The sequence below is a fragment of the Leuciscus leuciscus genome (assembly GCF_965113295.1).
Source record: "Leuciscus leuciscus genome assembly, chromosome: 1".
Taxonomy (NCBI): domain Eukaryota; kingdom Metazoa; phylum Chordata; class Actinopteri; order Cypriniformes; family Leuciscidae; genus Leuciscus; species Leuciscus leuciscus.
Window position 1 is genome coordinate 1,512,932 of NC_138725.1, and position 233,452 is coordinate 1,746,383.

At 41.1% G+C, this 233,452-nt stretch overlaps 5 protein-coding genes and 5 long non-coding RNA genes across 18 annotated transcripts; 4 read left to right on the plus strand and 6 right to left on the minus strand.

The window, feature by feature from the left end:
• Positions 1–538: 538 nt before the first annotated feature.
• Positions 539–27,413, minus strand: LOC309480000 (uncharacterized protein). Of its 2 annotated transcripts, none has more exons than XM_082144341.1 (3): positions 27,283–27,413; positions 1,826–3,419; positions 539–1,216 (listed from the first exon to the last, which is right to left on the minus strand). In XM_082144341.1, the coding sequence occupies exons 2-3, from the start codon at positions 3,412–3,414 to the stop codon at positions 1,210–1,212; spliced, it is 1,596 nt and encodes a 531-aa protein (XP_082000467.1). In that variant the 5' UTR covers positions 3,415–3,419; positions 27,283–27,413; the 3' UTR covers positions 539–1,209. The 2 variants fall into 2 exon arrangements, with proteins under 2 accessions (XP_082000467.1, XP_082000468.1); XM_082144342.1 differs by having other exon boundaries at positions 1,826–3,389; positions 27,283–27,375.
• Positions 27,414–31,233: 3,820 nt separating this feature from the next.
• Positions 31,234–200,377, plus strand: LOC309479874 (uncharacterized protein). Of its 7 annotated transcripts, none has more exons than XM_082144152.1 (9): positions 31,234–31,879; positions 32,269–32,417; positions 112,383–112,572; positions 112,670–113,011; positions 115,474–115,593; positions 164,270–164,581; positions 197,524–197,889; positions 198,429–198,488; positions 198,826–200,376. In XM_082144152.1, the coding sequence occupies exons 1-9, from the start codon at positions 31,819–31,821 to the stop codon at positions 198,879–198,881; spliced, it is 1,656 nt and encodes a 551-aa protein (XP_082000278.1). In that variant the 5' UTR covers positions 31,234–31,818; the 3' UTR covers positions 198,882–200,376. The 7 variants fall into 7 exon arrangements, with proteins under 7 accessions (XP_082000278.1, XP_082000279.1, XP_082000280.1 ...); XM_082144150.1 differs by lacking the exon at positions 112,383–112,572 and adding an exon at positions 198,634–198,714 and having other exon boundaries at positions 31,240–31,879; positions 32,269–32,577; positions 198,826–200,375; XM_082144151.1 differs by lacking the exons at positions 112,383–112,572; positions 112,670–113,011 and adding exons at positions 32,681–33,016; positions 198,634–198,714 and having other exon boundaries at positions 31,245–31,879; positions 32,269–32,577; positions 198,826–200,373.
• On the minus strand, positions 69,689–89,236 carry LOC309480575. The gene is made up of 2 exons (XR_014199687.1): positions 89,153–89,236; positions 69,689–70,385 (listed from the first exon to the last, which is right to left on the minus strand). It is a non-coding gene; the product is annotated as an uncharacterized lncRNA (long non-coding RNA).
• On the plus strand, positions 71,408–76,933 carry LOC309480483. The gene is made up of 5 exons (XR_014199657.1): positions 71,408–72,675; positions 72,878–73,200; positions 73,314–73,393; positions 73,633–73,731; positions 76,216–76,933. It is a non-coding gene; the product is annotated as an uncharacterized lncRNA (long non-coding RNA).
• LOC309480520 lies at positions 95,386–105,141 on the minus strand. Its single transcript, XR_014199671.1, has 3 exons — positions 105,014–105,141; positions 104,373–104,427; positions 95,386–95,726 (listed from the first exon to the last, which is right to left on the minus strand). It is a non-coding gene; the product is annotated as an uncharacterized lncRNA (long non-coding RNA).
• Positions 134,928–139,403, plus strand: LOC309479978 (zinc finger protein 862-like). The gene is made up of 9 exons (XM_082144298.1): positions 134,928–134,971; positions 135,097–135,267; positions 135,338–135,513; positions 135,608–135,783; positions 135,877–136,046; positions 136,127–136,365; positions 138,241–138,489; positions 138,587–138,796; positions 139,222–139,403. Exons 1-9 carry the CDS (start codon positions 134,932–134,934, stop codon positions 139,399–139,401), a joined length of 1,611 nt encoding a protein of 536 aa, XP_082000424.1. The 5' UTR covers positions 134,928–134,931; the 3' UTR covers positions 139,402–139,403.
• On the plus strand, positions 143,110–148,517 carry LOC309480545. Its single transcript, XR_014199680.1, has 3 exons — positions 143,110–145,979; positions 146,610–148,144; positions 148,234–148,517. It is a non-coding gene; the product is annotated as an uncharacterized lncRNA (long non-coding RNA).
• LOC309480532 lies at positions 149,686–152,087 on the minus strand. Of its 2 annotated transcripts, none has more exons than XR_014199676.1 (3): positions 151,012–152,080; positions 150,205–150,727; positions 149,686–150,120 (listed from the first exon to the last, which is right to left on the minus strand). It is a non-coding gene; the product is annotated as an uncharacterized lncRNA (long non-coding RNA). The 2 variants fall into 2 exon arrangements; XR_014199677.1 differs by lacking the exon at positions 149,686–150,120 and having other exon boundaries at positions 150,588–150,727; positions 151,012–151,181; positions 151,260–152,087.
• Positions 200,378–202,011: 1,634 nt separating the features above from the next.
• Positions 202,012–205,886, minus strand: LOC309481953 (piggyBac transposable element-derived protein 4-like). The gene is made up of 5 exons (XM_082147067.1): positions 205,426–205,886; positions 204,742–204,813; positions 204,448–204,516; positions 204,101–204,169; positions 202,012–203,883 (listed from the first exon to the last, which is right to left on the minus strand). Exons 1-5 carry the CDS (start codon positions 205,581–205,583, stop codon positions 202,302–202,304), a joined length of 1,950 nt encoding a protein of 649 aa, XP_082003193.1. The 5' UTR covers positions 205,584–205,886; the 3' UTR covers positions 202,012–202,301.
• An 18,667-nt stretch (positions 205,887–224,553) lies between these two features.
• LOC309505549 (interferon-induced protein 44-like) lies at positions 224,554–226,918 on the minus strand (the record flags this gene model as incomplete). Its single annotated transcript, XM_082178949.1, has 7 exons — positions 224,554–224,751; positions 224,868–224,968; positions 225,335–225,473; positions 225,568–225,714; positions 225,841–226,033; positions 226,690–226,723; positions 226,849–226,918. The coding sequence occupies 7 exons, from the start codon at positions 226,916–226,918 to the stop codon at positions 224,581–224,583; spliced, it is 855 nt and encodes a 284-aa protein (XP_082035075.1). The 3' UTR covers positions 224,554–224,580.
• Between the last annotated feature and the right edge of the window lie 6,534 nt (positions 226,919–233,452).

The following is a 233,452-nucleotide window of genomic DNA, read 5'->3' on the forward strand; positions in this document are numbered from 1 at the left end:
TAGAATGAGACGCAAAGGCTGGAATAAAGTCAGCTTTATTGACTGCTGACTGACAATTCCATAGACCCACGGAAAGAGAGAGCGGTGTGTGTGAGGATGAGAGAATGGGACGCAGATTAGCAGTATTGTGCTGCCTTTTGCGCGTGATGAAAGGGCTTTGCCAAGAGATAAAAGGAATGTATTGAAAGCACATGTTGAGTAAGGTGAAAAATAAGATGAAAAAGTGGGAAGGGAGAAGAAGATACTTAAGTGCCTTTCTGGTGTAGGCAATATTAATATCTTAATATAAATATCAATATCAATATCAATATCTGTTAATATCTTGTAGTTATCCACAGGTAAAAAGTAAACACTAAAATAATATATGTTCCAGGTCCCTCACAAGGATAAACTGGCAAGCCAACTAACCGTTGTTGGCACACAGTAAATGAGTGTAGGTCCCACACTCAACACACACTTTTTTTTCTTTCTTTTGCAACATTTTGTCAAAAACAGAATTAAAGAGAATTATGACAAAAAACAGTCAAGGCAAATCAAACACAGACACAATACAATTTTATCAGAGAAAATACAAATAGAGAATATCAGAATCCTCAGCAAACAGAATATTAATATGCACTGTAAGTCAACCAACCAAAGGCTAGATTTAAGGCTTTACAGCAACTTACAGCAACTATCCCTGAAATCCCAAATCTGCTCCTTATACATTTCCTCTGCTTTTAATTCTAGCATCATATTTCCCTGGAATCCTGTATAATTACATTTCATACCATGTTGTTTTCTCTCTTTGAAGATCTGCCATCATCTTCTTCATTTGTTCTCTCTCACTCTTTTGTTGCTGAACTGAGCAGCTCTTGGACTAAAGATCTTCTTTATCAGATCTACTGTGTCCATCTCCTCTCTTGTAAATCTTCCCAAACTCAACACGATGAACACATGAGGTCCAGGTGACAACATGGAAATACATTTCAATATTTATTTTACTGCTTGATCATTCGTCAGTGTCGTGTCAAAGAGACCTGGAGTATCAACAACAGTTACTGGTCGACCATCAACTTCACCAACTCTCTTTTCACAAACTGTCGTGACTTAATCTAGTCTTAATTCACTGACAAATCTCTTCCCGGAATACTGTTTCCTGTTGCACTCTTCCTATTTCCTGTCTTCCCGATCAGAGCAATCATCAGACACTCCTGATCATCTTCATCTTCAGCACCTGAAAATCACAGTGGTAGAAAGAAAACTTAGTGAAATGAAGCTCAGAACTTTAATATTGTTATGTTGGATTGTAGAAGTTGCAGCTGAATGCTAATTGATTATGAACTGAAAAAAACAAAACAAACAAAAAACATCTTAAGTCACTTGCAATCATAATACTGGCTAAACCGACCGTCTGCTAGCTGTCTCGCGTCACCAAGGTCAGATAAATCCCAGCACATAGAGCCTCTTTCACCTAGATATCATCATAAAGAGACCGTGTCTGTTCCCCGAAATTAGGACATACAAAAAGCACACTCGGCCCTTAAGAGAGCAGTCAGAAAAATGGAGCGTAACTGGAAGAAAACAAAACTAGAGGTATTTCGCATTTCATGTAAGGAGAGCTTGATTGCATACAGAGAGGCTTTAAAAGCTGCTAGATCTGCTTATTTTTCAACCCTATTAGAAGAAAATAAACAAAACCTAGGTATTTATTAGAAACAGTGGCTAAACTAACGAAAAATAAATCCTCAACTCCAGACGTTTCTAACAGGCTTCTAACTATTTATTCAGGCTAATTTACACAGAAGAGACTTTGTTGTTCAGCACATGAAAATAAACTACTTACCGTGATCTCAGACTGTGTTTAAGTGGTTTCTCCACTGTATGGATCTTCATGTGTAGCTTTAGGTGACGTTTAATAGAGAAATTGTTTCCACACTGATCACACGTGTGCGGCTTCTCTCCAGTGTGGATCATCTCATGTCTTTTCAGATTTGATGGCTGACTGAATCTCTTGTCACAGTGTGAACACGTGTAAGGTTGTTCTCCAGTGTGGATCATCTCATGTGTTTTCAGAGATAATGGCTGACTGAATCTCTTGTCACAGTGTGAACACTTGTAAGGTTGTTCTCCAGTGTGGATCCTCTCATGTGTTTTCAGAGATGACAACACACTGAATCTCTTGTCACAGTGTGAACACGTGTAAGGTTGTTCTCCAGTGTGGATCATCTCATGTGTTTTCAGAGATAATGGCTGACTGAATCTCTTGTCACAGTGTGAACACTTGTAAGGTTTCTCTCCAGTGTGGATCATCTCATGTGTTTTCAGATTTGATGGCTGACTGAATCTCTTGTCACAGTGTGAACACTTGTAAGGTTGTTCTCCAGTGTGGATCCTCTCATGTGTTTTCAGATTTGATGGCTGACTGAATGTCTTGTCACAGTGTGAACACTTGTAAGGTTTTTCTCCAGTGTGGATCATCTCATGTGTTTTCAGATGTACTGGCTGACTGAAACTCTTGTCGCAGTGTGAACACTTGTAAGGTTTTTCTCCAGTGTGGATCCTCTCATGTGTTTTCAGATCCGCTGATCGACTGAATCTCTTGTCGCAGTGTGAACACTTGTAAGGTTTTTCTCCAGTGTGGATTATCTGGTGCAGTTTTAAACTGTGTGCTGTAGTAAAAGTCTTCTCACACTCAAAGCACATGTACTCTCTTACACCAGAGTGAATTTTCTGATGTGCGTGTAAATATAGCAGCAGTGAAAAACACTTTCCACACACAGAACATAAATGTGGCTTCTCCTTAGTATGAACTGTCAGGTGTGTCTTCAGGACTGATGTACTAGGAAATGTTTTGCCGCATTGATCACATGAGAACGGCTTCTCTCCGGTGTGGATCCTCATGTGACGCACAAGATTTGGTTTGCTTGTGAAACTCTTTCCACACTGATCACATGAGAACGGCTTCTCTCCGGTGTGGATCCTCATGTGACGTGCAAGATTTGGTTTGCATGTGAAACTCTTCCCACACTGAGTGCAGGTGAAAGATTTATTGGCTCTTCTTTCCTTTAAAAATGTCAGTTCTTCACTCTCCTTCTTCACTTCACTCAGTTCTTCACTCTCCTTCACTTCACTCAGCTCTTCACTCTCCTCCTTCACTTCACTCAGTTCTTCACTCTTCTCCTTCACTTCCATCAGTTCATCACTCTCCTCCTTCACTTCACTCAGTTCTTCACTTTCCTCCTTCACTTCACTCAGTTCTTCACTCTCCTCCTCCACTTCACTCAGTTCTTCACTCTCCTCCTTCACTTCACTCAGTTCTTCACTCTCCTCCTTCACTTCACTCAGTTCTTCACTTTCCTCCTTCACTTCCATCAGTTCTTGACTCTCCTCCTTCACTTCCATCAGTTCTTGACTCTCCTCCTTCACTTCCATCAGGCCTGACATGAAAGAAAAAAATATTAAATAAAATTTTCAGTACATCAAAATAATTAGCCGAGAGAAATATAAAGTGAAAGGACATGAAAGTGAGCCCTGATGTAATGGTAGAAAGTAGACATGAGCTATAAAATATTCTGATAATTTGATGCCTTTTTATAAATTGATATGTCAATTTCCATGATTGTGAAGGGGTGGAAAAGGTGGCATCAAGAGGCAAGTGAATGGCGACGAATTGATAATTTGCATCTGCCTATTGTCATCTGGAGATATACAGTCCCCTCCAAAAGTATTGGAACAGTGGCAATTCCTTTCATTCTTCTGTAGACTGAAAATATTTGGGTTTAACATCAAAAGATGAATATGAGGGAAGAGATCAACATTTCAGCTTTTATTTCCAGGTATTATAAGCAAATATCATTTGGGAATTACACGTCTTTTAAATATCTGTTAATAACTGTTTAAAAAAACTTTTGATCTGACTCAGCATGTACATGGACCCACACAATCGCGGACACACTCTAGATGTACTTACCAGTAAGGGTCTAAACATTTCATTGATTGTTATTATGTAGCACTGTCTGATCATTTCTTTATTTTCTTTGATATATTGATCTCTCCTGCCATTGAAGCTAGATCTGTGTCTGTCAAGAAGAGATGCTTAAATGAGAACACTAGTGTACTATTTATTAAGGCTATATCCTTAACCCCAAGCATATCTGTAGACTCTGTTGATTTTCTCCTTGATTCTTTTAACTCAAAAGTTAAAAGTATAATTGATGATATTGCTCCTGTTAAAGTCAGGAAGAAGAGTGACAGACAAAAAGCACCTTGGAGAAACTCAACAGCAGTGCAAAATATGAAAAGACAATGCAGAAAAGCAGAGCGCATGTGGTGGAAGACAAAACTTGTAGTCCATTATAACATCCACAAAGACCGCCTTCATGCTTTCAATGTGGAACTAGGCAAAGCTAGACAGACTTTCTTCTCAAATATTATAAACAGCAATTTAAACAATACACACACTCTTTTTGCTCTTGTAGAGAGACTGACAAACCCCCCAAGCCAGATTCCCAGTGAAATGCTCTCAGACAGCAAGTGCAGTGAGTTTGCTTCTTTCTTCTCTGAGAAAATCAATAATATCAGAAAGGTGATCAGCACATCATTGAGTTGCACTGAGGTCAGACAGATCAGACCACCTGAGAAAGTAGTTACTATGTCTGATTTCAAAGAAATTGATGGCAAAATTTTGGAAGACACACTTCCCACATCTTTTTTCAAAAGTGTGTTAACCCCCTGGGGTCGGTGGTATCGCCAACGATACCAGCTCGCTTTTTTTCTTATCAGTTCAAAAGAGATTAAAAATGCTCTGTTGACTTCGATATTACAAACAAGTTTCATACATCAATCGATCCTGTTGAGTGTGTATTATTTGTGTATACTCACAATAAAAACAAAGTGTTGTGATTTTTGCCAAATAAAGAAAAATAAACATGATGCGAGTTCTGCTTTCTCTCTGTCAGTGAAGTCAATTCCGAAAATGAACTATAACTCAGCGAATACTCAGTCAAACAGGCATACAGACGCACAGGCATGAAGCTCGAAGTCTCTTCTTTTAAATGAAGCAATTTTTATAAAAAAACAAATATTCTCAGTTTATGTAATATGTATGAAAAGAGAGATGTCAGTCGTTCTCATCTCATCTAATTATGTTTTAATGTGACCCCGCCCACGGAGAGCGCGCGCTATTCAAACGCAAATGATCTGAGGCGATCCAGGCACACCTGTGAACGCCCACATCAGCTGGATAACACGCACAGCGAGTTATCCGAGTCATGTACTTTACGATGCTGTGAAGAATAATACTATCTTAATAATAATCCTGGAAAATTTACCTCAGAAGTGCTGGAAGATTCATTTCGAGGAGCAACGGATCCGGCTGAGGAATAGGTCAGTTATATATTTGCTTTGTTCTAATCGCAAGTGTTCGTACACGCAAAAACCCTGTTTACATATGAATTGCGTTTCTGTGTGTGAATGAATGAACAGCTTTCACCAAACTCTATTGCTATACTGAGATGAGTAAAAATCGACTACAACAATTGGATAGATTATTGTCACGGTTGGTAGATCCGCTGTCTCATTCTAGTCTGTGTGTTCATGTGTGTGTGTGAGTGTGTGTCTCAGTTCATTCATTGTTTCATGTGGGCGTTGTCACTGATCATCCTGATCAGCGGCAGCTGATTGTAATTATCACAGCCTATTTAATGCCCTGTCTTTCGTCTTATATTTGTCAGATCGTTGTTTGATGAATCCCTGTCTGCGTGCCTGCTCCTGTTTATTCCCTCGTGTTTCGCCTGCACTGCACTGGACTGGATTATTCACCGCCGATCTCACCACGGATTCTTCACCGCCGATCTCACCACGGATTCTTCACCTGCATTCTCACTGTGGATCGCCTGTCTCAGCCCCTGTGTCACGCTCTCCTGTTTGCTGTGTTCCTGGCGATCGCATCAAGAAGAATACGTTGTCTGTCATTAACCTTGAGTATTTGTTACCCAATAAATACATTGTGCACTCGCACTTGTTTCCTATCAGTTTGTCGTTACAGAACGATCTGACCAAACATAGAAGCAGCGAGCGCGGAGTCCTTCAAGGATTTTGTGGACCACAGTATCGCCAGGATGGATCAGCAGCAGGAGAGTATCTCTAACACCGGACGCGCGGTTCAAGCGCTCGTGACACAGGTGTCCGGGCTCACTCAGCAAATCCAACTGCTGAGCCCTCCCACTGTGCCGCCCACACCGCCTGTTCCCCCCGTCGTGCCAGACGTCAGAGATCGTCCAGAACCACGCTTACCTGTTCCTGAGAGCTATGCTGGTGAGCCGAACTTTTGCAGAGCATTTCTCACAAAGTGTTCTATGCATTTTGCTCTACAGCCAAAGACGTTCGAGACCGAGAAGTCCAAGGTGGCCTTCCTCCTCACATTGCTGAAGGGGAGAGCGGCGTTGTGGGGAACAGCGGTGTGGGAGAACCAAGACCAATGCTGCGCCTCGTTCCACGCACTCTCCGCGGAGATGAAGAGGGTCTTTGACCGTGCGGTGGCCGGCCGGGAGGCGGCCAGAAAACTAGCCGACCTGAAGCAGGGAAGCTCCTCGGTGGCGGATTACTCGATTGAGTTTCGGACCCTGGCGGCGGAGTGCAAGTGGAACGAGGAGGCACAGTGGGATATGTTCCTGCATGGGCTGTCCGACCGTGTGCAACGCGAGATCTACCTGCTGGACCTGCCTCCTCAGCTCAACGGGCTCATCGACCTGGCTCTGCGGGTGGATGCTCGCATCAACCAGCGGGACCAACACCTTCATCCCATCCGCATCCACGGCGGCGTTGGGCCGAGGGACAGCCTGGAGCAGAGCACGGTCGGACCCACCAACGATCCCGAGCCCATGCAGGTAGGGAGAGCCCGGCTTTCCCGGGAGGAGAGAGAAAGGCGGAGCTCCCAAGGACTCTGCCTTTACTGCGGCGGCCGTGGACACTTCCTACACTCGTGCCCGGTAAAAGAGCAAGCCCGATAGTAAGGTTGAGGCTACTATCGGGTGGGATCTCCGCCGGGAAGTCCTCATCATCCACTCTCCTTCCGGTAAGGCTGAGATGGGCCAACAGCACGCACACCTGCCAGGCACTTGTGGACTCCGGGGCCGAGGGAAACTTCATGGACATTCACTTAGCACACAAACTTCACCTTCCCATCTCGTCTCTTCCTCATCAGATCTCGGTCAGTGCTCTCAATGGTCAACAGCTCCCCAACATCTCCCTCTCCACTGGTCCCATAACCCTCATCACCTCTGGCAACCACGTTGAGACTATCCCCTTCCTCCTTATGGACTCCCCTGTCGCCCCAGTGGTGTTGGGTCACCCTTGGCTCGTCAAACACAATCCTCGTGTGGACTGGGGCTCCAACACTATTTCCATGTGGAGCGTGTCCTGTCACGAGTCCTGTCTTGTTTCTGCCTGTCCGTCTGTGTCTGTTTCTGTGTTACAGGAGAAGGCGGCGGATGTATCAAACGTGCCTGCGGAGTATCTGGACCTGAAGGAAGTGTTCAGTAAGTCTCGGGCTGCTTCTCTCCCTCCGCATCGTCCCTATGACTGTGCAATAGATCTAGTGCCAGGTAAGTCTCCGTCTAAAGGCAAACTTTACTCTCTTTCTGTACCAGAGAGGGAGGCCATGGAGAAATATATTTCTGATTCTTTAGCAGCCGGATTCATCCGACCTTCCTCTTCTCTCGCGGGGGCGGGATTCTTTTTTGTGGGTAAGAAGGATGGTTCTCTGCGACCTTGTATTGATTACCGGGAGCTGAACAACATCACGGTAAAGAACACCTACCCTTTGCCGTTGATGTCTTCAGCTTTCGAGAGGTTGCAGGGAGCATCCATTTTCACAAAACTGGATTTACGTAATGCCTATCATTTGGTTCGCATCAGGAAGGGGGATGAATGGAAAACCGCTTTCAATACCCCCAGGGGGCACTTTGAATATTTGGTTATGCCTTTTGGGCTTTCCAACTCCCCAGCGGTTTTTCAGGCACTCGTCAATGACGTGTTGAGAGACATGGTTGATCAGTTCATATATGTCTACCTGGATGACATATTGATTTTTTCTTCGTCTCCAGGAACACGTTCAGCACGTCAGACGAGTGCTTCAGAGGCTGCTAGAGAATGGGCTTTTTGTCAAGGCGGAGAAATGCGAATTTCACGCACAGTCTGTCTCTTTTTTAGGATACATCGTCTCTTCTGAGGGAATGCGCATGGATCCTGACAAGGTTAAGGCTGTGATGGATTGGCCAAGTCCAGATTCCCGTAAGGCCCTACAGCGGTTTCTGGGGTTCGCCAATTTCTATCGGCGGTTCATTCGCAATTTCAGCCAGCTAGCCGCACCTCTGACTGCCTTGACCTCCCCCAGAACGACGTTCAGGTGGTCGGACACAGCTGAGGCTGTGTTCTCCAACCTCAAGAGTCGCTTCGTTTCGGCTCCCATCCTTGTCGCCCCTGATTCCACACGTCAGTTCGTGGTGGAGGTCGACGCGTCAGAGGTGGGGGTAGGAGCAGTTCTATCTCAGCGTGCGTCCTCAGATGACAAGATGCATCCTTGCGCGTTTTTCTCCCATCGTTTATCACCTGCCGAACGAAACTATGACATTGGTAAAAGAGAGTTGTTGGCCGTCAAGTTAGCGTTGGAGGAGTGGCGTCATTGGTTAGAAGGGTCGGGGGTACCTTTTATCGTTTGGACCGATCACAAGAACCTTGAATATATTAGATCTGCCAAAAGACTCAACTCCAGACAGGCTCGGTGGGCACTTTTTTTCGGACGTTTTGACTTTACTCTCTCGTACCGCCCGGGTTCCAAGAACATCAAACCCGATTCATTATCTCGTATTTTTGATCCATCCGAACGCCCGGTTACTCCCGAGTGTATTTTACCCGAGAAAGTCTCCACACTCGTATGGGAGGTCGAGTCGAAGGTCAAGATGGCCTTAGAAGGGGTAACGCCTCCGCCCGGTTGCCCACCGAATCGTTTGTTTGTGCCGGAGGGGTCACGGTCCGACGTTATTCGATGGGGTCATTGCTCCAACGTGGCTTGTCATCCAGGAGTAAGTCGCACTAGCTACTTAATTAAGCAACGATTCTGGTGGCCATTAATGGCTCGCGACATTCACGATTTTGTTTTGGCTTGCTCAGTTTGTGCTACCGCTAAGACGTCTAACCGACCTCCTGATGGGTTACTTCGACCGCTGTCTGTCCCTTCAAGACCCTGGTCCCATATAGCGCTAGATTTTGTCACCGCCCTCCCGCCCTCTAATGGCATGACGGTTGTTTTAACCGTAGTGGACCGGTTCTCGAAGGCGGCACATTTCATCCCCTTGCCCAAACTACCCTCAGCCAAGGAGACAGCGGTCACGGTCATTGATCACGTCTTTCGGTTACATGGCCTCCCGATGGACGTGGTTTCTGACAGAGGTTCCCAGTATGTGTCCAAATTCTGGAAAGAGTTTTGTAGATTATTAGGGGCCACAGTCAGTCTGTCTTCGGGTTATCATCCCCAGAGCAATGGTCAATCTGAGCGAGCCAACCAAGACCTGGAGAGAATGTTGCGATGTTTGGTCTATAAGAATCCTTCGTCCTGGAGTCAACAACTCTCTATGGTTGAGTACGCACATAACTCGTTGCCAGTGTCATCCACGGGCCTCTCTCCGTTTAAGTGTAGCTTAGGATACCAGCCACCTATCTTTCCGAGTCTGGAACCCGAAGTCGCGGTCCCCTCCGCTCACGCCTTCGTCCAGAGGTGTCACCGCACATGGACTAGAGCCCGTGAGACTCTGCTCCAAGTGGGGGCGCGCACCAAGGCTAAAGCCGATCGCCACCGGTCTAGGCCACCCGTATACGTCGCTGGTCAAAAAGTGTGGCTTTCTACTAAGAACATTCCTCCCCGCTCCGTGTCTAATAAGCTTGCCCCTAAATTCATCGGCCCGTTCACTATCACCAAGATTATTAGTCCGGTGACAGTCCGCCTCAACCTTCCTCCAGCGTACAGGAGAATTCATCCCGCCTTTCATGTGTCCAAAATAAAACCCGTGTTTCATTCTCATCTTAATCCGCCTGCCCCGGTTCCTCCCCCGCCGCGACTCGTAGATGGGGAACCTACGTATTCGGTACATCGTATCCTGGACTCGAGACGGAGGGGACGCGGGTTCCAGTACTTGGTGGACTGGGAGGGTTACGGTCCGGAGGAGAGGAGTTGGGTACCTGCTCGAGACATCCTGGATCACTCCCTCATCGATGATTTCAATCGACAGGTAGGGTCGTCTGGGAACGCCAGGAGGCGTTCCTAGGGGGGAGGGTACTGTCACGGTTGGTAGATCCGCTGTCTCATTCTAGTCTGTGTGTTAATGTGTGTGTGTGAGTGTGTGGGTGTGTCTCAGTTCATTCATTGTTTCATGTGACAACTGATTGTAATTATCACAGCCTATTTAATGCCCTGTCTTTCGTCTTATGTTTGTCAGATCGTTGTTTGATGAATCCCTGTCTGCGTGCCTGCTCCTGTTTATTCCCTCGTGTTTCGCCTGCACTGCACTGGACTGGATTATTCACCGCCGATCTCACCACGGATTCTTCACCGCCGATCTCACCACGGATTCTTCACCTGCATTCTCACTGTGGATCGCCTGTCTCAGCCCCTGTGTCACGCTCTCCTGTTTGCTGTGTTCCTGGCTATCGCATCAAGAAGAATACGTTGTCTGTCATTAACCTTGAGTATTTGTTACCCAATAAATACATTGTGCACTCGCACTTGTTTCCTATCAGTTTGTCGTTACAATTATAAAGTTTTTACTGTAAAATAATGTAGGCTATAATAAATCCTTAACTTTGAAATAAATATGATCAAATGTATACTTTAGTTTTTACAAAGAAAGATTACATTTGAAATATTGTTACAATTTTAATTATTGTTGTAATTGTATAACCTTTTTAATAAAATAGCAAAAAATATATATATACAAGGATAGATGAAAACAAAATCTTAAAAGGTCAATATAAGCCTTCTCTTTAAATTATTTTTATTGTGTTTTATTAGTGACACATTTGGGTAGGGAATATATTCCCAAACTTTCGGAAAATACAGTATGAGAACAATTAACTGCACAATTACTAGAAATGTTTACCTTGGATATTATACAATTTGCAAGCACAATTTGTGGGGGGAAAAAACAACAACTGTGTTTCCAACTGTGAACCAATTTTTATATATATATATATATATATATATAGCCCTTTCATTCTTTCTTGTGGCTCAGTTACACACCTGAATGAAAGGCTCATTATGTATGCAGCTCATTATGCGGGTCGTTGTCTTCTCAGGTGTGAATCACGCACACTCGCATATTGCCTTTCCAAACAAAAAGTGTCTTACAAAATTTAAATCAATGTATTGTTTTATGTGAATGATTAGGCAGGATGATTTTCACATTATTTTGAAGAAAAAACTCTAGGCGACAAAATGCATTAGGTATTCAGAAGTCTTGTTGACACATATTTAGTATGTGTTTTGTGGCCTTATTTCATTTTTAGTTTTTTTCAATAACCATGCATAAACATTATTCTCTCAAAAATACAAACATGTACATACATGTTGCTCACATATTATGGTAGCCCTGTTTGTGCTAAATAGAGTGTAATTATACCTTTGCCATTACTATGTTTATAAGCAACTGAAAAAAAGCACAAATGTAAGGGCATGTCAGAACATCTCAAGGACCCCAAAAACACCTTAGACCCCAGAGGGTTAAACCGTTTAGAAGCAGATCTTCTAGAAGTGGTAAATGCCTCACTTCTCTATGGGAGTTTTCCAAACTCCCTGAAAACTGCAGTTGTCAAGCCCCTCATTTCAAAAGTGCAATAAACAAAAAAAAATTCAACCTCAAACTTGTCAATGTGAAAAACATGCATAAAACAATTCAGAATTGATTTGAACTGTTAAATTAGTTTTTAAGATAAACTATTTTTTTTTCATTCAAACAAGCAAGGGGGAAATGCCATGTAAAATATTCAATTACATTTGTGGTCAAACAGATAACATTTTGCTTTTGAATATTGATTGAACATTGAATTGGTTAAAATATGAAATAAATAGACCCTGTCAGAACAATTCTTGTGTTAAAAAATAAATAAATAAACTGTACATTATCCGACCTAAACAACATACAGATAGGCACCCCTACATATACACAGGCAACTCTAGCTGTGATAATTCTTGTGACAGTTCCTGTCCAGAATAACACAGAGGGGCACTTGGCATGCCTCACACATAAACGGAGTGCATTTCCCACACAGCCTGAATTTCCTGCACCCCTGTGTGGCTTTTTTTGAGCCAACTGTACCAGAAATGGCAACAGGTAAGTGCTGGTAGCTCTCCCGTGCTGGTTGTAAGGACACCCCACACAGCTTCGCTGACAACTGTTCTTGGAAGGCCTGGTGTGTCATGGGCTGCTCCTCCTTGCTGCTACACAGTAGCTTGTGCAGCAAGAAGCTGTTAGTGACCGCAATGTCAATGAAATGGTGCAGTACAGTCATGTACCACTTCTTGCTTTTCTTCCACAAGGAATAGTAGCCAATCAACTGATCTGACAGGTCAACTCCCCCCATGAAGCGATTGTAATCTTTCACAGCGGGAGGAATTGGAACATCCAACTTGTAATCACTGATGGATTTGCACACTCTTTTCACTGTGTCTCCCAAGTATGCAGTGTGCAGAGTAGTGCACACACTCACCTCTCGTGTGTCCATCCCCTTTGTGAAAAGGAGTGATCCCTGTCTGATCCACCTTATTGATCCCCGTGGAGATTTCTTTGACAGCGCATTCACTTTGGTGTTTGGGACACCAATTATTGTGTCCCTGATGGTTCCACAGGCTCCAAACCCCAGGTCATAAAGGTGCTGAAAGAGTACTGGGCTGATATAAAAATTATCACAGTAAATGTAAATGATAAAAATATCACAGTAAATGATCCCAAGAGCTCCTTTCTGACCAGCGACATCAAAGCATCAAATGAAAGTCCCTTCCCACTTGCAACATTGGACTTCCCTGTGTAAATGTTGAAATCCACTGTGTAGCCACTACAATCACACAACACAAAAAGTTTTATTCCCCACTTTGTTGGCTTATTTTTGATGTACTGCTTCAGGCTGATTCTGGCTTTGGTGGCTACCATACGCTCATCCACAGAAAGGTTTCTGTCAGGGTGGTAGACAGCTTTGCAGGCTACGCGCAAACTGTCATATAGAGGCCGTATTCTATGCAGACAGTCATACCCTCAGCTGTGCCTTTTTTTTGACATTGGCAGCATCTTCTGCAGGGTCACTCAAGTGCATATTCCACGTGATGCTGAGGAACCGGTCTCTGGACATAACCTTTTGAGGGAAGGGAACATGGAAGATGGATTCAACACGCCAGAAATCTCTGAGCTTTGGAAGCTTTAGAATGCCCATGTACAGTGTGAGGCCAATGTATTTGTATAGTTCTTCTTCAGTGATTTCAGTCCACTTGAATTTTTTCCCTGCAGCAATATTTATTGCTGCTTTTTTATTAGTGTTGGAACACAGTGTTTTGATTGTGGACTTATCAAAGTACATTTTGAAAAGCTCAGTGGGTGTTGGGTTGTCTACAGAAGTTGACAGAGGTGGCTGCACACCTGGCTTTCTTTTGGGCAGGAAAGGCAATTGGGGGGGTCTAGGCAATTGGTCAGGCTCCTTTTCTGTTTTCCACCCACCGGATTGATTAGGGGCAGTCTCTAATGTAGAGCCCTTCCCACGGGACCTTTGGCTCCGACTTCTGTAGCCTCTGGTGTTAGCCCTCCGACCATAACCTCTCCCTCTTCAAACTGTCATGGATGGCTCAGAGGTGCAGGGTGGCTCAGAGGGCTCCAATGGCTCTCCAACATGTTCAACACTACAACTAAAAAGGTAAGTAAAATGGTAAGTTAGATGTTTTTGTATAGAAATGTAATATAGAATATAGCAATATAGAACTGACTAAAGGAGTAAATGGTGCGTCATAAGCTCAAGTTCATTCTGTTTGTTTCGTTTATCTCTAACTCAAAAGCAAAGTATATTTTATAAATATATACTTGCATGTCCTGGGACGGATCTATTCCTTCAAGAAAGTCGGCTTCGTCCCCACTTGAAACGGAATCTGGAGCCGATGAGCAGACGGAGAGTTCATTGTCATCGGACGCAATTAGTATTGCCAAAACCTCCGCGTCAGTGTACTTTCGTTTAGACATAACGTCACGTGCGCGTGTGTGCGTGAGAATATGCTTGTATTTGTAAAAGTGCATTTGTGAGTGTGTAAAGGAGAAATAAATGATAAAATGAGGCAATGATAAAAAGACAATAACGAAAAGAAAGAAACGTACAGCGCAAATGGGAGTCAAACGCATGGTCAAATGGGAGTCAATCGCATGGTCAAATGGCGCAGCTTGTGACGTCACAACATGCGACAAACCCTGGGGTCATAGTGCACAGAACGTGATACGTCAATGAGCCATCAGAAGACCTAACTATAAATCACAGATCTACAGAACATGTGTGCAAAGACGTGCAATGCATTTTTTTATTTTGTTTTGTAAACGCATATTACGCAATTTGTATGGACTCATTAGAGGGTGAAAACAACGCAACAGGAGCATGTTGGAGGCTTGATCTGAACATGTTACATCTCTGGATTTGTATGCAAAAAGAATTATTGAGCTAGCCATTTGGTTTCAGTTTCTATAGGCTCTTGAACAGACACACGCAAACGGGAGCGCTCCCATTAAAAACGCTGGCGCTCCCGTCGGTCTTAGAGGGTTAAGCAACTATAGACCGATCTCAAATCTTCCTTTCATAGGCAAGATCATTGAAAAAGTTGTCTTCAATCAGCTCAACAAATTATTATGCTCGAATGGATACTTTGACAACATTCAATCTGGTTTCCGACCACACCACAGCACAGAGACAGCGCTCATAAAGATAATAATCGATATTCGCTTAAATACTGATTCAGGCAAATTATCAGTGCTGGTACTACTCGACCTCAGTGCTGCATTTGACACTGTCGATCATAACATACTTCTAGACAGGCTGGAAAACTGGGTGGGGCTTTCTGGGATAGTCCTAAAATGGTTCAGGTCATACTTAGATGGGAGAGGTTATTATGTGAGTATAGGAGACCATAAGTCTGAGTGGACATCCATGACATGCGGAGTCCCTCAAGGCTCAATTCTTGCGCTACTCCTGTTCAACCTGTATATGCTCCCAATGAGCCAAATAATGAGAAAGAACCAAATCTCTTACCACAGCTATGCAGACGACACACAGCTCTACTTAGCCCTATCACCTAACGATTACAGCCCCATTGACACCCTGTGCCAATGCATTGATTAAGTCAGCAATGTGCCAAAACTTTCTTCAGTTAAACAGACAAAAAGTCATTGTGTTTGGAAACAAAGATGAAGTTCTCAAGGTGAAAGCATACCTTCACTCTATCTTTACAACTAAAAATCAAGTCAGGAATCTTGGTGTGACACTAGAGTCAGACCTTAGTTTCAGTAGTCATGTCAAAGCAATAACTAAATCAACATATTATCATCTGAAAAATATTGCAAGAATTAGATGCTTTGTTTCCAGACAAGACTTAGAGAAACTTGTGCATGCTTTCATCACCAGCAGGGTGGATTATTGTAATGGACTCCTCACTGACCTTCCTAAAAACACCATAAGACAGTATCAGCTCATACAGAACGCTGAGCAGAATATGAACATATGAACACATCCCACCAGTCCTAGATACTTTTTAGGTACCGACCGAATTGCCTCGATACTATAGAGTATCGAAAAATGACTTCTTATTCGGTACCAGATTTCGCAGATTTTGTGGCTACATTTCTCCAGGCTCGATGGCAACAGCGTGCGATGCAGTATTTGCGGTAAAATAATTGCTGCAAAGACCGGTACCATGACAGATATGATGAAGACCTTGACAGTGTACCGAGTAAACATAAGAGCAGAAAGTTGCTCCGTCTTCGACTGGTAAATGAAGACATACCTTGTTGATCACTGACAGTGTTTATATTGCAATAATGACCTACTGAATGTACACTGCCGTTCAAAAATGTGTTGTTCAGTCAGAATTTTTTTTTAGTAAGGATGTATTCAAGTGATCAAAAATGACCTTAAAACGTGTAATGTTACAAAAGATTTCGGTTTCAAATAAATGCCCTAACCTTCCCGTGGGCTCACCACCTACAGGAGGGGCCATAAGGGGCCGGTGCTGAGAGGATCAGGCGGCAGTCGAAGGCGGAGGCCTCGACAACCCGATCCCTGGACACGGAAACTAGCTCTAGGGACGTGGAACGTCACCTCGCTGGCGGGGAAGGAGCCTGACATTGTGCGTGAGGTAGAGAGGTTCCGACTAGAGATAGTCGGGATCACCTCTACGCACGGCTTGGGCTCTGAAACCACACTCCTTGAGAGAGGATGGACTCTTCACTACTCTGGAGTTGCCCATGGTGAGAGGTGGCGGGCTGGTGTGGGTTTGCTTATAGCCCCCCAGCTCAGCCTCCATGTGTTGGAGTTTACCCCGGTGAACGAGAGGGTCGTTTCCCTGCGCCTACGGGTCGGGGATAGGTCTCTCATTGTCGTGAGTGCCTACGGGACAAACGGCAGTGCAGAGTACCCAGTCTTCTTGGAGTCTCTGGGAGGGGTGCTGGAAAGTGCTCCTACTGGGGACTCCGTCGTTCTACTGGGGGACTTCAATGCCCACGTGGGCAATGACAGTGACACCTGGAGGGACGTGATTGGGAGGAATGGCCCCCCTGATCTGAACCCGAGCGGTGTTCAGTTATTGGACTTCTGTGCTAGTTACAGTTTGTCCATAACGAACACCAGGTTCAAGCATCAGTGCACGTGGCATAAGGACACCCTAGGCCGTAGGTCGATGATCGACTTTGTGGTCGTTTCATCTGACCTGCGGCCGTATGTCTTGGACACTCGGGTAAAGAGAGGCGGAGCTGTCAACTGATCACCACCTGGTGGTGAGTTGGATCCGATGGCTGGGGAGGAAGCTGGACAGACTCGGCAGACCCAAGCGTACTGTAAGGGTCTGCTGGGAACGTTTGGCCGAGTCTCCTGTCAGAGAGATCTTCAACTCCCACCTCCGGCGGAGCTTCGACCGGATCCCGAGGGAGGCTGGAGATATTGAGTCCGAGTGGACCATGTTCTCCACCTCCATTGTCGAAGCGGCCGCTCGGAGCTCTGGCCGCTCCGGTGCCTGTCGAGGCGGCAATCCTCGAACCCGGTGGTGGACACCGGAAGTAAAGGATGCCGTCAAGCTGAAGGAGTCCTATCGGGCCTGGTTGACTTGTGGGACTCCTGAGGCAGCTGACGGGTACCAGCAGGCCAAGCGAACTACAGCCCGGGTGGTTGTGGAGGCAAAAACACGGGCCTGGGAGGAGTTCGGTGAGGCCATGGAGCAGGACTATCGGCTGGCCTCGAAGAGATTCTGGCAAATCGTCCGGCGCCTCAGGAGGGGGAAGCAGTGCCTTACCAACGCTGTCTATAGTAGAGGTGGGGAGCTGTTGACCTCAACTGTGGATGTCGTTGGACGGAGGAAGGAATACTTTGAGGATCTCCTCAATCCCGCCATCACGTCTTCCATTGAGGGAACAGAGGCTCAGGGCTCAGAGGCGGACTCCTGTATCACCCAAGCTGAAGTCACCGAGGTAGTCAAGAAACTCCTCGGTGGCAAGGCATCGGGGTTGGATGAGATCCGCCCTGAGTACCTCAAGTCTCTGGATGTTGTGGGGCTCTATTGTTATTATTATTTTACCCAGCACTGCGCATAGCTTATGCCTACAAGGCACAACAAACCTGGTGTTCATTATATTATATATTGTTGGAAACATTTGTGTGTGTGTGTGTGTGTGTGTGTGTGTGTGTGTATTTTGTGAATTTTAAAAAGCAATTTTAACCAGAAAAATCGAATATTTATTTCCAAAATCGTGCAGGCCTTTCTCTTGATATCAGTATGTTCACTTTTTTTTCCAGGGCCCAGATGGTAAAGTGAAAATCAAACACCTTGGAAATGAAAGGTATGTACAATGTTTTTAGGAATGGCACAAAGGTCTCTGTCTTTCAATAAGTGCTTTTTTGCCATTTGTTGTGTCTATTTGGATTATGTTGTGTAAATAAATCCAAACAATCTAAAAGCCATTCTTTTTTAAATCTCCTCATTTACAGTATTGTGCAAGGTTGCTCAGAATGACAGGGGCCTGATAGCTCCTAATAGGGCCGTTAGGGGAGTGTCTTTGTCTTTCTCAGGTGTGAAAAGCCATACATATTAATGACCTCCGCATAGAGCTTTCTCACACAAAACACGTCGTAAAAATTTTAAATCAATATATTGTCTTCTCTGAATGAGCAGTCAGGGTGATTTTCACATAGTTTTAAAGCAAATATTCTAGGCTATGTCATACAATTTTCAAAAGTCTTGTGAAGAAATAATCAGTAGGGGTTTCATGGCCTTTTCACAAACCACGCATAAATGTCATTATCTCAAAACTACAAACTTTTACATACATGCTGCTGATATATTATTGTAGCAGAGTTTGTGCTGAAAATACAGTGTAATTAGACTTTAGCCATGAAAATGTCACAAGTAACAGAAATAACCACAAATGTCAGAGCATGTCAGAACACCTCCAGGGCCCAGACAACAGCTCAGACCTCAGAGGGTTAAGGTAGGCCAGCTATTTTTATTTGACGAAAAAAATGCCGTTTTTTTTTTTTAAAGCTTCAAATTGATTTAGTGTTTTCTTTTTGTCATCATAATTTGTTAATTATTTAGGTTAATAAAATATATTTATTGTAGGCCTCTCTTATGTTTTTTATTTATATTACTTTATTGTTTTTTTCTGTTGTCACTGTCAGAAATGCTGCAGGTGCGTGAACATTTTATGTGAATCCAGGTTCTGTTGTTGATCTTTTCTGCATGTTTGCACGTTAAAATAAACCCGTGATTTTTTTTTTTAACGGGTCACAGACACATGTCTATTTTATTTTTTACTTAATGCCAATTCAATATTATAATCTTATCAGTTAACGGTTAAAAATCGGATAACGAGCGGCGGTTGTCGGTCGGGAAAATTAACCGAAATGAGCATCCCTCATACTAAAAGACTAGATACTGGGTTATTCTACAGGCTACTATAAAAATAAAAACTCTTTAAATATTTTATGTTGCAAATTCAACTATCTATGAATTAAACACCACTCACCAGTATTAGACTGTGTTGGGGGAGATTAGCCTCACTCTGTGCCTTCCTCAGGTCTCTCCTCTTAAGCCAGCTCAGGTTGAATGTGTTGACCAAACCTTTACAGAGTCCTATGGCACGCGCTGTCCGATCTTTGTTGCTGTCCAGACCATGTGACACAGCGAGATGGAGGTTGTGACCAAAGAAATTGAGCCACGGCCAGCCAAGATCCCTTATTGCAGCAACAATGTTAGCACCATTATCTGTAGTGATGCAAACTAGTTTGTGCTCATCCAGTCCCCAGTCTGCTACAGCAGACTTCAGGTTTTCTCCAAGGGTGTCAGCAGTATGGTTATCTGGGACATACCTGGTCTCTAAACACTTGGAGTGCAGGCTCCAGTCAGCACTTATATAGTGTATAGTCAAGCTCATATAGGGGGTCATGTTTGAACTTGACCACATATCCGTAGTGGCAGAGAAAAATTGGATGTCTTTGATATCCTTTAGTATGTCATCTTTAATGCTGTTGTACAGTTGTGGAATTGCCGTTTGTGACACGTATGTTCTCCTAGGCAATTCATACTGGCTGTCAAATGTTTGCAGCATTCATCGAAATGCCGGCTTTTCGACGATACTAAAGGGCAGCATCTCTTTAGCAATTAAGTGAACTACACTGTCGGTGAGTGCACACCATTTTGCACTGTCCTGTTTGTACTTTGTTTGTCGACTAAACGCCCCAGTTATGGTGCACTGTCGGGAAGACGAAGATGACTCGTCTGTTGTAGTTGTTTTTTTTCCCAGCTGGGAAAACTGCAACGGATGATTGTATTTTAGGTGCATGTGCATGTTTGTTGTGTTGCCGCTTTTAGTCGCGACTGTTTTACAACAAATGCGACATACCGGCTCGCTCAGGTTAAGTGGTTCACCACGGTCATTCGGTTTGAATCCGAAGTGCTCCCACACTGCAGCTGTCGCGTTTGGCTTTGAAACCAATTCCATGTCCTCCAACTCACAACTAGCGTCTCGTCTTCTCGCTCTTCTCGGCAGTCGCCTTAAGCACTCCCGCCTTCCCACACAAAAGACCATGCAACTGACAAGAGAGTTTAAATGGAATTATCGCGGCCGGAAAAATTATCGAGCTCCTTTTTTTTTATCGTGCGATTAATTGATTTATTTACTATCGCGACAGGCCTAGACACATGGTTCAGGATCAAACTGTTCAAGTGATGGGCCTTCAGTGCTGATCCTGATCAAATCTTCCAAGGTTGACACATGGAGTGAATTGCGTACTTTAGATTTGATCCTGTTTTGAGCTGAAAAGCCACGTTCACACTGAGAAGCCGAAATTGGTAGGACAAGCATTATCTCAACTAGATGCAAAACATTCTGGAAATCTGTGCAGTAGGGCTCTTTTGTTAGTAGGACTTCCCACAAGCTGCAATAGGATTTATCTGAAAACTGTCCTTTAACAAGGGTTTTCAACAATCTCCATTCTGCCTGTACAGCAGTGATGTCACATACATTTTTCAGCAAGATGTCTTGATACCATTTCAGCAGTGTGTCCATTTAATTTACCCCAAAAGTGTAGATGTCGTTTGGCCAAGAATCATGACAAAAGATTGAGAAGCATTGAATGATCTCTGTCCCTTGTGTGTTTTTGTGCTGTGTGTTGTCTCTCATTATTTCAAACCTCCTTTCAAGCTCCTTAACTGTAATGTCTACAGTTTCATAAATGAGGTGGTTTAGTTCTTCACTGAAACCTTGGAGATCACAGCCTTTCAGATGTATGTTTTGAAAGGAAATCCCCACGTAGTCAGATGAGGCTGTTTTTTCCTGCCTTCTGGTCTGTTTTTCTCTTTGGGCTTTGTCCTGCTGCACCACATTTTCATGCTGAGAAACTGAATTTAAGTTTGTGTGACTGAGAAATTCCTCCAACTTTCCATTTCTCACTGGTTTGTCCTTCATTCCCTTGATTGTACAGACACAGGAATCAATAGCTGCTTTAGCCTGAGGTAGAATAAGAGAGTTCTTCCGAAGCACAAGACTCAACTTTGAGATTTCTCCAAACAGGTCATGGAGAAAGTGACAAAACCCAACAAAACGCAACTTTTCCATTTGTTGTGAGATGTGTTTTGCTCTTCCTGTTATTTCAGTGTTTTTGGATGAGGCAGAAAGGTGTTGCATGTGGAAGTGCACAGCTGTATATTGGCCCTGGCCTGTAGTCTGATCAGATGCAAGAAAAACAGAAAGGGCTCTGTAAATGTGAGGCAGCCAGCGCTGTGTCTTCACAGCAGAAGGTGTTCGTATGGCACAGCCTAACTCCATGCCAATGGCTTTCAACTCACGCTTGCTTTTGGGGCTAAAATGGTATGTTTTCCATATTAGCTGTAGCAAGTCATTGACATTTTCAATCATTGGAACAGACTTCTGAACATCCAGCATGGCTGATTCCAGTCTGTGTGGCATACAGTGAAAAGAAAGAATGTGCTGTCCTATTTCTTATCTTAAGAGAACACCTACTCCTCCTCAAGCACCCATTGTTAACGGCAGCCCCATCTGCTCCAAATGCAGTAATCTTCTTCTGCCACCAATCACGATCAGTTTGTTTAGCATCACTAAACAAGCATTTTATTTGATCTAATACTCCATGTGCATGGCAGGGTTCAAGCTCAGTTAAACCAATAAACCTGTTCACTGCCACACCTGCAGAAATGTGCCTGCAGTATGCAATAACGTTGTCTTTCCCAGATATTGGAGATGTAATTAGCTGTCTGTGCATCTGTCAGTGCTTGTTCTTTGATCTCATCTGCAATGCATCCTACAAACTCAGCACAAGATGTGTCGTTATCATATGTTTTGCTCACATCAAGAGCAAAATTGCTTTATTTATTGAACGGCAGCTCTTCCCGTGCAATCATATAGGCTGTGTTAAACTTCATTTTTAACTCCTTCCATTCCTTTTCGTCCCGCAGATCGCATGCACGAGAAACTGCACGTGCTAACGGTGTAGTCTGTGGAGCATTCTTCACGATTATGTGATCACGTGCATTTTCATGCTTGTTACTGTCCCCGTGTTTTCTCACAGTGTCTTTTTTGAAATGGTTAGTTCCTGTAATGAACTCCGCTTTCCCCGCTATTTCTTTGCCCGCTCTTGAACAAAAGTCACAAAACATTTTTTGTGTCTCGTGATCATACCTCAGCCAAGAAAACTCCTGAATCCAGGACATTTTGAAAAGTCTTTCGGCACGGTGTTCATTGACTGATGCGGAAAGATGAATCCCTGTGTCTCTGGCGTTCTCTAGCGCGCTCGTGCTGGCACAGCTGCTGGAGCCTGCTTTTTTGTTAGCAGGTGTGTCATCCGTGCTGGTGATTGACAGAGATGAGGATTGCTTGAAGAAGTCAGATATTTTTCGCTTTGACATTTTTTTCTGGCGCGGAAAGGTGACATTCGTTTTACCCGTTCATATTTTGCCGCTTTCACTCAGTGAAACGTTCACGCATCTCATTTCATGACGTTAACAAAACAAACGAAGCGATAGTCTACTGGTTATTAAACATGCACGTAGGATGCAAATTTTACAATCAAAGGGAGTAAACTGGTATTGTCGCCAATGGCGATCTTGGCAGAAATTTCACTCGCAAATAAATATATTTGGTTGCAAATGAGACCATTTTAGTCGCAGTTTGGAGCCCTGCGGATGCCTCCTGGATACCTACCTGGGATGGTGTTCCAGGTGCGTCCCACTTGGAGGAGACCCCGGGGAAGACCTAGGACACGCTGGAGAGACTATGTCTCTCGGCTGGCCTGGGAACGCCTCGGTGTCCCCCCAGAAGAGCTGGAGGAAGTGTCTAGGGAGAGGGAAGTCTGGGCATCTCTGCTTAGACTGCTGCCCCCGCGACCCGGCCCTGGATAAGCGGAAAAAGATGGATGTTCCTTTGTGCACTGGCTAAGGAGCATGAGTCAAACTGAAAAAATAAAACCAAAGTTATGTAATCTTGTTAAAATGGATTTCATAAAATTGGTATCGAAAAAAGTATTGTTAGGAACCGTTATCGAAACTGAGGTATCGAAATTGGCACCGGATCGAAAGATTTTGAACAATACCCAGCCCTAGGTATGAATCAGGTCACGATTGCTAATAATAGATATCACACGCGAGTCCCGCGGATATAAAGGAAAAAGGACATTTCCTTCTAACGAACTACACGCAAGTGCTGAATTACTGCTCACACAGGTCAGTTTATCAGACGAATTAAACTTGAGGAAACGCAGCGCTGTTTCACTGGGTCTAACGTTACATTATCACACTAAACTGCATTTGAGTGTGGTGAAAGTTATAATGTTATTCTATGTGTTAGTTCGTTTGCTATATGAAACTAGCAGTAAGCTAGATCAACATTTAACATGATCATATTCTAACATTTCATCATGTTGAGCTTTATCATAGGTGTGATTGGCAAAGGACAAAAAAGCAGGAAAATATATGGCACACCTATCATGACACCCCCGTTTAACCTAATAATTGTCATCTGTTGTGGATTAGCAATCATATATAGACAAGTCTATATAAAGCACCTACAGGCGGAGGCACTGACAAAATGGCTGAACAAAAAAAAATAAAAAAATAAAAATACAAAAAAGATACCTTTCAAAAAGATGAAATTAATGTCCTTTTAGAGGAGATAGAGCGAAACTAAGATGTCATTTTTAACAGATTTAAAGGATTTCTTTTATTTCTTTTTTTTCATTCATTTAATTTTGATTAAATTATTTATATTTTTTTGTTTTGTTTTCTGACCTTTTTAATTATTTAATTTATACATTAATTTAACCCCCCCCCCCCAAAAAAAAGAGTAATAAAGTGTACAATAAAGTACAATCAAAACCTTAAATTATAATCACATTGCATTTGAATAAAGTTAAAGGTGTAATCTGCCGGTTGTCCTGCAGGTGTCCTCATAAATCTGTCTTCTTACGATGCACTTGGGGATGTACGATTACTCCAGAGCACTCGTAGTTCTACGAAGATTTTCAAGTGCTACTTAAGCTACGATGCTTTTGGGAAACAGACCATAATATTAAGATCAGTCGTACGATCGTTTTTACGATCAACTTAGGCTTACGATGCTTTTGGGAAACGCAGCCCTGATCATGCTATGACATTTTCTCGTTGTGCAGCTGGCTCTAGTGGCAGTATTTTCTAACAATGTCGGAGGAGTTTTATGCGTATGCGTTTTAGAATAATGTCACTTGCCAGGTCATGTTAGGGGTAGACTACAGAATTTATTATACTTGTCAAAATGAAAATAGAAAACTCCACTATGTCTCTCTTTACATTTATTTTGTCCCATTGTCGGCTTCATCTAAGAAAATAAATAGTTCGCCCCACACGTCCAAAATTCTTAGCACACTTTAAATAACCTTCCACAATGAGTGCTTGGCTTTGGTGGAGCTCTGCTTTGAATGAAGTTCCATCGTGACAAATGAATGGACTACTTGCAGAGTGACATGAAGACATGAATCAGAGGCACAAAAAAATGCAGTGAGCAGTCATTATGTTTACCAATACCCGAACCGTGCTTTGCGCGCGACACGCAAAAAAAAGAAAGAAGCGGATTTGCATAATTTACGAGAGCATCATTTTCAGGTCAGAAAAGCCGGATTTCCGGATTTATCCGGAATAATCACACCCCTGCTTTATATCATTGATTAGTTTTATGTACATTTGCTCACCTGTCTAATAAAGAATGTTCAAGAGTGGTGTCGTTGTCAAGTCGTGACTCGTGAAGCTCTATCGAGTCCAGGTTAGTCGCGGACTAGAGCTTTAGTCCTTTTTTGTTCCACAGTCTGCTTGCCATGGTCCATAATGTTTGAACGAAACAAGAACAGCGTGCCGCCAAACGTTACGCTAGGGCTGGGGTAAACGATTGTTAATTAAACGATTAGTCGGGCGATTATTTTATCGATTAGTTGACTAATCTAACGACTAATTGGAATTAATTATCCTGTCTGTTATTCGTATATCTCTGTCGAACCGTTACTCCGATGGATTTCTAACTCGACAGCTGTCTGGGCATGAGTAAGTGCAGTGCCAAGTTTGACGTTAGAAAACACATTTTTTACTCAAATTAATCAAAATGGATTTATCACGTTTATAATAGTATAAACGTGATAAATCCATTTTGATTAATTTGAGTAAAAAATGTGTTTTCTTTACCAAGAAAGTGGCAAGATGAAAACCACTATTTTCGGTTTTAAACTTTCACATAGCATCTTTAGGTTATAATAACATAAATAATTCAAATCCAGATTTAGATTTTCAAAGATTTATTTTAAAAACGGATATTTTTTCCCCCGAAAAATGCAATAAATTCATGACACTTTTTTTTTTTCCAAAATGCAATTAATCCATTGAATCAATATAAAAGTTATTTTTCATATTGAAACTGTTAAAAATACACAACAAAGTAAGTTGATCCACATATGACAGCCTCTGAACTCGGTCAATACTAATCTTATATAACGCTACAGGCACTGGCCTAAACATACATTCAATCAGCCATCGCTAAGAAATACCTCCTGAACTTTCTTGACGGCGATCAGCTGTAAAATGGCTTGGTCCTGCTCGGTTTTCGTTGACTATGAGTACAAGAATTGAAAGTTTTCTAAAAGATCCCCTGGGGTTAACGTGTCAGCATTCGACAGAAGTTTGACGCTGTCGTGTGAGAACAAGCAACAGTCGGCATTTCTCTTCCTCCCGCGTGCCTCATCTTCTTAATCTCCTCACGTAAATGATTAGATTTCGATGGCTTACGTTTCTTCCCTACCGCAGAAACCACCACAGGGTCATCAATGAACCACCACAGCCATCAAATGTATTCATTTTTTTGTTTGTTTGTTGATCAAAAAATACAAAGTAGATAAGGAAAACTAATATGCCGGGTGTATTCAAAGCGCCGCCGTTACTGTTTACAATGCGTGGAATGCTGCGCTGTGAATGGTTGAGCGGATTTATCACATTCTGCAGAGAAAGGAGACTGGCGTTTGTCGCGGTTTGGAAAGAAAGGGAGAAAACATGACAGAATAACACGGCGGGCGGTGTGTGTGTGATGAGCTGTACCTCCGGGAATGGTGTAAAAAAATAAAAATAAATAAAGAAGTGTCGACGCAAAAAATATGACGTCGACGTTATCGACGCACCGCTACAGCACTACGTTATGCACTACGCGATTGTCCACGTCTGTCGCCATGGTTACGTCATGCTATGGCAGTACGAGCGGAAACCGAGGATAGCGCGGATATTGCGTGATTGACAGGCGACATTATTTAAAATTGGAATTTCTCTGAAATAAAAAATATTTGGAGACTTTTGGGATATTGCAAGTACACAACTGCAGGAAATATATCACACTGTGCAAAAAAGAATATCTTACATATTGTACCTTTAAATGAGAACACACACACACAAAAATAAATAATAATAATAATAATAATAATATTATATATATATATATATATATATATATACACACACACACACACACAAAGCACTATTGTTATTCTAACACAACAACATGGAAGAAGCTGGATGATCATTTAGCTCATCCAACACATTATGCAAATGATATGTTTATTGCATTATGATACCGTATATACAAAGCTCAGCCATAGCTTTAGCATTGAGGTCTTCTTATTTGTGGGGGTGCTGCTGCTGCTGCTGTACTTATTTGCTTTATATATCCAGATGTATTTCTAATATTCTGACCACCTCAAGTATGTAAACAGGGCTGACAGAAAAACTATGAAGTGCAACATCACATTATTTAACTATGACCTCAGGGTTTAATTTACACATTTCTGACTGGTAGCGAACATTAGTGAAGTGTTGGTCACTAAGCTCTGCAGTTAACTATTCTCTTCCAGTAAACACTAACTAAAGCTGGCTACATAAAACACAACTACTGCCTAGATTCATGAGAGGACGGCTGGAGTGTTTAAAAGTGAAAGATTTCGTCAACTTACCAGCGAGCGTGCTTCACAAACACCGAGTGTGAATGGGGTTCAGTGCTGGAGCTGTCAGTGTTTTCTTCTTCTTCTTCTTCTTCTTCTTTCAATTTTTATGGTAGTTGGCAACTAACTTTAATAGTGCATTACCGCCACCTGCTGGACTGGGGTGTGGTACTGGATTCTAACCTTTCCTAATTCTAAAATTAAATAAAATATATATAAAAAAAATATATAAAAAAACATCATCACCTACATTATTTTAATTAGTCCTGTATTCCTCAAGAAACTAAATATATATTTAAAACATATTTCACCTGCACTTCTTTGTAGGATTTCTTCTAAGTTTAATCTTAACTGTTTTCTTTGTAATTGTGAACTTAATCTTTGTCTTTCTTCCTGATATTTAGGACATTGTAATATAACATGCTCTACAGACTCTGGACAATCACATAATTCACAATTGCCATCATCATGCTTCTTTATTAATACCAAAGTCTTATTTAATCTTGTGTGTCCATACCTCATTCTTGACAACACATCCTCCTCCTCCTCCTCCTTGCTTCTGTTCATATTTCTGCCCTTTCCCACTTTACTCTGAATATTATAGAACTGTCTTCCAGTCTGCCCATTGTCCCATAATGTTTGCCATTTACCCTTAACAATGTTTTTAACCATACTCTTGATTTCTGCTTTGCTATAATTAACCTCAATATCTACATTGGGAATTTCCAGCTGCTTGCTTAGCACATTTATCTGCCAGCTCGTGTCCTACGACTCCTATATGAGCTGGCACCCATATAAGAGTTATCTCAGTTCCTGATTGTAACAGATTATTTGCAACTTGTATTATTTCAATTACAATATCCTGTCTTGATTTTGACTGAAAAGTTTTGATGCTGATCAAAGCTGAGCTTGAATCTGAAGCAATTACTGCCTTTCGTGGCCTATTGACCTCCACCCAGAGCAGAGCTAGCCACACCGCGACTGTATACACTGCCAAATCATCACTGATTCTTTTACCTACTTTAACTTTTAATTTTGGGATGACATAAGCTACCCCCATTCTCTTATCAATCTGTTTAGATGCATCTGTATATATAATTAAATCCTCTCTATACCTCTCCATTAAATATCTCTGCACCCAATGCTTGTCCATACCATTTCCTTGCTTTTCTTCTGACAACCCCAAAATCAATAGACATTTCTTTATATTCCCATGGTGGAGTAACTGGGAAAGGTACAGTAGTACTTACTTTCAGATCATTAAACCCCATTTAATTTACCTTATCATTGATCACCCAACCTAAACTTCTGACTTGAGCATTTCCACGCTCTTGGCATTGCTTCAACACTGATTGACTCATATGATTTCCATTATGACCCCTCAAGTTCGCCCAATACACAAGGGCCAGCTGATCTCTTCTAAGGTGGAGAGGCATTTCTCCCATCTCCACCTGGAATAGCGGGCCACTGGTGTAGGTTTGACAGCATCACAGCACAATCTTAACGCTTGATTTTGTATCACATTCAACTTACTCAACCATGTTGTGGCTGCAGACCCATATATTACGCTTCCATAATCTAATACTGACCTGATCAAACCTGTGTAAATTGTTCTCATTGCAGATATACTTGCTCCCCACTCAACTCCGCATAGACACCTCATTACATTTATAGTTTTCTTGCATTTATAAATTATTTTTTGTATATGCACTGCCCATGTTAATCTTTTATCAAACCATATGCCCAGGTATTTAAAGGTGTCAACCCTTTCCAATTCATTATCTGACAATTTTGTTTTTATATCATCAGTTATTTTCTTTTTTGAAAAAAACATTGTTCTGGTTTTATCAATTGAGATTCTAAAACCCCATCTAATGGACCACTTATCCACTACATCCACTGCTTACTGTATCTTATTCACTACAAAATCAACATTTCTCCCTCTTTTCCATAATGCACCATCATCTGCAAACAATGCCACATCCACACAATTCTCCACCTCCTTAAAAACATAATTTATCATAATGGAGAACAATAAAGGACTGACAATACTCCCTTGCGGAATACCATTTTCTACCCGATGCCGCTCACTTGTCACCCCTTTTATCGTCACCGTTATTGTTCTACCTGACAAGAATTCCTTAATCCAATTGAAAATTATTCCCTTGATTCCCATATGACTTAACCTAATCAAAAGGCCTTCCTTCCACATCATGTCATATGCTTTCTCAATATCGAAAAAGACAGCCACAACTGATTCCTTATTCACTTGAGCATCCTCTAAATATACTAAAGGATCCATGGTACCTCTACCTCTTCTAAAACCACTCTGATAATTTTGTATCATTCCTTTTGTCTCAACTGTATATACAAGCCTATCATTTATTATTCTTTCCATTGTTTTCCCCATTTGGGATGTAAGTGCTATTGGTCTGTAGTCAAATACTCCTGATCAACGGGGATGTTCTGCAGAGCCTTAAATAAAACCACTTCTTGGTCTTCTCCGTTAACAACCATTTTCCAGCAGAATGGCTTTATATTGGCCGGAGGAATGATTGATGCGGCAGCCAGACGTGTCTGCTAGTGGGTGACAGCTGCAAGGGAAGGTCTGGGCATCAATGCACAGGCCTTTCTCCCCGGATTTACAAAGGTACCCTGCCTCTTCCTTCAGATCCTCCATCATAGCTCTCCCCTCAGATGCTGTGATGATGACCTTGCCGTGGTAATCACAGACAGTGTCACCACTAAAAAAGTTTCTTGTCGCAACCGCTCCTGTAATTAGGAGAACATTACATTTCGAGTTACTGAATATACTTTGCATGTAGACAAACGTTTCAGGATTTTAATTCTAGTTCTTGGTGCAGTTAATGGCTGTTAAAAGGTACAATTTACATTTTTGTATTTTCTTGCCTTGAAAATAACTGAAAGGTTTTCTCACCGAAACCTTTGGGAGGACCACAATCTTTAATAGCAAGACCTGTCCAGGCCTGCTCAGCCACACAGTGCTGCACATAAGGGTCGGTTTCGACCTTCTGCTTGGTGGACGGCTTCCACATCTTGACTACCTCCTCTGCTTTGGGGCAATGGGTCGTCCACCCCTCCTGACCAATCAGCCTTGCCACTTTTGCGGCTGAAGGCCTCCGCAGACTGAAGTAACCTGAAAGACAGAATGACAAGACTTTACTCATGCAAGTCATTTGTCACAGTGAATCAATGTCGAATTAATGGGTGCCAATGCTGTATTGATGGATTTGGAGACTTACCGAGAAGATAGTCTTTCCTTTGAGCATATTGTGAAAGCCGCCATTTATCACAGAACGCTCTGTCTCCAGAACAGCCAGATTCACTCTTAGATGGAGGCACACATTTTTAATTTCTTGTGATTTGAATCCGATTTTGATTCAATATCGATTAATTTGGATAAATATTAGGTACAGATACATGTTAATTTTTCTCAAGAAAAAAAAAAATCTCACCTAATGCTGTAAATATAATGCCCTGTCAGCTTTTATTGTTATTAAAGGTTAAAAATAACAACTTAACTGAAATATAAAAGGTTTTTTATTATAATGCTATACTATTTTAACGATATATGAAAAAAAAAAAAGTAATATTGTGCACATATTTAGCAAAATACTCCTCTAGCTAATTTGTCTAGCCAACTAGCGTGCTATGGTCATTAATGTTCCTGAGGTAAATGTAACGTCTGTAGGTTATAGTGTTCTCCAGCTGTTATTGAGCTCTTCCGCGGGTGAAAAACACTGATTATCGATATTATGTATGAGGGATATACATTTCGGTAAGTTGTACTGTATCTTTCAACACACCTATTGTTCATTCGTGTTTATTTGCTATTAACTAGTAGTGAAGAGTAAGAGATGATCGGTTCAGGAGATACAGCGATCTGTCACGACACATTTACAAGCGCCAAAACCGTATTTATTGTTGAATTTCATGATAAAATGGACAGAATCTGAGAGATGAGAGTGTGTTTCATATCAATAGTAGCCTTGTCTGTTGGTGTCAGTCCTCTTTGCTTCATGATTTTCCTCTGCGTGAGAAACTGGATGTGTGTCGTGAGAGCGAGTGAAAAGTGTCGATTGCCTGATTCTCAGCATTGGCAGCCCTGCATGAAGTCAAATTAATCTCCATAACACACCACTGAGGATTTGTTCTGCATGATATCAGCATTGACCAGCAGGTGTCGCTGTGTGCATTCCAAACCTGGAGAAATCAACCACTTTTACACACATCAGGCTGGAAAGCTTTAAAGCTTCATGAAGCTTCATCTCACCATCACTACCTTCAGGTTCACTCAGCTCAACAGTTATACGCTATATTAGCAATAATGATTATTTTGGGAGTCACGGATGAGCTTTGATTGGTGGTTCCCATCATGCACTGCAACATTAGGCTTTATGTTTATTTCACCAGTGATGGTTGGTTGGTCAGATGAGAGGAAGTTAATAACCACAGGAGGAGCTGATGATGTTTAAAGGAGGAGCTGTAACTATATATAATGAAGAGGAAGACTGACAGAAACAGAAAATGGCTGATAAGTGTGATCTGTGTCTGCTGGGACTGATCATTCTCTCTTCACTTCTCACAGGTAAAGAAATCTGTATTTTCTCTAAAGACATTTAGTGGAATTAGTCTGGAAAGAGTTCATTTGAACATGCTCAGTTTATTCTTGCACACATTCACGTTGTGATCTCAGAGTTGTGTATTGATACACACAGATCATACTGTATTATTCCTGATACTGGACATAGTGTCACTCAAACATCTGATGATGAAGAATTATCTTCATATTAAGAGTGTGTCAGTGATTTGAACAGCTCTCTGATAAAGACTAATAGTTTATTCTGGAGAGTGTGTTGTTTGCTTTAAGTCAGGAAAAATACTATGATTTAAAACTTCTGCTTTTTATGCTGGTGTGTTTTATGTTTCATTTATTAATATATATCATAATGATCACTGAGATATACTGTGTTTCAGGAACCAGTGGAGATGATCATGTGTACATCAGTTCTGGTGAAAATGTCTCTCTGTCCTGTAATAATGCTCTTTCTGACTGCAAATCAACTACATGGATCTACATTAACTTATTCAAAGGTTTATGGGGAGTTGAACTGATTACTGGAGGGGTAAAGAATAAAGACACAGAGAGACTGAGTCTGGAGTCTGACTGCTCTCTGAACATCAAGAACGTCACAGAACAAGATTATGGAGTATACACCTGCCAACAATATGTGAATAGAGAAAAACAAGTACCTGATGCTGTTGTTTTTCTGCATGTTCTTCATGGTAAGTTTATGATTATGTGGTCAATTTAAAAAGGGCAGATTCTCCCTTTAAACTCAGATGATGATTGAAGAGTCTGTGATTTGTGTCTTGTGTTCAGTTTCAGTGTCTCCATCATCATCATCACCATCATCATCTTCATCCTCACAGACTGAGATCAGTCCAGGCCGCTTTGTGACTCTCTCCTGTCAGTTGTATTCTATATTCTCCTGTGATGATCGGGTCCGTTCTGATGGAGTTGAGCTGTTGTGGGTGAATCAGGCTGGTGTTGATCTGAAGACATACTCCAGATATCAGATATTATCATCATCAGATCAATATGACTGTATCATCACTCTGACTACAACACTCCTGAATGAAGATGACAACAGAGAGTGGAGATGTCAGCTTACTCGCAGAAATCAACTGGAGACCTCAGTCAGATACACTGTCAAGTATTCAGGTGAGAAAACACTCTTTTCTGACAGATTTGTGAAAACTTCCACAGATTGGCTCTACTCTTTCTGATGGCTTCATACGTTTTGGAGTTGTAAAATATTAGTGGTCAAAGTCATAAACTGCATAACAATCCTTATAATTCCCAATATTGGCCTCCTACATGGCTCATACATGATATCGTCGCTGTCGGGCGGAAACCTCGTATGTCCAAATTTGGTCAATTTCATATTTTTTCACAAATCGATGCTATTGGTCAGTCCCCACGTGGTTCTGTTATTTTTACAAATTATTAACCAATCTAAAGTGTTGAAAATAGCTTGAGAGCAAATCTCGTAACCCCATTGGACACTTCAACTGTCTGAGAATCCTCGTAACTCCACCTCTTCTTGACTCCGGGGCGGGAGCCTCGCGGCATTTTGTCTCCTCAGGATTGAAACTCGCAACGATTAAGAAACCCTCGTCGAGCAACACGTAAAGCAAGCCTTAACTCTGATTTTATCTGTGTTAAACTATGATATCAGTTATTGATGTATTTTAAATGTCTACGTATTACTAGGCTTATTATTAGGCTTATTATACTTGTGCATTGAAGTTTTAAAATGTATCTAATATAATACTTGAATTGAATTAAATGTTTTGGATACCAGCTTTAAATTATTGTTTTTATTATTATTTTACTGACTCGAAGTTGGCACTGTGCATATTAAATACCCCAAGTAGCAAGGTTTTCATTTATGGGAGAAAAAGGGTCTGTCTACTGGCGCCAGTAAGTTAAGCCTATGTTTGCATAACTCTGTCTGTTTTTTAGACAATAACGAGTGAAAATAGTTAGGTTAGATACATTTGAGTAGGCTTGTTTTGTTACAAATCGATAGCTGTAATGCTTCGGTGCAGAAGGAAGCCCGTGAGCCACGGAGGTAAGTTTGCGTGCAGATTAGGCAAATTTCCACCTATTAGACAACGTTAGTCAGCTCATCATTTTTTGTTCTGCTTCACTTATAGCTCTTAAACCTTTAAAATGGAGTTTAGGAAGATGTATGTAACCACAGTCGTTAGCTTTGATTAACTATTGAAGCCTTTTCTCTTGTCAAAAGGCTCAACGCGACCGCCGATTTTGTTTGCGTGCAGATAATTTCCGCCGATTTTAGACAGCCTAATATTTTGGTATTGCATCACTCATATCTCTTAAACGTTTAAAATGGAGTTTAGGAAGATGTATGTAACCACAATCATTAGATTTGAATAGCTCTTAAAGCCTTATCTCTTATCAAAAGGCTGAACGCGACCGCAGACTGTGATGAACACTGCTGGCAGCAGCGACGTCTGTGTCCGTTCCATTCTAATCAATGACAGCGTAACCTCGTATCTCCCCGCTCCCAAGTCATAAATCTCGTATCTCCGATTAAACATGATTTTAGGGAAATGTTGTGTTAATGTTGGTATACAACAGTATATGATAGCAATATAAGGTATAATACCAACTTTAACGATACAATGTTTAATAACTCAAAAAATATGCAGTTTTTTTAATTTCCTGAAAAATAATGGTTTTGGAGATACGAGGATTCCGCCCGACAGCGACGATATATTGCATAAATCAGACGAGTGTATTAAAGCCTAGTATGACCCATGTAGGAGGTCGGCTTTAGGAATTATAAGGCTTATGTCCTTCATTCAAGCTGAAGGTTTATTTGCAGAAGCTCAACTGTGTTTCACTCTCATATAAACCAGGAATAAATTATACAGTAACACAGTAATACAGTTATACAGTAATACAGTACAGTCTCTTCTCAACTACTGCCACTGTAAACTGTGATGATGAACACAAACTGCAGGTCATGATCGATATGAACATATGATGTTTAATAAATAATAAATAGATTTATTTTTGGTGAATAGTCATTCTCCTCCTGACAGCTTGAGAGTGAAGTAAGAAGATAATAGATGACAGACTCGTGCACATATTCATCATTTCTGTGATGTGAAGCTCCAGTATTATGTGATGATGATGTTGTGTATATGTGGCATTATGTGTTGAACTGAACTAACAGACGTGATCCACAGATCCAGCTGATACAGCATCAGAAACTGGAGTCAGTGTGTCTGCTGGATCATTATACAGAGGTACGACACGTTCATTTATACTGACAGCTTTATAACATTAAACTATCAGTCAGTCTGTAAATGCTTCATCAATAACTGTTGATAGTTGAATACCCTTGACTTCAGTCATGTACAGTTTCTCTTCTTCCTCTCATGTTTCCTGCAGTGATTGTGATTATTGTTGAGATCGTAGTTTTGCTGCTCCTACTGTGATTCTTCTTCAGATCATCTGTGCAAGAAGAGCTGGTGAGTTTTGAGCCGCACACAATCTGATGATTCACACTCATCTGATCTGGAACAATCTGCAATCATGATAAAAACACATACGAGAGGTCAGTCAATGCTTTTATTTTGCAGGGAGGAAGGACTCGAAGCACCCAGAGGAAATAGAGATGCCGACAATATTAGAATAAAATACTGATGAGTTTAGAGCCAATCTGCAGCAATATTTACAATAGCAAAAACTTACAGAGGATTGTTCATTGTTTTATTTTCTTCTTCTCAGAAAACAGAGAAAAAACTCTGAGCACTTATAGTGACAATCATGTTTAGATTAAAATGTGTGTTTTTTACAGATTTATTTTCATTTATATGGATTTTATGGATATATTTGCCTACAGTGTTGAAAGTCATTGTCTTGCGCTTCATATGTAAACTGCTTTAAATATAATATTAATACAGTAATGGACAGACTCAGACTGTATAATCTCTCTCTGTTCTGTGTGATGGAGCTGATTTGAGGATTCTTGGATCTTGTCTGTTCATTCCTGTTTTTAGCATCTTTTTTCATTTTGAACGACTGCTATAATTTTCTTAATAAACCTCTGCAGTTGTGTTTAATAAGTCTCCTTTCCTGAGATGTTTGTTCCCCTTCATGAGCTCGTAATGTATCGTAATATAGAATAGTAAGTGTGAGTATTAATGGGTCGAGTGCTGATGAAATATATGCGTTTTCAGCCGTTTCTTGAAGATGGCTAAAGCCTCATCAGCTCAGGTTGAGTTCGGCAGGTCGTTCCTCCAGCAGGAACAGTCCAGGTGAAGGTCTGAGAAAGTGATTCTGTGTCTCTTTGAGATGATGCACCACAAGACACCGTTCACCTGCAGAACACAAGCTTCTGGAGACACATCGGTCTGGATTAGTGAGTTTAGGTGTAGAGGAGCAGAGCCAGTGGTTGTTCTGTAGTCAAGTCATTGAGAGCATTACAATAGTCCAGGAAACTGCTAAAATAAAGAAGGGAGACTAACAGCAGAAATACTGTCATGTGCAAAATATATCCTTCAGAGCTAATATCCATCGTTCAGAGCAGGTGTGTCTTCTCAGACATGTTTCACACACACGTTACACAAAACTTCACTGTGGGATTGTGTAACTATACAGTAACTCTAGCAGGGTTTCAGCACTCAGTTGTTCAGATGAGAGGAAGTTAACCACAGGAGGAGCTGATGAAATCTCTAACTAGATACAACAAACTGTGTTGGTGCTTCGAAGCTTTTGACACAGTGCTCAACTTCACCATTTGGTGGTCAGTAATAATTCCTACACCAACTGTGTCATTCAAATGTTTTGTTCAATGGGATGTCGTTGTAAGGTTTATTTGTATATGTAAATAAGCATATTTGTCATTTGTCAAGGCAGGCCACATTTCAGTGTATTGCACAATACAAGGACAATAAAGACTTTCTGTTCATCATTGTTACTCACCTTCTAAATACAATGTTTAATATGCCAATAAATTGGGCCTATGTGATTTTTCATTGCACCATTTTTGGGCCTGCCAGTATTTGAGAGGGTCCTCACTTTGAGGGAGGTGTGTATCATTGTATCTCTTGACCTCTATGGTGGCATCAGCATTATAGCTTTGATGCCGTTGTGTCTCACTGACCCAGCTATCCAGGAGCTCCCACAGGTCATCTGAGGATGGTGGATTCGAGCTGCCTGAGATGATGATGCCTCTGCTTGCTCACTGGTTAGCCAGATCACTGAAGCACTGAAGGTGGTGGTGGCGCAATGGATAAGACACATGCCTTTGGTGTGAGAGACCCGGGTTCGAATCCACTGTGAGACACCAATGTGTCCCTGAGCAAGACACTTAACCCCTAGTTGCTCCAGAGGCGTGCGACCTCTGACATATATAGCAATTGTAAGTCGCTTTGGATAAAAAGCGTCAGCTAAATGAATAAATGTAAATGTAAATGTAAGCACATTCACCCGTCAGCAGCTTCACGGGCATTATCCTGGTTGCCAAACCCAAGTGTCTTAAATCTAGGCTCCAGCAATGTGGCCAGTGCAAGCACACGGATGGACTGAACATTACATGTACTGCTGAAGAGCCATCCCTAAGAATGAAGTAGATGTATTTCTTGCCAGGGCTGTTTTTTCTGCCACCTTGTGCTGAATCATCCTAATGATTGGGATGATCTTTGAAGCTGACGCTCTCTTCTCCCCAGAGAGCTCTTTAGTGTTATGCTTGAAGGGTGCCAGTACTTCAAGGCTTTCAGAAATTATGTCAAAATCAGCACTTGAAAGTGGCATGATGTCGCTTGACAAACTAGCCAAAGCAGCACCAACAGGCTGTCACATGCCTGTCCTGTCTTGTGCTGCACATGGGTGTTTTGTTATTTTGGGCCATGTGCTCTTGTCTATTGTCTAGCCCCTCCCATCTTGTTATCTGATTATTGGTTAATTTGTCCCACCTGTCTGTCTCATTACCCTCCTTTGTTTGTTCCCCTATTTAGCCTCCTTGTGTTTGTAGTCTGGTGCTGAAAAGAATACTACAAGGTAATTGGGAAAGGGAGAGAGCACAAAAGTTCAGTTTTGGGTGGATAGGAGATGAGGCAGCAAGAGAATTGGGAGTATATGAAAAGGAATTCTGCCCAACTGTAACATGGCCTGATACACCGGTATGGAGGTTAGAAACAATGGAAGTTGATTTTAAGTTACTTCGAGTCAAAGCAGTAAGTAATAGTACAGATCTGGTGGCGGAATTTTATAGAGATATAGATTTTAAATATAAAGAGTATGTTCAGATTTATACAGATGGATCAAAGGATCCAGAAACAGGAAAGACTGGATCTGCAGTTTACATTTTTAATCAAAGAGGTGAGATAAGCAGACGAACAACAAATGATATGAGTGTGTATGCAGTTGAATTATATGCTATTATGATAGCATTAGAATGGATTGAGGAAAACAAAATTAAAAAAGCTTTGATTGGAAGTGATTCAGTGTCAGCTTTATACAGTCTCATGACTGGTATATCTAATAGCCATCAGGATTTACTGTATTCAATATTGATAATGTACACAAGAATGAAGGAAAAGTGTTATGAGATTCAACTGATGTGGATTCCTGCTCATATTGGCATTGTGGGTAATGAGAGAGTGGACAAGTTAGCTAAACAAGCTGTTAAAAAAGAGAATATTGAAGTAAATATTAAGTTGTCAAAGTCTGAAGGAAAGAGTGTAATATGGAAAGAAGCCATTAGAGAATGGCAACATCAGTGGGACAGGGAAACTAAAGGGAGACATTTGTATGCTATTCAAAATAAAGTAGGGGTTGTGAAGAATAGGGGAGGGAGTAGAAAAGAAGAAATAGTTATGACAAGATTAAGGATAGGTCATAGTAATTTGAATAGCACACTACACATTATAAGGAAGCACCCAACTGGTTTTTGTGGTTGTTGTCAGGTTGCAGAAACTATAGAGCATGTGTTGTTGAGTTGCAGACAATATGAAGAACAGAGGAAAAATATGATGGAAGAGTTAGGAAAAGTTGGAATAATAGGGACAGGAGTGAGGGAAATACTGCAAAGTGGGGAGAATGAACAAAGCAGAGGAAATATTTTCTTTTTTTTATCAAGAACAGGTCTGATGAGAAGAATATGATGTAAATGTGCATAAAGGAAAATAAATCCGGAAGATGGCGGTAGTGCAACATTAATGGATGCAAGCTGCCGATAAACCCTAAAGAAGAAGAAGAAGTCTGGTGCTGGTTCGTTGTCCGAGTTGCTTGTTCCTGGAGTCTCTGTGTTTTGAGTTTTTGTACCTTGTCTGAATGTCACTAATAAATTTCCTCTGCATCTGTATCCTCGTCTCATGATCATCCATCACATGACAGAACGAACCAGCCAAAATGTGGATACAGCGGAGTGAGATTTTTCCTCAAGGAGAGGAGAAAGGATCCTCTATTTCTTTGCTGGAGTATTTCGCTAGGTGCGCTCAAAGGACTATGGAGGAGGAGAGGACCAAGGCAGATGGCAGTCAGCGGAGAGGAAAGCCTTCACCGCTGGTTCCGAAACGGAAGAGAGGGAAGAACCCCTCCGTGACAGCTCCGGTGGACCCAGTTCCGGTGGACCCGGGTTTGGTGGTCCCAGTTCCGGTGGTCCCAGTTCTGGTGACCCCGAAACGGAGGAGGAGAAGGAAGACTTCCTCCATGCCTGTTCCGGTGGTTCCTGTTCCGGTGGTCCCGAGTCCGGTGGTCCCGAGTCCGGTGGTCCCAGTCTTGGAGGTCCCCGTGCAGTCTGAGGTAGACAGAGCAGCTGAGCCTGTGTCTTCGGACCGGATGGCCGCCGTCGAGCCTGTGTCTTCGGACAAGGTGGCCGCTTCCGAGCCGGATCCAGTGTCTGCGGACAAGATGGTTGCCGCCGAGCCTGTTCACGTCACGTCTGCCGAGCCGGTGGTGCCAGTTCCAGTGCCTGAGCCGTTGGTGCCAGTTCCAGTGCCTGAGCCGTTGGTGCCAGTTCCAGTGCCTGAGCCGGTGGTGCCAGTTCCAGTGCCTGAGCCGGTGGTGCCAGTTCCAGTGCCTGAGCCGGTGGTGCCAGTTCCAGTGCCTGAGCCGGTGGTGCCAGTTCCAGTGCCTGAGCCGGTGGTGCCAGTTCCAGTGCCTGAGCCGGTGGTCCCTGTTCCAGTGCCTGACCCTGAGCCGGTGGTCCCTGTTCCTGAGCCTGAGCCGGTGGTATCTGTTCCTGAGCCGGTGGTGTCTTTTCCTGAGCCGGTGGTGTCTTTTCCTGAGCCGGTGGTGTCTTTTCCTGAGCCGGTGGTGTCTTTTCCTGAGCCGGTGGTATCTGTTCCTGAGCCGGTGGTGTCTGAGCCGGTGGCGTCTGTTCCTGGGCCGCTGATATCTGTTCCTGAACCGGTGGTATCTGTTCCTGAGCCGGTGGTGTCTGAGCCGGTGGTGTCTGTTCCTGAACCGGTGGTGTCTGAGCCGGTGGTGTCTCTTCCTGAGCCGGTGGTATCTGTTCCTGAGCCGGTGGTGTCTGAGCCGGTGGCGTCTGTTCCTGGGCCTCTGGTATCTGTTCCTGAGCCGGTGGTGTCTGAGCCGGTGGTGTCTGAGCCGGTGGCATCTGTTCCGGGGCCGCTGGTATCTGTTCCTGAACCGGTGGTGTCTGTTCCTGAGCCGGTGGTATCTGTTCCTGAGCCGGTGGTGTCTGAGCCGGTGGCGTCTGTTCCTGGGCCGCTGGTATCTGTTCCTGAGCCGGTGGTGTCTGAGCCGGTGGCGTCTGTTCCGGGGCCGCTGGTATATGTTCCTGAACCGGTGGTGTCTGTTCCTGAGCCGGTGGTGTCTGTTCTTGAGCCGGTGGTGTCTGTTCCTGAGCCGGTGCCTGTTCTTTGGCCGCCTGAGGGGTCGTCTCCGCCCCGGCCGCCCGATGGACTGTCGTCTCCGCCCCGGACGCCCGATGGACTGTCGTCTCCGCCCCGGACGCCCGATGGACTGTCGTCTCCGCCCCGGCCGCCCGATGGACTGTCGTCTCCGCCCCGGCCGCCCGATGGACTGTCGTCTCCGCCCCGGCCGCCCGATGGACTGTCAAAAGAGCCAAAAGAAACGCTGTCTTGATGGACAAGTGTTTGATATCCACAGATTGGATTGGCTCAAATGGGGCACCTTTCATGGCCTCCAAGACCGTGGAAAGGTCCCATATGGGAACTGAAGAAGGTCTGGGAGGGTTTAACCTCTTCGCTCCTCTTAGGAAGCGAATGACCAGATCGTTCTTCCCAAGTGACTGGCCTAGCGTTAGTTTGACAAACGCCGCTATAGCTGCCACATAAACCTTGAGCGTGGAAGGGGTTCTGCCCTTTTCCAGAAGCTCTTGTAGGAAGGAAAGAACTTCCGTCACCCCACAGTCCTGGGGCGACACGCCACGGGCTGTGCACCAGCTAGAAAACACAGACCATTTTGAGGAATAGAGCCGTCTCATAGAGGGAGCTCTAGCCTGCGTGATCGTGTTTAGCACTCCAGTAGGGAGGTGAGCGGGTACCCATTGATGGCCCACACGTGTAGGGCCCAAAGCTCCGGGCGAGGATGCCAAATCGAGCCCTTGGCTTGGGTGAGGAGGTCTCTCCTCAGAGGTATCGGCCATGGGGCAGAGCTCGCTAGCTGCATCAGAACTGGGAACCAAACCTGTTTTTTCCAGAACGGAGCTACTAGTAGCACCGAGCATCCATTTTCCCTGATCCGCTCTATTACCTGAGGTATGAGCGCAATGGGGGGAAAAGTATAGAGCGGGCAGCGGGGCCATACGTGAGCCAGCGCATCCCTGCTCTTGGAGAAGTATATCGGGCAGTGAGCGTTTTCTTGAGACGCAAACAGGTCTACTTCCGCTTTGCCGAACTTCTTCCACAGCAATTGGACTGTCTGTGGATGTAGGGACCATTCTCCTGCTGGAACATTGTTCCTGGACAGTCTGTCTGGTCCCAAATTCAAGTGGCCGGGCACATGGGCTGCTTTCAGCGAGCGCAAATTGTGCTGGACCCAGACCAGGAGGTGTTCCGTCAGCCTGTGAAGGGTTCGGGATCTGACACCTCCCTGGTGATTTATAAAGGCCACCACCGCCATGTTGTCCGAACGAACTAAAACGTGGTGTCTTGCTATCTGGGGATAGAAGCGCCTGAGCACTTTGTCGACTGCCATCATTTCCAGGCAGTTTATGTGTAGAAGCTTTTCCCGTTCTGACCATAGGCCAAAGAACGGTTTGCCCTCGAGCAGCGCTCCCCATCCCGAGGTGGAGGCGTCCGTGGACACCACCTTCACACTCGAGGAAGTCCCCAGGCTTACTCCTGACCGGTACCAGTCGGTCGCCATCCAAGGTTTCAGAGCTGAAGCGCATTTCTGATCGACCTTGAGGCGAATACGACCGGAGTCCACGCTCGGCGCGGCACACGCGCTTGTAGCCAGAACTGTAGTGGGCGCATCCGAAGGAGGCCCAGCTGAAGCACTGGCGATGCTGCGGCAATAAGGCCTAGCATCCTTTGAAACTGTTTGAGCGGGACCATAGCGCCGCAGCGGAAACTTTCCGTCATGCACTGAACGGTCAGTCTGCGTTGTGGCGATAACTGAGCTGTCATAGACAGCGAGTTCAGGTCTGTGCCCAGAAAGGATATTTTCTGACTGGGAGACAGCGAGCTCTTCGCCCAATTGACTTTGAGACCTAATTTCTCGATGTGCTCAAGTAAACGGTCGTGTGTTCTATGAGCTCTGTACGAGACTGAGCCAGAACTAGCCAATCGTCCAAGTAGTTCAAAACTCGCATCCCCCGAATTTTCAGGGGAGCGAGGGCCATGCACTTCGTGAACGTACGGGGTGCTAAAGAGAGGCCGAACGGTAGGACTGTGTACTGATATGCCTTGCCCCCGAAGGCGAATCTCAAAAATCACCTGTGATGTGACGCTATTTGTATTTGGAAATACGCGTCTTTCAGATCTATCGACGCAAACCAGTCCCCCTGGCGAATTTGCGAAAGGATTTGTCTGGTCGTGATCATTCTGAAAGGGCGCTTTGAAAGCGCTCTGTTCAGGCGTCTTAGATCTAGAATGGGTCTGAGACCCCCGTCTTTTTTCGGTACCAGGAAATATCTGCTGTACAAGCCCCCTTCGCTCTGAGCTTGAGATAAGGGTTCTATGGCCCCTTTGCTCAATAGTTTCGCTATTTCGGCTCGAAGTAGATGAGCTACTTCCTTCTTTACCGTAGTTTCGACTCGCGCCTCGCAACGGCGAGGGTGTCGAGCGAACTGTAGCGAATAGCCTCTCTTTTATAATGTTCAGCACCCATTCTGATACCCCGGGAAGCTGTGCCCATGCGTTCGCATGAATAGCTAGGGGTTGAATGAAATCTGCGCTCTGGCCGTGACATTGTGGCGGCTGAAGAGCTCTTATGTGCTGAACATAGGTGCCGTGCTTGCGGCAGTCGAGGCGGGGGGCGCGCTGATGACAGCAGGCAGCCTGCCCGCGCTTAACTCTGTTATAGCGAGTAGCTGAGAGAAGGCGGGCGGGCGAAACCCTTCGGGGTTCGACATGTCTGTGAGTGCATGTGGGCGCGACACAGCGGGCACATGAGAAGCACTGAATACACCATTGGTCTGTGACCGTATGTGTTTTGGTTTCGTTTTTTACAGAAACCGGAAGACATGCAGTGTGCAGTGTGCAAAATTAATATTAAAGAGGTGTGTGAACTTGCAAGTACGATGTCAAGGACTGTAATTTGCTCTGGCCCCCTTCCTGTTCGCAGGAGTGATGAGATAGTTAGTAGATTGTGTTCGCTTAACGGTTGGCTGTCTAGGTGGTGTCCGCTTAATAATATAGAATTCATAGACAATTGGAAAAGTTTTTGGGGCAAACCTGACCTGTTGAAAAGAGATGGTATTCATCCCTCCTGGGATGGTGCTGCTCTTCTCTCTAGTAATATGGCTCATAGTCTTAGAGCTCAAACATGACAATCTGGGGCTCAGGTCAGGAAGCAGACAGACTGGCTTAACCGACTGTCTGCTAGCGGCCTCGCGTTACCCAGGTCAGATAAATCCTATCACATAGAGCCTCTTTCACCTAGCTATCATCATATAGAGACTGTGTCTGTTCCCCGAATTTGGAAATCCAAAAAACCCATCTAAGGTTAATTTAATTGATGTTCAACAAATAAAAAACAGCTATATTACAGATGAGCAAATGCTAAAGCTTGGGTTGCTGAATATTCGATCGCTTACTTCTAAAGCACTCGTTGTTAACGATATGATTTCAGATAATAACCTAGATGTGCTGTGTTTGACAGAAACCTGGCTAAAACCAAACGATTACATTACTTTAAATGAATCAACCCCGCAAGATTACTGTTATAAACATGAGCCTCGTCTGAAACGCAAAGGGGGTGGTGTTGCTGTAATTTATAGTAATAGTTTCAAAACCACTAAGAAATCAAGTTTTAAATATAATTCTTTTGAAGCATTGGTGCTTAATGTAAAAATATATAGTGTAAACGATAAACGTTTGAGATTTGTGCTGGCTACTGTATACAGGCCACCAGGGCACCATACAGACTTTATCAAAGAATTTGCGGACTTTCTATCAGAATTAATATTGACTGCAGATAAAGTACTAATTGTTGGTGATTTTAATATACACATTGATAATGAAAAAGATGCATTGGGATTGGCATTTAAAGACATTGTAAATTCAATTGGAGTTAGACAACACGTGTCAGGACCTACTCATTGTCGTAATCATACTCTAGTTCTAATATTATCACACGGAATAGATGTTGATGCCGTTGAAATTCTGCAGCAGAGTTATGACATCTCAGATCATTATCTAGTCTCGTGTAATTTGCATTTAGCCAAGGCTGCAAAGCCGACTCCGTGTTTCAAATATGTGAGACCTATCACTTCTGCTACTAAAGATTGCTTTATTAATAATCTTCCTGATCAGTTTCATCATCTCAGCATCCCAGATAGCTTAGAAGAACTAGATATTGCAACAGAAACTTTTAACTCTCTATTTTCCAGCACTTTAGACACAGTTGCTCCGTTGCGCTTAAAGAAGATTAAAGAAAATAGTCCAACGCCGTGGTACAACGAGCACACTCGGGCCCTTAAGAGAGCAGCCAGAAAAATGGAGCGCAACTGGAAGAAAACAAAACTAGAGGTATTTCGCATTTCATGGAAGGAGAGCTCAATTACTTACAGAGAGGCTTTAAAAGCTGCTAGATCTGCTTATTTTTCAACCCTATTAGAAGAAAATAGACATAATCCTAGGTATTTATTTGAAACGGTGGCTAAACTAACGAAAAATAAAGCTTCAAGCACCGAAGTTTCCAAGCAACACAGCAGTAATGATTTTATGAATTTCTTCACTTATAAGATTGATAATATCAGGGACAAAATTATAACTATGCAACCGTCTACTACAGTATCGCATCAGGCAGTGCATTGTAGTCTCCCTGAGGAAAAATTTGTTGCTATAGGAGAGGAAGAATTTACTAAACTCGTTAAATCATCTAAATCTACAACATGTATGTTAGACCCTATACCAACTAAGCTACTGAAAGAGATGCTTCCAGAGGTCCTAGATCCTCTTCTAAATATCATTAATTCATCTTTGTCTCTAGGATACGTACCAAAAACCTTTAAGCTGGCTATGATTAAACCGCTTGTTAAAAAAACGCAACTTGATCCTACAGAATTAGTCAATTACAGGCCGATCTCGAATCTACCTTTTCTGTCAAAGATATTAGAAAAGGCAGTATCCTCACAACTGTGTTCCTTTCTTGAAAGAAATTATATCTGCGAGGATTTCCAGTCCGGATTTAGACCGTACCATAGTACTGAGACTGCTCTCGTTAGAGTCACAAATGATTTGCTCTTATCATCCGATCGTGGTTGTGTCTCGCTATTAGTGTTACTCGATCTTAGTGCTGCATTTGACACCATTGACCACAACGTTCTTTTAAATAGATTAGAACATTTTGTTGGCATTACGGGAAATGCACTAGCATGGTTTAAATCATACTTATCTGACCGTTATCAGTTTGTAGCAGTAAATGATGAGATGTCTCATCGATCACAAGTTCAGTATGGCGTACCACAAGGCTCAGTACTAGGACCGCTGCTGTTCACTCTGTACATGCTCTCATTGACAAATGCGGAACAATTAATTCATGCGTTCATGACCTCAAGGCTAGATTATTGTAATGCCCTACTGGGTGGTTGCCCTGCACGCTTAATAAACAAACTACAGCTGGTCCAAAACGCAGCAGCTCGAGTTCTTACCAGAACCAGGAAGTATGACCATATTAGCCCAGTTCTGTCAAAACTGCATTGGCTCCCTATTAAACATCGCATAAATTTTAAAATATTGCTGATTACTTACAAAGCACTAAATGGTTTAGCTCCGCAGTACTTGAGCGAGCTCTTAACGCATTATAGTCCGTCACGTCTATTGCGATCTCAAAATTCCAGCCAGTTACTAATACCTAGAATATCAAAATCGACTGCTGGTGGTAGATCTTTTTCCTATTTAGCACCAAAACTCTGGAACAGTCTTCCTACCATTGTCCGGGAAGCAGACACACTCTGTCAGTTCAAAGCCAGATTAAAGACACATCTCTTTGACCTAGCTTTCACATAATACATTATAGACTTCTATAATTTAATGTTAGGCTGCATATATTAGGTCAGCCGGAACCGGGAACACTTCTCAAAAATCCTGATGTACTCGTTACATCATGAGAAGAATGGCATCTACGCTAATTTTAGTGTCTGTGTTTATCCCGAGGTTTTCCTGCAGCCTGCCGGATCCGGGCCGTATCCAGATCTGACGAAGGACCTTCGCCTGGACCGATGACAACGCAGTGCTGAAGTGCCAACTAGTCTCTCCCTATGGAGGATCCCACTACCACTATACAGATAAGGCGTTGTCGGGAAAATCCGTTTCGCGTTCCTACCCCAAAGCAACAAAATAAAATAAAATTCTTTATCAAAATTTATAAGGAAAGACAAGTACTTTGTTTAGGCTTGGCTTGTAGGGAATTCCAAACCTGCGTATATTCAAACGCACATAACAATAGAACCCATTCTAAATGCGCATGTGAACGCCATCAGCGTTTCTCACAGGTTCACGTTTAAAGTCTGTGTAGAGGGAATGGTGTCGTCTTAGCGGCCCCTAATTTAATAACAAATGATCGTTGCGACGGAAGCAAATCAATCAAAACTAACTTTAGATGGAAATAACTTAACTCTGCTATAAAGCCAAAACAATCTCTGTTACCTTAAATTATACGCTTATCTCTGTAAAGCTGCTTTGAAGCAATCTACATTGTTAAAAGCGCTATATAAATGAAGATGACTTGACTTGACTTGACTTGTATGTGAGCACTGAGTTGTGGGCACATTCACTATATTTAATGCGCGAGTCGATTTTATGAGCGCGAGCTCTGTGTGATGAGCTGTGTTTGTGTGTAGGAATGAGCACGTGATAGTGGGCATTTTTTTCTACACTCATAACACCATCGGCCGTGGCCGGAATACCAGGAAATACACTCTTTGAGGGATACATCTGGGTTGCCGTGGAAACGGCGTTTGTAAGCAGGCAAGCGGGCTGTGTTACCGACTTGTTTACTGCTAAATAAGCTGGAACAGTCACATTTTCTGGAACTGAGCGAGCTGGTAGTTTTGGTGGAAGTCTGGCCGTAGCGAGACTTGAACACCGTCGTTTTCCTAGAAGGGCTAGGACGACTTTGAGGCCTCGGGCTTGATTTCGATCTTTGGCCGGGGTCCCGCTGAGGACGGCGGCCAGCAGACCGAGAGAGCGGTCTCGAGCTTCGGGCCTGTTTCCGCTGTGAGGCGGCGGCGGGCGGTGGCTGCGGCTGTGAGCTTCGAGCAGACGGCTGTTTAGAGCGACCTGTTGCGGAGCTAGCGCGCTATGGCAGGAAAAGTTAACCACAGGTGTCTCTCAGCAACGGTGAGAGAGGCCATAATCCGCCCTATGGCCTGTGCAGCAGATTTAGTAGCGCGAAGAGCGAGGTCTGTAGCGCTTCTCAAATCTGAAATGCTTACAGCTTCCAGTCCTTCCTCATCGAGTTTGCAGAGAAGGTTGGCTTGGAAAACTTGTAGCGTGGCCATTGTGTGCAACGCAGCTGCAGCCTGTCCAGCGGCGGTGTAAGCGCAGCCGTGCAGAACTGAAGTGGTGCGGCAGGCTTTAGAGGGGAGCGCAGTCTTAGCGCGCCGTCCAGTGGAGGGCGGGCAAAGATGAGCAGCTACAGCTTCCTCTTACTGCAGGAAGAGAGTGGTATCCTCTGTTTTTAGCATCATCGACAATGGAGAATGCTGCAGAAACAGAAGTTTTCACTCTGGCTGAAAAGGGTGCAGACCAGGATTTCGCGAGTTCTTCGTGAAGCTTCAGGAAGAAACAGCGCGGGTCTAGACGGTGTTGCAACACGGTCCCCTTTAAGGAAACAGCCATCCAGTGTGCTGGCTCTACGGGCGCCGACCACTCGAGGCCGAGGCTCTCAACGGCCTGAGAGAGCAGACGCGTCAGCTCTGACTCAATATTAGCCCGTTTCCCAGACGACTCACGAGCAGGGGGTGCGAGATCCACAGAGCTCGACCAATCCTCACTGCCTGACGCTAGGGTAGAGCAGCTGTCCTCCTCTGTAAATGCCACATCATCAGGCTCATCCGCGACGGAAACGGCGGCAGACAGCGGCCGTTGTCCGGGGGTGATAGACTCGAGTGAAGCAGGCGGCGAAGCTGGCGGGCGACCCGGCGAGCTCGTCTCAGTAGGAGGAGGTTCAGAGCCTCGCTGAGCGCGGCGCTTTTTACGGCGCGGCAGCGCAGCGGGCTGGGGTGCAGACTCGTGAAAATGTCCTCCGAGTCGCCATAGGCATCAGCTCGCAATGAGGGCATCCGCCGTCAGCGAGCGCGAGAGCTGCGTGATCTTCTCCCAGGCAGGAAACGCAATAACGCATGGCGGTCCCCGTCGCTGAGAGGGGCTCTGCACGAGCCACAGAAGTACGAGGCATCTTAAAAAAGACGCTCGGCTCTTTTAGAGAGAAAAAGTGTGAGTCGCGGGGCAAACACACACTAGCAATGAAAGGATATAGTGCACCGGATAGCGCAGCAGGAATGTCAGCAGAAGGCGGCGCGGCCAGCGGCTTCGATGCAGACTCGTCCCGCTGAAAGGCTTCTTCAGACTGCGCGGCTTCTCTCAGAGTCCAGCGATGCGTGAGCTCCGCTGAAGAGATGAAAATCAGTGAACCAGCCTCTCGACGCTATATTTATTTATTTATTTATTTATTTATGAACATTTATTAGAGGATAAACCCCATGAGATGAAACATCTCGTTTTCATGGGGGTCCTCAGGATCATATCCAAACAACATAAAACAGCAGAACAACAGAGTAGATACAATCAAATCATAATAATAATAAAATAATAATACAACAACAATAAAAGAAAACCAAAAACCTTAGCGCACGCACTCACACACATCCACACACACACCTGCACACACACGCACACACACACACACACACACACACACACACAAGCTCTCACTAACCCCACCCATCACAGATTGACTTTCATATATATACTGTATAAAAACATACATGACACATATCGATGCCAAATCCGAGATGCTAGAAACACAGACAAGTATTCTGAAGATATGTCAACAAAGCAGTTCGGAACAGAGGAAAAGACGTAAGCGAGCGAATGTATGCAGGACGGCTGTTCCAGTCACGAGGGGCTCTAACACAGAAAGCATATTTCATATTTCTCTCTTAACTTAATATTTATAGCCCTAGGCCACGCCTATTTCGGCGGGACGCTATGCAAATGGGCGCGAAGCACCCCCATTGGTCAAGGCGTCAAGAGGGCCTTCTCGATAGGCTGCTGCAGTTGCCGCAGAGCAGCCAATCGGCGCGCAAGCTGCCTCGCCTATGTCTGTATGCTGCTGAAACGCGTTTTGCATTATATAAAAAATTAAGGATAATTTTTGGCTTCAGTATCTCACGGAAAGAGACTTTCCCCCGAGCGTAAGTTCTTACGCAGTACGAGAGAACCTCTCGTAAGAGAACGTTACTTCCACTATGTTTGTCTGATATGAATAACACATGTCGGCAAATTATATTTGAATAGATTGTTATTGCTGCTTCCACAGACATCAGTGTGTATTTTACAAACTCCAGATGTATTGTTTTACTCGTGCTTGTGTGTATTTAAATATCTGAAACCTAAAATAAACATTATGAGGTTGAAAACACTGCTTAGTTGTGATATATGACAGCGCTGAACGCGTCTGGCTCAGCGCCAGCCAACGCGCGAAAGCACAGTTTGAATCTGGCAGTTATGCGACGTCACTGAACATTCTAAATGTGGCACCGTAACGTTACTCTCAGGGGCACAGAAATAACAATCCCATATGAGACCATACCGCTCAAAAGGTTAATCATGCGGCGCCCGAGTGCATTTGACCGGCATAAAATCGGCATATGTCAGACTGACCGGCCGGTTGCTGGTCATGGCCGATCACGTGAAAATCGGCCAATGCCGGTCACCAGCCGATCAATCGGTGCATCTCCAAACCTTATAATTCCCAATATTGGGAAACTTCTCAACTACTGCCACTGTAAACTGTGATGATGAACACAAACTGCATGTCATGATCGATATGAACATATGATGTTTAATAAATAATAAATGGATTTATTTTTGGTGAATAGTCATTCTCCTCCTGACAGCTTGAGAGTGAAGTAAGAAGATAATAGATGACAGACTCATGCACATATACATCATTTCTGTGATGTGAAGCTCCAGTATTATGTGATGATGATGTTGTGTATATGTGGCATTATGTGTTGAACTGAACTAACAGACGTGATCCACAGATCCAGCTGATACAGCATCAGAAACTGAAGTCAGTGTGACTGCTGGATCATTATACAGAGGTACGACACGTTCATTTATACTGACAGCTTTATAACATTAAACTATCAGTCAGTCTGTAAATGCTTCATCAATAACTGTTGATAGTTGAATACCCTTGACTTCAGTCATGTACAGTTTCTCTTCTTCATCTCATGTTTCCTGCAGTGATTGTGATTATTGTTGAGATGGCAGTGTTTGCTGCTCCTACTGTGATTCTTCTTCAGATCATCTGTGCAAGAAGAGCTGGTGAGTTTTGAGCCGCACACAATCTGATGATTCACACTCATCTGATCTGGAACAATCTGCAATCATGATAAAAACACATACGAGAGGTCAGTCAATGCTTTTATTTTGCAGGGAGGAAGGACTCGAAGCACCCAGAGGAAATAGAGATGCCGACAATATTAGAATAAAATACTGATGAGTTTAGAGCCAATCTGCAGCAATATTTACAATAGCAAAAGCTTACAGAGGATTGTTCATTGTTTTATTTTCTTCTTCTCAGAAAACAGAGAAATACTCTGAGCACTTATAGTGATATAATCAAGTTTAGATTAAAATGTTTTTTACATATAAAAAGCCAGATTTATTTTCATTTATATGGATGTTATGGATATATTTGCCTACAGTGTTGAAAGTCATTCTCTTGTGCTTCATATGTAAACTGCTTTAAATATAATATTAATACAGTAATGGACAGACTCAGACTGTATAATCTCTCTCTGTTCTGTGTGATGGAGCTGATTTGAGGATTCTTGGATCTTGTCTGTTCATTCCTGTTTTTAGCATCTTTTTTCATTTTGAATGATTGCTATAATTTTCTTAATAAAACCTCTGCAGTTGTGTTTAATAAGTCTCCTTTCCTGAGATGTTTGTTCCCCTTCATGAGCTCGTAATGTATCGTAATATAGAATAGTAGGTGTGAGTATTAATGGGTCGAGTGCTGATGAAATATATGTGTTTTCAGCCGTTTCTTGAAGATGGCTAAAGCCTCATCAGCTCAGGTTGAGTTCGGCAGGTCGTTCCTCCAGCAGGAACAGTCCAGGTGAAGGTCTGTGAAAGTGATTCTGTGTCTCTTTGAGATGATGCACCACAAGACACCGTTCACCTGCAGAACACAAGCTTCTGGAGACACATCGGTCTGGATTAGTGAGTTTAGGTGTAGAGGAGCAGAGCCAGTGGTTGTTCTGTAGTCAAGTCATTGAGAGCATTACAATAGTCCAGGAAACTGCTAAAATAAAGAAGGGAGACTAACAGCAGAAATACTGTCATATGCAAAATATATCCTTCAGAGCTAATATCCATCGTTCAGAGCAGGTGTGTCTTCTCAGACATGTGTCACACACACGTTACACAAACCTTCACTGTGGGATTGTGTAACTAAACAGTAACTCTAGCAGGGTTTCAACACTCAGTTGTTCAGATGAGAGGAAGTTAACCACAGGAGGAGCTGATGAAATCTCTAACTAGATACAACAAACTGTGTTGGTGCTTCAAAGCTTTTGACACAGTGCTCAACTTCACCATTTGGTGGTCAGTAATAATTCCTACACCAACTGTGTCATTCAAATGTTTTGTTCAATGGGATGTCATTGTAAGGTTTATTTGTATATGTAAATAAGCATATTTGTCATTAGCAAGAAGGCAGGCCACATTTCAGTGTATTGCACAATACAAGGACAATAAAGACTTTCTGTTCATCATTTTTACTCACCTTCTAAATACAATGTTTAATATGCCAGTAAATTGGGCCTATGTGATTTTTCATTGCACCATTTTTGGGCCTGCCAGTATTTGAGAGGGTCCTTGCTTCGAGGGAGGTGTGTATGATTGATGTATCTCTTGACCTCTATGGTGGCATCAGCATTATAGCCTTGATGCCGTTGTGTCTCACTGACCCAGCTATCCAGGAGCTCCCACAGGCCATCTGAGGATGGTGGATTCGAGCTGCCTGAGATGATGATGCCTCTGCTTGCTCACTGGTTAGCCAGATCACTGAAGCACATTCACCCGTCAGCAGCTTCACAGGCATTATCCTGGTTGCCAAACCCAAGCGTCTTAAATCTAGGCTCCAGCAATGTGGCCAGTGCAAGCACACGGATGGATTGAACATTACATGTACTGCTAAAGAGCAATCCCTAAGAATGAAGTAGATGCATTTCTTGCCAGGGCTGTTTTTTCTGCCACCTTGTGCTGAATCATCCTAATGATTGGGATGATCTTTGAAGCTGACGCTCTCTTCTCCCCAGAGAGCTCTTTAGTGTTATGCTTGAAGGGTGCCAGTACTTCAAGGCTTTCAGAAATTGTCAAAATCAGCACTTGAAAGTGTCATGATGTCGCTTGACAAACTAGCCAAAGCAGCACCAACAGCCTGTGAGCCTCTGAGGTCAATGAGTGTTTGCAGCAGATCATGCGTGCTGTTCCACCGGTGTCCACTTCATGGAGAAGCTTCAGGGGCTGGCTGCCCATCCTTTCCTGGGCAAGGATTAGCTTTTCAGTGGCCTTAGTGCTGCTCCTGAAAAGAGTCACCAGTCTCCTGGCTCTGCTCCAACACGTCATGTTCTTCAACTGCCCTCTGAACAATGAGGTTGAAGGTATAAGCAAAGTGTGGCATGAGTTACACTGCAACTTTATAGAATAGAATAACTGCAGCTTTAAGAAAACCGACTACGCCACTCTGACATCACTCAGAGAATGATTGATACACTTTATCTTAAGGCACGCAAGTTGGTTGCACTAGGAAGGAACAGAGACGTGAATATCATGCACAATAATTCTTTATTAACAATAAAATCTCATTTAAAATGAACTGGGTGTGCCAGGCAGGACATGCCACCCCAACTGATCATTTATGTGATCAGGGAAGAGAGCATGGTCGTTTTAACAAACACTCACAATGACATACAATAACACTACATTCAAGAGCTTTGGCTGAGGACTCAAGAGCAGGTAATACCTTCACACACACACTCTGGGGTAACTCGCACCACTGCACACAAAATCCGTGCGTCTCACTGCACACCACACCCTGTTTTCAAACCATCACCAATCCACAGAAAAGGAAAAGGAGGATTCCTGGCTGGAGCCCCCAGCGTCTAGCAAAAGAAACACTCACTCAAACACACCCACACCCACACTCAAACACACACTTCCACAATAAAGAAATAATTCCAGAATAAATCAAATTAATATAAACACAATAAATTACTAATAAACCCAAACACTCGCCTGGGAACAATAGCTAACAAAAAACACAACAAATTATAACATCGTCATTCCACTCGTAAGACACAAACCATAACTATTAATCAAAATGAACAGGCAAGGGAGAAATAGACTGTAGGACAACGGCGATTCCTCGCATTAGATAGGTCTTCCGACAATGAAGTCAGTCACTCGCTCGGAACGAACCACTTTTAGATGGTTTGGTTTCGCTTTGATCCCATCGCACGAACTGGTCTGTATATCTCCGACGATGAAATCAGTCAAGCACCGAACCGCCCACCTCTAGATTATTTGACCTCACTTTGATCCCGCAGCGTCGCATAAATGAGTTCACACATGCCTGCAACAAGCGTAGGCAATCGCCATTGTAGAAACACGCAACCGCTGGCATAACGCCACACTCGGAACGCCCGCACATGGGAAGCGAAAGGGAACCCCCGAGTCAACAGGAAGCAGCGTATCCTAACAGGCTGAAAGAGGCCATTTATGGCCAATCGGAAGTGACGTGTCCCAACACTTAAAGGGAAATTTACGGCGGGAAAATCTAACTTAATTTGTATAAGTGGGCAACATGGAAAGGAGAGCATCCGGTCACAAAAGCAAGGAAGATGGCGTAGTCCCAGCTTCTGAATTCCTGACACCATGTCAGTAACCATTACACGACTCTCTAACTGTCGGTGCAATGGTCTCATATGCAGCAAACCCAGTCGGCAGCTGCCATCAGACCCAAGAGTCTCTGAAGCGTTTTCAGGGCGACCGCTCTGCCCTTCACAAAAGAGGCCAGTGTATCGTTAATGGACTGGATACTCTGTTCTGATGAGCTCGAGAGTCCAAAATCATACCCAGAAAATCTATCTGGAAACTATCTATATACGAAAATCTGGAATTTCATTTGAAATGTGGTGTGCTTTTTATTTTGATCTATTCTTATTTTCAACCACTCTTAGTTTCAAGTATTTACTTTTTTATCTAGCCTTTGTTGAGAACTGCATTATTATTATTTTGTCTTGAACAATGATTCAATTAAAATTGATTGTGAATACAAAACCAAATGAGTGAAAAATGTGTTACTGTCTGACACATTCTGAGTGCAGTGTGAACAACTAAATCCTCTGCTGAATGCATATTTCCAAACAATTACATTATATAATGTACAAAATACATTATATGGATTATGTTCTAAAACCAATACCATCATTATTCCATGGTATAATAAAAAATAATGCATTCATATCTGAAAACTACATGTCTTATTGTACAGTGCCAAGATAGTATTTATATTCCAGTAATGAACAATGTGACTAACACTTTTTTAGTCTTACTGTGTGTGTGTGTGTGTGTGTGTGTGTGTGTGTGTGTGTGTGTGTGTGTGTGTGTGTGTGTGTTACGATGTATTGTTTGTTGCTAGGTTGTAAAGTTGATGCCTTGTATGACAGTTACAGAGACTGACTGAAATGTTGTGTTTCAGTATATCATATATCAGTTCTGCTTTATTCTTGTGTTCTGTTTCTGTTACTGCTTTGTACAGCACATTGTCTTTCTGTTTTCTGTGCTTGATGACTGGACTCATAAAATGTTTTGAAATATGAAAAAAAAAAATATATATATGCACTGTAACTAAATGCATTTAATGATATGTTTACTGCTGAGAAATACAGATGAAGCCACTTGATAATTGGGAAATGTAGTCAAGAATTTCCATCCGTTATGAAATCACCCATTCATTGCAAAACTTCTGTTATTGCTCTGAGAGATCTCATCATCGCTATGGAAAACCCGTCTTTGCTACACTTTTAAAACAATAAATTGCAAAATGTAAATTAATCATGATTCTTTTCCATGGAGTCCCACCCTTTGCACACACACACTGGTATTCCTATCACTATATTGACTCTCCATAGACATAATTAGGAAAATAGTCGATCTCCGAATGTGAATGAACTGACTCTGAATATTAGTATTGTTTCTTATATGAGGATCCTTTTTCAAATACAAGGTCAATATTGATTTTCACTAACGACAAAACAACAAATTATCCGTGAAGTTTATGATTATGTGGTCAATTTAAAAAGGGCAGATTCTCCCTTTAAACTCAGATTGATGATTGAAGAGTCTGTGATTTGTGTCTTGTGTTCAGTTACAGTGTCTCCATCATCATCATCATCATCATCTTCATCCTCACAGACTGAGATCAGTCCAGGCCGCTCTGTGACTCTCTCCTGTCAGTTGTATTCATATGTTGAATACTCCTGTTATGATTGGGTCAGTTCTGAGGGAGTTGAGCTGTTGTGGGTGAATCAGGCTGGTGTTGATCTGAAGACAGACTCCAGATATCAGATATTATCATCATCATCATCATCAGCTCGATATCACTGTATCATCACTCTGACTACAATACTCCTGAATGAAGATGACAACAGAGAGTGGAGATGTCAGCTTACTCGCAGAGATCAACTCGTGACCTCAGTCAGATACACTGTCAAGTATTCAGGTGAGAAAACACTCTTTTCTGACAGATTTGTGAAAACTTCCACAGATTGGCTCTACTCTTTCTGATGGCTTCGTTTTGGAGTTGTAAAATATTAGTGGTCAAAGTCATAAACTGCATAACAATCCTTATTAGAGATGCACCGATTACAATTTTCTAGGCCGATTCCGATTTCCGATTTTTCATTGAGTTTGACCTGCCGATACCGATTTTAGCCGTTTCCGATAAAAAAAATTTCTAACCACTTAACAGCACACACAAATATTTATTTTCAATCTTTTCTTTAACCCTTTCACGTGTAAATTTAAAATATTCTAACTGACACCCCCACCCCCCACCCCCAGAGTGAGTTTTTTCAAGGCGAACGTTCCCTTTAATGTTTCCATGGCGACGCGTCACGTGATACACCGCAGCCACAATAATACTGTATGACAGATGTGTCGCTTTTATTTAGCTTTTCCTTTTTTATTCAAAATATTCACAAACTTGCTTACCATGTCATCAACTAGCCTATCTGATATTCCGATTCTCAAATACGTGTAAGTGAGTGTGTTTGGTCGTTTAAAAACCTTTATAAATATCTTGATCTATAACATGAGATGGGCGCCGCAATGTTGTCCTGTCAGTCGGATTTACAGCTCGTGAATTCATCAGTTTCACCCGAAATAAATGCAAGAAAGTGGCCGGTGAACTGAGAAGAATAGAGTAAACTTTATAGTTAACGTACTCGGTTACTAACGTAACCTCGGTTCTCTCTAGAGAGGGAACGAGTACTGCGTAAGAACTTACGCTCGGGGGAAAGTCTCTTTCCGTGAGATACTGAAGCCAAAAATTATCCTTAATTTTTTATATAATGCAAAACACGTTGCAGCAGCATACAGACATAGGCGAGGCAGCTTGCGCGCCTATTGGCTGCCCTGCGGCAACTGCAGCAGCCTATCGAGAAGGCCCTCTTAACGCCTTGACCAATGGGGGTGCTTCGCGCCCATTTGCATAGCGTCCCGCCGAAATAGGCGTGGCCTAGGGCTATAAATATAGCGTCGAGAGGCTGGTTCACTGGTTTTCATCGCCGGAGCGAACCAGAGCGAACTGCAGGCACGGCAAGGATACGCAGTACTCGTTCCCTCTCTAGAGAGAACCGAGGTTACGTTAGTAACCGAGTACGTTATCTTACGAGAGGTTCTCTCGTACTGCGTAAGAACTTACGCTTGGGGAACACAATGTAAAACGCCGTGCGTGCTGAGACCCAATACCAAAGTCCCAAGGGCATGTGCCCGGGGCCCATATGGTACATGATCATCAGGGACTCACAGAGAGCCCAGGAAGAGAGGATAAAGCATCATTCCTGAATAAGTAGCATCCCACCAGGGTGCTTTAAGATAATAGTGTTCCACACAGTCAGGGCAAAATTTGGCCTGATCTGATGAAAATTATGGGTCTTACAATTGCCCTCAGGGCTGCATGATCGATCCGTGAGCATTGCTCAAACAGTTCCCAGTATTCTGAGCCGACATCGGGGCAGATAGTACTGGCTTATTAGACCGACAGCAGCTTAGCTTGCAAAGCGGGAACTTCCAGGTTATAAAACCTGATAAATGTAGACGGGGAGGCCCAGCCTGCTGCCATACAGATATCATGTAAAGAAATCCCACTAGACCAAGCCCACGAAGAGGCCATGCCTCTTGTGGAGTGCGCTCTGACACCTAATGGGCATCGTAGGCCCTTAGAGATGTATGCCAGCGCTATGGTATCCACTATCCACCTGGATAGGGTCTGCTTCGTCACAGCTAGCCCTTTAGAGCGCCCGTAGAATGAAACAAATAGCTGCTCTGTCTGTCTGAAAACAGACGAGCGAGACACATAAGCTCTTAATGCCCTGACCGGGCAGAGCAAAGTGGCGTCCTCCTTACTGAAAGCGCTTGTAAGTCCCCCACACGCTTTACTGAAGCGAGAGCCAAAAGAAACGCTGTCTTGAAGGACAAGTGTTTGATATCCACAGATTGGATTGGCTCAAATGGGGCACCTTTCATGGCCTCCAAGACCGTGGAAAGGTCCCATATGGGAACTGAAGAAGGTCTGGGAGGGTTTAACCTCTTCGCTCCTCTTAGGAAGCGAACGACCAGATCGTTCTTCCCAAGTGACTGGCCTAGCGTTAGTTTAACAAACGCCGCTATAGCTGCCACATAAACCTTGAGCGTGGAAGGGGTTCTGCCCTTTTCCAGAAGCTCTTGTAGGAAGGAAAGAACGTCCGTCACCCCACAGTCCTGGGGCGACGCGCCACGGGCTGTGCACCAGCTAGAAAACACAGACCATTTTGAGGAATAGAGCCGTCTCATAGAGGGAGCTCTAGCCTGCGTGATCGTGTTTAGCACTCCCGAGGGGAGGTGAGCGGGTACCCATTGATGGCCCACACGTGTAGGGCCCAAAGCTCCGGGCGAGGATGCCAAATCGAGCCCTTGGCTTGGGTGAGGAGGTCTCTCCTCAGAGGTATCGGCCATGGGGCAGAGCTCGCTAGCTGCATCAGAACTGGGAACCAAACCTGTTTTTTCCAGAACGGAGCTACTAGTAGCACCGAGCATCCACTTTCCCTGATCCGCTCTATTACCTGAGGTATGAGCGCAATGGGGGGAAAAGTATAGAGTGGGCAGCGGGGCCATACGTGAGCCAGCGCATCCCTGCTCTTGGAGAAGTATATCGGGCAGTGAGCGTTTTCTTGAGACGCAAACAGGTCTACTTCCGCTTTGCCGAACTTCTTCCACAGCAATTGGACTGTCTGTGGATGTAGGGACCATTCTCCTGCTGGAACATTGTTCCTGGACAGTCTGTCTGGTCCCAAATTCAAGTGGCCGGGCACATGGGCTGCTTTCAGCGAGAGCAAATTGTGCTGGGCCCAGACCAGGAGGTGTTCCGTCAGCCTGTGAAGGGTTCGGGATCTGACACCTCCCTGGTGATTTATAAAGGCCACCACCGCCATGTTGTCCGAACGGACTAAAACATGGTGTCTTGCTATCTGGGGATAGAAGCGCCTGAGCGCTTTGTCGACTGCCATCATTTCCAGGCAGTTTATGTGTAGAAGCTTTTCTCGTTCTGACCATAGGCCAAAGAACGGTCTGCCCTCGAGCAGCGCTCCCCATCCCTTGGCTTACTCCTGACCGGTACCAGTCGGTCGCCGTCCAAGGTTTCAGAGCTGAAGCGCATTTCTGATCGACCTTGAGGCGAATACGACCGGAGTCCACGCTCGGCGCGGCACACGCGCTTGTAGCCAGAACTGTAGTGGGCGCATCCGAAGGAGGCCCAGCTGAAGCACTGGCGATGCTGCGGCCATAAGGCCTAGCATCCTTTGAAACAGTTTGAGCGGGACCACAGCGCCGCAGCGGAAGCTTTCCGTCATGCGCTGAACGGTCAGTCTGCGTTGTGGCGATAACTGAGCTGTCATGGACAGCGAGTTCAGGTCTGTGCCCAGAAAGGATATTTTCTGACTGGGAGACAGCGAGCTCTTCGCCCAATTGACTTTGAGACCTAATTTCTCGAGGTGCTCGAGTAAACGGTCGTGTGTTCTATGAGCTCTGTACGAGACTGAGCCAGAACTAGCCAATCGTCCAAGTAGTTCAAAACTCGCATCCCCGAATTTTCAGGGGAGCGAGGGCCGCGTCCAAGCACTTCGTGAACGTACGGGGTGCTAAAGACAGGCCGAACGGTAGGACTGTGTACTGATATGCCTGGCCCCCGAAGGCGAATCTCAAAAATCTCCTGTGACGTAACGCTATTTGTATTTGGAAATACGCGTCTTTCAGATCTATCGACACAAACCAGTCCCCCTGGCGAATTTGCGAGAGGATTTGTCTGGTCGTGATCATTCTGAAAGGGCGCTTTGAAAGCGCTCTGTTCAGGCGTCTTAGATCTAGAATGTCCCGTCTTTTTTCGGTACCAGGAAATATCTGCTGTACAAGCCCCCTTCGCTCTGAGCTTGAGATAAGGGTTCTATGGCCCCTTTGCTCAATAGTTTCGCTATTTCGGCTCGAAGTAGATGAGCTACTTCCTTCTTTACCGTAGTTTCGACTCACGCCTCGCAACGGCGAGGGCGTCGAGTGAACTGTAGCGAATAGCCTCTCTTTTATAATGTTCAGCACCCATTCTGATACCCCGGGAAGCTGTGCCCATGCGTTCGCATGAATAGCTAGGGGTTGAGTGAAATCTGCGCTCTGGCCGTGACATTGTGGCGGCTGAAGAGCTCTTATGTGCTGAGACATAGGTGCCGTGCTTGCGGCAGTCGAGGCGGGGGGCGCGCTGATGACAGCAGGCAGCCTGCCCGCGCTTAACTCTGTTATAGCGAGTAGCTGAGAGAAGGCGGGCGGGCGAAACCCTTCGGGGTTCGACATGTCTGTGAGTACATGTGGGCGCGACACAGCGGGCACATGAGAAGCACTGAATACACCTTTGGCCTGTGACCGTATGTGTTTTGGTTTCGTTTTTTACAGAAACCGGAAGACATGCAGTGTGCAGTGTATGTGAGCACTGAGTTGTGGGCACATTCACTACTTTTAATGCGCAATCGACCTGAGTCGATTTTATGAGCGCAAGCTCTGTGTGATGAGCTGTGTTTGTGTGTAGGAATGAGCACGTGATAGTGGGCATTTTTTTCTACACTCATAACACCATCGGCCGTGGCCGGAATGCCAGGAAATACACATTTTGAGGGATACATCTGGGTTGCCGTGGAAATGGCGTTTGTAAGCAGGCAAGCGGGCTGTGTTACCGACTTGTTTACTGCTAAATAAGCTGGAACAGTCACATTTTCTGGAACTGAGCGAGCTGGTAGTTTTGGTGGAAGTCTGGCCGTAGCGAGACTTGAACACCGTCGTTTTCCTAGAAGGGCTAGGACGACTTTGAGGCCTTGGGCTTGATTTCGATTTTTGGCCGGGGTCCCGCTGAGGACGGCAGCCAGCAGACCGAGAGAGCGGTCTCGAGCTTCGGGCCTGTTTCCGCTGTGAGGCGGCGGCGGGCGGTGGCTGCGGCTGTGAGCTTCGAGCAGACGGCTGTTTAGAGCGGCCTGTTGCGGAACTAGAGCGCTTAGGCAGGAAAAGTTAACCACAGGTGTCTCTCAGCAACGGTGAGAGAGGCCATAATCCGCCCTATGGCCTGTGCAGCAGATTTAGTAGCGCGAAGAGCGAGGTCTGTAGCGCTTCTCAAATCTGAAATCCTTACAGCTTCCAGTCCTTCCTCATCGAGTTTGCAGAGAAGGTTGGCTTGGAAAACTTGTAGCGTGGCCATTGTGTGCAACGCAGCTGCAGCCTGTCCAGCGGCGGTGTAAGCGCGGGCGTGCAGAACTGAAGTGGTGCGGCAGGCTTTAGAGGGGAGCGCAGTCTTAGCGCGCCGTCCAGTGGAGGGTGGGCAAAGATGAGCAGCTACAGCTTCCTCTTACTGCAGGAAGAGAGTGGTATCCTCTGTTTTTAGCATCATCGACAATGGAGAATGCTGCAGAAACAGAAGTTTTCACTCTGGCTGAAAAGGGTGCAGACCAGGATTTCGCGAGTTCTTCGTGAAGCTTCAGGAAGAAACAGCGCGGGTCTAGACGGTGTTGCAACACGGTCCCCTTTAAGGAAACAGCCATCCAGTGTGCTGGCTCTACGGGCGTCGACCACTCGAGGCCGAGGCTCTCAACGGCCTGAGAGAGCAGACGCGTCAGCTCTGACTCAATATTAGCCCGTTTCCCAGACGACTCACGAGCAGGGGGTGCGAGATCCACAGAGCTCGACCAATCCTCACTGCCTGACGCTAGGGTAGAGCAGCTGTCCTCCTCTGCAAATGCCACATCATCAGACTCATCCGCGACGGAAACGGCAGCAGACAGCGGCCGTTGTCCGGGGGTGATAGACTCGAGTGAAGCAGGCGGCGAAGCTGGCGGGCGACCCGGCGAGCTCATCTCAGTAGGAGGAGGATCAGAGCCTCGCTGAGCGCGGCGCTTTTTACGGTGCGGCAGCGCAGCGGGCTGGGGTGCAGACTCGTGAAAATGTCCTCAGAGTCGCCATAGGCATCAGCTCGCAATGAGGGCATCCGCCGTCAGCGAGCGCGAGAGCGGCGTGATCTTCTCCCAGGCAGGAAACGCAATAACATGGCGGTCCCCGTCGTTGAGAGGGGCTCTGCACGAGCCACAGAAGTACGAGGCATCTTAAAAAAGACGCTCGGCTCTTTTAGAGAGAAAAAGTGTGAGTCGCGGGGCGAACACACACTAGCAATGAAAGGATATAGTGCACCGGATAGCGCAGCAGGAATGTCAGCAGAAGGCGGCGCGGCCAGCGGCTTCGATGCAGACTCGTCCCGCTGAAAGGCTTCTTCAGACGGCGCGGCTTCTCTCAGGGTCCAGCGATGCGTGAGCTCCGCTGAAGAGATGAAAATCAGTGAACCAGCCTCTCGACGCTATATTTATAGCCCTAGGCCACGGCTATTTCGGCGGGACGCTATGCAAATGGGCGCGAAGCACCCCCATTGGTCAAGGCGTCAAGAGGGCCTTCTCGATAGGCTGCTGCAGTTGCCGCAGGGCAGCCAATAGGCGCGCAAGCTGCCTCGCCTATGTCTGTATGCTGCTGCAACGCGTTTTGCATTATATAAAAAATTAAGGATAATTTTTGGCTTCAGTATCTCACGGAAAGAGACTTTCCCCCGAGCGTAAGTTCTTACGCAGTACGAGAGAACCTTTCGTAAGAGAACGTTACTTCCACTATGTTTGTCTGATATGAATAACACATGTCGGCAAATTATATTTGAATAGATTGTTATTGCTGTTTCCACAGACATCAGTGTGTATTTTACAAACTCCAGATGTATTGTCTTACTCGTGCTTGTGTGTATTTAAATATCTGAAACCTAAAATAAACATTATGAGGTTGAAAACACTGCTTAGTTGTGATATATGACAGCGCTGAACGCGTCTGGCTCAGCGCCAGCCAACGCGCGAAAGCACAGTTTGAATCTGGCAGTTATGCGACGTCACTGAACATTCTAAATGTGATCGTAACGTTACTCTCAGGGGCACAGAAATAACAATCCCATATGAGACCGTACCGCTCAAAAGGTTAATCATGCGGCGCCCGAGTGCATTTGACCGGCATATGTCAGACTGACCGGCCGGTTGCCGGTCATGGCCGATCATGTGAAAATCGGCCAATTCCGGTCACCAGCCGATCAATCGGTGCATCTCTAATCCTTATAATTCCCAATATTGGCCTCCTAAATGGGTCATACATGATATATTGCATAAATCAGACGAGTGTATTAAAGCCTAGTATGACCCATGTAGGAGGTCGGCTTTAGGAATTATAAGGCTTATGTCCTTCATTCAAGCTGAAGGTTTATTTGCAGAAGCTCAACTGTGTTTCACTCTCATATAAACCAGGAATAAATTATACAGTAACACAGTAATACAGTTATACAGTAATACAGTACAGTCTCTTCTCAACTACTGCCACTGTAAACTGTGATGATGAACACAAACTGCATGTCATGATCGATATGAACATATGATGTTTAATAAATAATAAATAGAATTATTTTTGGTGAATGGCGATAGTCCTTCTCCTCCTGACAGCTTGAGAGTGAAGTAAGAAGATAATAGATGACAGACTCGTGCACATATTCATCATTTCTGTGATGTGAAGCTCCAGTATTATGTGATGATGATGTTGTGTATATGTGGCATTATGTGTTGAACTGAACTAACAGACGTGATCCACAGATCCAGCTGATACAGCATCAGAAACTGAAGTCAGTGTGTCTGCTGGATCATTATACAGAGGTACGACACGTTCATTTATACTGACAGCTTTATAACATTAAACTATCAGTCAGTCTGTAAATGCTTCATCAATAACTGTTGATAGTTGAATACCCTTGACTTCAGTCATGTACAGTTTCTCTTCTTCCTCTCATGTTTCCTGCAGTGATTGTGATTATTGTTGAGATCGTAGTTTTGCTGCTCCTACTGTGATTCTTCTTCAGATCATCTGTGCAAGAAGAGCTGGTGAGTTTTGAGCCGCACACAATCTGATGATTCACACTCATCTGATCTGGAACAATCTGCAATCATGATAAAAACACATACGAGAGGTCAGTCAATGCTTTTATTTTGCAGGGAGGAAGGACTCGAAGCACCCAGAGGAAATAGAGATGCCGACAATATTAGAATAAAATACTGATGAGTTTAGAGCCAATCTGCAGCAATATTTACAATAGCAAAAGCTTACAGAGGATTGTTCATTGTTTTATTTTCTTCTTCTCAGAAAATAGAGAGAAAACTCTGAGCACTTATAGTGACATAATCATGTTTAGATTAAAATGTGTTTTTTTACATGTAAAAAGCCAGATTTATTTTCATTTATATGGATGTTATGGATATATTTGCCTACAGTGTTGAAAGTCATTCTCTTGTGCTTCATATGTAAACTGCTTTAAATATAATATTAATACAGTAATGGACAGACTCAGACTGTATAATCTCTCTCTGTTCTGTGTGATGGAGCTGATTTGAGGATTCTTGGATCTTGTCTGTTCATTCCTGTTTTTAGCATCTTTTTTCATTTTGAATGATTGCTATAATTTTCTTAATAAACCTCTGCAGTTGTGTTTAATAAGTCTCCTTTCCTGAGATGTTTGTTCCCCTTCATGAGCTCGTAATGTATTGTAATATAGAATAGTAAGTGTGAGTATTAATGGGTCGAGTGTTGATGAAATATATGCGTTTTCAGCCGTTTCTTGAAGATGGCTAAAGCCTCATCAGCTCAGGTTGAGTTCGGCAGGTCGTTCCTCCAGCAGGAACAGTCCAGGTGAAGGTCTGTGAAAGTGATTCTGTGTCTCTTTGAGATGATGCACCACAAGACACCGTTCACCTGCAGAACACAAGCTTCTGGAGACACATCGGTCTGGATTAGTGAGTTTAGGTGTAGAGGAGCAGAGCCAGTGGTTGTTCTGTAGTCAAGTCATTGAGAGCATTACAATAGTCCAGGAAACTGCTAAAATAAAGAAGGGAGACTAACAGCAGAAATACTCTCATGTGCAAAATATATCCTTCAGAGCTAATATCCATCGTTCAGAGCAGGTGTGTCTTCTCAGACATGTGTCACACACACGTTACACAAACCTTCACTGTGGGATTGTGTAACTAAACAGTAACTCTAGCAGGGTTTCAGCACTCAGTTGTTCAGATGAGAGGAAGTTACACAACTACAGGAGGAGCTGATGAAATCTCTAACTAGATACAACTAACTGTGTTGGTGCTTCGAAGCTTTTGACACAGTGCTCAACTTCACCATTTGGTGGTCAGTTATAATTCCTACACCAACTGTGTCATTCAAATGTTTTGTTCATTGGGATGTCATTGTAAGGTTTATTTGTATATTTAATAAGCATATTTGTCATTAGCAAGAAGGCAGGCCACATTTCAGTGTATTGCACAATATAAGGACAATAAAGACTTTCTGTTCATCATTGTTACTCACCTTCTAAATACAATGTTTAATATGCCAATAAATTGGACCTATGTGATTTTTCATTGCACCATTTTTGGGCCTGCCAGTATTTGCTATCCAGGAGCTCCCACAGGTCATCTGAGGATGGTGGATTCGAGCTGCCTGAGATGATGATGCCTCTGCTTGCTCACTGGTTATCAGCACTTGAAAGTGACATGATGTCGCTTGACAAACTAGCCAAAGCAGCACCAACAGGCTCTCTGAGGTCAATGAGTGTTTGCAGCAGATCATGCGTGCTGTTCCACCTGGTGTCCACTTCATGGAGAAGCTTCAGGGGCTGGCTGCCCATCCTTTCCTGGGCAAGGATTAGCTTTTCAGTGGCCTTAGTGCTGCTCCTGAAAAGAGTCACCAGTCTCCTGGCTCTACTCCAACATGTCATGTTCTTCAACTGCCCTCTGAACAATGAGGTTGAAGGTATAAGCAAATGTAGTGAAGTGCTGCTGTTGGGTAGCACCTCGTTTGCATGTGTTGACTCCGCCCTAGAGGCCTGCAGGTAATCAGCGTCTCATTCATACGGGGTATATCAAGGTGGCTGTTTGGCCACCGGACATTGCGTTGATGTGTGACTGTTTCGCTGGCACGTCATTTCTCTGCGTTCATCCTGGCTGGAGTTGCCGTGCGGTTTGTGGATAAGCACAGGTGGTGCTGAGTGTTTGCAGTCGTTGTGTTTTCATTCTGGCTGGAGGTGAGTGTGACGGCAGCTGGTTATTATTGCTCGAACCTACCGGACGCTAAACGGTTAACAACGTAACTCTTGTCAGGTGCTGTGCGGCTTGTGGAGAAGCGCGTGTTCAAGCTGAGTGTTTACAGTGGTTGGTGAACGCGCGCTGTTTGCCGTATACAAACGCACGTCATACTACGGCAATCCTCGCTGGTGTATTGCTGTTTGGCTTTCTGGTAAGTATCTTTTTGGCTCTTGTGGTCGTATTTATTTTGAGTAATCTTTAGTCATGGGGTTATCTGTGTATTTCAGCTCGCCTTGGTATTATTTGGTTCTCACTTTGTTGCTGCCGGACGAATGACGCGATCGCCGCATGTTGGTATGTGTGATCACTGTATTATAATGATGAGCCAGTACGGTGCATATTTTAGTTCACATCCGGGCTTTTGCAGGTGAATGAATCTGCCGTTATAAACGTACGTGAAGACTGCTGCTCGGATTGGGACTTTCATTGCTGCTGTTTTGTTCCCAATATCTTTTACTTTTGTTTATTGTTTTATTTCAATAACCTGCTGGCCAGTAGTGGCTCTCATGTGAGCACGCCCAGCATTCAATATATTTGAGTTAGTTTGCTTTATTATTGGGACAATTTAACTTCATTTATTTTGTTTGTTTTTGATCTTTTATGGGTTCGCCCTGTATTTCTTTTGTGAATAATATTTGCATTACTTAATAATTTTGTGAGTGATCCTCAGCCTGTCAGAGGAAAGAGGGTTGTGGGTGTTGGCCGGCCTGTGAAGCTGGGACAGGCTGGTGACTGTAAACCAATGCACTGAAAACCTTACTGAAACCCATAACTACAGGTTTGAGTGGATCATATATTTAGTTTTTTGTGATATTGGGTATTGTGGTTGTGCCTTGTAAATTAGTATTCTTGTAAACTATTTCTTGTGTTGTAATTCGTTTTTCTTGTCTTTCAGGCACTGTGAGTCCGGAGCAGGAGAGCTAGTTGCTCTATTTTGGTGGTGGGGCCTGATGCACCGTGTGTGTGTGGTCTATAACCTATAGGGATTGATCTTGGTTGATGTGAGGGTGCAGTGTATTGCACGTGTTTGTGCTTCTCGACCATTGCTGATGTGGAGAAGTTTGGCGCTAGCTCATCCTGCTTCCGGTAATCACAAGTCCTGATAAGTCTGTATTGTTATAGTGTGTGTGTGTGTGTGCGCATGTGTGTGGAGTGATTGATTCCAATTGCCGCATATTTTAATATTTTACATTTGTCCAATAAAGAATATTTTTGTATTTTCTTATACCCACGTCTCCAATTTTCTGTGTAAGGGAAACACCGAACCTGTGTGTCCTCATTAGGATACTTCTCTGGTTTAGTGACCAGGGTGGCATAGTCGACTCTTCCTTAAATCTCTTTCTGTAATAAACCTACTGTCCGCCACACAAAGCAAGGAAGATGGCGTAGTCCCAGCTTCTGAATTCCTGACACCATGTCAGTAACCATTACACGACTCTGTAACCATCGCTGCAATGGTCTCACATGCAGCAAACCCAGGCGGCAGCTGCCATCAGACCCAAGAGTCTCTGAAGCGTTTTCAGGGCGACCGCTCTGCCCTTCACAAAAGAGGCCAGTGTATCGTTAATGGACTGGATACTCTGTTCTGATGAGCTCGAGAGTCCAAAATCATACCCAGAAAATCTATCTGGAAACTATCTATATACGAAAATCTGGAATTTCATTTGAAATGTGGTGTGCTTTTTATTTTGATCTATTCTTATTTTCAACCACTCTTAGTTTCAAGTATTTACTTTTTTATCTAGCCTTTGTTGAGAACTGCATTATTATTATTTTGTCTTGAACAATGATTCAATTAAAATTGATTGTGAATACAAAACCAAATGAGTGAAAAATGTGTTACTGTCTGACACATTCTGAGTGCAGTGTGAACAACTAAATCCTCTGCTGAATGCATATTTCCAAACAATTACATTATATAATGTACAAAATACATTATATGGATTATGTTTTAAAACCAATACCATCATTATTCCATGGTATAATAAAAAAGAATGCATTCATATCTGAAAACTACATGTCTTATTGTACAGTGCCAAGATAGTGTTTATATTCCAGTAATGAACAATGTGACTAACACTTTTTGCTGTCTTACTGTGTGTGTGTGTGTGTGTGTGTGTATGTGTGTGTGTGTGTGTGTGTGTAAAGTTGATGCCTTGTATGACAGTTACAGAGACTGACTGAAATGTTGTGTTTCAGTATATCATACATCAGTTCTGCTTTATTCTTGTGTTCTGTTTCTGTTACTGCTTTGTACAGCACATTGTCTTTCTGTTTTCTGTGCTTGATGACTGGACTCATAAAATGTTTTGAAATATGAAAAAAAATATATATATACACTGTAACTAAATGCATTTAATGATATGTTTACTGCTGAGAAATACAGATGAAGCCACTTGATAATTGGGAAATGTAGTCAAGAATTTCCATCCGTTATGAAATCACCCATTCACTGCAAAACTTCTGTTATTGCTCTGAGAGATCTCATCATCGCTATGGAAAACCCGTCTTTGCTACACTTTTAAAAACAATAAATTGCAAAATGTAAATTAATCATGATTCTTTTCCATGGAGTCCCACCCTTTGCACACACACTGGTATTCCTATCACTATATTGACTCTCCATAGACATAATTAGGAAAATAGTCGATCTCCGAATGTGAATGAACTGACTCTGAATATTAGTATTGTTTCTTATATGAGGATCCTTTTTCAAATACAAGGTCAATATTGATTTTCACTAACGACAAAACAACAAATTATCCGTGAATTTATCTTGAACTAAGCTTTAGGAGCTTTCCATCTTTACTCTCCTCCCTGTTACGGAGATCGACTATTTTTGACTGACAAAATGCCGGCGGACGGAAACACAGTGAGTTGTTCAAAACCTTTCTTTTTAGTAAACTCTGTGTACACACAAGAGCAGGATGAGGGGTGGCAACTTCCCATGGTACATGTAAAAAAAAAAAAAAGTTATACTGGTAATGAGGGACAAATTCTGAACTATCAGCCATTTCAACTGAAAGATGAAGGCTATAATACTAACGTTGGATTAGAAATCTTTAAAGTATAATCGTTTTCTCTGTTTTTAGCATTGTGTGTGAAAGTATGTTTGTTAGTTGTGTGTGTGTGTGTGTGTGTGTGTGTGTGTGTGTGTGTGTGTGTGTGTGTGTGTGTGTGTGTGTGTGTGTGTGTGAGAGAGAGAGTATGGGAGTATGAGAGTATGTATATGTATGTGTATGTGTGTGTGTAAGCATATTAATGGAGTAATCATGGAAAAATGGCCTTGCTGTAGTGGAGATTACTGGAAGAAACAAACACTTTCAAAATAAAATAAATTGATTCCTTAATTTGTACACAAAGTGCATTTATTTATTAATTTTGATCAAAACTATATGGAATCCAGGATATTTTGATTACCAAACAATAAAACAATGCATTTTGGGAAAAATTCCAGGTAATACTGAGCCTCAAAAGAAATGATGCCTAGTCTGTAAGATGCAGTAAACTACACTCTCAGAAAATACAGTACATAATTGTACATTTAGGGGAACAATGGCTTGTCACTGGGCCTGTACCCTCAAGGGTCCATATTTGTACCTTAAAGGTACAATATGTAAGAATTTTGCATTAAAATATCCCAAAATCTCAAGGCCAGTGTTATATATTTTGTTAAGTTGATTACTTACAATATCCCAAATGTTTCCAACTATTTTTAAATCGTGAGAAAATTGCGATTTTAACCAAGGAAACGGGGCGTTAGAGCAGGGGGAGCTGGGAGTCGCCAGTCAATTGCGTCATATCCGCGTAACCCTCGGTTTCCGCTCGTACTGCGTGGAGTCCTGGACAAATGCGGAAGTTGTAGTTGTAGCGTCTATCAAGCTACAAACTTTAGCTTGTTTCTTGCAGTCGTTATGGTACACAATTATTCTTTACCGATTGCTGCTGGTTCTGTCGACAAAGCATGCTTAATTTTATATTTTCCAAATGTAGCATTCGGTAATAGTTATGTTTATGTAAGGAAAGTATTATTGCTTTAGATTTGTGTTTAGTTTATTGACATTGTTTATCACGTCTGGTGTTTATGGCCATGTAAATAAACATAGCATGTGTTATACATAAAGATTAATCAGTATTTTGGCAAATGATGTGGGCATGTTCGAATGTATTTTTACAACAATTGTTTAGAACATGTAAAACTGCGCAGCGTTATCACAACAATGAATTCAACAAATACAGTAACATCTATGAAGTATTAAACCTTACTTTTCTTGCGGTTAATTCATTTTAATGAAATAAAAGTGTGATGAGGTTTAAGAGTCAGGAAGGAAGAAGACAGGGATCGGCGTGACTGGGACTCGTACTTTATTAAAATAAAGCAAAACAAACAAAAGCCGCGCACAACGCGCATTCACTGTGGCAACCGCGACGGCACAAAACAGTTCAAAAATGAGAGCTCAGATCCACCGGTTTTCTTTCTCTGCGTCCAATTTTCTCTCCAGTCTCTCTCTCGTTCCAGCGCGGCTTATAAGCGGTCTCTCCACGCCGATCACTGCAATAAGACACAGGTGCATTTGCACTTGACCTACTTGCTCGTCTCTTTTCTCTCCCATCACAGACCGCGCTGAACCACGCCCCCCTCGCCACAAAAAGCATGTCATTAAACGCAACATTTATAAAAATAGAACTTAGCCTCATCCATGAACATGATTTTTCGATTCCCGTCTGACTGATTTACATCCACGGTGGAGTTTAAAACGACAGTTCCCATCATTCCACGCTCCTTCACATCGCCATCAAGCTACGCCGTTGTTGTTGTTTGGAATGTAGCGCCCTCTAGCGGCAAAAATTCTTGCATATTGTACCTTTAACTAATACCTTTATTTTTTACATCCAGCACAAAATCAAAGAGATGTATGAGCTAATGGTGTTCTCTGACCCCAAATAAACAGATATTGTAATGTTCACAATCTACAATATACAGTTTATTCTCCTGCTTAGTATGTGTGTAAATAGTTGTGCTTAAATCTTTGGGTGTATTTTTACACAACAACATATTTTGTCACACCGTAGTGATGCAAAGTTCCACACTCTTGTAAAGACTATGGACTAACTTTAAAACATAATCTTTACACAGGAATCACATGTGTCCAAAACATCCATGCACAGTAAAATCTCCAGTGTTGAAATCCTGGTGTTAAGGACTTTTAGAGTAAAGAGTTAATTTTCTGGTGTTGAATTAACACTGCTAGTGTAAACTGGTGAAAATATGTGGAGTTAAATTAATAATACCGAGAGAGTGTAATTAGTTACATCCGGGACATTTACTCGCTGGGCGCGACCAGACGAGCTGAAACTTTTTTCAAAGACGCCATTTTCTTTGACTCGCGATGCAAGGCATACGAGGAGGGAAAACGCATCAATTAAGTGTTTTATTGCATTTATACATGCATTTTATAACATATTGTTTTATAACAATATGCATATGCTGTGCATGGCTAAACTGCTCTCAGAGGGGCATTTTCCATGACCCGCGATGTGGAGCAGACCAGGATGGTGTTGCTTTTTAACAGGGAAACGACGAAAGTAAGTGTTTTAACTAATTTACAATATGTATTTTATAACACATTGATTTATAGCGATATTTAAATGCTCTGCGCGCTTAAACGAGCCGAAACTTTTTTCAAAGGCGACGTCATCTTCTTTGACTCAATACGGAGCTGACGACGAGGAGATTTGCTTGTAACGTACATTCCCGTTAACAGGGAAAACACCGAAAGTAAGTGTTTTTACCTAATTTAAAACATGTATTTCATGGCATTATATTGTTTTGTAACGATATTTATGTGATGTGCGCGCTTAAACCTTTCTCACAGACTCGTTACGTTAGGCCAGTGGTTCCCAATCCTGGTCCTGGGGACCCACAGCTCTGCACATTTTATATGTCTCCTTTATCTGACACACCCAGTTCAGTTCATAGAGCTCTTTCCTAACGAGCTGATGATCTGAATCAGGTGTGTTAAATGAGGGAGACATACAAACTGTGCAGAGCTGTGGGTCCCCAGGACCAGGATTGGGAACCACTGCGTTAGGCCCTCCATCTTCTTTGACTCGTGACGCAGTGCAGACACGGAGTTTGCTTTTAACAGTGAAAACACAGAGTAAGTGTTTTAACTTATTTACAATACGTGTTTTATAATGTTATATTGTTTTATTATAATATTTGTGACGTGCAAATATCATAAAGTAGTCTATGTATTTATCCTCAAATTATCTTTTACTCTCGTTTGCGAGCACACCGAACGTATAACGTTAACTGAAAAACAGAAGAACAACTCCACAAACTGCGGACCGACAATGCACGTGAAATTGTCACTTTATTTCCTTATTTGGAGGACCAATTTTCTTAAAATTGGTAAGTAATTCTTTCAGATTAAATATGTATGCAAAATGTATTTATCAGATTTACTTTTGGTTGATGTTTGGATATGCTTTAAATGTATTGATTTTGCTATTTGTGTTTGCTAGGAGGATTTCTATGATGCACCAAGTGGCTAAGAGTAGCAGGCTGGGTGTTTAAAGACTGTACAGACTAGAACCTGGTGATGGTCAAATTTAACAGATAACATACATGAGAGAATCATGGGCACAAACATAAAAAATAATCATAGCTTTGTTGCTATTTGGTAGATTTTCTGTGTTTCATAACACTCATTTTGAATTTGTCCAGTCAAATTATTTTACAAAAGTAAATCTTCTTTTTTTTTTTTTTTTTTTTTACTTAAAATGAGTTTTCAAACCTTTTCATGATTTGACAGGTATATGTTTTCTTGCTGTTTAATTTTAGACTCAACTGATTGGGAAAAATCTGCCCATCACCTGCCCCCAACATCACAAAGCCACAACAACGGAGCCGGCAGCTGACTATTTAGTGAGATTTCTTAAGGTGCGTGTCTTAATTTATTCTTAAAGGGATAGTTCACTTTGAAATTAAATTTTGGTATGTTTTAGCTTACCTCAAGGGCATCCAAGATGGGGTTTTTTTCATTTCTGCAGTAGTTTCAATTTGGATATTTTTAGGTCAAACCGTTCGTGTCTGTCAGTCATATAATGCAGGTCTATGGTCACTGTCTCAAAGAGCATGCACAGAGAAGTCCAAATTAAACAATTCCCCATCGTAAGTACACATTGATGGCCTAAGACACGAAACGAGCGGTTTGTGTGAGAAAACTAACAGTATTTATATCGTTTTTACCTCTTATACACAACCACGTCCAAGTGATCTGAGGGCGCGCGCGCTTCCTGGTGTGTACATCACTCATTGTTTACCACTCCCGGATGAGTTCGCGCGAGCATACGTAATTGTTTTCTTTTATGTCGGTTTAAACATCCCGGATAAGCGCAAATTAGTACCATTTCTATTAGTCGTCTTACCTACAGTCTCTGTTCTGTGTAAACAATGAGTGATGTATACGCACGAGAGATCACTTCCGGTGCTTGCGCAGACTAAGCCAGTCACACACCAGGAAGCGCGCGCGCCCTCAGATCACTTGGACGTGGCTGTGTACAAGAGGTAAAAACGATATAAATACTGTTCGGTTTCTCACACAAACCGCTCGTTTCGTGTCTTAGGCCATCAATGTGTACTTACGATGGGGAATTGTTTAATTTGGACTCTGTGCATGCTCTTTGAGGTGGTGACCATAGACCTGCATTATATGACTGACAGACAAGAACGGTTTGATCTAAAAATATGAAACTACTGCGGAAACAAAGACACCTACATCTTGGATGCCCTTGAGGTAAGCTAAAACATACCAACATTTTATTTGAGTGAACTATCCCTTTAAAGGGTTAGTTCACCCACAAATGGAAATTCTGCCATTAATTACTCACCCTCATGTCGTTCCAAACATGTAAGACTTTCTTTCATCTTCACAACACTATTTTTAATGAAATCTGAGAGGTTCCTGTCCCTCCATTGACAGTCCACTCAACTACCACTTTCAAGCCCCAGAAAGGTAGAAAGGTACATCATTAAAGTACTCCATGCGACTCCAGTGGTTTAACATACATTTTATTAAACTATGCAAGTGCTGTGTTTGCAGCAAAAAAACATTTACCACGTAATTTATAAAATATTCATTTCCAACATGTGTTCATGAGATAATTACAACACGTGCATGTTGTTAATGCGAGAGCAGATGTTGTTGTGTGATTGTGCATTGAAGATTAATATTTTGTAAATAAAGTTGAGTTCAAATTGTCGTAAAAAAAGTCGTAAAATTGAGGTCAAACCACTGGAGTCACATGGATTACTTGTGATTTTCTTTTATACCTTTCCGTGGCTTTGGAAGTGGTAGTTGAATAGGCTGTCGATCAAGGGACAGAAATCTCTTAGATTTCATTAAAAATAACTTCAGATTCATTTTATTTAAACAGGGACAATGCACAAAATAACATTAACCTTGTATCAAAACAAGGAGAGATGCATTGTGCCAGGTTATAGCACAAGTGCTATTTTCCGCCCGTAGTCCCTTCACAGAACAATAAGACAATAAAACAAAATTTCATAAAAGTAAAATAAAAAACATTAAAATATACAATTTTACAACTATAGTCACACTTAATTTTCAATTAAAACTATCATATGCTCAATTGTTCCCCCTTCCTTAAACCAAAACACACACACACACACACACACACACACACACACACACACACACACACACACACACACACACACACACACACACTTCATAAATGTGTACAATTTTGTTGTGACAGTAACCATGCCTTTGTCAAACTCGAAAAGGTTAGAGGATTTGTACATGTAATAAGGTGTGTAGGGAGAGTATTCCACTGAGTTATGGCCACAAAAGAAAAAGTTGATTTGCCAAAAGAAGTTTTGCGATTGGGAATATTGCACTCTCCTCTAGTGGCTGACCGAGTAGCTCTTTTTTTTTTCTGAGTTGAGCGTAATACATTTTTTTAAAGGAGGAGCGACAGCATTATAAATTATTTTAAAAAGTAAGCAAACATTTGAATGCTTTATCAAATTTCCAAAATTTAAAATATTGTACTTAGTAATTATTTTGCAGTGGTGGTATTGACGCGTTTTTTTATCATGGATCTTAAGTGCTGTTTTATTACTTTATTTACTTCATTAAGTGTTCCGAAGATGAGCAAAACTCTTACTGGTTTGGAACAACATAAGGGTGAATAATTAATGACAGAATACAAATTTTTGGATGAATAAAGTCTTTAATTTACTTGGAAATCAGTAAATTCAAGTCTTAATCTTACCAAAATAGTTTCTTGTTTGAGTCACGAAAGTCTAAGATGGTTGAACTTTTTCCACCATAAACTTGCTGTATTTATAAAACACAAATTGTATTGATTGTAATTGGTCTGGTTTTGTGTTGTCTAGGGAACCAGCACTCCAGGATTTTGAGAAAGTTGGATCTGCACAGCCTTTCCTTCTCTGTGAAACAACTATGCACTGAACTTTACTGTTAGCAACTGGACACAACTGATCCACTCATATTCTGCAATTGTTTTTCATCTGCTGAATGTTGTTGACTCAAGCACTGCTGTACTGTTGCAAAGTCGAAGGTACTGAATCAACTTCACTGACACAGAGCTTACATTCACTGACATGTACAGGACTTGAGGTATTACAGACCATTTGAATAAGCAGCTTTCATATAATTCTGGTGACAGAAATGCCTATATTGTGCCTTCATCATTTATTTTTAAAGTTAACCTATGATGTTAGTTAATAAAAAAACTAGTTTGTTAAAACAACTGCTTGCATTTTGCCTTTATTTTTAACTTTACAATGAACAGAATTCTACTATGATCCCAGAGTGAGGTTACAATTTAACTTTCTGGATTGTTTTTAAATAAAGGTTTGAAAGAGTAATTATAGAGTGATGTGTTTATTTCAAAGAGTTTATTTTACAGTTCTTTAAAGTGGCAGATGCAGAACACTAATAAGAAAAACTGGTAACTCCCTTAGTGTTTTTATTTGTAAAAATGTGTTTTATCAACACCAGGATGGTGTAATATTTGACTCCTATAAGGTTGAGAAGATTGTGATTTCCATTTTTTTTAAAGTGTTAGGTCAACACCAGAACAGTGTAGAATTTTAATCTGTGGCATCTGCCACTTTAAAGAACTGTAAAATAAACTCTTTGAAATAAACACATCACTCTATAATTACTCTTTCAAACCTTTCAAACCAGCTCTGTAACAGTGGTGTTGTTCTCTGCATTGGTGTTAATATTTTACTCTCTTAGTGTTCATATTGTAACACTGTGTCGGTGTTGCGAGAGGCAACACTTTTGAAAGTGTTGAACTAACACTTTGTGGGTGGTTCCCATATATACACTTTTAAAGTGTTGAAATTAACTCTATGGGTGTTGATTTCCGGATTTCAAATTTACTGTGTGTAAGATTCAAAAAACCAAATCACTAAGAAAAGAGGGTTGAAAAGCGCCGTTTATAATAAAAACACAAAAGTTCTAGTCATCTTGTCCAGACAGCAGACGACACTGTTTCACATTTTGTATGTTGAAATAAATATAATTAAGATTTAAGTGATAGTCTTTGTTTGACTAAATTGATACTTCGTTTTAGTGCAACATTCCCTCTATCTATGATGTGGAATCACACAAAGTATTAACAAGAAAAGTAAGTGCTGTTTTACACTTAAACTATTACAACAGAATCACATCTGACTATTGCACTGAGAGATGCATAGGAACAGGAATTTATGAAAATCATGAACAAATATTGCATAAAGAGAATTAAATGACGGTCCTTCTACATGAGAGTGTTAAAGACTAAAATCATATTTCTTTTAGAACATCTTTCTGCTATGTCTACGAAACATCGACGTGAAAGACGAGTATTGCTGTTTTTCTGTTACCTATAAAACTATTACACTTCAAACTCGTCTAACTATTACACTTAAAGATGTGCATTTCGCAGCACAGTCATAGATACACAGGTATTTTGTGTATGTCACTAAACAACAGTTAAGCAAATTAATTACAGTTGATAAGGGGTATTTTTAAGTGAAAGGGGGGATAATTCATTTTTTTATTCTGTCCACACCAATACTTTGACACCAGAGTTTTAGACATCGGTCTTTTAGGCCTGATCAGGAAAACAGATGTTGGGCCCTATCTTGCACCCAGCGCAATTGACTTTGTACAGCGACGCATGTATCATTCCTATTTTGCACCCGCGCAAAGCGGACTTTTCCCTCCTCAGACGCGCGTCGGTTAACTAAGAAATACACTTGCGCTCCCCGGGGCGGTTCAGCGCAAAGAGGAGGCGTGTTCTGGCGCAAACGTTCCCTCATGCTATTTTCCTGTTCCATAAAACAATTGCGCCACTGACCAGAAAAAACCTAGTCTAAAGTCAGTGGCGCGTTGCGCGTTGTTCATTATGCTATTTTAAGGGCGCATGCTTGACCATAATGTATAGCGTGCACAACGCGCATATACTTTGCTTATGTAATCTACACAGATGCAACAGTTATTTTTGCACATCATAAATTGTTACAATAAAAAATATTAACACATGAGATGACGGAAATCATTGTGGTGTGCACGAAGATGTGAAAAAATAGGCATAAATGTAGCTTACAAATTTTTCAGGCTAATTGTAGTAATTAAGGATCAGACCTGTTTGCCCAATAGTGGCAAGACATATATGTATATAAGGACCTCTGACAAATTGGTTTGTCCGTCAAGAACCAGGAAAAAAAAAATCGGAAGACTGTGAAATCACCTTTACCATAATGTAAGTAGCCTACATTAAAAACCTTAGTCTTCAACTTACCAGTTAAGTTGAGCTTGCTCATATTTTTTTCTTTTGCACAGTGAGATGGAGTATGTCTTGGGACAAAGAATTAGACGCCGGAGGGAGAGGGTATACCGGCCCAGACAGACTTATCTCTCCCTCAGTGAGGAGGAATGCGTACGTAAGCTACGTCTGACCCGCCAGGCTGTGACAGACATCTGCCATCTCCTGGCAGATGAGCTGGGGACTGATGCACCCTGTCCCTATGCCTTCCCCGTTGCAGTAAAGGTTACAGCGGCATTGTATTTCTATGCATCTGGGTCGTTCCAGCACCCCCTTAGCTCCATTGGAGGCATTTCACAATCTGCCATAAGTTCGGCTATACATGCAGTTACATCAGGTCTAGTCCGACATGCTGGGGAATACATCAAATTCCCCGTCACACCTGACAGCCAGGAAAGAGCAAAGCAGGCATTTTGTGCGAAGTATGGGTTCCCTGGTGTCCTTGGTGTTATAGACTGCACCCATGTGCAGCTACGTGCCCCATCAGAAAACGTACTTGTATACATCAACCGCAAGGGAACCTATTCAATCAACGTACAAGTCATTTGCGATGCTTATAGTAAAATGACCCATGTCTTTGCGAATTATCCTGGCTCGAGCCACGACTCATTCATACTGGCAAACTCTGCCATTCCTGCCATCTTCGAGGGGAATCCCCCGTTGGATGGGTGGCTGTTAGGGGACAACGGGTATCCGTTAAAGACATGGCTGATGACACCATTTTTGATGCCAGCAACAATGAGTGAAATGCACTTTAATCGAAAACACACACAAACACGCTGTGTAATTGAACGAACGTTCGGCATGCTGAAAATGCGCTTCAGGTGTTTGGATAGATCAGGAGGCACTTTACAGTACAGTCCTCAAAAAGTCGCAGCATTCTTTGTGGCGTGTTGTGTTTTACACAACATTTCCATAAATCAAGGTTGTGTTGTTGACATAGATGAGGAAATATTAGAGGACTTAAGGGGACGTGATGGTGAACTGCATGTGCCGATGCCACTTAACCCAAATGCCCCAGCAGCAGCACGGGAGAGGAGAGCTTATTTGGCAGAAGAGCTGCTGCATCGTCTATAGTGAGGTAAGCAAAGTTATCTCGGTCTATGTTATACTACATTGCAACAATATAACCATACTCGTGATTCAGAGAGAACGAGTCCAAAACATTCAAAAGTATTTATTCGTGACATTTCTTTATATTTTGTCAAAAAGAAAAATCAATAGCAAACAGTAATTGATAAAAAAAGGAAAATGAGGTTAAAAATATTTAAACAGAAAAACTTTATTTATTTTTCCCTCCTCTGGTAGTTTTGCGAAGCGCGCCACGGCGGGATTGGACACCTGAGGGTCCGGGAATGGCATTGCGCGATGTGCACCTGGTGGAACGAGTGGACGGAGATGGAGTGGGGGAAGGAGGAAGAGGCACAACAGGAGGAGGAAGAGGCACAACCGGAGGTGGTGGTGCGCTTGAAGGGCCACGCTCCATGGCTGCAGCAATCCTCTCCAGGCTTGAGGAGATGCACCCGAGAGGCCGCAGTAACATCGCCATCCGGTCAAGATGATCATTCAAACTTTGCCGCATCCCAGACAGCTCCCGCTCCAGCATTTCAAATCCGGTTTGTTGGAGCTGCAGGAATGGGTGGTCCTCCGGTCTAGCGATGCTGCCACGGCGTGTAGTGGGTCTGGACCTTGATGGTTGCGCTGTTCCCTCCTCAGATGGCCGGTGCGCACGGCTCGCGAGGCCAGGGTCTTCCTGCGAAGCTGTTACATTGTTTTTATTTATTGTGTGGCTGCATTACATTTTTTTTTCATGTAAATAACGAATAAAATATTTTCATAAGAAACCTTATTGTATGTGAACTTGTGTACCTTGGGGTTGGACTGCTTGCGTTTCTGGTTGGGTGCCGATTTCAAAGCCCCCAAATCCTTCAACGCTTTCAGCGGTGAGGGTGGACGCAGCGATGTCCTCTGCTGGCGTCAGGTCCTGAGTAGAGGCAGATCCACCTCCCGTTACACGGCGTGCCCGATTGATGCTGGCAAGCTTGGACTTCCCCCGTCTTCTGATGTCATTGTAGCGCTTGCGGCACTGGTGCGACGTCCTGGGGATGCCAGCTGATGAAACAATTGTGGCTATTTCCTCCCATGCCTGTTTAACCGACGCTGATTTGGGTGGGTTTCTCCCATCCCCATACAACATAACTTCTCTGTCTTTCACTGCTCTTACAAGAACATCAGTGTCCTCGGCTGTGAACCGCTCCAGGCGTGCGCCTGGTAAATCCGCCATAATAATATCAATCCGTCATGAAACTTGCGCACCTGCTCTTAAAGGGAATGTGAGATGACGCTTTGATTGGTTTATTTCACGTTACGCCCAAACCACACCTATGAGTAATGAAGCTACTTCAGACCAACCCTTTTTAGATTTGCGCCTGGCGCAAGTGTCATTTATCCCGCCGGGAAAATAGCAACAGCGCCAAGACCCGCCCACAAAGTTACTTGCGCTTTGCGCTTTGACACTTGCGTTTCAGATCGTTAAAATAGGGCCCGTGGTGTTTTATGTCTTAATAATTGTTCTTCTTTTTATGAAAACATGTGGTAAGCAGTTTTTGGCCTCAGCAGCAAAGCATGCGCAAAATGAAATACATCCTAGATACTTTCTAAATGTTTGTTACAGAACTTATTGTGAACAATTCACACATAAAAAATAAAAAAAACTCTTTTGATGTTATTAATAGTAATCTCTCTGGTGGCATATGCATAACTTCTCCATGATGCTACTTCTGATTCAATGTGGCTTTAATCCTATATAGCTGTTTACGACATCATGATGACGACACCCCTATACAACCCCTCCAGCGGGGCGGGCTGAGCTCTATCAGTTGTCCTGATAAACTCTACACAGAGCTCAGCCTCAGTTATCGCACACAACCCCGGCTTTCCTATCTGAAGGGCTCTAGCTCTACTAGCCATGGACTGCTGTGCTACTGCATCATCTAATTGATCAAAAGTTGAAGGAACATTGTCTGGTTGTTGTCAAAGTCAAAGTCCACTTCAACATTCCTGTTTGTCTGAGCCTGACGCAAACTACGCTTCTTCGACTCACGCTTCTGACCCAAAAACCCAAACTTCCGAGCGTTAATGCACTAGGTCTGGACGATTGTGCTGCAAGGACTCACTCAGGAATTTCCAGGAACTAACAGTATCTTTCATCATCGAATAGGGGACTATTCGAAAATCTAAAAATCTAAAAACTTCTGAAATGGCGACGCAAAACCTGATGGAGAGCAACTGCCCGTTGAGTTCTGGCGATGCTGTGCACATGCAGCCGGAGGTGTGTGAGTGCGCCACGGGCAAAGAGTGTCGTTTAAGAGCTACGCTAGACTGTATGTTTAAAGATCATTTTAGAGGCCAGATGGTTGGCTTGATGCACAGGATCATCGATGCTGCGCATGATATGAAAAACGATTGTGCTCGGGATACCAAACGTGTGACAAATCTCAAAAATGAAATGGATGTCGTAAGAGGCCTGACAAATTCTTGGACAGATGAGTTACCCCCATGTTTTTTAACGGCAAAGAGCCGATCGGCGTAATCCTCAGAAAAGTTCTGGATGTGCGTGTATGTAGTGACGAGTTCGGAGTCTCCGAAATACTCTGTATGTGTACATTTGTAACAGATCTCTGTGTGTCACAGGTGTCAAAAAATGCACAAACTGACATTGGTGAAATTGTTGAAAGTCTGGTCAGCTTTACCCTAGAGCAAAACATGATAGCCTGCCGTGATTTTCTATTCTGGTTAGACCATCTGTAAATATCTTTATTGTTTTACTTTATGTATGTAATGCCGGTTTATCATTTTCTTCACTACCTCAGTGTATGATTGTATACTCAAAAGTATAATGTTGAAATGATTAAGGTCAAAAGGTCAAACCCATCAATCATAATTAAATAAAAAGCCATCAATTATTTTGACACAAGCTGAATCTTAATACTACTAATAAAACAATCAGGGTGCGCTTTCATGGTCTCCATGAACTGGAGCGCGTCTCAAAAATAAACAGAAACACATAATATATATCTATATAAAGCTTGATATGTCCAATTTTAAACGAATAAAATCTAATCGAAAGCAAATATCATCTGATTATGTAATCCGTATGAAAGATGCATTTCTTTCTAAAGGCGCATCCACTTTACAGCGGAGATGTATGGAGATATGTTTGCAGCCGACACTGATTTAGAAAACACTAGTTTATTAATAAACAATTAAAATGCCTCGCTATTTTTTATATCTTATATCTTATATCTCGCTATCTTTTATAAATAAAGAATATTTTTTTAAGACATATTTAAATATATTTTAAGACATATTTATTATCATTAGCCTGCTTTTGCGGCAAGATTTCTGCATGCGCTTGAGTGCAGAATAGGCTATATTCCTCCATGAACCCAGTGTTTAAGCAGAAATTAATATAAACGTGTGATTAGTTGACTAGAAAAATCTTTAGTCTATGGCAACTCTAATCAATGCATTTACTATAGTTGACATTATTTAATTAGTAATAAGTATCCAGCTCTTTACATTACATTTGTTGAGATAACAATTAATGAACTAATAAAATAATAAAACAAAGATTAAATTAAGATGCTAACTATATATTTCTATTTAGCATTGCTTGTTCCACGATGCAAATGACTGTTTTTAAGGTGACAATCTGTTACACATTTGAAGATTTACTGTATCTTGAAGATTGTTGTATTGTATTGTATCTTCTGTTATAAAGATGAAGATTGAACTTTCGTTAATTAAAGAAATAAGCACATAATGCTGTAATTATACATAATGCAGTGAAAAATTGCTGCTGTGATCCTGAATCCTGTCCTGGCTGTGGACTCTTATCCCGGGTTTGGACTGGCGAGCCATCCCATCGTTTCGTACCTGGAAACAGAGGAAAAGAAGTGGTGAGAAAGGAGTTTTCTAAATGGGTAGGACAGAACTGCATACATTGCGTTTTTCGAGTTTTCCAGGATTTCAAATTCGCGCTCAGCAGCTTCTGTGTAGATTGAATATTTTATTTTATTTATATACAAATATTTTGATTAGTCTTTGCTAATTTTTGCTTCAGTGAGTCGATCCAAATCTTCTGATTTTGGTCCATAGTTTTGCTTTTATAGCGAGCTAGTAACTGAGACGAGTGCTACCCGCCGTGTGCTACACTTATCATTTACTTACACTTTAGATCTGATGAACCACTGACAACTCCTAAACAACTGGTGTGTAAATAATGCAATACTTCATTTAGAAATGATAAATTGATCATTAATAAAGTATGAAAATACAATTATTAAACACTATATATATGCTTATTAAATCAAGAACAAAGCATTTATAGCTGTATTTATAAACTGCTTATTAATGTCTATTAATGCTTTATAAATGATGAATTAACTGTTTACTAATGCTCAGCTAATGATTAATAGCATGCAGTTTTTATAAAGTGTTACCTGTGTTTCTTAGTGATTCAAAACCTATACATCATTAAAAGACAAAGAAAATTGCGTATCAATTTCTTATGTGGTTTTGTTTTCCTTTATTCTCTCTTTGTAGTGTGTGACGGCTGGCTTTTATTCAGCTATCCGGGATGAACTCTGCCTTATCACATGAGCAGCCGGGCTTGAATTTGTCTCAGAAAGTTTTTTGTTTGTTTGTTGGAATTGTATTGTTGGGCGGCCATTACACTGTCCAGTCCATATTAATCACTTTCACCCTCTTTTATCCAGTCTAAAGAACTCCATCAACTCCATCTGTTCAACAAAAGCACTGCCCACGTACAAAATTATGAAACAACAAAACTTCCAAGAACTCTATCTATTTATTTATACATGTGTATATGTGTGTATATGTTAATGTATCATAACCCATATAACAAATATTGATGAATTGTTCTGCATGATATTAGCATTGACCAGCAGGTGTCGCTGTTCGAATTCTGGAGAAATCAACCATATATAACTAAATATAACCATAATTTACAGACAAAGCATTATGAAGTTATTCTCTTACGGTTTGTGATGCTGCTGTCAGATCAATACAGTTCTGCTTCATGTCTCAACTAAAGTTTCTTCACAAACTGTGCATTACATTGCAATTTCTTATATGGCTTTGTCACTTCATATGCATGATGGAAATGTCCATTACGTACTTTTGACAGTATTGCCTATATGGGACATTTTAAATTTAAATACAGTATAAAGGCTGACATTATTTAGGCTTTCAATTCAATAAGCTGACCAAGCCTTGGGACCTCTTGCGGGATGTCATTAATTTGCACCTCCTCATCTTCTGAGAGCCCTAGTGCCAGCAGCTTTAACTGCAAACACAACATGTAATGATATAGAGAACATTACTGCTGACCAAAAGCATCATCACTTGTGAACAACAGTATGACTATATTTTACTGACCAGATCGATTCTTCCAAACACGTTGTGCTAGGATGTTCCCGTGCTGGCCTCTAAACATTGGAGACTTCAGTTCCCTTTCTTTCTTTTCTTTTTAGTCTAAAACTAAAAACTAAATGATATATTTGGGGGAGGCATGTGCAGAGCCATTCTCTTTTCAATTTAGATAAATTGAAAGAGAAATAATGCATGAAAAACTTTACTTTTGGGGTTTCCAACTCGTCAGCCATGGGTTTTGCCGCTTCCAGACATTCGTTAAATTGTTTTAAGGACTGATGCCATTTATAGATGTTTTTTAAAAAGAAATAATTAAATGATAAAGTAAAAGCAATTCACAAAGAAATACAATAAGGAAAGAGATAAACAAGAAAAAGAAAGAGAGATAGAGAAAGAGAGATGGCATTCACAGCTGATTTGTAACCAAAACGTCAAGATGCACTTACTTAGTTCCACATGAATTGCAATCAATGAACATGACTACTTATAAATATATATAAAAAAAAAAACATACTTAAAATGCACACCTTAGCTACGACTGTCAGGAAAACGTCTGGCCATGCCTCCCTTCTTCTTATCTTTCTTCATCTTCCTCTTGGTTCATCGCATTTCATTATTCAGCGCCACAAGAACAGCACATGGTCAAATGGTGATACTGTTAACAACATTACCATTATATAAATATATAAATCATGAAGTTTGAAGATGGCGCCGGTGTGTGCAGCTTGCCGTCTACCCATTGCGTTACTTGGTATGTTTTTTTTTACTTTGCTGCTTCTACGTTGTCACTCGTTGATCGCTTATGTTACGTCCAAGGACGTATTCATTGTGTGACTATTATATGTCAAGAGTGTTATGTGCATATGTTTTTTCTCTCTCTCTTCTTATGAGTCTCTGATTAATAGGATTAAAGGCTACCACCTGTGCTCGTTACCTGTGAGCGCTGCCCGCGCACTGATTGGTGCGTGTCCTGAGGAGTCTAATACAAAGCAGGCGAGAGAGTGCTGAGGAAAGGAGAGAGACGTCGCGGCGTTTGAGGTTGTTCCGCTCTCCATGCCCAGTCGAGCGGGTTGCGCTCTTTGATGTGTGGTCACAATGGGTGTGATAACATGCTTCTTGGACTTATGTTATTTATGATCAGTTGAGCGTTTATGGGTAATGTAGGGTAGAGGATATCCATAAGCTTTTCTCCTGTTTATTGATTAGTTAGGGAGTGAGGGAAGTTATATGTTGTTTTGTTTTGTCTTCTGTTTTGTATAGGTAAGTTAATATTATCCCCTTATTAGGTAGAGGTATTTTTGTTTTCTTTTTGGGCCCTCCTCCCGAGGTAATTTCTTTGTTTGGATTTATTTGTAATGTGTTTCTTTATTTTATATTATTACTTTATTTAATAACCCCTGCTGAGATTTGAACAAATAAAAGGCAGACACGCCATTTTGAAATTCAAACTGGTTTGTTTATTTTGCTGTGAATCTGGGTCTGGAGAGCTGGAGATCCTCAGTCTCTCCACTTTTATTGTTCGTCGTTCCCTATTGACCCCTAGATTAAGGGGAAGACGTAACACTTATGATCGATAACAACTTTTAGATATTTATCATACCATGCCAACTTAGGATGTTCCCTCGACAGCGTTCGATCTGTAGTAAACAAAACCTTCATCTGCAGCGACCTCATCTCTTCTAACAATCTTGACTATTTCTTCGCCACGGAATCGTGGATAAAAGCAGGTGATATCAGTCCTTTTTCCCAACTGGTTCCCCCGGAGTATGACTTTAACACTCCCCGGTTAACCGGCAGGGGAGGGGGATTCATGATTATTTTTAAAAACAATGTTCAGTGTCGTTTATTGTCAACGGCCACTTTTACGAGCTTTGAAGTCCAGGAAATTCATTTAAATTCCCTCTATCCTATTCTACTCCTGCTAATCTATGGTCCACCTTCATCTAGTAACTTTATCAATGAGTTTTCTGATCTCCTGGGGGATGCTTTGACGAGATATGACCATATTTTAATTATTGGTGATTTTAACATTCATGTATGCTGCCCTGCTTCTGCTTTAGCTAAAGACTTTTTAAATGTAATATTCTCTGTAAACATTGTTCAATGGGTAAATGGTCCCACACACTGTCACGGTCATACACTAGATCTAATACTGTCATGTGGTCTATCGCTGGCTGATATTGAAATCAGTGACCTTCCACTCTCAGACCACAGACCAGTATTGTTTTCTACACTTCTTCCAGCTCCACCCAATACAGCACCATCTCATGTACGTTGGTCTCGCACCCTAACCTCACATTCCCAGGACATGTTTTCTGACCGGCACCTGGAGGCTGATAATGCTCTAATGTCTGGCTCCCTTACGTCAGATTTAGATGTCAATGAACTGATACAAGACTTTAATGATAAATGCTTTTTTTTTACTTTGTTACAAAAGATTCATGTTGGTGCTGTCCCGCTTGTTGCAGAAATGATCTGTTTAGTGGTGAGACTGCAATGAAAACCAAACCCACTTGTCTTTGAAGTACTTTATTCTTGCAAGAAGGCCATTCACACACAGACTTCAGAGTTTTCTGCTGCCTTTTTATTCATCCCTCACACCTCACTCTGCTGTTCATGGCTTTGCGGACCTACATCGGCATCCAAACACGGCGGATCCAACGTGTTCGCGCGGCTCGCCATTATTTGTACAGACGGAGATTACAAGCGAGAGTAACGGCATGTACATAACATTTATTTTTAACAATAAGATGCCGACTTTAGCCTTAGATTTATATTTTAGATTGCGTCCATCGTGTTTAGCTGGTGTTAGCTCGATTAGCTGCTATTTGAAAATGGCGGTCACAAGTTTCTCTTCAGTCTTGTTGGCCACGGTAACCCCGCCCCCAGCCTCTGACGCAAGCGGTTCTTTCTTGGCTCCGTTCTAGACCCTGCAATGATTTGGTGCTACTTAAGAACCAGTTTTACTGGTTCGGAGCTGGTGCTTTGGCGGTGGAAAAACAAAGAACCAATTTGAAACTAGGCTCTGGCTCAGAACCAGCACCAGCTCTGCCTTGGTGGAAAAGGGGTATGAGAGATCTCATCATTGCTATGGAAAACCCTGTCTTTGCTACACATTTACAAACAAATTAATTAAATCAAATGAATCATGATTCCTTTCCATGGAGTCCCACCCTTTGCACACACACTGGTATTCCTATCACTATGGGGACTCTCCATAGACGTAATTAGGAAAATAGTCGATCTCCGAATGCGAATGAACTGACTCTGAATATTAGTATTGTTTCTTATATGAGGATCCTTTTTCAAATACAAGGTCAATATTGATTTTCACTAACGACAAAACAACGAATTATCCGTGAATTTATTTTGAACTAAGCTTTAGGAGCTCCCCATCTTTACTCTCCTCCCTGTTACGGAGATCGACTATTTTGTGATCGACTATCACAAGAGCAGAATGAGGGGTGGCAACTTCCCATGGTACATGAAAAAAAAAAAAAAAAAAAGTTATACTGCTAATGAGGGACATATGCTTATTTGAATGAATTTATATGTTTGTTGTGTGTGTGTGTGTGTGTGTGTGAGAGAGAGAGTATGTTTGAGTGTGTATGCGTGTATGTCTGTATGTGTGCGAATGTGTGTGTGCATGATAATGTGTGTGTAAGCATATTAATGGAGTAATCATGGAAAAATGGCCTTGCTGTAGTGGAGATTACTGGTAGAAACAAACACTTTCAAAATAAAATAAATTGATTCCTTAGTTTGTACACAAAGTGCATTTATTTATTAATTTTGATCAAAACGATATGGAATCCAGGATTTTTTGATTACTGAACAATAAAACAATGCATTCCAGGAAATACTGAGCCTCAAAAGAAATGATGCCTATAGTCTGTAAGATGCAGTAAACTACACTCTCAGAAAATAAAGTACATAATTGTACCTTTAGGGGTACAATGGCTTGTCACTGGGCCTGTACCCTCAAGGGTATACCCTTGGCATAGGGTACATATTTGTACCCTTGTGATTTGTACCTTAACTAGTACCTTTCTTTTTTACATCCAGCACAAAATGAAAGAGATGTATGAGCTAATGGTGTTCTCTGACCCCAAATAAACAGATAATGAATGTTCACAATCTGCAATATACAGTTAGATATTCTCCTGCTTAGTATGTGTGTGAATAGTTGTGCTTAAATCTTTGGGTGTATTTTTACACGCCAACATATTTTGCCACAGCATAGTGATGCAAAGTTCCACATTCTTGTAAAGACTATGACAACATGTTTATTAGAAAGAAAAAAACAAAGTCTCCGTGAACTGGAGCGCGTCTCAAAAATAAACAGAAACACATAATATATATCTATATAAAGCTTGATATGTCCAATTTTAAACGAAAAAAATCTAATCGAAAGCAAATATCATCTGATTATGTAATCCGTATGAAAGATGCATTTCTTTCTAAAGGCGCATCCACTTTACAGCGGAGATGTATGGAGATATGTTTGCAGCCGACACTGATTTAGAAAACACTAGTTTATTAATAAACAATTAAAATTCCTCGTTATTTTTAAAGACATAATTAATCATGTTTTAAGACATATTTATTATCATTAGCCTGCTTTTGAGGCAAGATTTCTGCATGCGCTTGAGCGCAGAATAGGCTATATTCCTCCATGCACCCAGTGTTTAAGCAGAAATTAATATAAACGTGCGATTAGTCGACTAGAAAAATCTTTAGTCTATGGCAGGGGTGCCCAATCCTCCACCTGCCGATCGACTGTCCTGCACAGTTCATCTCCAACCCTAATCAAACACACCTGAAGCAACCAATTAAGGTCTTCAGGATCACTTGAAAATTAAAGGCAGGTGTATTGGTCTATGGCAACTCTAAACAGTACATTTACTATAGTTGACATTATTTAATTAGTAATAAGTATCCAGCTCTTTACATTACATTTGTTGAGTTAACAATTAGTAAATGAACTAATAAAATAATAAAACAAAGATTAAATTAAGATGCTAACTATATATTTCTATTTAGCATTGCTTGTTCCACGATGCAAATGACTGGTTTTAAGGTGACAATCTGTTACACGTGAAGATTGTGGTATTGTATTATATCTTCTGGTATAAAGATGAAGATTAATCTTTCGTTAATTAAAGAAATAAGCAGATTTTTGAATTTTGTATAATAATATAATGTATAAAGATATATTAACAATAAAATTGTCGTTCTCACTCTATTGTTCTCTTGTGTTGCTGAGCACATGCTGTGTATAATGGATCCATGTTTTTTGTGTGTGTGTGTGTTTTAATCAATGTCAAATTGAGTTAAATACTGGTTTAAACAAACAGAATTTAGCAGAGGTGGGTAGAGTATCCAAAAACTGTACTCAAGTAAAAGTACAAGTACTTATTTACTCGAAGTAAAAGTAAAAGTAATAATCTTAATAGTTACTTGAGTAAGAGTAAAAAAGTATCCAATGAAAAAAACTACTCAAGTAGCGAGTTACTAGTTCGGATTATATAGGCCTATATATATATACAGGTGCTGGTCATATAATTAGAATATCATCAAAAAGTTGATTTATTTCAGTAATTCCGTTAAAAAAGTGAAACTTGTATATTATATAGACTCATTACATGCAAAGTGAGATATCTCAAGACTTTATTTGTTATAATTTTGATGATTATGGCTTACAGCTTGTGAAAACCACAAAATCTAAATCCCAGAAAATTAGAATATTACATGAAATCACACAGTAATTACACAGTAATACCATGGTCATTGAACCAGGTTTTGGTTATTTTGGCAGTGTGGGCAGGTGCAAATCCTTATGGACGCGTGACCCTTTTTTGACCTTTTGACCCCTGTCAGCTTATGACATTTTTGAATGAGGCCTCATTAGTTTTAAACACTAAACGTGTATTAACCCGCCTCTACTGTACTAAGCACACTCAACTGGACACGTCACTCTCATTTTCAAGTGATTTCAGTGGATAAAAAATTTACATGAATTAAAAATAAATAATAAAGTAAACTACTTATGATGATTTAATCAATGGAAAATCACAAATTGTAATATTATGAAATAAAAGTGCAAAATTATAAAAATTATAAATGTTATAAATGCATGAATGTTATATTTATATATATTTATTAGTAAACTAATTATCATGATTTAGTAACATTAACCAATGGAAAATATATATTTTTTAATATTATAAAATAAAAGTAAATATAAAAAAAAAATCCAAATGTTATAAATGCATGAATGTTATATTTATATATATATTTTATAATTATATGTTATTTTCATAAGTGTTTAAAACACGTATAATAAATAAATTTTGCTTTCCCACTAGAGGGAGACACAACATAAGGATGGAAACTATGAATGGCATTAATCACATTGATCTAGTTCACTTGTATAACTTATGGTGTACTGACAGAATTGTTTTATACAATTAGTGTACATAGAATCTGTGAAATTGATTATGGATTAAAAATATATATATATATATATTTTAGTGAATCTATAAAAAATATATATAGTCCGTGTTTACAACATTTATAATAAGTGCACCATATATGGTATAAATGTGTATATGTTATAACATTTAATATATATATATATATATATATATTTTTTTTTTTTTATTTTTTTTTTTAACACGAGCCCATCATATTATCACTATAAAAAAGTTTGGTAGTAAATTAAATATAAATAAAAATGTAACTTTAAAAATAAATATTTTTGTAAAAATGAAATAAATACACATACTACCACGAAAATGCGAGATTATGAAATCATGCAAGCCCGCATATTTTTGTGCACGGAAATATGCTATTTATGCGGCGAAAGTGCGGCGTATTTGAAAAAATGCGTCCCCCGCATAAATATGCGGACTTTGGCTGATTATGCATTGAATCATGCGATCGCATAATCGCGTTTTTCTGGAGGGACTGCTATATTAATTTAAAAAAATTTCCAGCTCAGGCTGGAAACCTGTACATTCTTCTATCCTGCTTCCGTTACAAATCTGCGGGGACCAATCACAAACTGGCTCATCCACCTGGCGCGCTATTGGTGGGTTTAATCCAATCCAATTCCTTTTAGGATATTTGAAATTTCAGTGAAACTTAATGTGCATATCCTGTGTGTGAAATCCCGTACACGTCCATACACTTGAGATGCACAGAGATGATCAGATACAGGACATTTCTGATTACACACACTAGATGTGTTCAGAGATTTCCAGTATAGGGGAGACCGGGGATGGTTGTAACACGGGTCAGTTGTAACAACTCCAATATGTCCAATCAGGAACTAGTTACAAATCACCTGATTCACTTCGCACAAGCTCAGTTTAGTTCTTATTCCACATGTGAAAAAGTAGAGCCCTGTTGGAGACACAGCACATGTTAGAGTGGAAAAAACAAATTTGAGGTATGAAAGTAACTTTTTTTACTTTTTTTGTTTTTGTTATGGGAATTTCTGCTTTGTAGTTAAACTCCTCAAACTTTTATTATGTTTATTGTGTGTCTGTGTAGATATTTTCCATGCAAGTTGTTAGTGCTAATGTTTTGCCTGTTAGCTGTAAGGTGAGCTAGTTCATGGCTACATGACTCTGGGTTAGTTGTAACAACAAGACTCTGGGTTAGTTGTAACAACAATGAAACGTTATAACCTACCCCAAGAAAATTTAGTTAAATTTATATATGTTTTATTTGAATTTCAGTATGCCTAGGTCTTGGAAGAGAAAGACAGACAGAGGAGTTTCTCTCACAATTTTGAGGAAAGCATCAGATGAGACAAAGGGAAAGTCTATAAGATCTGTGGCAAAGTTGTATGGTATTTTTATGTATACAATTTTTTGAGTTCAAGTTCAATTTATAATGGTAATTACTATGACTAGTTATATTGAAAAGTCAGTGTTGAATAAAAACCTTTCAAAATATTTTTTTTTGTCAAAATCCTTATTTCATGATGTTACATATCACCCCGGTGGATATCATAATGTTACATCTCACCCCAGGGTATGTTACAACTAACCCAGACTATGGGGTGAATTGTAACATTTCACTCCTCGTGTTTGAAACTAAACCATGCATTTTCTGTTTGTGTTGCAAAGATAATAGCTATGTCATTTAATAGCAGACACTTGTAACTAGTTTGGATCACATTTTGAACACACTGACTTAAAAGTACTAAAAGCTATAGACAGAAAGGTCAAAATTGTTACAACCATCCCCGGTCTCCCCTACCAGCAATTGCTGATGTTGTAATGTTTAAATCCTGGTAAGCATGAGGCCAAAGAAAGTTCTCAGTTCTTAAAGATTTATTAAAATCTTAAAGCAATCCAACAGTGCCAGATGTTACATAATGGTCAGCATATACAACACACTTCAACTCTTACTCTACACCTTTTATAGGTGACAACATGTGGACTACAGCACCATCTCCTGACTAATACACAAACACTACATTCCCCCATTACTTAAATTCCTGATAATTTACTCACCCCAATTAGAGTTCTCAACGGGTCGGGTCGGCCCGACAAACCCGACGGGATCCGCGGGTTCGGGCCGGGTTCGGGTCGGGTCGGACCTCGGGCTTAATCTTTTCCGCTCAGTGAAAAACAAAACAAAACAAAAAAACATTTATTAATCATCGCTGCTGTTCACCGTAAAGAAAGTCTGGCTGCTGCGTGCAACGTGCATCATGGAGAGGGGCGGGGCAGACCTGACGCACGCCTTTAGCCTGGAGTGGGAAAATCAGCTACTACAGGAGTGGGAAAATCAGAGGTCTGGAAAGTTGTTTGTATTGTTAAAAGGCGTGAACATTAAAGGTTGATTTGAATTCCCGTCTGCTGGTCATGATAATACGTGTATGAGAAAAAAATTATCGTCGGGCCGCGGGCCGGGTTCGGGCAGATAATTCATGTTGAAGTGTCGGGTTACATCGGGTCCGGGCTTTAAAAGCCACGGGCCGGTTCGGGTCGGGTTGTAATTTTCAGGCCCGTTGAGAACTCTAACCCCAATGCCATCCAAGATGTTTATAAAGCATGGATAGACATTAATAAGCAGTTTATAAATACAGCTATAAATGCTTTATTTTTTATTTATAAGCATATCTATAATGTGTTTTATAATTGTATTTTCTTACTTTTTAATGATCACTTTATCATTTCTAAATGAAGTATTGCATTATTTACAAACCGGTTATTTAGGAGTTGATGTCAGTGGTTCATAAGATCACTTAGAAAGTGTAAGTAAACGATTAATAAACTATTTAAATGTACATTCATACATCTTAAATATTTCTGTGTTCTGTATCACTGTGTTGTGTTTGTTTCCTTTTTCTGTTTAGAAGATAACTGTAAAATCTCCTTTGTAAAAGCTTTACAAGGCAGAACTAGTCCTCACTTTAGATGAACGCACAAAACAAGTTAACTGACCACAACTAAATGCTTTATAACTACCTGAATTAACCATTAATTATTGACACACTAAGTAACTATTACTATATGTCTGAATAATAAGATATATGAATCTACATTTAAATAGTTGATTTATGTAACCCAGGTCATTAACTCGGGTCACTAATATTAATAATTAGTATTATTTTATTTATATCACTATAAAACTAATAGTAAGAAAAGAACATGAAGTAAAATGTATTTATTTTATTATAAATAATCCCAAAAGAAAGAAAAGGTTCCTGAACTGATTCCTGATTGGTGAGGTGAAAGGTTAGCCCCGCCCCCTGTTGGAGAGTTCCAGAAGATCGCGCACAAGCAGAAATGTAGAGAGATTGCGAACGACACGAGAGTGAGAGCAGATGCGATTGAGTGATTTGAGGGAGAACAAACTGTTTAATAATCCAGCAATAGATTATTAACAAGTTGAGAAGTAGATTTATGAGGTATTCATTCTTTAAAAAAAAGGCCACGCTTTGAGAAGAGTGCGATGTGAATCTGAACACGACGAGAAGAAAAGACACTGGCGTGATAGGATCTGAACTAAATCTTTTTCCTTGAGAAAATACTTATTTTTGTCTCTGGTTTATATTTCTCCTTGGTGAGTACCAATTTCTTCATAAGAGATGTATTTAGGTAATGTGGATACTGTTGTTGGACTCTTAATGTGAAAAATACATTTGAAAAAGTGATGAGTGATATAATTATTTTTTTTTGAAAATGCTTAAAGTGTTTTCTAATACAATCTGTGAGTGCATATAGTTATGTTTAAATGTCTGAAAGATTATATTTGTTCTGTTGTGAAGTGTGTGCCATGCGCTGCTAGCTTTGCTAGCTCTGTACACAGACTCTAGTGTGTTAATCAAGCACATGGTGACTAGCATGTTTGTGTTGCCTATATCCAAATAATTGAAACAGACATTTTGGTCATTAGAAACTGTTTATTTGAATGAGTTACTGATGATTGTTTTGGCTTTGTTTTTGCAAGGCCGGGTTTTGTTCTTGTGTTTTATTTTTCTCTTTTGTGAGTGTCTGAAAAATTGCTGCTGTGATCCTGAATCCTGTCCTGGCTGTGGACTCTTATCCCGGGTTTGGACTGGCGAGCCATCCCATCGTTTCATACCTGGAAACAGAGGAAAAGGAGTTTTCTGATTGGGTAGGACAGAACTGCATACTAGAGCCCGACCGATAAAGGATTTTGAAGGCCGATACCGATACAAATATTTGTTGGTTTTAAAATCCGATATTCCGATATATCGGCCGATATTATTATTATTTTTTTACATTTCAGAAACGCGCAACACAACATTAACAGATTTCCCTAACATTAGTTATTTGTAGTTATTTATGAGTTTTAACTAAAATAATATGATAATGCATTTTAAAAAGAAACTTGTTTCTTTTATTGTCACAACAGAACATCAAAATATATTAAAGTTCTGATAATAAAATGTATAAAAATACAAACTTAAGATACGAAACGTAAAGTCCTTTGAACAAAAACACAAAAACAACAACAAACAAATCAAAGTTACCAGTTTTAAAAGACTTGGTTCATAAATATAACTTTGAATAGGACTGGAGACAAATTCTGTTAAGTTCTGATAAATAACAACAACAGCAAAATATAAATTGCTAACAGTATATGAGGTAGTGTACTGAATCAGTCAATCCTCAATAGCTCCAGTCCAGCAGAGGCAGGTTGTAGTACAAGAAGCAAAGTTTCTCTGCATTCTCTCCTTTCAAAGAGCTTCGCCTGTCCTCGTAAATATTCCCTATGGTGCTGAACACTCTTTCGCTCGCCACAGAGGAGGGTGGACAGGAGAGGTAATGCCTTGCCAAAGCTGACAGTCTGGTGAAACGGTTGGTGTTGTGTTTCCACCAATCATATGGATTCCCACTCTTTCTGTCAATGACAGGCTCTCTGAAGTACCGTTCTAGCTCTTCGATGATCCCCTCTGGTTCCACTGCCTCACTGGTGGATGGAAGGAGCACAGTGTCATAAAGCAAGTCTAAGAGACTGAGTACTTGGTCCTCTGTTCTCTGCCTTTTGGGATCGGTCTCCTCAGATGGAGTTTCCGTGGCAGAATCTGGTGGACTGGTCTCCATAGCCTCTTTTAGCCAGGTTTTCACTTTTACCAGAATTTCTGGTACCAAAGGCCGCTCTTTGTAGCGTGGGTCCAGGACACAGGCAAGCACCACCTCTTTAGCGTCTTTAACTTTTGCAAATCTTTTTTGCAAACTGTCCAGCATGAATTTTCTTGTGGTTTGAATACCCCTGGTGGTTGGTCCCTCTGACTCCAGTAAACGTTGTAACACTGCTAAACATGGTATAATGCAGGATGTGGATGAGTCCTCTCTGCTGAATTCCAGTGTCACCTCCTCCAGTGGTCCAAGGGTCTCTGCCAGGTTCGACGCAATGGACCATTCCTCTGCTGACAGACATGAGAAATGTCCATAGTCGCTAGCATACGCAGTGATGGCTCTTTTCTGTTCAATCATCCTCACCAACATGTGCAGTGTCGAGTTCCACCTTGTCTGTACTGCCTGTATGATCGAATGCTGTGGGACACCTAGCTCCTCCTGAATTTTAGATAGGCGTTGCTGTGCCGTAACAGAGTGGTTGAAGTGAGTTGCAATTTTCTTCAGCTTTGCCAGAATGTCCACCACCACTCTCTGGGAACTGAGGCCATCATTGATAACTAGGTGCAGTATGTGAGCACTGCAGCTCAGGTCTGGCATCTCAACAAGGTGCATGCCTTTCACGATATTTGCCCCACTGTCCCTGAGTACAAGCATGACCCGCTCCTCATCAATTTCCCATTCTTCAAGAATGGACCGAAATGTCTCTCCAATGTACTGTCCTGTGTGGGACTGTGACAAGGATTTCACGTTCAAGACAAGTTGGACCTTTTTCCAATTCTTGTCAATGAAATGAGCAGTCAGGCTCATGAGTGCCTCATTTGACCCTGACCAACAGTCGGTGGTAAAAGAAATGCTGTTTCCTGCATTTTCAACTGACAGCAGTTTCTTTATTTTGTTTACAACTCCTGTGTAAATCTCATCCATCTTCTTTGTACGGAAAAATTTCTCTGTCTTTAATGGGTATCTGGGCTCTGCCTTGGCCATAACCCTTTTAAACCCTGCACCCTCAACAACTGCAAAAGGCAGGATGTCTCTGGCTATCATCTCCAAGAACTGAAGAAATGGACAAACTCCTGATGGATCATTTAGAGTCCATTTTGTGGTTTTCTCTAGCACTTGTTTTAGGGTTGGCTGTGTCAATGATGTGGTAGTGCAGCAGATTAATGGCATATTTCAAGAGAATCGTTCAAATTGGTATAAAAGCATGAAATTTGGCACAGATACTCTCTAAGGGTCACTTTTTGGGAAAAAGGCGTTGGCCACCCAAAAATTCAAAATGGCGGCCATTTTTTCAAGATGGCCGGTATTTCTGTCAAATTCTCATTATGTCAATTGTTCAAACAGTGATGTAGGCATAACATTTTGTGAAAATACTCTCTTCAGAATGTTTTTTGGGAAAACGGTGCTTGTCCCTCAAAAATTCAAGATGGCTACCATTTTTCAAGATGGCCGCCTTTTTTTCTTGAATCCTTAAATCTTTTTTTCAAATGGTGATGCTATCATGAAATTTGGTACAAATATTCTTCAAGGAGCATTATCATGGTAAAAGGTGTGTGCCGCTCAAATTCAAGATGGCGACCATTTTCAAGATGGCCACCATTTCTGTCAGAGCTCAATTTAATGTGTTAAGGAAGGTTTTGTTTAATAGAGTGAACGTCATTACACAACCAGGGAACACTGGTGACTTCACTGCTGTGGAACTCAGCATGGGGTTCAGTGTCAGCTGATCTAGTTTTACTTACACTGTAGTTCTTGACTAGTAGTAATAGTATAGCTAAGTTTAGTGTCCCAAATGCTGCCTAACAGCCCCTCATCATTTAGCTAGTAATAGACGTAGTTAGATAGCTGCATTTGAATTGACAAGTTGTGCCAGCGCGGGAGAGCCGAGCCAAGGGTAAGCGGGGCAATATATGACTTGTTCATGTATGCTTACCTGGAAGGTGTACAGATCACACAGGACTTAAATGGCACTGGATGAATGATCGGGCTAGGTGTAGGTGACCCGTACCTAGTTGTATCCCACATAGATATCCATATAAAGACTAGATGTCTTAAGGCGGAGTCACTTCCGGCATCACCGGTGGCCATCTTACCACAGGGAAGCTGTGCGTTAAGGTGAGTGATCAGCACGCACACAAATCCTCTTATCTCACTGAAATCTTGACGGATTTACAAACGGTTTGGTTTCTTACAAACGTTATTAAAGTGGCTATAATTCTTTCATATGGAAGTCCATTGTTATAATTATTCATATGTATGCAGTATCATAACTACATCTCTGACGTTTATAACAAACCAAACCGTTTGAAAATAGGTAAAAAATTTAGCAAGTTATGGTTATTTAAAAGTACATGCACCATGTTACGAGTGAGCGAGCACCCTGTGGTAAGATGGCCGCCACGTGCGGATGTCGACCTCCATTGGCCAGCAGCGCGCACGAGACATCTAGCCTTTATTATATGATATCTATGGTATCCTATACCTGAATGTGTACTATGTCTATGATTGAGGTGGTAAAAGGATAACCCCTCGGCCTTAATCAGACAACAAACCCCCAAAATGGGAAATGAAAATCCCATGTCAGCCAAGAGTCCAACTGATTGGATGAAATGTTGTCTTTGTCAGACAGACACAAAGGAACCCCTCCAATCACCACCTACCCATCATGTTTCTCAACATGATGGCTATAAAATGATTGCCACCAACATTCCACTCTTTCACAAGATGAACAAAATGCCAATGACCCTGGACCTGGAACGACTGGATGAAGGTGGGGGTATAGAAGCTACTTTGAGAAGGAACCAAGCGAAGTATCACCACAATTGTCGACTTCGGTTCAACAACACAAAGTTACTTCGTGCCCAGAAGCAACAATCCGATGCTCAATATAGTGAGACAGAAGAAGGCCAAACAAAGCATCGCAGAACCATGATGCAGAAAAGTCTAGATGATCAGGTTTGCTTTCTTTGTGATAACATATCTCCTGAATCTGACCTACGTCAGGTAATGACACTGCAACTGAATGACAGACTACATGAATGTGCACAAACACGGAATGATGCTAAATTTCAACTAAGTGGTGCTGATGCCATTGCACAGGAGCTGAAATACCATCATTTGTGTCTCATTCATCTTTACAACAGATAGAAACTCCACCTCAGAAGGCTTGAGAAAGAGTCACAGAGTAAAACGATTCAACCAGCCATATTTCCTATGGCTCTTTCTGAACTGGTCGCCTATATTGTTGAAACCAGTCTCAATTCTGATGGTCCTTCCGCCTTCCATCTCGCAGATACAGTGGGGAGAACAAGTATTTGATACACTGCTGATTTTGCAGGTTTTCCCACTTACAAAGCATGTAAAAGTCTGTAATTTGTATCATAGGTACTCTTCAACTGTGAGTGACGGAATCAAAAAAAAAAATCCAGAAAATCACATTGTATGATTTTTAAGTAATTAATTTGCATTTTATTGCAAGACATACAGGTGCTGGTCATATAATTAGAATATCATCAAAAAGTTGATTTATTTCAGTAATTCCGTTAAAAAAGTGAAACTTGTATATTATATAGACTCATTACATGCAAAGTGAGATATCTCAAGCCTTTATTTGTTATAATTTTGATGATTATGGCTTAAAGCTCATAAAACCCACGAAATCAAAATCTCAGAAAATTAGAATATTACATGAAATCACACAGTAATTACACAGTGATACCATGGTCATATAAACAGGTTTTGGTTATTTTGGCAGTGTGGGCAGGTGCAAATCCTGCTGGAAAATGAAGGAAGCATAAAGTGCTCTGAAAATGTCCTGGTAGACGGCTGCGTTGACTCTGGATTTAATAAAGCACAGTGGACCAAAGTCCTCTTTTCTGATGAGAGCAAATTTTGCATCTCATTTGGAAACCAAGGTCTCAGAGTCTGGAGGAAGAATGGAGAGGCACACAATCCAAGATGCTTGAAGTCCAGTGTGAAGTTTCCACAGTCTGTGTTGGTTTGGGGAGCCATGTCATCGACTGGTGTTGGTCCACTGTGCTGTCCACTCAACGCAGCCGTCTACCAGGACATTTCCAGAGCACTTCATGCTTCCTTCAGCAGACAAGCTTTAAGGAGATGCTTCCTTCATTTTCCAGCAGGATTTGCACCTGCCCACACTGCCAAAATAACCAAAACCTGGTTCAATGACCATGGGATTACTGTGTAATTACTGTGTGATTTCATGTAATATTCTAATTTTCTGAGATTTTGATTTTGTGGTTTTCACAAGCTGTAAGCCATAATCATCAAAATTATAACAAATAAAGGCTTGAAATATCTCACTTTGCATGTAATGAGTCTATATAATATACAAGTTTCACTTTTTGAATGGAATAACTGAAATAAATCAACTTTTTGATGATTTTCTAATTATATGACCAGCACCTGTAAGTATTTGATACATCAGAAAAGCAGAACTTAATATTTGGTACAGAAACCTTTGTTTGCAATTATAGAGAACCTACGTTTCCTGTAGTTCTTGACCAGGTTTGCGCACACTGCAGCAGGGATTTTGGCCCACTCCTCCATACAGACCTTCTCCAGATCTTTCAGGTTTCGGGGCTGTCGCTGGGCAATACGGACTTTCAGCTCCCTCCAAAGATTTTCTATTGGCATGCCTGAACATGCGCTGCTTGAGCAGAGGGACATTGCGTGCGCTGCAGGATTTTAATCCATGACAGCGTAGTGTGTTACTAATGGTTTTCTTTGAGACTGTGGTCCCAGCTCTCTTCAGGTAATTGACCAGGTCCTACCGTGTAGTTCTGGGTTGATCCCTCACCTTCCTCATGATCATTGATGCCCCACGAGGTGAGATCTTGCATGGTGCCCCAGACCGAGGGAGATTGACCGTCATCTTGAACTTCTTCCATTTTTTTATAATTGCGCCAACAGTTGTTGCCTTCTAACAGGTCTGTGAGAGCCGAAATTCTTACTGGTTGGTAGGTGATCAAATACTTATGTCATGCAATAAAATTCAAATTAATTATTTAAAAATCATACAATGTGATTTTCTGGATTTTTGTTTTAGATTCCATCTCTCACAGTTGAAATGTATCTATGATAAAAATTACAGACCTCTACATGCTTTGTAAGTAGGAAAACCTTCAAAATCAGCAGTGTATCAAATACTTGTTCTCCCCACTGTATGTGCAACCTGTACCAGCAGCGTATCCTTTTTTAACAGTGGCACTTCCTTTTATATCCCTGGCAAGTTGAACTAAGCTGGACAGGTCAAAGGAGAGGAGGCAGACATTATGACTATTTGACAGAAATGGTGGCCATCTTGAAAATGGTGGCCATCCTGAATTTTTGAGTGGCACATACCTTTTTCCAAAAGAGTGTTCCTTGAAGAGTATTTCTGCCTAATTGTATGCTTGCATTACCATTTGAACACTTGAAATAATTAATATTCGACAAGAACGGTGGCCATCTTTAATCTGGGCTTCTTCGCCCGAAAACGGGCGAAAACTTGAACGTTTTGAATTGTTTAATTTTTTTGCTTCATCGGATGGGGGTGAAACTTGGTGACTTTTGTTGTATTACCTATATGAACACACACAAAAATCAAGGAGATGATTCTGATATGTTAAAGGGTCGTAAAAAAAAAAGTCACACTTAGCTTCCTCCCGCCCGAAAACGGGCGACATAGGAAATGAATGGGAAATACGAAAAAATAGGAAAACTCAGAGAAACTTTTGGTGGTACAAGCTACAGATCAGCAACTGTGCTGAAAAAAAGTGTACAGCAATGAAGGGGTGACACTCTAAAACATCAAGAGTGCAAATAAGACACCCTCCCCCCCCCCACACACACACCCACACACACAAACACACACACAGAGAAATGAACTGGTAAGACTGAAACAGCTAATTATGCCCCAAACTATATAAAAATTATATAATCATAATAACTCCAAAACTATAGCAAGAAGAGTCAAAAGTTAGGTATCGTTTGAAAGAACTCTTTTTAAATTTTTTGAAAATATAAATTACATTACATTTAGACATTGTCCTGCCAAGAAATGGCGGATAAAAGACAATATATATATATAATTTTTATTATGATTTTGCATATCTTTCTTATTTGTCAAGGAATAACTCCGGAAGGAAATAAGGTAGGAGGAAAATTCTTTTTTAGTGAAGTCCCCCTACATGTTAGCTGCATCTGGATAAAAAAATTATAATTTTTGGATAAAGGAATCAAAAGTTACAGCATTTGGAAAAGAGATAGCCTTTTTGTACAGTCTTTGACACCCCCTCATGGGCAATTTTTTCTCCATGAAGAATATCTTGTCATAAAAGCAAAAGATTATGTTAATTTTGGGCTCATTTTAATTGTAATAATATGCTGTAAAAAATGAAATGCCATTTTCAATTATCTGTGAATGTTTCATGAGCTGTATGATGTTTTTGACACATTGCAGTACATTATTTTATTGATTATGAAAAAAAAGAAATTCTATTTATCAGCAAATAACTCAGCAATACTTAAGAGTTTTTCAAAGTGGATACATTCACTGTAAAGTTCAGACTCTAAGCTTTCAAATGACATCAACTTTGTGTTAATCAAGGCAAGATTTTTGAAAAATATGGTAATTAATATTTTCGCAGCTAGGTGGCGCCTGCTGGCGGTACACTCGGTTTTAGAGGGATTACTCAGCACTCGTTAGGAGTTAATACATGTAATTAGATGCATTAAAAAGCTAGATGCATCCTAAGCTTTAAAATGATATATAATTTGTGTTGTTCCATTCAGTGGTTGCTTAGTAATAAATTTGTTTCTTTCCGAATGGGAATAAATCAAATAAATAAATAAAAAAGCTATAGGCCGCCTATAGGCGGTTATAGGACATGACACATATTTATACATTTTGAAGCCACTAGATGGCGCTCTTCTCACTTGAAAATTTTTTTTTTTTAGGCCTGCACTCTATTTTGATGTGAAATGTTGCATTTATTGAAAAATAAAATAAAATAAATAAAATAAAAATATATATATTAATTCTAATGGAAAAAATAGCTCATAAAAATTATATAATTAATGCAAAGTATCATAAAAAATTCTAATTAATAATCAGAAAACATTATAGAACAAAAATATATTTGATTGGTTATCCTGGGAAAAAGTAAAGTAAAATTTTAAGGCTTCGTCCGTTTTCGGGCGGGAGGAAGCTAAGTGTAACCCATTTACGAAGAAGCCCAGAGGGTTAAAAATGGCGGCCATCTTGAATTTTTGAGGGACAAGCATCTTTTTCTATTAACTTTTCTATTAACTTTCATCTTTTTCTATGTCCTTTAGTGGCCGCCATATTGAATTTTTGAGTGGCCAACGCCTTTTTCCAAAATAGTGGCCCTTAGAGAGTATCTGTGCCAAATTTCATGCTTTCTATACCAAAGTGAACAATTTTTTTTACTAATCTGCTGCACTATGGTTGGAACTTGAGGCTGTGCTTCTTTTTGCGTCTTCTCGTAGATCTCTTTGTGTTTTGATCTAAGGTGTGCCCACAAGTTGGATGTATTTTTAAATTTGAGGCTGCCAGATCCCTGGCTCACAGAGGTTGTACAGATTTTGCATGTGACTGTACCTGATGGGCCTTTTGTGAAATGCTCCCATACTTCACTTCGTCCACCACTTGCCATCTGTCCAAATAAAAAGTAAACAAGCCAGGTGAGATATACAAAAAACAACATAACATAAAACGTAACATAAACATACAAATAAAATGATTGCTGCTACAGCCACAACTATTACTACCAGCATTATTATTATTATTATTATTATTATTGACAGTAATAATTACAAAAAATAATGATGACATTATTACTATCATCATCATTTATATTATCATTAAACAAGATAAAGGTCACTCCTAAATGTTTGTGTGCGTGTGTGTAATAATTAGTCCCTACATTGCCTTATAAGCTACCTTATAATTACCGTATACCCGAATATAAGACGACCCCCCCCATTTTCCAGACTTATTTTTGGGACAACTTGTTTTTGGGTTTTCAAGAAAAAAAAAAAGAAAAAATTTTTTTTTTATATATATATATATATATATATATACATTTTTTCTCTCTCTCTCTCTCTCTCTCTCTCTCTCTCTCAGCGTCTCACGCACACACACATCTCTCTCTCTCTCTCTCTCTCTCTCTCTCTCTCTCTCTCTCTCTCTCTCAGCGTCTCACGCACGCACCTCTCTCTCTCTGCGTCTCGTGCGCTCACCTCTCTCTCGCTCTGCGTCTCGCGCGTGCACCTCTCTCTCTCTCTCTCTCTCTCTCTCTCTCTCTCTGCGTCTCGCGCGTGCACCTCTCTCTCGCTCTGCGTCTCGCGCACGCACCTCTCTCTCTCTGCGTCTCGTGCGCTCACCTCTCTCTCGCTCTGCGTCTCGCGCGTGCACCCCTCTCTCTCTCTGCGTCTCGCGCACGCACCTCTCTCTCTCTGCGTCTCGTGCGCTCACCTCTCTCTCGCTCTGCGTCTCGCGCGTGCACCCCTCTCTCTCTCTCTCTCTCTCTCTCTCTCTCTCTCTCTCTCTGCGTCTCGCGCGTGCACCTCTCTCTCGCTCTGCGTCTCGCGCGTGCACCCCCCCCTCTCTCTCTCTCTCTCTCTCTCTCTCTCAGCGTCTCACGCACGCACCTCTCTCTCTCTCTGCGTCTCGTGCGCTCACCTCTCTCGCTCTGCGTCTCGCGCGTGCACCCCTCTCTCTCTCTCTCTCTCTCTCTCTGCGTCTCGCGCGTGCACCTCTCTCTCGCTCTGCGTCTCGCGCGTGCACCCCCCCCCCTCTCTCTCTCTCTCTCTCTCTCTCTCTCTCTCAGCGTCTCACGCACGCACCTCTCTCTCTCTCTGCGTCTCGTGCACCTCTCTCTCGCTCTGCGTCTCGCGCGTGCACCCCTCTCTCTCTCTCTCTCTCTCTCTCTCTCTCTCTCTCTCTCTCTCTCTCTGCGTCTCGCGCGCGCACCTCTCTCGCTCGCTCTGCGTCTCGCTCGGCAAGTTTCAGTTAACAGTAAACGTGCGGCATTTTAATTCAGTTAAACACAGATATTATGTTGCTTCTCTAATTTTAAATGCATATTGGAAGGGAGAGCTGGTTTTGTCTTAATGGGTCGCTTTTCAGACACTATTTCAGATTAATTCCGTTGTTCTTTCTCCCTTTCCCTTTTGCTGCGGCTGAACGACAGTCTGCAACGCACACTTGGCGTCATTGGATTTCACACACGTGTAAAAGAAAATCTAACTTTTATGCACAAGCTAGTAATCATTACTTTAATTAGGCAGAATAAGTTCGTTGTGGTTTCCAAGCTCGTTAACGTTAGCGGTCTTCCACTGATAGTGGCAGTCAACTACACTGGAACAACGTAACGTTACTATCTAATTCCGCTTCACTCTCTGCTTATTTAACAGCAGCAAAACTGGACATGATAGTCACAAATTTTGTCATGCTTATTTGAGTTAAGAGAACTGATGGGGATGTTCTTTTAATTGTTATTCAAGCAATGTATGTCTCGTGACCAACTCACCATGAACTCTTCACCGTTGTTCTCTCTGCCCGACTCTGGCTGGATCAGCAGGTTGCAGGATGTGTGGCGCGTTATACACGAGTGTTGCCAACAGGGACGATGTAGAGTTCCCTCTGGTGGACAAACTATACAACGCCAACACTCATGACATGGTTGAAGGCTGTTTCGTCCGTTTTTTTTTTTTTTTTTTTTTTGAAATATTCATTTATCGGCCATTATAAATGCCGATACCGATTGTTTGGAAAATGCCTAATATCGGCCCGCCGATATATCGGTCGGGCTCTACTAGGTTCATAACCGTTTCCCTGAGAAGCCTAGCTCTCATGGTGTCATTGTTAACACCACAGACAATGCGATCTTTACTCAAGTCATCAGTTAATCGTCCACATTCACAGTCTTTCATCTTATTTTTCAAGTGAGTCACGTATGCATCAATGGTTTGGTTCGGTCCCTGTGCTCTGGTGAACATATGGAGTTAGGAGGCTTCAACTGCTCCATGGTTTTCCTCTGACACCATGTGATGTTTGTTGACTGTGTATTTTAATAATTCACTGAGACACCAGATTAATGCCACTAACTGTTAAACTCAACTTTTTTATTCACTGTTACTTAATTTACAAATGACAAATTACTAAATGTTTTAAAATGGGATATAAAACTTGAGATTAAATATCATTTTTTATTAAAATTAAAGGTTCAGAATGAAGGATGAAAATAGACTAAAGATCTAAAGTTAAAAGTGAAGAAAATTGACATTGATAATTAGGCATTTCATAAAAAAACTAAACAAACAACAAAATAACAGCTAACTAGAGTGATTTACAATGTTAGATTTGAAGCAATGTTTACGGGAAACTATAACATCCTGCTTTGTGGCATCAACATATTTTTATATATTATTAGACAAAAATAAGTTTTTATTCTCTTCATGGTCTGAACTGCGTTAACTTTTGAACAACTTTCCTAATCAGTAATTTTGGGGAATTTGAAAACAAGACATTGAACTTGAAATTGAGAAACTGAGAAACTTGAGGTTGAAATTCAGAAATTGATATTGGAAAATTTTGACTCTGTGTTTATCATTTATTAGAAATACTGTGTGTTACTGTTATCTTTTTGTTTTTTAGTTTTTCTTTCATTCTTTCAATTTCAAAAGATACAATTCATGCAAAAGAACAAACAAATAGAAAAACACACTTCCCTTTTCATTAATTAGCTGCATTCCAGTGGTCTGAGTGGTTCATTGTTTTTATTCTTTGCTAATTTTTGCTTCAGTGAGTCGATCCAAATCTTCTGATTCTGGTCCACAGTTTTGCTTTTATAGTGACCTAGTAACTGAGACGAGTGCTACCCGCCGTGAGCTACATTTATCATTTACTTACACTTTAGATCTGATGAACCACTGACAACTCCTAAACAACTGGTGTGTAATTAATGCAATACTTCATTAAAATACAATTATTAAACACTATATATATGCTTATTAAATCAAGAACAAAGCATTTATAGCAGTATTTATTAACTGCTTATTAATGTCTATTAATGCTTTATAAATGATGAATTAACTGTTTACTAATGCTCAGCTAATGATTAATATCCTGCAGTTATTATAAAGTGTTACCTGTGTTTCTTAGTGATTCAAAACCTATACATCATTAAAAGACAAAGAAAATTGCGTATCAATTTCTTATGTGGTTTTGTTTTCCTTTATTCTCTCTTTGTAGAGTGTAACGGGTGGCTTTTATTTAGCTATCCGGGATGATATAATATATTTCTTTGGCAGGAATATACCTGTCTGGAGCCCGAATATTACTGATTGATTGTTTTGTATAGATATATATGTTTCTCGAGGCTTTGTGACTGAGAATCAACATAAGACTGAGGGCGGCTGTATGTCGAAGCATCACTGTAGTCTAGCGGTTAGGACTCCGCCTTATCACATGGGCGGCCGGGCTTGAATTTGTCTCAGAACGTTTTTTGTTTGTTTAAATTGTATTGTTGGGCGGCCATTACACTGTCCAGTCCATATTACTCACTTTCACCCTCTTTTATCCAGTCTAAAGAACTCCATCATTCCCCTCTGTTCAACAAAAGCACTGCCCACTTACAAGATTATGAAACAACAAAACTTCCAAGAACTCAATTATTTATTTATTTATACATGTGTATGCGTGTATATGTTAATGTATCACAACCCATCTAACAAATATTGAGGATTTTGTTCTGCATGATATTAGCATTGACCAGCAGGGGTCGCTGTGTGCATTCCAAACCTGGAGAAATCAACCACTTTTACACACATCAGGCTGGAAAGCTTTAAAGCTTCATGAAGCTTCATCTCACCATCACTACCTTCAGGTTCACTTAGCTCAACAGTTATACGCTATATTAGCAATAATGATTATCTTCATCCTTCATTCTGAACCCTGTCTGAAATGACTGGTGTTAGTGGCGTGTCCCTTAAGGCTTGACAGTAAAACGGCCACATTATGCCTCGTTTACAAAAGAATCTGCAGTCAAATGTTTAGATCAAACACTGTGCATTGTGTTTCACTGTGCAAAAATGTTCTTAAACTGCATTTACTTTTTTGTAACACTTTATTTTAATGTGTCCTTGTTACATGTCTTTAAAAAGATGAGTTTTGGTTTCGTGCCACTGTCACATTCAGCTTGCTCAGAAGTTTACAGAACATCTTCAGTTTGCTGTATACAGTGACACTTCACATGAGAGCATCCGCTAAGAAATGATTTCCCTTTCAGTCTGTAATGTTGGATATCACACTGATGTGACACTGCCATGCTGGTCCTCAGTTAACACACACTTGCAAAAAGCACATATTCAAATACTTCTTCACACTTATTATATGCAGCACATACATAAAGCTTATTTGGTAAGTGTTTCCATTAACAGTTGTTGAGAACCCAGCCTGTGCCTCTCACATTTATCTGTTAGAGGCAAAAGACGGACACACACACACACACACACACACACACACACACACACACACACACACACACACACACACACACACACACACACACACACACACACACACACACACACACACACACACTCACACATCACTTTTCAACAATGACCCTTAAGTTTGCAGTTCAAGCCTGAATTCAAGCTTGTCTTGCAAATAAAACATTTCACCATCTGGGCAGTCTATTTCATATTCAGCCATAAAACCTTTCACAGTTTTCTTTCATTTCTACACAATTTTACAACTTGTCTGATCTCTTTTATTAACTGTTGGCCATGGCAGATCAGTCCATTTTGGGGAAGTTGAGTCTTAGCAGGAGATTTTCGCAAGCGCCTTCTCTTCCTTCTTCTCAGCTTTGCGGACTTTCCTGGTGTGGTCTCTTTGCAGATGTTCAGCTAAAAGATCGCCATAAAAATCTCAATCTTGTCTGTCACATTTTTATCATATCTTATTTCAGGGGATTTATCAGAAGAATTCACCATCACTTGTCCACTATTACGATATAATAACTAATGATAACTATATAATAACTAACAATAACAGTTTACAAAACAAAAACTGTTTTGAACTGTTTTGACTTTCCGTATGTCAGGTGAGAGGAAGTGAATAACCACAGGAGGAGCTGATGATGTTTAAAGGAGGAGCTGTAACTATATATAATGAAGAGAAAGAGCTGTAACTATATATAATGAAGAGGAAGACTGACAGAAACAGAAAATGGCTGATAAGTGTGATCTGTGTCTGCTGGGACTGATCATTCTCTCTTCACTTCTCACAGGTAAAGAAATCTGTATTTTCTCTAAAGACATTTAGTGGAAATAGTCTGGAAAGTACAGTGACCGGGAAGGGAGATATTCGGTTCACTTAGTTTTTTCGTGGCCACAAGATCATGTTTTCGAGGTAATGTCATCCTTATATCGTGGCCACGCGATGTGAAGTCGTGGCCACGAGATCCTATGTTGAGGGAACGACATTTTTCTCATGCTACGAGTTAAAGTAGTAAACAACCCGTGTGACCATAGCAACTTGGAATTATCAGAAATTGATAGACCTAATAATATTTATTTTTAATTAAGAAAAATAGAGGAATTTAGAAATAATTATATTAACATATTATATTGCACATGATGGTGCCTATAGCAGAATTCGAATGTAGTTTGTTATCAATAAATGTTAAAAGAATATGCTGTGTACATTTTTATCTGTCCCATCCAACAGTCTTTTAAATCCATTCACTGAACGTTTATTTTTTAAATATTTGTATAAGCCTATTATTATTATTATTATTATTTGGTTACATTCTTTATTCATTGTTATGTATTTGCTTTATTTTCTCCTTTATTTCCCATATCTCTTTACTTTTCTGTAGGCTACACTGTTATTTAAGCGCCTGTTTTCATTTGTAGCCCCTCGTTTCCGTGACAGCATTCAAATAAAATTTGAATTCCATAATTTGTTATATTTGAACCACTTTCGCGGCAAAGATCACAGACGGCCCCAGATTATTGTTCAGGCATGTTTGGCCGAAGTTAAGTGTTGGCTTGCGAATAACTTTCTCCAATTAAATGAGGCTAAGACCGAGATGATTTAATTTGGAAATAAGGGGTGTGTGGATGATGACTGCCTGGGGTTGTTTCCTGGGAAAAAACTGTCTAGCGTGAGGAACCTTGGTGTCATTTTTGACTCAAAGCTTAAATTTGACCGGCAAATCAATGCTGTCGTTAAGAATAGTTTCTTCCATCTTAGATCAATATCTAAATTGAAATCTATCCTTTCTTTTGATGATATGGAGAAGGTTGTTCATGCCTTTGTGTCATCCCGTTTGGATTATTGTAATGTGTTGTATTTGGGTGTGAGTCAGGCTTCTCTCTCCCGTTTGCAACTCGTTCAGAACTCAGCTGCTAGACTTTTAACAGGTACTAAGAAGAGAGAGCACATTACTCCAGTGTTAATTAAACTACATTGGTTACCCATACGATACAGAATTCAATACAAAGCGTTGTTGTATGTTTTTAAGTCTCTGCATGGCCTAGCACCTGAGTATGTTACTGATTTAATCAGCCGCTGTCAATCCAGTAGATCTCTGCGCTCAAATGATCAATTGCTTCTCATGGTTCATGGACCTTCCTCTGTCTGTAAAAACTTGTCCTTCATTGGGTGTTTTTCAGAGTGCGCTTAAAACTTATTTGTTTTCTTTAGCATTTGATAATGCTTTGTAAGTTGTGTATGTCATATGTTTGCATTGTTTTTATGTCTTTGTTTTTATTTTCTCTTTTATACCTTCTGTACAGCACTTTGGTTCCACTTGTGGTGTTGAAAGTGCTTTATAAATAAAGTTGAGTTGAGTTGAGTTATAAATAAAGTTGAGTAAAATAACAAACGAGAGCGCAAACATGTGAACGGCCTCTAAAGCAGCTCAGATGAGGCGATATGCAATATTGCAGCACCAAAGAAGAGTTAATATTAGGCAATTATTTCACAAACTTCATTATATGCACTTCGAAAAATTAGAGGTTCGGACCTCCGAGACCTCAATGGTGAGTACGGCCCTGTGTGTCAGTGATTTGAACAGCTCTCTGATAAAGACTATTATTACATGGCTTGGTTGAATTCCAATGTAGAATGCGGTGTGTTATTTCTTGATAACGGACCGCTGCGAAGTATAACACACTGTTGCCATGAAAAACAGAGCATTGCTATGGACACGGAACGGACTATTTTACAACCCCTTCAGGCTGATTCAAGCTCCGCTTCGAGTCAGGGTCCCGTTCAGCCTGTCGGGGTTGTTATTCGCTATAACAACCGCCTCGCTATGCATTATCCCTTACATAGTTTATTCTGGAGAGTGTGTTGTTTGCTTTAAGTGAGAATAAAACTTCTGCTTTTTATGTTTATGTTTTCATTTATTATATCATAATGATCACTGAGATATACTGTGTTTCAGGAACCAGTGGAGTGTATGAGAATGTGTTCATCAGTTCTGGTGAAAATGTCTCTCTGTCCTGTAATTACACTCTTTCTGGCTGCGAATCACTATGGATCTACGTTAGCAGTGTTAAAGGTTCAGAAGGAGTTATACTTAATGAAGAGATAAAGAATAAAGACACAGAGAGACATGAGAGACTGAGTCTGGGCTCTGACTGCTCTCTGAACATCAAGAACGTCACAGAGGAAGATTATGGATATTACAGCTGCCGACAATATGTGAATTACAGAGGACAAGGACCTGATGCAACTGTTGATGCAGTTGATGCAAACTTTTATCTGCATGTTCTTCATGGTAAGTTTATGATTATGTGGTCACTTTAAAAAGGGCAGATTCTCACTTTAAACTCAGATGATGATTGAAGAGTCTGTGATTTGTGTCTTGTGTTCAGTTTCAGTGTCTCCATCATCTTCATCATCATCATCATCTTCATCCTCACAGACTGAGATCAGTCCAGGCCGCTCTGTGACTCTCTCCTGTCAGTTGTATTCTGCATTCTCCTTTTCTTATTGGGTCAGTAATAAGGGAGTTGAGCTGTTGTGGGTGAATCAGGCTGGTGTTGATCTGAAGACAGACTCCAGATATCAGATATTATCATCATCAGATCAAGTTGACTGTATCATCATTCTGACTACAACACTCCTGAATGAAGATGACAACAGAGAGTGGAGATGTCAGCTTACTCTCAGAAATCAACTCGAGACCTCAGTCAGATACACTGTCAAGTATTCAGGTGAGAAAACACTCTTTTCTGACAGATTATGCCATATGCTCTCAATGACAAATGTGAAACAATTAGTTCATGTGTTCATGACATCAAGGCTAGATTATTGTAATGCTCTACTGGGTGGTTGCCCTGCACGCTTAATAAACAAACTACAGCTGGTCCAAAATGCAGCAGCTCGAGTTCTTACCAGAACCAGGAAGTATGACCATATTAGCCCGGTTCTGTCAACACTGCACTGGCTCCCTATTAAACATCGCATACATTTTAAAATATTGCTGATTACTTACAAAGCACTAAATGGTTTAGCTCCGCAGTACTTGAGCGAGCTCTTAACGCATTATAGTCCTTCACGTCTATTGCGATCTCAAAATTCCGGCCAGTTGATAATACCTAGAATATCAAAATCGACTGCTGGCGGTAGATCCTTCTCCTATTTAGCACCAAAACTCTGGAACAGTCTTCCTAACATTGTCCGGGAAGCAGACACATTCTGTCAGTTCAAAGCTAGATTAAAGACACATCTCTTTGACCTAGCATTCACATAACACATTATAGACTTCTATAATTCAATGTTAGGCTGCATAGATTAAATCAGCCGGAACCGGGAACACTTCCCATAAATCCTGATGTACTTGGTACATCGTAAGAAGAATGGCGTCTACGCTTATATTAGTCTCTCTGTTTATCCCGAGGTTTACCGCAGTTCGCCGGATCCAGGCCGTATTCAGATCTGATGAAAGACCTTCGCCTGGCCGCGACGACAACGCGGTCCTGAAATGTCAACTAGTCTCTCCCCTGTGAAGGCCTCCTTCCCTCTCTTTACCTCTCTACAGATAAAGTGTTGTCGGGATAATTCCGGTTCGCGTGGCTACGCGGAAGCGATACAAATTCTGTATTATTAATTTTAAGGCCAGACAAGTAGTATGTTGAGGGTTGATTTGTACGGAAGAACTACACACCTGCGCACATATATTCGAATGCACATACTTATAGAATGAACTTGTAATACGCATGTGCACGCCATCAGCGTTCTCACAGGTTCGCGTTTTTGAAGTTTGCGCAGAAAGATCTTAAGAGTTTTCTGTGAGAACGGTGTTGTGTTAGCTAAGTTAATAACTAATGATCGTTGCGATGGAAGTGAATCAATCAAAACTAACTTTAGCTGGACAATAACTTTAATCTAGAGCTGCTGTAAAGCCAAAACAATCTCTGCTACTTTAATTTCCTATTATCACTGCAGGGCTTGAATTTCGGCGCGGGATTGCGGGTATTGCGCATCATTTTAATCATTCCCGCAGGTCTCCCACTTATAATGCGGGAAATTCCCGCAAACATTGATTCACTTTAGCATGTAGGTTGTATTAGTAAATTAATCCACACAGATTATAAAATCAAATTTTAAAACTGTCTGCGAGACGCAAGGCACAAGGCAATCCAATCGTTAAGCGCGCTGCAGGCGGCGATAACACTCTCGCGTTTCAGGAATCGGGATAGACGGAATTGTCACTTGCATAATCGGGCCAGCATTGCATCATGAGTAACTAAAGTTTACCATTTGCACGTCTTTTTAAGTCTTACCAGTTTAAGCATTCATGCGATTTTAAACTATTCGGTACGTGCGCGCTGTCTGAGAAATGTTTTTTTTTTTCTCTGCACACATACATAGAGTAAAGCCGCCTCACACACAGCTCGCGGGTAACCAAAGTTATTTTTCATGGATTATATCGCTTTAACAGTCAAAAACATGCGAAAATTATGTCAATTTCGGTCTTGGTGAGTATCCTCTAAACACAGTCGGTTATGTCTTAAATAAGCATTAATCGCACGTGACCGTATAATGAAAACAGGATCCGTGCACTCGCTCTTAAAGGGACAGCAGCCATATGTGTCTGTCATTAATTTGGTTGTCAAAACAACAAAACATAGCTTTCATTTTAAGGAATCAGGATTAATAGCCTATGTATTTAATTTAGTCAGGACTAAAATACTATTTTGCATTTGATTACTTTATTCAGTCTCTGTATTTCTGAATACTAGTGTTAGTTTATTTCTCTTTATTGGGATCTCTATTCTATTGTATTTATTTGTGCTACTTTTTTCAATTTAATTCAAAGATTGAAATCAAGCTTCCTTGTGTTGTGTAAATTCTTAAGAACAAAATTACCCCATTGTAAAAATGCAATGAGTGAGCATACATTTAGGCACGATAAATGTAATAAAAAAAAAGTCTAAACTCCCTCCTCAAATGAAAAATTCCCCCTCATAAGAATCACCTAAGGGGGGATTTCCCCCCCATTTTCCAAAACGAAATTCAGGCCCTGCACTGTAAAGCTGCTTTGGAACAATCTACATTGTTAAAAGCGCTATATGAATGAAGATGACTTGACTTGACACACTGTAAACTGTGATGATGGAACACAAACTGCATGTCATGATCGATATGAACATATGATGTTAATGTCCTACAGGTGATGCGTCTGAACATTCATCTTCTGCAGATCCAGTCGCTTCACCAACACTGATTCCAGTCAGAAGCTCAAACTCTGAGAAGAAATCAAGCCGAACTACAGCAGCAGCTCCTACACAAGGTTCATGATCACTGTATAAATAGATTTATTTTTGGTGAATGGCGATAGTCATTCTCCTCCTGACAGCTTGAGAGTGAAGTAAGAAGATAATAGATGACAGACTCGTGCACATATTCATCATTTCTGTGATGTGAAGCTCCAGTATTATGTGATGATGATGTTGTGTATATGTGGCATTATGTGTTGAACTGAACTAACAGACGTGATCCACAGATCCAGCTGATACAGCATCAGAAACTGGAGTCAGTGTGACTGCTGGATCATTATACAGAGGTACGACACGTTCATTTATACCAGGGGTTCTCAAAGTCTACATTCAAAGGTCCAAATCTGAATTTTCATCAATGACAAAGGTCCGGAACTATTGGCAATTACAAAATGTGTTTTTAATAAACATGTATAACAAATTAACATTCATTTTATGAAAAAATAAGGTGCCTTTTGCATTCAAAATACATGGATAACAAGTGCAAAAGTGGCAAAACAATTCATTTAAGTGTTTTTCTTAACAAAACACCACAAAAGTAACATGCATGGTGCAAAATACAGAGCAGTCTAATGTGAGAAATGGCACTGTCTGTCTCCCATCAGCTGCCAAAACCGTGGCACAAAAGGTGTGGTTGCTAGACGGAGACACTGGCCTAAATGTTCATTAGTCAAGCTGCTGCGGTGTGAGTTCTTTACAGCATTTATTGCTGAGAATGCAGACTCACACCGATAGGTTGACCCAAACATTGTAAGAACACAGATGGCTACTTTCTGTAGATTGGGGACATTTTCAGCTGTGACCATTTTAGTCCAAAAGGTAACAGTGTCACAGTCCACTTCCTGCAAAGCCACATTTTCCTGCAAGTCAATGAGTTCAGTTTGCAGAGATGCCATGCTTGCCCACGGGAAGATGCTCTTGATTTCTTTTGAAAACTCCTCAACATTCTTGACCAGGAATGGAGATGGAATGCAGAGCAGTACTTGTCTGCCTACATTGAAGCTTTCAAAGCGCATCCTGAAATTTTCAGCTAGCTCCTCCAAAAAGGAAAGATGGTGACGATGGTGATTGCCATTAGTCTGCTGGAGAAGAGTTGGAAAGTGGATATGTGGCCCTGTGATGTCACTCTTAAAGATCTCCAGCCTCCTTTCAAAGGAGCGTACTGCTGCCATCAGATCACACACTGTGTTGCCTTGGCCCTGGAGCTTCAGATTTAGTTCATTTAGATGAGATGTTATGTCCACTAAAAAGGCCACAACCTCCATGGTGTCATTATCCCTCAGAAAATCCAAGTAATGGCTGGCTTTGACATTCTTCTGCTGGGACAAAAACATCTCCAAATCTTTCCTGATGGCCCAAAACCTTTCCAAGACTCTTCCCTTACTCAGCCACCTAACATTGTTATGGAGGAGTAAGTCGTCATAGGCAGCATTTACCTGATAAGAGAAAGAAAAGAAAAATACAAATGAATAAATACATTACTTTTTTGTGTTGCATAAATATTCATAAAGTGAACACAAACACCTTTGTAAATGCTGTAAATGTAAATGGTTAAAGTCTGTTGTAAGTAGATTTTGATGACAACCTTTAATAGTTCCAAATGCATACAATTACATTTTATTCACAATTAAAAATGATTAAAAAAATTTTTAAAAAAAAATTGTGAAATAAGGATTGACTTATCATCAGTCAGTGGGGAGATTTTCAGCATTTCCTGCATTAATTATGACTTAGTTACACATTGATTACATTTGTTAAATATGTAAATGCTCTCTCTCTCTCTCTCTCTCTCTCTCTCTCTGTGTGTGTGTGTGTGTGCGTGATCAACACTTAATAAACCCCTATTGACCCACACAAAAACACAGTAGAAGTAAAAAGTCAAATAAATTCTCACCTCAGTCAGGAATGCCCGCAGAAGACGGTGCTGAAGGGCAGAGGATGCTCTCAGGTAGTTCACAAGCTTCATAATAGTTTCCATGACGTCTGAATATTCTTTTCCAAGGCTAGCACACAGCACGGACTGGTGTATTATACAGTGGTACGTCAGCAGGTCGGAGTGCTGCTCTTTCAGACGCTGAACAGCTCCCTTCTCCTTCCCTATCATGGCTGGAGCACCATCAGTAGTGATGGACACAATATGCTTGACATCAATTCCCCGTTCATTAAGCATCTGCATGATAGCTTCGTAGATGTCCTCTCCTCTAGTGTGACAGAGTAGAGTAAGGCCCAGTATGTCTTCACAGAATGTCCCCTTTGCCTTGCTGAAATATCTGACAAACACACATAGCTGGGCTTGGTCTGTGCTATCTGTTGACTCATCCACCGCAAGTGAAAGGCAGGGTGCATCTTTGATATCATCAGTTAACTGCTTTACTAAGTCATGCGCAAGTACCTCTGTCCTCCTGGTTGAAGTGTCATTGGACAGTGGAATTTTCTTTAATTTATCTGATATCTCCTGTCTCTCCTTTCCCTCAAACAAAGCATCTGCTATCTCCACTAAACACTCCTTAACTATCTCTGCATCAGTTGTCAGGGTTCTGTCACTTCGGTCTAGTTAATTTCTTGGTTTTGTGACAGAGCTCTGACACTCCCTGTTTTGTCTCGTCTCTGTGTGAGTGCGCGGTTCCGAGCGCGCTCGGGCCGTGCACTCACTTGTCTACGTGCCTTGTTATATGTGCGGGGCGTGGTGTTTGGATCCCGACACGTCTGTCTGGTTAGGTTTCGGTTCTGTGTCGGGATTCGGACATCAATGCTCCGCGTGTTTGTTTTCTTTTGTGAGCGCACGGAATGAGCTTTCGCTTGTTCTCGTGCGCTCTGTCTTGTCACGTGAGCGCGCGCGGTTTCGAGTTCGCTCGAGCCGCGCGCTCTTCTGTCTGCATGTGTTTTTTCTTGTCTTGTGCTGTGTAGCACACAGCTTGTTTTTCACTGGCTGTGTGCTTTCATGTTGTCATGTTTTGTGTGAACACGTGGCTTATGAGTTTTCACTAGCTGCGTGTTCATGTCTCGTTTTGTGTTCTAGTCCTGTTTGTTGTGAGCACATGGCTTGTCATGTGTTTCCTTGTGCCATGTGCTCTCTAGTCGATTGTCTAACCCCGCCCACCTGGTTACCTGATTATTGATTCATTTTCCCCACCTGTCCTCCCTCGTTACCTGCTTTGTTTGCTCTCCCTATTTATTCTCCTTGTGTTTGCAGTCCTGTGCTGGTTCGTCGTCGTATCTATGCTGTGTGTTTCCCTGCTGTCAAGTCAAGCTGAGTCAAGTCTAGTCTGTCTTGTTTTGCCCCCTCGGGGTAGTTTTGTTTGTATTTGTTTTATTTTATGCTTAATAAAAGCCCATTTGATCTGCACGTGAGTCCTCGCTACTTCCACCTACCCAAACCCTGACATCAGTAGCTATGTTTCCATCAACACGTTTTTATCCGAATTATGTGATATCGAATGAAAAATGCCTTATGGAAACAGTAAAATTCGATTGAATTTCTTGAATATCGACTAAAATGAAATACGGTCGGTCTCATCGGATTTTATCTTGATCGATGTACGGTTTATGCGATAAACGCTGATGGAAATGTTATTTCCCGAATAAATAATGGCTTGCGATTAAGTTTTAGGTCATTTTATGGGTACAACCCGCCACAAAAGAAGAAGTTTTAGTTATTTTCCGCCCAGTTTGCACCCATTATATACTGTCTGGTTTGCACACATGGCCGGTGTCAACAAAGTGGACAAACGAGGAGACGAGATACTTTTTGAATTTAATTTAACAGAAAAATAAAACGGCTATTATAGCAAAAATCTAAGAAATGCCATAATAGTCAAATAATGTCGCTATCAGCTGTCACATAAGCACCTAGAGTCCTGCAATGGGTTGGGTACCCGCATAAAAGTGGCTAAAACGGGTGGATTGTTTGTGACATTCCTAAAATTCACAGGCGGGGATGCGGGCGGATAATGAACTCCTTGCGGGCGGGTAGCGGATGAAAAATATGTGCAATATTTGTATGTCTAAATTGCCATTACACACTCGCAAATATGTGTTTTGGGCATCCTTAAAAATATTCTTGTTTGCCGTTACCCGACCGATCCTGTCAATTTAGGACCGACCCAATTAATTTTTTCCCCCTTTTAGTCCGACCGACTGGCCGGTTGTAAACTTGTAAAACGACCGATTTTGTAATTTATTTTTTACTCTTCAAACAACTAATACAAATGCAATAAAATAATATTAATTATATTTTAGTAGGCCTAAGTATTGTGTAGGCTACGCGCAAGGCCGCATTAACGCACGGGCTTACCTGGGCTGAAGCCCAGGGGCCTCCCAAGTTCAGGGGCTTCCCATGTTCAGGTTCATGATGAGCTGAAAAGGTCATATTGTTTTAACTTGTCAGATTTTGTCGCTGTATGTCGCTAGTCGCTTGTGGACGTTGGTAGTGCTGTCGCTCTAATGTTATTGTTATGGTGCGTTCACCAAACGCGAATAGAGCGTCTGGCGCGAGTGATTTCAATGTTAAGTCAATGCAAAGACGCGTTTACGCGCGTCTAGAGGTCCCGCGGCGCGAATGGTGCGTGTCCACTACAGCGGCAAAAGTCCGCTCAGTGCCGCTGGCAACGCTGTAACGTCTCCGCTTTGAGGTGTGTCTGTTGCGAGTGTTTAATCTAAGTTTTTTTCAACACACGGACAGTATCATCAGCGATGCACGCGATTACATTTAGAAATAGACAAGCTTTGTTTCCAAATGTACCAAGCAATGATCCTTTCAATTTTATAAACCCAGCCAATATAATCCCAATGAACACATCCAAAATAAAATCTTTAACATGTATATAACAACTGCAAAGCGTCTAATTTGTAAACAAAATGATTTACGCACTAAATCCAGCATAAACTCACTGATACTGTGGACAGTTCCTTTTCCATGCATCATTTTACTATATCCATGTTTGTGGTTAGTTACAGTAAATCATATAAAACAGTGAAATCGGCCTTGAACTCCTCTGTCTTGCCTGCACTGCACTCCAGACGGTGACGGGAGCTGAGCTCCACTGAAAGGCTTCTTTCCTATTGGTTGTCGCTCGCGAAAATCGCTTCTCATTTGCGTAAAGTTGAAATTTAGTTGCTGTGTGTGGTTTTTAAATAAAGTGTCTTGTGTTTATGTGCTCAGTGATATGTTAATAACAATATTAAAATTGAAAACAATATAAAAAAAACTCACTGTTGTAGGTCTCGAAAGAAATTAATGCATTCTGTGATGTAGATTACCTAGAGATAAATGAGACTATAAATCGAGGGGATGGGGGGCCTACAAAACCTCTCAGCCCCGGGGCCTAACATTAGGTTAAGGCGGCTCTGGCTACGCTCTTTCTTTTAAATAAAAACCCGTCAATCAAGCAAAATAATATTCAATGATTGTAGGGCAGGCTAATAAGCCTATGTGTTGTAGCCCAGTCATTAAAAAACGATTTAGTTTCATATTCATTTTTAAATAAAATAGCCTAATATATATGTTTTTTTTTTATTATTATTTTATTTTTTATGTTGATTATATGAAAAGTGAAAAAAGCATGAATAAGATAAGATGATCCCGAATATCGGGAGACAAATGGAGTGGGCAGACATGATTTTGACCACTTTATTAAGTTTGTTTTTGTAGAAAGACTTTCTTTAAAGTGAATTTCGTTTTGTATTAATTGTATCTTAATTTTAATCAATGTTTAATTAACCATTTTCCTGGATTTAATAAATAAGAGCTAAATATAGCAGGCAATAATCAGGACACGGAGAGGCGCCCGTGCAGGACTCTGCACTATTACAACTTGTGCAATATTGATAATTTGTTGGTAGATGGCGCGATCCAGGACCATTTTGTCTAGCAAAACTTTGTTCGCAAATGTTTGCTTGAATGTTGTGCGATTCAGTGCGAAAATGAATGGAAACACCTTAAAATGTCTCAAATCAATTCGATATACCAATTTGATCGCAAAACAGCATGTGACGTCATTACGCACAGGTTTTTATTCGCTTTAAAGCCGTTTGATGGAAACACACTTTCACCAGCTTTATTCGCATGATTTTTTTTTTTTCGAACTTCAGATAATTCGATTGACAAGTTGATGGAAACATAGCTAGTGAATGGCTTCTTGTTTTTGCCTAGTACCCAGGCTACTCGGAAAGATGCTTCTGTAGCTCTCTCTTGCTGTGTTACAGCTCTCACAAGCAACTTATTTGTTGATTCATGAAGACTTTAGCTGTCGTATTTTTGCTGTCCGTACCTCTGTATTTTGTGGATATTGCCGTTCAAAATGACCGTGTTTTGTTTCATAATGCCGTTTGACATTTCCACTCTTCACAACTCCAACTGTGTCGATACAAATCAAACAGAATGGCTTCGTGCTGGATTGGGGCAAAATGAACGCATACCTCTCTGTCCAATCATCTTAAAAAACTCTATTTTCTCCATCAACTTTTCTTTTCCTGGACAATGACATCCTCCACACCCATTCAAACGCTTACTGCGGTGAAGTCAGTGTTGCGTCGCGCGGCTCGCGCCCGATCACGTCAAAAGTATACACTTACTGGATGTCATGGCAACTGAATCACGGAGGAAAACTTTAAATATATCGCCTTCGCTTTAATTTCGGACCATCTCCAAAGAGACATAAAACACTAGACAAATGATTTTGACATGCATGCATTTATCAAAGTAGGAAATCCATACTTTTAATTTCTTACACATAATTACTGCTGTTGAAATACGAAATGGAGGCGGGTCCGGATTGAACTCCCTCCGGAGTCCGGACTTTGAGAAGTGCTGATTTATACTGACAGCTTTATAACATTAAACTATCAGTCAGTCTGTAAATGCTTCATCAATAACTGTTGATAGTTGAATACCCTTGACTTCAGTCATGTACAGTTTCTCTTCTTCCTCTCATGTTTCCTGCAGTGATTGTGATTATTGTTGAGGTCGCAGTTTTGCTGCTCCTACTGTGATTCTTCTTCAGATCATCTGTGCAAGAAGAGCTGGTGAGTTTTGAGCCGCACACAATCTGATGATTCACACTCATCTGATCTGGAACAATCTGCAATCATGATAAAAACACATACGAGAGGTCAGTCAATGCTTTTATTTTGCAGGGAGGAAGGACTCGAAGCACCCAGAGGAAATAGAGATGCCGACAATATTAGAATAAAATACTGATGAGTTTAGAGCCAATCTGCAGCAATATTTACAATAGCAAAACCTTACAGAGGATTGTTCATTGTTTTATTTTCTTCTTCTCAGAAAACAGAGAAAAAACTCTGAGCACTTATAGTGACAATTAAGTTTAGATTAAAATGTGGTTTTTTACATATAAAAAGCCGATTTATTTTCATTTATATGGATTTTATGGATATATTTGCTTACAGTGTTGAAAGTCATTATCTTGCGCTTCATATGTAACCTGCTTTAAATATAATATTAATACAGTAATGGACAGACTCAGACTGCAGACTGATCTCATGAAATGGGAAAAGTACTTCACTGTGTTTGAATTTTCTTTTTCTTTTATTTGGTAAATTATTTATTTGGTAAACTATTTTCTTAAACATATATAGATATTGTTTAAATATCATTAAACACATTAAAATGTGATTTACACACATTAAAATGATAAAACACATTAAAATTATAAAACGTAATGGACAGATATGTAGGAAAATGGCATTTTTATGAACAATATGGCATTAAAAGATGGTTTGAGCCACGAATCCTACCCCTAAACTTAACCATAACCATTTCTTAAAACTAGCTAGGCAACAATTATAAAGAAAAACAACAGACAGACGAGTATAATCACAATAATTTATTTATGGTTCCTATAGAACCATAATATACTAACCTTACAACACAACATCGATTCACAAAATACACCAATTTTATTAGCTTGATGTAATCCAAACCTTCAGAATCCATATATTATTTGCCAGAAAAAGATCCAAACTCAGCCCTTTATCCAGTAATCGTCATCTTGACCGTAAACGTCAAACCCCGCGCTTGTTATGAATTCAAATTCAAAAATTGTGCCCTCAAGAAGCGTTACGACAGGTTACTATGGTTACGGCAGTAATATCAAACGCTCATTGGCTCTCGCCTCGCCTGCTTCGTCACAGATTGCGTCATGCACATTCACATTTGAAATGAAGCGCGCACTGCCGCGCAGCCCTCAGAGGGAGCGAACCGAAGACGGATTAACATCATGGATTTGAATTAATAACTTAAATTCTGCTCTGTCTGTTACCTCATACAAAACCACTGCCAGAGAGGACTGCGACACATCGCCACGTGAACAACTTTTGGTACCGATTTTGACATTTTCTCATTAAATAAATTATTGTGATTATACTTGTCTGTCTGTTGTTTTTCTTTATAATTGTAGCCTATAGTTTTAAGAAATGGTTATGATTAGATTTAGGGGTAGGATTAGCAAACGTCCGGGGATAATGGTACGTGTAAGATTCACGTCTGAGGCTGTTAAACTGTGACATCTACACGTTTTCCAAAGGGGACCAACATGATTATTTCACGTACATTTTGCTCCGTTTCGCTCTGACATTTAACGGCGTAGACATACACGCGGAAGATGACGGTTCGTTTCAGCGTGAACATACACGCGGATAGCTCAAAATGCGTATAGATAACATGCCACTTTTGACTTGAAAGTGGCGTGTATGTTTACGCAAAGTCATGATGTCATGTTGCAGACTGTATAATCTCTCTCTGTTCTGTGTGATGGAGCTGATTTGAGGATTTTTGGATCTTGTCTGTTCATTCCTGTTTTTAGCAGCTTTTTTTCATTTTGAACGATTGCTATAATTTTCTTAATAAAACCTCTGCAGTTGTGTTTAATAAGTCTCCTTTCCTGAGATGTTTGTTACGAATATGTTAATTCCCCTTCATGAGCTGGTAATGTATCTGTAAGTCCACTGAAGCGAGTTGTAGTTGAGAACCCGCTTCAATAACCGAGAGCTAGATATTGGGTCTTAAACACCTCACGACACCCTGAAGGACCCACTGAGAGGTCAGACTTGAAGCACTGTTCCTGAGATGCTCTTCTTGGTGGTTAACTGTAAGCAGCAGACAGATCCATCTAGATGAGAACTAAGGATTCGGAGGCTCCTCTTGCCAATCTCAGAGCTTCAATAACCGAGAGCAGGGCCGTCTCAGTTTAGTGGCGCTTCTGAAGCCAGACTGGTTGTTGTCCAGGAGGATGTTCGGTGTGAGAAATGTAGATAGTTGGTCGAAAACGACTCGTTCAAGTGTTTTAGCAAAGTGGTCCAGAAGTTCAGGGAGGCGGAAGTTAAATCAGTGGTGCTTGAGAAATACATCCCAGATCTTTCAGAGCATTTGTAGTGTTGATAAAGGAGTCTGGATCTGATATATTTCTCAAGGCTGGAGAGAGTAAAGCAGAACGTTATAATCCATGTGTAGAAACTCCCTGAAGACAGTTAATATCTGCTTTACAGACGCTCATGTGCAAATGCAGGTTTATTTTACCAAGCTGATGCTAATAATTACTTTACAATACTTTTAAAAACTGTTTTATAATTCAGGAGTCATGGATAGTGGAAACCTTTTCAGTAACTAACCAATTTTATCACTAATAATTTCAAGAGTTTACTTCTAGAGTTTAATGGCATGCTGGAAACTGCTAAAATAAAGAAGTGAAACTAACAGTAATGCTAAGAATAGCCTGTAAGGGTGGATTTCCTGCAGGGGTTCAGTCTGCAAGACTTCCGAATGACTAAAGAAACGTTGTCAGCAAGATGGTAGAAAACATCTTGGGTTACGACTGTAACCCTTGTTCCCTGAGGAGGGAACGAGACACTGCGTCGTTGAAAACAACTCTTTGGGGACGCTCCCTTAGCGTGCGCCTCTGAAGTATGAATGAAACTAATCCAATCCTGATTGGTGTTGCGTCATGACGTAACATGTGACGGCATAACCGGATGCATAAAAGTGACGCTGGCACACACAAACATTAGCCTCGCGATGAAGCAAGCCGCTCCTAGACATCGAGGGGCGTGGCAAGACGACGCAGTGTCTCGTTCCCTCCTCAGGGAACCCGAGACGTTCCCTTTCGTTAGGGAACTCGAACTGCGTCGTTGAAAACGACTCTTTGGGGAACGAATGCCCACTAGGCCACGCACCGAAAAAGGCCTGCCCTAGAGTAAAACTGATTTCAGACACTCAGCTAGGACTAGAGCACATGTGCGCCAGGCGTACAAGGGAGGTGCAGACTATAAAACCTGATAAAAGTGTGCGGGGTAGCCCAACCGGCTGCCTCACAGATCTCCTGGAGGGGCACTCCCGAGAGGAGGGCCCTAGAGGACGCCATGCCTCTTAGTAGAATGAGCCCTTACGGCCAAAGGTGAAGGCAAATTGCGCACCTTTTAGGCCTACTTATGGTTTGTTTAGCCGGGAGCCCCTTATTAGGTGATCCAAAACACACTACAGTAAGTCCGTCCTCCTCCAAGAAGAGGACCTCTCAAGGTAATACTCGGAACTCTGACTGGCAGAGCAAGGAACCTCTTCTCTTCTGCGGACACATGTGGTGGAGGATGAAATGCTTGCAGGACCATGGACCTAGCCATGTTAAATTGCACTTAAGGCACATAGCTGGGTCTCGGATGCAGGATGGCCTTAACTCCGCCGGGGCAAACCCCAAGCAAGCTGGCGTTAATGCCAGGGCTTGGAGATCTCCCAGTCTCTTTATACGAAGTAGCTAAGAGAAAGGCTATCTAGAACGTGAGGTCCTAGGCAAAGCCGACTGAAGGGATTCGAAGGGAGCCAGGGATAGCCCTTTGAGAACCACCGCCAGGTACCAGGAAGGAACCCTGGACCTGACTGTCAGTCTCATCCTCCATGTACCATGGAGAAATAGTATGACCAGTTGGTGCCTCCCCAAAGGTTCAACATTCAGTGGTGCATGGAACGCTGCAATGGCAGCCACGTACACCTTACGTGTGGATGGGGAGAAATTCGTAGAGAAACGATCTTGAAGAAACTCCAGAACTGAAGCCACTGGGCAGTTAGCTGGACTAACTCATGTTCTCTACACCAAGTGGAAAAACATTCCACTTGAGGCCATATAATCTCCTAGTAGACGGAGCCCTAGAGATAAGTATGGTTTCGACCACCCCAGATGATAGACAGGATCTAGGTACTGAGCCCCCTCAAAGGCCAGACCCACAATTTCCACAGCTCCGGGCGAGGATGGAATATAGTGCCCTCCGCCTGAGACAACAGATCCCTCCTCAGAGGAATCTGCCATGGTGGAGCTATCAGGAATTAAATTAAGTCCGAAAACCATACTCGGGCCGGCCAAAACGGGGCTACCAGAAGAAGACTGATACCCTCCTGACGGATCCTCTCCAGGACTCCCGGGAGCAGAGCGATCGGGGGAAAAGCGTACAGGCGAAGCCTCGGCCAGGCCTGTACCATGGCATCCAACCCCAACGGGGCTGGATGAGTGAGGGAGAACCAAAGTGGACAGTGGGACGTCCCTCGAGACGCAAACAGATCCACTTCCATTGGTCCAAACCTCTGCCATATTAGCTCCACCACCTCTGGATGGTGTCTCCATTCCCCGGGCCTCAGCCCCTGCCTCGACAGGATGTCTGCTCCCTGATTCTGAACCCCCAGGACATATATTGCTCTTATAGATAATATTTTCCCTTGGGACCATAAAATAATCTGATGCGCCAATCTGGATAGAGGGTGCGATCTGAGTCCCCCTTGTCGGTTCAGATAAGCTACCACTGAGGTATTGTCCGAACGTATCAAGACGTGGTAACCTTTGATGTCTGGGAGGAAGCTCCGCAGAGCCCTGAACACAGTCAACATTTCTAGGCAATTTATATGCCAAGAATGATGATAGTCCTGCCACAGACCCCTGGCAAAGCGGCCGTCCATAACCGCGCCCCAGCCAGTGAGGGAAGCGTCTGTCGAAATGGTTTTCCGGCTACATGACGCCCCTCACACTGGCCCTTGGGACAAGAACCAAAGCTTCTTCCATGTTAATAGGGAACGAAGGCATCTGCACGTAACCTCTATTATACGAAACGGATTCCCCTTGGGGGAAAACTCCTTGGTTTTGAGCCACCACTGAAGGGGCCTCATGTGAAGAAGGCCCAAAGGAATTATGTTGGATGCCACTGCCATGAGGCCCAGCAGTCTTTGAAATTGCTTTACAGTGATGGCCTGGCCTAGCTTTATCCCTGACACCATGGCCAGGATGGATTCGATATGTGCGGGAGACATGCGTGCCTGCATCGTAACCGAATTCCATACCACGCCCAGAAAAGTAGTTTTCTGAGCTGGTTCGAACACACTTTTCTTAGTGTTGAGTCTCAACCCCAATTTCTGAATGTGGCCAAGGACAACATCTCGATGCCGAACTGGCATTTCTCGAGACTGGGCCAAAATGAGCCAGTCATCGATATAATTCAGTATACGGATGCCCTGAAGCCTCAGTGGAGCCAGAGCTGCATCCATACACTTAGTGAACGTGCGGGGAGAGAGTGCTAGGCCGAACAGAAGAACCCGCTTCGCCTCCGAAAGCGAACCTCAGGAACCTCCTGTGACATGGAAGGATGGAGACATGAAAATAGGCGTCTTTTAGATCTGTCATGACAAACCCATCCTCGGATCTGATTTGATTCACAATGATGGGAACAGTGAGCATCTTGAACCTGAATCTCCTCAGAGAACGATTCAACTGCCTCAAATCTAAAATCGGCCTCAGCCCGCCATCCTTCTTTGGAACTATAAAGTACCGGCTGTAAAACCCAGACTCCCTGTCTGGTAGGGGAACAATTTCTATGGCCCCTTTGACCAGTAGAGTCTATACCTCTTGTTCCATAACCTGAGCCTGTTCTGGAACCACTGCAGTCGGTACCACCCCAGCAAACTTGGGAGGTCGGTGACCGAACTGCAGTCTGTACCCATATTTTATAATATTCAGGACCCATATAGATATATTCGGAAGGCGTTGCCATTCTTCTACAAAATCTACTAAGGGAACCAGCCCCTCGAGACTGAGCTCGGGTGTTTTTCGAGCACTATTCTCGACATCCTGAAGCGGAGGACCGGCAGGAAAAAGTCGAGAAAGATTTTGTGACCATAGTCGGTGCCTTGTTGCAAGCTTTTGGGGCAAACGCCACGGTGTGGGCTCCCCCAGAGGGGAGGCTCTTTCGGTTTCGTTCTCGACACCCTGAAGCGGAAGACCGGCAGGGAATAATCAAAAACAGTTTCTGATGTGCGGACGCGAACACTGCCTGGCCGCAAGACTTTTGGGCGGGCACTAAAGCGTGCATTCGCTGAAAACCGATGCATCCCGAAGCGCACTTGACGCTGGATACAAACATCGATTTCCTGAGGGCTCCACAGAGGAGCGATTCTCGCTCGTCCCTCCACGGGGGGACAGCCATCTTTGTCTCATTTTCGATACCCTGAAGCGGAGGACCGGCAGGGAAAAATCGAAAACGATTTTCGACGTTCGCTGCTCATCATTTTAATTCCTCAGAATAAAATGCAGCCAAAAACACTGGATAAGTGAAACACGGTCTGGATGGTAGGCTGAATTAAAATATCTAACTTCTTAAAGTCAGATAATATTTATTTATACGGTCTCGTAATCTACACGCTGCCTCGGCAAACGTGAGATTCAAGCCGTTACAAAACATCCGACAGTGCACGGATGCACGCGCGCCCAAGATATTTCTCAATGAACACTGCCAGCACCCTCAGGAGCTGATTGTGAATGCCTCGCACCCAAATAGTATTAATTCACAGATCGCGTGTCTCTTTTATTGCAGACTCGTAATCTACGCGCTGCCTCAGCAAACGCGAGATTCGAGTCGTTCACAATATATTTGGCTTTCATTTCTCGAGAAGAAAGTCAATGGGCACGAGGCTGAAACACCCAAAACGCACGGCTGTGTGCGTCGAGATATTTCTCAATGAACACAGCCAGCACCCTCAGGAGCTGACTGTGCATGCCTCACACCCACACAGAATCTTATTGCAGAGTAGTAATTTACACACTGCCTCGGCAAACGCGAGATCCGAGCCACTATAGATTCTGTATTGCAATGCTGACTTAAATCTACGCGCTGCCTCAACAAACGCAAATTCCCAGTCACAGAATCTTTATTGCAGAGTAGACCCGTAAACTACGCGCTGCCTTGGCAAACGCGAGAACCGAGCTACTATAGATTCTGTATTGCAATGTAGTGGGACAATTCTTATTTTTGGGTTACAAACAATACCGGCGAGAGTGATTCATGTTCCTCGCTCCCGATGCTGAGCACATCCACTTCCTCAGAAGCAGATAGCTCTAGCATCGGGCACTCGTCACGGGCAGAAGAAGCCGCATCGCCGGCTTCTGCGTCGTGAGCGAGCGTTATAGAATCTGCGGATGATGAACGAGAAAGTGCCTCGGCAGTCTCGTTCTCATCCACAAGATCCTTCTGCGATCCCCACGATCTCAGCCGCCGCGCCGCCTCAACGGACGCGGGACCCGAACCGCGGGGATCGCGAGCCTGGCCATTATCAGAAAAAATAGCCAAGCGGAAGAGCAGCACTCTAATCGGGAGTGCTTCACAGTGTTCACAGGCAGCCCCCTCGAGAGCTGCCTGTGCGTGCTGCGCTCCTAAACAGTGTACACACAACTGATGCGTGTCCCCACCCGTGAGAAATCTAGGGCAGGGGTGCACACACTTGTGTATCTTTCACTTGCCATAATATAGAGGATTTCAACAGACAAACAACACCAAATAAGGCAGACAGTTTCACAGAGAATGCTTGCTGAAGAGCAAAAGCTAACGTGTGTGTGTACCGGCGTCACTTTTATGCATCCGGTTATGCCGTCACATGTTACGTCATGACGCAACACCAATCAGGATTGGATTAGTTTCATTCATACTTCAGAGGCGCACGCTAAGGGAGCGTCCCCAAAGAGTCGTTTTCAACGACGCAGTTCGAGTTCCCTAACGAAAGGGAACTGCACATTTCTTGTCTATTCCACCCACTGCCACTTATACCAACGACGGAAATAAGCGCAGTTACAATAGCTTAATATGTGGGAGAGCGTTGCTGTTGAGAGTGATGATATTGTATTGCAATATGAAGCACTTCAAAGTCAATACCAAATCAAAACTAGTTAGCAAATTATTTGTAATTGAAAAGGTTTAATGACAAAATATGGTTATGGTTACACTTAAAATAGTTACAAAATAGATGATGATAACTTATACCATTAATCTTACCCAGCATATATGTAAAATGTTACCAGAGAGAGAGAGAGACCCAAGAAAGGGACCAAGAGCAAAAGAGAGCAAGAGCACAAAAAGAGACAGAGCAACAGTTACAATCTTCTTTTATCCTTTCCTGGCCATGTAACTTTGTAATCCCGCACTCGATCGGCCCAAAAATAGGCATCCAACCAGCGGGGAAACTACGTGTTACTGTCTAAAACTTTAAATCAAATACATTTTCTCATGTGTATTCTCTCGTTATTTCATCTAACTCCATAAGTGAAAAAGTTTTAATGATATCCATGCATCATTAAATGTGAGCGAATGTTTGACACTTCTTTTTAACTCTTTAATGAAAACAATGTTAGAGTCCGTTAGGATCAAATCAAATGTAACAATTTATTATGTCAGGTAAATGTATCATGCCAATTTCATAATCAGTTCAAAGATAATCAATACAAAACATCAAATGCTCTGGAATAAAGAGAAGAGATGCGAACCCGACATTAGGAAATACATGATGCTGAGAGTCGGGCTGATCTGAGGTAAAGAATTGCGCTGATCCTCTAGTTGCATTCCATTACACAGAACCTCTTTCACATGGAAACATCTGCTAACAATGGTAATTTACATACAGAGGTTACACCTTTTGGGGGGGGTGAGACCATTTGTCTAGAGACCACCTTCCTTTGTGTGCCAGTTATCTCTAAACTCTTAAAAATCTTATTACTAGGGCTGTCAGTTAAACGCATTATTAACGGCGTTAACGCAAACCCATTTTAACGGCGTCAATATTTTTATCGCGCGATTAACGCCTAGCAAACTTTGTAGTTTTTTTTTTCACATGCTTTTGCAACAACTAGTAACGTTAGTAAAACTACAACACCACCGGATCTATCTAGACCGGAAACAAAACAACAGGCACGCCGCACACACTTGTTTGGGCTTGCGAGCCGGCCAAAGAGTGGACGAGAAGCCGCGTCTAGGACAACTTGTATCACACATCGGACGCACACTTTCTCAGTTCATGGCCAGCAATAAAAACGCCGAATGGCGCCGCCGGTGTGGTGTACACTCAGAGAATAATGTGTTCGAATTTTAAATACGAGGCGCTGTGCTTCGCTTCTCGTCCAGTGTGCGACCCCCTTTAACGTTACGTTTTGAGTGGATGAATGATGAGCGCGAGACGCCGAAATGGATGCCAATAAGATTCTGAATGGAAAGTTTAATTTGAAAAAAGTGGCCAAATGGTTCAATTGACAATACCAAAGTGATCTGTGTGTTTTGTCGTTGTGAATTGAGCTATCATCGCAGCACTGCGTTGAAGCCAAATACCACTTGATGGCCACGCACACACACAGCTGATGCGAATTCTCCTCCCCCTCGTCAATATCAGGACCTCGTCAGTATTTCTTTCACCCTTTTATTGATGGACAGTGTTACATTGTGTGAGAAATGATTTGCTCCAAGTGAGAATGTTAGTGTGAAATTGAACACTACAGTATATGCCAATGTTGTTTTCAATAAAAAGCATTTGCACAAAGCAAGCCGATCCACTTTTCCATGTTGATAAGAGCATTAAAATGAGAAAAAAATAATGGGACAAAAAGAAATCAAGAGACATTTAGAATAGATAAAAATGTGCGATTAATTGCGATTAATCACGAGTAAACTATGACGTTAATGCGATTAATCGCGATTAAATATTTTAATCGTTCGACAGCACCACTTATTACCTTTTGTTTTACTTACCGTATTTTCCGGACTATAAGTCACACTTTTTTTCATAGTCACACTGCGACTTATAGTCAGGTGCGACTTCTATATCAAAATGAATTCATACTGACTGACATGAACCAAGAGAAAACATTACCGTCTACAGCCGCGAGAGTACAGATGCTGCTCCTGTAGCCTACCCCTGAAAAAAATTAACTGAAAAACTGTTAACTGAAACATTAACCTAAAGACAGCTGAGAAAGCCTGAACACAAACAAAATGCCCCCCAAAAGAAAAAAAAATCTCTTGATTTTGGTGCTGATGGGGTGGTGACACGTTCATGTAACGTGAGGGTGGTGCTGCCAATAACGCATCTAAAAGCTGTCACAAAGAACCGGCAAAAGTAATGATTATGAATGTCAAATATAGCTAGGAGACATTTCAATTGTCTATTAATAAACAATTTTTTTCTTTGTCAAAGATGAAGTTGACGATGCTGACTCGCGATCTTCGCAGTAGTGAACATGCCTGAGAGAAATGCACTTCATGCGGATTACATAAGCAGAGAACAGTCTGTTTTCTTTCGTTTTGAATTGTTCTGTTTGAAAGTAGACATTTCAAGCTTTCTATAGATATTTTTCTCAGGTCTGTGAGGCAAGTAGACTCCTTTATACGCTAAGTTTCGGTTCATTTATGAGAGGAGCTCCAGTTGACGCGCCGGCGCCTCCGTGTCGTGATTATCTATTGTCTTCTATATTTACTTCTTATTCACAAGTTTGCACATACATGAAATCAGATGTAGTATTTTAAGCGTATTTGCAGGGTTTCCCATATGTTCATTAATTTGTGGCGGCCCGCCACAATATCGATGCGGCCGCCACGGATTGATTTTCAGTTTTTTTTACTATTTAATATGGGTAAAGTTGTATTTTATTGTAGATCTGCGCGCAGCTTGCTCCCTTCTCTCCCTCTCTCACAAACTGACAAACGGAGGAGGAGCAGCGAATAGCCCCTCCTCTTCGAGCACGATCTGAAATCAAAACACGAGTGTCCAAAGAAGAAGAAGCATGCGTTGGAGGACGGATTGTTTCCGGTGCTCGAAGATTCCAGAATCAATCCGGAGTTGAATGGTTAGTAATAAACACTTTTGCACAACATAACTCTGAGAAGTTAGTCTATGTAGTTGTCGCGTTTCCATTACAGAATGAGATTCTCGCAACATTTTGATAAAAAACTATTGTGAAATGACGGCCGTTTCTTAACCAATGTTATGCGACTAAAACGTCATTTTTTCCATCTCGCGATCAGTCATTCCAAAAATCATGGCAACGGACGCTGGTAGGTTTATATCACAGCCACCGCCCTAGACATTATTATTATTAATATTAATGTAAAGATACGTAAGTTAGGCCTAATCGTGTTAATTAATGACAAGGAAAGACCCTTATACTGTGAGCGGCACATATGAGGTATTTTCTCGCTCATTTCTGCTCCGAGGTCTTGATTGTGGCATTTCTTACTGGTTTAGAATCCAGTAACGTTATTTTCCTCTAATTATTTTGTCTTTTATGAATTAAAGAAGTCTTGTAATCTGTTCAAACACACCGCGCTTTCTAAGTCAGTTGACTGTAAATGTGCAAAAACTGTTTCCATTGCAGTTTTGCAAAATATTTCCACCTCACGCGAGCGTAAAACCTTTTTTTGCAATAAATGGGAGTCTTTTTTGCGAAATTGACGTGTTTCCATTGAGCTTAATTTTCAATTTGCGCGATTTGAAGGGTAATGGAAACGCATTAGCAAGCATTAAGGAGCCTAGCTAATAATTAGCTATGTTTACATGAGAATAACAGTTACAGCATGTAAGTTATACATAATGTTAACACGCTGTAATCTGTTAATATCGACTGCCCTTACTACATAACGTTAATGTTTAAGTATTTAATCATAACGCCGACTGTTTGCTCCCTCAATCCAGATGAATATTGAAAAATATTTTAAACGATTTAAAAAGGCTCGTCCAGAGGAGCAAATACAGTCTGGACCAGAGGTAATAGCAAAGCAGAGAAACACATGTGGAAGATCATTATTCCGACCTTTGTGATAAGCTATTCGGTTTATTTATTTTGAATATTTCCAGGCTTTAATCAGCGCTGCTGAAGCAGCAAAAGAGGCGCAGGGAACGTTAGCTGTAGAGAGAGATGTAGGAGAGGAGGACTGCAGCCAACATGCTGCTGCTGTGGGTGAGCCAGGTAGGGCTGAAGCAACAGGTGAGGTTAACAGCAAACACAGGGAGGTGTAGAAGCAGGGCAGGTCAGAAAAGCAGATTTTTGTGGCTAAAGATGCCTCAATTTAAGAGTTGGCTGTACCTCACACAGCATGGTAAATTTTATATCTGCATAATTTGTGTAATCATGAAACAATAATAAAAAATAATATTTTTATTTCATTATTTTATAATTTTTTAATTCTTTGACTGCTGTGTTTTTTTTTTTATTTTTTTTTAGGAATGTTTTGTCGACTATGCAGACAACACAAGCCTGCGCCTAAGAAAGGCCGCGCAAATAGGGCTTTTGTTGAGGTTGGAGCCGTTATATACAGAAAAGATTACTTGGAACGTCACATCATTATGGAGCTCCACCAGGACAGCATCAGATGCCAGGCATCTCTTGCCTCTGGTAGGTTCCAATTTCAAAAACAAGTATAAACTTTTAGTTTTCAAATAGTTTTATAATAATTTTGTCACAGGCATCTCAGTCATAAACTCGTTTGAGCCCACTATTGTTTTGGAGCATGAGGCAGTCATTGGTGGGTTCAAGTGCCTTTACTGGCTCGTAAAAAATGAACTAGCCCACCACACAAATTATCCAAAACTTTTGAGCCTTGCTGAGCTTCTAGGGTGCGACTACTTCAGGAAATTAAAGGTAAAGGTCACCTAGGCATTACTTAAGATTACATTTAATCTTTACATTAATAAATAAAAATTACAGTCCTTTTTTCCCTTTTCCCAATGTCAAGATTGACAGGAGGAATGACTATAGGTCTCATCGTATCATTGACGACATGCTTGAGGTCTTAGCAGAGGTCATAGAGGAGCCAATTCTCACCAAGATTAAATCATCACAGGGAATTAGCCTGGAAGTTGATGAGACTACAGATGTGTCAGTCGGCAGGCAACTTGACTTGCATGTCCGGTATGGGAACATTTATTTTGTTTGATGTAAATCCCATAAATTCTGGGTGCTGTTAATGAACTGTGAATTCTACTTGCCTATGCTTTCTCTCAGATCCATAGATAAAGAGGGACATGTGTTTAATCACTTCCTGGACTTGGTCCCTATTGCTGATGGCAAAGCAGACACTATTGTCGCAGCTGTCAAGAATGTTATCTTGAAGAAAGGCCTCCCAAGAGAAAGACTATATGGACTCGGGACTGACGGGGCAGCCGTTATGACAGGTAATTATTTGATGCTCATGTAAGATTGTTTTATTTTTTGTATCCCATGATTTTCGCTAAATTATTTTATTTATATTCAGGTCGTGTGAATGGAGTTGCAAAGCAACTTAAAGACAGTTTTCCAAAGATTGTGTCTGTAGCTTGTGCTGCCCACAGATTGGCCCTTGCCTGCAAGGACTCATCAAATGATGTAAGGTACATGGCCACTTTCAGGGACCACCTCCAAGAACTTCATTTATATTTTAGAAACAGTGCAAATCGTACTGCAACACTCAAAGCAGCATCCGCCACCCTGGGTGTCAGTGATTTGAAAATAAAGGTAATAGTAATTTGATACCATTGTAGTTATCTTCTGTCAATTAACCCTCTGGGGACCAAGCTGTTTTTGGGGCCCTTGAGATGTTCTGACATGCTCTGACATTTGTGCTTTTTTCAGTTATTTATAAACATGTTAATGGCAAAGGTGTAAATTCACTCTATATAGCACAAACAGGCCTACCATAATATGCGAGCAACATGTATGTAGATGTTTGTATTTTTAAGAGAATAATGTTTATGCGTGGTTATTTAAAAAAATAAAAATGAAAGTTGCTGAAATAAGACCACAAAACTCATACAAAATATGTGCCCACAAGACTTTTGACTAATGGATGTTGTCCCTTTCAGTTCTAGCTTCAAAATTATGTGAAAATAGTCTTGCTTTATCGTTCACAAAAAAAAATACATTGATTTAAATGGTGTAAAACAGGTTTTGCTTGGAAAGCCAATATGCGAGGGGGAGGAGTAGTTTACACCTTAGTCCCACCCACTCTGCATAATGACTCTGCATAATTAGCCATTCATTCAGGTGTGACACTGACTGAGCCACAATGCAAGGACAAAATATATATTTTGAAGAAGACTTATATTGACCATTTAAGATTTTGCTTACATCTATCTTGTAAATATGTTTTGCTATTTTATTAAAAAGGTTACTATTACAACAATAATTACAATTTCAGCAATATTTCTGCAAAAAAGTACTCTTTCTTTGTAAAAAAAAAAAAAGAAGAGATTATAGGCCTACATTTTATCATATGTATTCATTAGTTTGAATATAGCCAACATTGGAACATCTTAGTCTATGACTTTATTTTTGACAAAATAGTATTTTATATATATGAGCAGAAAAGCTTATTTGATGTGACAGTATATTCTACAGTAAAAACTGTACCCAAATCTAGTCAACAAAATGTTGTCTTTCATACTTCGCCTGACTGTAACGCAGTAACTGTAACTGTAAAAGCAGTTTATTCTTTCACACACAGACGCGCGATTCATATTTAGGCTAAACACTCTTTACAAATATGTACCCTTCATTCATCTCACAGAAACGCGATTCATATTTAGGCTAAACAGTCTTTACAAATATGTACCCTTCATTCATCTCACAGAAACGCGATTCATATTATAGAAACGCGATTCATCTTTTTGTTTACATAAGCCTACAACGTTATTCCATAACGTTATTCCACATTAACACTTGAGAAAGGATAACTTAGCCTACCTCACTCCTCAGCGGGATCTGCTCCTCATATCAGCACGGAAAATTTTCTCCATAAGGTAGGCTATATTATGCCTCTTTGTTTACAGCTGATGTGGGGGCGTTTCACAGACTGAAATGGTTCTCAGAATTTGCGTTTGAATAGCACGCGCTCTCCGGGGCGTGGTCAAATTACTTTTGAATGGCTCGTAATGAGCTCGACTGGAGTCGCTCTCTTTTTATACAGATTACAGAAGCTGATAATATTTGTTTTTTATATAAATTACTTCATTTAAAAGCTGCGATCTCAAGCTTTATGCCCGTGGGTCTGTTTGCCTGTTTGACTGAATTTTCGCGGAGTTATAGATAATTTTCGAACGCGTTTCAAATGGGAGTTTACTGACAGAGAGAAGGCAGAAATAGCATCATGTTAGTTTTTCTTTATTTGTCAAAAAGCAAAACACTTTATTTGTATTGTGAGTATACAGAAAAAAAATAGAAACTGAACAGGATCGATTGATGTATTACACGAAAATGAAAGATCAAAATTAACAGAGCATTTTGTGTTTATTTTTCATTGCTAAAAAAAAAAACGAGCAAAACGCGCGGGCGCGTTTTTGGTCCCCAGAGGGTTAATAACCAATAATCAGTCTTAAATTGCAACGTTTCCAGGAAGTGAAGGACACACGCTGGCTCTCTCAGCACAAAGCCATCGAGACCCTACAGAGGAACCTGAGCGCAGTCCTTGGAGCATTGGCAGAGGTGAGAAGATGTCCAGGGGCAAAGGGCCTTTACACATTCTGTGCTACATACAGATTTGTGGCAGCAGTTTACCTCCAAGCTGATGTTTTACCGCACCTCGCATGCCTGTCCAAAGTCTTTCAAAAAGCACATGTCAACTTTCTACATATCAAGGAGCAGGTATGTTTTTTTTTAAATCAGTTTAATTTGATATATTGAAATGAGGGTTGTTTGCAGGTCTACTAAACAGCAGCTACTCTTTTTTTTTTAAATGTAGGTTCCTGTCACAATTCAGACTCTCAGGAGCATCAAAGAGGCTGGACTGACTCCACTGCCTGGATCATTCCTGTCTCGCCTTCATCAGGACCTCGATGATCCACAAGGACTTGGAGCCTTCAATATACAGCATGAGGAGAAGAGGAAAAGGAGAGGGCAAGATGTCCACGAAGTGTCGAGGGAGGAGCTGTGGGCCAGATTCCAGCGAGAGGTAAATGCCTTAAAACTAATGAATTTTCCTTTTCCTCTTCTAAATGGTCCTCTATGGCCTGGCCCTTAAAGGATTAGTTCACCTCAAAATAAAAAAAAATCCTAAACATTTACTCTATGAGTGGATATGAGTGGAAGAGAAATTACGTTTTTGTAGGAAAACATTTCTGGATGACCCTTTGAAACTGCATCGATTTGGACTTCTACAATTTGGTTGCCATTTAAGCCCATTCTGTGGAGAAACATCCAGAAATGCTTTCCTAAAAAAACGTAATTTCTGACATGGATATTGGGATGGCATTGGGGTGAGTAAATGTTTAGGAAATTCATTTTGAGGTGAACTAATCCTTTAATGACTGTAGTTAAGGTGGGTGTAGGCTCTTCCTAAAAAAATGCTGATGTCTGTTCAATGTCTGTTCATTGTAGGTCATCCACCCTTACATCACTGGCCTGGAAACACACCTGGACAGACGGTTCCATGATCTGGACATCCTTGGGGCCTTCAGTGTTTTGGGACTGCTTGGTAGAGCTACTCCAGAAGATGATATAATAAAGATCTCTCAGCTGCAGACTCTTGCCAGGAAATTTTGCTCTGTCCTTAGGTGAAAACAGACCTCAGAAATCAGTTGCAAGGAGAACACCTGGCTGCGTGTTTGAGGATCTCAATCAATGGACCCTGTCCTGAGGCCTTCCCTTATGATAGGGCATTGGAGTATTTTTTCAAAAAGCCGTGAAAAATTTAATGTCCAAACAAAGGGTGCAAGATTTGTAGCTAGTCTGTGGAGCAGTCAGCGTAGCAATGTCTGTTAAGTTATCTGACTCTGTTTTGTCAATTAAATATGTGCGTGTCAATAAAAATGACAATCCCCCTCCCCATGCAGACACCACACCACCACAGATCAAATCTAATTCTGTGGGAAACACTGATTTGGCATGCTGTCCGGGGGAGGGCTCCGAGCTCAGAATTTGGCCCGAACCCAGAGTACTCCCCCTTTTTACTGGGATAGAAACCAGCCGAGAGTGAGGTGATGGGGTGGTGGAGGGATGCTGTGAAACTTGACATGAGACAGAGGTGAGGAAAGGCTTTATTTATACCGGCTTCCTCTTGTGCTGATTGGTTGATTACCTGAACGTGCTCCTCCCGAACTTTGTTACATAAAACTTCATTTTATTAAATCCAGGCAATTGGTTGATGAAACATTGATTAAAATTAAGATACAATTAATACAAAACGAAATTCACTTTAAAGACAGGCTTTGTGCTTTCTGTTTGAGGTCTCTGTAAAAGTTTTAAAGCAGTCTTTTAGTGCCGCTTTCAGCCGGTTTCATGTATATCGACTGAATCGGTCATTACTATTTGTATTTTGCTAATAAGAATTTTATTTAGCAAGTATTAGTAATATTCGTCATAGATTTTACTCAGCACGTTCACTCCATGCGCTCGTGTGGTGATTAGCACGAGCGACGAGCCGGATCACATTCATCGAAGAGAAGGTGAACCAGATAGCGCTCCGGGTGACCAGAAAACCCGGAGTTCCTCTGGCAACGAAGGACAGACCGTCGAAACAGATAGCGCTCCAGGTGACCGGAAAAGCCTGGAGTTCCTCTGTTGTATCGCGGGAGAGTAAGACAGCTGCTCGTGTGAGCCGAAGCCACGACATCATCATATTGTGGGACACGTCGCATTCTGGAAAACATCAGGCCTGCAAAGGCCATGGCGAAGGCGTTTCAACACATGACAGAGACGATTTCGAAAACAATAGCTGCCAAACTCGATCCCCTAGCTGAGATTGTACATGCTCACTCCCAGGAATTGGAGAACTGTAAAACGCGGCTAGATGAGGCCGAGCGAAGAATCGTTGTGGCGGAGGAATTAGCGGATAGCATGCATGCAGGCCCGCATTTCAGCTCTGGAAAACCAAATCGTGTCGCTTACCGAGCACGCTGATGATCTGGAGTACAGAGGACGGCAAAAAAATATACATATTGTTGGCTTACCAGAAGGTGCAGAGGGCTTTAATGCGGTGACTTTACTTAAAAAATGGATTCCGGAGTTTCTTCAGTTGCAGACCGAGGGAGGCTATGTCAAGATCGAAAGGGCTCATCGCACCCTAGCACCCAGGCCAGGAGTCAAGGAGAGACCACGACCGCTGGTGGTGCGTATGCATCATTTCGGAGACAGACAGAGGATTCTTGATGCAAGTAGAAAGTTGTCCACGCATGACAACCTGCGGTTTGAGAACAATAAAATCTCCTTCTTTCAAGATTTCTCCGCTTTGGTGATCAGAAAGCGTAAGGAATTTGACTCGGTCAAACGCCGCTTGCAGGAGATCGGAGCCCGCTATGCAATGTTATATCCAGCTAAGCTGCGAGTAACGATGGGGAATACCACCAAGATCTTCGCCACGCCGGCAGCGGTCTCGGAATTTATAGCGGAGACTGTTCATTTTGATCGAGCCGTGGTTGCTGTCAGTTCACCCTCGGATAGGCCTGTGGTGGGTGAAGGAATCTTTCAGTGCGGTGAAATGAATCTTTCGTTGCGGTGCGTGTCGCCGAAGCATTGACATGAATGTGTTTCTTTCTCCTTTTTTCTGTTTTGCGTCTAGTATATTTTCTTTCTTTTGCTGGACGGTGCGGACGATGTGATTACGCAAGTTTACCTCTTGAGTGGGTTTTTTGTTTTTGTGATTGAAAGATTTTTATTCCGTGTTGTTCGGAATGTGTTGGTTTTTTTGGGGGGTAAAGAGTTCCCTTTATGAGTAGGGAAAGTGCCTCTTCCTTTCTTATTTCTTTTTATTTTTTTATTCAATTGTTCTATTGGCCAGAAATGTTTGTACTTCTTCCTTTTGTACAATGCAAAACAAAAAACAAAATTATGCAAAAATTTTAGTGCAGGAGATCTATTTATTTAATTTATTATTACCATTTCATTTTTTATGCTTTTTTTTTCATTATATTAAAATAAATGTATAGATGGTTATTAATAATTTAAGAATTTCTACATGGAATGTAAGACATGTAAACATGTAAAATTAAAATTCGGAAGGTTTTTGACTGTCTAAGTAAGGAGCGTGTTGATCTGGCCCAAATGTGTGCAGGAGACACATTTGAATGACAAGGAACATGCTAGTCTCAGACATAGATGGATTGGTCAAATTTATTTTTCTTCCTTTACAACGAGTAGTAGGGGGGTAGCTATCGTTGTTAATAGAAATCTACCCCTTAAGATTATAAATAGCACTAAGGATAAACGAGGCTGTTACGTTATTGTTAGAGGGCTACTGTATGGAGAGGAGATAACTTTTTTAAATATATACTGCACTGTAAAAAAAAAAATCCTAATTTTACAGAGAATAACTCTAAATTTTTTTGAGTATTTTTCTGTTCTTTTAAATTATATTCAAAACTCTGTAAAATTACAAACAATATCTGTACATTAATTAATTGACTGTTAATTTAAGGATTATATCATTAATTACAAATTACAGTAATTCTCATTTTTTTCACAGGACAATTACTGTATTATTTATACAGTATTTATTTTTTATTTTTTTATTACATACAAAGTTGTGTAAAATTACAATAAAATTGTGTAATTAAATATGTAGCTCATTATATTAAAGGTTTATATCCATACTAACAATTTAACATATTTCCTTGTCATTTTAAAGTAAATGTTATTAGTTTTACATTTAAAGATGCATTAAGCAAGATTCTGAGTTTTTGCAGAACTATGCCACCTCTGGCGGCAAGTGAAACTGCAGCCAGAGATGTGCACGCTCATGGACCACACGCACACGCACGCTTGCACGAGCACGAGCTGTTCATAACCAAAGGAGCATCAGCCGCAAATCTTTTGTTTACAATCATAATGTCTTCAGAGGTAATAAAGTTATAAATCTGCAAGTCATTTTAAATATGTGAAAGGAAAGGCAATTGAGTAAATTACACACTTATGTGTGAGGGAAAAACGGGGGTAGTAGAAAACTTCATTTTTTATTTCCATCTATCTCCATGTTGAACTGTGTTATGTGTTTACTGTATCCACTTATGATTGTATTATTATGGAAACACGTTCATGAACAATATAAGTTGTTACTTTGTAAAAGCTCAAAGCACAGTCGGTCAAAAAAGTACACTCAATTGTCTCAAGGTAATAAACAATTAAATGGCACTATGACGTTACCATAAAAGCCAAACATGGCTAATCCGCCGAAGATTTGCGGGGGTTTAGCCTGTTTTTTAAATCATGGCTGAACCAGGTCCAGACCCAGTAAAGTTAGCCTCTCAAGAAACGATGGTAGTACTTAAAACATATTCTGGTTGTACATTTATCTAGCTTACGCTAAAGCATTACACATTTTACGCATCGTCATTTATTGTCAAATATATGCCGTATCAGACATTAGAGAATGGAATATATCTTACCGTTTTATCAAGAAAAAAGCCAACTGAGCATCCCGTTTGAGCCCTAGAGCAGACCGGAGATCTCTCCATTTATTGAAAGCCTTCCCTATGTTTACTCTCGTCTTATTCCGACGCCTGTCTGAGTCCAATTTTGCCCTTTTGGTTGCACTGGAGACAAGTTTTCTTTTTTTTATCTTGCGTGGAGTTTGCGTTGGTGTTTGAAATGAACTACAAGCCGGTCTCTTACAATCCATCTTCTACGGAGAATGCCGGCGAATACACAAACCTGCCAGACATAGCCAGGTGAGCGTGCCGTGAACGCGCATGACGTCACGCCCAGTCTAAAATTCCGGCCCGAATCCCTCTTATTTATTTTACTTTACAGGATTATAGAGACAATCGCAGTGATCAGAGAAGGGCTCATTCAGCCCATCAGGCAATTGTTTAAGCATAAAAACGGGTATTTTTAACATGAAAAGTTGCTTAATGCACCTTTAAGTGTATTTTTACATTTAAACTCTGTAATTCTGGATACAAATTTAATGCAAGCAAACTGCACAATTATTGTTAAATTGAGCTTGCTGGTCTGACAGCAGGCCAACGGTTCATGGTGGAACATAAGGTGCATTTAAGTCCTCCTGGGAAGTTTGTATTCATGAGGTTTTACTATTTATTTTTTTATGTTTTAAATTAATTTATGAAGCCACTATCATTACATAATTATATTGCTATATTATAATGCTCATATTTTGTGCAGGCATTAGCTTACTTCATTGTAAATAGAAAAGCCTGACAATGTCACTGCTAAAGTATAAGTATTGTGGTATTCCTCAATGTTTCGCACTGACACATCCCTAACTCTTCAAGATCTGGGTTAAAGAAAATTCTGAGCTTCCTACTCATATTTTCATCATTTCATGTGCGTTCAACTTGTAAATACGATCTTTATGACATGACTTGAATGCACCAATAGCTCTAGCTTAGGGACAATCCACACAAATACTCTTAAATTACATTACATACTGTCGCAGCGAGAAGTTCTTTGTCCTGTATCAACGCTAAAGGCCTAACCACTGCAGTCAACACCTTGGAGTATCCATGCTGTTAAATAAAAGTCTGTAGACAAGGGTTAGGGTTAGGGTTAACCTTAACCCTTAATTTCTAACCCAGACCCAGTTTCACATTACTGGTGTGCATCTTGAGACAAAACAATGGCACTGACATATTTTAAGATTTAGTCAGTGCAAGTTGCTTTCAGGTAAAACAGCTGAAATGTGCATTTTAGTCTGGGACTACAGGCTTAAGCCTTGCCAGTGAAACCCGGGGTATATGTTGCAACTTGTATAGAATTATGCCAATGTTAGCAAAGTGTTGTGTTGGACAGAGGATTAACCCTAAACCAACAGGTTGTGTAACAGTGCCACACAGGGTGAAAAGCAAGACATTATCAGGCATAAGAGTGTTTCTAAAGGAAAGGTCAATAATTTGTTAAAGTGCAAAAGGGTCATTATGGGTCACATGGATGTAACTAATGTCACCCAGAGTATACCAATCAATTAGTTTTTCATATGTCTATACAGAATTTTACATGAATACATATGCAGTGTTTGCTCTGTTTAATATGAAATCTGTTTGCTCTGTTAAATTGCTGTTTAGTACAGCAGTGGTAAATATATGTTGTTATATATGTTGTCATATATATATATATATATATATATATATATATATATATATATATCATTTTTAATCATACACTGCAATGAAAACACCATTTAACCAATTGAATAAATATAACAGCCAGCCTACAAATACAGCTAAATAAATAGCACGTGTATATTTTTTCCTATTCTTTCTTTTAAAACATGTCATATTTTCTTGTAGCTGCAATGTTACCACACTATTGGCTGTCTCTCCGAGTTGTTTTGAGCATGATTGGTTATTCAGACTGTCATCCAGGAATCTGGCCAATGACAACTATGCGCGCCTTTTACTGGTCATGTTTGAATACGTGTGTTGGAGTGAGTGAGTGAGTGTGTTTGTGTGCTGCTGCTTGGGATCTGTGGCTTTGAACGTTATAGGCTACTGTTTAAAACATGGATTTTACATCTGACTGCTACATTTTTATTTTGAGCGAGTTGCGGGATGTAAATGAAGAACAAACAAGGAATATATATGGACAACGCATTTTAACAACGTGTAACGGACATATGGCAATCTGTGGAAGGTAAATAACTTTTTATTTTATAAAAACAATTCTGCTAACTTACATCAAAATATAGTGTGTTAAATGGATAATCTAAACGCGATTAGAGCAATATCGATATTAGTACATGTTTCAATGTATTAGGCTAATGTTATGTGTTGCTAGCATGTGTATTGTCAGCTAACATAGGTAAAAAAAAATAAAAAAAAACCTCAGCATAGGAGCTTTACAATGACTGAGAACATTGTCTATTTAGACAGAGAGGAACTCGAACCACACCCTTTGACTCTAGAAGAATATGCAAAGTTGCAAACTAGGCTTTTGAATAGTTGTTGATCGCGGGATATAAGTTAACGTGCTAGGCCGCCGCCTAACGTTACCGATCAGTCATCATAATATGTTTTGAGTAACGTTATATGAGTTGGTGAGTAAAATTTTGCAAGCTTTCGCAAATGTCTCTGTTAGTAAAATGCTAATATACAAATAGCTAATATTGCCTTGTATGTGTGTGTTTCCCTCATGATCCAGGGATTTTGGGGAATTTATATGATCCAGCCACATGATCTTCAGATGCGGTGAGTATTGTTATATTAAAATAAACGTGAAATAGAGGCAGAACATGTAAAGTCTGCTCAAAGGCACACTGGTTCAAACCCTCCAGACAATATTTTACCTATCCTCTTGAGTTTACAGGCCTAGCTGACCCAAAAATAAATGTCCTTTCAAAATGGAAGTATTTTCAAACCTGTATGACTTCTGTGAAACACAAGAATATTGGGAATAAAACAACATTGGAACCCATTGTATGGGAAAACAAAACAAAGTGGCTTTCTCAAGATATCTTAATTAAGGTTATACAAAATAAATTCATACAGTTTTGGAACAACTTGGAGTAAATAATGAGAGAACTCTATTTTTTGGATGAGCTGTTCTTTTTAGGACGTGTTCCCAGGGTCCTTTGATAGATTAACCTTGGTTTTTATTATAGTAAAAGTTTATAAACCATGTTTTTATGGTGGATTGATTACAATACTTTGTTACCATTTAGTTAGTGTAGCAAAACCATGGTTAATGTTAGTAAGGGTTTTCCAGATTTATGTAACACTTAAGGAACATGTTAAAAAAGGGTCTTATGTCACCCAGATCAATAGTCTGTTAACACACAGGTAATAATTAACACACTTTTTAAAAAATATATTTTTTAGATCAAGCCTTGGAACAATGTTTACGGAGCAGAACAGGCACCAACAGAGAAACAAGCCCATCACTAGTAAGTATCCACTGCAGTATATAAAACAAACAAAAAAATCTCTCTTTTTTCTCCCTTGTGCCATCCCAGATGTATATCTGACTTTCTTTCCACAGAGATTTTTTGACAAATTATCCATTATTGTAAGCCGATATAGCCTAATGCAAGTGCATGCTCCAGAAACTACACACAGCCTACAAACAGCTGCGGTGTTGTTCACACAGGAAGTTTTCTGCACTTATCATATGAGCTTTACAATGCTCTTGGATTATTGTCAGGATGTGTGTTTGGACTTTTTCGACCTTCAGCATTTTGTTGTCTATTCACTTGCATTATTCGACACACGAACACAAGAGATGGATAATTTTTCTAAAAGTCTAGTTTATTTTTTCTAAAATTTGTGTTCATCTGAAGAAAGAAAATCATATACCTTTCGGACGGCATAAGGGAGAGTATATGAGGGGAGAATCCCCTTCCACAAATGCGTTAGCAAAGGGTACATGCGATGGTAAATTAACTGAAGTAATTTTATCTTGTAGTAATTTTATTTTATATTTATGGTAATGTGACCTAGGATGGCAAGTCCCAGTGATTCATTTTAAAACTAGATATGGTGGAAGAATTCAATTTAACAGAATAATTTGAGTTGTTTGTTTGGGTTTGCTATATTACACACATTTTCATCATACATTTCATATAAAGTTCCATAGGTAAAACTATTAATAGATACGTTAAATGTAACTACCTGCAGGGTTCAAAGAAAAGACGTCAAGAACACACAAACTTAGGAACTTTACACAACAACGATGTACTAAAAACAGAAAAGTTTTTTCTTTGTACAGATGACAACGTTATTAAAACGATTCCCGTTCACACAGATCGGCGAAAACGTCTAAATCGCTGTTTTATCCATGCCACAAAGTAACTGGTGATGTCACTCTGTAAAGAAAGACCACGCCTGTGCACATTCGCATTCACACACACATGCCTATAGACTAAACACATAATACGCATATGCATGCCTTTACCGTTTTCACAGATTCACATTTCAGTAGTTTAGACCGAGACCATTTTAGTTGGAAACTGAGTCGTGTAAACGGCCCCTTACTAAGCATATATTAAAAACCCCAGGGCATAGGGATGCTCACTTTTGATTGGAATTTGCCCACTGTCATGCAGATTTTAGCTCAAACCCTAATTAAACTGACCTGAACCAGCTAATCAAGATCCTCAGGATAACCAGAAACATCCAGGCAGGAGTTTGGAGCTACACTCTGCAGGACACTGGCCCTCCAGGAGTTCGGCACACATGAACTGAAGGGATAGTTCACAGTCAGGCAAACAAGAAAATTCTCCCAAATAATTTACTCACCCTCATGTTGTTCCAAACCTTTATGCATTTTTTGGTTGCCAACATTCTTCAAAAATATCTAATTTTAATGCTTGACAAAAGAGAGACATTTCAGGTTTGAAAAGAATTTTCATTTTTGGGTGAACTATCTCAAGTACTTTAATAATCTCACACAATGAGAATATACCTTTTTTTTAAAAACACATATCATATATTTAATTTCCTGGAGAATGAGAGAAAGACCCTCATCATTACCCATATCACAGCAGTCTGAAAACACCTCCATTTAATACAAATATTGTTGGTTTTATTTTGTAATACAAATTGGCATTTTTAGGCGTTTACCTTGCAATGATACCTCTGGAAAAGAATGTCCATTGTTGTGAATCTACATGTTCCTTCTTTTGGTGATGCACATTTTTCAATCGGACATAAGTTTTAGATACCAGACAAATCAGAAGACAAACAGACAATTTTAATAAAAATGTATTAAGCTTGTTTAAAGGAAACAAAAATAATTTTAATCATTTTGAGAGAATCATAGTGTGTCCTTTTTTTCTTCTTCCCAGATGCACCAAGCTGATTACTGGCCGTTTGCTGGAGTGCTGGTTATTTGCTGTATCTGTCACTTCTGGGGGGTATTCCAGAAAGCAGGTTATGTGACATACCCGGGTAAGTTTAAGGGTAAGTTAGTGGATAACCTCAACTTTCGGTTCCAAAAACGGAGGTAACTTTCTGGGTATGTATGTAACCATAGGAACTTACTCTCTGAAGATAACCTGCTCGGTAGCAGGTTATGTTCCAGGGTTAGTTTGTTTCAGAAGGTTACTGAGCATGGCGTGCCCTTTTGAAGACGATCCAGTGGATGTGGAAGCACAGATAATACGAAATCTTTTCCGCCGTGAGAGGGTGATACGACCACGTATCAATGTGTTTTCGTATCCAAATGAATATTTGCGGGAGCGTTACCGTTTTTCAAAAGAATCGTTAATTTATTAAACGAAGATAATGGAGTTAAATATTTAACTCCATTTATTTAACTTTTTTTGCGACGGTGAGTTTTTTGTATACAATAGTCGATGCAGAGCATGTGGGAAAGGCAACTGTGTGTAGGGCTGTTCGTACAGTATGCATTGCACTCAAACGGTTCCTACACACTTTTGTGCAGTTCCCTGGCCATAAACCACTGAGGGTCATTAAAGAGGAATTCCACAGAGTGGCGGGTTTGTCCATTCTATGATATTCTATGAAAGACCATTTTAGTTACATAGCACTATACTTAATCTATCCATACTGTATACAGTGACAGTCACAATAATTGTAAAAGTTTCTAATTATATAACTTTCAATTTCAGGGTTCCCAAATGTAATTGGGTGCATTGATGGAACCCACATTCCCATTAAAGCTCCTTCAGTCAATGAAGGAGACTATGTTAATAGGAAGTCAATCCATAGCATCAATGTGCAGGTGACAATAGATTTTTTGGGTGCTAAATGTTTGGGTGTTTAAACCATTAAATCACCCTCATTACTGGTCCCCACTAACTAGGTAATATGTGATGCAACCCACCTCATCACTAATGTTGAAGCCAAATGGCCAGGGTCTGTACATGATGCCAGAATGTTTAGGGAGGCATCATTGTGCCACAAATTCTGCCTTACACAATGTTTTTTTTTTTTTTTGTTGCAATTATACACTTTAACTACCTTTATATGACACTTCAATGGTTACTTGCTGGGGGACAGAGGGTACCCCTGTCTGCCCTATATGATGACACCCTACCCTGAACCTGAGCCTGGACCACAGGCACAATTCAACCTGGCCCACAGCAGAACATGGACCATAGGCATCCTGAAGGCAAGGTTTCAGTGCCTGCTTGGGCTCAGGGTCAACCCAGAAAGGTCATGTGACATCACAGCTGCTTGTGTTGTTCTTCACAACATTGCCACACTGAGAGGTGAGAGGGCCCCCCCTTCTCTTGAAGATGGCCAAGAGGAACCCCCAGTGAACCCAGTAGACCAAAGAGATGGCAGGGTGGTACGAGACATGATTTGCCAAAATCACTTTAATTAAAACCAGTTAACAGTCAAGTGTTGTTCATGGTTTCTTTATTTCCTGTAACAAAAGACATTTGTATTTATTGCTTTAGATTTCATTCATCAACCAATGACAGATTAATGTTCACACACTGTTTCCCACCTTAAGCTGGTGCTCCAGCAATTCAAGTCTGGCCTTTTTTTAGGTTAAGCCTTTTCTCCTCCATTTGAAGCTGTATAAGGTCCATGTCACTTTTTCTGATTTGCTTTTGAAGGTGGACCTTATACAGCTCTTTGGCAGGCAACTAGAAAGACAGAATAATTAAACATGACTGATAAAGTCTGTAATACAAACACAGACCAAATATTTAAATGAGGAAGGAGAACTGCAGAACATTTCTTACACTGCTAAGATTCTGTGTGGAGGTAGTTCTGTAAAATGACAATTTATTTATTCTCTTATGCAAAAAAGGGGGAATTCATTCTATGCATCATACCTCTAATGGGCCTCCCCACATTTTCTGTTTCTGTCACAGCAGAAGTGGTCTCTTCATTGTCATCCTACAGTGAAAATAAGGAAGGATGCTTGGTCTAGCAAACAGAAACCTAAAGACAATAATCACTTACAACTGTGACAGAGTGTGGTGTTGCAGGAGGATCCAATAATACAATGTGGCCATCAGCAACTGCAAGATAATTAAACCAATAAGATAATCATGCATATTCAATACTCAATGTATATTCTTAAACAAATACAACTAATAAAGAAGGACATTAGGAGCATCTAAGAGTACTAGTAATAAGATTACAGTACACAGCATATGCAGTCAAAGCAGCATGCATACTGCACAAGTGAATCAATGACTGTAAAATGCATTCAAAATGCCTATTTAAAATGGTGCTTTATTAAAACACTGAAAAAAACAGTGAAACCATCAATAAATCATAAGTATTAATATGATACACCTACATTTTACTAAGCCACTTGTCTTGGTAGCTGAGTCTGACGAACTGCCCCTGGAATCCCATCGGCCACAGGTCGCCCTTTATTAAGGGACAGTGCCAGCTCCTCAGCTGGGGGGAGGGAAGGTGGAGGTGGACCCCCACCTGTTTTACGGGCCTCAGCCTTCTTTCTATTGGCTACATAGAAAACTAAATTAGGCTACATTAAATACTAAATTACAGAATGTTTTTGTGTTTCATTTTGACTTAGCTCACACTTCTTCTGGCTCCAGAAGGATTACACCTGATAAAACAAGAAGCCAACATATTACTAGACAATTATGTGCATTACTACTGTAATATTAAGAAATGTATGGAGGCCAACAAGTAAATACTTGTCTATTTTTACTACATGCCCCAAATATTTTTTGCGTCACAATGAAAGGGGAAAATAGCCCATTTATAATTTTATAAACTCGTGCATTTACTCTGTCCGTTATTTTTTGCCAAGCCAACTCTCTTTCTTTTGCTGATACAGCAGTATTGCTTTTTTTTTGTTGTTGTTATAATGGGCTTATAGTCTTCATAAGCAAGCATTAAAACCTCCAACTCAGTTTCACCTAAGTATGTAGCTCGCTTTTTTTCTCCCTGGGTTTCCATGGTGACTCCTGAAATCGGCGATCCATTGAAAATGTCTTTATGTACTCACCGTGCGCGCGCATTAACTCTGGGTAACCAGTAGGAGGTTGATTAAACTAACTCTTCTCAGGTGTTTTGGAACCGACATACTCATGGTATGCGGGTTTGGGGTAAATCAACCCAGAGGTTATGATTTACCAAATGGTAAGTTAACCAAGCTTTCTGGAATACCCCCCTGGTACACTTTTGTTGTATGTTTTGATTTATCTTATTAATAAACTTGTATAGTAAGGATTCTGAATGTAAAGACCATATAATATTTAATATCAGAACTATGTGACCCCCAGGGGTCTGAATAATTCCATTTTATTTAGATTACAAGTTTACATTGTTTAAATACTAATAAATTATATGTAAATACAAGTGCTGCAAATTAAAGTTTGAGATGATTTTAATCAGTTTGTTACAGTTTTTTTACAGACTTATTTTGTCTTCTAAAATAAAACTTTTATTACATTCTTGAGCACGTCTTGACAATTTATTGAATGTGTTTGATCGTTATAATTTAGGAAAGGTCTGTTAAATAACAGTGTTTCTCAGTAGAACTTTTAGTGCCGTCACTTTATTAAAGGAGTTTGATTGTAATAATTTAGGAAATACCTGTAAAATAACAGTGTTTCTCAGTAGAACTTTTAGTGCCATAACTTTATTAAAGGTGTTTGGTCATTATAATATTGGAAAAATCCATAAAATAAAAGTTTTACACTGTAAAAAAATAATCGTAAAATAACAGTAAAAAGTCTGGCAGCAAAGTTGCCAACCACTTACCGTAAAATTAGGGTAAAATATCTTAATTCAAACAAGGAAAAATCTGTACAATAACAGTATTTTTTTCTAAAACTTTTAATGAAAAATTCTGTAAAATTATAGTTTTTGCACTTTATTAGAATTAAGATATTTTACTTTAATTTTACGGTAAGTGGTTGGCAACTTTGCTGCCAGACTTTTTACCGTTATTTTACGATTTTTTTTTTTACAGTGTGCCCACCAAACCTTTCTCCTGAGCTGATCACAAAGGCTTTTTCAGATTTGCTAGATACTGCTTCTGGTACTGTAATTGTAGGGGGAGATTTTAATTGTTTGTTGAATCCTTTACTGGATAGACTACCTCCAAAAAATTGCCCTCCATCCAATCAATCCAAAACATTATCTGCTTTATGCGAGGAATTAGGTTTTTCTGATGTTTGGCGTATACTTAACCCTTTGCAAACAGATTTTACCTTCTACTCTCCTCCCCATAAATGTTATTCAAGCATTTACTTTTTTTTGTCCCAAGTGCAATTCTGCAATATATCTCCCATTGTTTCATAAGAAATACTGTGGTTTCCGATCATGCCAAGGTTATATTAGTTATATCTTATTCCAGTACTAAAAACACGGAAGCAAGTAGAGAAACAGGAACGCTTAGAACAAGAACTCAAAAGAGCAACCGAAGATCAACCGAAGATCATGTGAATGATGTAATGTAATGTAATGATGTAATGTAATGTTGATAAAAAGAGAAAAAAAAGAAAAAAAAAAGAAAAAAAAAACTCATAAGACCAGTATTGATTCAATAGTCTTTATTGCTGCTGAAGGGAATGGAAAATACATGTGATTATTATAGGTAATCATAACTGTGAAACAAATACTTACCCAGGCCCCAAGCAGGTATCATTACTGGGGTTACATACATAAGTACATATACACAAATACACAAACCATAGAAACCCAAAATAAGGAGAAAGAACTAATATTAATACTGACTATGGATAATAAGGGACTAAATACTAAAGTAAACTGAGAACTCCAGAATAAGCAGAGAAAACTAAGGGGGAAAATATACTAAACAATAGCTAGGATACTCTGGAACAGTGGGAAGAACAAAACACCACTAAAATAGACAGATTAGATCTAGGTGTAACTTTAAAGGCGGGTATACACTGTGCGATGTCTGTGCGATTTCAGCAAGGTACCTACTCACACTGAACGAGTAGATCGCATGCGATATAAAGCCAAAGCTCAGGATTTATGTGCTCACACTATACGGTATGAACGTCGAGCTGCGACTTCACTGCTCCTCACACTATACGTGTGAAATATGCGTGAATCAGCGCAGGTTGCACCTATAGACGATATCATGTATCCAGAGATATTGTCAAAACAAGCATCAGCTATCAATATCAAGATGACTTAGCATTTCCAATTTATGTATTAAATTATTATTAGTATTATTATTATTATTATTATTAGGGAAGGCCTAGGCTACTTTATTATTAAATTGATAGGCTATTATAATTCATTTGCCACGCAATAATTTCATTGTGCATCACTGCATAACCAACGCGCTGTGAGGATAATAATATATTACATAGAAGCTTCCTCCTCATTGAAAATTGTCTAAAACATTTAGGTCGATAACAATGAATTATAGGCATATAATTAATTATTAACCGTCTATAATACGTCCGAACACTGCAACAATAAGTTCAAAACCATTCTCTGATCATCAGATATACTAGGGAGTGATCAAAGAAATGTTCCATAGCGTTATATTGTTGAGAGAAATATTCAGTTTGATATAAGTCATAATAAAACTGCTTAAACGTATCATTTATAACACCACAATCAAATGATTGCTTTCCAGAAGAATCCATAATAGAGGTGATAAACTGTGGGCCAGATCTCTCCTTCAGTAAATAAGATAGATACTTGTTAGGCTTATTGCCATGCTCATACAGTCTTTGCTCTGAAAACAGTATTTTAGTGTTGGCCTGTTGCAATAACAAAGAATCCAAAGAATCGTGTATTACACCAGCTTCTCCAGATTGGCAGGAGACGCACCATTCACATGATCTTCGGTTGCTCTTCGGTTGCTCTTTTGAGTTCTTGTTCTAAGCGTTCCTGTTTCTCTACTTGCTTCCGTGTTTTAGTACTGGAATAAGATATAACTAATATAACCTTGGCATGATCGGAAACCACAGTATTTCTTATGAAACAATGGGAGATATATTGCAGAATTGCACTTGAGACAAAAAAATTGTCAATCCTTGAATAACATTAGTGGGGAGGAGAGTAGAAGGTAAAATCTGTTTGCAAAGGGTTAAGTATACGCCAAACATCAGAAAAACCTAATTCCTCGCATAAAGCAGATAATGTTTTTGGATGGCTTGGATGGACGGCAATTTTTTGGAGGTAGTCTATCCAGTAAAGGATTCAACAAACAATTAAAATCTCCCTCTACAATTACAGTACCAGAAGCAGTATCTAGCAAATCTGAACATCCGTGAGCAGACCACTGCCAAACAGTCAGCCCAGCAGAACAGAGACAGTCCAGTCAACCAGTGGGTTGAATACCGACTTGGATCTTTTGTGAGTCCAGAACAGTGTCTGGCTTTTAACCTCCTCAGTGGAGAGAGGACTGTTCATTGTTGTTCATTTAGCATTGAACCTTGCTCTTTCAATTACTTAGCCTGTGTCTTTGTTTGCTCGCTGTCTTCTTCTGAGAGAGTAGTTTTGTATTGGTTTTCTTTTGCCAATATTGTAATAAATACACTTTTCAGTTTGCACGTTAATCTGACTTCCTGTCCTCTTTTGCCCTGGTTTATTTTATATATTGTTGCTCCTCCCCCCCCGGACTTACCATCTGGAGGAACGTAACAGTTATTTTCATGTTTATAACATGTCTAATAAATAAATGTTGCTTGCTCACTAGAGGGAGACATAGGATAATGATGGAAACTATGAATGGAAATAATCGCATTGATCTAGTAAACTAATGATCATGATTTAGTAACATTAACCAATGGAAAATAAAAATTTGTAAAATTATAAAATAAAAAGTAAAAATTTCTAAAAATTCCAAATGTTATAAATGCATGAATGTTATATTTATATATGTTTTATAACTATATTTTAATTTCATAAGTGTTTAAAACACATATAATGAATAAATGTTGCTTGCCCACTAGAGGGAGATACAGCATAAGGATGGAAACTATGAATGGCATTAATCACATTGATCTAGTTCATTTTTATAACTTATGGTGTACTGACAGAATTGTTTTATACAATTAGTGTACATAGAATCTGTGAAATGCTTATGGATTATATTTTCATTTTTAAAAATATGTATTTACATTTATAACACTACTTTATACAACCCCAAATCAGAAAAAGTTGGGACACTGTACAAATTGTGAGTAAAAAAGGAATGGAATAATTTACAAATCTCATAAACTTATATTTTATTCACAATAGAATATAGATAACATATCACATGTTGAAACTGAGACATTTTGAAATGTCATGCCAAATATTGGCTCATTTTGGATTTCATGAGAGCTACACATTCCAAAAAAGTTGGGACAGGTAGCAATAAGAGGCCGGAAAAGTTAAATGTACATATAAGGAACAGCTGGAGGACCAATTTGCAACTTATTAGGTCAATTGGCAACATGATTGGGTATAAAAAGAGCCTCTCAGAGTGGCAGTGTCTCTCAGAAGTCAAGATGGGCAGAGGATCACCAATTCCCCCAATGCTGCGGCGAAAAATAGTGGAGCAATATCAGAAAGGAGTTTCTCAGAGAAAAATTGCAAAGAGTTTGAAGTTATCATCATCTACAGTGCATAATATCATCCAAAGATTCAGAGAATCTGGAACAATCTCTGTGCGTAAGGGTCAAGGCCGGAAAACCATACTGGATCCCCGTGATCTTCGGGCCCTTAGACGGCACTGCATCACATACAGGAATGCTACTGTAATGGAGATCACAACATGGGCTCAGGAATACTTCCAGAAAACATTGTCGGTGAACACAATCCACCGTGCCATTCGCCGTTGCCGGCTAAAACTCTATAGGTCAAAAAAGAAAAAAGAAGCCATATCTAAACAGGATCCAGAAGCGCAGGCGTTTTCTCTGGGCCAAGGCTCGTTTAAAATGGACTGTGGCAAAGTGGAAAACTGTTCTGTGGTCAGACGAATCACAATTTGAAGTTCTTTTTGGAAAACTGGGACGCCATGTCATCCGGACTAAAGAGGACAAAGACAACCCAAGCCTGCATCTCTGATGGTATGGGGTTGCATGAGTGCGTGTGGCATGGGCAGCTTACACATCTGGAAAGGCACCATCAATGCTGAAAGGTATATCCAAGCTCTAGAACAACATATGCTCCCATCCATCAAAGAAGACCTAACACAGTTGAAAATATTTCCTCTGCTTTGTTCATTCTCCCCACTTTCCAGTATTTCCTTCACTCTTGTCCCTATTGTTCCAACTTTTCCTAACTCTTCCATAATCTTTTCCCTCTGTTCTTCATATTGTCTGCAACTCAACAACACATGCTCTATAGTTTCTGCAACCTGACAACAACCACAAAAACCAGTTGGGTGCTTCCTTATAATGTGTAGTGTGCTATTCAGATTTCTGTGACCTATCCTTAATCTGGTCATAACCATTTCTGCTTTTCCATTCCCTCCCCTATTCTCCACAACCCCTTCTTTATTTTGAATAGCATACAAATGTCTCCCTTCAGTTTCCCTGTCCCACTGATGTTGCCATTCTCTAATGGCTTCTTTCCATATTACACTCTTTCCTTCAGATTTTGACAACGTAATATTTGCTTCAATATTCTCTTTTTTAACAGCTTGTTTGGCCAACTTGTCCACTCTCTCATTACCCACAATGCCAATATGAGCAGGAATCCAAGTCAGTTGAATCTCATAGCGTTTTTCCTTTATTTTTGTGCACATTATCAAAATTGAATACAGTAAATCCTGATGACTATTAGATATACCAGTCATGAGACTGTATAAAGCTGACACTGAATCACTTCCAATTAAAGCTTTTTTTAATTTTGTTTTTCTCAATCCATTCTAGGGCCATCATAATAGCCTATAATTCAACTGCATACACACTCAGATCATTTGTGGTTCGTCTGCTTATCTCACCTCTTTGATTAAAAATGTAAACTGCAGATCCAGTCTTTCCTGTTTCTGGATCCTTTGATCCATCTGTATAAATCTGAACATACTCTTTATATTTAAAATCTATATATCTATAAAATTACGCTACCAGATCTGTACTATTACTTACTGCTATGACTGACGGACTGACGGTGTATCAGGCCATATTACAGTTGGGCAGAATTCCTTTTCACACACTCCCAATTCTCTCGCTGCCTCATCTCCTATTCACCCAAAACTGAACGTTTGTGCTCTCACCCTTTCCCAATTAGCTTGCAGTATTCTTTTAGTTGGATGCCTATCTCCATGTCCTTTTAGATTTACCCAATAATTTACAAGCAATTGTTTACGTTGAATGTTCAATGGCATTTCTCCCGCTTCGACTTGGAGAGCACACACTGGTGATGTTTTTACTGCTCCTAAACATAATCTCAGTGCTTTAGCCTGTATTACATCAAGCCTCCTAAGTACAGATTTGGTTGCTGATCCATATGCCACACTTCCATAATCCATCCTTGATTTTATTAAACTTACATATATATATTTCAGTAACTTATAATCTGTTCCCCATTCTAGTCCTGTTAAACATCTCATTATATTTACTACTTTTTTACATTTGTCTTCTACATTCCTAATACGTTCTACCCATGTTAACCTTGTGTCAAATTGTACTCCTAAAAATTACTTGCATAAGTAATAATCTCTTATTACTTCTCTAATCTCTCTAAATTACTTGCATATAGTTTTATATTAATATTTTCCCTGATTTTCTTCCCTGTAAAAAACATCACTTTAGTTTTCTCTATAGAAGATATAACACCCCACTTTATCCCCCACTTCTCAACCTGCTGGATCCCTTCTTGTATTTTTTTAACTACATGTTCTATATTTCTTCCTTTTTTCCAGTAAAGAAAGTTTCCTCTAATTCCCATATTATACAATGTAATCATTAATCCCTCTCTCCATAGCATATCATATGCTTTTTCTACATCGAAAAATACTGCCACTGCTGTCTCTTTATTTACTTGTGCTTTTCTTATGTTATCTTCCAAACACAATATTGTACCTCTTCTAAACCCACTTTGACATTCAACCACCATACCTCTTTTTTCCATGATATACATTAGCCTCTCATTTATCATTCTTTCCATTAATTCACAGACATGAGATGTTAGAGCAATAGGTCTATAACGTGTTGGTTTACTAGCTTCTTTCCCAGGTTTTCTTATCGGGACAATAATTGCCTCCTTCCAGCTCTTTGGCAGTTTCCCGTCCTCCCACACTTTATTGTACAGCATCAACAACTTACTCTTCCCCTCCTCGCTTAACTGTTTCAACATACTATAACAAATGTCATATTTTCCTGGGGCAGTCTTCCCAGTTTCGGCCATTGCTCTATCTAACTCTCCCATGTTAAATAGCACATTTTGCTCATCCTCCACTCCACTTCGTAAGTGCCTCTACATTTTCAGATGTAGTTTTCTCTCTGCCTCTCTTCCCTTCTTCAGATAAATTATTAGAGCTGTGCACATTGACAAATGTATTTGCTAACATTTCAGCCTTCTCTTTATTCGTCACTGCAAGGCAGGACTGTAAGTACAATACTGGATAATGATCACTTCCTACTGTCCCGTCTTTATAGACTCTTCAATCACATATCGCTGCCATGCTACTGGACACCAGTGTGAGGTCAAGTGCAGATTCCTTCCCAGTATTAACCTCTATCCTTGTTTTACTTTCATCATTTAAACATACTAAGTTTTCCTCATCCAATAACTCTTCAATTCTTTGTCCATTACTATCCATCTTCTCACTACCCCACAATGCATTATGCGCATTGAAATCCCCACACCATACAATATTATTGTCTTGCCCCTCTATTTCCTCCAGTTTGTTTATATCTAATTTTCTACACGGATTGTACTCATTTATAACTAAAATTTTTTTCCTTCCCCCCCCCCCATGTTTCTACCACTACATATTCTTGCTGCTTTCCTACACCTAACACCCTATACGGAGTCCCTTGTCTTATAAATGTGATACACGGATCTTGTCTAACTGATATTATAAAGTCCAAATGAGGCTTTAACCAGGTTTCCTGAATGCATATAACATCTGGTTTTTCTCTTCTACTCCTAACAAATTGCTTAAAATCTTGTCCTAAAATTATTAACCCACACATGTTGTCTCTTGACTGGACTGTACACTGAGTTCATCCCTCACTTCTTCCCACTTTAATCCTGTCATATCTAAGTGATGTATTGCTGCTTTAACAATAATCTGAATTCTTTCACTTTTAGGCTTGACTTAAGCCGTAGCATTTATCACCCCTGCTATGAATGTCACTATTTTCTTCTTCTGTGCTTTTTCTGTATGAACATTCTGCATTTATTTGATATAGAAGTTGTAGTAAAGTGACCCCTTCTGTTCAAAGTTGGGTATTGCATATAACATCGTTAAAGTCCTTATATGATGACATCACAAATGTGAGCCCAGCAGCAAAGAAGAGCATGCAGTCATGGCTACTATTGCTCCTTTATTTAAGTTGGTTTGAAGGCACTTTTGGTATGTAGATGTTGCTACATTATAATTCCTATGCATATTTAAAGGGGTCATATAATGGTACATGCACTTTTACAAGTTGATTGTACTGAAATGTGTGTTGGCAGTGCCTGTACACAACCATCATAAAATGATAAAAATCCATCCAGTGGATCCATCCATCTTCTTATATGTTTTCCCCGTCTCAAATCAAGCCGTTCGTTTTTGTGAGGTCACAAAATCGACGCCCCTCCCACGATTGTTGATTGACAGCAGCGTTTCAACACAGACCCGCCCTCGCTCATGAGTGAGCTGTCTGTCAATCATACTCCGCGCGGACCGGCACGGTCATTGTTGATACTCACTGGAGCACTGTCTATGAGCAGAATGGCGTCTCAGCGATTGTGGTGTTCTGTTCTTGGGTGTAATAAGGAACACAGCATCATGTTGATGTTCCTAAATCCGAACCGCTGAAGACGCAGTGGCTGAGTTTGTTTTCGAAGGGAATATTCCCCACGATCAACGTCAATGCTTTCATGTTTGCTCGAATCATTTCACACACCAGACTGCTTTACACACGAGGGTCAGTATAAAGCTGGTTTTGCTAAGAAGCTGCTCCTGAAAAAAGGATCGGTACCAACTATTCGTGTTCCTGCTGCACCTCCAGAAGAACTGAAGTGAGTGTAACGTTTTATTGACCTTTATATTAATATTTATATTAATCTTTGCAAATCACTTGCACGCTTCACGATGAATGCGGCTAAGGTTTACACTCGGTACATTACAGCATTTCTGTGTACGACGTTCTCAATATAATTCATAATCCCACGTTTATAATGAACAACGCGTTATGGTTATTGTGTTACTGTGTTACGGTGTACGCCCACAGAACAGAGGGGCGGGGCTCCACAGAACAGAGGGGCGGGGTCAGCACAGCTCATTATCATTTAAAGACACGTGCACTTAAACGGCGTGCTGAAAACAGAGCTGTTTTTGACCAGGTAAAATTAGTGTTTTCTTACAATACTAATGAGAATTTTTAATTAAAGTGTATTACAGACTTTTAATTTAGACCCTAAAGAATCATATTAGCTTGCACAAAAATGACATTATATGACCCCTTTAATTGTTATATCTTATATCCCAGATGTTCTTTGTTTCGTGAATGAACAATCTGTTTCTGTTATAGTTGATGCTAACTATGTGCAATGTGAAAGCCTTTGTTGTGCTTATGCAAACATGTAATTGACTCTGTACATTTAGGATTCTGTATTTAGTATTTTTACAGTTTTACGTTATTCCTTTGGCAGCAGTAAACCGTGGAAACAATCCCTGTGTCTGTTGTCTTTGGGAAGTGTTATATCTGACTGCATACTCAAGCAAGGCGTTTGAGAAATAGGGCAGGACATCTTCTCTTCCCATTTTTCCTTCTTTTCTTGATGATCTTCCCTTGTCACCCTTTTTATACTTTCTCCGCTCTGATTCTTCTTTTCCTGTTCAGTTCTCTTAACAGCCTCAACATACGAAATGTTTCCTTGTATTTTTCTCTGTTGCACTTTAACTTCTTTTTTCATCACTTCACATCCCCAAAATGCCACACTATGATTCCCCTCACAGTTACAACACTTTGGCCTTACTTCTTCCCCACACTTTCCATATTCATGATCCCCACTACATCTAGCACACCTTCTCTTTCCTTTACATACATTAGCCATGTGCCCAAATTCCTGAGAATTATAGCATCTCATTGGTTTAGGTACATATTCCCTTACGCTGTATCTCATAAATCCATAATATACCTCTTTACTATGTTTTATGGTGTATAATTTTAAACACCTTCTACCTTATTTTGTTAATTCTCAGGTTAGGTAAAGTAAGTCGAATTCGTTCTAAATAATAAGTATATCAATTTCCATACTTACAACTCAGTCGAAAGACTGTTCCGTGGTTTAGTTCAGCTCAACTCTTTATACAACAGAGACTCACGGCAGACTGGTTCTTTTATACTGATTATAAGTAATTTTATTATTTCCAAATTAATAGGTTTACATAATACATAAAATAAATCAAAAACAAAGCATAAACTGAGCAGTTCACAAGCTTCAACAGCAGGTGTCAGGCTAGGACAGTTGAACTGAGGAGAGGCTGCCAGGGTATTTACAGCGTCTGACCTTGACATATTACACTGTACTTTTATACTTCATATCACACCCCCTTATCACATATTCAATCACTTATAGACACTTTATCCAATCCAAAATCTTGATCTATTGTTAACTTTTTCAGTTCTTCCAAGACCTTCTTATAAAGAGCCCTCCTCTCCTTTGTTCTTCTCCTCCTGGCTCGGATGCTTTGTCGTCTTCTACGCTTAGTCTGTAAAGGAACAGGTAATACATGCCATTTCTACTTCACTAAGATATATGCTTTCTATTACCTAATTTATTACTACCTACTGTAGGTTATTCTTTCATTTGATTAAATGCTTAAACATTGCATATAGTATAGTCATTTCTTTCATGCATTATCACAGTAAAAACCTTTATAAAGCAAGTTGCAGTGTTTTTCTTATACAACACTTTCTCTTGCAAAGTTACTATCGTGGTTAATAACATATATAAGCTTCTACATATAAGGCATTAGTTATTCCAGAATAAATTGCATATATATTTTTACATCAGTTTCTAATCTTATTAGTGTGTCTAAGGTGGATCTACCTGGTCGAAAACCATACTGATCCGAGCTGTTAATCCTTTGCTTTCTAACACGTAATAAAGTCGATTAACGATCTGAATGTGAAAATGTCGTCATCAGAAGAATATGATATGGAAAGTTTCTGTTGTGCTGTAATAGTACTAAAAATATTGTTACAATGTTTACATGGTACAATAACTGGTAGGTTACTGTTTTTATTATTGCTTGACACAAATTTTCAATAAATTTACTGTGATTTGAATCTGATTTTGATTCAATATCGATTAATTTCGATAAATATTAGGTACAGATACATGTTCATTTTTCTCAAGAAAAAAAATATATCTCACCTAATGCTGTAAATATAATGCCCTGTCAGCTTTTATTATTATTGAAGGTTAAAAATAACAACTCAAATTAAATTTAATAGGGTTTTATTATAATGTTATAATATTTTGCGAGAAATGCGTGAGAAACTGGATGTGTGTCGTGAGAGCGAGTGAAAAGTGTCGATTGCCTGATTCTCAGCATTGGCAGCCCTGCATGAAGTCAAATTAATTTCCATAACACACCACTGAGGATTTGTTCTGCATGATATCAGCATTGACCAGCAGGTGTCGCTGTGTGCATTCCAAACCTGGAGAAATCAACCACTTTTACACACATCAGGCTGGAAAGCTTTAAAGCTTCATGAAGCTTCATCTCACCATCACTACCTTCAGGTTCACTCAGCTCAACAGTTATACGCTATATTAGCAATAATGATTATTTTGGGAGACATGGATGAGCTTTGATTCGTGGTTCCCATCATGCACTGCAACATTAGGCTTTATGTTTATTTCACCAGTGATGGTTGGTTGGTCAGATGAGAGGAAGTTAATAACCACAGGAGGAGCTGATGATGTTTAAAGGAGGAGCTGTAACTATATATAATGAAGAGGAAGACTGACAGAAACAGAAAATGGCTTATAAGTGTGATCTGTGTCTGCTGGGACTGATCATTCTCTCTTCACTTCTCACAGGTAAAGAAATCTGTATTTTCTCTAAAGACATTTAGTGGAATTAGTCTGGAAAGAGTTCATTTGAACATGCTCAGTTTATTCTTGCACACATTCACGTTGTGATCTCAGAGTTGTGTATTGATACACACAGATCATACTGTATTATTCCTGATACTGGACATAGTGTCACTCAAACATCTGATGATGAAGAATTATCTTCATATTAAGAGTGTGTCAGTGATTTGAACAGCTCTCTGATAAAGACTAATAGTTTATTCTGGAGAGTGTGTTGTTTGCTTTAAGTCAGGAAAAATACTATGATTTAAAACTTCTGCTTTTTATGCTGGTGTGTTTTATGGTTCATTTATTAATATATATCATAATGATCACTGAGATATACTGTGTTTCAGGAACCAGTGGATTTGATGATGTGTTCATCAGTTCTGGTGAAAATGTCCGTCTGTCCTGTAATAAAGCTCTTTCTGACTGCAAATCAACTACATGGACCTGCTATACCAGATTCAGTGATTCAGGAGTTGAACTGATTACTAGAGGGATAAAGAATAAAGACACAGAGAGACATGAGAGACTGAGTCTGGAGTCTGACTGCTCTCTGAACATCAAGAACGTCACAGTAGAAGATTATGGATTATACAGATGCGAACAAAATGTGAATGGAGAACAAGGACCTGATGCTTATGTTTTTCTGCATGTTCTTCATGGTAAGTTTATGATTATGTGGTCAATTTAAAAAGGGCAGATTCTCCCTTTAAACTCAGATGATGATTGAAGAGTCTGTGATTTGTGTCTTGTGTTCAGTTTCAGTGTCTTCATCATCCTCATCTTCATCATCATCTTCATCTTCATCCTCACAGACTGATATCAGTCCAGGCCGCTCTGTGACTCTCTCCTGTCAGTTGTATTCATTTTATACATTCTCCTGTGATGAATGGGTCAGTTCTGCGGGAGTTGAGCTGTTGTGGGTGAATCAGGCTGGTGTTGATCTGAAGACAGACTCCAGATATCAGATATTATCATCACCAGCTCTACAGTAGATGTGGGTGCGGATGAGGGGACTCTACCATGAAGGTCATTGAGTCTCGACCGCAACCGTGCGATGGGCATGTTCCCGCAATGGGAACATGACTCATCCACAAACGCTGCCTTAGCGTGCTCAATACCCAGACACACAAGACAGCGATTGTGCCCATCAGAGTCAGAAATGAATAGACCGCAACCAGAAGTGCACGGGCGAGGCATCTTTAAAAAGACGTGCCGCGTGCAAGCTCTTTTAGAAAGGAGATTTTCTCCACAAGTGTTGAAGCGACCAGGGAGATGAACACACAAACTCTAGCAAATCACTGCACAGATAAGCAGGGAATGTACCACGTACCCTATCCAAACTTGAGTTGAGATTTGTATTATCGTAACCTTTAGAAAGGAAACGATCATATACTATTTTCACCTGGTTTTCAAATTCTTCATCAGTACTACAAATCCTCTTTAAACGCAAAAACTGACTATACGGGAGGCTTTTTTTCATAGATGGAGGATGGTAACTTTTAGAATGTAAAAAATGATTCTTATCTGTAGATTTACGAAATGCTGTCGTCTGTAGAGTCTGTCCAGTAGATCTAAAAACCTTAACATCAAGAAAAGATATAGAAGACATACTGTATTCCAAGGAAAGTCGTATGGAGTCAAGTCTGGAATTTAAGAATTCATGAAATTGATTAAGTTCTTCAACTGTTCCACTAAAAATGAAAAACACATCATCAATATATCGAAACCAACATTTCAAACAGTGAGGAAAAATGTTACTTGGAGAATACACAAAATCTGCTTCAAATTTGCCCATGAACAAGTTTGCATAATTAGGGGCAAATGGAGATCCCATAGCCGTACCTTTCACCTGATGATAAAAACTGTTCTCAAATTTGAAATAGTTCATGGTCAGCACTGTATGTGCCAGATCCCACAAAAACTTTGTTGGAGGCTTATCAACATCTCTAGATTTTAAATAATGTTCCAAAGCACATAAACCTAAATCGTGTGGAATGTTAGTATACAGGCTAGTTACATCCATAGTGCATAACAAATCATCATCTGATATATGGACATTCATCAGTTTACTCAGAAAATCAGTAGTGTCCCTTAAATATGAGGGTAATGTCCAGACAATTGGCTTAACCCTCTGGGGTCTGAGCTGTTTTCTGGCCCTGGAGGTGTTCTGACATGCTCATTCTTTTTTGCTTATTTCTGTTACTAGTGACATTTTCATGGCTAAAGTCTAATTACACTGTATTTAGCACAAACTCTGCTACAATAATATATCAGCAGCATGTATGTAAAAGTGTGTAGTTTTGAGATAATGACATTTATGCGTGGTTTGTGAAAATAAAAAAATAAAAAATTGTCACTGAAATAAGGCCATGAAACCCATACTGATTATTTCTTCACAAGACTTTTGAAAATTGTATCACGTAGCCTAGAATATTTGCTCCAAAACTATGTGAAAATCACCCTGACTGCTCATTCAGATAAGACAATATATTGATTTAAAATTTCTAAGACGTGTTTTGTGTGACAAAGCTCTATGCAAAGAGGTGTGTCATCTCATTAATATGTAAGGCTTTAACACCTGAGAAAGACAAAGACACTCCCCTAACTGCCCTATTAGGAGCGATCAGGCCCTGTCATTCAGAGCAACCTTGCACAAAGAATGAGGAGATTTAAAAAAGAATGGCTTTTAGATTGTTTGGATTTATTTACAACACAACACAATCCAAAAATACAAATGACAAAAGAGCACATTGAAAACAATGATCCTACAGAGACCTTTGTGCCATTCCTAAAAACATTGTACATACCTTTAATTTCCAAGGTTTGATTTTCACTTTACCATGTTCATATACAGAGACTCATGTGAACAAACAAAACTGTGAACATACTGATATCAAGAGAAACTATAGGGCTGCACGATTTTGGGAATAGATTTTTTATTTTTCTGGTTAAAATTTCTTTTTAAAATTCACAGAATACACACAAATGTTTCCAACAATATATAATGAGCAGGTTTGTTGTGCCTTGTAGGCATAGGCTACACAGTGCTGCATAAAATAATAATAACAATAAATTAAATCTTCCAAAAGATTTCAGGAACAACTACGCTAGAGAAAAATATATTGATTATCATATGTTACTTCAAATGTTTCCATTCGTTATGATGATATGAAATGAGATAATAGTAAAAACATAAAGCCTAATGATTGGTGCGTTTTGCTGATACATTCAAATGCATAGCATGCTCCAAAATATGAAACATTATGGTTACCATATTATACGTATCTACGTTTGAGCAGATATCCACAAACACAGTAACAGTAAACACGGGTCTAAATAGTATAATATTCACCATATATCTAGCAACAGTTCAACTGCAATGTGAAGTTTATGCAACAATAACATTAACTAATAAGTACGAATTTCTTACCTTACATCTTTCTTGTCTTCAAATCGCGTTCTTCTTCTTCTGAGGTAAATCCAATGTAAGCTCACGGCACGTCTTTCAAACTCGACGAAAAGCAGAGACTTGTGAAGTGTTTTGGTGTTTTGTGTTTGAGGTAACGAGGGCGTTCGCGTTCCATGTGGAGATTTGCATGTGAATCACTTTTGCGCGAGTGGGCGTGTCGAATTAAAAAGTAATTAGCAAGCGTTTGAGATACTGGACATCCTGTTGGTTTTATACAAATTACTTAAACAGAGAATATTTGTTTTCAGTTTGAATCCGATCATTTAAAAGTACACACTTAAATGTGTATAAAGGTATATGGCTCATAAATGTGTGAGAAGTATTCGCTGAGTTTTGTTTCAGTTTATAGACGTGCTCAAGAAAAAAAAGTTCACCGCGACGGAGAGGCAGAACGCACACCCTGTTTATTTTCTTTATTTTACAAAAGCACAATGTTTTGATTTGATTGTAAGTGGACACATACAAAAGTAGACATATCACAGATTCTTTTTTTATATTTCTTTTTTCTGTATGACCATAAATGACGGAGCAATTTAAGTTTATTGTGCTACAATGTGAAGAAAATCCAGCAAAACGCGGGGGCGCGTTTGCCGACCTCAGAGGGTTAATATACCAGCAGAGGTGGGTAGAGTACCCAAAAACTGTACTCAAGTAAAAGTACAAGTACTTATAGAAATATTTACTCAAAGTAAAAGTAAAAGTAATAATCTTAATAGTTACTTGAGTAAGAGTAAAAAAGTATCCAATGAAAAAACTACTCAAGTAGCGAGTAACTTACTTCGGATCATATAGGCCTCTATTTTTATATATATATATATATATATATATATATATATATATTCATTTATATTTCATTTATATATATATATATATATATATATACAGTATATATATATGAAGATATATGAAGCCTCTGAGTGCCATCTGAAACTTTCTTCTAAAACAAGCATTTTTATCAAGCTTGTATATTTAAGTTCAGTAATTTCACTTTAATGACAATTAATAGGTACTTTTCTCATTGCCATTTAAGTGAAATAACTGAACATAAACATACAAACTTGATAAAAATGCTCTTTTAGAAGAAAATTTCAGAAGTCTGAAGTCGTCATATATATATAAAATAATATTATTTAGATTTTTTTTATTTAAATGACTATTATTTTCATAAGTAGATTGGCTCTCTTTGCAACAAAAAACATTATTTCTGCCATCTGTAGCCCGAAAATCATTGCCTGTCCTTTGGTTTGTATAATAGTAACTTATACAACTACATTTGGATTATTAGACAATGTCGAAATGAAGTGAATCTGCAGAGTGTTGCATTCAAAGGCATGTAATTGACACAGAGAAGAAAGAGTTAAAACTCTTCACATGTGCTCGCGCTCATGACTGCTACTGAACATCTGAACACAAAAAAACAAACACAAGTACATCGACGGATCTTTTTCTGTCTGTTCTCCAAAATATAATCAAATGTATATTTCTGCAAGCATGTTTAAACTGGTTAACTGTGTGTACGGCAGGCAAAGGCATTCGTTTTCAAGTCGAGTTCGTTCGCCACTGCGCAACAATACACACACACTACCGCAGGATGGCGGGTGTTCATAAACTGTGAACAATGGTAGCTTATTTAATGTAGAAATGAATGTATTATGTCCAAAAAACGGGTAATGTCATCCTTTCTAGTAGTGCTATCATAGCATAATAATCTGTTTGGTTGTAAAATGTATTACCTGAGTGAAATGAAATCGAATGTATCGTCCTGTGGAATCATTCATTCACAGACAGCTTACGAAGATGTTCAACTAATAAAGATCTTCATCGCTGGCAAATATATGATGCATTTGAAGATTTGCTCTCACTTGACTGTACTGTAGGTCCACGGCCACTTCATCTAACGCTCTTGATGTGCTTAAATCTTCCTGTTACGACTCCGAGTCCAGTGTGAATTGCAATCGCTTCAGACGATTCAGTGCGTGCAGGAACTGAACAGAATCAGGAACTGAATCATTCAAACCGATTCGCGAACCGATTTAGACAGATCTGCCAACTTGTTTGATGAAGTCTTTGAACAGAATCGACTCAAAAGAATGATTCATTTGTGAATTGAGCATCGCTCAAGCCCAGAAAAAAAGATACATCGCGCTTGGAATAAACTACGCATTTAACAACACATATTGCATTAAAATAAAGTAACGAGAAGGACGTCGCCCAACGTAACGAAGTAAAAGTACAGTTTTTTCATTAGAAATGTACTCGAGTAAAAGTAATAAGTACCCACATTCAAATCTACTCTTAAAAGTACAATTTTTCCAAAAAAATACTCAAGTAAATGTAACGAAGTAAATGTACTTCGTTACTACCCACCTCTGTATACCAGTCTACATACTGAGAAATAGGTTCAGTTAGGGATTGGCAACCGGCCACGATTGGATGGCCTGGAATAGTTCCTTCACATTTTTTGTGGATTTTCGGCAAGGTGTAAAATACCGGTCGTACTGATTGAGTTCAAGTCAAATTCCTCCTTAGTGATGTAATTGTCTGATTCGCCACCAATCAAAGTTCTTTTTATCATATTAAAAAAGCGACTCGTAGGATCACAAGTAAGGGAGGAATAGAATTCCTGATCTCCGAGTTGATTAAAAATTTCGTTGCGGTATGAATCTTTGTCTTGTATTACAACTGCACCACCTTTGTCGGCAGGCTTAATCACAATCGAAACATCTTCACTAAGAGCCCGCAAAGCTTCACGTTCTCTGATCGAAAAGGTCGGGAAAAAATGTCGATCTCTTGTGAATAGGTGAAAAACATCCTGATCAATCAGCCGGCAGAAAGTCTGAACCGAACGGTTTGATACAGGGGGCATAAATTTGGCCGAAAAACGGCTCTTCTCCAAATGTTCCTTAGGATACGTTCTGACTGTAGGCTGGACTGAGAGCAAAGGGCTAGTTCCACAGGAAAAAAAGGACTTCAATTTAATTGACCTAAAAAAATTTAAAAGTTAAATTTTTGTCAAAAAGGGATCAGTATATTTAGAAGGAACAAAAGAAAGACCCTTTGACAGAACGTCAGTCTCTTCGACACTAAGTGGTCTTTTAGACAGGTTTACTATATTGGATACCTCTGTGCCCGCCCACTTCGTGCTGCAGGCTCTGTGTTTCTCACCGCCCCTCCGTGTCGGTCTCCTCTTCTGTTTTGCGACCGAAGTCCTTGTCTCCCCCCTTGAGATAAAAAAACTATTTGCAGTACCTGTTGATGCATTATCGCTTCCAGATTCATCGGTTGAAAGACCACTGGAGAGGGAGTCAGTAGTTTGGCGTGAAGTAGGCCTACGCATTGTCCGCGCAGGTACAGGGTTAGACAGTCACTGGTAGACCCGATTGTTTTTGTAGTCCAAGGTGTCTCGGCGGAATTTCCGTAGTTTCACTTCCAATATTTCCTTTCTGTAGCTATCCAAAAGGGCGGTGCAACGATCATCAATGTCTTTTAGTTGTTGAGTGTCAAACTTACTTTTCATTTCATTTTGGACATCGGTGATTTCCGCCCGCACTTTTGAGATTTCTTCATTAGCGTGTTCAATGACCAAAAGCATAAGGTCCAATGAGCATTTGTTTAAGATGTCGCACCACTTTTTACAAAATCTTTCATTGAGTCGTCCTATAGTGGGTTCCTTGTTGATTCTAAGTCCCCTTGGAATACGTTTATTCCTCCAATATTGCGAAAGGGTTGAGCCATGTAGCAAATTGCAGATTTCCTTCTTCTTCAGAAATTCCAATCGTTGGGATAAAGACCCAAGGAAGTCAGTAGAGAGTGTCAAATCCGGTGGAAATAGAATCCTCTCAGAATCTGCTTCAGAAAAGGCCAGAGTGGAAGCCCTTGTCTCTGTAAGTTTGTCTATGTCTTCATAGGACATGGTGATAATTATATGTGGAGGAGCAGCGTCAAACGACAAAAAGTCTTCAAGTAGTATTGAGAACAGGCGCGCTCAACTCCCAAATCGTTTATGGGTGCGAGTAATAAAAGAAGTTATCAAAAATAAAGATGAAAAACCGCACTCTCAAAGTATAGAAATCAACTGAATTAATTTAATTTGTCTAAATTTATTTGATTTGTTATATATGTTTATATTAGAGGTGGGCATAGATTAATTTTTTTTATCTAGATTAATTTTGAAATTAATCTAGATTAATCTAGATTAAAATGGCTCATTTGAATTCTGCCGAAGGCATTCAGAATATGTGTGCTACCCAAATAATGACTATAAAAGTAAGTCTTTGAGAACAGGTGGCGCATTAGACCAGGGGCTCATCTCCTGTTTCCAAAATGCATCACAAACTGCTTGAGAAAGCTGTTCTACTCATAGACTGTAAAAGGTTACTACTGTACTGTTACCGTCCATAGGCAACATTAGGTAGGCCTATGTTATTATCAACTACTATAGGCTATCAATTAGGGATGGGCGATATGGCCTAAAATCTATATTGTGATATACATTGCAGCCTCTTGCGATAACGATATACAGTATATGATAATAAAACCATTTCAGAACAGATTACACAGACCCATGCTAAACAACTGCTAAATGTATTTTTTTTTAAAGGGTGTATGTAGTTTTGAGAACATATATTGTGCAAAACTGTAAGTATACAACATAATTTTGCAGATAAATAAAATTTAAGTACACTAGCTGCAGAGACTTAAGTAGGTCTAATGTTTATTATGGCTTGGAGCTTATGAAACCCCAAATTTAAAATTAGAATATTGTCTAACTGATGTATTTTCAGTTAAAAAGAAACACAACAACGATTCTTAAAATCGAGATTATGTGCTACACCACTAAGATATATTGGAATGGGAATAATACGCGCGCGCTGGTATTCAGTGATATCATGTTTCGTTTTGAATTTGAGGTGGTAGAACGGATTAGTCGTGTGTTAACTTACCGAACTGTTACCCCACACACTCTGTATATAGTTTGCTGCTGCTCGTCTGACGGCTTAAACCCGAACCAAGTCCAAATAATGGATGTTGCACCGATCTTTTTCACCAGCTTTCACTTTCAGCCGTGTTTACTTAAGATGACGACGAATATGCGTTGCAGCCGGGTTTACCTCGCGGCCGCGGGTAGATTGCGTCATCATAGCTTGTGTATAGAGCCATCTCCCAACCCAACTTGGAGAATAGATTAACGGCGATATTTTTTTTATCACGCAATAAGAGTCTCGCGTTAACGGCCCACCACTAGTTTATATATAATTTATATAATTTAATTTTTAATAAAATTTTTTTTTTTTTTTTAATTATTATTATTATTTTTGGTAATTGTTCATAAGGGTCACATGTGAGCATTATCTATGGTTTGTTTTGTTGTGTTATTCCTTGTGTTTCCACAATGTTGGTAATTTGATGCACCTGACGGTGCTGATGATTTGAGGAATGGGGTTCACCTGTGATGTTTTTTTTTAAAAACAATCTTTTTGGTGTTTCATAGTACACACTGATGATGGCTTAGGCCGAAACACGTCTGTGTGGACATGGTAACAATACATTTATGAAATTATACTTTGAGAGTGCGGTTTTTCATCTTTATTTTTGATAACTTCTTTTATTACTCGCACCCATAAACGATTTGGGAGTTGAGCGCGCCTGTTCTCAATACTGTGCTCTAAGTGTGACATTACATGATTTCCGTAGTGTTTTCATAGCTGTGATCTCACTGTTGAGGTCTGGAAACATGTTACTGCTGAGTGAGAGAACTCACAGTTTGACCACAATAGAGCCGTGATCATCTCTGAACCCAGTTGATGAATTTAAAGACGGTCTTCTGCTGGTTCTGGCATCGGTCCAGAGAGTTGGCGATCTGTCTGATCTGCTCTTTCAGTGGACGCATCGTGCCTCGAGTTTGGGCCTAATCTCCAGTCATCCTACCACCTGCCCTCTAGACCCTATCCCCTCACACCTTCTACAAGCCGTCTCTCCCACACTTCTACCAGGACTCACACACATCATCAACTCATCCCTCCATATTGGCATTTCCCCTACAGCATTCAAAGCAGGCTCGGGTAACTCCACTGCTTAAAAAAACCACATTAAACACATCACTCAGAGAGAGTTATAGATCTGTCTCTCTCCTACCATTCTTAGCGAAAACACTTGAACGAGTTGCTTTCAACCAAGTATCATCTTTCCTGTCTCAGAATAAGAAATTGCAGCTCATGAGCAAACTTAAGATGCTGCAGAGACATTAGTCACATCGATGTCACGTGTCTTTACGGGATCTTTATGGGATGTGTGTGAATGCCCTCACTGATTCCGGAAAATCACTGGCAGTGTGAATGAACCAAAATTAAACGAACCCGGGTCAAATCCCGGATAACTTTATCCGTGTATTTTCCGGAATCTCTGTGTGAAAGGGGCTTAACTGAAACAGACAGGGTATAAATAGACAGATACAAACAATGTGAGCAGCTGTGTGCAATGATCAAAAGGATTATGGGAAATGCAGTTCATGATGTGGTGGTGACGGTATGGGGAAGAGACCTCTAGTGGACACCCAGGGTACACCAACCAGACACTGTGACAGGCTTCTGCTAAATGACTAAATGTAAATGATTGGCTCGCCATGTCCAAACCACAGACAGAGCATCCACGGCAGGGACAGATCAGGATTCAATAGGGCAATGACTCAGATGACAAAAGAAATAGAAAAAAGCAAGAAAAACTAAAAACCCAGCCTTGCAGAAACAAAGCCAAAAATAATCATTATTCAGCTGTTCAATAAACTGTTTAAATTAAATAAATCGTCAGTTTCATCACATTTGATTTGGCCTTAATCCAGATAGTTTCATTCTTCTTTCATGTGTATTTCTAACTTTTCCCGTTCGTCTCGATCTCTCTTTCCGTCAGCTTCTATTACCCTTAAAGCGTGACTTCTGAGGATATTTTTCTATAAAATAATCTATTTTTAACATTACGTAACATTACCTCCTAAAAGAATGACAGGTGACAGGTGAGCTGGAGTTGAGCCGAGCTTCCGCTCTGCCAAATATCTCCCGGGGGAGAGGTTCCGCTTATATCGTCACTCGTCTTACTATTGAGTCAGAAGAGGAAAAGAGCTCTTTTGATGAGGCACAGAATGTTTTAAGTTTATTGCTACAGAACACGTCGGTTTCAATACAACACTTAAACAAACATTCTCGAGGTTCTCCGCTGGCCGCCGAGGAAACTCGCTTTCTTTGTCACTGGTCCTCCATCGTTCACAGACTGCACTCTTTTCCTCCTGGCACGAACATCAGGAATGCTGCATCTTTATGTATCTGTAAGTCCACTGAAGCGAGTTGTAGTTGAGAAGCCGTGTGCAGTTTTATTTAGATCCAACATATGAACCAATACAAGATAAACAAAGACCCGACTTAACTTGAAACTTGAAACAAACATGAACATGACCATAACAAACTCAGTTGAGAACCCGCTTCAATAACCGAGAGCAGGGCCATCTCAGTTTAGTGGCGCTTCTGAAGCCAGACTGGTTGTTGTCCAGGAGGATGTTCTGTGTCAGAAATGTAGATAGTTGGTCGAAAACGACTCGTTCAAGTGTTTTAGCAAAGTGGTCCAGAAGTTCAGGGAGGCGGAAGTTAAATCAGTGGTGCTTGAGAAATACATCCCAGATCTTCCAGAGCATTTGTAGTGTTGATAAAGGAGTCTGGATCTGATATATTTCTCAAGGCTGGAGAGAGTAAAGCAGAACGTTATAATCCATGTGTAGAAACTCCCTGAAGACAGTTAATATCTGCTTTACAGACGCTCATGTGCAAATGCAGGTTTATTTTACCAAGCTGATGCTAATAATTACTTTACAATACTTTTAAAATCTGTTTTATAATTCAGGAGTCATGGATAGTGGAAACCTTTTCAGTAACGAACCGATTTTATCACTAATAATTGCAAGAGTTTACTTCTAGAGTTTAATGGCATGCAGGAAACTGCTAAAATACAGAAGTGAAACTAACAGTAATGCTAATAGTCTGTAAGGGTGGATCTCCTGCAGGGGTTCAGTCTGCAAGACTGCCGAATGACTAAAGAAACGTTGTCAGCAAGATGGTAGAAAACTGCACATTTCTTGTCTATTCCACCCACTGCCACTGATACCAGCGACGGAAATAAGCGCAGTTACAATAGCTTAATATGTGGGAGAGCGTTGCTGTAGAGAGGGATGATATTGTATTGCAATATGAAGCACTTCAAAGTCAATACCAAATCAAAACTAGTTAGCAAATTATTTGTAATTGAAAAGGTTTAATGACAAAATATGGTAATGATTACACTTAAAATAGTTACAAAATAGATGATGATAACTTGTACCCCTAATTGTACCCAGAATATATGAAATATGTTACCAGAGAGAGAGAGAGAGAGAGAGAGAGAGAGAGAGAAAGAGGAAAGAGGAGGGAGAGAGAGAGAGAGAGAGAGAGAGTAAGAGGAAAGAGGAGGTAGAGAGAGAGAGAGAGAGAGAGAGAGGAGGTAAAGAGAGAGAGAGAGAAAGGAAAGAGGAGGTAGAGAGAGAGAGAGAGAGAGTGTAGAGAGAGAGAGAGAGTAGAGAGTAAGAGGAAAGAGGAGGTAGAGAGACAGAGAGTGTGTAGAGAGAGAGAGAGAGAGAGAGAGACTGAGAGTGTGTATAGAGAGAGAGAGAGAGAGGTGTAGAGAGAGGTGTAGAGAGAGAGAGAGAGAGAGAGAGAGAGAGAGAGAGAGAGCCCCAAGAAAGGGACCCAGAGAAGAAGAGAGACAGACACACTCCCCCCACCGCACTAAAGGTGTGACAGTTCATCGACCCCCGAAGTACACACATCTTGGCCTACAGGCCTTGATCACTATCAGCTCCTCTGTGCCTTTAGGAACTACAAATGCTCCTTGTGGGAGAAAGAGGGGTGGAAAACAGTAAAGCAAATGTCTTTGTTCGTTTCAGATATCTTGGATTATTTTCAGTCCTACACTGAATATCCGATTCAATCTCTCCGCAGAAGTAGCAGTGCTTCTCCTTCTGAGAATATAGTTCCCAGTGTGTGTACGGTTAGAAGAGGCTGTGTCTCATGTGACCTTGTTATTTGAACACGCTGTGACTATACAAATCACAACATGTAAATAGGAAAATGTTGGCGTTATTTTGTCACTTATTGGGAGCAGTCGGGACATTTATTTACTTTATTTTTACAGATCGGCTCGGGTCGGACTCGGGCTCATTTAGCTTCTCTCCTTTCATCATGCTCATAATATACGTGCAGAGCGCAGGCTACTGTATGAAATATTGTTATATTGATAATATTATAAATATGCATCGCAATATGCGATTACGCGAGTGCAATGCATCAGGTGACAGTGGACCATGCAGAGCATCAGGGAGAAGTTGGAGCGTGGGGAGTTACTAAAAGTTCCCAATGCTTCAGGAAAAGCTGCATTTTGAAAGAGTTTTGATTTGATTACCACAACAAACAATGAGCCTGAAGCCTTCAACAGTGGATGCTCTTCTTCTTCTTCACAACACTCGCGAATAACCAGCGAATGATGACCAACGTACATGTAGCCGACTCAGTTCATCAGAGGTTTTTTATTATATTTTTATTATTATTTAACGTTTGCCAGTTGGCGAAGAGTTCTTTGAAACGTTGTTCTTCAGTAAAGTTACTTAACATCAAAAATAGGTCGGCCGTAAATCTTTATTTACTGCTCGATCACATTTGGCTATATAATATTCTCCACTGCATGCTTATGCTTCTCTGTAATGGACAGTCTGTATTAATATTTGTGGCCATAATTGTCGGTGGTGGTAGTTATGTTTGAGGCCTATAATAAAATGTTACCTAGTAGCGTGTGTGTGTGTGTGTGTGTGTGTGTGTGTGTGTGTGTGCATGTGTGCGTGTAGCAGAGACAGTGCGCGTCAGGGAGAGCTTACAGTGATATTGATGTTGGTCTTGGGTCGGGTCGGGTCGGGAGTGTGTCATGAGTACGTCTCAGACGGCTGTGCTTGAGGTGTAGACACCCCGTTTGTTTGTTTGTTTGTTTGTTTGTTTGTTTGTTTGACAGGGACATTGCACAACAAATGTGTTGCACAGACCAGAAATAGCTACAAGCTAATTTTCATCTGTAGTCCCTGGGCAGAGGCAAAGTGACAGCAGGTTTATACAGTGGACAATGAGCATTCTTACTGATGAGTTCATTCACAATATAAAATACTGATACAGCATTTTTGTTTTGTTTTTCATATAAAATAAGAATATTACCTTCTTACATTTTTAACAATACCCCAATTTACCAGTTTTGTGCTAATGATCACAAATCTGACCGTCTTTCAACCATTTCTTCAAGTTAAATTAAAACTGTTGCAAAGTACTACTCTCTCAAACAGTAAATTTCCACATCACATAAAGTTCCACATCCCTGCAGCTTTCACAGAGAAGCAATTCTGTCCAAATGTAGAGGACCTAAAGTTGACATAATCCCCTCTGGAGGAGGCTTGCGTTGTTCTAAGTCCTGTGTCTTCACAAGATTGAACAAACATTCTCAGGGGCTGTGAGGCCAAATCATGAAGAATTTTATATACTAAACTAACATTCGAAAAAACAAAACGAAATTTTCAAACGTTAATAATTTATGAAACAGGTTTTTTTTATCTAAAATTTTAAGTGCCTGTTTGTACAGAGTTGGTTGAAAGAGACTGTAGCACTTTTAAAGACTCAGGGAAGGAAGAGGACAGGGTCGGCTTGCGGAGACTGCGGGTATTTATTAGAAATAAAGAAACAAAACAAACTTCACGCATACAGCGTTTAAACTCAGTCCACAAGTGTCAGCAATCATCCAATATGCTACTCGAGCTCTCTGGCTTCTCTCGTCTCAGGTTTCCCACTCTTTCCACTTATTGTCAGCTCTCTGCACGTTGCACCCACAGTTCTCCACTGGTCTCTCTCCACTCATCTCCTTTCCAGGTGGTTTTTATTCTCTCTCCATACCAATCACTGCAATAAGGCACAGGTGTTCATCATTTGCACTTGACCCACTTACACCGCACCTGTCTCCCAATCTTCTCTCCCGTCACAGACTCCACTGGGCCACGCCCCCCTTGCCACAGAGACCAATTTGTGATGCAATATGTAAAATGTGAAAATATCATCACATGCATATAAAGCTTGACTGCATCTGTGCTCATTTGAGGGCGAATATATCGGAATTTTTTTTATCAATTTAGAAACATGCTTTTTAAATGACAGTGTCCTATCTAACACTACGCCTAAATACTTGACAGACTCTGCTTCGTGAATCCTTGTTCCTTTTCCAAGAACTTCCGGCGCAGAGTGAGACGTATTCCTTATTGAAAAAAAACAAACATACTAACTGTTTTGCTAAAATTTTATGTCAAGCATGATTGTACCATCCAATCTGAGATTTTTTCCATTGCTCCCTGGAGCACAGCTGCTGCTTTCTGACTTGATTTTGCATGGACATATATCACAGCGTCATCGGTGTACATTTGTACGTGAATTTCAGGACAAATAGCTGGAAGATCATTTATATATACACTGAACAAGAGAGGGCCCAAAATGGAGCCTTGTGGCACCCCAACTGAGCAGTCCAAAATAGAAGACATAGTACTCTTAATTCTTGTGCATCTTAAACCATCATAATGTCTCTTCAGAAATATTGTGAGCGGACAATTTAGATAACAGGATGTTATGGTTTACCGTGTCGAAAGCTCTTTGCAGGTCTAGAAATAATTCGAAGTCCTTAGTTCTTTCACTACTTTATTCCGATAATTCTTGAATAGACGTATATCATTTTCAATGTTCGATTTTTAACGCCTTTTTAAGTAGATAATCTCTTCTCCTCATCAATTTCCAAATTTTGTCAACCAGGGTAAATGTGCCTTTTTATACAAGTTAACACACTTTTTAATAAATTTCACCTTGATATTATTAATTAGATCTAAAAAGCTCCCACAAAATGAGCCTATTTTGTCATTAGAGTTCAAAACATTCCAGTCTACCTTCTCCAACTCTTGGTCAAAATGTGCCAAATCTTTATTAGGTATTTTATAAAAGGCCTCTTTCTTATTTATTCTAAATGTAAATCTATTTTTGTTTAATTTCTGTGCTATAAGAACTAAATTGTGATCTGACATGCCTGTGATAAAATTAAAAGAGACTACCTTAATGAGAATACTCCTCAATTCTGGGGAACCAAAAACAATTGTTTCTGTTTTGTCCTCATTAAGTTGGAGAAAGGTAATTGATAACCATTTCTTAATGTCCCAGATGCATTCCAACATAGGTTGAATGGAATCTGCAACTTTCAATGGCAGGTACAGCTGTGAAAATGCTGGTCAGATACAGAAGACTAGACGCCTGTGACAGTAGCAAAAGGCTGTCCGCGTGCTAGTAGTCCAGTTTCAGTTCAATAGGATAAATCCAACGAGTGATCCAAGGGAAATCCAGAGGAAAAAACTAAAAATAACAAAATAGCACAGTTCAAGGTGAATATGTTTTATCCTACCAGTTCGGCAAAATTATTGTTTTATTTCATTCCAGGTATGATCAAGTAGATGATTGGCTCACCATGTCCAAACTACAGACAGTGCTTCCACGGCAGGGACAGATCAGGATTCAATAGGGCAATGACTCAGATGACATAAGAAAAACAAGAAGAAAAAAAAAACCCGGCCTTGCAGAAACAAAGCCAAAAATTATCATTATTCAGCTATTTAATAAACTGTTTACATTAAATAAATTGTCAGTTTAACAAGGGTTTTTAACAAGTGTTAAAACCCAGGGGTGTTTCTTAAAAAACCTGAACTTAAACTAAAAAACTGCAGCTTCATTTATCAGGTGGTCTGAGGCAAAACCTGTTGTAATTCTTTTTGTTTCAGGGACCAAGGAGCAGACGGCTGACTTTATTCGTTTAAGGGCCGAACATGATTATTTATTTACAGGGGCCAAAAACTCGGCCACTGTGGCTTGGAGGTAAAAGTCAAAGTCATTAAAGGCATTAACCATTTGTAATATTTCCACTAGCTGCCTCTTGTATGCAAAAATTAGCCCTCACCCTATACAAAGCCCACAGCAATGAGACAACTAGTTAAGGCAATGGTCTTTCTCTTATGTAGTTTTTTTGTATATAAACGTGTTAAGCAAACTTGAGGATCCAGAAATATATTTATACACACACATATATATATGCTTTTGCATCAATATTACTGCTATGTTGCATTTTACTTCTGAATAGGTTGAATGTTGTTACATTAAGTACTTTATATAGCCTACTGTTGGGTAGTTTAATTTACAAAATTACATCATATTGTAAACGACCATGTTTTTTGTAGTATTGCTGTCCTGTGAGGGGAAAAAAGTACTTCAGTAGTAACAAATGTAGTTCCTTACAGTCCACCATCACATTTACAAACTGTTGCTAACTAACTTATGGAGGTCTTGTTGCCTAGCAACTGTGACAGCTGCAAATGACTAGTTGCAGTAATGTGTTTCCTAAATTTTTTTTGTATTGTTTTTTTTTTTGTGTGTGTTTAAACTGTGTCAAATAAAACAGGGTTCAAAATATGTTCACCATGGTCAAGAGAATAAACTATATAAAATTGAATCTTGGTAAGATTTAAGTCAACATTCAAACCGTTTTGTGTATTTTGTATTTTCATATGTATCATTAGATTATTCAAGTAAGTTGAACCAATAATTAGCTACATTTAAAAGTGTAATCCGTCAATTAAGGACGCAGCAAACCAGTTAAATTTACCTGCCCATGGTCTTGGCAAAGCCTGAGATACATCACCCGGCGGCGCCGGGGATGAATCCCTAACACCATCTCCTCCAGTAACATATAAAAAATAAAAATAAAAATGAGCAATTCTGGCTCCATATTTACTTGTTTGAATTTGGAATTTTTGAAATTTCACAAATGTCATGTAGGACGGCAGCTCTCCTCTCGCACCGTTTAAAAGGCGGCAATTGGGGACACCTGGTGGCTCAATTAGATATCCAATGAAGGCTACATTCGTAGCCTCCTTCGAAGGCCACGTAGGCTGCATCCTTCGAAGGATGCAGCCTTCAAATTGGGACACAGCTATTGTGTTACAAACGGTGTACGCACAGAACAGAGGGGCGGGGTGAGCAAAGCTCATTATCATTTAAAGACACATGCACTGAAACGGCGTGCTGAAAACAGAGCTGTTTTTGACCAGGTAAAATGAGTGTTTTCTTACAATACTAATGAGAATTTTTAATTAAAGTATATTACAAACTTTTAATTTAGACCCTAAAGAATCATATTAGCTTGTACAAAAATGGCATTATATGACCCCTTTAAAGACAGCTCATTATTTCCATTCACTCCACCCCCTCCCTTCTGGGCTCCTTCCAAAGCCACGCCCCCAAAACACATGAACGCGCGACTCCGACCGCTGAGCTGGAAGACGCATTATTTACCTGAGACGAGCGGAGAGGAGCGCAGTGCATGCAGTGACATCATGTCAGAATCACATGTAATAAAAAAAATCTAACTTTATCATTATGAATATAAATAAATAAGATGTATTTTAGTACTCACTATCAAGCTAGCATTGGTAAAGTTTAAAATATATATTTTTTTGATTCGCTAACGAGCTAGTTATATCTATAAGGCAAAGCTAAAAACAGGTTGCATTGATGCACGTTTTTCCATTACCATCAGTTACACTGTGATGAAGATGAATTCCGTGTAAGATTCATAACATATATGGTGTTCTGCATGTAAGAGTTTCCATGATGAAAACATTGTCGACTCTGATGAGGACTACACTCCAGAGACAAGTACCGCATTGTCAGCTCGAGGACAGGTCCGGGGTCGAGGGCGAAGCAGAGGAGGTCGTGCAAGAGGCCGTGCAACTAGGGTCCGAGGATATTGACACGCGTTTTATTTCTTTGTTTAGTGAAGCCAGTGAAGGGATTTTAGGATAGGGGTAATGCGATTCCTTGAACATGATCAGAAACAACAGTAATGAAAGCTTGTATGTGAAACGTGAGTCTGTATTGTGCACAGATATGAAAATACATTATTCACAGCGATGTTTATTTAGTTATTGTGTGATTTTGATGGCTAAATTTATAGTTTAAGTGATGCGGGTTCAGTAACGCGCGTGGAGTTCGCGGGTGTCCACCATTTCGTGCAAATAGTAGGGTATGTCGCGGTGGCAGAGTTAAACTCAGACGACGTAATTTGCTCAGTAATGATATAAAAGAGTTATGAAAGGTGACATAAGAGAACATTACAGTGTTATTTGTTATTTAGAGTAAACAAGTCATGCTGGAAAATAGAATGCATGTATTCTGAAAAGTGTTTAACAAACAAAGTGAATTGTATGGGTTCAAATTAAGTTTAACATGGTTTATTTTTGATTTTATGGTGCAAGATATGTGTTCAAGTGCTTAATGTAAACTGTATTTGCAAGTGAATTATTTCATTAGTTTGTTTAACAGCCATGGTATAGATAATGCTAAAATGAGTAATGAGAAAATGTAATATTGAATGAGAATGCGTAATATAGCAGTTAATGCAGAGACGAGCAGATAGCTAACACACAGAATTGAGACGCTCCACTTGTGATTGACATTGAATCTGATATCTGTCTTGCAGGTTTGCATGCAATATTTCCTTTATTAAATGTGTTGCACCAGAATCGACGCCTGCTCCTTTCTATATGTGTAACATCTACATCTCAGTGAGTGTCAGTCACAGGTGATGATGCAGGACCACGAGGCTGCCCATACTGCGGCCAATTCCCCCAGGTGACCTAGCAGCAGACAGGGCCAGGTCTCAGGAGTCGAGTCTGGAAGACCTGCAGGACTGCCATCGTGTGGAGAGCAGATGCTGCATGTCCCGCTGAAACATATGCCTTTTCAGCGATGTGGGCTGTAGCTCGACATGGCTCAAGGCAGAGGAAAGACCCATCCAGCGCTTGGAAGGCTGCTCGGGGGTCGCCCAGTCCAATCCCATATCTGCCACAGCTTCCAAGAGGATGCTCATCAGTTCTGCATCCAAACAGGTCAGGGTGGAGCTAGCCTCTTCTGTAGGGCACCGACCAGGCACCCGGGTCAGAGACACTCATCGTCCACTCTTGTCGCATAGGTCAATGGCGAAAACAGGCTCCAGGTGAAAGGAAAAAGATAAATTGGCACCAGGCTTCGCCTATATAGCTGTTGAGCCCGCCAGTTAGGCGATTCCTTGAACGCCATTGGCTATTGCAAAGCAAAAGAGTGATTCAATCAGGCTTCAGCATTTTGAGGAAAAGCGAAAACCGACTCGAAAGGGAACTCGAGGCACAGAACTGGGAATCCTTATGGAGAGTTAGCACAAGCACACTCTACACACTCTTTTCCCTTACATTATGTGAAACATTTACAAAAATGAAATTGTTCCTATTTCTAATAAGTTTCATGTGTGTTTTTACTTCATATGACAATATACAATATACTAATTACATGCATGTAAATTTAATATCTGTACATATTTTACATATCGTCGCTGTCGGGCGGAATCCTCGTATCTCCAAAACCATTATTTTTCAGGAAATTAAAAAAACTGCATTTTTTTTTAGTTATTAAACATTGTATCGTTAAAGTTGGTATTATACCTTATATTGCTATCATATACTGTTGTATACCAACATTATCACAACATTTCCCTAAAATCATGTTTAATCGGAGATACGAGATTTATGACTTGTGAGCAGGGAGATACGAGGTTACGCTGTCATTGATTAGAATGGAACGGACACAGACGTCGCTGCTGCCAGCAGTGTTCATCACAGTCTGCGGTCGCGTTCAGCCTTTTGATAAGAGATAAGGCTTTAAGAGCTATTCAAATCTAATGATTGTGGTTACATACATCTTCCTAAACTCCATTTTAAACGTTTAAGAGATATGAGTGATGCAATACCAAAATATTAGGCTGTCTAAAATAGGCGGAAATTATCTGCACGCAAACAAAATTGGCGGTCGCGTTGAGCCTTTTGACAAGAGAAAAGGCTTCAATAGTTAATCAAAGCTAACGACTGTGGTTACATACATCTTCCTAAACTCCATTTTAAAGGTTTAAGAGCTATAAGTGAAGCAGAACAAAAAATGATGAGCTTGTCACGGTTCATAGATCCAATGTCTCTCTCTCGTCTCGTGCTTTGTTTGTTTACATGTGTGTGAGTGCGTGAGTGGGTGTGTCCGGCTTGTTATCACTGATCAGCGATCCAGCTGCAATCACTCATCATCAGCTGCAGCCCATCTCATCACAATATATAAACTCACCACTTTCTCATCTCCCCTGTCAGATCGTTGTATGAAGTCCTTGTGTTGTGTCTGATGTTGTTCCCGTTCCTGTTCATCGTCTCCGTCCTGAGTTCCTGTGTTCCGGTCTCCGTCTTGTGGATTCGTTTGATGTCAGGATTTTGTCGGCACTTCAGAGCACCCTGCACTTCTGTCTTCACCGCGTCTGGCCATCGAAGTCCCTGCGCCACAGCCTGCATCATCTTGGACTTTCATCATCATCATCATCATCACTACTTCATTCTAAGTAAAAGAGCTTTTATTTGCACATTGTTTCCTCGTTTCGGTCGTAACAGAACGATCTGACCCAACATGGAAACAGCGAGTAGTACAGCACCATCGATGGAGGATTACATCAATAACAGCATGGCGCGTATGGATCTTCAAGAGAAAGACCTCAATGATACTGGTCGCGCTGTTCAGGCTTTAGTGGCGCAGGTGTCCGAGCTCACCCGGCAGATCCAACAGATGCGAGCTCCCACTGCGCCGCCCACACCAGCCGTTCCCCCCACACCATCGGAAGGCCCATCCCAGTCAGAGCCCCGCCTACCAGTTCCAGAACCCTACTCAGGTGAACCTAATTTTTGCAGGGCTTTTCTAACCCGGTGTTCCATGCATTTCTCCCTCCAGCCCAAGACCTTCAATAATGAACGTTCCAAGGTCGCCTTTGTCCTCACTCTCCTGACTGGGAAAGCGGCATTATGGGGAACGGCGGTGTGGGAAAATCAAGACCCGTGTTGTTCCTCGTTCCAGGAGCTCTCCGCCGAAATGAAGAGAGTGTTCGACCGCGCTGTCGCCGGGAGAGAAGCCGCAAGGATGCTGGCCGATTTACGTCAAGGAGAAAGATCTGTATCAGAGTTTTCGATCGAGTTTCGAACCTTAGCGGCGGAGAGCCAGTGGAACGAGGAGGCGCAGTGGGACATGTTCTTGCATGGGCTGGCTGACCGCGTCCAAAGGGAAATCTACGCCTTGGACTTACCTCAGTCACTCAATGACCTCATCGCTCTGGCGCTACGAGTCGACGCACGGCTATCAAGAGTCGGAAGTCGCGCAACGAGCAGTCGCCCTCTGGCAGGAGCCGAGGGTCCACGTTTTGGAGGCGGGGACGCGGTCAGCCCCGTCTACGATCACGAGCCCATGCAGGTGGGTCGAGCTCGGCTTTCCCGGGAGGAGAGGGAAAGGCGGAGGTCCCAGGGCCTTTGTCTGTACTGTGGAGGAGCCGGGCACTACGCTTACAACTGCCCGGTAAAAAGGCCAAGCCCGATAGTAAGTATGAGGCTACTATCGGGTGGGATCTCCGCCGAGAAGACCTCATCAACATCTACCCTCCTTCCGGTAAGACTGAGATGGTCAGCACGCATTCACGATTGTCGAGCACTCTTGGACTCCGGGGCTGAGGGTAATTTTATGGACCATTCATTTGCACGTCAGTTTCAGATTCCCCTCAAACCCCTCACACATCAGATCGCTGTACATGCACTCAACGGACAAGAACTTCCTACCATCACTTTTGCTACTGAAGACATCACCCTCATCACATCAGGCAACCACACTGAGACCATCTCATTCTACATCCTGGACACTCCCCTTGCACCCATAGTACTTGGTCACCCCTGGCTCATCCGTCACAACCCCAAAGTGGACTGGCAGCTCAAGTCTGTGTCAGCATGGAGCAGTCGATGTCATGAGTCTTGTCTAGTGTCTGCTTGTCCGTCTGTTTCTGTCCCTGTGTTCCAGGAGGAGGCAATGGATCTGTCTAACGTGCCCGCGGAGTACCTGGACCTGAAGGAGGTGTTCAGTAAGTCTCGGGCTGCTTCTCTTCCTCCACATCGTCCCTATGACTGTGCTATAGACTTATTACCAGGTACGGCTCCGCCTAAAGGCAAGTTATATTCACTCTCGACACCTGAGAGGGAGGCTATGGAGAAATATATTTCTGATTCTCTAGCAACGGGGTTCATCCGTCCTTCCTCTTCACCAGCGGGGGCGGGGTTCTTTTTTGTGGGGAAGAAGGACGGATCCCTGCGACCTTGTATTGACTACCGGGGGTTGAACAACATCACGGTAAAGAATACCTATCCTTTGCCGTTGATGTCTTCAGCCTTCGAGAGGTTGCAGGGAGCGTCCATCTTCACAAAATTGGATTTACGTAATGCTTATCATTTGGTCCGCATCAGGGAGGGGGATGAGTGGAAGACCGCTTTTAACACCCCCAGAGGGCACTTTGAATATTTGGTTATGCCTTTTGGCCTTTCCAACAGCCCAGCGGTCTTCCAGGCACTCGTCAATGACGTGCTGCGAGATATGATAGATCAGTTCATATATGTCTACCTGGACGACATACTGATTTTTTCTTCTTCTCTCCAGGAACACGTGCAGCACGTCCGACGAGTGCTTCAGAGGTTGCTAGAGAATGGGCTTTTTGTCAAGGCGGAGAAATGCGATTTTCATGCACAGTCTGTTCCATTCCTAGGGTACATCGTGTCGGTTGAGGGAATGCGCATGGATCCTGAGAAGATCAAGGCTGTGGTGGAATGGCCAAGTCCAGAGTCTCGTAAGGCCCTACTGAGATTTCTGGGGTTCGCCAATTTCTACCGGCGTTTTATTCGCAACTTCAGCCAACTAGCCGCACCTCTGACCGCCTTGACCTCCCCCAGAACGACGTTCAGGTGGTCAGACGCAGCCGAGGCTGCGTTCGCCAAACTGAAGGGTTGCTTCGTTTCAGCCCCTATTCTGACAACCCCTGATCCATCACGTCAGTTCGTGGTGGAGGTCGATGCGTCAGAGGTGGGGGTAGGAGCAGTTTTATCCCAGCGCTCTCTTTCAGACGACAAGATGCATCCTTGCGCGTTTTTGTCTCATCGTCTATCTCCTACCGAACGCAATTATGACATTGGGAACAGAGAGTTGTTGGCAGTCAAGTTAGCATTGGAAGAGTGGCGGCACTGGTTAGAAGGGTCGGGGGTACCTTTTATCGTTTGGACTGATCACAAGAACTTAGAATACATTCGGACTGCTAAAAGATTGAACTCCAGGCAGGCTCGGTGGGCACTTTTTTTCGGTCGTTTTGATTTTACTCTCTCGTACCGCCCAGGTTCTAAAAACATCAAACCTGATTCTTTATCGCGCATTTTTGATCGTTCCGAACGCCCGTCTACTCCCGAGTGCATTTTACCGGAGACTCTATTCATCTCCACACTCGTATGGGAGGTCGAATCGAAGGTCAAGAAGGCCTTAGAAGGGGTAACGCCTCCGGTCGGTTGCCCACCGAATCGTTTATTTGTGCCTGAGGGTCTGAGGTCCAGCGTCATTCAGTGGGGGCATTCTTCCAATGTGGCTTGTCATCCAGGAGTCAGTCGCACTAGATTTTTAGTCAAGCAACGATTCTGGTGGCCTCTCATGGCTCGTGACATTCACAATTTTGTTTTGGCTTGCTCAGTTTGTGCCACTGGTAAAACTTCCAATCGACCTCCAGATGGGTTACTCCAACCGCTGCCGGTCCCTTCGAGACCCTGGTCCCATATCGCTCTAGATTTTGTTACCGCCCTCCCACCCTCTCAGGGTCACACGGTAGTTTTGACTGTGGTGGACCGGTTCTCGAAGGCGGCCCATTTCATTCCCTTGCCCAAATTACCTTCAGCCAAGGAGACAGCGGTGATTGTCGTTGACCACGTCTTTCGGTCACATGGCCTCCCGATAGACGTGGTTTCTGACAGGGGACCCCAGTTTGTGTCCAAATTTTGGCGAGAATTTTGTAAGCTTTTGGGGGCGACTGTCAGTTTGTCCTCAGGGTTCCACCCCCAGAGCAATGGCCAAACTGAGAGAGCCAACCAGGATTTGGAAAGAACGTTACGATGTTTGGTTTCCAAGAATCCTTCCTCGTGGAGTCAACAACTTTCTATGGTGGAGTACGCCCACAACACGTTGCCAGTGTCATCTACGGGCCTATCTCCGTTTGAGTGTAGCGTAGGGTACCAGCCACCAATTTTTCCTAGTCTGGAATCCGAAGTCGCGGTCCCCTCCGCTCACGCCTTCGTCCAGAGGTGTCACCGCACGTGGACTAGAGCCCGTGAGACTCTACTCCAGGTGGGGTTGCGCACCAAGGCCAAAGCCGATCGCCACCGGTCTAGGCCTCCCGTATACGTCGCTGGTCAAAAAGTGTGGCTTTCTACCAAGAACATTCCTCTCAGTTCCGTGTCTAATAAACTTGCTCCCAAATTCATTGGCCCGTTTACTGTCACCAAGATCATTAGTCCGGTGGCAGTCCGCCTCAACCTACCTCCAGCGTACAGGAGGATTCACCCCGTCTTTCATGTATCCAAAATTAAACCCGTATTTCATTCTCGTATTAATCCGCCAGTCCCGGTTCCTCCCCCGCCGCGACTCGTAGATGGGGAACCCACTTATTCGGTCAATCGTGTACTGGACTCAAGGCGGAGGGGACGCGGATTTCAGTACTTGGTGGACTGGGAAGGTTACGGTCCAGAGGAGAGAAGTTGGGTACCTGCCAGAGACATTCTGGATCACTCCCTTATCGATGATTATAATCGGCAGGTAAGGGGGCCTGGGAACACCAGGAGGTGTTCCTAGGGAGGGGGGTACTGTCACGGTTCATAGATCCAATGTCTCTCTCTCGTCTCGTGCTTTGTTTGTTTACATGTGTGTGAGTGCGTGAGTGGGTGTGTCCGGCTTGTTATCACTGATCAGCGATCCAGCTGCAATCACTCATCATCAGCTGCAGCCCATCTCATCACAATATATAAACTCACCACTTTCTCATCTCCCCTGTCAGATCGTTGTATGAAGTCCTTGTGTTGTGTCTGATGTTGTTCCCGTTCCTGTTCATCGTCTCCGTCCTGAGTTCCTGTGTTCCGGTCTCCGTCTTGTGGATTCGTTTGATGTCAGGATTTTGTCGGCACTTCAGAGCACCCTGCACTTCTGTCTTCACCGCGTCTGGCCATCGAAGTCCCTGCGCCACAGCCTGCATCATCTTGGACTTTCATCATCATCATCATCATCACTACTTCATTCTAAGTAAAAGAGCTTTTACTTGCACATTGTTTCCTCGTTTCTGTCGTAACAGAGCTGACTAACGTTGTCTAATAGGTGGAAATTTGCCTAATCTGCACGCAAACTTACCTCCGTGGCTCACGGGCTTCCTTCTGCACCCGAAGCATTACAGCTATCGATTTGTAACAAAACAAGCCTACTCAAATGTATCTAACCTAACTATTTTCACTCGTTATTGTCTAAAAAACAGACAGAGTTATGCAAAAATAGGCTTAACTTACTGGCGCCAGTAGACAGACCCTTTTTCTCCCATAAATAAAACCTGCTACTTGGGGTATTTAATATGCACAGTGCCAACTTCGAGTCAGTAAAATAATAATAAAAACAATCATTTAAAGCTGGTATCCAAAACTTTTAATTCAATTCAAGTATAATATTAGATACATTTTAAAACTTCAATGCACAAGTATAATAAGCCTAATAATAAGCCTAGTAATACGTAGACATTTAAAATGGAGTTACGAGATTTGCTCTCAAGCTATTTTCAACACTTTAGATTGGTTAATAATTTGTAAAAATAACAGAACCACGTGGGGACTGACCAATAGCATCGATTTGTGAAAAAATATGAAATTGACCAAATTTGGACATACAAGGTTTCCGCCCGACAGCGACGATATGTGTATGGGTATGTGAGGATGTTTCATCACTCAAGATCAGGGGTCTCATTTATAAAACTGTGCGTAGGAACCTTACTAAAAGTGTACGTGCGCCCGAAAGCCAAAAATGGCGTACACAAAAAAATATTCAGACTTATAAACCTGTTCGTACGCCAGAACCTGTGCAGAATTCACTTTATAAATCCCAGTCAGCGGAAGATTGTGCGCACATGCGTCTCCGCCCCGAAATAACCATATATGGAGCTTACAACGCCTAGTTTTACTATGCAGATCCTCATCTGCATATCATTTGCATATTATTATTCATCCACGTGATAACGTTTAACGGTACAAGACACATTACATTAATAAAAATCATGTAGTTTCCTATCCTTGCCTTGTTTTTGAATACATAAATCAAATAGTGTATAAAATACATTTCAGAGAAAGTTTTTCTCAATCTTGTTCACTGGCCGAATTGTATTTTTAATTGATTTATATTTTTAATGGAAACAGATAGTCCTTGGGCATTATTTGTACGAAACTATTTTCTCAGACAATCTGGTATTATCATGATAAGCAATTATCTCTGTGGTTAAAACATTAAAACACGTACAGCACGCCACAGGAAGTGTTCAGAAGCATCGCATCCACAACAAATATTTCTATTGATTGAATTTGAATATAAACATTTTTGTAACTTTTCAGTAATGATTTCATGTTTAAGTGTTTAACTCCATTAATTTGAATGGCATATTTAATCTAAATGTTTATATCAGAAGTAAAACATAGTTTAAAATCATTATTTTATTTATTTAAACTGTTATTTGCGTCAGTTTCACTAAACGGCCCAGAGCGCTCGCTGGCGCGGACATTTAAGAAGGGATGGATATTTGCTTCAAGTGACAGGCTTGGTGAGTGAAATTATATTTGTATTATCTTTCTGTATATTCTGTATATGTAAAGACATTTAACTCCAGCTCAACATTGGTGTCGCCAAACTGCTCCATCTCCAGAACGCTCGTACGCATGGGTCAGAGTTTGCGTGCAGGTGCGCAAATTTTCCCGTCAAGTTTGTTTTTATAAATCACAACTTAGCGTCGGAAGTGGCGTACGCCTCTGTCAGGGCCTGTGTGTGCGTACGCCTCTGTCAGGGCCTGTGTGTGCGTACGCCTCTGTCAGGGCCTGTGTGTGCGTACGCCTCTGTCAGGGCCTGTGTGTGCGTACGCCTCTGTCAGGGCCTGTGTGTGCGTACGCCTCTCTCAGGGCCTGTGTGTGCGTACGCCTCTGTCAGGGCCTGTGTGTGCGTACGCCTCTGTCAGGGCCTGTGTGTGCGTACGCCTCTGTCAGGGCCTGTGTGTGCGTACGCCTCTCTCAGGGCCTGTGTGTGCGTACGCCTCTGTCAGGGCCTGTGTGTGCGTACGCCTCTGTCAGGGCCTGTGTGTGCGTACGCCTCTGTCAGGGCCTGTGTGTGCGTACGCCTCTCTCAGGGCCTGTGTGCGCGTACGCCTCTGTCAGGGCCTGTGTGTGCGTACGCCTTTCTCAGGGCCTGTGTGTGCGTACGCCTCTCTCAGGGCCTGTGTGTGCGTACGCCTCTGTCAGGGCCTGTGTGTGCGTACGCCTCTGTCAGGGCCTGTGTGTGCGTACGCCTTTCTCAGGGCCTGTGTGTGCGTACGCCTCTCTCAGGGCTTGTGTGTGCGTACGCCTCTGTCAGGGCCTGTGTGCGCGTACGCCTCTGTCAGGGCCTGTGTGTGCGTACGCCTCTGTCAGGGCCTGTGTGTGCGTACGCCTCTGTCAGGGCCTGTGTGTGCGTACGCCTCTGTCAGGGCCTGTGTGTGCGTACGCCTCTGTCAGGGCCTGTGTGTGCGTACGCCTCTGTCAGGGCCTGTGTGTGCGTACGCCTCTGTCAGGGCCTGTGTGTGCGTACGCCTCTGTCAGGGCCTGTGTGTGCGTACGCCTCTGTCAGGGCCTGTGTGTGCGTACGCCTCTGTCAGGGCCTGTGTGTGCGTACGCCTCTGTCAGGGCCTGTGTGTGCGTACGCCTCTGTCAGGGCCTGTGTGTGCGTACGCCTCTCTCAGGGCCTGTGTGTGCGTACGCCTCTGTCAGGGCTTGTGTGTGCGTACGCCTCTGTCAGGGCCTGTGTGTGCGTACGCCTCTGTCAGGGCCTGTGTGTGCGTACGCCTCTGTCAGGGCCTGTGTGTGCGTACGCCTCTGTCAGGGCTTGTGTGTGCGTACGCCTCTGTCAGGGCCTGTGTGTGCGTACGCCTCTGTCAGGGCCTGTGTGTGCGTACGCCTCTCTCAGGGCCTGTGTGTGCGTACGCCTCTCTCAGGGCCTGTGTGTGCGTACGCCTCTGTCAGGGCCTGTGTGTGCGTACGCCTCTGTCAGGGCTTGTGTGTGCGTACGCCTCTGTCAGGGCCTGTGTGTGCGTACGCCTCTGTCAGGGCCTGTGTGTGCGTACGCCTCTCTCAGGGCCTGTGTGTGCGTACGCCTCTCTCAGGGCCTGTGTGTGCGTACGCCTCTGTCAGGGCCTGTGTGTGCGTACGCCTCTGTCAGGGCTTGTGTGTGCGTACGCCTCTGTCAGGGCCTGTGTGTGCGTACGCCTCTGTCAGGGCCTGTGTGTGCGTACGCCTCTCTCAGGGCCTGTGTGTGCGTACGCCTCTCTCAGGGCCTGTGTGTGCGTACGCCTCTCTCAGGGCCTGTGTGTGCGTACGCCTCTGTCAGGGTCTGTGCGTGCGTACGCCTCTCTCAGGGTCTGTGTGTGCGTACGCCTCTGTCAGGGCCTGTGTGTGCGTACGCCTCTGTCAGGGTCTGTGTGTGCGTACGCCTCTGTCAGGGTCTGTGTGTGCGTACGCCTCTGTCAGGGCCTGTGTGTGCGTACGCCTCTGTCAGGGCCTGTGTGTGCGTACGCCTCTCTCAGGGCCTGTGTGTGCGTACGCCTCTGTCAGGGCCTGTGTGTGCGTACGCCTCTGTCAGGGCCTGTGTGTGCGTACGCCTCTGTCAGGGCCTGTGTGTGCGTACGCCTCTGTCAGGGCTTGTGTGTGCGTACGCCTCTGTCAGGGCCTGTGTGTGCGTACGCCTCTCTCAGGGCCTGTGTGTGCGTACGCCTCTCTCAGGGCCTGTGTGTGCGTACGCCTCTGTCAGGGCCTGTGTGTGCGTACGCCTCTCTCAGGGCCTGTGTGTGCGTACGCCTCTGTCAGGGCCTGTGTGTGCGTACGCCTCTGTCAGGGCCTGTGTGTGCGTACGCCTCTGTCAGGGCTTGTGTGTGCGTACGCCTCTGTCAGGGCCTGTGTGTGCGTACGCCTCTCTCAGGGCCTGTGTGTGCGTACGCCTCTCTCAGGGCCTGTGTGTGCGTACGCCTCTGTCAGGGCCTGTGTGTGCGTACGCCTCTCTCAGGGCCTGTGTGTGCGTACGCCTCTGTCAGGGCCTGTGTGTGCGTACGCCTCTGTCAGGGCCTGTGTGTGCGTACGCCTCTCTCAGGGTCTGTGTGTGCGTACGCCTCTCTCAGGGCCTGTGTGTGCGTACGCCTCTGTCAGGGCCTGTGTGTGCGTAAGCCTCTGTCAGGGCCTGTGTGTGCGTACGCCTCTGTCAGGGCCTGTGTGCGCGTACGCCTCTGTCAGGGCCTGTGTGCGCGTACGCCTCTCTCAGGGCCTGTGTGTGCGTACGCCTCTGTCAGGGCCTGTGTGTGCGTACGCCTCTGTCAGGGCCTGTGTGTGCGTACGCCTCTGTCAGGGCCTGTGTGTGCGTACGCCTCTGTCAGGGCCTGTGTGTGCGTACGCCTCTGTCAGGGCCTGTGTGTGCGTACGCCTCTGTCAGGGCCTGTGTGTGCGTACGCCTCTGTCAGGGCCTGTGTGTGCGTACGCCTCTCTCAGGGCCTGTGTGTGCGTACGCCTCTGTCAGGGCCTGTGTGTGCGTACGCCTCTGTCAGGGCCTGTGTGTGCGTACGCCTCTGTCAGGGCTTGTGTGTGCGTACGCCTCTGTCAGGGCCTGTGTGTGCGTACGCCTCTCTCAGGGCCTGTGTGTGCGTACGCCTCTGTCAGGGCCTGTGTGTGCGTACGCCTCTGTCAGGGCCTGTGTGTGCGTACGCCTCTGTCAGGGCCTGTGTGTGCGTACGCCTCTGTCAGGGCCTGTGTGTGCGTACGCCTCTGTCAGGGCCTGTGTGTGCGTACGCCTCTCTCAGGGCCTGTGTGTGCGTACGCCTCTGTCAGGGCCTGTGTGCGCGTACGCCTCTCTCAGGGCCTGTGTGTGCGTACGCCTCTGTCAGGGCCTGTGTGTGCGTACGCCTCTCTCAGGGCCTGTGTGTGCGTACGCAACGGTTATAAATGAGGCCCCAGGTGTGGGGATCTCTGTCTATTTCTGCTCATAGTCCCTTCTGTGAGTTTCCTTTCTGCATCTGACTCTCCATTCACTTCAAGTTTACAGTTTTATTAATTCCCTTGGGGATATTAGTTCCGGCTACATTGGTGGTTCACATTCATAGACAACACAATACATTTAAATACTAGGCACAAAGGTATATAGTGCAAAGGATGTGTGCCGTCCCCTATTATTTTATGTGCCGTCTTCAACACTTGCTGTTCAGAGAAATGTAAAGGAACACCAATAATATTTGAATAAATTTTTTAACTATATCTTGTGGACGATTATTGTTCTTCATGGGCAGTGAAAAGGACAAAATGATTATCAACATCACATAAACACAGTATTTCATGTTTTCTGCATTCATTCATTCTTTCATTTGCCTGACATTGAAGGAATGTTAATTTTTTTGTTATGCTATATTGCTTCTTTTTACCTTGTGATTCTTTAAGTCAGGAAAACATACAGTAGCAAACTAACTATAGCAAATGATTTCTAACATATACTCAGTGTGTCACAATTAAAGGGCTCATGACATGGATTATTTTCATTTATTTTGTATGTTCCTTGAGCTAGTGATGTTGCGCCTGATACAGAGGCTTTGAAGCTTGTGTCGAGAACGTCAGGTTCTTCCAGTCGGATCTCCATATCCAGACTTGTGTTGTTTTAGTGAAGGGACATTCGAAGCCTAGTTTGATTGCAGTGCTTCGAGAAGGGTTTGGACTCGGCCTGAAGAGACTGGAAGAAATATTGACTTCCACTTCTCTCTGTCCAGTTCATATTATTCACTTTCACCCTCTTTTATCCAGTCTAAATAACTCCATCATTCCCCTCTGTTCAACAAAAGCACTGCCCACATACAAGATTATGAAACAACAAAAACTTCCAAGAACTCATTTATGTATTTAATATGTGTTTATGTGTGTGTATATGTTAATGTGTCAAGCCTTTTTAAACCATCTAACACACTGATGATCTTTCCTGCATGATATTAGCATTGACCAGCAGGTGTCGCTGTGTGCATTCCAAACCTGGAGAAATGTGTTTCACAAACTGTTCTTCACAAACTGTGCATTACATTATGCCTCGTTTACAAAAGAATCTGATCAAACACTGTACATCGTGTTTCACTGTGCAACAATGTTCTTAAACTGCATTTACTTTTTTTGTAACACTTTATTTTAATGTTTATTTACTTGCAACATTTTTTGAAGAATGTTCAAATGTACAGTCTTTAAAAAGATGAGTTTTGGTTTCGTGCCACTGTCACATTCAGCTTGATCAGTTTAATATTCTGAAAATACTATGAGTCAAACTGAACTTGACCCTTTTGAATGAAAACACAGAATAATTGAATTGAATTGAGCTGGATAATGACACTATTGTCTTCAATGGAAGTGAAGTTTACAGAAACATCTTCAGTTTGCTGTATACAGTGACACTTCACATGAGAGCATCCGCTAAGAAATGATTTCCCTTTCAGTCTGTAATGTTGGATATCACACTGATGTGACACTGCCATGCTGGTCCTCAGTTAACACACACTTGCAAAAAGCACATATTCAAATACTTCTTCACACTTATTATATGCAGCACATACATAAAGCTTATTTGGTAAGTGTTTCCATTAACAGTTGTTGAGAACCCAGCCTGTGCCTCTCACATTTATCTGTTAGAGGCAAAAGACGGACACACACACACACACACACACACACACACACACACACACACACACACACACACACACACACACACACATCAAGAATCAGCACATATATCAACAAAATATCCAGTATGTCAGATGAGAGGAAGTTAATAACCACAGGAGGAGCTGATGATGTTTAAAGGAGGAGCTGTAACTATATATAATGAAGAGGAAGACTGACAGAAACAGAAAATGGCTGATAAGTGTGATCTGTGTCTGCTGGGACTGATCATTCTCTCTTCACTTCTCACAGGTAAAGAAATCTGTATTTTCTCTAAAGACATTTAGTGGAATTAGTCTGGAAAGAGTTCATTTGAACATGCTCAGTTTATTCTTGCACACATTCACGTTGTGATCTCAGAGTTGTGTATTGATACACACAGATCATACTGTATTATTCCTGATACTGGACATAGTGTCACTCAAACATCTGATGATGAAGAATTATCTTCATATTAAGAGTGTGTCAGTGATTTGAACAGCTCTCTGATAAAGACTAATAGTTTATTCTGGAGAGTGTGTTGTTTGCTTTAAGTCAGGAAAAATACTATGATTTAAAACTTCTGCTTTTATGCTGGTGTGTTTTATGTTTCATTTATTAATATATATCATAATGATCACTGAGATATACTGTGTTTCAGGAACCAGTGAAGTGTTTGATTATGTGTTCATCAGTTCTGGTGAAAATGTCTCTCTGTCCTGTAATAAAGCTCTTTCTGACTGCAAATCAACTACATGGACCTACAATAACAGATTCAGTAATTCAGCAGAAGTTGAACTGATTACTAGAGGGATAAAGAATAAAGACACAGAGAGACATGAGAGACTGAGTCTGGAGTCTGACTGCTCTCTGAACATCAAGAACGTCACAGAAGAAGATTATGGATCATACATCTGCAGTCAATCTGTGAATGGAGAACAAGGACTTGTTGCACGTGTTTATCTGCATGTTCTTCATGGTAAGTTTATGATTATGTGGACAATTTAAAAAGGGCAGATTCTCCCTTTAAACTCAGATGATGATTGAAGAGTCTGTGATTTGTGTCTTGTGTTCAGTTTCAGTGTCTCCATCATCATCTTCATCTTCATCTTCATCCTCACAGACTGAGATCAGTCCAGGCCGCTCTGTGACTCTCTCCTGTCAGTTGTATTCAGTCTCCTGTGATGATTTGGTCCATTCTGAGGGAGTTGAGCTGTTGTGGGTGAATCAGGCTGGTGTTGATCTGAAGACAGACTCCAGATATCAGATATTATCATCATCATCATCAGATCAATATCGCTGTATCATCATCAGAATCAGAATCAGAATCATCAGTCTGACTACAACACTCCTGAATGAAGATGACAACAGAGAGTGGAGATGTCAGCTTACTCTGGGAAATCAACTGGAGATCTCAGTCAGATACACTGTCAAGTATTCAGGTGAGAAAACACTCTTTTCTGACAGATTTGTGAAAACTTCCACAGATTGGCTCTACTCTTTCTGATAGCTTCATACGTTTTGGAGTTGTAAAATATTAGTGGTCAAAGTCATAAACTGCATAACAATCCTCATAATTCCCAATATTGGCCTCCTACATGGGTCATACATGATATATTGCATAAATCAGACGAGTGTATTAAAGCCTAGTATGACCCATGTAGGAGGTCGGCTTTAGGAATTATAAGGCTTATGTCCTTCATTCAAGCTGAAGGTTTATTTGCAGAAGCTCAACTGTGTTTCAATCTCATATAAACCAGGAATAAATTATACAGTAACACAGTAATACAGTAATACAGTCTCTTCTCAACTACTGCCATTCTCCTCCTGACAGCTTGAGAGTGAAGTAAGAAGATAATAGATGACAGACTCGTGCACATATTCATCATTTCTGTGATGTGAAGCTCCAGTATTATGTGATGATGATGTTGTGTATATGTGGCATTATGTGTTGAACTGAACTAACAGACGTGATCCACAGATCCAGCTGATACAGCATCAGAAACTGGAGTCAGTGTGTCTGCTGGATCATTATACAGAGGTACGACACGTTCATTTATACTGACAGCTTTATAACATTAAACTATCAGTCAGTCTGTAAATGCTTCATCAATAACTGTTGATAGTTGAATACCCTTGACTTCAGTCATGTACAGTTTCTCTTCTTCCTCTCATGTTTCCTGCAGTGATTGTGATTATTGTTGAGATGGCAGTGTTTGCTGCTCCTACTGTGATTCTTCTTCAGATCATCTGTGCAAGAAGAGCTGGTGAGTTTTGAGCCGCACACAATCTGATGATTCACACTCATCTGATCTGGAACAATCTGCAATCATGATAAAAACACATACGAGAGGTCAGTCAATGCTTTTATTTTGCAGGGAGGAAGGACTCGAAGCACCCAGAGGAAATAGAGATGCCGACAATATTAGAATAAAATACTGATGAGTTTAGAGCCAATCTGCAGCAATATTTACAATAGCAAAAACTTACAGAGGATTGTTCATTGTTTTATTTTCTTCTTCTCAGAAAACAGAGAAAAAACTCTGAGCACTTATAGTGACATAATCATGTTTAGATTAAAATGTGTGTTTTTTTTTTTACATATAAAAGCCAGATTTATTTTCATTTATATGGATGTTATGGATATATTTGCCTACAGTGTTGAAAGTCATTCTCTTGCGCTTCATATGTAAACTGCTTTAAATATAATATTAATACAGTAATGGACAGACTCAGACTGTATAATCTCTCTCTGTTCTGTGTGATGGAGCTGATTTGAGGATTCTTGGATCTTGTCTGTTCATTCCTGGTTTTAGCATCTTTTTTCATTTTGAATGATTGCTATAATTTTCTTAATAAAACCTCTGCAGTTGTGTTTAATAAGTCTCCTTTCCTGAGATGTTTGTTCCCCTTCATGAGCTCGTAATGTATCGTAATATAGAATAGTAAGTGTGAGTATTAATGGGTCGAGTGTTGATGAAATATATGTGTTTTCAGCCGTTTCTTGAAGATGGCTAAAGCCTCTTCACTGTGGCATTGTGTAACTATACAGTAACTCTAGCAGGGTTTCAACACTCAGTTGTTCAGATGAGAGGAAGTTACACAACCACAGGAGGGGCTGATGAAAACTCAGATACTAACTAGATACAACAAACTGTGTTGGTGCTTCGAAGCTTTTGACACAGTGCTCAACTTCACCATTTGGTGGTCAGTAATAATTCCTACACCAACAGTGTCTTTCAAATGTTTTGTTCATTGGGATTTCATTGTAAGGTTTATTTGTATATTTAATAAGCATATTTGTCATTAGCAAGAAGGCAGGCCAAATTTCAGTGTATTGCACAATACAAGGACAATAAAGACTTTCTGTTCATCATTGTTACTCACCTTCTAAATACAATCTTTAATACGCCAATAAATTGGGCCTATGTGATTTTTCATTGCACCATTTTTGGGCCTGCCAGTATTTGAGAGGGTCCTTGCTTCGAGGGAGGTATGTATGATTGATGTATCTCTTGACCTCTATGGTGGCATCAGCATTATAGCTTTGATGCCGTTGTGTCTCACTGACCCAGCTATCCAGGAGCTCCCACAGGTCATCTGAGGATGGTGGATTCGAGCTGCCTGAGATGATGATGCCTCTGCTTGCTCACTGGTTAGCCAGATCACTGAAGCACATTCACCCGTCAGCAGCTTCACGGGCATTATCCTGGTTGCCAAACCCAAGCGTCTTAAATCTAGGCTCCAGCAATGTGGCCAGTGCAAGCACACGGATGGACTGAACATCACATGTACTGCTGAAGAGCGATCCCTAAGAATGAAGTAGATGTATTTCTTGCCAGGGCTGTTTTTTCTGCCACCTTGTGCTGAATCATCCTAATGATTGGGATGATCTTTGAAGCTGACACTCTCTTCTCCTCAGAGAGCTCTTTAGGGTTATGCTTGAAGGGTGCCAGTACTTCAAGGTGCTCTAAGTGATGTTGGGTGATGTCACTTCTTGTTGACGTTTTAAGCTTCAGGGGCTGGCTGCCCATCCTTTCCTGGGCAAGGATTAGCTTTTCAGTGGCCTTAGTGCTGCTTACCAGTCACCAGTCTCCTGTCTCCTGGCTCTGCTACGGATGTCTGCCAACTAGTCATGTTCTTCAACTGCCCTCTGAACAATGAGGTTGAAGGTATAAGCAAAGCAAGGAAGATGGCGTAGTCCCAGCTTCCGAATTCCTGACACCATGTCAGTAGCCATTACACGACTCTGTAACCGTCGCTGCAATGGTCTCACATGCAGCAAACCCAGGCGGCAGCTGCCATCAGACCCAAGAGTCTCTGAAGCGTTTTCAGGGCGACCGCTCTGCCCCTCACAAAAGAGGCCAGTGTATCGTTAATGGACTGGATACTCTGTTCTGATGAGCTCGAGAGTCCAAAATCGTACCCAGAAAATAAATCGATTGACAGGACTGAAGCGTGCTCTTTTGCATGTTCACAGACAGGCCTAGGCACGCTAAATGGACGAGGAGCTGGTGTTTGTGATCCTCCAGCACACTCCTCGGTTGAGCGATGATGAGCCAGTCGTCGAGGTAGTTCAGCACGCGCATGCCACTGAGTCTCAGGGGGGAAACACTGCATTTATGCACATTTTGAGCGTGCGCGGGGGTCAGACCGGACGGTAGCACTTTGAATTGGTATGCAACATCTTTGAATGCAAATGGCAGAAAGCACCTGTGATGAAGGGCTATCTGAATATGAAAATAGACATCTCTTATATCCACCGCTATGAAATGGTCCCCGACCTGGATGTGCACGAGGATTTTCTTCACTTTAATCATCTTGAATGTAAGCGCTCTGTTTAGTGGTCGTAAATCCAAAATTGGACGCATACCCCCGTCTTTTTCCGGGAGAAGGAAATAGCGGCTGTATAGCCCGCACTCCCCCTGCTCCTCAGGTACTATCTCGACAGCCGGCTTGGCTAGGAGAAGAGTATAGCCGTGCTTTATAGTGTTGATCACCCAATCTGACGCCGCCGGGAAAGCTTTCATTAACCCTCTGGGGACCAAGCTGTTTTTGGGGTCGTTGAGATGTTCTGACATGCTCTGACATTTGTGCTTTTTTCAGTTATTTATAAACATGTTAATGGCAAAGGTGTAAAATCACTCTATATAGCACAAACAGGCCTACCATAATATGCGAGCAACGTGTATGTAGATGTTTGTATTTTTAAGAGAATAATGTTTATGCGTGGTTTTTGGAAAAAATTAAAATGAAAGTTGCTGAATTAAGACCACAAAACACATATTAAATATCTGTCCACAAGACTTTTGATTAATTGATGTTGTCCCTTTGAGTTCTAGCTTCAAAATGATCTGAAAATCATCCTGCCTAATCTTTCACATAAAACACAACATTGATTTAAACATTGTAAAACAGTTTTTTTGTCAGAAGAGGTTTATGCGTGGGAGTGGTAATGGGTCATCAATATTAATGAGATTCAGACCAGGGGTGTGACATAGACGCTCCCCCAAGTGCTAATGTGCTCAAGTGAGGCAGCCTTAAAGAATGAGGAGATTCAAATGTTTTGTTTTTCAATCTGTTTTATTGTAATTTTGTAAAAACAAAAGGTATCTCACAGTAAATGCTTATGCTCCGTTGATGCGAGCTCTAAGCAAATCAAATGTGACCAAAATAAATAATCAGTCGGCTATAAACAAAGCAATTGTGAGCGATAAATAAACAAAAGTAAAGGCAGTTCGCTATCCTCGCAGACCACGCCTGCTATGCTAGCGGGCTAAGGCTAGTAGCAGAAGTTTGGAAAGGTGGATATAAGTAGTGAAATCAAAGCAATCCGATTGTTTTGAGAATACAGTTACATGTCTTGGTGCCATTTCTGAAAACAGTTCCTGTTCAACTGAAGACACAAGTGAACATTACATGCCTGGCATTTCCAAGGTGTGTCCTGCCTTTTACCAAGCTGTCCTTTGCAAAGCACACAGATCTTGCGTCCAACTGTGCAAATGTTCTTTGCATCTGAGATCAGCTCCACTCCTGGAACCGGCACATGGTCACTACTGGTTTGTGTTGGTGCTACTTTCTGTGACACACCACAGAGCTCTGCAATAAGCTGTTCCATGAACTGTTTATGGGTCATGTTACCAGATAGCTCTTTGTGGATAAGGAAAGCATTGGTGGCAGCAATGTCCAAGAAGTGTAGAAAGATCTTTCTGTACCACTTCATTGTTTTGTGTTGTGCAGTGTAGTACTGTAAGAGTTGATCGGACAGGTCAACACCACCCATGTGTTTGTTGTAGGCAGTCACAGGTGCAGGACATGGAAATGTCATTGTCCTCCATGTATCTTGTGTTTTCACCCTCCTCTGCACAGTCTCACCAGTATAAGCAGATTGAATGGTGGAACAGACAGATACCTCACGTGTGTCCATCCACTTCACAAATACAAGAGGTCCATCCCGAATCCACCTGATGGATCCCCTGGTAGATTTTTTTGAGAGTGAATTAGTTGTATCACGTGGGCAGTCCTTCCTGTTGTCCCTGTAAGTCCCACATGCACCAAACTTCATTGCAAACAAGTCTTTTAGGAGCTTTGGGCTTGTGTAAAAATTGTCCATGTACACATGGTACCCAGAGCCTAAAACTTTACAGTCTAAAAGAGATGTTACAGCATCATATGACAGTCCATGGCCTGTGGGAAAGTTGTTCTTTCCTGTGTACACAGAAAAGTCCAAAGTGTATCCATTTGAGGAGTCTGCAAGAACAAACAACTTGAAACCCCATCTGGTTGGCTTAGCTTTCATGTACTGTGTCATACCTGTGTGTGCTTTGCATGCCACCATTCTTTCATCCACAGCTAAGTTTCTTCTAGGATGATAGATGGATTTACAAGCATGACGGATAGTTTCCATGAGAGGTTTGACTCTGAAAAGACGGTCATGATCAGGTGTGCCCCTCTTTCTGTCATTCTCCTTATCTGCATCTGGGTGACTCATGTGCACATTCCATGAAATGGTGCGGTATCTCTCTCTTGCCATGATTGTGGCAGGAAAAGGCAAAGAGAAAAGACTGTCTTGCCGCCAGTAGTCCTTGATGGAGCTGACCTTCACCATGGCCATGTAAAACACCAGCCCAATGTAGCGGTACATCTCACTGATGCTGACATCAGTCCATTTAAATTTGCGCCCCTTTGCAATTGCACCAGCAGCCTGAGCATTGGTGTTGTGGCACAGAGTTGAAACTGCATTCTCAGAAAAAAACATTTTGAAGAGAGTCTGGGGAGTGTGTGTGTCAGCAGAACTCAGCTGTGGTCCAAGTTCCCGGGCAGGCAGGAATCTCAGAGTCTGTGGAACCATATCAATGTCAGTCTCTGTTTTCCATGACAGAGTGGACTCCTTGTTGCTCGTCTGAATGTTTGTCTTGGCCCTCTTTGCCACATTCCTATAAAAATAATAATATTAATAAAGGTTAATAAAGGTTGATCAAAGTACTATCAGCATGTCAGGGCAGGGCAATCAGCATGTTGATAAAACAAAAAATATATAAGCTCTTTTATATTAACATTACCAATCAATAATTGTAATATTGTGCATGCATAACACATTTTTTGCAAAGCCACAGTAGTAGGTAAAAAAATAGTAGATAAATATGTACTTACTCTTTTTGATTTCCGTTGCTGCGTGTCCTGCGAGTTGCAGTGGAAGGCGAGAGTGAACAAGCTACATTCCTTTTAAAAAAAGTTAAAAACTGTTATTATCATATATTTTACAGAGTACTATTCCAGCACATGCATAACTGATGGACATTTAGCAATGCTGATAAAGCAACACAATATAAGCTCTTTTATATTAACATTACCAATCAATAATTGTTATATTGTGCATGCATAACACCACATTTTTTGCAAAGCCACACAGGCACATATAGGCTACATTTTATCATCACTAAGTATATAAACAAAAATGTAACTAACATCTGTAAAATAGTAGATAAATATGTACTTACTCTTTTTGATTTCCGTTGCTGCGTGTCCTGCGAGTTGCAGTGGAAGGCGAGAGTGAACAAGCTACATTCCTTTGTAAAATATATGATAATAACAGTTTTTAACTTTTTTTAAGAGTACTATTCCAGCACATGCATAACTGATGGACATTTAGCAATGCTGATAACATAAAACATATGTAACATCAACCAATCTCCAAAAATAAATAATAAAGTCATACAGGCTCATATTATTAACACTAAGTATAAACAAAATGTAACTAACATCTGTAAAATAGTGGGTAAATATGTACTTACTCTTTCTGATTTCTGACTGTGTTGCTAAGCGCACTCCGAGTTGCAGGCGGACGTAGTGATGACGCTACATTCCTTTTAAAAAAGTTGAAGAATATTATTACATAAATATAACTATAGTAGAATTAGTCTATAATGAATAACTGATGTAAATAATTTTAGACGCGTGCAATAAGCCTATATGCGTGTCAATGGGCCATTACCGGAGAGGCACACCGCAAACATTAGCCTAACACATTTGTGCACTTCATTAACTGGGTATATTTACACATTTCAGCACATTTACACACATTTACAACTGATATTTGCGAGCATGCATCGTTAATGATAATGAGGCAGCATTTATATAGTCAAAATATAATCTAAACACCTACTAGGCCTACTTTCTAAATTCTATCTTTCATACATAATGATCTAAACATATCATTTAGGCTACACATACAAATACAAATTTCCTAACCAAGGGGTGTAGCATATGTACACAAAAAAAACAAAACAAAACATTTTTGACGTTGAAATGGTATGAGATATTAAATTCATGGTATAGATATGCACTTTCATTAGATCGTGTTGAATATAGGTAGATATCAAATGTCAATACTCTGGATGGCAAGTCCACCCAGTATAATATGTAAGCTCATGTTTTGAATAGCTTGTCAACTAATGCAAGTAAGAATAAATACTTACTCATCCGAAATTCTATCCACGGCTGGATCAAGACGCTCTTCAAAATACAAACGGTCGTCATCAGAGTAGTCGCGCTCCTCTTCTGATGAAAATGTGGACTCTTCGTCGCTAGTATCCAGGACGAACTGAAGGGCTTCCGCACCGGTGTACCGTGTCATCTTCCCAACGCGCAGGTGACTGAATGATGAAACTTGAAGCTTTTAATGCATTTGCTTGGGGGCGTTTACCTGTTTTGCATAGACGGCTTAACACATTATCTTATGAATAGCGCGCTCCGTGAGTAGGCGTGAACGAATTAAAGTCAATGAGCTCGTAATGAGCTCGACTGGAATCGCTCTCTTTTTATACAGATTACAGAAGCTGATAATATTTGTTTTTTTATATAAATTACTTCATTTAAAAGCTGCGATCTCAAGCTTTATGCCCGTGGGTCTGTTTGCCTGTTTGACTGAATTTTCTCAGAGTTATAGATCATTTTCGAACGCGTTTCAAACGGGAGTTTACTGACAGAGAGAAGGCAGAAATCGCATCATGTTAAAGTTTCTTTATTTGTCAAAAAGCAAAACACTTTATTTTTATTGTGAATATACAGAAAAAAAATAGAAACTGAACAGGATCGATTGATGTACTACACGAAAATGAAAGATCAAAATTAACAGAGCATTTAGTGTTTATTTTCATTGCTAAAAAAAAAAAACGAGCAAAACGCGCGGGCGCGTTTTTGGTCCCCAGAGGGTTAAAGGAGACAGCAGTGTTTGCTGCGGCGAGGGTTGTGTGCCAGTCTTAAAGAATGACAGGTGATGCGTTGGTGGCTTGCGGCACGGGGACACACACACCTGAGAGCTCGAGTTGAGCTGAGCTTCCGCTCTGCCAAACATCTCCCGGGGTTTCGCTTATATCGCAGGCAATAGTCAGAGGAGGAAAAGAGCTCTTTTGATGAGGCACAGAATGTTTTATGTTTATTGCAACAGAACACGTCGGTTTCAATACAACACTTAATCAAACGTTCTCTGGGTTCTCCGGTGGCCGCCGAGGGAACTCTGAGCGAGAACATGCTCTCTTTGTCGCTGGTCCTCCCAGTTGTTTACATTAAACTGCAAATTTGATTTTGCTTTTAAAAATTTGCTTTATCCATGTGACCCATGGTAATGTTTAAAATATGTTTGTTAAACTTTTTCTTTTACTTATGTCTGTTACAAATTTATAACCATACTTTAATTTGTTTCAGAATGCCCCATGCATAAAGAATCAACCAGTTTCCCCTACAAAAAATGTTGAGGAAAAGAATCAGGGAGTTGTTTCAAAAATACTGAAATAATGAACAAAAAAACACATTGACAATAACAATATTATTTTGCTATGTTGTATGTTGTGATTGCAATGTAATTGCATAAAAACATTAACAAATATACTAAATAATGAATTTAAGGTTTACGTATTCATATAATTCATGTTATAATGTTCAACCGTGGATTTTAATAAGAAATATTTTAATTCACAATTTAAGTAGTGCAAATTTTCAATCTTGACCATAGCAAGTCAAGTCAAGTCAACTTCATTTATATAGCGCTTTTAACAATGTGGATTGTTTCAAAGCAGCTTTACAGAGATAAACATATAATTTAAGGTAACAGAGATTGTTTTGGCTTTATAGCGGTTCTTTAATAAAGTTATTTTCCAGCTAAAGTTAGTTTTGATTGATTCGCTTCCGTCGCAACGATCATTTGTTATTAAATTAGGGGTCGCCAAGACGACACCATTCTCCCTACACAGACTTTAAAAGCAGCTTATTTCATGTTAACAGGATTAGATCCCGGCTTCATAAGCGGAGCTGATACGGGAAGTCCAGCGCAGCGCGATAGTGCACTTTCTGAGATATATATTTTTTCTCGTGACTCGTGAGATTGTCGTTTACATTATTAATTTGTTGGAAACGCACATTTATTTTTGACTTGTCGGAGTCGGGCTTTAATGCACAAACTGTTTGCATTGCCCTAAGATTATTTGCGAGTGGCTCTTTCCTTTACACTATTGGAGATGCGGAGAACTTCATGGAAAGTGATGTCTGTCGTGTCATTCGGAGTTTACGCTTTTAGGTTTAAAACACAGTTTTAGGTTTTTTTGTGGCATTTCCAAGCCACTTAATGTTGCAAAATGTTGTAAAGCAGTTTTTTTTAAAGCAGTTGTTTTTTTTAGGCTATCATAATTTTTTATGAAGATCATGCAATCATGACCATGCCGATAACAGTATATGTCACTCAGGCTTCACTAACGTGATTGGTACCATAGACTATAGGCTAGACCATAGACTGCCATCAAGGCCTCAATGAAGGGGATTATGTGAACAGAAAGGGAGTTCACAATGTAAATGTGCAGCCCAGTTACTATTGTGATTCTTAATATTCCAGATTAATAATGATGTGGTATCCTGCAACTTATATTGCAGCCATAAAGCATACAAGTATAAATTAAGTAAAGTTATTTATGCACTTGCAGGTAGGCTAGTTCCTCCATATGACAGTTATCTGAGAGGGTTTATTCACTGTCCAGTGCAATGGAAACAAATGGACATTACAAAGTCTTATACTTTCTTTCTTTTGGAAAGTTAGGAAATGTCCACTTACTGCACATATTTCAGCCACCACTTTCTTGGGTACAGATACAAGTGTTGGTGTATTATGTAAAAGTGCACAAAAGAGGAAAACACAATGTCATTAAAATTGTAACGTCACCAGCTGGAGTGCCCTTGAGAACCACCAGAGGGCACTCCACACCAGACTCTCCTATTCCACCGGCTCAGGCACTGGAACTGGCACCACCGGCTCAGGAACTGGTGTCTGTGCCGAGCCTGTATCCCCTGACAAGAAGGCCGCCTGATGGACTGTCTGCTCCGAGACACGAAGGTAGAGATCCAAATGCAGCTTTAATGAGGGGTAATCCAAAGACAAAATCCAATAAACAGGCAATGGTCGAAACACAGGTAAGCAGTCCAAACAAACAAATAAACAAACCAACAAAACAGGCAGGGACCAGAGGCAAGAGAGTAATCCAGGGAACAAGGCAAGATATCCAAAAAACCAAGAAACAATAAAACCAGGGAAAAACGCTCAGAGATGCAGTGTAACACAAACAAAACTTCGCAGTGTGTAAATGAGTGAACATGGTATAAATAGGTTGAGACTAACAGGGTGATGAGACACAGGTGAAGAGACACAGGTGAATGCAATCAGAGATGAGTCCGGGCAGTGAGTTATGGGAAATGTAGTTAGTGAGTGAATAGGAGAGTCTGGTGTGGAGTGCCCTCTGGTGGTTCTCAAGGGCACTCCAGCTGGTGACCGTTACAAAAATGAACTACACTGGAAAAATGTGATCAATAAATCATGGCAAAATATTTTACATTAACATGAGTTTATCAGTTTTCACTTTCACAAGTCAAAGCAATTCATCATTACTCAAGATTTAACAGTTGAAATGGCTATACGGCCTTAATTTAATGCAGCAAAAATGATTTTACAGTGTAGGCTACTAAGATCTTTTCTTTTTTTTTTTCTCTTTTTTTTTTTGGTTGCTTTTATAAACAGACAACCATTTATTTAACACTGCCTTTTATACAAGAGACTATAATATATCTAAAAATGACCATTATGTAGAATATTTTTGTACTTCACTTTTATTTGTTCCCATGTTCTAGTGTGGTGACTCTGACATTACAATGAACAAAGTAATTATGCAATTATTAAAATACAAAAATATAGGCTAATAAGTGATAAAAACATCTAACATGGCCACTTCTAACGGATTTACATTGTCTGCTACTTTTTGCCAGCCCTCTCTCCTGGCTTTTGCAGACTTTGAGGTGTTCCCTGGCGTTTTGATTAAACATTAAAATTCTGAATAAACTTCGACTATTAGTTCTTGCTCTGCTGAGGAGAAAAACTGAGCGCGCTCTTTGGCCACGCTGAGCAGCCAATAGCAGCGTTGCTGATCAATGTTTCTACTATCGATACATATCCCCTTTTAACCCAGCGCACGAACGCGCAATTATCTCAGATAACTCAATCCAGCAATACTAATCATATCCGGCAAGTGTGTTCGAAGAACCTAATTAGCCAGATCATGATTAGCACGATGATATCATCTTGGATGTCTTATTTGATCTCGGATGTTTTAAGCAACGTACGAAGAACGAGCCCCTGGTCTTTCCTTATAAATTTTGATACAGAATTGTATTTTATTTTGTCACTTCGGGGTAGGTTCGCGAAACGAGTTTTCCCGACGACACTTTATCTGTAGAGTGGTAAAGGGATCCTCCATAGGGAGAGACTAGTTGGCACTTCAGCACTGCGTTGTCATCGGTCCAGGCGAAGGTCCTTCGTCAGATCTGGATAAGGCCTGGATCCGGCAGGCTGCGGGAAGACCTCGGGATAAACACAGACACTAAAATTAGCGTAGATGCCATTCTTCTTATGATGTAACGAGTACATCAGTATTAATGGGAAGTGTTCCCGGTTCTGGCTGATCTAATCTATACAGCCTAACATTGAATTATAGAAGTCTATAATGTATTATGTGAATGCTAGGTCAAAGAGATGTGTCTTTAATCTAGCTTTGAACTGACAGAGTGTGTCTGCTTCCCGGACAGTGTTAGGAAGATTGTTCCAAAGTTTTGGTGCTAAATAGGAGAAGGATCTTCCGCCAGCAGTCGATTTTGATATTCTAGGTATTATTAACTGGCCGGAATCTTGAGATCGCAATAAAACTTGTGATCGATGAGACATCTCTTCATTTACTGCTACAAACTGATAACGGTCAGATAAGTATGATTTAAACCATGCTAATGCAATTCCACTAATGCCAACATAATTTTCAAGTCTATTTACACATAAATTCTTAATTATGTGTGGTTTCCTTTGTGTTGTCAGATCTTTGAGCTGGTTCATGACAGTGACCATGAGGTCTTATCTTCACAGTTCTGCAAGCTTAGCGTACTCATTCAAATCACATTTACATTCAAAGCAAATTGGCAGCGCTCCATGTAAGAGAGACAAGACGTCTCCTCCTGTTGAGAAAAGCTTGACCTGAACACATCAAATGATAACCTCACTAATGCCTATTTAAAGTTGTTTTAAATGCAGTTTCCAGAAAAGTGCAGTTAAATATCAAATATGTTTTAGTGTTTAAATGTCATGTGTTCTGGCTCCGGCTCCATCTGTCTTTTTACACTCAGAGTCTTTCATATGAGTTCATTTATTTTTGCGCGCAGTATCTTAAACTATTTTGTCAAGAAACAGAGGGGTCCAGAGATGAAAGCAGGTACAGTCTTTTAATGAGAAAATTAGGCAACGCCGTTCAGGCTGAATAACAGAAAAATCTCTTCACATAAGGTAACCGAGGAGTACTTCGCTGCTCTTTCAATATAACAGAAATAGATGATATCAGCCGTAGATCCGGACAGCTCTTGAGCAGCGTGGACTGGGAAACAGGTGAGAAGTGGAACCCTCTGCTACACTCCACGGAGGCAACTGGATACAACACAGAAGTGGTAAAACACTGAAGCAGGTAACTATGGCTCAATAGACAATCAGGACAAGACAAGACAAGACAAGACAAGACAAGACAAGACAAGGAAAAACTTCTGAGAAGTAACGGTAGCAGTCTTCGACGTGCATCAAGGTCAAACAATAATCCGACAACACAGACACGAAAGAGAGAGCTAGATATAGCGTAGACAAAAGAGAAAGATAGAGAACAGGTGTGATGAGAAGTGGATGAGAGCCAGCTAATGGTAATGAGAGGAGGAGATAATGGGTGTGTGCGTAAGTGTGTAAGAAAAGAGAAGGCAGGGCGTAAAACAACCAGCAGAGGGAGACAAAGAAAAGGAAAAGAGAAAGCAAGAACCAGGATCATGACATATTTGCTCTCCATGTACAAACTAAATCTTCATTTAAAGATCATTTGCAGTATTTAAAATGGTGCATCTTAAATTGTAGGCCTACATGTTTTGTTAACTGTATGTAAAACATGTGAAAGTGTTTACTTCGTAAAAAGAGAACAATTCAACTTGGAAACATAATTCTCTGTACTGTTCACTTTATAGACCACCTTACATGGAAGCTCTGACTTTAACCTCTTCTTTATCTCTATGACTTTAAAGACCTCATAGGGAGGAATCAGCACTTCTCTTTCGTTCTTAAATTTAGAATAGAGGGAGACATCTACTCCCATGCACGTGAAAATCTCAAAGCATGACTTGTCGCTGTACTGACCTTGTGAGGCTGAGGTGAAAGAGCCAAAGCGAATCGATGTGTTTTCAACATCTTGGCTAAAGCACACGTTGACTCTACGGTAGCCAGTGAGACATTGTTTTTTATCCTTGGCTCTTTGAGCTTGAATGGCAGTAGTCAGGAGAAAGTGAAGTCACACCTGACTGTGGTGTTGTACTCAAGGTCCCTGGGTTCGAACTGCGGCGTTGAAATCTTTAAACACGAAAACGCCTACAGTTAGCTACAATCTGTTTTTTTGTCAGTACGGAAAACCTTTTCCAAAATGATGTGTGAACATTGTTCTCTGAAGCTACCCTAAAATTTTCCTAAGCCCCCCTAAATAATAATAAGAACAACAATAATAATTTATTTTTTTTTTTTATATTTTTTTTTTTACAGTGCACTCTGTATCTAACTAGGGTGAATCAATCTTCCTTCATCATTCATCTGTGTGTTTCTGTGTATATTGTGTATGTTTTAATTTTACTTTACAACTGTCAGCTGGGGTAGTGCGAGCGAGGTAGTGAGTTAGCTACTGAAGAGAGCCAAGCGGCATTAAAACAAAGCAGAGAATCAAAGATTCTGCAACTGTAACAAGCATCTCATTATAACTAACCATATCCCCATTCATATTTAGACGCAGCAGATTATATATATATACAGCTACAAAATAGCCGAAAAGTCGGAAGTACAAAGAGTAGATGTGCTATCAAGATGATGCACCGCGAACTGGCTGTCACGGTTCATGGATTCATTGGCTCGCCCTTGCTATGTGTGTGCGTGTTGTATGAATGGGCGTGGCTCATCAGCACGGCTCGTTATCGCTGATGAGCTGATCAACGCCAGCTGTTTTGAATGAGGATGTCCTATATATTGTTTGTCACCTCGTCTTGTCTTTGTCAGATGGTTGTGGAGGTTCCCAGGCACAGCTCACAGTTCTCTCTCCCTCGCTCCAGTTCCCGATTTCCTGTTCTGAGATTCGTCTGCCTGTTCTGTGGATTGGACACTAGTTCCTGTGTTCCCGTTCTGAGTTTCGTCTGCCTGTTCTGAGGATTGTCTGCAGTTCGTCCAATGCTGCCTGCTCACTGAGTCCTGCGTTGCCGAGCCTGTCATTCTACTGTTTGCCTGACATCTCAACCTGCACTGCCATTTCTATTGTGTTAATAAACACCAGTATTCACTTGCTATTGAATCCTTGACTTTTCCTTCGAGCCATGACAGAACCATCTGACCAGATCATGGATTCAGCGAGTGCGGTTACATTTGAGCAGATGTATGCCGATAATCACGCCCGTATGGACCGTCAGGATGAACAGATCGGTTCCTCGGGTCGGGCGATACAGGCTCTGGTAACGCAGGTGTCCGAGCTCACCTCTCAATTACAACGTCTGAGGCGTCCCACTGCGCCAGCACCGCCCCCGCCTGTTCCCCCGGAAAGTAGCAACATCAACCGACCGGAGCCGCGCATCCCCACCCCCGAGAGATACTCTGGAGAACCGAATATGTGCCGAACTTTTCTAACCAAATGTTCGATTTACTTCTCTCTTCAGCCTGTGACGTTTTCCTCCGAGGAGAGTAAAGTGGCACTGGTGATGACGCTGTTATCTGGACGCGCGGCTCTGTGGGGAACAGCGGTGTGGAAGAATCAACATCCATGCTGCTCCTCGTTCCAAGCACTCGAGCAAGAGATGAGCCGCGTTTTCGATCGCGCGGTCGCCGGACGCGAGGCGGCTCGCCAACTTGCCGATCTCCGACAGAACAGCAGCTCGGTTTCCGACTATTCCATCCAGTTCCGGACGTTGGCCGCCGAGTGCAAATGGAACGAGGAGGCGCAGTGGGACTTGTTCCTGCATGGGTTGGCTGATCGTGTTCAAAAGGAGATCTACACGTTGGATTTACCCAAGACTCTTGATGGACTGATTGAACTGGCACTACGAGTCGATGCACGATTACAACAGAGAACGAATCGATCGTTCCAGACTCCAGTGGGGGATTTTGCTGAATTCCCCAGTCTCAGGGGAGTGAACACGGTCAGCCCCTCGGACGATCCTGAACCCATGCAGGTAGGTCGAGCTCGGCTCTCCCGGGAGGAGAGAGAACATCGCCGTTCGAGAGGTCTGTGTCTCTACTGTGGAGAGGCCGGCCACTTCATTTCCACCTGTCCTTTAAAAGGCCAAGCCCGGCGGTAGGACGGAGGCTACTGTCGGGCGGGATATCCTTGGCCAGACCCTCGAACGCCACCCTCCTCCCGGTGAGACTCATGTGGGCAGGCCACGCCTTCAACGGCCAGGCGCTGGTGGACTCAGGAGCGGAAGGGAATCTGATGGACTTTTCCTTGGCTCAGAAACTTCACATCCCCATCACACCTCTTGAGCACGGTATCACCATCCACGCACTAAATGGACAGGAACTTCCGGGCATCACTCACATCACTGGACCCATCACACTGATCACTTCGGGTAACCACACTGAGAGGATCTCACTCTACCTCACTCAGTCACCTCACGCTCCCATTGTCCTGGGTCATCCGTGGTTGGTGAAACACGGACCCAGGATAGAGTGGGGTCAGAACTCCGTGTCCAGTTGGAGCAATCAATGTTATGCCTCATGTCTTTCGTCTGCTGTTCCGTCTGTTTCTTGTTCTGTGTTGCAGGAGGAGCCAGTGAATCTGTCTAACGTGCCACCAGAGTATCTCGACCTGAAGGAAGTGTTCAGTAAGTCTCGGGCTGCTTCTCTTCCTCCGCATCGTCCCTATGACTGTGCTATAGATCTACTGCCAGGTACGTCTCCGCCTAAGGGCAAGTTATATTCGCTTTCTGTTCCAGAAAGGGAGGCTATGGAGAAATATATTTCTGATTCTCTAGCAACGGGATTCATCCGTCCTTCCTCTTCTCCAGCGGGGGCGGGATTCTTTTTTGTGGGGAAGAAGGATGGTTCCCTGCGACCTTGTATTGATTACCGGGGGTTGAACAGCATCACGGTAAAGAATACTTATCCTTTGCCGTTGATGTCTTCAGCTTTCGAGAGGTTGCAGGGAGCATCAATCTTCACAAAATTGGATTTACGTAATGCATATCATTTGGTTCGCATCAGGAAGGGGGATGAATGGAAGACCGCGTTCAACACCCCCAGGGGGCACTTTGAATATTTGGTTATGCCGTTCGGGCTTTCCAACTCCCCAGCGGTCTTCCAGGCACTCGTCAATGATGTGTTGAGAGACATGGTAGACCAGTTCATATATGTTTACCTGGATGACATATTGATTTTCTCTTCGTCTCTCCAGGAGCACGTTCAACACGTCAGACGAGTGCTTCAGAGGTTGCTAGAGAATGGGCTTTTTGTCAAGGCGGAGAAATGCGCTTTTCATGCACAGTCTGTTCCTTTCCTAGGGTACATCATTTCGTCTGAGGGAATACGAATGGATCCTGAGAAGGTTAAGGCTGTGGTGGAGTGGCCAAGCCCAGATTCCCGTAAGGCCCTACAGAGGTTTCTGGGGTTCGCCAACTTCTACCGGCGTTTTATTCGCAACTTCAGCCAACTAGCCGCACCTCTGACTGCCTTGACCTCCCCCAGAACGGCGTTCAGGTGGTCAGACACAGCTGAGGCTGTGTTTGCTAAACTGAAAGGCCGCTTCGTTTCAGCCCCCATCCTTATTGCCCCTGATCCATCACGTCAGTTCGTGGTGGAGGTCGATGCGTCAGAGGTGGGGGTAGGAGCAGTGCTATCCCAGCGTTCTCCCACAGACGACAAGTTGCATCCCTGCGCGTTTTTGTCCCGTCGTTTATCACCTGCCGAACGTAACTACGACATTGGTAACAGGGAGTTGTTGGCAGTAAAGTTAGCGTTGGAGGAGTGGCGTCATTGGTTAGAAGGGTCGGGGGTACCTTTTATCGTCTGGACCGATCATAAGAACCTGGAATATATCAGAACCGCCAAAAGATTGAACTCCAGGCAGGCTCGGTGGGCACTTTTTTTCGGTCGTTTTGATTTTTCTCTATCGTACCGCCCGGGTTCCAAGAACATCAAACCCGACTCTTTATCGCGTATTTTTGACCATACCGATCGCCCGTCTACTCCCGAGTGCATTTTACCCGAGACCCTATTTGTCTCCACACTCACATGGGAGGTCGAGTCGAAGGTCAAATCGGCCTTAGAAGGGGTAACGCCCCCGCCCGGTTGCCCACCGAATCGCTTGTTTGTGCCGGAGGGATTACGGTCCGACGTTATTCAGTGGGGTCATTGTTCCAACGTAGCTTGCCACCCAGGAGTAAATCGCACTAGTTTTTTAGTCAAGCAACGATTCTGGTGGCCACTGATGGCTCGTGACATTCACAGTTTTGTTTTGGCTTGCTCGGTTTGTGCCACTGGTAAGACTTCCAATCGTCCCCCAGATGGGTTACTTCAACCGCTGCCTGTCCCTTCGAGACCCTGGTCCCACATAGCGCTAGATTTTATCACCGCCCTCCCACCCTCTCAGGGCAATACAGTCGTTTTGACTGTGGTGGACCGGTTCTCGAAGGCGGCTCATTTTATACGTTCTGTGTTTGCTGGGTTTAGGACTATCCCAGAAAGTCCCAGCCAGTTTTCCAACCTGTCAAGAAGTATGTTGTGATCGACAGTGTCAAATGCAGCACTGAGGTCGAGTAATACCAGCACTGATAATTTGCCTGAATCAGTATTTAACCCTCTGAGGTCGATAAACGCGCCGGCGCGTTTTGCTGGATTTTCTTCACATAGTAGCACAATAAACTTAAATTTAATTTATGGTCATACAGAAAAAAGATATATGAAAAAAGAATCTGTGATATTTCTACTTTTGTATGTGTCCACTTACAATCGAATCAAAACATTGTGCTTTTGTAAAATAAAGAAAATAAACAGGGTGTGCGTTCTGCCTCTCCGTCGCGGTGAACTTTTTTTTCTTGAGCACGTCTATAAACTGAAACAAAACTCAGCGAATACTTGTCACACATTTATGAGCCATATACCTTTATAAACATTTAAGTGTGTACTTTTAAATGATCGGATTCAAACTGAAAACAAATATTCTCTGTTTAAGTCATTTGTATAAAACCAACAAGATGTCCAGCTTCTCACGAGCTTGCTAATTATTTTTAATTTGACCACGCCCACACGCGCAAAAGAGATTCACATGCAAATCTCCACATGGAACGCGAACGCCCTCGTTACCTCAAACACAAAACACCAAAACACTTCACAAGTCTCTGCTTTTCGTCGAGTTTGGAAGACGCGTCTGAGCTTACATTGGATTTACCTCAGAAGAAGAAGAACGCGATTTGAAGACAAGAAAGATGTAAGGTAAGAAATTCTTACTTATTAGTTTATGTTATTGTTGCATAAACTTCACATTGCAGTTGAACTGTTGCTAGATATATGGTGAATATTATAATATTTGGACCCGTTTTTACTGTTACTGTGTTTGTGGATATCTGCTCAAACGTAGATATGTATATGGTAACCATAATCTTTCATATTTTGGAGCGAGCTCTGGTTTTGAATGTATCGCGATCGCGTTTGAAACGATCGCGTTTGAAAAGCAAAACGCTCCAAACATTAGGCTTCATGTTTTTACTATTATCTCATTTCATATCATCATAACGAATGGAAACATTTGAAGTAACATATGATAATCAATATATTTTTCTCTAGCGTAGTTGTTACTGAAATCTTTTGGAAGATTTATATGCTGCTATAGGTTATTGTTATTATTATTTTAGCACTGTGCATAGCCTATGCTTACAAGGCACAACAAACCTGGTGTTCATTATATTATATATTGTTGGAAACATTTGTGTGTGTGTGTATTCTGTGAATTTTAAAAAGCAATTTTAACCAGAAAAATCTTAAATTTATTCCCAATAAAGTTTAGAACTATATTCCCTATAGTTTCTCTTGATATCAGTAAGTTCACTTTTTTTTTTCTTTCAGGGCCCAGATGCAACTGAGTCCTGCTGACTTCAACATTCACATGAGTCTCTGTACATGAACATGGTAAAGTGAAAATCAAACACCTTGGAAATGAAAGGTATGTACAATGTTTTTAGGAATGGCACAAAGGTCTCTGTCTTTGGATCATTGTTTTCAATAGTGTGCTTTTTTGTCATTTGTTGTGTATCTTTGGATTATGTTGTGTTGTAAATAAATCCAAACAACCAAAAAGCCATTCTTTTTTAAATCTCCTCATTCTTTGTGCAAGGTTGCTCTGAATGACAGGGCCTGATCGCTCCTAATAGGGCAGTTAGGGGAGTGTCTTTGTCTTTCTCAGGTGTGAAAAGCTTACATATTAATGAGATGTTCACGCCCCTTTCACGTAAAGCTTTCTCACACAAAACACGTCTTAGAATTTTTAAATCAATATATTGTCTTATCTGAATGAGCAGTCAGGGTGATTTTCACATAGTTTTGGAGCAAATATTCTAGGCTACGTCATACAATTTTCAAAAGTCTTGTGAAGAAATAATCAGTATGGGTTTCATGGCCTTATTTCAGTGACAATTTTTTTTTGTATTTTCACAAACCACGCATAAATGTCATTATCTCAAAACTACAACCTTTTTCATACATGCTGCTGATATATTATTGTAGCAGAGTTTGTGCTAAATACAGTGTAATAAGACTTTAGCCATGACAATGTCACAAGTAACAGAAATAACCAGAAATGTCAGAGCATGTCAGAACACCTCCAGGCCCAGAAAACAGCTCAGACCCCAGAGGGTTAAGCTAAAGGTAAGCAGGTCACTAAAAACAACTTACAATTTCACTCTGTATCACTCACTACGTGTAATCAATTTCCCTTCATTCATCTGTTTGTGTGTGTGTGTGTGTGCATGCAGTAGCGAGTTCTGAACAAAGAGTAGCGACGAATCCTCCAGTTACTTGCAACGCTCCGGTCTGCAACGCTCTGAAAGCTGCCAGTGTCATGGCTCGAAGGAAAAGTCAAGGATTCAATAGCAAGTGAATACTGGTGTTTATTAACACAATAGAAATGGCAGTGCAGGTTGAGATGTCAGGCAAACAGTAGAATGACAGGCTCGGCAACGCAGGACTCAGTGAGCAGGCAGCAACGGACGAACTGCAGACAATCCTCAGAACAGGCAGACGAAACTCAGAACGGGAACACAGGAACTAGTGTCCAATCCACAGAACAGGCAGACGAATCTCAGAACAGGAAATCGGGAACTGGAGCGAGGGAGAGAGAACTGTGAGCTGTGCCTGGGAACCTCCACAACCATCTGACAAAGACAAGACGAGGTGACAAACAATATATAGGACATCCTCATTCAAAACAGCTGGCGTTGATCAGCTCATCAGCGATAACGAGCCGTGCTGATGAGCCACGCCCATTCATACAACACGCACACACATAGCAAGGGCGAGCCAATGAATCCATGAACCGTGACAGTACCCCCCCTCCTAGGAACGCCGCCTGGCGTTCCCAGACACCCTTACCTGTCGATTGTAATCATCGATAAGGGAGTGATCCAGGATGTCCCTAGCAGGAACCCAACTTCTCTCCTCCGGACCGTAACCTTCCCAGTCCACCAAGTACTGGAATCCGCGTCCCCTCCGCCTTGAGTCCAGTATACGATTAACCGAATAAGTAGGCTCCCCATCTACGAGTCGCGGCGGGGGGGGAACCGGGGCAGGCGGATTAATGTGAGAACGAAATACGGGCTTAATTTTGGATACATGAAAGACGGGATGAACCCTCCTGTACGCTGGGGGGAGGTTGAGGCGGACTGCCACCGGACTAATGATCTTGGTGACAGTAAACGGGCCAATGAATTTGGGAGCAAGTTTATTAGAAACGGAGCGGAGAGGAATGTTCCTGGTTGAAAGCCACACTTTTTGACCAACGACGTATACGGGAGGCTTAGACCGGTGGCGATCGGCTTTAGCCTTGGTGCGCGCCCCCACCTGGAGTAGAGTCTCACGGGCTCTAGTCCATGTGCGGTGACACCTCTGGACGAAGGCGTGAGCGGAGGGGACCGCGACTTCGGATTCCAGACTGGGGAAAATTGGTGGCTGGTAACCTACACTACATTCAAACGGAGATAGGCCCGTGGACGACACTGGCAACGTATTGTGTGCGTACTCCACCATTGAAAGTTGCTGACTCCAGGAGGAAGGATTCTTGGAGACCAAACATCGTAACACCCTTTCCAAATCTTGGTTGGCTCTCTCGGTTTGACCATTGCTCTGGGGGTGAAACCCTGAGGACAGACTGACAGTCGCTCCCAGTAACTTACAAAACTCTCGCCAAAATTTGGACACAAACTGGGGTCCTCTGTCAGAAACCACGTCTATCGGGAGGCCATGTAAGCGAAAGACGTGATCAACAACGGTCAACGCTGTCTCCTTGGCTGAGGGTAACTTGGGCAAGGTTAGCGCAACGTACCCAACCTTCTAACAACGTTTTAACAACATGGCCAAATGGTTGCTATAACTACGTTGTGTGGTGAAGGTTGTTACAGCGTTGTCACAATGTTGACATTGAACTACCGTTCAGGGCCATTGCTTAAGGTCGTACCTAGGGTGTCTGGACAACCCCTGGACTACATATGTAGGGGAGCGCGGGGCACAACCTAACGCGGGGCTAGTTGTAACACGCTTGTTTTAAATACTTCCGCACATGCTTGGATGACGAAACTTTGTGTATTTACTAGTTGCCATATCAACACTATAAAAAAAAAAATTCCGCCAAAATTATACTTTTTTTTGGAAGATATCCATAGACATTTATTAAACCATAGCAAAAGTAAATTTCTTACTTCAGTTAATTTTTCATCTCTATTTTTTGTGTTTATTTAAAATAAGACAAATCTGATATTATTTTAATCTCCAAGATGTTATTTAACAGTTGAGATAGTTATTTAATGCTTCGCTAACTAGCAGAAGACACTAGCAGGGTTTAAATCCCAGTTGTGCAGGCGGGGGCATGTTGTCACACTGCGTTACAATGTGCCCCTATTAGAAATATGCTATTATATTCTATACTTTTATTAATTTTATTGAGAAAATGTGAGAAAAAGGTGAATAAAGACTGAGAGTCAATGTTCAGAAATGACTAATTATTTATTTGTTTTGAACTATGTTGTATAGCTGTGTTTTCATGTGTTCGTAGTCAAAACTCAAAAATGAGTTTATATTTAATTATTAAAAATTGCCATTATTTTATATGAAAAAGTTTTTTAATTGTATTTTATTTAGAAAATATTTTAGTTTATTTTGTATATATTTTTTATTAGATCAGATAACATTTTAAGCTGTCATATGTTATGTTACAATGTGCCCCACACATGTTACAATGTACCCCACCTATGGGGCATGTTGTCACATTTCACTTCCATTCTTTCGGGGTATGTCAAGAAAAAAGTATATACTGTATTAATAAAACAAAAACACATAATTGTACTAGACATGTTGGAAATTAATGTGGGAAAAAATAAATACTCTGAACCATAAGTAGATTTACATAAACTGAGAAAGTCAAAAAGCGTTAGGTTGTGCCCCGCTCTCCCCTACTCGTCACTGCCCTGAAGCGGGAAAATCAGCATTTTAAATTCCAACCACCTGTTGGGCTCATTGTGTTGTCTCGTTCTTCATCGAGCAAGGATACGTGAGTATTGCGTTCAATTTAGCCTACCTCAGCTATCAAACACAACCTACAACTTTAATTTCTAATATGATTAATGTAGCCTCGCTTGCACTGTTAAGTTTTTCATTAGATTTTTCCGCTATTTAGTCTCATTCGTTTCTTTGCTCCTCTATCGTCCGGCTTTCGGCTACTGTCTGCCATACAGACCTGGTTTTGTTCATTAAATGTTAAATTTTATGTTTTATTTATTATACTTAAAATAAATTTGTATATTCGTTTATTTCTTTTTTTTTTTTTTTTACAAATGTATTACTTTTGGAAGTGCAATTTGATTACCATATGCAGTTTTAATAAAGTTGAATTAATGAAACCTTCTGTCATTTTTACTCTTCAAAGTGTACACTTGCAGGTGTTGATAGCCCCATTAAATAATAATATAGATAAACAACAAACGATAAAAAAGTATATAATTATCTAACAAAATGCTAAATGGGGGATATAGCAGCATATAAAAATATTGTCAGAGCGTCGTCTCTCAGTTGCTGAATGTCGCGCAACAACGTTTCTACAGCCCTGTCGCGTCTTACAATTCTACGTTGTTACTTTGTTGTGAGCACGTAGACAGCGACGTTTCCATAGCAAAAATGCAACATGCTAGAGACGTTGCCACAACGTAAATGTGTTTGCTGGGAAATGGTTCAGGTCATACTTAGATGGGAGAGGTTATTATGTGAGTATAGGAGACCATAAGTCTGAGTGGACATCCATGACATGCGGAGTCCCTCAAGGCTCAATCCTTGCGCCACTCCTGTTCAACCTGTATATGCTCCCAATGAGCCAAATAATGAGAAAGAACCATATCGCTTACCACAGCTATGCCGACGACACACAGCTGTACTTAGCCCTATCGCCTAATGATTACAGCCCCATTGACTCCCTGTGCCAATGCATTGACGAAGTCAACAGTTGGATGTGTCAAAACTTTCTTCAGTTAAACAAAGACAAAACTGAAGTCATTGTATTTGGAAACAAAGATGAAGTTCTCAAGGTGAACGCATACCTTCACTCTAGGGGTCAAACAACTAAACATCAAGTCAGGAATCTTGGTGTGACACTAGAGTCAGACCTTAGTTTCAGTAGTCATGTCAAAGCAATAACTAAATCAGCATACTATCATCTGAAAAATATTGCAAGAATTAGATGCTTTGTTTCCAGACAAGACTTAGAGAAACTTGTGCATGCTTTCATCACCAGCAGGGTGGATTATTGTAATGGACTCCTCACTGGCCTTCCCAAAAAGACCATGAGACAGTGTCAGGTCATACAGAACGCTGAGCAGAACCAGAACATATTGAACACATCACACCAGTCCTCAGGTCTTTACACTGGCTCCCAGTTAGATTTAGGATTGATTTTAAAGTATTATTACTGGTATATAAATCATTCAATGGCCTAGGACCTCAATACATTGCAGATATGCTCACTGAATATAAACCCAACAGATCACTCAGATCATTAGGATCATATCAGCTAGAAATACCAAGGGTTCACTCTAAGCATGGCGAGTCTGCTTCTAGCTATTATGCTGGAACCAGCTTCCATGTAAAGCACTTTGAATTGCCATTGTGTATGAAATGTGCTTTATAAATAAACTTGCCTTGCCTTGCTTATTATAACACAGACAACATACTAAAATTTATCCCATTCAGCAGTGTTTTATATCATTTTAAAGGGTTTTCTGTAAAATTACACTGGAATATTGCATATATACCACTGGATATGGGTATGGGCAGAGTTTAGATTTGGGTAGGTGGAAATTCAGATTAATATGAACATCTTTTTCATTTTTTATTATACAGAAAAAAAAAAAAAGCCAGTGTTTGCTGGCATCTAGAGGAAACAAAAAATCTAGAGGCCACTTTTTTTTTTCTTTTTTTTTTCTTACAGCTCAGACAACATATACATAAATGTTTATCACTTTTAGCACTGTTAAAATGACACCAACATTGTCCATTTTGACAAAGCAATGACAAAATGTCAGGCTTTTCAATTTGGGTAGGCAAATCCAGGCGGAAATCCCCCAAAATGGCCCCGGATCTTATCAGGTTAACATGCTATATAAAAATATCTGTGGGCTATTTTGAGCTAAAACTTCACACACACACTCTGAAGACATCAGAGATTTATTTTACATATTGTGAACAGGGCATTATACCACCCCTTTAATGGTAAAACTGAACTGAACTTTTCGAAGATTTCTCCTTTTATTATCTTGGAGATCCTATTTTTTTTCCTACGCTTATGGCGTATGTTGCTTCTGATGTTTATTCTTGCCACTGTTTCAGTCTGTGGAATATATAGCCTACTTAGGAACTGCTGGAATGAAAGTCTCTTTCTAAATCATTTTGAAATGATTGATCTTGCTGCTTGATTGTAGCTGAAATAATATGCATTTGATTGTCAACGCCAAGGACTAAAATCCACACAGCTAAATAGTGTTCTTCCTCAATTTCAGTTTACATTCATGCATTTAACAGGCACATTTAGAGGAGCATAAGCAATTCTTTACAGAACCAACACAATTCAAAGTAAACAATTGCAGATTTATTAGGCTAGACTGGGAAACAAGCTAGAACATAGGTGAAATGCCAAGAAGAGTATACTAGAGTATATGTTTTACTTCTTGCATTTGGATCCTACGGAGCCCAAAGGAACAAATATGAGATGGGAGGGGAAATGATGCCATTTCAACATGAATTGCAAGAAAGGTATGCTTTCTCTCAGTCTGATTGCTCCAGATACCCAAATTCACTCTTTTAAGACAGGCTTAATGCATGTATTTGTCAAGAAAAAAAAAGAACAATTCAAGATTAAATGGGATTTATTCAACAGATCTCAATAAGCACAAGTAATTTTGTTAATACATGTTTTGTACAATCTAAAATACAAGATTGTCATATATTAGGAGGATTAGTATATATTAGTGCTATATTAGTCCCATTATATTTATGTAATTTAATAGTTTTAATGTTAAATGTAGAAAGATTTTATATCATAACTTTTCTTTTCTTAAAAAAATCTTTCTATTCATTTTCAACTTTTGATTTTGAGTCACACAAAACATAATTCTATAGTCATTTTAATCCACGATCTAATAACTATATTATGTGTGTGTGTGTGTGTGTGTGTGTGTGTGTGTGTGTGTGTGTGTGTGTGTGTGTGTGTGTGTGTGTGTGTGTGTGTGTGCGCGTCTGTGGGTGTGTGTGATTTTTTTTATTTTTTGGAGCAACTGTCCAAATTATTGTTGGCAATTTGAACAATCTGTTGAAATGCCTTTAGTATCAGAACATCAATGTCATCCTCTGTGTTAATCTCCTTATGGTAGTTCTTCACTGGGAAGATGTGAGACAATGGCAAACCCAATTTGTCACTGCACAACTCCATCTGGCCAGGAACAGAATGTTAGGTCAGAAAATTACATGTAGCTATTAGACAAAATCAGATCAGCATGAGCAATATATACTTGCAACATGCACATGTACTTGGATGATATCACATACCTTCTCTTTGATCTTCTTGCTAGTGTAGATCTTCCTTAGATCGTTGTTGACCAGCGGACATGCTTCATCCACTTTGGTCATCACAACCACTTGAGGAATCCCTACAGCAAATGCAGAGGCAATGTAAAGGTTCTATAACAAGTTTTTTCCCTCAACAACTTTGAGCATTATTGTGGCAGTTTGTTGTACATATCTACATTACTGACCCATACTGTCTGGGTCATATAGATAATTATGCAGAAAAGTTGAGTTTTGTAACATGCCGTCTTTGCACTTGGCATTAAAATGCAGCCTGTATCTGGATTTTGTCCATCTATGCATTGAAAACACACACACACACACACACACACACACACACACACACACACACACACACACACACACGCACGCACGCACACACACACACACCCTAACCAAACATGTATGCAAACTCATACAAAACATAAACATTCAGTGGTCAGATTTACCCGCTTCACTGATTCTCTTGCGGATGATCGTCAGCTGGTCAATAAGTTTATCATCTGAGAATAGGGCTGTATCTGCGGCTATGACGTAAACCAGGCAGGAAGCCTGACCGGGGAGGTTGAGTGGCTGCTCTGCATTGAACTAAGATTGGAAATTCAGCAAAATATGTTCAATGTCAAACCTATTGCACACAAACTTTATGTTGAAATGTTATCACAATATAGGGGTTTATTACTTCATAGCCATCCTTCACGTTTCGAAACACAGCATTGATGATGTCATCTGTTTGTAACCCAGCAAATGCATCAGGTTCTTTTTCCATTATGTCCGTGAAGACGAAGGGCAAAGATTTGTTCCCACTTTTGATGGTGAATCCGTTAAGCTACAAATGAAGACCAAATATATATAAGCACAAATATTTGCAAAGAATTTCCCAGAAATCCTCATTCAATTACCTAAAATGGTTACAGGTCAACATGCAACTACTGTATAGGTGACAAATACTTACTACTTGTGTGTCACCACCAGGCGAATTCACTAGCGCTCTAGAGGTGATCCGCCCTTGAAAGGCATTATTGATTGAGAGAATAAAGCTGGACTTTCCTGCTCCAACTTCTCCAGTTACCAGGATCTTGATGTCCTTTACATCTGGATTATCCAGAGTGAAGTTTTCTAGATTATCTTTCAGGGCTTCTTTCTGACTATCAAAACAAAAGACAACTCTGTACACAATGGATACTGGGCATAATATTTCTATAGTGACATGGAAGCCTCCGTGGACTTACCCGTCCCATAAACAAAGATAAGAATTTTTTTTGCTTACGAGGATAAGTCAGATCATTGGCAGAGGTCATTTTACACCAATGAGGACATATTTATGAATAAAGACATGATTTTAGCTAATAAAATACTTAAAAACCTACACAGTGTACCTTTAAAAATGTCCATGAGTAGGCTATACATTTTAAATAATTTCCCCAAATAATAGAAAAGTTAAAAAAAGAAAGAAAAATTATAGTGACTATACTCAAAACTTACTGAAATACTATAATTGCACTTCAAAACAGCTTATTCAGAAAGTGCATTAGGTGAGTTGAGGTTATTATTTTAATAATCAGTTCTTATTTTGTATTCAGATTAAATTTTTAATATTCAGCTGTGAATTAAATGCTTTGATGTGCCTTTAAAATTAATTATACAAGGGACAAATAAGCAGGAATAAAGAGAAAAGTTATTGACTTATTTCTACATGCATTTGGTGTTGGTGAAAATAAGTACTATCCATGATGTAAAACTCTTAGAAAATAATCAACATCATAAATGACATATAGTCTAGGATACTAAGCAACCAACTTACGTCCTATCAAATTCTCTCCATGGTGTGTCCAGTTCTAGAAGAAAAAACATAGATCATAGTTACTTTGGTATGTTCTTTGTTTTATGTTCTCCCCATTAAATATTAATACAACTCATGTAAATATTGTACTGCATATCTGGAATTAAATGATCCTCTTACCTGGGTTTGACACTCGTGTGGATAGCAAACTTCTAGCCGTATTTATATTGACACTGGAGTTATTTCCCATCTTTGTTTTTATGTTGTTTTCCTCCTAAATTATGAATATCTATATCAGCAATATCTCCCTAAAATTAAGGGCAAAGCGAAAGCAACTTGTTTCTCACTCTCCGCAGCTCTGAAGACCAGTGTCGAGGCTCCTACCAAAATTCCAGTTTTATACTTTTTTTAAGTTTCAGTTTGACGTTTATCTTTGTCACACATTCATATGCAAATTAAATACCACCCCTAAAATCCACACCTACAGAACAGAACTATTTGGCATTTCTGGATGACGCTTTATAATAAAAGGATTTAGGCGTGTTCGCTCCGCAGGAACTAGGAATGATTTTAACTCTAGGAACTTCATTTGGAGGAACTCATTTAGCTCCTACTTCAGAGTAGGGTCTAAACCAGCACTATAGGAATTTCCAAAACATTTTATGAATTGTTTTCATAATTTTATTATCTTTGCGGAGATATACTAGATATTAGGGGTGTAACAGTGCATGTATTCGTACCAAAAGTTTTCGGTACATGTCTTTTGGTTCACTACGCATTTGTACTAAACAAATGCAGCACTGTTTTAACCACTGTACATGCAGAACTTCTCTGTGTGGAATGTAATTTCAAACCCTTTGAATGGGACAATATCGTTTAAATCAACATACTTTGTTGTAAACACATCTGAAAAATAACACACAGCATGAGCTGTGCACAAAGTTGTCTAAAACATAAGATGTTCTTTATATTAAGCACTTCAAAATAAATCATTTACGTAGATGGCTTGCCAATCGATGTGTCAGATACACAGTATGTCAAGTCATCTTGATTTATATAGCGCTTTTAACAGTGTAGATTGTTTCAAAGCAGCTTTACTGATAAACTGATCATTTAAGGTAACAGAGTGTAAGGATGGACTTTAACTAAGACTGAATTCAAGAATTCTAACCTGCAATAAAACAATAAAACTCACTAATCTGAAGAAGAGATCTAAGGGACAGAGAGCACAACACAACTGTTACAATCTCATCTCTTCCCCCCATGCTGAGTTCCTGACTCTACACACTATCTTCTCCCCTCCAGGCCTCATTCAGTCATGCAAAACACACACACATTACAATTACAATTACTTAATTTACTCCACTAAAACTTACCCCACTCTCCTGGAAACCGGTCCTGGTCAGCCCTCACTGATACAGCCCTAGGAAGAAAAAAGAGAAACAGAGAGAAAACACAATTTTAGCACATAACGATGTAGGTAGGTAGATGAAAAACATTATTATATAACACAATCCAAAAAAAAAAAATATATATATACAATATATACATTATGAGACGGTTTGGTGTTATTACATTATCATTATGAGGATTATTATTACTACTATTGTTGTTATATACATATCTACGTATTCATCAAGTTGACACTGTTGTGGGGACGTTGAGACACAGCATCGTTTTCTTTTCTTGGCCTGGGGCAACCTTTAGTGGTCAGCAGAAAGTGGGCCAGTGCACAACCATTTCCATTGGAAAATCATTGGATTTTTCATTCCCCTAACTATTGATTTAAGCAATAAGTCAGTCATATGTCAGTCACCAGCCTACTAATAAGATAAGAAACATTCTGCTAATTCTGTTTAATGGCTGGTAATAAAAAAAATTGTCCTGTACATTTTCTCATTTCACTCACTGATTTTAGCTTCATTTTTGTAGTTTCATGTATAGAGACCATGCATCAATTTTTATTTCCTGTGTTGTTCTTATAATGTTAATAGAATTACATCAAAACTGTCATCATTGATACATAGGTTATTTTCTACCCTGATTTTAGCACTTTGATTTAAAAACTTTAGGACTTGTCTGATTTAAGACTTCAATGTAAATGCCCACTACTGTGATTGAGTAATACCGCTGCATTTTTGTCAGTTCCCATGGAAAAGGGTGGCCTTAGGTTTATGATTTACCTAAGGAATGATAAGGTATTCTTGAGAAATCGCACCTGGTTAACTGGAAAAAGGTTGTGAGACAACAGCTTCTTATTCCCAAGGTGTCATGTGTCCAAGAAAAATGGACACGTTTTTATTGTGACGCGGCCGGTAGCTCATTGCTTTTTCAAACCTTTGGAATCAAAACACAGACACAATGGGCATGGGAATTTTATCCTCACAAAATTATATATTGGTGTATAATTTTGTCGCCTACAATAATTAATGTAAAAATATCAAATATTTCAAGTTTTTCGAGGTCAAACGATTGTGTAGTTTAAGGGTCAAACCAGAAAATGATCACCGTCTCCATCCCCCATAACGCTCCTATCTTGCATACATTCATAAATCGCCACCTGAAGAAGCGGTTTGTGAGTTTCATCATGAAATGTATGTGAACACACTTAAACTGAAAGTTTTTTTTCATACTTCACATGTCATGTCTCATCATGAAAACCAAAACTCGCCTATGGAATCAGCTGCCTCTTGACACTGCCTTGCACTTTCTCTCATGGTTTTAAATCATGTCCATCTCTTCTGTATATTAATGTGCCATTTAAATAAAGTTTACTTACTGAGCTAGCTGGTTTACCAGATCTGGGACGTATGACGATATTAGCCCGGTTCTGTCAACACTGCACTGGCTCCCTATTAAACATCGTATACATTTTAAAATATTGCTGATTACTTACAAAGCACTAAATGGTTTAGCTCCGCAGTGCTTGAGCAAGCTCTTAACGTGAAGGTTCGCTGGTTAAGGTGCATTGTTTTTCTCCCGTGTTGATGATGTTTCGGAGTAAGCATCTGCCAAGGTGATTTTCTTCTAATAGGTTTGAAAAATAAGCAGATCTAGCAGCTTTTAAAGCCTCTCTGTAAGTAATTGAGCTCTCCTTCCATGAAATGCGAAATACCTCTAGTTTTGTTTTCTTCCAGTTGCGCTCCATTTTTCTGGCTGCTCTCTTAAGGGCCCGAGTGTGCTCGTTGTACCACGGCGTTGGACTATTTTCTTTAATGTTCTTTAAGCGCAAAGGAGCAGCTGTGTCTAAAGTGCTGGAAAAGAGAGAGTTAAAAGTTTCTGTTGCAATATCTAGTTATTCTAAGCTATCCGGGATGCTGAGATGATGAAACTGATCAGGAAGATTATTAATAAAGCAATATTTAGATATTTGAAACACGGAGTCGGCTTTGCAGTCTTGGCTAAATGTAATTTACACGAGACTAGATAATGATCTGAGATCCCCATCGCTCTGCTGCAGAATTTCAACGGCATCGACATCTATTCCATGTGATAATATTAGATCTAGAGTATGATTACGACGATGAGTAGGTGTCAACATGTGTTGTCTAACTCCAATTGAGTTTACAATGTCTTTAAATGCCAATCCCAATGCATCTTTTTCATTATCTACATGTATATTAAAATCACCAACAATTAGTACTTTATCTGCAGCCAGTACTAATTCTGATAGAAAATCAGCAAATTCTTTGATAAAGTCTGTATGGTGCCCTGGTGGCCTGTATACAGTAGCCAGCATAAATCTCAAACATGATTTATCATTTACACTATATATTTTTACATTAAGCACTAACACTTCAAAAGAATTATATTTAAAACTTGATTTCTTAGTGGTTTTGGAAATATTACTATAGATTACAGCAACACCTCCCCCTTTGCGTTTCAGACGAGGCTCATGTTTATAACAGTAATCTTGCGGGGTGGACTCATTTAAAGTAATGTAATCATTTGGTTTTAGCCAGGTTTCTGTCAAACACAGCATATCTAGGTTATTATCTGTAATCATATCATTAACAATAAGTGCTTTTGGAGTAAGGGATCGAATATTCAGCAACCAGCATTTGCTCATCCGTATTATAGCTGTTTTTTATTTGTTGAACATCAATTCAATTTTTACCTTTGAATGGGTTTAGGAGTTTTTTGTATGTCCTAATTCGGGGAACAGACACAGTCTCTATGTGATGATATCTAGGTGAAGATGCTAATGCTAATGCACATGCTAATGTGATGGGATTTATCTGACCTTGGTGACGCGAGGCCGCTAGCAGACAGTCGGTTTAGCCAGTCTGTCTGCTTCCTGACCTGAGCCCCAGATTGTCATGTTTGAGCTCTAAGACTATGTGCCATATTACTAGAGAGAAGAGCAGCACCATCCCAGGAGGGATGAATACCATCTCTTTTCAACAGGTCAGGTTTGCCCCAAAAACTTTTCCAATTGTCTATGAATTCTATATTATTTTGCGGACACCACTTAGACAGCCAACCGTTAAGTGAACACAATCTACTAACTATCTCATCACTCCTGCGAACAGGAAGGGGGCCAGAGCAAATTACAGTGCCATCGTACTTGCAAGTTCACACACCTCTTTAATGTTAATTTTGGTGATCTCCGACTGGCGGAGTTGAACATCATTAGTGCCGACGTGAATAATGATCTTAGAGAATTTACGATTAGCATTAGCCAGCACTTTTAAATTTGCTTTGATGTCAGGCGCTCTGGCTCCCGGCAAACATGTGACTATGGTGGTTGGTGTCTCTATTTTCACGTTCCGTGTAATAGAATCGCCAATAACTAGGGCACAATCAACAGAATTCTCAGTGGGTGTTTCACTGAGCGGGGCAAATCGATTTGTTATGGTAATCGGAACGGAAGAGTGTTTTTTTGATCCGCGACTAGAGCGATCCCTCACTGTCACCCATTTGCCCGGCTGCAGGCACTACAGCTGGAACCGAATCATGTAAAGAGTTCACTATGCTAGGCACATCCAAAATATTATCTAAAGCTCTAGCACTCTTACTATCCTCAATTAAAGTTTGGATGCGTGTCTCTAGTTCTGAAATCTTCCTCGTCAGCCTAACTGACTCCTTGCATTTATCACATATAAATCCTATATTGCCAACAGAGCAATCCTGCATCCTCAATAAACAAGCTACAGTTAGTCCAAAATGCCGCTGCTAGAGTTCTTACTAGATCAAGAAAATATGATCATATAACACCGATTTTATCATCACTACATTGGTTACCTATAAAATTCCGTATTAATTACAAGGTATTGCTACTGACTTATAAAGCCCTAAACGGCTTAGCTCCAGTCTATTTAACGGATCTTCTATCGCCCTATAATCCATCGCGCTCTTTAAGATCACTAAATTCAAGGCTTTTGGTCATACCTAGGATATCCAGATCCACCAGAGGAGGGAGAGCTTTTTCACATTTAGCTCCAAAACTCTGGAATAGCCTTCCTGATACTGTTCGTTGCTCAGACTCGCTCTCCCAGTTTAAAACTAGATTAAAGACGCATCTCTTCAGCCAGGCATTCATATAATAATTTTAATCTTACAGTTAAATCCGGCCTCTAGTTCATAAACGCCAGAGGAGAACTGGCCCCCGACTGAGCCTGGGTTCTCCCAAGGTTTTTTTTTTCTCCATTAGGTCACCTGATGGAGTTTTAGGACACCATTAGGTCACTTGATGGAGTTTTTCGGTTCCTTGCCACTGTTGCCTTTGGCTTGCTCAGTTGGGGATATTTTGGGGATATTTAATTTAATTTTATCAATCAATAAATTCCACTAGAAACAAACCTTGTTGTATTATTTTAATTTAATACTGTGAAGCTGCTTTGATACAATCTGTATTGTGAAAAGCGCTATACAAATATACAGATGGTGGACAACCAGAATGCCTATTACCGCCGCGCCAGCTGCCGCGGCGAAATCACCGCGGCAAAAATGAACCAGCCGCATTTCAAAGTCGTTCCCGAAATGACCGCCAGGTGGCGCAAAGGGACATTGTGCAAAACAGCAGCAATTGCCGTATTTTAAAATGTAAGTGGGTTAAATATAAAACCCTAAGCCTAATAGGCATATTGTTCATATATATAAATAGGCCTATTAGGCTACAACAGAATAGAACCAAAGATAGAATCAATTTTAGAACTGAAAAAATAGAATCAAAAGTTAAAAATGGAGACAATATTAGGAGCAATGACGCTGAATATTTTTACTATTCTATTGAGGAATTAGATAAATGAAGAGCTCTCGTGAGCGATACAATTGCATAGTAATTTAAAGTGATTTCAAAAGCAGTCCTTAAAAAAAAAAAAATACATGGAGTAGTGTGGCATAATTTTTGAGAGATTACGCGGAACGCGTTTTAGTTAAGATCCTGGTTTCAATGCCCTTATATAGGCTAGGCTACTGCTTAAAAAAATGTCACAACGCGTTTTGAGATTGTTTTGAATTAAAAATTGAAGTTTAAAATGTAGTGTTTTGGCACACCAGGCCGAGTGGCGTTACGCATTGTTCAAAAATCAGGTTTTATTCTGGCATGTTGAATTGGCGTTAGAATTTTTTTTTGATTTTAGATTTCGTTAGATTTTTTTTCTCATAACAGCTAAAATAACTTAATATATGCCTTGTCTTAATATGACCTACTTAATATAGGCAATAGGCATATAATAGCCTATATAATAAATTAGCAAAACTTGGCCACTAAATATTTAATTATTTCAATTATTTTAATTATCACAATTAAAGTTTTAATTTTATTCAATTGAACAAGCGC

Bases quoted from the DNA above. Each gene is read 5' to 3' on its own strand.
- LOC309481953 (XM_082147067.1), bottom strand. From the start codon at position 205,583: ATGACACGGTACACCGGTGCGGAAGCCCTTCAGTTCGTCCTGGATACT. The intron at 204,170-204,447 runs GTAAGTACATAT...TTTTTTTAAAAG, and splicing joins AGCAACGGAAATCAAAAAGA to GAATGTAGCTTGTTCACTCT. The intron at 203,884-204,100 runs GTAAGTACATAT...TTATTTTTATAG, and splicing joins AGCAACGGAAATCAAAAAGA to GAATGTGGCAAAGAGGGCCA.
- LOC309479874 (XM_082144149.1), top strand. From the start codon at position 110,010: ATGGCTGATAAGTGTGATCTGTGTCTGCTGGGACTGATCATTCTCTCT. The intron at 110,071-112,236 runs GTAAAGAAATCT...ACTGTGTTTCAG, and splicing joins TCTCTCTTCACTTCTCACAG to GAACCAGTGGAGTGTATGAG. The intron at 164,582-197,523 runs GTAAGTTTATGA...TCTTGTGTTCAG, and splicing joins TTTTCTGCATGTTCTTCATG to TTTCAGTGTCTCCATCATCA.
- LOC309480000 (XM_082144341.1), bottom strand. From the start codon at position 3,414: ATGGAAGTGAAGGAGGAGAGTCAAGAACTGATGGAAGTGAAGGAGGAG.
- LOC309479978 (XM_082144298.1), top strand. From the start codon at position 134,932: ATGCCTCAATTTAAGAGTTGGCTGTACCTCACACAGCATG. The intron at 136,366-138,240 runs GTAATAGTAATT...CAACGTTTCCAG, and splicing joins TCAGTGATTTGAAAATAAAG to GAAGTGAAGGACACACGCTG. The intron at 138,490-138,586 runs GTATGTTTTTTT...TTTTAAATGTAG, and splicing joins TTCTACATATCAAGGAGCAG to GTTCCTGTCACAATTCAGAC.